Source organism: Hirundo rustica, chromosome W (assembly GCF_015227805.2).
Source record: "Hirundo rustica isolate bHirRus1 chromosome W, bHirRus1.pri.v3, whole genome shotgun sequence".
NCBI lineage: Eukaryota > Metazoa > Chordata > Aves > Passeriformes > Hirundinidae > Hirundo > Hirundo rustica.
Genome location: NC_053487.1, coordinates 21,370,596 through 21,658,953, shown reverse-complemented (window position 1 = coordinate 21,658,953; position 288,358 = coordinate 21,370,596). Strand labels below are relative to the sequence as shown.

Sequence of the window (288,358 nt, the reverse complement as noted above, 5' to 3'; positions counted from 1 at the left end):
TATGGGGAAGCAAGCGCTATGTGCTCACAATAGTGGAAGCCACCATGGGGTGGCTGGAGATCTACCCTGTGCCCCATGCTACTGCCTGAAACACCATCCTGGGCCGTGAAAAGCAAATCCTGTGGAGACATGGTACCCCCGAGAGAATTGGGTCAGACAACGGGACTCATTTCAGGAACAGCCTTATTAACACCTGGGCTAGGGAACATAGTAATGAGTGGGTGTACCATATTCCCTACCATGCACCCGCTGCAGGCAAAGTGGAGAGGCACAATGCATTGTTAAAAACCCAGTTGAAAGCATTGGGTGGGGGATCTTTTCAGAATTGGGAGCAGCATTTGGCAAAGGCCACCTGGTTGGTCAACACCCGAGGCTCCACCAACCGAGCAGGCCCTGCCCAGGCTGAGCCTCTGCATACAATAGATGGAGATAAAGTCCCCGTGGTGCATGCCAGAGGTCTGTTAGGGAAGACAGTGTGGATCAAATCTGCCTCAAGTACAGACAAACCCATTTGTGGGGTTGTCTTTGCTCAGGGACCAGGTTGCACGTGGTGGATAATGCAGAAAGATGGAACAACACTATGTGTACCTCGGGGAGATCTGATTGTTGGGTGAGAATCATTTACAAACATCACTGTCTGGTGAATGCTATTGCCATTGTCTGTACATTAAACCACGCAGAATGAAATAGAAGGAAATGTGTAAGTGAGAGGGTATGTGTAAAGTGTTGAAAATATGAGCAAGTGTTGAAGGTATGAGTGAGAGAGGAATCCTTCTGCCCTGCAGTCTGGGGCCTGGATTCAGTGGCTCAGTGTGGAATGTGACAGGAGTATGATGGGTATTGCTTGTATTCTTTTTTTTTTTGTGGGGAGAATGGATGGAAGTTTTATGTGGAATATACATTGGTTCTGTCTGTAAGTCGACGATATGGGGATAAGGGGTGGAAGATGTCCTGGGGTGACTGTGTATCCCCAATCGTCTGTTGGGTGCAGTGTTACCCTGGTTTTTCTGAGTTTTTTATTAGCCTTTTGATTTTCATAAATGGAGTCAGATCTTTTAGTTACTGTAGAATATTAGAGCAGTTTTTCTACCTTTCCCACAGAAGTAATATAAACAAACCCTTTGTTTTTCATTCTTTGTCCTTTGTTTGCATATTTCTAACCTGAAAACAATTGTAACTGACAATTCGTCTGGCCACTGAGGCTGAGGGGTGGAAACCCCAAAAAGCCAATCTTCTGCTAGACCCACAAATGTATAAAAGTAAAAGAATAAACAAAGGGGTCTCTTCTCTCCGCTCTTTCACCTGGGAGCTGGATCAGAGGAACCTCTGCAAAAATCTCTTGTCTGCGTGTGATTGCTTTGCGTGTCTCGGTGACATCTGGTGACCCTGAGTGTGAGTGAACGGTTTGGTGAGGTTTTTCCTTTCTCCTTTTCCCTGTTTTGTGTTTCTCATGGAGGATTCTTTAGTTTTGGAACTTTGGGGAGATCTCTTGGAGCGGAAGGATGCTCAGATATCCCAGGAGGGACTACAGGATCTATTTGCATGGGGCAGGCGGCATGGGTTCTTTCCCACGCCTGGGTCTGTGCTTAGTCGAAAGGAGTGGCACCTCCTGGGGGACTGTATGTTAGACTCTCTTGATATAGAATACGATGAAGACATCGCGGAACTCTTATTGCGGTTGAAATTATTTGAGAGAGCTGTATTTAAGTCGACTCCTTACAGTTCGAAGGCTGAGAGCCCCAGTCCGAAGCGGGACGGAGAGCTGGGAGGGGGCGGGGTCGTTATGTCAGACCCGGAATCTGAATTTCAGCTGCTTTGTGATGTGGATTCTTCCCCTTCCTCCCCCGTTCCTGTGCGGGGGGCTTCCCCCCCCTCGGGTCCTGGCGCTGGTCTCGGGCAGAGGGGGGGCAGAGCCCTGCCGAGCCTGGCGCCGGCCCCGCCGGTCCCGCCGAGCCCCGCACAGCGGAGCCGCTGGAGCGGGGTGGGGCCGCCCCCTCTCCAAGCCTTTCCGGCGTTGGTGGGTGAGGGCGCCCTGGAAAAGCGGCCCCCCCTGTCTTTTGGCCGCGATTCGGTCACGGTGCATTGTTTGTTTTGTCGCACGACCGTTACGTATCCGATGGGGTCGGGCGGTGTGGAGTTTCCCGCTCTGCCGCTTGGGCCGAGCCCGGAGGCGGCTGCGTCGGCCGCCTCTGCCCCTGCGCCGCCGGCAGCGCGGGGCGGGGACGCTGCCGAAGGCAGAGCCTCGGTCAGTCCCTCGGCGGGCGCCGCCTTCCTGCGCGGGCGGACAGCTTCGCCCCGCTCCGGGATGGGGGGGGCCGCGAGCTCCCGGGCCCCCGCGGGACCCCTTCTCGGGGGGGTTCCGGATACTCCGCCTCCTGCGCCAGCCCCATGGGCTGCAGGCGATGCTGGCGGGGCGGGGAGAGGCTCTGATGCCCCTAGTTCTAATGACCTGCCCGCAGGGACTGACGCGGCACCCCAAGTCACGGAGGCGCGGTCGCCGCCTCCTCCTGAACGCAGCACAGGCTCCTCAGGCGCGCAGGGATGCGTGTCCGCCGCGGAGCCGTCGGACCGGTCTCCAGCAGCTGGTGCGGGCTCCAGCGCCGCTGAGGATGCGGCGGGGCCAGCGCCAGTGGCTGGTCCGACCCCGCCTCCGCTTCCTGCTGCTAGCGTTGCGCCGGCTGCAGGCGCAGAGGTGTTTAAGTTCAGCGCGAACGGGGACACGGCCGAAATGCGGCCGGTCTTTGACAAGGGCAGAAATTCCCGCGCTGTTGGCTCTTCATCCACAGCCTGGACGCTACCCCCTTGTCAGGTGACTGTACGCCCAAAAGACCGCGGGCGCTTTTGGGGGGAAGTGAAGGCTAAGGTTGAAGGACTAAGTGGAGATGCTGATGCTGGTGCTGAACCTGCCGTGTCCGATGTTCAGCTGGTTCCCAGTCAAGTGCCTGCCTCTGACCCTGTGGGGCCCACAGGGCAGGATAGGGCAGATGCTGCTGCTTCATCTGAGGGTCTTCAGGCCTTCCCTGTCCTTCAGGGTGCTACTCATAACACCTATCAACCCTTGGCTTGGCAGGCCTTGGCAGAACTGCGTGATGCAGTCGGGAAATATGGTTTGGGCTCAGCCAAGGTGATGCAGGTTCTCCGTTCTTTTAATGCCAGTCTTTTGACGCCCTTTGACATTCGGAGCTTGGCTCGGGCCCTTTTCCCACCGGTTGAATATGACTTCTTTGAGAGTAAATGGACTCAGTTGGCAGGCAGAACGGTGGAACGGAATACGACACTGGGTCCAGGAGATCCTAGGCGTATGGTTAATATTGATATGCTAATGGGAACAGGCAATTATACCAGGGCCGAAGGGCAGGCTGGTTATGAGCCCTTGGTCCAGGAGCAGTGCCAGCAGACAGGCATGGCAGCCCTGGTTCAGACCTTACAGCTGGCTACTCCACAGCAGCCCTTTGCGACTATCGTCCAGGGAGTTGATGAGCCCTTCCTGTGCTTTGCAGGGAGGTTAACTGCTGCGGTTGAGAAGCAGGTGAGTGATCCGGCAGCAAGGAAGCTCATGATTCAGTCTGTTGCTCAGGGCAACTGTAATGCTGTTTGCAAGAGGATTATTGAGGCCCTTCCCGGGGAACCATCCATGTCGGACATGGTTGGGGCCTGTGCAAAGATATCCCCTTCCAGCCAAGAGGTGCTTGCCGTGCATACAGCTGTGCAGCCAGCTGTGGCTACGATTGTCCAACCGACAGTGGCTACAGCGGTCCAGCCGGCCGTGCCTGCGGCCGTGCAACCGGCTGTGGCTGCTGCTGTGCAGCCTGCTTGGGTTGTTCCCCAAGGGGTGCAACAGCAGCAGTGGGGTGCTCAGGCCAGGAAGAAACAGAGGAAGGCGCAGAAGCCTACGGCTGTCTTGTTTTATTGTGCACGGTGTGGAAGGCCGAATCACGCTGCGAATGCCTGTAAGGCGACAGTGCATGTGAATGGTCAGTCATTGGGCAGTTCGGGAAACGTGACGCAGAGCGCGAAGGTGAGACGCGTGCAGACACAAATGTCTCTGCCTCAGCCCCAACCAATGGAGATCTGCTCAGCAGGCTTGCAGCCAGCACCCGCGGTTCAGCAGGCGTTGATGTCTGCACAGCCGAGTCTGTCGTGATTGATTCGGACAAAATACACAAGGTTCCCCTGGATGCCTTTGGTCCCTTGGGTGATGGCATGAGTGCTTTCCTGATGGGGAGGTCCAGTGCCACCATTCAGGGCATCATAGTGCACCTGGGACTGATTGATGCAGATTTTTCAGGGCAGATTCATGCAATGGTCTCCACACCCACCCCCCCTCTGACTATCCCAAAAGGCACACGAATTGCTCAACTTGTTCCTTTTAAGTCTTCTGTTTCCAGGACCGAGGACCGGTCACGGGGAGACGGTGGCTTCGGCTCTACAGGGCCACCTCAAGTGCACTGGACTGCTGTCCTGACCAAAGACCGTCCTGAGACGCTGTGTACCGTGTCCATGGTTGGTGCCACGCCATCGGAGATTCACCTTCGTGGCCTCCTAGATACGGGGGCTGACGTGAGCATTCTCTCTCTGGCTGCTTGGCCCCCGCAGTGGCCTTTGACCCTGGCAAAGACATCGATCTCGGGCTTAGGAGGAACGAAGCAATGCTACGTGAGCCGGAATCCCGTGGCCATCACGAACCCGGAGGGACAGACGGCCATAATTTGGCCTCATGTTACTGAGATTCCTCAGAACCTCTGGGGGAGGGATGTTTTGGCCGCGTGGGGGGTGCGACTGGGGACGGATTTTTGATTGGGGCCACTGTGATGAAGGGCACAGAGTGTCCCACGCCTCCTTTACGGTGGCTGGTGGACAGACCCATCTGGGAGAATCAGTGGCCCCTCCCTCATGACAAGCTAGTCGCCCTTCGTGAACTTGTACAGGAGCAGTTGGATCAGGGGCATTTGGAACCATCTACCAGTCCCTGGAATACTCCTGTCTTTTGTATCAAAAAGAAGTCTGGGAAATGGAGGTTGCTGCAAGACCTCCGAAAGATCAATGCCGTGATGGAAGGCATGGGGACATTGCAGGCTGGTATGCCATCGCCTACCATGCTTCCTGCGGACTGGCCGGTCCTCATCGTGGATCTGAAGGATTGTTTTTTTACGATCCCTCTGCATCCCGATGACAGACCAAAATTTGCCTTCACGGTGCCAACAATAAATAATGCCGAGCCCGCACAGCGGTATCAATGGAGAGTTTTGCCTCAAGGAATGCGGAATTCCCCAATGTTATGCCAATGGTATGTAGCCCGTGCCTTGTCTGGAGTTCGCAAGCGGTTTCCTGATGCTCACGTCTATCATTATATGGACGACATTTTGGTGGCTACGCCCACTCAGGAAGAGCTGCTGAGGCTACAGCCTCAGTTGTTGAATGCTCTGCATTCACATGGACTGCAGGTGGCTCCAGAAAAGGTACAACAACAACCTCCCTGGAAATATTTGGGAGTCAAAATTCTGGAACGGACAATCCGTCACCAGGAGGTGCAATTTGTGCAATCAGTGAAGACACTGAATGATGCTCAGAAGCTGGTAGGTGTTATCACTTGGTTACGTCCTTACTTGGGACTGACCACAGCACAACTGTCTCCCTTATTTGAATTGTTGAAAGGGGACACTGATTTAAAGTCACCTCGTGAATTGACCCCTGAGGCACGAAAAGTGCTGGAGGAGGTTCAGCAAGCTGTTTCGGCTTGCCAGGTGTACCGCATTGAACCTTCCATTGATGTTACTGTGTTCATCACCACTCCTGATTTACATCCTACAGGTATCATCGGCCAATGGAATGATGATTGGACTGATCCTCTGCACGTCTTGGAATGGGTCTTCCTGCCTCATCAGCCGCATAAGACGGTGACAGCGCTGTTTGAATTGATTGCGTGCTTGATAATCAAGTGCCGGCAACGCTGTTTGCAATTGATGGGTGCAGATCCCTCAAAGATCATACTCCCGGTTCAGAGGGAGGAATTTGATTGGAGCTATGCGAACAATGTTTCGCTGCAAAGTGCTCTCGAGGGCTTTTCAGGGCAGATCACTTATCATCTGCCTAGCCACAAGTTATTGCAAGTGGCCAAAAATACTCAATTTTCTCTACGACCCAAAAGTAGCCAAGAGCCAGTGCAAGGTCCCACCGTCTTCACTGACGGTTCGGGGAAAACAGGAAAAGCCATTGTTACCTGGCAGGATGGATCTGAGTGGCAGGTTTTGGAAGGCCATGAGGATGGCTCAGCCCAACTGGTTGAACTAAAGGCTGCTGTCATGGCATTTGAGAAATTTTCCCAGGAACCTTTCAATTTGATCACGGACTCTGCCTATGTTGCCGACATCGCACAGCGATTGAGTTGTTCAGTTTTGAAGGAGGTCAGTAACCCTGCCTTGTTTGATTTACTGAAAGCCCTGTGGTGTGCAATTCAGGCCAGAGTTCATCCATACTACGTTCTGCATGTACGGAGTCACACTAACTTGCCAGGGTTTGTAGCGGAAGGTAACGCAAGGGCTGACAAGTTGGCTAACCCAGCGTGGGTAGCCCCTCAGCCTGACGTGCTCGCGCAGGCCAAGGCATCGCATGGGTTTTTCCACCAAAATGCGCATACGCTGCAGAAGCAGTTCCAACTGATGGCCACTGAGGCTCGTGAGATTGTCGAGTCATGTGATGACTGTCACGCCCTTGGTGCGCCATTGCCGGCAGGGGTTAACCCCAGAGGCCTTAAAGCCTTGGAGCTTTGGCAGACCGATGTTACCCAGGTCGCCGAGTTTGGCCGGCTCAAGTATGTGCATGTCACGGTGGACACGTTCTCATCTGCGATGTGGGCTTCTGCTCACACAGGAGAGAAAGCCCGTGATGTCATTGCCCACTGGAGGCAGGCCTTTGCTGTTCTCGGAATACCTTCTGCTGTGAAAACCGACAATGGTCCTGCTTATGCCTCGCAGCAGGTACGGCAGTTCCTACAGTCATGGGGTGTGTCACATAACTTTGGCATCCCTCATTCTCCGACGGGACAGGCAATTGTAGAACGCAATCATGGTACACTCAAGCGTGTTCTTCAGAAGCAGAAACGGGGAATGCAGGGTGAAACCCCAAACAGTCGGTTGGCAAAGGCTTTGTACACCATCAATCACCTTACGGTGCCGCAGAACTCAAATAATCCTGTCATTTTGAACCATCATCTCTCGTTGCAGGCTTCGGATGGTGAGCAACAGCCTCGAGCGAAGGTACGGGTCCGAAATTTAGTCACCAAGCAATGGGAAGGACCCTATGACCTAATCGCTATGGGGCGAGGGTATGCGTGTGTGTCCACGGACACTGGGACACGCTGGCTACCTTCAAAGTGTGTCCGTCCTGACCTGCGACCACAGAGGCAGAATTCAGCTGACAGGCAAGGTGGAAGCCGTGATCAACTTGAAAGCCACCAAGTGGATGAATCCTCGAGTGATCACTCTGATGATTCCTCCACAGACAGTGATTGAACTTGTATATATTCCCTTTGTAAATTTGTTCATTTTTCTTTTTCTGTTTTTTCCTTTTTTAAAGTTAAAAGGGTGAGATGTTACCCTGGTTTTTCTGAGTTTTTTATTAGCCTTTTGATTTTCATAAATGGAGTCAGATCTTTTAGTTACTGTAGAATATTAGAGCAGTTTTTCTACCTTTCCCACAGAAGTAATATAAACAAACCCTTTGTTTTTCATTCTTTGTCCTTTGTTTGCATATTTCTAACCTGAAAACAATTGTAACTGACAATTCGTCTGGCCACTGAGGCTGAGGGGTGGAAACCCCAAAAAGCCAATCTTCTGCTAGACCCACAAATGTATAAAAGTAAAAGAATAAACAAAGGGGTCTCTTCTCTCCGCTCTTTCACCTGGGAGCTGGATCAGAGGAACCTCTGCAAAAATCTCTTGTCTGCGTGTGATTGCTTTGCGTGTCTCGGTGACAGTGCAGGGGGGGAGGGCAAGCGTAGTTTGTTTTTCCCCAGGAAAACTCTGCTCATCGGAGTGACCTTGAAGCGGGGGAGTTGGAACATGGCAAGACGAAAGAAGCTCTGTTGTTATTTTCCCGGGCAGTTAGTTAGTTTAGTGCTAGCGTAGTTAGACGCTGTAGAATAGCTGAAGCTTTTTGCCTTTTTTTTCTTTTTCTTTTTTTTTCCTTTTTTCCTTCCTTTTTGCTTTTTTTGCCCTCTCCCCGGAACTGTTCCAACCTCTCCGGACTAAGGATCTGGGGAAGCACCGGGGGCCTCCACAGGGGACCCACCCCACCAAGACCAGCCCTGCACATCTCCTTTTCTCCCAACGTCAGCGGAGACGGAGCGGTGGAGCACAGTGACGACCCTCAAGAGGAGACTTTCTTTAAGTTTGTTATCCCTCCATAAGCGGCACAAAGCTCTTGTCATCGGGTATTGTGCTGGGAGTGCTTTGCCTGTTTAATAAACAGTTTTTTTCCACTTCTCTCTGAGGAAATCTTTTTTCCCAAACCGGTTGGAGGAGGGGAGGGGGGCCCCGTGGGAGGGTTTCTCATAAAATCTGCCTGAAACCACCACACCCATCTGCTGTAGGTCTTCTGAAGGTGGAAGAGCAACAAGTGCCAATTGCCACGTGGACAGTGCATCGCCGACAGTACAGAACAACTCGAGATGCCATGATTCCCATCCACAAGATGATCCGTGGGCTGGAGACTCAAGGGGTGGTCAGCAAAACCCACTCACCCTTCAACAGCCCCATCTGGCCTGTGCACAAGTCTGACGGAGAATGGAGAGTGACTGTGGACTACTGTGCTTTAAACGAAGTGACTCCACCATTGAGCGCTGCTGTGCCGGACATGCTGGAACTCCAGTACGAGCTGGAGTCCAAGGCAGCAAAGTGGTACGCCACTATTGACATTGCTAACAAGTTTTTCTCCATTCCTCTGGCTGCAGAATGCAGGCCTCAGTTCTCCTTCACATGGAGAGGAGTGAAGTATACCTGGAACCGATTGCCTCAGGGGTGGAAACACAGCCCCACTGGCTGCCATGGACTGATCCAGCCTGCACTGGAAAAGGGTGAGGCTCTGGAACATCTACAGTACATTGATGAAATCATTGTGGTGGGAAACACGGCAATGGAAGTGTTTGAGAAAGGAGAGAAGATCATCCAGATTCTCCTGAAGGCTGGTTTTGCCATCAATTAGAGCAAGGTCAAGGGACCTGCTCGAGAGATCCAGTTCCTGGGAGTAAAGTGGCAAGATGGATGGCGTCAGATTCCCACTGAAGTCATCAACAAGATCACAGTGATGTGTCCACCAACCAGCAAGAAGGAAACACAAGCTTTCCTAGGCACCATAGGTTTCTGGAGGATGCACATTCCTGAGTACAGCCAGATTGTGAGCCCTCTCTACCTGGTCACCTGCAAGAAGAATGATTTCCACTGGGACCCTGAACAGCAACAAACCTTTTCCCAGATCAAGCAGGAGATTGCTCATGCGGTAGCCCTTGGCCCAGTCAAGATGGGACCAGACGTGAAGAACATGCTCTACTCTGCAGCCGGGAACAATGGTCTGTCCTGGAGCCTTTGGAAGAAAGTGCCTGGGGAGACTCGGGGCCGACCACTGGGATTCTGGATTCGAAGCTAACGAGGGTCTGAAGCCAACTATACTCCAACAGAGAAGGAAATCTTTGCCACCTATGAAGGAGTTCAAGCCACCTCAGAAGTAGTAGGCACTGAAACACAATTCCTGCTGGTACCTCGACTACCAGTGCTGGGATGGATGTTCAAAGCAGAAGTTCCCTCTACCCACCATGCCACCAATGCCACATGGAGCAAATGGATTGCCCTCATTACACAGCATGCCCGTATTGGAAACCCAAATCGCCCTGGGATTTTGGAAATAATTACAAATTGGCCAGAAGGTGAAAACTTTGGTCTCATGGATGAAGAAGAACAAGAGCAAGTGACACATGCTGAAGAAGCTCCACCATACAACCAATTGCCAGCAGAAGAAACACGCTATGCGCTTTTCACTGATGGTTCCTGCCGCATCGTTGGGATGAAATGAAAGTGGAAAGCAGCCATATGGACTCCCACACAACAGGCTGCAGAAACTACTGAAGGAGAAGATGGGTCAAGCCAACTCGCTTAGCTCAAAGCTGTTCAATTGGCCCTGGACATTGCTGAAAGAGAGAAGTGGCCAAAGCTCTACCTCTACACTGATTCGTGGATGGTAGCCAATGCTCTGTGGGGATGGCTGGAGAAGTGGAAAAAGGCCAACTGGCAGCGTAGGGGAAAACTAATTTGGGCTGCTGATGAGTGGAAAGACATTGCCAGTCGGGTAGAGAAGCTACCTGTGAAAATCCGTCATGTAGAAGCCCATGTCCTCAAGAGTCGGGCTAATGAGGAGCACCGAAACAACAAGCAGGTAGATCAGGCTGCAAAGATAGAGGTGTCAAAGATAGACTTAGATTGGCAACACAAGGGAGAGTTGTTCCTAGCTCCATGGGCCCATGATGCCTCAGGTCATCAGGGTAGAGATGCTACCTATAAGTGGGCATGAGACCAAGGGGTGGATCTAACCATGGACAGTATTTCTTAAGTTATCCATGACTGTGAGACATGCGCTGCAATCAAGCAGGCCAAGCAGGTGAAGCCCCAATGGTATGGCGGGTGATGGTCCAAGTATAAGTATGGGGAGGCCTGGCAGATTTATTATATTATACTGCCCCAGACCCGTCAAGGTAAGCACTATGTACTCACAATGGTAGAAGCCACCACAGGATGGCTGGAGACCTACCCTGTGCCTCACACTACGGCCCGTAACACCATTCTAGGCCTTGAGAAACAAGTTCTTTGCAGGCATGGTACCCCTGAGAGGATTGAGTCCAACAATGGAACTCATTTCAAGAACTGCCTCATCAACACCTGGGCTAGGGAACATGACATTGAGTGGGTGTACCATATCCCCTATCATGTACCAGCTTCAGGGAAAGTGGAAAGATACAATGGACTGTTAAAAACCCCCCTGAAAGCACTGGGTGGGGGATCATTCAAAAATTGGGAGCAGCATCTAGCAAAGGCCACGTGGTTGGTTAGCACCCGAGGTTCTACCAACAGGGCAGGCCCTGCCCAATCCGAGCCCCTACATACTGTGGCCGGGATACGCAAAGCAATCACACGGAGACAAGAGATTTTCGCAGGGCAGAGGGTTCCTCCGAGTGAGCTCAAGGCTGAGCCAAGCCCAGAGCCTCTCTGCCTGTTTATTTCTTACTTTTTATACATTTGTGGGTCTGGCTGTAGATTGGCTTCTGGAGTTTTCACCCCTCAGCCAAATGGCCAAACCAGCTGTCAGTTACAATTGTTTTCAGGTTAGAAATATGCAAACAAAGGACAGAGAATGAAAAACAAAGGATTTGTTTATATTATATGTGTGGGAAAAGGTAGAAACTGCTCCTAATATTGTACAGTAGCTAAAAGGTCTGACTCCATTTTATGAACAATCAAAAGGCTTTAAAAAACTCAGAAAAACCAGGGTGACATACATACAGTAGATGGAGAGAAAGTCCCAGTAGTACATGTAAGAGGTTTGTTAGGGAAGACAGTTTGGATCAATTCTGCTTCAAGCACAGACAAACCCATCCGTGGGATTGTCTCTGCTCAGGGACCAGGTTGCACATGGTGGGTAATGCAGAAAGATGGAACCACACGATGTGTACCCCAGGGAGATCTGATTGTTGGGTGAGAACTGTGTGTAACTATCACTGTGTGCTGAATGGTACTGCCACTGTATGTAGCTGTATATTGCATATTGTTTTTATATAGATGTATGTGTGTGTAGAGCTAGAGTATATATATTAGTTTTGGTAAATTGACAATATGGGGATAAGGGGTGAAATGTCCTAGGGTAACTTTATGATGCTTGTATCCCCAATCGTCTGTTCTGTTTGCGCTGTATATTGAGTTCTGTGCCTTTAAGACTGGTTCTAAGAGCAAGAAGTGCAGAGTTTGTTCTGAGAAAACTGCCTGACTCCTCCACATTCTTCTGCGGACAGGGTGTTTGGCGGAGGCTTGGAGAGACTGCAGGACAGAGGATTTTTTTGCTTTTAGTTAGTTTCAGCTAGCTAGGGCAGAGAAGTTCCCTGGACTGTTTTTTTTCCCTTTTTCTTGGAACTGTTTAAACCTTCTCTTGAATGAAAACCCGGGGAGCACGGGGGTCTTGCACCTGCGGCCCACTGGGGCCTGGACCTTGGCATTTTCCAGCAGTGCCGGAGGGACTGGGACTGATAAAAACTGAGAGAGAGCCGAGGTATATACACAGCAAGAATTTTGCAATTTGCCATGTCACACCAGAACGAGAGGTTTTATTGTTTCATATTATTAATTCTTTATACTTGTATGCACTTTGTTTTTTTAAGTTAAATAGTTTTTTCCACTCTTCTCCAAAGAAGTTTTTTACCAGACTGGTTGGAGGGAGGGGCCATTTGGGTTTGCTTCCCAGAGGGATCTTATTCAGGGGTTTTCTCCCAAATTTCTCCCTAAATCAGGACAAAGTGTTAAGTTTAATATTAACAACTATTGAGGCTAAAGAAGAAATTAACGAGGAAATACTGAACCAAGTGTTTCCTGGAGTATGGGCTTCCAATGTACCAGGGAGGGCGAAAAATGCACCTCCAATACAAATTAAATTTAAGGAGGGGAAACAACCAGTTAGAATTAAACAGTATCCCCTAAGAAAGGAAGATAGAGATGGAATTAGCCTGATAATTGAAAATTTCTTACAGTTCGGGTTGCTTAAGGAGTGTCAGTCCGATTTCAACACTCCTATCCTGTCCAAAAACCTGATGGGTCATATTGAGTTGTACAGGATCTACAAGCTGTCAGCAAGATAACTGAGGATCTTTATCCCGTAGTGGCAAATCCATACACTTTGCTAACATGTTTAACACCAGAGCTAACTTGCTTTACCATTCTAGATCTGAAAGATGCCTTCTTTTGCCTCCCTCTCCATGAAGCCAGCCAGAAAATTTTTGCATTTGAATGGGAAAGCCCTAAAAGTGAGTGCAAAACTCAGCTCATATGGTCAGTGCTTCCTCGGGGGTTCAAAAATTCACCTACCCTGTTTGGAGAACAACTTGCAATGGACTTGGAATCTTGGTAAGCTCCACGAGGAGAAGAGAAATTGTTGCAGTATGTAGATGACATCCTAATAGCTACCCTGACAGAAGAGGGGTGTGTAGCCTGGACGGTAAGCCTTCTAAACTTTCTGGGGCTTCAGGGGTACAGAGTATCAAAGAAAAAGGATCAGGTGGTAAAGCAGAAATTGATCTACCTGGGTTATGAGGTCAATGCTGGACAATGGACTTTGGGGAAAGAGCGCACAGAAGTAATATGCCAAACCCTGAAACCCCAGACAATGAAAGAACTGAGAACCTTTTTGGGAATGATGGGATGGTGCAGATCATGGATTTCCAATTATGGATTATTTGTGAAACCTCTGTATGCGCAGATTGCAAATGGAGAGAGGGCCCTCCAGTGGACAAATGAGGCCACATGGGCCTTTGAACAACTAAAGAAGGCTCTCATGTCAGCTCCAGCTCTGGGACTTCCAGACATGAGTAAACCATTCTTTCTTTTTTCCCATGAGAGACAGGGGATTGCCCTGGGAATACTAGCCCAGGACCTGGGCCCATATCAAAGGGCAGCTGTTTATTTTTCTAAGTAGCTGGATGCAGCAGCTAAGGGATGGCCAGGTTGCCTCAGAGTGGTCACAGCAGTTGTATTAAACATCAAGGAAGCACGCAAGTTCACCTTGTGCCAGAAAATGACCATGCTAATCTCTCCCACAGTGTTTGCAGTGTTGGAAGTAAAGGGCAGCCACTGGCTTTCCCCACAACGGTTCCTGAAATACCAAGCTATCATAGTAGAGCAAGATAGTCGTAACTAACATTGTAAACCCAGCTTCTTTTCTCAGCAAAAATCAAGGGGAGCTGGTACATCATGACTGCCTGAAGACTATCGAAGCCACTTACTCTAGCTGACCAGATCTGAAGGACACCCCTTTGGATGATGCAGAAAAATGGTTAACTGATGGGAGCAGTTACGTCATCAGTGGAAAACGACATGCTGGGTATGCAGTTACCACCTGCAGAGAGGTAATCAAGTCTGGACCCTCACCAGCAGGTAGCTCTGCACAAAGGGCCGAGATAATTGCTTTAACTCGTGCCTTAGAATTAGCAAAGGGAAGGAGAATAAACATTTATACAGACTCAATATATGCATTTGGACTTGTACATGCACATGGAGCCATCTGGAAGGAAAGGTGACTGTTGAATTTGCAGGGGAGGAAGTTTAAACATGCACAAGAATCAATGCAACTATTGGAAGCAGTCCAGATGCCTGAGAAAGTGGCAGTCATGCACATTAAGGCACACCAGAAAGTGAGCTCAGAATTGGAGGAAGGAAATGAGCCCACAGACCAGAGAGGCAAAAGAAGCAGCAAAAGGTGAGGTAACAATTGAGGGAGCCTTGATTCCCAATGGCCAGATCTCCCTAGAAGGTAAGCCAGTATATAATAAAAAAGACAGAAAACTAATTAAGGACCAAAAGGGAACATATCACCAGGAGGGATGGGCTGTTACCACAGAAAGGAAGCTGATTATCCCCTCCCATTTACTATGGTCATTAGTAAAAGAACATCAGAAGACACACTGAGGAATTGACACCTTGTATAATTTAATTGAAAAGATCACTGCCAGGAATTCATATGCCACTGTCACTCAAGTGGCCCAGTAGTGTGGCCTTTGCCTCCAGACTAACCCCAAGAATACCCCCAAACCAAAACTTGGCCAAATTGGGAGGGGCCATGGGCCCAACCAACAGTGGCAAATTGGCTTTTCGGAATTACCAAGAAAAGGGGGGGGGTATCGATATTTGTTGGTACTAACAGATACCTTTTTCTCGGGTTCTGTTACTGAGATTCAGGTGGTTTTAGAGTCTTTTGCCTTCTGAAAAGCCCTGAGCTGGACACAAGAAAGAGACAGTCTTCAGGTTCTGATTTTCAAGGTTGCACGCTTTGTTTATTATTTCTTATCTTACAATTCTCTCAGTGCCCAACTAAGATCTGTGCAGCTGCTCGGGCATCTGACGACTCCCCCCGCACTGGGCTGTTGCTGCCTCTTATACTAATTGTTATGTATTCTTTATTTATGGTTATTTGCCAATACCTACTACCTATACTAAACAGGTCGTCTCTACTCTGACCCAATCTCCTTAAACTACTTTGTGCCACCGTCACTGCAGAAAATTGAGTGAATGAAGAAGAAAGAAGAAGCAAGAGACAACGCCCAAAATCCTCCATCTTGCTCCCATCCACTTCCATACTAAAGAACCCAAAACTACGATTTTTCACCCTGTGATAAGTTAAACTACTATTTTTCACACTCTTGTGGCCTGTAATTCATCTCTCAGTGTTGGAAGCCTTTCCCATGGACTGGGATCAAAGCCAGTCTCTTCCTGGGCTCTGTGCCAGGGTCCCTGACCCCCCTGTCTGGGTCCCAAACCCCCCTGTCCAGGTCCCGGACCCCTCTGCCCAGGTCTCTGACCCTCCAGGGCAACCAAAGGAATGCCCTGGACTTCAACACCTTTTCAGGGTGGCCAGAGGCTTTCCGCACTAGAACTGCCAAAGCTTGAGAGGTAACCAGAATATTGTTACAAGAAATAATACCACGCTTTGGAGTTCCAGCCACCATATCCTCAGACAGAGGGCCACATTTTATTTCGAAAATAGTGCAGCAAATCAGTTGTCACTTGGGCATAGACTGGGAACTTCATACTCCATACCACCCTCAGTCAAGTGGCCAGGTATAAAAAATGAATCATTTGATTAAACAGCAAATAGTGAGGCTTGGGCAAGAAGTTAATTTGCCCTGGTCCCAATCTTTCCCATTGGCATTGCTGCAGATTCGGACTAAACCAAGAACCAAAGAAAGTTTAAGTCCTTTTGAAATGCTTTATGGAAGACCGTATGGAGTGAAAAAGGGATTGTCTACCCAAATTGGGGAGGAAAGGCCGATCACCTATATGGTAGCCTTGAGTAAACAACTCAGAGAAATTGAGAAGCATGTGGCTGGAACTCAGAGCAGGGAGCTAGATGGACCAGTACATGACATAGAACCTGGAGATTATGTGTATGTTAAGTATCTTGCAGAGAAAACTTTGGATTCACAGTGGGAAGGACCATTCCAGGTACTCCTCACCACCTTCACTGCAATTAAGATCAAGGAACAGAATGCTTGGATTCACCACTCTCGAGTGAAGAAAGCCCCAGAAGCCCCTTGGAAAGTAACATCATATGACTGAACTGAAATTAAAGCTCACTCGAGCAAAATGAGTACATTGCAGTTGGGAATGTTTAGCAATCTAGCTTGCAGGAATTTAATCAAGAAAATTGTTTTGATTGTAATTATAATTATAATCCAAGAATTGGAAAAGACCTCTAGCCAGAACAATGCTGAGCGGCCTTGGTCCCAAGCTTTTACTCAGTACACTGGATCCATGGGAGAATATTCTGATATAAAAGATTTAAACCTATCAACTGTAGTCATACATGAAAACCAAGTATATGAAAGGAAAGAATGGCAAAAACAAAAGTTATGGTCACTTCAAGTGACTATAGGAGAGGAAATTAGAATAGGATGTCGGATGATTAACAGAACCACTTATAAGAAAGCAATCCAAATTATTGTTTCAACTGCTCCTATAGACATGCACAGGAAGGTTTGTAGTCATTCAAGTGAATTAGACTGTTGGTATAATTTTATGTTGGTACAGACCATTGAGGTGATTTGTCTTTGGACCCATGATACTATTGGGCTCTCATTCAAATTTAAAATCAGTGCCATAACTGGGCCTGTTACAACCTATGCCAATACTCCAGCCCAATCCCAAACCAAACCTGAGTCCAAAATTTATAAGATAGCGTTGGAGAGGATGAAGCTAGAAAGCCCTATAAATATGACTGCTTAGATTCTGAGAATGTGAAACCTATAAGTGAGATAGAATTGAAAGCAATTTTTGATGTCTGAGATGTCCTAGCTACTGAATGTCTGGAAAAACAATCATATGGCTAGCTGAAAGTTACCTGCAGATAGAGCCAAAGGCCAAATGGAATGTTCTGTCTCACCCCTCAATGTATGGTTCATCCCACACCTGTAACTCTCCCCTGAAGTATCAGGTATCTGTAACCCCATTGGCCCAAGTCTTGTTCCAGCCCACCTTGTAGCCCCCTGATAAGGGGGCTGAGAGATCGGATCAGCCTCTTAGACCCTCTTACCTCTTGGGCTCTCTTTTTGCCTGGCACTCTGCCCCTAGGATCTTCCTCTTGGAATTTCCTCTCCCTACATCTCCCTTCCCCCACTCCATACCTCTCCCTTCCCCCACTCCCTAGGCCTTGCCACAAGTTGTGCCTGGCAACTCTAAGCAAGGCCTCACATCCTTTATAATAAACCTCATCTTCTAAAACCCAACTTCAGAGATCTCTCGTCCACATTTCATCCAAACCGGTCCAGCAGAGCAATATCTACAAGATAGGCCCCTATGTAGTGAGAAATACAGGACAACAACTGTTGTTTAACCCAGAATGGTCTTTTAAATGTGTTGCATTCTGCTTTGTGTTAACTGTTTTCATATTGTATTTTATATTGGGTTTTGTGTTATAATGGTTTGTTCTGTACTCCCCTGCTCTCCTGGAAAATGTTATGTCCCAAGGTTTGTCCCTGCTCTTCTTCCTTGTCAATCCTCCCACACTCCTCCCAGTCCCCTCCTACGGGCCCTGTCTGTCATTCAGCTGTTCCTCCCAGCTTCTGAAGAGTTCAGATAAGGACATCAAATGATAGGGCAAGAGCTGAGGAGGTTCCTCCCTTTATGTTCCCATTGGTTTCTTTGAATGTCCCTCCAACCCTGTTCCATTCCAACCTTATCCCTCATTGGGTGTTGGTTTGTCCCCTCCTTTAGCCCCTCCCCTGCATATAAGCCCAGACCATGAGGCCAGGGGAGGACTTGGCAAGAGCTGCACAACTGAAGCAGACGTCTGAACAGGATGGAATAAAGACTTTGGACTCACCCTCTTCCAAGTCTGACTCCTTTCCTCTGCCACCGACAGGGTCACTCTCTTTCTCGTGATAAGGGGAAAAAGCCCCCCCCCCGCTCCCCGGGTTTTTAGGGCCCAGGGGAGTTTTCCTGTCTTGTCGCAGTCTCAAGCTAGCCTGGGTGAAACGGAGCCAGTGGCTCCGAAAGAGACAAATGACATAAATGTGTTGAATTAACAATGCAAATTAATATCTCAGAGATTCAACCAGCTTGTGCCTCCTTTTTAAGGACATCCTTTGAGGGCTGGACAACATGGTTACAAAAGCAATTACACTTCAGGGGCAGAATACAGAGAGATTAAACTGGAATATTAGGAACAGGGCTTGGGGTTCTACATGGTATTGATTCAGAAATATTAATGAATAAGCTGGCCACCACAACAAGTGATTTAACAAAACTGAAACAACCCTTACAGTCATCTTTATTGGCATTAGGAACCAGTCAATGGCAGGTTTCAAAAGTGTTACCAAGGTGAGAAAAAAAGGAGGACCAAGACCATAGGTTAATAATAGATGCACTTAGTATAGCTCAAGGTAATGTGTCTTTGGCTTTTAGCTGTATACAAGCAGAATTATGGCTGCAGTCAACAGCTGCCTTAATCATAAGAGAAGGAAGTGAAGGCCTTTTTCTGGTTGAGATTCAAAAAGCTGTCTGGGACAATGCTACTGATTTTGAAAGAAAATTTCAATCTTGGTGGACCTTGGTAAATTTTACCTATGATCCTACTACTAACATTGCTACTGCCTTTGTGCTTACTATACGTAATGCCATAGTTTATGTTATCTGAAATAGACTCCCTCTAGCCACCCCCTGGGCTCTAGCTAGCTCAGTTGTTCAGGGGTTTTAGGGAAATATATTTCATAGAGACAGAATAAAGATTTCAAAAGAGTGGCTCTCACCCCAGCTCCAGTCCAAGCTTTATTCTCAAACTGATGTTCCAGGAGAGCGAGGAGAGAGAGAGTGAACAGGAAGAGACGGAGGGTTATCTAGTTTTTGGGCCAAGGAAAGATATTGGCCCTGAGACAATAGGGTCAGGAGTAGGTAAGATAGGGAAGAAGGGTTAAACTACATGGCACAGGCTTCAGGGGGACTCTGAGGGGAAAAAACATTCCTCAGAGGAACACACCAGTTATCCACCCCATCATTACATTAGGATTAAACCATGAAAGAACAGTGTTCTATCCCTCAGAACACAGAGCATGGGCATGGATGGTGAATGGGAAATGGCAAACTGTAAATCTAGAATCTTGTGTTTCCCGGAAACAACAAGAGTTTATACGTGAAAGCAACACAATTGGCGCTCAAGATGCATGTCTTGACACCGAGCAAGGCGTTTGCCACTTTGAGATTCATCTGAATACTAGCCAAAGGACTGTGCTTGTATATATTGGTAAAGGCTGTGTATAAGAACTGCTTGTGCTTTTGTAGAAATAGATAAGGACAATGTAACTTTGCTTGGCAAGAATAATTTTAACTTTTGTATTTGTAATTTTGTTAAGATTGTAGGGTGTGATTTTCTGTATTTGGCACCAGTAGTATCCCACCAGCTGATCAAGTCTAACAACACGATGTATCACAAGTTATCACCTACGCCTATTGGGGTGAACCTCATGTAAGTGAGGCAATTAATTAAACACCAAGACCTGATCAAAATTTTAAAAGACATTAAGGAAAGTGGAGAGAAATCTCCAGTTACTGTCCATCATGACACAAAGGAAATTAACAGGATTCTGCAGAGAATAAAACAAGACACAAGTCACAACTGGTGGGATGCACTCTTTGGATGGTTGCTGTCCTGGTTTGGGATAAATTTGGGAGAAAACCCCTGTACAGGATTCTTCCAAGGAAGCAAACTCAAGTGGCCTTTCTCTCTAACCGGTCTGGCAAAAAAAAAAAACCTTTTGGAGAAAAGTGGAAAAAACTATTTTACTAAACAAATGAAGTGCATACAAGTATAAAGAATGAATAATATGAAACAATAAAACCTTTCCTTCTGAAGTGAGATGGCAAATTGAGAAAGTCCTTGCCGTGGGTGTAGCTCGGCTCTTTCTCTCAGTGCCTCTCTTCAGTCTCAGTCTCTCCGGCGCTGCTGGAAAATGCTGAGGTCCAGGCCCCGGTGGGCCGCAGGTGCAGCCCCCAGTGCTCCCCTGGGTTTTTAGTCTAGAGCAGGTTTAAACAGTTCCAAGAAAAATGAAAAAAAAAAAACAGTCCAGGGAACTTCTCTGCCTTAGCTAGCTGAAACTAACTAAAAGCAAAACAAGATCTCTGTCCTGCAGTCTCTCCAAGCCTCCGCCAAACACCCCGTCCGCAGAAGAATGTGGAGGAGTCAGGTAGTTTTCTTAAAACAAACTCTGCGCTTCTCCTTGGTCTTAGAACCAGTCTTAAAGGCACAGGACTCAATATACAGCACAAACAGAACAGACGATTGGGGATACAAGCATCATAAAGTTACCCTAGGACAGTTGCCAACTGCAACTGGGATTTTAAATACATATGTCACCCCATTATTGTTTCATTGATATTAGTTGGTGTAAGTTTAGCACTGTCTTTTGTAATACTTATCTGGAACTGGAAAATGTTGCAACGGATGGTGATATTAACTTCTTTGTCAAAAGCACATGGCAAGGCATTTTAGGATACATATCATAGAGATTGGGAAGAAGAATTTTTGTATTAAGTAAAAGGATTTACTGATTTTCTAGAAAAGGGGGGACTGAGACAAGAGGTTAGAAATTAGAGGGTGGTTGATTATGAATATGTACTTAAAGAATGCATATTGTGCTGCGTTTACAATATACTGTGCTGACTGCTTGCGAAAAGAAGACGGTGTACATGCAAAGGTTACATGAAAGAATGTGAGGATGTGTTATAAGGAGAAAGACTGCTTACCAAAAGCAAGACGAAGAATGCTAGACTTGCAAAACTACCGAGATAACAGAGCTCTTCGGACCCCTAAAACCGGAGTAAACCAAACTGAGGGTTTGGACTGCGACCAGGGGAATCAGAGAGCATGCACAAGAAGGTGAGGTAAAAAGTTCAACCTTGATGAAGACAACTCACTTCCTGTCATAAGACCACCGACCACCTACTGAGCGACCACCAGGGATCAGTGACCAAGCACAAAAGACTGATAAGATAATTAGAATACAGAGCAGGGCTAGGCGGGGCTAGGTGGGGCTAGGCAGGGCTAGGAAATGAATATGCATAGATGTATTGCAAAACTCAATGCATATGTAACATTTTAGAGGATAACAGAGAACTTGAGTGAGCGAGTGACTACACACGCCTTTGGGAGCTATCCCACATTGTGTCCAGCGCCAAAAAAGACATACCTACTCTCCAACTAACTCCTATTAGTTGTAGAGTCTTTTTTTCTGCAAATCATAAGCTTTTGCAACTTATTATTAACCAGAAACATTTTGATATAGTACAATTTGTAATTTCTTTAACTGATTTTTGGTATAGTATAATTTGTCAGCTTATGTATGCACCATATAGCTTATATAAGTAGTAGTGTGATAAATATATACTGTATCTTAGGCCTTAGCATAATATTAAAATAGAAACTATGTAATGTTAAAATGCTTTTATTTGTGTAACTAACTCAGATAATGGTGTGAAATAGCTATGTTGTTTCTCACATTTGTGGACTATCTTATCTGAATGATAACAGTGACAAAACCAGGACACCAAGAGAAAAATTTATGGACTGTCCGGTTATCGGTGTTAAATGAAGGACTGCAATATGATACTGGCTTTTGCATTTATATATTAGTTTTTGCATTGATCATAAGTATTTAGATATAGTATCATATATACCTTTATTTAGCTGTTTGTTAGTATAACGTAATCTACCACTTTAAGTATTGAAGAGAGTGGTTTCCCCAGGGAAGAAGAAACCCCCTGCTTGATGCCCTGGGAAACCCCTTTCTAAGTACAGTAAGCAAAAGGCTTACTCACATGTTCCCTCAGTTCAAGCATGCAAATTGTTGCTATTAGGTTCCTCGTTATTTGTGTTACCATAAGTTGATTTTTGGTGCAGGAATTTTAATATTCCTAATTGTTCTTCCCTACTGGACCCTTCCCTTAGACCCTGCCTTAATTCCTCCCCACATCAGATTGTATAAATACCCCTGTCTGACCCTAGCCTTGTGCTATTTGCCCCTTGTTACTGCCTTGTTCCAGTTTGCTCCAAATATAGTGTATACCTTATTATTTGTTATTTTTGCATTATTAAAATTCTGTTTCTGGACAATTGGATCAAGGCTGCCTCTCTCTATCAAGTCGCCATCAGGGCAGAGTCCTGAGGAAACTCAACAGGGTCTGATCGTCTGGGCTCGGACCCACGGAAGTTTCAAAGTATGTACTGCATAGCTTATAGAAATAGTAGTGTGGTGAATATACAATACTATAGGCCTTAACTGAACACTGGGTGTTTAAATACCTCTATGTAACAAAAACAAATGGTGTAAGGCAATCATGTTACCCCCCTTCTCTAGTGACTGAATTCTCCAAATGATAAGATAACCGTGACACAAACCAGAGCACTGGAGGACAGTTAGAAAATACCATGTTAAATTTAAAGAGGACATACTAAATCCTTATCAGAGGATGTAAAAAACCAGGATGGAGATACAAGGAGTAATTAAATATATTAACTTGACACACAGGATGTCATGCAGATAAGCCAGAGTGTGGTGGTGCAAAACTGTTTTATTAGATTTTTGTAAGAAGTTTATGTTATGGTTCGTTTCACTGTATCCCCAATTCTGTATCCCTTTTGTGTTGTCTGTATATTAAGGTATTTTGTGTCAATCATCCCATACCTCACATGACATGTAACATCCCCTCTGCCCCAACCCCCCTCTCTGGGGCAGCTTGCCTATCACTCCCGGGGTCCCTCCCAGATTGTGAAATCTCCGTGAGAGAGCTTCAGGTGATAGGTAGCCTGGGGGAAATTCCTTTAGCTCTGGATTTTAGTGGTCTGAAGCTTGGGGGTGGGCACACCTTGTTACCCCCTGAAACCCCTGATTTGTGGTCTTTTTTGTATCCTCCCTGGGACCCTCCCCCGCTTATAGGGGGTGGGAGGGAGGAGAAAACTCTCTCAGCCGCCAGGTTCTCAGCCTGGAAGCTCTCAGCCGCTGGGTTCTCCACCTAGAAGCTCTCAGCCGCGGGGTTCTCAGCCTGGAAGCTCCGAGCCGCTCGCCTCGGAGCTTGGAGATCTCTGCTAATAAACATCCTTTAACCTGCTAAGCTGAGAGCCAGCCTTTTCTCTTCTGCTGCTGTTGACTGTCACCTTTGGGTCCAGCTGCGAAGCCGGGAAGCCAAAACGAACTGGAAACTTTGTGTCCGTGTTGACCCGAGCTAGCTGGCGGTTAGCTCCCACCCGGAGCGGGGACACAACCGGACATAATTGGCGCGCCAACGTGGAGCACACCACGCCGGCAGAAGCAGCTTGGACCACGTGGAGCACGGCTCCACGGTGACAGAGCGTCCAGCGCCCACGCAGGGGCCCCCCGGAGACGAGGCGGACCCTGCGAACGGACTGGGGCTGATTTAGCCCGAAGAACAGTCTCTGGGCGTCACGCACCCCTGTGAAATTGACTTTTAAACAAGGCAGTTCCAGGGGAAAGAAGGGGAGCTTCGAGCCCCGACCGGAGTCCTTCTTGCAGCAGAATATCCAGACCCACGCATCCCCCAGGCACAGGAACAGGTAAGTATACCCACAAAGGGACATACTTACTGGTTTTAGGGTTCCCCCGAGGGAGGGGGATCTATTGGGGAGGAAAAAATCCTCCAAAAATAGCTGCGCAGCTAAAGGGTTAAACCTCCTGTGATTTAGAGCGAACGGGGTCCGCGGGGGGAGTGCTTTTCATCTGGGTTTGGGTTCAAAAGCAACTTAGTATCGAAAACATGGGCGGAAAGCTCACGACTGCTCAGAAAAGGTTGTATTATAATTATGCGTCAGTAGTTAACGAGGCCAAATTGAAAATCTCAAAAGGCGAGTTAAGAAGTTTTGTTCGCTGGGTTCATGTGCATTTTCCCCAAGTCTCTCCGGACAGTCTCTGCAGCCCACATTTCTGTGGCACTGTAGAAAAGGAATTAATTAGGTTGATTCAAACTGGGGACAAAAAGGCTACAAAGTATTTTACTGTAGCAATGAAGTTAAATTCGGCAATTCAATTTCAAAAGGGAATGCCGAAAGAGCCCAACGGAGAAACGTGTTCTCCCCCTCCTCCCCCCACCTCTTTTCCCCGGTCCCCATGTCCCCGGGAAAGCGTTCTCGATGGAGCGGCAGGGGTCCCGCCCGCCCGCTCTGCCTTCGGGGCACCCCAGCCTCCACGCCGGTGCTGGCCCGGTGGAGCCAGGAGGGAGATCTCGGGCAGCACTGGCCATGCTGCATGGGAAAACCCTCCCTCCCCGCTTTTAATCGGGTCCAGGTCCGCGTGGTCCTCTCGGGGTTCCCAAGATGGCGGAGACCGCATGGCGGGGGACTCCCCCGCCCCCTCAGCGCCGCCCACCCCTCCCTACCCTGGTGACGTGGTGCCCGCAGCGCGCGGCCCCGCCCCCTTCCCCGCCCCGCCTTACCCCTGTGACGTCGGGTGCGTGCCGCGTGACCCCGCCCACCCCAGCTGCCTGCCGCGTGACCCCGCCCACCCCAGCCCCGCGCCGCGTGACCCCGCCCACCCCAGCCCCGCGCCGCGCGGCCCCACCCCCACCCCACGTGGTACCGGCCCCGACCCGCGCGGCCCCGCCCCCACCCCACGTGGTGCCGGCCCCGACCCGCGGGGCCCCGCCCCCGCCCCACGTGGTGCCGGCCCCGAGCCGCGCGGCCCCGCCCCCGCCCCGTGTGCCGCGGCCGCGCTGCCCCCCCCAACCCCCTGTGGCTGCGCGTGCGCACTGCGGCACCCTTTTCCCCCCGCAGCCGCCGCGCCGCCGCCCGCCCCGGAGCAGCCCGGTCCCGGTCCCGGGCCGCCGGGGCTCGATCCTGCTCCCCCGGGATCCCCCCCGCCCCCCCACTCCTCAATGATGTCACCCCCCGGGCAAGCCGCGGCCCTTGCAGGGACTCGGTTGCCAGGCAACCAAGTGCCTCAGGGCACAGGCGTCCCAGCGCCCTCAAACCCGGAAGTGCCCGGGCAGGGAACGGGAGCAGAGACAGCTGCCAGCTCCTGCTCCATTCCCACCCTTGCCCCTGTTACCTTCCGTAATGCCCGCGGTGGTAACAACAGGGCAGAGTATCACCCATTTCCCCGAGCCACCATCAAAGAGATCTGCAAAGCTCACAGGATATATGGCCGTGATGGACCATATTTCAGAGGGCTTCTCAGAGCAGATCTCTCTGCAGAGGAGGTAGTGCCTGCTGATTTAAAGTACCTGTTTTCTTGCTTGCTGAACTCAACAGAGTACATCCTATGGGTCACAGCTTGGAAAAGGCTGCTCCAGGAGGCCTTACCAGGGCTCCTCAACCATGTTAACACCAGAGTTGATGCTCAGGGAAACCCTCTCACTCTCGACCACCTGGCAGGGGAGGGGCAGTGGGCAGAAGCCACTGACCAAGTTGTCATTCCTGTCCAGTGCCTCCACGTAGTGAGAGAGACAGCCCTGACTGCATTCTTCAGCATGCAAACACAAGGTCCTGCGATTTCTTATTCGAAAATCAGGCAAGACCAAAGTGAGTCTTTCACAGATTTTGTGGAAAGGCTGTCCCGAGCTATTGAAGCTCACGTCAAAAATGAAATGGCTCGGGAACACATTTTATCAGAGATTGCGTTTTCAAATGCAAATGATTTATGTCGTGCTGCAATTTTAAGTTTACCCCTACACCCCAAACCAACCTTACCAGACATGCTTCAGGTATGTCACGTAAAGGTGCCTTGTATGAGCTTCTCTACAGGTCCACGGCCCAAACCTCGTCAAGTTGCAGCCATGGAAACTGAAGATTCCCGAAAAACACCGAACACCGGGAAGAAGCATTCTGCGCAAAGCTCCCAGAAGTGTTTTTTGTGTGGGAATTTGGGGCATTGGGTTTCCAAATGCCCCCTCAAGAAAGAAGTAGAGGACCTCAAAAACAAAAAAGGGGGAGGGGAAGGGGAAAAAGGGAGAGGGTTTAAACCCTCACAAAAAAACTGGTGAAAGAGCGCAGGTCCGCCCTGCGTGAGGAAAAAAATGGGGTGGACCAGGCAGGAGGGGAGGGGAAAGGGAGCCAAGGGAAAAAGAAGGAGAAGCTGCAATGCCCCATTCAGGGTGGCAGCAAACATAACACACTGGAAATGACTTACACAGACCATGACATGGCACAACCAATTTTGACAACCAATTCTAAATATACCCCCTACAGGTTGCAGCTCACGGAGGGTTTGCACCTGAAAGACGACAACTGGAATTTTGTGTCAGTTGACAACAGTGAGCAGGGTACCTGGCCAAGAGTCAAAGGTAAGCTCATCGTTGTGGGAGACTGCAAACACACCCCAAAAGAGATCGAAATTCTTCCAGGAACACTTGATAACAATCCTGGAAAATTCGTTCTCTGGCTACGCTGCACTCACCCACCAACATTCCTACCTAAAGGGCAGACAGTTGCCCAGATCATACCCACCTGGGAACACCTGGAAGAGGACAACATACCAACGGCTTGTCCTGTGCACAACATCACAGAAGTGAAACCCCAGGTGGGATGTGAGTTACAGGTGGGTGATGAGGCCATTAACATCACAGGCCTGCTCCACACGGACATGGACGTGACTGTAATACCAGCTAAGCACTGGCCGTCACGTTGGGCCTTGGAAAACGTGGCAGGACACGTGCAAGGAATAGGGGGAATGCAATTGGCCAAACAATCAAAGAGTGTGGTGCAAATTAAGGGGCCAAAAGGGCAGTTGGCCAGTTTACGCCCTTTTGTTTTGGATTATAGGGAACCCTTGTTGGGGAGAGACCTGATGGCCCAGTGGGGAGTCACGATTGACATCCCAGACCCCCCACAGGATTTTTGGGCGGCGGTCGCTGAGGAGCGCCCTACCCACAAGCTGAATTGGAAAACAGATGCACCAGTGTGGGTTGAACAGTGGCCGCTTTCAAAACAGAAATTGAAGGCGCTCGAAGAGCTCGTGGAGGAGCAGTTAGCTAAGGGTCACATTGTAGAGACCACCAGCCCTTGGAATTCGCCGGTTTTTGTTATCCGGAAGCCGGGGAAGGACAAGTGGAGACTCCTCCAAGATCTCAGACAAATTAATAACGTGATAGAAGACATGGGCTCTCTTCAACCTGGGATGCCTACCCCGACCATGCTCCCACAAAATTGGAAATTGGCTGTTATAGATATAAAAGATTGTTTCTTCCATATTCCCCTACACCCTGACGATGCACCACGTTTTGCATTCTCGGTTCCCACTGTTAACCGAGAGGCCCCGAGGAAACGCTACCATTGGAGGGTTCTTCCCCAAGGGATGAAGGTGTCACCTATCATCTGCCAGTGGTATGTGGCTTCCTTGCTATCCCCGGTCCGCGTAGCTGCAGAGAAAGCAATCATCCATCATTATATGGATGATGTGCTTGTGTGTGCTCCCACCGATGATGTCTTGTCCCACGCACTTGACCTGACAATTAATGCATTGGTTGTTGCAGGGTTCGAGCTGCAGGAAGACAAGGTTCAAAGGATGCCACCTTGGAGGTACCTGGGGCTGGAAATTGGCAAGCGGACCATTGTGCCGCAAAAATTGGAAATCAAGGCCAAAATTCAGACCCTTGCAGATGTCCATCAGCTGTGTGGGGCATTGAATTGGGTGAGACCCTGGCTGGGCCTCACAACTGAGGACCTAGCCCCTCTTTTCAATTTATTGAAAGGGGGAGAGGAGCTGAGTTCTCCCAGGGAACTAACCCCGGAAGCGAAGGAGGCGCTGGAAAAGGTACAGCATCTCATGTCCACTCGGCAGGCTCACAGGTGTGATCCAGACCTGCCTTTCAAATTTATAATAATGGGGAAATTGCCACACCTCCATGGAGTCATTTTCCAATGGAGAAATAACATCAAAAAGGACCAGGGCAGAGAGGACCCACTTCTAATCATAGAATGGGTCTTTCTCAGCCATCAAAGGTCCAAGAGAATGACACGTCCACAGGAACTGGTGGCTGAACTGATCCGAAAAGCCAGAGTTCGGATCAGGGAATTGGCAGGGTGTGATTTTGAATGCATTCACATTCCAATTGGATTAAGATCGGGCCAGATTACAAAGGTAATGTTAGAACACCTGCTTCAGGAAAATGAAGCACTGCAGTTTGCTCTAGATTCCTTCACAGGGCAAATCTCAATTCATCGGCCAGCCCACAAAATTTTTAATCAGGATGCCAAATTCACACTGAATTTGAAAGATGTTCGGAGCAGGAAGCCTTTAGAGGCCCTGACAGTTTTCACGGACGCGTCCGGAAAGTCCCACAAGTCAGTTATGACTTGGAAGGACCCTCAGACTCAGCAGTGGGAGGCAGATGTTGCCGAGGTGGAGGGATCACCTCAGGTTGCTGAGTTGGCCGCTGTTGTCAGGGCTTTCGAAAGGTTCCCCGAACCCTTCAATTTAGTAACGGACTCCGCTTATGTAGCGGGGGTGGTATCGAGGGCAGATCAGGCAATACTGCAGGAAGTGTCTAACACCGCACTGTTTGAGCTGCTTTCTAAGCTTGTCAAGCTTGTCTCCCACAGGGAGCAGCCATTTTTTGTGATGCATACAAGATCACACACCGATTTGCCAGGGTTTGTAGCTGAGGGGAACAGAAGGGCTGATGCTCTTGCTGCTCCTGCAGCGATGGCCCCATTGCCAAGCATTTTTGAGCAGGCAAAGCTCAGCCATCAGCTTCATCGTCAGAACGTGCCTGGCCTTGTTCGCCGGTTTCACATCACCCGGGAACAGGCCAAGGCAATTGTGGCTACGTGTCCCTCATGTAATCAGCATGCACTCCCCACCTTGAGTGCAGGAGTAAACCCCAGAGGTCTGAACAGCTGTGAGCTGTGGCAGACTGACGTGACACATATCCCCCAATTCGGCCGATCTAAATATGTGCACGTGTCTGTGGACACTTTTTCCGGTGCAGTTTTTGCTTCTGCCCACGCAGGGGAGAAGACCTTGGATGCGATTAAACACCTCATCCAGGCTTTCTCCTTCATGGGCATCCCAAAAGAATTAAAAACTGATAATGGCCCAGCGTACCGTTCCAAGGAATTCTGCAGCTTCCTGCAACAATGGGGAGTGGGTCATAAAACCGGCATCCCTCATTCCCCAACAGGCCAAGCTGTAGTGGAGAGGACCCACAGAGAAATCAAAAGGGTCCTTAACCAACAACAACCGGTGTTGAAAACAGAAACACCACAGACCCGATTGGCCAGGGCTCTATTCACTTTGAATTTTTTAAACAGCACATTTGAGTTTTTAAACCCTCCCATTGTTCGTCATTTCGGGGCAAACCCTCAGCTAAACATCAAAGAGAGGCCGCCAGTCATGGTCCGAGACCCTGAGACTGGAAGGACAGAGGGACCTCATGATTTAGTCACGTGGGGCCGTGGGTACGCTTGCGTGTCCACCCCCACGGGGCCGAGATGGTTACCATCAAAATGGGTGAGGCCCTATGTCCCAAAGGTCTCGGGGGAGAAAAAGAAACTGCCACAGGTTACTCAGGCAGCTTTTAGGAGGAAAAGGAGGGAAGATTTTTCCCCGGATGGTTTCGCTTTCCTGAATGACCCCTGCTCGAATGCTGATTGTTTGTTTTAGTTCTTCTAGTCCCGATGGAACCTGTCCAGCGCCAATCCCCTGTGCTGGGGAAGTTTCACCTGCTCCTTAGTGTCCCCCTGCTTGCCAGTCTCACTGCACCTGTCTCCGGATGGTTGGTGATGTCCACAAAGCCATCCAGAATATCCGAGACATGGTGAATGACATCAAGAGAGAGACTGGTGACTGGTTGAATGGATTGTTTGGGGCCTGGGGAATTTCGGGCTGGGTGGGTTCAATTTTGAAATCAGTTTTGTTATTTTTGTTTGTTATTCTGTTAATTTTAATTGGATTTGGTATCATCAAAAAAAATGTTAAGTAGATTAATTTCTAGCACCACACATGCCCCCTCTGTGAACCATGTTGCTGTATCATCCGTGCCTGGATGGGAGGAAGACCTGGAAGACAGAAGACACCCAGAGGATGAACCTCAGATGGAGTGGCCCACTCAGCCAGAGTGGCTCACTGAGAGTTACCCGGACTTCGAATATCATCCTCCTCCGTTCCAGCCCTCCTCCTGTCATTAAAACAAAAAAGGGGGAGATGTGGTGGTGCAAAACTGTTTTATTAGATTTTTGTAAGAAGTTTATGTTATGGTTCGTTTCACTGTATCCCCAATTCTGTATCCCTTTTGTGTTGTCTGTATATTAAGGTATTTTGTGTCAATCATCCCATACCTCACATGACATGTAACATCCCCTCTGCCCCAACCCCCCTCTCTGGGGCAGCTTGCCTATCACTCCCGGGGTCCCTCCCAGATTGTGAAATCTCCGTGAGAGAGCTTCAGGTGATAGGTAGCCTGGGGGAAATTCCTTTAGCTCTGGATTTTAGTGGTCTGAAGCTTGGGGGTGGGCACACCTTGTTACCCCCTGAAACCCCTGATTTGTGGTCTTTTTTGTATCCTCCCTGGGACCCTCCCCCGCTTATAGGGGGTGGGAGGGAGGAGAAAACTCTCTCAGCCGCCAGGTTCTCAGCCTGGAAGCTCTCAGCCGCTGGGTTCTCCACCTAGAAGCTCTCAGCCGCGGGGTTCTCAGCCTGGAAGCTCCGAGCCGCTCGCCTCGGAGCTTGGAGATCTCTGCTAATAAACATCCTTTAACCTGCTAAGCTGAGAGCCAGCCTTTTCTCTTCTGCTGCTGTTGACTGTCACCTTTGGGTCCAGCTGCGAAGCCGGGAAGCCAAAACGAACTGGAAACTTTGTGTCCGTGTTGACCCGAGCTAGCTGGCGGTTAGCTCCCACCCGGAGCGGGGACACAACCGGACACCAGAGTATGAAGAAACCAAACAGAAGGCTTCTCATAACATCAAACAGTTCACAAGAATGTTTGAATAATTTATGGACTCTATGAATAGGCATGTACCTCAGTAATATAACAGTATAAAAATAACACTTTCATGGACTATTGCCATGTTCTTTGACTGTTTGCCAGAAGCACCCCAGCGCTGGAGATTTGTCTCTTCTTTTATTCTCTTATTAAACTTTTTAAAAATTTTAAAGTTTAATTCCGTTTTTCACATCAGGAAATGTAAAAACAACAGAATGGAGCCTCGAGAAGAAATAAAATATATTGATTTAATCTACAGGATGGCATGCAGACAAGTCAAAGGCTAAAACCAAGCAGAAGAATTCTTAGAACATCTAAACTCACAGGAATGTTTGAATATGTATAACTAATTGTGGGTATGCAGCTAGAAAGTTGAGCTGGGAGCACTGTTCAGCTCATGACAGAAGTGGATATGCTGGCATTAGTAGGCCGCAAGCCTTGGCAACAGAAAGCAGAAGTTTGAGAAAGGAATGCAGGAGATAGCGATGTGCTTGGTACGATATGTGCTTAGCAAGCAGAACTTAGATAAGACAGAACGTACCTGTGTTAGTTTGCATCAGGCATTGAATTAAGCAATGTTGCAATGTTACCTAGTTACATAAATATTGTAGAGACTGAAAAGGTATATAAGCTCAGCTTCGCGGATTAATAAACAGCTTCATCTGAGCAACCCATGGAGTCCACGTCTCTTTGTCAATCACCATCAAATGGCGCCCTCATCTGAGGAAACAATGTTCTCCTAGCTGAGTGACTGGACTGTGAGCCTTGCAAAACTAAGTGCTGCTGAGAGGAAGCAGGAAAGCTGGCTGGCAACGAACCCTCCAGGATAAAGGAGGTGAGCTACCCCTCTGGGATACAGGGTCTTAGCTGCTGCAGGGAACGATGGGTTAGGGGATGTCTGCCAAGGAAAGAGATGTTTTTGAACTTATGTATAGGCTGTTGCGACAGCAAGGTAAAGCTTTGCCTTCACATGATTTAAAAGCTTTATTACATTGGGTAACAGCAGAGATCCCAGAAGTCACCAAGTCCACGATCTTTACATTAGATCTGTGGGACAAAGCAGGAGTTAAGCTACGGTATTCCGCTACCAAAGTGTCTTGGTTTGAAAAGACAGGTATCTGCTAGGGAGAGGCAGGCCTCTCTAGGAATGGGGAATTCCAACCCCTTCCCTCCGTGTTATTATAATTTGGAAGATTAAAAAAAACTTTTCAGTCAGAGCTATGGGGAAAGGAATAACAGTCCTTTACTAGTAAATATAACAGGACAAACAAACAACAACAGAAATAATAATAATAATAAAACAGAACCAAGAACCCCGAGGGGCTTTGTCTCACAAGTCCCGGGCAGTCTGATCTCTTGGGACCCCCAAGAGCACCAAACTGAAACGGTGGAAACTCCGGCGCTGATGGCTGGAAATGGTGGGGTGTCCCCAGCAGGCAGGGGGGTGTCCTGGCAGGCAAAGTGAGCAGTGCTGAGAAGCCGCGGCGGCTGGACCCGGGCTGACCCAAAATCCAGCAGGGCAGGCGAAAAACTTTGAATTCCTGGGTGCTCCAACAGATGATAGAATTCTCAGGACCGAACCCCTCTGTTAACCGTGGCATCCAAGCAGCTACCAGTCGCCCGACCGTCTTCCCTGGAAAACTGAGAGTCGAAAAAAAGAACCCCTACCCTCAGCTCCCACTAAACTAAGGGATCCACTCCTTTTGTACAGGTTAAGCACCCTTTAACTATCAGTATTTAGTCTCCTAGCAACTTATGGGGGGGAAAAATTCCACAGGAAAACTTAACCCCCAACACAAGGGAAACAAAGTGGCTGCACAAATACTACTGTGGTGGTGTGAGAATTGTTTTATTAAGTTATTAAGTTATTTTTGTAAGATTTTAAAGTTATTTTTATAATGGTTTAGTTCACTGTATACCCCTGTGTTCTGCATTGGTTTTCCCTTCTGCATCGGTTGTTTTGTCTATTGTAAAACCAGACGTTTTCTGTCATTCATCCCTTCCCTGCACCCGTCGCTGTCAATCCTCCCCCCCCCCCTCCTCGTGGTCGCCTGCCTGTCACTCAGAGACCCTTCCCTGGCTTCTAGAAAACTCCGGGAAGGGTGCCGAGTGATAGGATGGGGCCCGGGAGACCCCCTCCCCTCATTTTGTGGTTGGTCCCCAGTTCCATGGTTCACACCCCCGGTTAACCCCCCGATCCCTGTGACTGGCTGACCGGTTGTCGCCACCCCCGTTTCCACCCACCCTTAAAACCTGCCGCATGCCTGGCCTCGGGGTCTCTTCTGGGCGGTGGGCCAGAGAGTGCTGAGCCCCGTGCTGCCTCTCCCCCTGAATAAAATCCTGTTTAACTGAGCCCAGAGGAGTCCGCCTTTTGATTGGCTGCCGTGGGTTGCATTTGTCATCTGCTGACCGTCGCTGTGAGGGGAACCAAGGCCCCACAGGGAGGAGGTGGCTCGCCTGGCTTGCCACCCTGACCTCATACGTTGCTGCGGTGCACGAGACTGAGCTAGCCCGTGGCCGCGCTCATCAGCGCAAGGAACAGCACCGCGACAGCGGTTTGGCGTCCAACGTGGGGCCCCCACCCTCAGGACACTAGGCGGACCCCGCGGCACGGACTTAGGCTGCAAGAGCCTGAAGAAAAGTCCCTGGACGCCCCGCTACCCTTGGTCGAGCGGCTTCGTAAGATCACGCTCCCAAGGGACGAAGAGGACAGCCTGAAGCGCCCAGCAGGTCCTCTTCAGGCAGCTGATCTCGAGACCCCAGGCTTCATCGCATCCCAGGAGGGGGTAAGCCTTCTTCGTGAGGGGGCTTACTTTCGGAGGGTGCTCCCGGTGTGGAGACCCTAATTTCGGGAGGGATCCTCCAGGAGTGCGGGGGAACCCAGGCTGCGCAGCTCGGGGGGGTGGTGGTTAGCCTCATCCCCCTGCGGGTTACTCTCCTCGGGGTGCTCTTTTGTTCTTTTTCGTTTTGTAAACTTTAAGTTTCGGGCAGTTGTCTTTTGGGTGGAAGTGTCCACAGGGGTTTTAGACACTGCAATTTTATTTTTCGGTGCAGACCCCCCGGGTTTGGGTTTCAGGTTTTGCCCGGTTTTAGGGGAGTGACCTCCGCGTTCGTTTTCTGTTAAGTTTGCTTTTGTCTGGGTGTCATCGGGTGGGCAGCAGGCAAGGGGGATTTGTTCGGGTTGAGGTGTCCCCGAGCCCCTGATTTTGGTTTTTTGGTTTCGGAGAGATGGGCGCAAAACTCTCTGCTGCCCAAAAAGGTGTGTATCATAGTTTTAAGTCAGTTGTGGAGCTCGCCCAGTTAAAGGTTTCAAGGGGCGAGCTCAAGGGGTTTGTGAGGTGGCTTTTCCTGCACTTCCCTCATGTGTCCCCGGAGCAAGTGTACAGCCCCAAGTTTTGGACGGTTGTACAAAACAAAATCCATGATCTGGCGCTCCAAGGGGACAAGCAAGCCACAAAATTCTTTAATCTGGCTGTGCAGCTCTCAGCAGCTGCTTCACATACCACCAAGGGAGTGCAGAAAAAGCCCAGTTTTAGGCAAACCTCCCCCTGTTCTCCCTGTCCCCGTTCCCCTTCCCCTTGTCCCCAGAAGGGAATCTTGAAGGGAGCAGCAGGCAGTCAGCCTGCTGGCTCAGGCTCCCTTAAGATTCCCCGATCCCCCCACTTAGGCAGTCCTGGCCAGACTGCTCGGGGAGTTTCGGGTGGCCCTGGCCAGGCAGCCCGAGACTTCCATCCTCCCCCATTTTACCCGGTTCAGAAACCCAAAGTTAGATTCAGTTTTACCAAGAACTTGTCACAAAATGGCGTCCCTACCCCATATCCCCAAGATGGAGGAGACCACATGGCACAGTTCTCCCCATCCCCCTATCCTCCTTCCTTCAATCCCTTTCTTCCTGCCCTTGATGAGCCCAACCCCTTCCTCTCCTCAGCCCCTCCTATCCCCCAAAAGACTCCACCTATGCTTCCTCCCTCTTCCAAGACCACTCCCACAGCTCCTCCCAGCTACTCCTCCCATGGGAACGCCCACATGACATCATCAGGTTCCCAAACCACGCCCCCTGCCGGAAGACCTGCCTCCTGGGCTTCCGGTTCCCACGCTCCCCCTGCTGGTTCCCACGCTCCCCCTTCCGGTTCCCACGGTCTGGGCCCGGAGGGGGCGGGGCCAGGGCCTGAGCCTGCAGGGATGCATCAGCCTTCCCCTGTTCCTTCGGTATCCCTAGTCGTTTATAAGGGCTCCTGAGGAGGGCAGCGGGTCTGAGCGATCCATCACCCGTTCCCCCAGTCCACCATCCAGGATCTGTGCAAGGCCCATCGAGATTATGGGCGGGACAGCCCCTATTTCAGGGGTTTGCTCCGTTCAGATCTCGATGCCGCTGTTGTTATTCCTGCGGACCTGAAGCAGCTGTTCTCCTGCCTGCTTGACTCAACAGAGTTCAAACTGTGGGTAGTGGCATGGAGGCAGCAACTCAGGGAGGCCTTGCTCAGTCTCCTCCGAGACCCGGAGACTGCGGTGGACGACAACGGGAACCCCCTCACTTTAGAACACCTTATGGGTGAGGGGAGATGGGCCGACCCATCGGACCAAACCTCAGATATCCCCATCAAAGCCCTCCAGATTGCCAGGGAGCATGCGGTCTCCGCATTTTTTGGGATGGTGCCAGACGGCCCGGTCGTACCTTATTACAAGATCATGCAGGGGACCAAGGAAAGTTTCATCAAGTTCGTCGAGCGGCTCACCCGAGCGATCGAGGTGCAAGTGACGGAAGTGGCGGTAAGGGATGGGATCTTGAGGGAGATGGTGTTTGCAAATGCAAATAACATGTGCCGGAGTGCAATTTTAAGTCTCCCTCTGGACCCCCCTCCGACCCTTCCTGACATGCTCAGGGTGTGCCAGCTGAAGGTCCCCTACCTGCAAGGAAACGACCGGGAAGGGAAATCAATAACACCGAGAGTTTCAGCAGTGTCTGGCACCCAGGGACTGACACGCAGACCATATGTGCCCCAGAAGAACCGGTGTCTAATCTGCCGGGAGCCTGGGCACTGGGCGAACACCTGCCCACTGCGGGATGCCGTTGGAGCTTTGAAAAAGAAAAGGGGGGAAGGTGGGGGGAGTGGGAACAGGGGAGGGTCGGGAGATAGCTCCCGACAGTTAAACTAAGGGGGGAGCGCAGGTCCGCCCGGCGCGAAGATAGAAATAGGGTGGACCGAGCAGCGGGGGAGGGGGAAGAAACATCTAGCGCCAATGATACGCTGCCTTTCACTGAGACAGACAATAATACCGGACATGACACACCGAACTTGACATACAATACTGACCATGACCTTTCAAAGCCAATTCTAGTAACATCATCTAGACACGAACCTTATCGGCTGCAGCTCACCGAAGCGCTCCATCTGAGGACGGCGGATTGGACCTTCCTTTCCATAAACACCAAAGAACAAGGAGCCTGGCCAGTCCAAGGAAAGGAGCTTGTCATCATCGGGGACTGTAAGTACACCCCGCAAGAGGTCAAGATTCTTCCAGGGGTTCTCGTCAACGACCCCGGAAATCTCGTCCTCTGGCTGCGCTGCACCCATCCACCCACATTTATTCCTAAGGGACAGGTGATCGCACAAATCATCCCTACCCGGGGACCGAACAACACCCCAGTGGCTTGCCCTGTGCAAGCCATCACTGAAGAAAGGCCCCGGGTAGACTGTGAGTTCAGGGTGGGTGGGGAAACCTTAAACATCAGAGGCCTTTTGGACACAGGGGCGTATGTGACGGTCGTGCCAGCGAAAGATTGGCCGTCACATTGGGCTCTGCAGGACGTGGCCGGACACGTTCAAGGTGTCGGAGGGTTGCAATTGGCGAGACAATCCAGGAGCATAGTGCAAATTAAGGGGCCAAAAGGACAATTGGCTAACATCCGCCCTTTTGTTTTAGATTACAAGGAACCTCTGCTTGGCAGAGATCTCATGTCTCAATGGGGGGTCAAAATTGACATACCTGACCCCTCAGTGGAGATTTCCGTAGCGTCCATTGACGAGCGTCCCACCAAGAAACTTAATTGGCTGACGAATGAACCAGTTTGGGTGGAGCAGTGGCCGCTTTCAAAAACGAAATTAAAAGCACTCGAGGAGCTCGTGAAGGAGCAATTGGCCAAGGGCCACATTGTAGAAACCGACAGCCCTTGGAATTCCCCAGTTTTTGTGATTCAAAAGCCGGGGAAGGACAAGTGGCGGCTCCTTCAAGACCTCGGTCAAATTAATAATGTTATTGAAGACATGGGGTCTCTCCAACCTGGGACGCCTTCCCCGACTATGCTCCCCCAAAATTGGCAATTGGCTGTTATAGATATAAAAGACTGCTTCTTTCAAATTCCTCTGCACCCTGACGATGCCCCACGTTTTGCTTTCTCGGTTCCCACCATCAACCGGGAAGCCCCGAGGAGACGCTATCACTGGCGAGTTCTCCCGCAAGGGATGAAGAACTCACCTGTTATCTGCCAGTGGTATGTGGCCTCCTTGCTGTCCCCTGTCCGCGCAGCCGCGGGACAGGCCATCATCTACCACTACATGGATGATGTCCTGGTGTGCGCCCCAAATGATGACATGCTTTCCCATGTGCCTGGTCTGACAGTCGATGCACTGGTTGCTGCAGGGTTTGAGCTACAGGAAGAAAAGGTTCAGCAGATGCCACCCTGGAAATACCTCGGGCTCGAGATCGGGAAGCGGACCATTGTGCCGCAAAAATTGGCGATTAAAACAAAAGTAAGTTCCCTCGCGGATGTCCATCAACTGTGTGGGGCTTTGAACTGGGTAAGGCCCTGGCTGGGTCTGACCACTAACGACCTAGCCCCCCTTTTCAATTTATTGAAAGGGGCAGAGGAGCTGAGTTCTCCTAGGGTCCTTACCCCTGAGGCGGAGAAGGCACTGGAAAAGGTCCAGGATGCAATGTCAAAGAGGCAAGCTCACCGATTCGACCCGGAGCTTCCTTTCAAATTTATCATCATGGGAAAGTTGCCGCACCTCCATGGGATGATCTTCCAATGGAGGAACATCCCAAAGAAGGACCGAGAAGGGAATGATCCACTCTCAATCATAGAGTGGGTCTTCCTGAGTCATCAACGGTCCAAGAGGATGACCCGGCCACAAGAGTTGGTGGCAGAGCTGATCCGGAAAGCGAGATTCCGGATCAGAGAATTGGCCGGCTGTGACTTCGAATGTATTCACATCCCAATTGGTTTAAGATCGGGCCAAATTTCTAAAGCTATGTTGGAACACTTGCTTCAGGAAAACGAAGCACTCCAATTCGCCCTGGATTCCTTCACTGGGAAAATTTCTATTCATTGGCCTGCCCACAAAATTTTCAATTCAGAAGTTAAATTTGTTTTATCTCTGAAAGAGGTTCGCAGTAGGAGGCCCCTCAAGGCTCTAACCGTTTTTACAGACGTGTCCGGAAGGTCCCACAAGTCAGTTATGACTTGGAAGGACCCTCAAACTCAGCAGTGGGAGGCTGATATTGCCGAGGTGGAAGGATCACCTCAAGTCGCTGAGTTGGCCGCTGTTGTTAGGGCATTTGAGCGGTTTCCCGAACCCTTTAATCTGGTCACAGACTCCGCCTATGTGGCGGGGGTGGTATCCAGAGCAGATCAGGCGATTTTACAGGAGGTGTCCAACATAGCACTTTATGACTTGCTCTCAAAATTAGTTAGATTGGTCTCCCACCGAGAGCAACCCTATTTTGTGATGCATACGAGATCACACACCGATTTGCCAGGGTTCATCGCAGAGGGGAACAGGAAGGCTGATGCCCTTGCTGCCCCCGCTGAGATGGCCCCCCTGCCAAACATCTTTATGCAGGCGAAACTCAGCCACCAGCTCTTCCACCAAAACGCGCCTGGCCTTGTTCGCCGTTTCCACCTTACGCGGGAACAGGCCAGAGCGATCGTGGCCGCGTGTCCATCGTGCTCCCAGCAGGCTGTTCCAACTCTACATGCAGGGGTTAATCCCCGAGGGCTGCGGAGCTGTGAGGTGTGGCAAACAGATGTCACACATTTCCCACAATTCGGACGACAAAAATACATACATGTGTCAGTGGATACCTTTTCTGGAGCTGTGTTCGCCTCTGCCCACACAGGGGAGAAGGCCGGGGATGCCATAAAACACCTCATCCATGCCTTCTCCTTCATGGGCATTCCGAGAGAACTGAAAACCGATAACGGCCCGGCGTATAAATCCAGGGAGCTTCGTAGCTTCCTGCAGCAATGGGGGGTGGAGCACAAGACTGGCATCCCCCACTCCCCCACAGGCCAAGCCATGGTTGAGAGGACCCATGGGACCATCAAGCGTGTGCTGCATCAACAACAGAGGGTCCTCAGGACAGAGTCACCATCGGTCAGGCTGGCCAGAGCTTTGTTTACAATCAACTTCCTGAATTGTTCTTACGAAGGTCTCAATCCGCCCATTGTCCGACACTTCGGCGCGAGCTCGCTGTTTGGGGTCAAAGAACGACCGCAGGTCATGGTCAGAGATCCTGGGTCTGGAGGGACAGAAGGGCCACACGATCTGGTCACGTGGGGACGTGGGTACACCTGCGTGTCCACCCCCACGGGACCAAAATGGATTCCAGCAAAGTGGGTGAGGCCCTATGTTCCCAAAAGCCCAGGGTCTGGCAAAATCAACAGTCCGCAAGTCACCATAGCAGCGTGGAGGCGGAAAAGGAAAACATCGATTGAGGAGGACTGAACATCAGTTCTGGGCGGAGCCACCCCCTTTTCCTCACTGTGTCCATTTTATATAATGTCTTTATTTAGTGTTTTTCAGTTGAGATGGAGCTAGCCCAGACCGGATTCTTTACTCCGAGGAACCAGCATCTCATCCTCGGAGTCCTGGTCGCGCTCAGCCTGAGTCTCCCGGTGGACGGATGGGTGGTACCACAGCCGAAAGCCAACGTGTGGGCCACCCTGGCCAAAGCGATGAATCAAGACCACATCTGCTTGTCGGCCACCTCGGCGAACAACCCCTTGTCAACCTGCCTTGTGGGGATCCCTTTTAGACTAAATGAGTTTCCACCAATATTTCTTCAGAAAATGAGGTCAGCCAATCAGTTTCGGTCCAATTATCTTAGTCCTGAGTTTCGTTATAACACCATTAAGGGAGTTACCTACCCTGTTAGAAACCCGTTTGCTTTCTGGGTCCAATATCTTCAAGGCCTTCTCTCTTTAAGTTCTGACCCCACTGATTTAGAATTACTAGGTTCTGTTAATGCTTAGTTTTGTATTAAGTTTGTTTACACCCCCCCTAAAGGGCAAGAGCAGAACTACCGCCATGTCCGCCCAGTCAACATGCCAGATGACTGGTGCGAAGACACAGTAGAAGTCACATGACCCACCTCCTTTGGTAGTAAGTTCTTTGCTCTCCCAAAAGGAACCTTTTTTATTTGTGGGGACCGGGCCTGGGCAGGCATCCCCCCTCTTCATGTAGGAGGATCTTGCACACTGGGCAGATTGAGCTTGTTTTCACCCAACAAAACCACTCTAGCGAATTGGCAGAGAAAAATTGCTTCAGATTCGGCAGTTCAGAAAAGAGATCTTAAAGCATTGGAACCCGATTGTGACTCTGAAATTATACATTGGACCAAATCGAAAGGCGTTGCAGTCACAATCTTCTTGCCGTGGGTTGCCATTGCAAAGTCTCTAGGTGAATTGGCCCATCTAGAGTGCTGGGTAGCAAAACAAGCAAATTTGACTTCAGAAGCCCTGTCAAACCTCCTAAATGAAGAGGAGATCACAAGGCAGGCAACACTCCAGAACCGGGCGGCCATCGATTACCTGCTACTCTTGCATGGCCACCGGTGCGAGGAGTTCGAGGGGTTGTGTTGCTTCAATCTAACATCAAGAGCCGAGGACGTCCACGCCGCCATCCAAAAGATGAAGGAGATGGTGGGCAACATCAAGAGGGAGACCGAAGATTGGCTGGGCGGACTTTTTGCGAACTGGGGGATCTCCGGCTGGGTTTCTTCAATTATAAAAAATGTGTTATTATGTCTGTTTGTTTTATTACTTGTTATCCTTGCTTTCGGACTTTTAAAAAGGATGTTGTATAAGTTAGTTTCCACCCCACACTCCCCCACCATAAACCATCTTGTCGCCTCACCGGAAGACCGCGGAGAGGAAGAGGAGCTGGATCAGGAGGAGGTGCTGGAGGGGGCCCCCAACGACAAGGAGGGAAGGAACCCCGACGAGGAAGAGCATGGACTGGGGTACCCAACGCAGCATCACTGACCTCCCTCCTCCATTCCAGTCCCACCCCTCTTGAAAAAACAAAAAAGGGGGAGATGTGGTGGTGTGAGAATTGTTTTATTAAGTTATTAAGTTATTTTTGTAAGATTTTAAAGTTATTTTTATAATGGTTTAGTTCACTGTATACCCCTGTGTTCTGCATTGGTTTTCCCTTCTGCATCGGTTGTTTTGTCTATTGTAAAACCCGACGTTTTCTGTCATTCATCCCTTCCCTGCACCTGTCGCTGTCAATTCCCCCCCCCCCTCCTCGTGGTCGCCTGCCTGTCACTCAGAGACCCTTCCCTGGCTTCTAGAAAACTCCGGGAAGGGTGCCGAGTGATAGGCTGGGGCCCGGGAGACCCCCTCCCCTCATTTTGTGGTTGGTCCCCAGTTCCATGGTTCACACCTCCGGTTAACCCCCCGATCCCTGTGACTGGCTGACCGGTTGTCGCCACCCCCGTTTCCACCCACCCTTAAAACCTGCCGCACGCCTGGCCTCGGGGTCTCTTCTGGGCGGTGGGCCAGAGAGTGCTGAGCCCCGTGCTGCCTCTCCCCCTGAATAAAATCCTGTTTAACTGAGCCCAGAGGAGTCCGCCTTTTGATTGGCTGCCGTGGGTTGCATTTGTCATCTGCTGACCGTCGCTGTGAGGGGAACCAAGGCCCCACAGGGAGGAGGTGGCTCGCCTGGCTTGCCACCCCGACCTCATACGTTGCTGCGGTGCACGAGACTGAGCTAGCCCGTGGCCGCGCTCATCAGCGCGAGGAACAGCACCGCGACATACTACCCTCATGGCGGGTGACTTTTGAGGTCTTAAAGGCTCGAGAAAACTCCCAAGATACAGGGAATGCCTGCTCTTCTACAGCAGATTCTCAATGTTCTTTAAAACCTGAAGAGACTGCTGCTAAAGATAAACAGATTGCCGCTTGCCCCTCCATTTCGGAGGAGTCTCGGAATTCATTACATTCTGAAGAGACTGTATCTCTGTCTCCCACGCTGCAGCAAACACTACCCACAGCCCTGGCACCATCTATTGCAGGGGAAAGGGAGGGGGGCCCTCTATGCTCCGTAAGGGTTTTCGCTACTAGCTATGGTCCAGAAGACAGCAAGGAAAGTGACCAGGATGGTCTGGTCCAGAGGAGGATCCCTTTGATCCTGGACCCATTGATCCTGACAAAGAACCCGATTTATACCTCCTCAACCCTCATGACAACTGGATGCATTTAAATCAACAAGCATTAAGAGAGAATATTGTAATATTGTGTTTCATCGGATTTGTAATCACGTGGTTTGTCCTTGCTCAGCTGTAACCCAACCCTGTTCCCCTCCCACTGATTGGGTAGTGTCTTGTCCCTGCCTCTGGGCCCTGCCCGCTGGGGAAAAAGCCCCGACACAGGAGGGGCCTCACTCTCTCTGGCACCAGTGAGCTATCAGGAAGGGCACCAGCCAAGCAGGGCAGGACCCAAGAATAAAAGCTGTTATATCCCACCTGGTGAAAGAGAGCAGACTCTTTCCTTTTGCCATTGGTGGTCGTCTAGTCTCATAAAGAAAAACCACAACTGGTGCCTTACGTGCGGATCGAAGCCACAAAAGGTTCCCAAAAAGCTGGAAGAACCACTCGGGGAGCACGTAGCCGAGGAATCTCACGCAGGTACGTGAGTCACGAAACGTAGCCCACCCACGCAGAGAGACAGACCCGTCAGGCTTGGTGTTCACTGTGGAGTCTCCGAAACACAGGATTCCACAGGCAAGGCTGTACTTTGCTCCTTTGGACTTAAAGAACCCATCAGAGTGCTACAAAGAAGCCCCCGACCGGCAGGCTGCTCCCAGGGAAGGTGACCACATGTTCGTGGAAAGATGACCCTGGGATCCAGGACTAGAAGCTCTTTTTGCACCAAAAAGGGTCAGTCTCAGGCAAAAGGAGTGATTGGGAAAGAGAGGAAAGGAAAGGTTGAATTTTTGGTGAGTACCACTTTCAGTTTTCCAAGGGAAAAAAATTTTAAGAGGCATTGATCCTTGGGGAAAAGGGTTTTTTCCCTTTCAGGGAAGGTTTTTGCTTTCAGAGTAAACCTTCAAGGTGCTTTAATAGCACGCTTCTTTTCGGCAGCCTGGGGGGGGGGTTGGAAAAGGAAACTGTTTCCCCTTTTTGGCTTTTTTTCTCTCCAGCAAGGGTTTTTTAACTTTCGGTTTCCTAGTCACAGTTAAAGGGGACACAGAAACTTAAAATCTGAGCCAAATATGGGTGCTAGGCTGCCTGTGTCTCAAAAAAGAGTGTATTACCAAATTTTAAGTGCCTTGGATGATGGGGGGACCCATTGTTCAAAGAAACAGCTGAAAAAATTAATTTGGTGGTTGTTTTCTCAGTTTCCACATGTATCATTAGAGCAAATAAGCTTCCCAGAATTTTGGGAGGCTATAACGAAAAAAATTGTTGAATCTGGCTCCTCTAATAATAAAGAAAATGCAAATTTTGTTTTTTATAGCTTAAAAATTAAGTTTGCATTGCAAAAGCAAAATAAAAAGGGGAAAAAGCCAGTTCTTTGTGAATTTTCCCCAGCTTGTACCTTTGCAGGCAGTCTGAGCGCTCAAACCTCCCATCTTAGTGGTCCCCAGGTTTGGGGGGGGGGGGGGTGGCACAAGATGGAGGGGATTCCTTTGTCCAAAATGGCCAAAGCCATGTGCTCTCGAGCCATGAGGAGTCTCTCTCTTTGTCTGTCCCTCCTTCCCACAATCCCTTCTTCTCCCCAGACCCCTCCTTCCCTTCGGTGCTGCCCCTGGCACTGCCCTCTCCTCTGACTCTGCCCCCTACCCTCAAACCTCTACCCTCCAACTCCGCCCCGTGTGACTCAAGCCTCCAGCCCTTCCCTGCCCCTGGTTCCCACGGTTTCCCCACCCACAGTCCCAGTTCCCATGCCCCGGGGCGGCGGGGGGGAAGCCGGCAACCTGGAAGCAGGAAGTGATCCTGGCTTTTCTGCCACCCCTGTCACATATCAACAGTCAAAAAAAAGGGGGTGCTGTCCACAATAATTGGGACCCCTTGCCCCAACAAGTGATTCAGGGTTTATGCAAAGCTCAGGCCAAATTGGGATATGAAAGAGAATACTTTTGCAACTGTTTAAAAGCAAATTTAGCAAGGAATACTACAGTTCCCTTTGACCTCCGAAAAGATTTACTTCCGGAGCTTTTGCAAAATCCTGAAACGGCTGTTGATAATAAGAATTTGCCAATTCGATTAGCAATCCAGCCCGATAGGTCCTTCCAACCTTACAGTAAAATAAAGCAGCTTCCACCCGAACCTTTGGTAACATTTGTGGAGCGATTAACCCGAGCTATCAAGTTACAGGTTAAGAATGAAGGAGCCCAAAAAAGGTCCTGGAGGAGATGGCTCTGGCCAATGCAAACGAATGGTGCAAGGCAGCTATCCTCAGCCTGTCCATAGAACCAGCTCCAACTTTACATGACATGCTACAGGTGTGTGCCAGGAAGATTCCCTTCATAAAAGCTCATCAAAACCACAGTTCCAGAGTCAAGCCGCCACAAAAAGCTGCTGCTGCAGACACCATGCCTCCTGTACCCATGCCACGGCCACCGCCCAAGAGAGGAACAACGTGTCTCCTGTGCGATCAGGCTGGACATTGGGCATCTCAATGCCCTTTAGAGAAGCAATTTCTGGACTTTCGGGACAATGGGGGCAGGAGGTCTCAAAGGTCCAAAGGGAATTTTTCAAAAAAAAATAGAAAATGTAAATGTTAAACTAAATAATCCTGCTTTAACCAATTCTGCCTTTCAGCAAAAGTCACCGGATATGATAGTAAAGGATCCAGTGACCAGAGAAACAAAAAGTCCTCATGATCAGGTCACCCAGGGTCGTGGGTACGCCTATGTGTCCACTCCCCCAGGTCTCAAGTGGGTGCCAGCTGAGTGAGTGAAACCTTTCATCCCTAAAACTGCAAAGACACCTGCAGAGGCCCCACAAGTGGCCAGTGCTGCCTGGAGGAGGAGAAAGCGCTGAACCTTCTCCTTATAATTATCATTATTCCTTAACAGTGTTTTTCTAAACAGTTTGTTTGCACTAAAGGTCATTTTTCTTCTGCAACTTTAAAGGTACTCAAGGTCCGAACTCTGAGCATCTCCCACGAACCGAACCTTCCTCCTTCTTAATTTAATAAGAAAAGGGGAAATGTTGTAATATTGTGTTTCATCGGATTTGTAATCACGTGGTTTGTCCTTGCTCAGCTGTAACCCAACCCTGTTCCCCTCCCACTGATTGGGTAGTGTCTTGTCCCTGCCTCTGGGCCCTGCCCGCTGGGAAAAAGCCCCGACACAGGAGGGGCCTCACTCTCTCTGGCACCAGTGAGCTATCAGGAAGGGCGCCAGCCAAGCAGGGCAGGACCCAAGAATAAAAGCTGTTATATCCCACCTGGTGAAAGAGAGCAGACTCTTTTCCTTTTGCCGTTGGTGGTCATCTAGTCTCATAAAGAAAAACCACAAGAGGGAGATTTTGAAATTGCTGAAAGGATTGTGGCCCCGGTAATATATATGGGAACCCGAAAGGGGGTTGCCTGTAGGGAACAGATATCTTTCTCAGAAATTAAAGAGCTCCAGCGAGCAGCTACAGAGCATGGTACAGCTCACCGCATTTTACAAGCTTGCTGTATTCTGTGTTTGCTGCCCACACAATGACTCCGTATGATTTAAAAACTTTCACTTGATTACTGTTATCTCCCATGCAATACAGCTTATGGGATAAGGAGTGGGAAAAGGGTTTGCAAAGCCTTCTCTTAACTTACATGTGTCATGCTAATCAGACCCTAGCTGCCCTCTCAATCAGGCAGCTTATGGGAACAGGACCATATTCAGATCCTGCTGCCCAGGCGTGAGATTGCCCAAGGGAAGCCCTTGATGGAGCCCGGGAAGCAGCTCGCCAAGCCTTTCTTAAAGTCCCTGATGCAAAAACATCTCTGAAGGCATTCACAACCATTGTCCAGGGGCCCCAGGAGCCCTATATGCAGTTTATTGATCACCTCAAGCAAGCACTAGAATGCCAAATTGATAATGCAGATGCCTGTGAAATTTTGCTTTTAAAACTTGCAGTTGAAAATGCAAACATAGACTGCAAGAAACTCCTTAAATCCCTGCCTCATCAAGAACCAAGTCTTATTGAAATGGCTGAAGCATGCAACCGTATTGGGACAATAGAACATCAATATGAAGCCATGGCCACAGCTTTTGCAGCCTCCAAGGGCTCTTCTGGAACTTCAGCAGTTTGTTATGGCTATGGCAAGCCTGGTCACCTTAAAAAAGACTGCATTGCTCAGAAAGGAGCTAAGACAAAAATCCCTGATGTATGTTCACAGTGTTGTAAGGGTTGTCATTTTGCTAACCAGTGTCATTCTAAGTATGATTCTGAAGGTCACCTGGTCCAGGGAAACCAGAACCAGACTGCGGGCCGGCGCCACGCTCTGACACAAATACCTCAGCCACCAACACAGATGGTACCACCACAGATGCTGACTCCACAAGCACAGCCACTAAGAATGCCCAGCGGAGGACTGCCTCAAGTCTTCGCCCAGCAACTGCAGGGAGCACTGGACTGGACCTGGCAACCTCAATCACAGTAATGTTGCTTGAGTCTTCTGTTCATTTACTTCCTACAGGAATTTTTGGCCCACTAGGACCCCAGACAAGTGCTTTGCTGGTGGGGAGGTCTTCAACTACCTTTCTAGGGCTTTTTGTTTTACTGGGAGTTATAGATTTAGACTCTGTTGGGGAAATAAAAATTATGGCTTGGACTCCCTTTACACCCTGTACTGTCCCTCAAGGTACATGTGAGTCGTTGAAAACCGATATAGTCACGGACAAAGACCTTCTAACTAATTAAAGTTAGAAAGTGGTATGTTTATTCACCGGAGGGCGGCACGGGAGTCATCTCCGAAAGGCGTGGCCACCCCGAACAAGGCTCTTTGCTCTCTATTTTCCAAGATCCTACATACAATGCATATGAATAACCCCAGCACCTCCCATCCCTGCTCTGTATTAAAATGAGGCTATTAGTCCTTCACGCGTGCGCAATTCTTCTCTTGAATTGGGTTGGTGGTCTCGAATTGGGTCAGTGGTCTCAAAGGATGAAGTCAGGAGAGTCTTCATCAGGTCTCTGTGACCCTCTGGCACGATCCAAGGTCCCCTGCTTTGTGATTGATTGATACAAAGTCCAGGTGCTGGCCATTGTTCTTAGTGGTTTCAATCTGTTCTTATGATGGTTCACTTACTCCACTTTTTCTATAAACAAGCTCATAATATAACAGTTAACTCTAGCTTAGGCATCTAATAATCATTAACCTACCATTTACTAATCTAACTTACATCTTGATCAATATAAATTGCTTCTAACCCTTAGCTAAAATCTTAACTCTTTAAAATCATGTTTCACATGCACTGCACAATCGATTCTTTTTCCACAAAATTTGTCACTCCCTGTACCAGAATGTGATACAAGGGTGGGAGGATTTGGCTCTGCGGGAACCCCACAAATATTATGGGTGCAAGAAATCTCTGATTGCCAATGTACCCTGGTGCTGCAGGGGCAGCAGATAACACTCACTGGTATTCTAGATACCAGAGCCAATGTGACTATTATCTTTCAAGCCAAGTGGCCCCCCCACTTGGCCTCTCACAGAGGTACCCCAAGCCCCCACTGGGATTGGGGGGAGTAGTCATAGTTACCAAAGTCGCCATCTAATTCAGGTGACAGGACCTGAGGGTCACATAGCCTCTGTAAAGCTGTTTGTTCTGCCTGTGCCCATGGTGTTATGGGGACGAGATGTACTTTCTCAATGGGGTCTCAAAATTCAGTCTGATTTTTAATAGGGGCCATTGTGAAGCGTGACACCCTGAAATTAACCTAGAAAACTGAAACACCTTGCTGGGTGGACCAATGGCCCCTCCCATTGCCTAAATTACATGCACTTACTGACCTTTTTCAAGAACAACTTGAAAAGGGACATATAGTCCTCTCTACTAGTCCCTGGAACTCACCTGTGTTTGTAATTAAAAAACACAATGGCAAGTGGCACTTGCTCCAAGACTTCTGCAAAATTAATGATGCCACGGAGGACATGGGAGCCCTTCAGCCTGGTCTGCCATTCCCCACCATGATCCCTCAAGATTGGCATTTGACAGTCATTGACTTTAAATACTGCTTTTTTGACATTCCTTTGCATCCTGATGATGCTCCCAAATTTGCCTTCTCTGTTCTGAGCATTAATATGCAAGCATCCTTAGAGAGGTATCATTGGCTAGTTTTACCGCAAGGCATGAAATGCTCTCCTATTATTTGCAAGTGGTTTGTTGCGAGGGTCCTCAGCCTCGTTTGCCAAAAAATGTCTGATGCCTTGTTATATCACTACATAGATGACATCCTTGTTGCAGCAGAAAAGCAGGAAGTCATGGAGGAAGCCCTAGCCCTTGCCATTACTGCTGTAACTCAAGCAGGGCTTTGTGTTTCTCCTGAAAAAATCCAGTGATTGCTGAATTAGCAGCTGTTGTCCGAGCCTTTCAGCAATTTGTCACCCCTTTTAACTTAATAACAGATTCTGCTAATGTTTCAGGACTTGTGGAGAGAGCTGAGGCTGCTGTACTAAAGGATGTGCCCAATAAGGAATTGTTTCAATGGTTATAACAACTTGTTTTCCTTTTAGATACTAGACAGCACCCCAACTTTGTTATGCATGTTAGGTCTCACATGACTTTACCTGATTTTATTGCAGAAGGGAACCACCAAGCAGATTTACTTGCCTTACCTGCTCAATTCCCAGACTGCTTTTCCCAGGCTAAACTTAGTCACTCCTTTTTTCACCAAAATGCTGCTGTGTTCATTCGTACCTTTGACTTGACCACACACCAGGCTGCTAGTATTGTGGCTGTATGCCCCAACTTCCAGAGACACTCCTTTCCCTCCCTAGCAGGAGGTGTCAATCCTAGAGGACTTGAAAGCCTTTACATTTGGCAAACAAATGTTACTCATTTCCCTGAGTTTGGCAGACTCAAGTACATTCACTTCTCTATTGGCACTTTTTCAGGTGCCTTGTTTGCATCCTGTCATACAGGAGAGGCAGGAAAAGACATTTGCCATCACTTTGCAAGTGCCTTTGCCGTCCTGGGAATCCCCTCACAAATCAAAACTGATAATGGCCTAGGGTACATTTCCCAGAAAGTTGCAAATTTCCTTGCCCTTTGGGGGGTAACACACAAAACGGGGATTCCTCATTCCTCAACTGGCCAAGCCATAATTGAAAGGGCTCACGCTTCACTGAAGCATCTTTTGTTACAACAGAAAGGGGGAATGGGGAATGCTACCCTGGCAGAGCAATTACAGAAGGCATTGTATGTCTTTAACTTTTTAAATTGTTCACTTATGGATCCTAACCCTCCAATTGTAAGGCATTTTGGCAACAACTCTAAGAAGTTAAACACAAACCCCCGGTCCTTATTAAGGACCCAGAAACAGGTAAAATTATGGAACCCTATCCCCTTGTCACATGGGGAAGAGGTTTTGCTTGTGTCTCAACAGAAATCGGCCCGAGGTGGATCCTAGCTAAGAACGTGAGACCGTTCAGAGAATCCTTGAATACCTCTCCTGAAGATCCTGATCAACCTGGCACTTCCCCCACGGTTCCGCTTGCTTCACCCTCACCTTCGCTCTCTCAAACTGCTGAGTCCAGAACCACCAAGAGCCTGCAACCACCCAAACCAGCTTCTACCTGACCCGAGGGGACTCATTGATCTCTCACCACTTCGCGAGCTGTACAGTTGACTTGTTCCGGAGATAGTGGAAGCCCTCATTGAAGAACAAGCCTCCCTCTGAGAAAAACAGCAGAGACAGAGTGAAAGGAGACTTGGACTTGCACATGAGAATAACTCCATTCCCTTTATTGTTTGTATAGACTATTTCCACCAAGCGTGGACCTTGTGTTTGTGTTCTAGGTGCCAGAGAAAGTGGTACTGCAAATCAGAATACAGGCGTTGGGATTGCCCACAGTGTGATCCCTTGCCCTATTCTTTTGGTGATTGTGTCATTTTAAAATTGGTTTGTAGGAAGGAGCATGGCTGCCTCTGCGTTTGTACTTTTGGGAGTTGGAATTGCCTTCTCTCGCTGGTTCTACTGGCGGGACTCCTCAATGAAGAAGTGGTCGCAATGCCACCCCTTCCAGAATGTAACGTGTAGCTTACGCTAGCTCAGGCCTTAAATTATTCTACATTGTGCCTGTCTATAACTTCTGGTGATCCTTTCCAGACTTGTTTAGTAGCCATACCTTTGGAAAAAGGTGAATGGGATGCCTTGTATAATGAGACAATGCACAGGGATTGTACTGCCCCAGGTTGAATTGAGCCAACATGGTGGTGCTATAAGTATCTGTGCTGGCTTGAAGGCAAAACCAGCAAGAGACTCCAAGTCAGAAAAAAACAATTTAATAGGAGAGGAAAAAAAGTAAAGTAAAATAAAATAAAATAAAACACATGCAATGGTACAAAAGATCACTGACAGAGTCAGAATACAACCTGAAACCGTGGTGGTAGCACTCCAGATGAAGCGGTCTTGTTGAAGCAGTGTTCCTGCAGAAAGGTCTGGTAGCTCTTGTCCTCTGGGAATCCAGTGGGTAAGGCTGCCTGTGCTGTCCCAAATCCCAGATTATATCCAGGTGGGAATGCTTGGCTTCTCCCCCTGGGCGGAGCATCTCACAATGGGCTGATATCATTTTATCAGTCTTGTAATGGGTCCTTGATTGTCCATTAAACAGAGATAGCTCCTGGAGGGAGTTATCTATGAGTCATGCAGGAAGGCATTGATGGGCCACTAACAGAAGATAGTCTGGAGGCAGGGGGCGAGGGAAACAGTGCACAACTTAGTTTCAACATTTCATGTAGATGGTGATAGAATACATACTTTGGGCACATCTTACATTGTAACCCAGGACATAATCCACCCCTTATTCTATGACTATCTACATCATACCTAAATTAATACATTCTTACAGCTAGATAGATAAATATACACATGCTTATACATACACATATACAGAATGCAACTATTACACCCAGTTCTCACTTAAAATTAGGTCTCCCTGTGGTACACAACGGGTTTCCCCATCTTTCTGCATTACCCACCAGGTGGAACCAGGTCCTTGAGCAAAAACAATCCCACAGATGGGTCTGCCTTTGCCTGAGGTGGGATTAATCCAAACAGTTTTTCCTAAAATGCCTATCATGTGTACCACAGGGACTTTATCTTCATCCACTGTGTGCAAGGGTTCAGACTGGGCAGGACCAGCTTGATTGATTGACCCTCGAGTGTTGACCATCCACGTGGCCTTTGCTAAGTTCACTTCCCAGTTTTAGAAAGTCCCCCCCACCAAGCGCCTTCAGGGTAGTCTTAAGTAACCCATTGCACCGTTCAACTTTCCCGGCAGCTGGTGCATGATAAGGGATGTGATATATCCATTCAATGCCATGTTCTCTACCCCAGGTGTTTATAAGGCCATTCTTGAAATGGGTCCCATTGTCTGACTCGATTCTCTCAGGGGTGCCATGTCTCCACAGGACCTGCTTTTCTAGGCCTAAGATAGTATTCCGAGCAGTAGCATGAGGCACAGGGTAGGTCTCCAACCATCCAGTGGTGGCTTCCACCATAGTCAGCACATAACGCTTGCCTTGGCGGGTTTGGGGAAGGGTGATGTAGTCAATCTGCCAGGCCTCCCCATACCTGTACTTCAACCATCGTCCACCGTACCACAGAGGCTTTACCCGCTTGGCCTGTTTGATTGCAGCGCAGGTCTCACAGTTGTGGATGACCTGTGAGATGTCCATAGTAAGGTCCACCCCTCGGTCACGGGCCCATCGGTATGTTGCATCTCTCCCCTGATGACCAGATGCATCATGGGCCCAACGGGCTAGGAATACTTTTCCCTTGTGCTGCCAGTCTAGATCCACCTGTGATACTTTCATTTTGGCAGCTTTGTCCACCTGCTCGTTGTTGTGATGCTCTTCATTAGCCTGACTCTTGGACACATGTGCGACCACGTGTCGAAACTTCACGGTCAGCTTCTCTACTCGGGCGGCAATGTCTTGCCAAATCTCAGCAGCCCAGATGGGTTTCCCTCTGTGCTGCCTGTTGGCCTTTTTCCAGCGATTCAGCCATCCCCACAGAGCATTAGCTACCATCCACGAGTCGGTGTAGAGATAGAGTCTTGGCCACTTCTCTCGTCCGGCAATATCTAAAGCCAGCTGGATGGCTTTAAGTTCTGCAACCTGACTGGGTCCACCTTGTCCCTCGGTAGCTTGTGCAACTTGTCGTGTGGGGCTCCACACTGCAGCTTTCCATTTCTGGTTACCGCCTACAATTCGGCAGGAACCGTCAGTGAAAAGGGCATATTGTCTTTCAGTCTCCGGTAGCTCATTATACGGTGGGGCTTCCTCGGCACGTGTCACTTCTTCTTCTTCTTCTTCAGAAGATAATCCGAAAGTCTCACTTTTGGGCCAGTTAGTTATAATTTCCAGAATCCCAGGGCGATTCGGGTTTCCAATACGGGCGCGCTGTGTGATGAGGGCAATCCATTTGCTCCATGTGATGTCAGTGGCATGATGCATGGAAGGAACCTTTCCCTTGAACATCCATCCCAGCACTGGTAGTCGGGGTGCCAAAAGCAGCTGCGTTTCAGTGCCAATTACTTCTGAGGCAGCTTGAAGTCCTTCATAGGCGGCTAAGATTTCCTTCTCTGTGGGAGTGTAGTTGGCTTCGGACCCTCTGTAGCTTCGGCTCCAGAATCCCAGTGGTCGGCCTCGAGTCTCCCCAGGCACCTTCTGCCAAAGGCTCCAGGACAGGCCATTGTTCCCGGCTGCTGAGTAGAGCACGTTCTTCACATCTGGTCCCGTCCTCACTGGGCCAAGGGCTACCGCATGAGCGATCTCCTGCTTGATCTGGGCAAAGGCTTGTTGCTGTTCAGGGCCCCAGTAGAAATCATTCTTCTTGCGGGTGACCAGGTAGAGAGGGCTCACAATCTGGCTGCACTCAGGAATGTGCATCCTCCAGAAACCTATGGCGCCTAGAAAAGCTTGTGTTTCCTTCTTGCTGGTCAGTGGGGACATGGCGGTGATCTTATTGATGACCTCAGTGGGAATCTGCCACCGTCCATCTTGCCACTTTACCCCCAGGAACTGGATTTCTTGAGCCGGTCCCTTCACTTTACTTTGCTTAATGGCAAAACCAGCTTTCAGCAGAATCTGGATGATCTTTTCTCCTTTCTCAAGAACTTCCCCTGCCGTGTTCCCCCATACAATGATGTCATCAATGTACTGTAGATGTTCAGGAGCCTCACCTTTTTCCAGTGCAGTCTGGATCAGTCCATGGCAGATGGTGGGGCTGTGTTTCCACCCCTGGGGCAGTCGGTTCCAGGTGTACTGTACGCCCTTCCAGGTGAAGGCAAACTGGGCCCTGCACTCTGCTGCCAAAGGAATGGAGAAGAAGGCATTGGCAATATCAATGGTCGCATACCACTTTGCTGCCTTGGACTCCAGCTCGTACCGAAGCTCCAACATGTCTGGCACAGCAGCACTTAGTGGTGGGGTGACTTCATTCAGAGCACGGTAATCCACCGTCAGTCTCCATTCTCCACTGGACTTATGCACTGGCCATATAGGGCTGTTGAAAGGTGAATAAGCCTTGCTGACCACCCCTTGGCTCTCCAGTTTACGAATCATCTCATGGATAGGAATCACAGAGTCTCTGTCGGTGCGGTATTGCCGTCGGTGTATGGTTGCTGTGGCGGTTGGTACCTGTTGTTCTTCAACTCTCAGTAGTCCCACAGCACAGGAGTCATCTGAGAGACCAGGCAAGGTATTCAGTTGTCTGATGTCTTCTGTCTCTACAGCAGCTATTCCAAAAGCCCAGTGATATCCTTTTGGGTCTTTGAAGTATCCATTTCTGAGATAGTCTATGCCGAGGATGCATGGGGCCTCTGGGCCAGTCACGATGGGGTGTTTTTTCTTCCCATTCCCGGTTAAACTCACTTCGGCCTCCAATACAGTCAGCTGCTGGGACCCTCCTGTCACTCCAGAAATAGAAATGGATTCTGTTCCTACATACCTTGATGGCATCAGGGTACATTGGGCACCAGTGTCAACCAAAGCCGTATATTTTTGTGGGTCAGATGTGCCAGGCCATCGGATCCACACAGTCCAATAGATCCGATTGTCCCTTTCCTCTACCTGGCTAGAAGCAGGACCCCCCTATTCCTGGTCATGGTACGTGTTGCTCTCTTCCTGTAAATATGTTCCTGAGGTCCCTTCAAGTGGATCAGTCATATCATTCTTCCTATACTGTCTGGAGTTCTGTGCCTTTGAGACTGGAGCAGTGTTGGCTCTAGATGAGCTCTTTGTGGTAGGTGTCTCTCTCTTCAGTTCACGTACCCGGGCTGCTAAGGAGGAGGTGGGTATTCCATCCCAATTCCTCATGTCTTCTCCATGCTCCCGAAGAAAAGACCAGAGGTTACCCCATGGAGTGTATCCTCTCTCCCTGGCTGGTGGGTACCTGCTCCTAATGGCAGAGACTCTTGTTGGTTCTGGCGAGATGTGGTAAATTTCTTCCTTAAGTTCCTTTTTCAGTTTTTGATGGCCGTCTTCAATCAAAGTCCGGACTTGCTCAGCCAGCCTTGTTTCCACAGATGAGACATGGGTATGAAATGGGGCAGTGACAGTGTCCTCATAAATTCTTAGTTTATTGACCAAGACGTGCACCTTGTCCTCACCTTCCCTCCACTGCAGCGTTGCCAGGTAACGGGAGTACATCTCCGGTCCAAGCCATGCAAATCTCAACCACATCTACGATGTGCACTGGACATCATCTGGGCTTTTAGGAAATCTCTCGTCTTCTGAGAAAATGATCTCCAGCACAGCCAATTCCCTCAGGCATCGGATACCTTGTTCCATTGTGCTCCATTTTCCTTGGTGCACCTGGAGGTCTTCTTTACAAAGGTATCTGTCCCTCACACTTGTTAGCAGTTGCCGCCAGAGGCTGAGAGTATGTTGGGTTCTCCCGATCCCCTGGTCAATGACCACATCCCGAGACAGCGATCCCAGTTGCCTGGCCTCACTTCCATCCAGAATGGTGTCATTGGCTGCAGCGTCCCAGATGCGGAGCAGCCAGGTCAGGATGGACTCGTTTGTCTGGCGGGTGAATTCCTTCCGCAGGTCACGCAGTTCACCCAGGGATAGAGAGCGGGTGATGATCTCTGGCTCTGTCTCTTCTGCTGGGTGCGAAGGTCCTGCCACATCCTCATCAGTCACTATGCGGACTGATTTGCTCTTTGATTTCTTCTCCTGAACAGGGGCAACTGCCACTGGTTTAGGTTGTTCTGCTTCAGTGACAGTTTGTGTGGAGATGCTGATGGCACCTTTGGTTTCTTTCTCCTCTGTGACAGCTTGTGTAGACACTGACACTGTTGCTTTGTTTTTGGTTCCTTTCTCCTCTGTGATGGTCTGAGTAGATGCAGATACTGTTGCTTTGGTTTTGGTTCCTTTCTCCTCTGTGACAGTCTGAGTAGATGCGGATACTGCTTCCTCTATGACAGTTTCTGTAGACACGGATGCCGTTGTTTTGCATTTGTTTCTTTTTCCCTCTTCCTCAAGGAGACGCTGCACCACCCCATGTAGTGTTTGATTTCTAAGCATGGTGCAGGCCGTGCAGAGAAGACAAAGCAGAACTAACAACAATATTATGCTGTCCTTGGCACCTAGAGAGAACTCAATACTTTCAAAAACTGCTGTGCCATACCTAAAAGACTGGAAAAAATCATTCTTTACCCCTCCTGACAGGGGCTGGGTGCGATTGTTGAGAGCCCAGATGTAGCATTCTGGACCAGGACAAGAAAACAAAATAGAGTATATATTCCCAATGATGCTCATTGCCTCAGAGGTTATCATACAATAAACATAATAGACCAATAAAGCAATTTTGGTACCATAACCTGGTCTACACATGAGCATTAAGACCGGCAAATACTGCCCCATGTGTGGGAAAATGTAGAGAGCTAGGTATAAGATATATGAAAGCATGTTGAGCATCATAGCGGACAGCTGTTTTTTTCTTTTTTTTCCTCACGACAAAATTGTAATTCTGACTTTTCTCAGTACCTCGTGCCCCACGTTGGGCACCAAAATATATGTGCTGGCTTGAAGGCAAAACCAGCAAGAGACTCCAAGTCAGAAAAAACCAATTTAATAGGAGAGAAAAAAAAGTAAAATAAAATAAAATAAAACACATGCAATGGTACAAAAGATCACTGACAGAGTCAGAATACAACCTGAAATCGTGGTGGTAGCACTCCAGATGAAGCGGTTTTGTTGAAGCAGTGTTCCTGCAGAAAGGTCTGGCAGCTCTTGTCCTCTGGGAATCCAGTGGGTAAGGCTGCCTGTGCTGTCCCAAATCCCAGGTTATATCCAGGTGGGAATGCTTGGCTTCCTCCCCCTGGGCGGAGCATCTCACAATGGGCTGATATCATTTTATCAGTCTTGTAATGGGTCCTTGATTGTCCATTAAACAGAGATAGCTCCTGGAGGGAGTTATCTATGAGTCATGCAGGAAGGCATTGATGGGCCACTAACAGAAGATAGTCTGGAGGCAGGGGGCGAGGGAAACAGTGCACAACTTAGTTTCAACATTTCATGTAGATGGTGATAGAATACATACTTTGGGCACATCTTACATTGTAACCCAGGACAGTATCACAAAAAGAATAATAGGCCAGCTGGGTGGTATTTTTTTAATGATAGAGGGTTAGGGGTAAATAAGGTTTCTGAGTTTTTTACTCTTTCCCTACCACCTCAGGAACTGGATATTTTTGGATCCATGCAGTCTTTTGCATGTTTCTTTCTAAATCATACCACTGGACCTTTTGCTGACAGAAGATTTGGCCTTGATGTTTCAGGCTCAGGAACATATGCCAATGCTTCTGCCTGGTGTAATCATACCCTGCCTCAGCCAATTATACCTGGGATTGTCTCTGTTGGTTTGATAGACAATATATTTTTGATATGTGGAAATAGAGCCTGGAAAGGAATACCAGGAAAGGCTGTAGGAGGTCCTTGCACTTTTGGGTGATTAACCATGTTTCACTCCTTTCAGGACAACTTGCCATCTCTACATGGATTGGTGCGAGCAAAGTGTAGCACACACACATGGCCCAGATTGTGATGATAACATTGAGTCCTGGAACCTTGGAGCCCAAGTGTTTGCCTCAATTATTCCAGCTACAGGCACAGCACATGCATTAAAAACTTTAAATAACCTTGGCTGTTGGCTTGCAAAACAAACTAATGCTACTAGCTCTGCTTTAACAGGCTTATTAACAGATGTTGATAGTGTGAATCATGCCACGCTGCAAAACAGGGCTGCAATAGATTTTTTGCTTTTAGCGCATGGACATGGTTGCGAGGATTTTGAAGGCTTATGCTGCATGAACCTTTCTGACAACTCTTTGTCTATTCATGCTAACATACAAGCCTTTTGAGATAGCATAACAAAATTAAAGGTAGTAGCTGATAGCTATTGGCTTGGGCATTTGCTTGGAGGATGGGGGCTTACTGGCTGTGTGATAAACATTAACTATTTTTTGTTCACTGGAGATCAAATAACTCAAGATAACAGGAAGTTACTATGTTACTATCTAAGCTTATAGGCAAACATACCCTTGCCCAATTTCTTTTCTCTCTCTCTACTTGCTTAATCAGCTTTACATTTCAGGAATTCCAGCTTAGTTACCATATAAGGAAGAGGACAACTACAGCCTTCATCTCTGCGACCACCGAGGGACAGAAAGAGACCCTCCCAGCAACACGTCACACATACATCATCGGAGGAAAGAAGCAAGATAAAAGCAAGACTGAAAAACCTGCCAATTCACAGCAGTTGGTGGAGCGAGACTCCCCCTGCCGTCCAGCGCTGTATTTGCCTTTGCTTTGCTTGCTGCAATGTAATAAATTCCTATTGGAACTTTTCTTCGTGTTCATAGTCTATTACAATTTGGTGCCGTGACTCGGATCCACCTGCAAGATAGGACTTTTGGTTCTGCCTGGGGGGCGCCCCGCCGATCAGTCGGCGGCCCTGGTAGACCCGATTCCTGTCTCGGTTGGACCGACGAACCTAAATTCAAGGCATTAGGCAAAGGAAGCCGGCAGACCCTATAAACTTTGTGCACAAAGGTCCGGACGAAGACGCAAGACGCGTGAGTATCTGTGTGGAAGAATCCGTTCGGTCTGGGTCGGATATCCTAGAGTGCTGCGAGTGTGTGTGTGTGAGAGAGGAGAACCGGCAGCTCGGATTTTCCAAGCGATTGTGGACCCTCAGTAGTGCGGTTCTCATTGTCCGAGAGGGCGTGAGCCACGAACAAGGGGAAGCGAGTGATTTCTGCACCACACTTGTGTGAGGGCACTCCAGAAGATGGGACAGGGGAAGAGCAGGCCCTCTACTCCCATAAAACTCCCCCCGGTGCCTAGAGATAGCCCACTGGGGTTCATATTAGACAATTGGAAACATTACCCTAACACAGGGGGTAAAGATAAAGATAAAATGATCCATTATTGTGTGGTAGTATGGGGTGGAAAGGAGATTTCCTGGAATATTTTTTGGCCTATTTTTGGATCATCAGAAGATTGGGTGAGGCAAAAACTCAACTTGTGGGTAAACACTAAAATTCCTTTTAGTCAGGAAGAAAGTGAATATGCTAATGTATGGGTTACAAGACCTGGGGGTGAAGTGCTCCTGTTTCCCCTCAAAGAGGGAGGACGAAAGAAAGACAGGAGTAAAGAGGAAGAAGCCTTACTAATCCCACCTCCTTACATACCCCCTCAGAACCCCCAGATTCCGGATGCACCTCCAATGGAGCCTCAGGAAGCAGGAAGTAATCCCGAGCCCCCCGAGGAAGTGCAGGGACCCATAACCCGAGGTCGGGCTAGACAGCATAACCTATATCCCCTAAGAGAAATGCCTGTGGGGGGGGGGCAGGGACCTCACCCAGCGATAGGGTTTGTTTCAGTACCTTTGAGTTCTGGGGATGTTCAGGAATTTAAGAGGGAGATGGGGAGCCTCCTGGAAGATCCTTTGGGGGTGGCCGAGAGACTGGACCAATTTTTGGGACCCAGTATTTATACTTGGGGCGAGTTGCAAGCCATATTGAATCTTCTCTTCACGGCCGAGGAAAGAAATATGATTAGACAAGCGGGGATGCGGATATGGGATTCACAACATGCACAAGGACCTTTAGCAGACACCAAGTGGCCTTTGCAGGATCCCAATTGGAATCATCAGCAGCAAGATCACAGAATCAATATGCAGGATCTGAGGGGGATAATAGTACAGGGGATCCGGGAAGCGGTGCCTAGGGGGCAGAACATCAACAAAGCATTTAATGAGAGACAGAAAAAGGAGGAGACACCTATGGATTGGCTAGAACGCTTGAGAAAAAACCTGCAGATGTACTCGGGCTTAGATCCTGAGACACCGTTAGGGCAAGCACTACTAAAAACACAATTTGTGGCTAAATCGTGGGAAGATATCAGAAAGAAGTTAGAAAAATTAGATAATTGGCAAGATAGAGACCTGGATGAGCTATTGAGGGAAGCACAGAAGGTATATGTGAGAAGAGATGAAGAGAGTCACAAGAGACAAGTAAGAATGATGGTGGCAGCAGTAAGGGAAACTAGGAGAATTGATGCCCCTCCCAAAACAAGTCAAGTGGCCCAGAGAAATGGGGGAGGGGTTCCCCGGGTAGAGAAAAAGGATGGAGGCGTATGTTTCTACTGTGGAAATAAAGGACACTTTCGGAGAAACTGCAGGAAGCGGCTGAGGGATGAGAGAGTCTTCAAAGAGGACTGAAGGAGTCAGGGGCTTCATTTGCTGGGGACACGGAAACATCAGGAGCCCTTGATAAAATTAAAAATAGGTCCTCAGCAGCAGGAATTTGAGGTTTTAGTAGATACTGGATCTGAGCGATCGACAGTCCAGGTACTACCGGAGGGATGTAAGATATCAAAGGAAACTGCTCAAGTGGTAGGGGCGAAGGGGGAGCCCTTTGAAGTCCCTGTTATTAAGAATGTACTGGTGGAATCGAGGTCCAAAATGGGAATAGGGAACCTTCTGCTGGTACCAGAAGCAGATTATAATTTGTTAGGGAGAGACTTAATTATAGAAATGGGTATTAATATAGAAGTAGTAAATGAGGAAATCAAAATAAAACTCTGTCCCTTGAGGGTAGAGGATGAGGAAAAAATTAACTCAGAAGTATGGTACACTCCTGATAGTGTAGGAAGGTTGAATATACCCCCCTTCTCGGTGATCATTAAAGATCCAGAGACACCGATAAGGGTTAAACAGTACCCCATCTCCCCAGAGGGAAAGAATGGGTTGAAGCCTGAGATTGAGAGGCTACTAAGCAAAGGACTCTTAGAATCTTGCATGTCTCCTTTTAATACCCCCATTTTGCCAATAAAAAAGGCAGATGGATCATACCGGTTAGTGCATGACCTAAGAGAAATAAACAAAAGGACAGTAGCTCGTTTTCCGGTGGTAGCCAACCCTTACACCCTGCTAAGCAGACTTGGTCCCGAAAAACAATATTATAGTGTAATTGACCTTAAAGATGCATTCTGGGCATGTCCTCTAGACGAGAAGAGTAGGGATTACTTTGCATTTGAATGGGAAGACCCAGTCACTCATAGGAGACAGCAGCTAAGGTGGACCGTGCTCCCCCAGGGGTTTACGGAATCTCCTAATTTGTTTGGACAAGCTTTAGAACAGATTTTGCAAGAATATCAGACTGGGGAAGGAGTGACCCTTATCCAATATGTAGATGACCTCCTGATTGCTGGGGAAGCAGAGGACAAAGTACGGGCAGAAAGCATTAGATTACTCAACTTCCTGAGTGCTAAGGGGCTCAAAGTATCTAAGGCAAAACTACAATTCGTGGAAGAAGAAGTAAAGTATCTTGGGCATTACCTAAGGAAGGGGGAGAAGAAAATAGACCCTGAAAGAGTAAAGGGGATACTATCCATACCGCCTCCAAAGAGCAAGAAGCAAATTAGGCAGTTGTTAGGTCTCATGGGGTATTGCCGACAGTGGATTGAGAACTATAGCACCAAGGTTAAGATTTTATATGAGAAATTGAGCCAAGGAGGGCTAGTGAAATGGGATGAGAAAGATGACAAGCATCTGAAAGCTCTGCGGCATGATTTGGTCAATGCCCCTGTGTTGAGCCTACCCGATCTGAAGAGACCCTTTTATCTATTTGTAAACACAGATAGTAGGACGGCTTATGGAGTACTGACCCAGGAATGGGCTGGGAAAAAGAAACCTGTTGGGTACTTATCTAAGCTGTTAGACCCTGTAAGCAGGGGTTGGCCTACATGTTTGCAAGCTCTAGTAGCCTGCGCCCTGCTTGTGGAGGAGGCTAATAAAATCACTTTCAACAGGGAACTGAGAGTATTATCCCCTCATAATATCCGGGGAATTTTGCAACAAAAGGCAGAAAAGTGGATAACGGATGCCCGACTCTTGAAGTATGAGGGAATCCTATTAGACTCCCCAAAATTAACCCTGGAGGTTACAGCCTTACAAAATCCGGCCCAATTCTTATATGGAAGGCCAAGTGAGGATGGATTGGCCCATGAGTGCTTATCTACCATAGAAGAAGAAACCAAAATAAGACCAGACTTGGATGAAGAAGAATTAGAAGAGGGGGATAGGTTGTTTGTAGATGGCTCATCGCGAGTAATTAATGGAAAAAGGGTCTCTGGCTATGCAATAGTTGGGGGGAGAAGGACTTGCAGTTATCGAATCAGGCCCTCTAAGTGGATCTTGGTCGGCGCAGGCCTGTGAACTTTATGCTGTACTGCGGGCATTGCAGTTGTTGAAGGATAAATCAGGTACCATCTATACTGACTCAAAATATGCCTATGGGATTATACACACATTTGGGAAAATATGGGAAGAACGGGGGTTGATAAACTCCCAGGGAAAAAAACCTGGTTCACCAGGATCTAATCAGGAAACTGCTGAAGGCCTTGAGGGGACCTAGGAAAATTGCTGTTGTTCACCTGAAAGGGCATCAAAAGGGATTGGATTTTAAAAGCAGGGGAAATAATGCAGCAGATCAGGAAGCAAGAAGGGCTGCTTTGCAGACGTCACAATCTACCCCCCAGAAAGATCCGAAGGCTGAAAGAAAAGAGCGTGAGACTAGCAGAGGGAATTTGCAAAAGATATATAGTTTTACTATGCAGGAAAAAGAAAAGATGAAAAGAATGGGGTTGAGAGAAGACCCAGAAGGGGAATGGCGACTTCCAGAGGATAATAGAACTGTACTGCCTAAATCCATAGCTATGGATATTATGAGGAGAATACATAGCAAAACACATTGGGGGGCACAAGCATTGGTAGATCAATTCGCCACCAAACATATGTGTATTGGGGCAGATGACTTGGCAAAGCAGGTAGTGAGGGGGTGCGTTACCTGCCTAAAGGTAAATAGGGCCAATTTAAGAAAAACCTTAATGGGGGGACGACCTACAGCATACCGGCCATTTGCTAACATCCAACTAGACTTTACTGAGTTACCAAAGACTGGGAGGTATAAATATCTATTGGTAATAGTGGATCACCTAACCCATTATGTAGAGGCATTCCCTACGGCAAGGGCAACAGCACAAACAGTGATCAAGACCCTATTAGAGCAGATTATTCCCAGATATGGGGTCACGGAAACCATTGACTAGGACAGAGGCCCTCACTTTACATCCAAAATAATTAAGGAAACCATGGCAATAATGGGAATACAATGGGATTATCACACCCCCTGGCACTCCCAAAGTTCGGGAAGAGTAGAAAGAATGAATGGGGAAATTAAAAAACAATTGACCAAACTCGTGATTGAGACCAAACTGTCATGGGTAAAATGCCTACCATTAGCATTGCTAAATATCCAGACACAACCTAGATCGGATATGGGAATATCTCCATTTGAAATGTTGTATGGAATGCCCTACAATATAGAGGAACCGCAAGATCATCCAAAGTTGAGGGATCAAAATATGAATGTATACATTACTAGCCTAATGAAATATAGGGAAAATCTATGGTAAAAGGGAAGGTTAGCTCAGAGACCCCCACTAGATTTGAAACTGCACCAGGTGCAACCAGGAGATTGGGTAATGATAAAGTCCTGGAAAGAAGCAACCTTGGCCCCACAATGGGAGGGCCCTTACCTTGTATTGCTTACTACAGATACTGCAGTCAGAACAGCAGAGAAGGGATGGACCCATGCTAGCAGAATTAAAGGGCCAGTGAGCAAACCAACTCCTGAGTGGCAGGTGACAAGCAATCCCGGAGACCTGAAGTTACGGATCCAGAGGAGAGATCATCAATGAATGGACACCATGTAGAATATGCACCAGAACCACACTACACGGAGGAAAGATTAATTTGTAACTCTGATGTTAAGATAAGGTGTAGAGACCCAGAGTGCAATTGTTATCCTTTTGTTTGTTATATTTGTAAAATCTGCGGGGACAGGTGGTGGAGTCATTGTAGGCAAGGAACCCCTCCTAGAGGAATTTGCAGCCCCTGTTGGGTACTGCAGCAGAACATAACTGATTGGATTCTAGAATATAAAGTTAAATATGAGGGATTAGTAGAAGAATCAGAAGAGTGGTGGAGGATTTTTGCATTAGGGATTGAACCAAAATATTATTGTTATCACCCTAATGAACCCATCCCGTTCATAGCTGAAATTGTTGACTGCACCTGCCGCACACGCCTAAAGGGAATCCGGTGTGATACACCCCCGGTTAAGTATCGGAACTGGGATTCCTATGTCAAGAGGCAACAGAGTCGCCCCCGGGGACCTCCTGAAGAATATCCCTGCTGCCGAGAAGATGGTACCCCCCGTGGCTCGAGGCAACCGAGTCGACGGGAAAGGCAGAGGGGTAAAAAGCTGTGGAGGAAAGAAACCCCAGGGTGGGACAACAAAACAATATTTGAGGAATTGCCTCAGGAATGGGAATAAGAGCAAAGACCCTGGGCAGAGAGACAGGTTGCAGTCTATGAAATGGAACAATCCTCAGATATACTCCCATTCCTATGCCCCCAATGATGCTCACCACGTGACCCAGCCGATTACTTTTCTTTTGCTGATGTTATACTTAAGAGGGATTAATGCCTTAGACAATCTACCACACCAACCCTTTAAATGGTCACTATGGTGATGGGATGACAATGAGATTTTGCAAACTGTAACTACTGTAGGAGCACCCAGTTTCAGAGTAGGATTGTGTGATCTGACCAACATAGATCATTGTGGAAAAGTACTGAACCTAACGGGATTTTACATGTGCCCAAGCTCAAATCACGGTAAAGGATATTGTAATTATCCTGGGGAATATTTTTGTGGATATTGGGGCTGTGAAACAATCGCCTCTGACTGGACACCCAGGGGAGGTCATGATAAATATTTGCAAGCAGACTTTGGACCAGCAGGATGCACAAAGCCATGGAGGGGTCCTTCAGGAGAAATGACCTATATAGGGGACTGCTCGTTTGTTTATCTCAATGTCACCCAACCAGAGAAACAAGAATGGCTATTAGGTAAAAATTGGGGAGTTAGACATTGGGAACCCGGGAGAGATAGGGGGAATATAATCCAAATAAAGAAGGAACCCGCTCCCCATTCGCCAGAGATGGGGGGGGGGGGGGGGTGTAGGACCAAACCCAGTACTGGTAGTAAGGCAGAGCAGGACAAACACTACAAATAGCAGGGGATTGGGAGAATTAACAGTGCCTCAGGCTGATGCCCCTGAAGAAGCCACTAAATATGGTACTCTGTGGAAAATAATGCAAGCTAGTTATGGCATTCTAAATAGAACAAACCCTGATTTAACAAGAGAATGCTGGCTTTGCTATAACATCCAACCTCCTTTTTATGAAGCCATTGGAGTAACGGCTAAAGCAAGAAGAATAAATGGGACTAATCCAAAAGAATGCCTTTGGAAAAAGACTAAAGAAAGTACTCAAGGAGTAACGCTCTCTCAGGTAACCGGACAGGGACAGTGTGTGGGTACTGTTCCCCCTAATAGAGAACATTTGTGTAACATCACTGTGAAAAACCCAAAGCAAAAACAAAAAGCAGATTGGTTGCTCCCAGCTCCCAATACTCGATGGGTTTGCCAGAGTATAGGAATTACTCCTTGTTTATCTTTAAAAATTTTCAATCACACCCATGACTATTGTATTCAAGTAACTATTATACCAAAAATTACTTATCATCCAAAAGATTATGTCCTTGAACAGCACACAACCCCAGAACATCACCTCATGAGAAGAGAACCTTTCACCGCCCTGACTATAGCAACTCTTCTAACTGTAGGAGGAGTAGGAGCTGGAACAGGGATAACCTCATTAGTCAACCAACAGAAAGAATTTAGAGCACTAAGAATCTCTGTAGATGAAGATTTAAGTAAAATAGAAAAAGCAATTGATGGGTTAGTAAAATCAGTGAGATCACTGTCAGAAGTAGTATTACAAAATCGAAGGGGTTTAGATCTGCTGTTTTTACAACAAGGGGGCCTTTGTGTAGCGCTAAAAGAGGAATGCTGTTCGTATGCAGATCACACAGGAGTAGTAATTGTTGGGAAGGATGAAGCCAGAAAGCCCTATAAATATGATTGCTTTCTACAAGTAATCAATACTATGAATGAACTAAGGAAGCAGATAGAACAGCGGAAAAGAGAAAATGAAGCACATCAAAATTGGTATGAAAATTGGTTCAACCACTCCCCATGGTTAACCACACTGCTTTCTACTATTGCGGGGCCAGTAATTCTGGTGGCACTCGGGCTTACCTTTGGACCATGTATATTTAATAAACTGATTACTATAGTGAAAAGCCAGCTGGAAGCGGCACATCTTATGCTTCTTAGGACTAAGTATGATCAGATACCTGAAGAAGAAAATTTAGAAACTTTAGAGTTAGCTAGACAAGAACTGCAAAGATACAGTGAACAAAAATAAGTAAGAACAAGAGAAATGGGGGAATTGTGATAAACATTAACTATTTTTTGTTCACTGGAGATCAAATAACTCAAGATAACAGGAAGTTACTATGTTACTATCTAAGCTTATAGGCAAACATACCCTTGCCCAATTTCTTTTCTCTCTCTCTACTTGCTTAATCAGCTTTACATTTCAGGAATTCCAGCTTAGTTACCATATAAGGAAGAGGACAACTACAGCCTTCATCTCTGCGACCACCGAGGGACAGAAAGAGACCCTCCTAGCAACACGTCACACATACATCATCGGAGGAAAGAAGCAAGATAAAAGCAAGACTGAAAAACCTGCCAATTCACGGCAGTTGGTGGAGCGAGACTCCCCCTGCCGTCCAGCGCTGTATTTGCCTTTGCTTTGCTTGCTGCAATGTAATAAATTCCTATTGGAACTTTTCTTCGTGTTCATAGTCTATTACAGCTGGCTTAAACATTTAGCTAAAACAGGATTTTATATTTCAGCCATACTATTGCTTATGATGATTTGTTTGCCATGTGTTTTGCAATGCATGCAGAAACTGATTAATAAATCCACAAAGAAAATTCTATTGGTGGAACAGAAAGGGGGAGATGTGGGTATGCAGCTAGAGAGCTGAGCTGGGAGCACTGTTCAGCTCAAGACAGAAGTGGATATGTTAGCATTAGTAGGCCGCAAGCCTTGGCAACAGAAAGCAGAAGTTGGAGAAAGGAATGCAGGAGATAGCAATGTGCTTTGTACAATATGTGCTTATCAAGCAGAACTTAGATAAAACAGAACATACCTGTGTTAGTTTGCATCAGGCATTGAATTAAGCAATGTTGCAGTGTTACCTAGTGTCCTAGGGTGACTTTATGAGGCTTGTATCCCCAGTCATCTGTTCTGTTTGCGCTGTATATTGAGTTCTGTGCCTTTAAGACTAGTTCTAAGAACAAGGAGAAGAGCAGTGAGACATAACTTTAAAGAGTGAAGATTTTAGCTAAGGGTTAGAAGCAATTTATATTGATCAAAATGTAAGTTAGATTAGTAAATGGTAGGTTAATGATTATTAGATGCCCAAGCAAGAGCTAACTGTTATATTATGAGCTTGTTTACAGAAAAAGTGGAGTAAGTGAACCGTCATAAGAACAGATTGAAACCACTAAGATCAATGGCCAGCACATGGACTTGGCATCAATCAATCACAAAGCAGGGGACCTTGGATCATGCCAGAGGGTCACAGAGACCTGATGAAGACTCTCCTGACTTCATCCTTTGAGACCACTGACCCAATTCGAGACCACCAACCCAATTCAAGAGAAGAACTGCGCACGCGTGAAGGACTAATAGCCTCATTTTAATAGAGAGCGGGGATGGGAGGTGCTGGGGTTATGCATATGTATTGTATGTAAGATCTTGGAAAATAAATAGAGAGCAAAGAGCCTTGTTCAGGGTGGCCATGCCTTTCGGAGATGACTCCCGTGCTGCCCTCCAGTGAATAAACATACCACTTTCTAACTTTAACTAGTTAGAGGGTCTTTGTCCGTGACTATATCGGTTTTCAATGACTCAGCAGAGTTTGTTTTAAAAAAACTGCCTGACTCCTACACATTCTTCTCTGGACAGGGTGTTCAGCAGAGGCTTAGAGAAACTACAAGACAGAGATTTTTTTTGCTTTTAGTTAGTTTCAGCTAGCTAGGGCAGAGAAGTTCCCTGGACTGTTTTTTTTTTTTCCTTTTTTCTTAGAACTATTTAAACCTGCTCTAGACTGAAAATGCAGGGGAGCACTGGGGGCTTGCACCTGCGGCCCACCGGGGCCTAGACCTCGGCATTTTCCAGCAGCGCCAGAAGGACTAAGACTGATAAAAGACTGAGAGAGAGCCGAGCTACATCCACGGCAAGAACTTTCTGTCTTGGTTTGAAAAGACAGGTGTCTGCTATGGAGAGGCAGGCCTCTCCAGGAAATGAGGAATTCAAATCCTTCTCTCCGTGTTATTATAATTTGGAAGATTAAAAAAAACTTTTCAGTCAGAGCTATGGGGAAAAGGAATAACAGTCCTTTACTAGTAAATATAACAGGACAGACAAAAAAAACCCAACAGCAATTATAACAATAGTAGAACAGAACCAAGAACCCCGAGGGCAAACGGTGGAAGCTCCGGCGCTGATGGCTGGAAGCCGGGCGCGGCGGACTGTCCTCCGCAGGCAGGGGGTGTCCTCGGCAGGCAGAGTTGGCAGTGCCAGAGAAGCCGCAGCGGCTGGACCTGGGCTCACCCAAAATCCAGCAGGACAGCGAAGAGAACTCCGAATTCCTGGGTGCTCCAACAGATGGTAGAATTCTCAGGGCCAGACCCCTCCGTTACCCATGGACTCCAGGCAGCCAGCAGCGGCCCGATCGGTGTTCCCCCGGAAGAAGAGAGCCGCGAGACCCCCCACCCTCAGCTCTCCCCGGGAGCTTTTCTCCCTCCCCCAAACTAAGTTATCAGCTTCTTTTGTCCAGGTTAAGCACTCAGCATTTAGTCTCCTAGCAACTTGGGAGGGGGAAAAATTTCTACAGGAAACTTAACCCTCAACACTTTCTCAATTTGCCATCTCTCTCTGGAACAAGAGCTTTTATTGTTTAATATTATTAATTCTTTATACTTGTATGCACTTTGTTAAATAAAATAGTTTTTTCTACTTTTCTCCAAAAAAGTTTTTTTACCAGACTAGTTTGAGGGAGGGGCCATTTAAGTTTACTTCCCAGAAGAATCCTATTCAGGAGTTTTCCCCCAAACTTGTCCCTAAACCAAGACACCTAGTTACTTAAATACTATAGAGACTGAAAAGGTATATAAACTCAGCTTCGCAGATTAATAAACAGCTTCGTATGAGCAACTCATGGAGTCCACGTCTCTTTGTCAATCGCCATCAACTAATGAATATGCATTTAACCCGTGTAATGTAAACATATATAAGAACATTGTTTTAAGCTAATGGTGTGCTTTTGGCAGATTGCCAAAGCACCCCAGCACTGGATATTGTTCCTTTTACCCCTTATTAAACTTTTATAAAAAAATTTAAATAGTGAGCCATGTTTCTCACAGGTCCTATTCCGTGTTGTCCTGTATGGCCCTCAACTTTTTTTTTTTTTTTTCAAATGAACGCACACCGCTGGTTGCGCCTTAAAGCTCAGCTCATTTGCTGCCGAGCAGCCATTGCCCTGCTCGAAGGCAGCTCCCAATGAGCCTCCCCACACCAGATGCAGAGCCGCAGCAGGCAAATTTTTCTCTGTCCTCTGCATGAGTAGGCTGGGAGGTCTGCCCAAGACAGAGCCACGTCTGATGGGGCACGGAGTGGAGCATCCTCTGTGCTGGTCCACTTCCTGCGACTCCTCTGCGACAAGCTGTGCTAAGGGCTGGTACATGCAGTCCCAAGACTAGACAAAAATGTGTGCAGCTGAAAGAGAAGCAATTAATGACTGGTTCAAAATGAACAGAGACAGGGGGAGCAGTGCCAATAAAAGTAAACACAGAATCACGGAATGGTTAAGGCTGGAAGGAACCACAGTGCGGTCATCTGGTTCAACCTCCCTGCTCAAGCAGGGTCATCCTAACAATCACGTGTAGTTTAAAAAGTGTTTAGCGCAGCCAGGCAGGCTGCATTTCATTAATTTTTACACTAAGACATATTAAAATTTACTATCCTCCTGTTTCAGTTTAAAAGAATGAGTCCTAAATTGAAACAGGCTACCTACTGTGCGGCTTTAAATCCCTCAAGTCATAAAGTTACACTGTTTTTCTAACTGGACGGTGTTTTTATTGCAAGGAACTAAATCACCTCTTTAGTCAAAAAATGAGGTCAGAGAGAAAAATTTGGCACTTCCTACTGCAGTATTCACCACCCTGTCATTATTTCTGCAACCCTGGGAATTTATCTTGGAACTCAGTATTTGTTGCAGCTTGAGGCCAAGTTACCCCCAAAAAGATTTACTTTTAAAGGCTTTAGAAATGCTGCTTTCCTCTTGTCCCCCCCCTTTTTTTTTAATAAGAAAAATATTTATGGATCGCGAGAAAGTTCTGAGCACGTATTTGTCTAAAAGCATTCTGAACGAAAAAACATCTTGAAGAGAAAATGAAGAAAGGAAGGGAGATATTCCTTAACGGAAGTATTGCATGCAAAGAAGACTGGATCTCTTTAAGGCTCCCCTAAAAATGCCGATGCACACACAAGGGTTGCCTCTCTGGGTGGTCTCTCTACTTTGGTGAGCTGTTGCTAAGCAGCGAATAATAGACATGTTTGCTAGGTCATTTCTACCCTACTCCATCTCGTAGAAACCCAGGCCATCTGAAAGCGCCGGGGGCGGGCTTTCAGCTTTTATTTCCTCCCTGTCTCTTTCTCTCAGTGCTCCCCCTTCCACCCCTCCTCTTTATCCAAATGTAGAGTCTTTTTCTTCTTCACCTCTTCTTTTAAGCTGTGGGGTTCCAGCTCGATCCTGCCGGACATATGCCGAGGAAGAGTGCCAGGCAGCAGCTCGCCGGCCGCCGCCGTGGGGCATAGCGCTGAGTCGCGGCTCGCGGGTAGCACCCCGGCGCTGAGACAGTATGGTGCACCGCGGCGAGACAACTCGGCAGCCGCAGCCCGCCGTGCCACCACTGCACTGCTGCCATTGAGCGCTGCCGCGGGCAGTGATTTCTCAGAGGCAGCGGAGGCCGGAAGAAGCGGTTTTAACGGGAGCGGAGGAAAGCGCGGCGGCTTCTGGGGCGGGGGAGGGGAGTCGTGCTTGCCCACCCACTCTCCTTGGGTGTGGGGAGTAGTTGCCAGCACCTTGGGGACTGCGCGCGATGTGGCAATGGGAGGCGCAGGGTAAGATTCGTCTGGAGCGGCCGCGGCGGCAGCCACCGCCCAATGCCCCGCGTGAAGCGTCCACGCAGCGACGGCGGCAGCAGCAGTATCCTGCGGTCTGCAGTGCCGCCAGTTCCCCGCGGGTCCCGCTGGCAGCGGCGGCAACATGGCCTCAGCTATTAACGTATTGGAGTCGGAGACGAGCAGCACTGCAATGGGCGGTGGCCACCCCAGCCGGGTGGCGAGGAGCGATAGTGGGAGGCGGCGAAGGACTGGAGGGAACCAGCGCACCGCGGCGCCCGATCGGGAGTATTTGCAACGACCAAGCTACTGTGATGCGACTTTCGCCTTGGAGCAGATCTCAAAGGTGTGTTCAGTCTCTCAGGCTTTTTTTTTTTTTAAATGTAAATACACACTAGTACTATTATTGGGGGGAAGTGTTTTCTCGTGGGGGGTGCAAGGAAGAGGTGGAATTAAAAGCCACCAATAAAATGCTGGGAAAAGGAGAGAGACGTCTGTGACTCTAGTGCGGGAGAGAGTGGTCTCCTTCCCGTCTTGCATATGCTTTGTCCGGTGTGTGTGTGCGCTGAGGAGCACTCCTCTAGTTAAATTTCCCAGAGGCAGTTTCACCTCCTGTATAATTTCTGTCCCGTTCTCGCTTTTCGTCTCCCTTTTCCACTTCCTTTGCTTCTCTATTGCCTCGTAGCACTGCAACTTCTCTAACCGGAAAAGGGGATAAACTAAGCGGCTGCTTTCTTGTCAAAAAGTTGTGCTTTTGCAAAGTTCTCCACCGAGTGCTTAAAACGTGACTATCCTCAGAGGGGTTCTCATAGCAGAGAAAGTTTGTAACGTTTACCCTAGCATTCGGAGGAAAACTCAAAGTTGTAAATAAATTACTACCTTAAACCTTCTGTGCAGGTTGTACTGAGTCTTCTCGGCTCACTGGCTTTATTGTTAGCGTGGAAACGCCAGAGGTGCAGGAGTGCACTGGAAGCCCGACTCGGAGGGGAAGCGGAACGGTCCCAACTACTAACTTATGCGAAACAAAAAACGTTCAAAATAAACAACCCCGAGAGACAATGGCTTTTTACAGAGAGCATTTAATTTCGTGGAGCAAATTTCTAGGTTTTGTTAAAAAGGGGAAAGGCAAAAAACCCCATCTATGTGGCTGCCCTCTTCAGTTCAAAAATATTGTTGTAACTTATAGATGGCTGCTCTGCTTCCTAATTTAGATCACATAGTATCTCCAGACTATGGAAATTAATTTCCTATCATCTTACAGCACTGCTCACCATGTGGCTAATGCGTTTACTACAAAGTTGCGCTAAGGGCTGGGAATGGGAGAAATGCCAACAAATTCCTACAGAGTAGTTTTCTTTTACTATTGACATCTCCCTCCCCATCAGCCTTTTATAGGTATAATGAGAACAGGAAAGGGGACTTTTTTTTTCTTGATATGCCTGTTGAGATTCATTGACATAAGTTATTTCTCCCCTAGAACCATGACTCTTGCCAGCATGAATGAGTGTGTTGCAACATGAACTGGTAGTGGTGACTTGAGTGCAAGACAGTAATGGGTGTTGGGAAGGATGAAACTAGAAAGCCTTATAAATATGACTGCTTAGATTTTGAGAATATGAAACCTATAAGTGAAATAGAATTGAAAGCAAGTTTCGATGTCTGAGATGTCCTAGTTACTGAATGTCTGGAAAACAATGGTATGGCCAGCTGAAGGTAATCCTCCCTTGATTTAACAATGGCCTTCTCTTTACCAAAAGTCCAAGGGTCAGAGCAGACCTTGCTAGCTTGGCAAGAGGGGTTCGAAGAGCAACTCTTAGAGTTTAAAGTGTAACACATAGGGTAATGTAATGATTCTTATAGGCTGTATGTAAATGCTATAGGATTTGTATCTTGTACTAGATTGGTTAGTGTAAATTAGAATATTCAGTATGGAAAAGGATTTAATGTATTGTAACAGGAACTTTGCTCTCTTCGCTCTTCTCTTCCTCTCTGCTCTCTACTACACTATTAGCACCTCTTCCTCACTCTCTGACTTCGCCCTCTTAGTTCTCTCCTAGCTCTCTTTCTCTCTCTCATGGGCCTGCTCTGAGCTGCGGCTGGAAGCTCTCAGCAGGGCCCCTTCACTCACGACCTATGCAATAAACCACATGCTCTAAGACCAGCCTTGACTCCAGAGGTCTCTCGTCACCACCTGTCCCATCTGGCCACACACCCCAGGAAACTCCTACAATGGGTATCTTAGGCAGGGAGCAGGCACACACACTGTCTCATTTATTCAGATTTTCAAGCAGTGATGGGATCCCAAATCTGTGTGGTGGTTTAGCAATAGGGTGGTTACCAGCAGGTACTCATCTTGGCCTCCAGGAATACTTAATGGTGAATGCCAGCTGCTCAGCTGAACACGGGATGAAGTCCCTTCCCAAAAGACAGCATTACTGTCATTACTCCAAGGGACACTGTGAGGATATGAGCATTTACGTATAAATAACTGTTCTGCTTCTGTTAGTGGTTGGAGGGGGGCTTTCCCCATATGTCCTCTTGGAATAAATGTGCCTTGCCTGTGTGTCTGCCCCAGCCTCTTAACTACTAACCTTTCCTTGCCTTGTAGGGGAAAGCTACTGGAAGAAAAGCACCACTGTGGCTGAGAGCAAAGCTTCAGAGACTATTATTTAAACTTGGCTGTTGCATTCAGAAAAACTGTGGAAAGTTTTTGGTTGTTGGCCTTCTCATATTTGGGGCTTTCACTTTAGGATTAAGGGCAGCAATTCTTGAAACCAACGTGGAGGAGCTGTGGGTGGAAGGTAAGTTTTGAAATCCCCTTTTTTCTGATGCCATCTCTCCCCACATTGCCCCTTCTACCTCAGGAGCTGAATAAAAACAGCTTGAGTGTCAGACTTTAGGAATGTGTGTGTGTATACATATGAACATAATAGGCCATCTTCATGCTGAGGAGTGTCTGATGACAGGACTGGGCTGGTGGCCAGGGGAAGCCTACAGAGTGCTGCCTGTGACTGATGCAGTGGTGTTTAGTGGGGCTCTGTGAGGCTGGTGAACATGAGAGCGTGTGTAAATGACTTATTAAAGAAATATGGGTATTGATCTAGTATCGATACCCAACTGTGATGGACAAAAACTCTCTAACAGTTTAAAGTTAGAAAGCGTATATTTATTATGGCCGGGCAGCATGCAGGATAGCTCCCTAATACGCACTGCAAAATTCACAGGTAATTACAAAGCCTTTTATTTACAAAAGTGTTGAATACCCAAAACACAAATGCATATTCATACCCCTGTCACCTCCCATTCCTCGCTTCGTATGCTAATTGGCAAAAAGGCTATTAAGCATGCGTAGTTTGTTTCTTAAAATGAGTCGAGGGTCTCTTCTGGGGAGGGGTCACCCAAAATGAGGAAGTAAGATGAGTCTTCCTTGTTCTGACCTTTCTACCTTTTCAATGCATTCATGGCAAATGAATCCTTGGTAGAACTTATAGTTTCCTGTGTTCAATGGGTCCTTTAAGCAGGAAGTCTGCAGCTATCTTATGTCCTATTTACCACATTTTGTTTTTCATTACAAGCACAGCTACACAAACATGAAGCTGACAAGCAATGAGTTAGTAAATCCGGGATAGCTCATCTAAGATCCGGCTCCTGTTAACTGCGAACAAAGCTTACCTATCTACTTCAGCTAATTCAGCAACTTATCTTAATTTTCCTAAAAATCCTTAATTCTTCAAAATTAATGTCTCATATAGATTGGGAAGGGGTGGACAGCAAGGCATGTGGCTCTGAGCAGCATATACTACTTCACCACTCAGAGAGCTGCAGGACAGTGGCAGGCCATGAGGAAACTGGTCTAGAGACATGGGTGCCTGTGTGGTCCTATTTTTTTGGACAGCTTTCAATTGTGGGGGAGAAACGTTTGTCTCAAGGTTAAAATAGTAAAAAAAAGGCTGCTGAAGTGAAGCCTTGTGGTTGTTCTTTAGAGAGATCCAGACGACCGTCGATGGCAAAAGGCACAGAGCCTCCTCTCTGTCTGGGGGGATATCACGGCTTTATTCTGGGGTCCTGCCCCCGCTGGCCAGAGCTCTTACTTAGCTCTTTCCCCATCCCCGCCAGTGCCAGAGAGAGTGAGGCCCTGGCAATGCTGGGGCTTTTTCCCCAGGGGGAAGGGCCTAGAGGCAGGGACAAGTCACTACCCAATCAGGGATAAGGTGGGAGTGGAACAGAGTTGGGTTACATTCCAGTGTGGGGGATGGGCGTGGTCAAGCAGGGACAAACCATGTGATACAGTTTCCAAGGGGGACAGGGGATACAATAGAAAAAAATTACAAACCCCAATATAAAAATGAAACACAATATAAACCAAATTTATGTGCTACAACATCTCCCTCTTTCTTATTAAATTGAGAAGGTGGAAGGCTCAGTCCATGGGAGATGTTCAGAGTTTGGACCTTGAGTACCTTTAAAGTTGCAGAAGAAAAAAAATGACCTTTAGTGCAAACAAACTGTCCAGAAAAACACTGTTAAGGGATAATTAGGAGAGGGTTCGGCGCTTTCTCCTCCTCCAGGCAGCACTGGCCAGTTGTGGGGCCTCTGCAGGTGTCTTTGCAATTTTAGGGATGAAAGGTTTCACCCACTCAGCTGGCACCCACTTGAGACCTGGGGGAGTGGACACATAGGTGTGCCCACGACCCCAGGTGACCAGAGCATGAGGACTTTTTGTTTTTCTGGTCGCTGGATCCTTTCCTATCACATCCGGTGACTTTTGCTGAAAGGCAGAACTTGTTAAAGCAGGATTAGTTAACTCAACATTTACATTTTCTAGTTTTTTCTCCCCCCTCTTCGGACTTGCCCCATTTATGTCAGTACGCTGGGCAAGCCAGCGCTCAGCTTTTAGTTTTTTGAAAAATTCCTTTTGGGCCCCCGAGACCTCTTGTCCCCTGTAAGAGTCTGTCTGAAGTTCCCCTCACTTGCCTCACGATCGTCATAAGGACTCTGAGGACCCCACTGCAGTTCTGGCCTGCTCGAGGTGGATGCTCGCCAATCGTCCACAGGTGCATTTTCCTGTGTCACCACGCCACGGTACACTGGCTTTGAGCAGTGTAATGGTAGTTCTGTACCTGAAGATTACACCTGCTTCATGGTCCCTGCTTCACAACAATAGCCTATGAATTTCCCCACCTCTTGGCCAAGGGAACTTTCTGGGGTAACTTTGGTGGTCCCCCACGGAAAATCCATCATCTGTTTCGCAACCACCATGACAGACAGAGATCAAAACCCCCTTCCAAGGACTGAGATTGAGACCCCTATATGAAGCCCCTCTCAAGGACTGAGACATGAGACCCCAATAACCCTAATACAGGGGGTGGGGGCTGACTTAACTGAAGCGAGATGTTTGCCTGGAGGCGTGATCGTTGGACCAAGAAGACAATGGCTCTCGCTTACTGCTAAGAACATGGATTACCTGTTCCCCCTCGGTGGCTTCAATAGATTGACCTGTTACCCCTGTGATTGAGGACTATAATAAAAACCCCTGAGTTAACCAGAGATTTTGAGAGACTCTCCCTGACGTGACAGGTGGACCCATCGACCGGACCACGAGGACTCTGTCTCCACGTTTGGTAGCTATATTACCCCCTTTCCTCTATCTCTTTCTCTATCTCTTTCTCTCACTCTTAATCCCTCTATCGCATTTGCTATGGTCAATCAATAAAAGGTGCATTTGTTTTAATGCTGAAATCCCCTCTGTGTTGTGTTTTGCACTCTGAGATCAGTAAACGAACCATCACGACCCCTGCTTGTACGAGCGGATTGTGACACTCTCATCATCCCGAAAGTCCAGTAATTGTCTCTTTAAAGGCCATTGAAATGCCCAATGTCCAGCCTGATCGCACAGGAGACACGTTGTTCTTCTCTTGGGCAGTGGTCATGGCACAGGCACAGGAGGCACGGTGTCTACAGCAGCGGCTTTTTGTGGTGGCTTGACTGTGGAACTGTGGCTTTAGTGAGCTGTTATGAAGGGAACTTCCCTGGCACACACCTGGAGCATGTCATGTAAAGTTGGAGCCAGTTCCATGGACAGGCTGAGGATAGCTGCCTTGCACCATTCGTTTGCATTGGCCAGAGCTATTTCCTCCAGGACCTGTTCCTGGGCTCCTTCCTCCTTAACCTGTAACTCGATAGCACTGGTTAATCGCTCCACAAATGCTACAAAAGATTCTGATGGAAGCAAAGGAATTTCCTGAGCCTGCTTGAGGGTTGAGACCCATTCACTATCACCACATAGATGTTCTAATTGAATTGGGAAATTATTATTATTATCAACAGCCGTTTCAGGATTTTGCCAAAGCTCCGTAAGTAAATCTCTTCAGAGGTCAAAGGAAACTAGGATTCCCTGCTAAATTTGCTTTTAAACTGTTGCAAAGGTATTCACTTTCATATCCAAAACTGATCTGAGCTTTGCATAAATCCTGAATTGCTTGTTGGGGGAAGGGGTCCCAATAACCATGGACAACACCCCCCCTCCCTTTTTGACTGTCCCTATTTGAAAGGGGTACTAGAAAAGCCAGGATCGCTTCCTGCTTCCGGGTTCCTGGCTCCCCCACCCCGCCCCTCTGGGGCATGGGAACTGGGATTGTGGGTGGGGAAACCATGGGAACCAGAGGCAGGGAGGGGCTGGAGGCTTGAGTCACAATGGGCAGAGTCAGAGGGCGGAGGTTTGAGGGTAGGGGGTGGAGTCAGATGAGAGGGCGGTGCCAGGAGCGGCACCGAAGGGAAGGAGGGGTCTGAGGAGAGGAAGGGCTTGCGAAAGGGATTGTGGGAAGGAGGGACAGGCAAAGAGAGCGGCTCCTCGTGGCTTGAGAGCACATGGCTTCGGCCATTTTGAACAAAGGAGTCCCCTCCATCTTGTGAACCCCCCACAGAACTGAGATCAGCTTGGGGATCACTAAGATAGGGATCCTGAGCACCCAAACTGTCTGCAAAAGTACTGTGAAAAACACCAATCACTTGTTTTTAAAATTTTAAAAGTTTAATAGTAAATAAGATGGTTATAAAAATAGAATTAGAGTAAAAAATTGAACAATTAGAGTTAAGACAATACGAGATAATAAAAAACGAAGATACAGACGTCTGGGTGCCTCTCTGAGCAAAAAGCTCCGAAGAAGGACCCCTGTTAACAAAGGATTATCCCTTAAAAGCAATAGCCCGTTGAATATTCATACATTTCATACATGATGCATAAATTCCATTCAAACAAAGATTTCTCTCTGGTTAGTATCACTTTTTTTCCTTTAATCTTTATGGCATCCACAAGGCTGAGAGAGGCAGGAGGAGTTGGTCTCTTATGATAAGGAAGTAGTAAATTCTTTTTTCTCTGAAAGATTTACGTTTTCCTGTGGTTGGTACATAAAAACTACATTTTAACTACAAAACTACATTTACTATACTATCAAACTATTAATACAACATTAACAAACAATACAACATAATACATATAGTAAATATCTTGCATAGAGCCATATAATATGCACTTTTCACAATCCTCCCTCTTTCTTTTTATAATTAATTTGGCTCGAGCAATATTCATTGTTTTCTAGCTTTCATTATTCGCTCATTTTTTTCACAAATCAATCTCGCTTCTTTGAAGGGGTCTTCTATATTATTTTGTTTCTTTAACACTATAATCTTTTGTGGTGTTGTTGTTGTAGGCAACTTTTGGTTAATGTTCACTAATTGCATGCTTTGTACTACACTGGTGATGAGTCAAATGAAACAGGGGATCAAACAAGGAAGAAATATTAGACCAGCTGTAGCACATAAAAGAAAGAAGCTTAACTTTTTTTTACTATTCTACTCCCAACACATTATCCCACCAGCTAGCATTTAGCATTGATTCCCACTTTTGAACTGGTACGTGGGTGATTTTTCTGATATCATTGACTATGTCCATGACGGCATCTCCATTGTCATCTATTTTTAAACAACAATCTGATGTATTGAACTTTCCACAAACACCCCCTTCTTCAGCTAATAGATAGTCTAAAGCCAACCTATTCTGATACACAGCCGCTCTTGTTTGGGTTTGTTGCTTTGATATTAATTCTATTGCTTGACTAGTTTTGTTCGTTATTATCTCTACAGTGGCTTGAAGTCTTATAATACGATTTAGCATATAAATTGGGGTTCGATATCCCCAACTCCCATCTTGTGCCTAGGTGGCTGGCCCATATGTTTCCAGTATGTGTTCAGGGGGCCATTCCTCATTTCCCCATTTTTGGAATCATCTAATCAATTATCTTTTGTTTTTCTTTAGATCCTCATAAACTGGTATCCCTAATTGATCCCCATCAGGTCCTGGTAAAAGAAAAAATCCTGGCTGTATAATTCCCAGAGTGCAGCTCCCTTTCCACTGGGAGGGGAGTTTTGGGTATGCTCTTTTTCTACATATCCAAAATAAGCCATCTGGAGCTTTCTAATAGTTAAATTTTTGTTGATCTATATTCTCCCAAAATTTGGAAATTTCTGGGATGCCATAGTAAGGATTTTTACCTGTATCATTACATTGAAAAAGTTTTATTTTGTTATCATACTTACAATTCACTTTTTTGCTTTTTCTTGGGTCCAATACACGGTTGGTTCTTCTGGGACCCACTATACAGAAGTTCTATTACTAACCTTATATCTTTTACAGGGTGTTTTTCCTACTTCATGAATTAACCTTTTCCCAGTGCCCCAGAGACATTCTTCCCCTATCACTGTTGAGCTTAAAATCCACCCTTCTGGTCTGTATTCTCCACTTGTACTTGCTTGGTTCCATTTTAGAAGCTCAATTGGGCTGAAGCTGCTGCCTTTCTATGGCCATTCTTCTGACATCAAAGCCCCTCCACTGACTCGACAATTGGTTATGTTAAGTTCCTTACTTATTCTTTCCCCTAATTCTATAAACTGATTTTTACTCATTCTTGAGATATCTATTTCTTTTTCTAATTGCTGTTCAAGTTTGGTATATAAATCGTTGATTGAAATTGGCACAGGTTTAGGTGGTTGTACTGACTTAGCCTTTTTGCTTATCAATTGCTCTTTTACTAAATCTTGTGCTTTGTGCCCAGTAATGTAGGTAAAACAAATCCATCTCTCCTCTTTTGGGCATTGACTTCCCATCCTGCTACCACTTGTTTCTAAGTTCTCTGCAATCCAGTACTTTTTCCCTTTATGTATGCAATTGCCTAATTTGGATGGGTTATAACAGTGACTGTTGACATAAGTGTGAGAAATGAAAAAAGAACCTCAGTGTCTTTCCATGTACGGCTTTTGGTAACACCTATAGCATGGCTTTGTCGATATCCCAAAAGGGAGAAGACAAAAACTGAGTGGCAGAAAAAGGAGTAACAGAGGTCCAGTATGGCTTATACTCCCACCTCCCATGCCTATGGGGTTGCAACCCACAGCAGGTGTATTTGATCTTCTTGGTGGCAAATACAGAGGCCAATCTGGTCTTGCCCTCTATTTCCTTGTCACTTCCTCTTAGCTAATTTCTAGACAAATCGTTTTTGACACTCCTTAACTGTCGTTTCCCACTGTTCTTCAGGTATCTCCCATTCAACAGGCACTAATAATTCCCATCCACAAAACAAAGTTACTATTTCAGTTTCTTCGAATTCTACTTGGATAGGAGATTTATTTGGCCCTTGACACTTCCTGCAACAAGAGTGTCGCTTGTGTGACCTACAATACCAATTCTTCCCACAATCTAAACATTTACATTTAACTCAGCTAGCATGTCTGGTATTTGGGTGGATGAAACAGGGTATTTGGTCTGGCACTGATGGAACTCCTCTTCCTTGCAACTCCTCTTCCTCTTTGCATAAATCACAGGCTAAGGCGTGAATACAAGAGTTCTCTGTCTGAAACAGTCCTGATCCTCCTGTTTGGAGTGGAAGTATTCCTCCCCAAGGAGGGTATCGGAGGCGTCTCAAAACTTGTCCAGACGGTACTTGAAACCACTGATATAAGCTTGGCCTTATCTCCCAATTAGGTGTGATCCTGTGTATGTTTCCTGGACCATTTGGGTCTTCCCAGTTCATTACCACCCAGTTCCCATTTAAGAGTCAATTTTGTATCACCCGGTTCAGATGTAATCGTCCACTCCTTAGGTTCATCCACAGGTCCTTTGATTCTGCTGGCGTGGATCCACCCTCATTCCTTGGTTTGGATCGCGGCCTCGGTCGTCAGCAATACCTGAAAAGGACCTTCCCATTGAGGAGTTAAAGATTGTTCTTTCCAGGTTTTTACTAGCACCCATTCCCCTGGATGAACATTATGGATTTTAAAGTCTAAAGGTGTGGTTTGAGGGATTATTCCTTTCAACCATAAGTTTTCAAGAGTTTTTGCAATGGTGTTAACGTATCTTTTAACACTCATTTCCCCTACCTCATAGGTAGCATTTTCATGTTGGGTGGTTAAAAAGGGTAACCCAAACATCATTTCATAGGGTGACACTCCCAGGTCTGACCTGGGTTGTGTTCGGATCCTCAATAAAGCCAAAGGTAGGCATTGTACCCATGACATTTGGGCTTCAACTATTAACTTGGTCAAAGTTCTCTTTAAAGTCTGGTTCATCCTTTCTACACGACCAGAACTCTGTGGATGCCATGGGGTATGGAGCTCCCATTTTATCCCTAAAGATTGAATTATCTGTTGTAACACTTTTGACGTAAAATGCATTCTTCTGTCTGAGTCTATTCTATTAACCATTCCATATTTGGGAATAATCTGTTCTAAAAGGGTTTTACTTACCATGTTGGCTGAGGCCTTGGTAGTGGGAACTGCTTCTACTCAATGAGTTAGATGGTCTGTCATTACTAATAAATACTTCCATCTTTGTACTTGAGGAAGTTCAGTAAAATCTACTTGGATACTTTGAAATGGTCGAAGAGCTAACTCACGACCTCCTAATGTTGTTTTTCTCATCACCTTTTTGTTTATCCTTTGGCAAGTTATACATTTTTCAGCTACTTGCTTTGCTACTCCAAAAATCCCAATGCATTCATAGTTCCTTAAAAAATGATCACACAAAGCCTGAGTACCCCAGTGGGTTTTCTGATGCATGTCTTCTAATATTTTTCTAGCCAGTATTTTATTAAGTAATTGTCTTCCATCAGGAAGTTTCCATTTCCCTGATTCAGCCTGTTCTCCTCCTATCTTGTTTAATTCTTTTATCTCTGCTTCACTAAACTTTGGGATTTCCAATTTTTCTTCATTTGGAGTTAATATTAACATAACTCTTTCAGCTCCATTTTCTGCTGCATCCTTAGCTTCCTGATCTGCTAAATTATTTCCTCTTATTTCTGGGGTCACTCCTCTTTGGTGTCCCTTAATGTGTACTATAGCTATTTCTTCAGGTAGTTTTAATGCCTCTAAAATCTCTAAAATGAGTCCCTCATGTACTAATCCTTTTCCTCTTGAGTTAAGTAATCCTCGTTCTTCCCAAATTTTTCTAAAAGTATGTATTACTCTAAAAGCATACCTCGAATCAGTGTATATAGTTCCTTTCTTGTATGCTAAATATTCCAGTGCCTTTTTTAGAGCATATAATTCACAAGTTTGAGCTGACCAGTTTGAAGGTAATTTTCTTTTTTCAATAGTTTGCATGTTTTTCCATCAACTACTGCATACCCTGACATTCTTTTTCCTTGTAGACATCTGGAGGAACCATCCACATAGATTATTTCCCTTCTGAAAGGGCTTGTTCTTCAAGATCCTCTTGAACTTTTGTTTGGTATTGGATAATTTCTAAACAATTATGTATTAGGTTATCTGCTGGTTCTCCATATAAAAATTGAGCTGGATTTAAACTCCTGTTTACTTCTAATGTCAGATCATCAAGATTGCTTCATATTTTAACATTCTAGAGTCTGTCAACTATTTTTTAGCTTTCTGATTTAACACATTTCGAACTGCATGAGGTGTGCACACAATTAGTTTACCTCCAGAAGTAAGTTTATGACTTTCTTCTACCAGGATTGCAGTAGCGGCTATAGCTTGAATACATACTGGCCAGCCGTGGCTCACTGGGTCTAACATCTTTGATAAATAAGCTACTGGTCTCTTTACTCCTCCCCACTCTTGGATCAGAACTCCATGAGCTACCCCCTTTTCTACATTCACATACAGATGAAAGGGTTTTTCTAGTGATTCGATAAGGCATTTCTAGGGAGAAGTCGTTTCTCTGAGCAGTAGCTGTGGTTACCGAGGGAACGGAGCTCAGGGCAGGAAGGGCGGTGAGGGGAGGGCATGGCACCGAGGCTTGGTCCTCCAAGGGCAGAGCGTAGGCGGGGTTTGCTGCCGGGACCGGCAGAGGAGGGGGCAGTTCTGGGGGATACCAGAGGGGAGCGTGGGCAGCCTGCATGGGGCTAATGGTGGCTGAGTCAGCGGCTCCCGGCAGAGACAAAGCGGCAGCAGCAGCAGCGCCCAGCGCAGCCGGCACGGGCGGGGCAGCCGGGGATAGGGCAGTGCGGGAAGGGATTGGAGATAGGACGGCTGGGACTGACGGGACCCCCGGCACGGTTGGGGCGGTGGTCCCAGACCACGCGTCAGGAGGGACCCGTGGCATGGCCTCCAGGGCGGCCACGGACCAGGTGGCCGGGGCAGAAAAAATCACCGGCGGGGCCGGGGATGGGGTGTATGCGGGGACCGGCGCAGCTGCCGGGGGCTGCGAGCCTGCACTCGGGACGGGAACCGGGGCAGGCGGGGCTGAAGCAGGACCCGGGACAGGGGGCTCAGCCGCGAACGGCGGGAGTGCGAATGGGGAACGGAGGGGGCAAAGCCTGCAAAGGATCCCACTCTTTTTCCTTCTTTTCTTCCTGTTCCCCTCCCTTTTCTTTCCCCTTTTTCTTTTCTTGTTTCGTCTCGGGGGTTTCTGATACGTGAAAGATTTTTATTCTCCTAAAATCTCCTGTCCAACATGTGGCATATTCTCTTGCTTCGGGATTAAACGGTTCTTTTGAATTTACAAATACATTTAGAGCCTGACAAATCCAGTTGTCAAAAGAGCCGTATCTAGGCCAATAAACATGGTCAGGTCTTATTTCCTTCTCTGCCCATTCTATCATGCAAAATTGTATCATCTTTATCTTTTCCTTTCTTCCTGTACAAGGGTTTTTATCCCAGTTAGCTAACATAATGCCGAGAGGGCTATCTTGAGGTATTTCCGTTGGTAATTTTTTACACTCTTTTTTCTTCCTTGTATCCAACTTACTGTTTTTCTTTCCCATTTTTCCAGATCTTATCTATTCATCCCCCACCTCTGTTTTTCACTTTCTCTTACAACCTAAAGACCACTTACTTCTATCTATGCACACACACAAAAAAATCCCTTCTATCCCACACAACTATTCAGTACAATACACCTCCCTCCAAGGAGATATAACAATCAACATTACATGTGCTTTCATCCATCTGCTCTTACTTCATTTCTCCTTCACTTTTACACACTCTTTTACACCCTTAGGACATGAAGCCGATCCCTGTCGCCAGAGAATTGAAGCTCTCTGTGGCCCCCCTCGCCTTGGGGTTGGCCTCTGGGTTCCAGTATAGCTGGGCCTCTGAGGAGGGCCCAGAATCTGGTCGCCTCTGGTGCTGGTCCACCTATGAGGCTGATTTGCGTGTCACTTACACTTTTACTACAACCCCCCCTCCACACGCCCGGAGGAAAAGGGCTGAATCGCGTGTCACTTACACTTTTACTATGACCCCTCCCTCCACACGCCCGGAGGAAAAGGGCTGAATTGTAGGTCACACACACGTTCTGCCCTGGCCCCCACCCGCCTGGGGGAACAATGGCCTGTTTGCGGGTCACTTACACCTCCTGCCACAGTCCCACCCGCCCGGGAAACTGAGGCAGATTTTGTGTGTGACCCACTCTCACACAACAAAACAACAATAAGGTACCTTTTACTTTCAAATCACCTATTACAATTTTAGGTGTTACTGGCCAGTCCCGGTGCTCTTGGATATCCCCTCAATCCAGCTGTGTTGTCCAACCCTAGATGTTCTTGGGCATTTTATCCCTCAATCCAGCTGTGTTGTCCAACCCTAGATGTTCTTGGGCATTTTATCCCTCAATCCAGCTGTGTTGTCCAACCCTAGATGCTCTTGGGCATAACCTCAATCCGGCAGAACCCTGGGTGCTCTTGGGATATTAATCCTTCAACACAGCAGGTTTTAGTCCTGGATGCTCTTGGGCAATTGCCCCTTAATCCATGTGATATATGTCCTAAAGTTAATTCGTGTTGATAGATAAAAATGTAATATCATCTAAATAAATGTAAGTTTTGTTTTAATCCAACAAACTATGAGTCAACTCAGAGGAAAGCAGCTCAGAAAAGGTGCAGGAATTTCTCTCACTTGAAAGGACAAAGGAGGGGGAAGCACGAGACATAACATGATTAAGAATTACCAGGAGGGAGACACAAACATGCATTGGCTACCAGGAGAGAGACACAAACATGCTTTGGCTACAAATCGTTAAAAAGGAATGTAACATCTGCTCTGAAGTTACTTCATGTTAATAGAATATAAATTGTAATACTGAATGTATGATTATAAGTCCTGTATAAACTAGCATGTTAGAAGTTAGGTTTTGTTTTAGCATTTTGTAGGTTAACTTGGGAAGAAGGGGATTCAACAGAATACAAAAATATCCCTAGCCTGAAAAGGTTTGGGAGGGACACGGAAAGAGCTTGATTGGAATTACCAGAAAGGAGGACAGAAGACTGTCACTGCCAGGAATCGCTGAAAGGAAACAAAGGGCAACGGAACACAGAGATGATAGCCCGGAGAACCCGATGATGGTTTCAGATCTGTATCTAGATGGTCTCCGGCCAAAATCAGCATGTCTACACCACACCTGGAACCGACCATCGACAGCATTGTCCTCCTCCGCTAATCCATTCAGACTCTTAGAACTGAAACTTGCATACTTAACGAAGCTGCTTCAGATGGAGGACTTTCGTCATCTCAGGCCTCTCTCCGCGATCCAGTGTATAAAAAGAGGCTGCTGCAAACCCCCGATGTGAACTTGGGGGATAACAGACTGGCAGAGTATGTTATCGTTGTTCACCCGTCGCCGACCCCGGGCTCGACGCTGTCCTTTTTAATTGTGGCTGTCCGAGACTGTTATTTTGTCTCTTAATAAAATTCCAAATTTTGATTTATTGAATTTGGTCTTCTCATTTATAACAATCCAGCAGACTTTTTGCTTCCTAGGGGTCTCACCCCTTCTCTAAGACTCAGTCCCAATTTCCCTGGGGGGGATTCTCTCACTCTTCTTATCAACTGCTTCATCTCTTTACTGGCCGTTTTTCTCACGAAAGAATGGAAACGCAGCATAGGAGACTCCACACTCGCTTAGCAGGTCTGGGATAACCAGCTGCCTCTCATTCACACACATTCATTCCCCCTTTTAACTGCCCCATCCAAACCAGTACTTACCTGTCCTTTGTCCTTGGGTCTTTGTCTTCGTATACACTTTAGTCTTAGGGGCTAATTACCGCGGTTTTAGGGAATCTTTTCCCTTTTCTTTGTTTTATTGCCTCCTCTTGTCCATTGATCGTAACCTGCATCTGTCGGTCACAGCAGGGGAACACAGAGCAAGGCTGCCAACTGGGCAGGGCACGCCATCCTCACCCTGATTCCATTGAGGCACCGGTGTTACCCTGGTTTTTCTGAGTTTCTTTATTAGCCTTTTGATTTTCTTAAATGGAGTCAGATCTTTTAGTTACTGTAGAATATTAGAGCAGTTTTTTACCTTTCTCACAGAAGTAATATAAACAAATCCTTTGTTTTTCATTCCCTGTCCTTTGTTTGCATATTTCTAACCTGAAAACAATTGTAACTGACAATTTGTCTGGCCACTGAGGCTGAGGGGTGGAAACCCCAAAAAGCCAATCTTCTGCTAGACCCACAAATGTATAAAAAGTAAAAGAATAAACAAAGGGGTCTCTTCCTCTCTCGGTTTTCAGGTGTGAGCTGGGATCGGAAGGACCTCTGCCTTGCGAAATCTTGTCTGCGTGTGACTGCTTTGTGTGTCTCTGTGACACACTGGCAGTGAGGTGTTTTAACCATCCTCTGCTACCATAATAGTGAAAAACACCAATCACTTGTTTTTAAAATTTTAAAAGTTTAATAGTAAATAAGATGGTTATAAAAATAGAATTAGAGTAAAAAATTGAACAATTAGAGTTAAGACAATACGAGACAATAAAAAACAAAGTTACAGACGTCTGGGTGCCTCCCCGAGCAAAAAAGCTCCGAAGAAGGACCCCTGTTAACAAAGGATTATCCCTTAAAAGCAATAGCCCGTTGAATATTCATACATTTCATACATGATGCATAAATTCTATTCAAACAAAGAATTGTCTCTGGTTAGTATCACTTTTTTTCCTTTAATCTCTATGGCGTCCACAAGGCTGAGAGAGGCAGGAGGAGTTGGTCTCTTCTGATAAGGAAGTAGTAAATTCTTTTTTTCTCTGAAAGATTTACGTTTTCCTGTGGTTGGTACATAAAAACTACATTTTAACTACAAAACTACATTTACCATACTATCAAAATATTAATACAACATTAACAAACAATACAACATAATACATATAGTAAATATCTTGCATAGAGCCATATAATATGCACTTTTCACAAGTACAAACTGGGGAAAATCCACAAAGAACTGGCTTTTTTTCCTTTTCATTTTGCTTTTGCAATGCAAACTTAATTTTTAAGCTATAAAAAGCAAAATTTGCATTTTCTTTATTATTAGAGTCTCTGCTTTTTTATAAGTGTTTGGTGAATAATTGATTGCAGTCCCATCTAGCACTTGTCTCTTAGGTTTATTATCTTGATATTATTTGGGTTCACTTAATCGGAAGTTGTGCTGGTTTCAGCTGGGTTAGTTAATTTTCTTCCCAGTGGCTGGTGTAGGGCTGTGTTTTGGGTTTGTGCTGAACACAGGGTTGATAATATAGAGATGTTTCTGTTTTTGCTGAGCAGGGCTGTCGTAGTTTGACACTGGCCCAACACCAGGCACCCACGAGAGTCGCTGGCTCACACTCCCCCCCCCCCCCCCCCCCGACTACAGCTGGGCAGAGGAGGGAAAAAGGGAAAAAAAAAAATAATGAAGGCTTCATGAGTGAGATGAGAACCGGGAGAAATATTTCAAGGGCAAAGCAGGTTCAACTTAAGTTGCAAAGTGCATTTATTACTAACAGAATCAGAGGAGGGTAATGAGAAGTGAAATAAGCCCTTAAAACACCTTCCCTCCAACCCTCCCCCCCCAGCCCCTCTCTCCTTCCCACCGACAGTGCAGGGAAGGCAGGGTGTGGGGCTTTTGGTCAGTTCATCACCAAGATTTTCTTCCACTGCTATAGGAGAGGAGTCCTTCCCCTGTGAGATTGTTGGGTCTCTCCCACAGGAGACAGTTCTCCGTGCACGTCTCCAGTGTGGGTCCACTCTCCTGAGCAGCAGTCCTACCGCACCTGCTGCAACATGAACTCCCCCCATGGGCAGACAGTCCTCCCAAAACTGCTGTGATATGGGTCTCTCCACAGGGGTGCAGTCCTCTAAGGACAGACTGCTCCAGCCTGGAAGCAGGGGCCCCCTCTCTCCTCTGGGTCTTCCACTGGATCACAGCTTCCTCCAGGCATCTACCCACTCTGGCACGGGCACCTCCCCCATGGGCTGAGGGTGGATCTCTCTGCATCCCCTATGGACCCATGGGCTGCAGGGGGACAACCTGCTTCACCATGGTCTTCAATGCAGCCTGCAGAGGAATCTTGGCTCCGGCACCTGGAGCACCTCCTCCTCCTCCTTCTCCACTGACCTTGGTGTTGCCATGTTGTTTTCCCTCACATGTTCTCACCTCCTCTTTTTCTCTGACTAGGAGGAAAACCTGTGACTTTGTTTTGATTTTCTTCTTAAATATATCATCACAGAGGTGTTACCAACCTTTCTCATTGGCCCAGTTTTGGCCAGCAGCATGTCCATCTTCAGAGCCATCAGTCATTGGTGTTGCCCAACATGATGAGAAGCTTCCAGCAGCTTCTCACAGGAGCCATCTTTCTGGCCCCCCTGCCACCAGAAACCAGGCTGTGCTAAACCAATACAAGGGTTCACATAGAGCCAAGGCCTTTGCTGCTTTTCATACTACCACGCTGAAGAGGGGCCTGGGGGTGTATGGGAGGTGGGGAGGAGACACAGCCAGGATAGGTGACCCAAACTGACCAAAGGGATATTCCAGATCATATGGCATCCTGCTTAGTATATAAAGTGAGGGGAAGAAGGAGGAAGGGGGATGTTTGGAGTGATGACATTTGCCTTCCCAGGTCACTAATATGTGTGATAGAGCCCTACTCTCCTGGATATGGCCGAACACCTGCCTGCCCATGGGAAGGGCTGAATGAAATTGTTTTGCTTTGCTTGTGCTTTTGCTTTTCCTGTTGAACTGTCTATCTCAACCCATGAGTTTTGTAGCTTTTACCCTTCTGATTCTCTCCCTGATCCTGCTAGTGGGGGACTGAGCATCTGCGTGGGGCTCAATTGCTGGCTGGGGTTAAACCACGATGGAAGGGTAGTCCCATTTTATGCCACTGTTTTTCCTGACAGTTTAATAAAAGAAACTGCTTGCTGACAATACCTGTGCAACTGGCCCAGTACCAAAAATGAAATTCTTGAGGAAAAAATCACAGAATTGTTGAGGTGTAAAGGGATCTCTGCAGGTCATTTGTTCCAATCCCCCTGCTCAAGCAGGGCCATCTAGAGCCCATGATGATGTCCAGATGACTTTTGAATATCTCCGAGAAGGGAGATTCCACCAACACTCTGGGCAATCCGTTCCAGTGCTGTCACCCTCACAGTGAAAAAGGGGTTTCTTATGGAACCTTGTGTGTTGCAATTTGTGCCCATTGCCCCTGGTCCTGTCCCTGGGCACCACTGAAAAGAGCCTGATTGTTCTTTGCACTCTCTCTTCAGGTATTTATATACATTGATGAGATTCTCCCCCAAGCCGCCTCTTCTCTAGGCTGAACAGTCCCATCTTTCTTAGCTTTTCCTCATATGTGAGATGCTCCAGTCAGTCACATCTTCATGGCCCTTTGCTGAACTCTCTTGTTGGGGGTTAGGTTTGGTTTTGGTTTTTTTTTTTCCTACAGAATTTCCCCCCCCCCCCATAAGTTGCTAAGAGACTAAATACTGATGCTTAGAGGATGCTTGACCCACACAAAAGAAGTGGCTGAGGGTGGGGGAAGATCACTTAAGTTTGGGGGAGGGAAAAGCACAGTGCTCCAGGAGCTGAACGTGCTTTTTCCAGCTCTCAGCATCTTTCGGGGGAGGAAAGTCGGGCTGTGGCTTGCTGCGGAAGGAGTCCACTGTCGACAGAAAGTCTGATCCTGGGAATTCTACCACCATCCATCATCTGCTGGGGTGCCCAGGAATCCGGAGCCCCCTTTGCCTGCCCTGCTGGAGCTGGGCCAGCCCTGTGCAGCCGTTGCGGCTTCTTCAGCAATGCTCACTTTGCCGGGACACCCCCTTTTTGCCTGCTGGGACACACCCCTTTGCCTGCTGGGGACAACCCGCCGTTTTCAGCCATCAGCCTCGGAGTGTCCCACCATTCCAGCTTGGTGCTTTTGGGGAGGGGCCCAAGAGATCAGACTGCCCCGGGCTTGTGAAACAAAGCCCCTTGAGGTTCTTGGTTCTGTTTATTATTATTACTGCTGTAGTTGTTGTTGTTTGTTCGTCCTGTTATATTTACTAGTAAAGAACTGTTATTCCTTTCCCCATACATCTGCCTTAAAAAAACTCCTTTAATTTTCTAAATTATAATAACTTGGGGGGGAATTGGAATTCCCCCATTCCTAGAGAGGCCCTGCCCCTCCCTAGCAGATATCTGTCTTTCAAACCAAGACATCTCTCCAGTATGTCTATGTGGTACTGGGGAGCTCAGAACTGGACACATTATTCCAGGTGTGGCATCACCAGTGCTGAATAAAGGGAAAGGCCTACCTCCATTGACCTGTAGTGGGAACTTGTTGCATACAACACAGGGCAGTCCATGATCTCCTTCAGAGGTCACCATAGAATCATAGAATATCCTGAGTTGGAAGGGACCCACCAGGATCATCAAGTCCACCTCCTGGCCTTGCACAGGACAGCTCCAAAAATCCCACCCTGTGCCTGAGTGTTGTCCAAACACTTCTTGAACTCTGTCAGGCTTGATGTTGTGACCGCTCCTATGGGGAGCCTGTTCCAGTGCCCAACCACCCTCTAGTGTGAACCTTTTCCTAATATCCAACCTAAACCTTCCCTGACAGCTTCAAGCTGTTCCCTTGTGTCCTATGGCTGGTCACCAGGGAGAAAAGATCAGTGCTTGCCCCTTTGCTTCCCATTGTAAGGAAACTGTAGACTGCAATAAGGTCTCCCTTCAGTCTCCCAGCTGAACAAGCCAAGTGACCTCAGCTGCTCCTCATATGGCTTCCCCTCAAGACTCTTCACCATCTTCATGGCCCTCCTTTGGATGCTCTCTTGTAGCTTTATATCCTTATTTTGTGGCACCCAAAACTATACCCAGTACTTGAGGTGAGGCCGCACCAGTGCAGAGCAGAGTGGGTATACCCCACCACTCCCTTTCACCTCACTCCTCACCAAACCCCTGCCAATGCAGCTATGACATTCTAAATCACTGATAGATCTCTGTCAAGTTTCATCTAAACAGGTATCTACATCACTGTTCACAGTTGATGCTCATTGCTGAAAGCTCATGCATCAAAAGAATAACTTAAGTATTTAAAATTCATCTTTCATCTTTTAAGAGTTTCAAGTCAGTGAAACTCTAGTCTAGAATAGTGCAACTATTCTTTGGTCACTGAGAAGGGTGAAACTTGAATTCACTGAAGGCAGTGGCAGAACTTGGAATTACTTTAGTGTAGCTAGGCCTTCATCTAGCATTTTTACAAAACCATACCACACTAATACATGACAAGTGCCCCTTTTCTACCTGTTATTGAAAGGGCAAGAGGAGGATCTTATTCTGTAGAACTGACATCCCCCAAGTTATAAGAATGCAGTTCCTTTTGCCTTTCACACTTCAGAGGAGTTTAATTTATTTGAGGTTCCAGAAAATTAATCTTTATTATTATTTCTGAACTTACTGCATCATGGCTAATGTCTGTGCCAGAATGTGCGCTATAAATCCTTGTTTATTTCCTTTTCTGTTAAAACGTGTGTTTAGACAGGGCACTGCCTTTGTTGTACCACTCTTTTCTTCCACTCTCCAGAGCTTTGAGTGAATTCCTGCACCCTGGGGATTTTACTAGTTATGAACAGGTTTAGATATGCGTTTTTGTAGTACCAGAGAGCTTGGAGATTTTGGTGCATAAATCCAGGAGTGAAATAGAACAGTTTAAAGCCGCATTACTTTCTTGTTCCCAGTGCCACTGCTGTTGAGCAGGAACAGAGGGAATGTAGGTAAGCAGTAGGGCAGGCTGCTGCTGGTGCCATGTGGAGGTATTGATGAGTGGTTTGCGGTCTGCTAGTTCTTCTGTGGTTAAGTGGACTCTGTAGGTAAGCAGTAGGGCAGGCTGCTGCTGGTGCCATGTGGAGGTATTGATGAGTGGTTTGAGGTCTGCTAGTTCTTCTGTGGTTAAGTGGACTCTTTCGTAGAGAATGGCCTTACTTTCTCATTATTCCTCAGATACTGAGTCCAGACAACAGTAAACTCCGTGGACACTCAAACTTACTTTCAACAAAGAATGCATTAAGGAAAACTCCCTATCCTGATTCCATCCCGATTCCATCTTTATTCCTGATTTCTTTTTTTCTGTGAAAAGAGATGTTCCAACAACTGTTACTAGATAATATTTATGGTGGCGCCTCAGAAAAGTACACACAGTGCATGCATGTAACAGTTTTTGACTGGTCAACAAATGTAAAGGATATTACATGCAAGTGAATATTTCAGTTACGGATAACTGTTAGGAGGCTCCAAAATATGACAGCTTCCAGGTGTATGAACTGACTGATTCCTTTGTTTAGAATATGCTCCACAACAGATGCCTAGATTAGTGCTGGCTAATCCAAGCTATGGTAAATTTGTGTGGTTTCCACAATGCCATATTTATATTTCATTTGGATTTCTCCTTCAAAGCTGACCTCCCTATGACCTGTTGAAGTTGTGTCTGCTGGGATGCTAATTTTAGCTTGTCTGCAACTGTTTTCCCTTTAGTGTTTAATGGAATATGTTCTCATCTTGATACTCATGGATTTTTATGCATGACTTGTTAACATAGTGTATTATGCACTTTAGCCTATGAGCAGTCAGGTAAAACTGTGCTTGCAAAGTTTTCTGTGCCACAGCTAGCTATTTAAGAATATTCTGATTGGTTAAAATACTGTTTTGGTTATAGACCTTGCAGTACTGTTACTTGTCAGGCTTTTTCTTCCATGTATTGATTTAAGTTCAGTCTTCCAGCCTTTGCTTTGCACAGTGGTTTTCTCTCCAAATATGATATGGCTATACATGGTCTTAGGTGCTTTCTTTTGAGTTTAATAGGAGCTAAAGTGCAAAATTTTACTGAGCAGTTGATTATTCTTTGTCTACCTCATGTGTCTACCCTACAGTTGTATATATTTTCTTAATCTTTGGAATTTATCTTCAATATACCTTTGCTTCTCTTCATTTCGCTAATCACTCCAGTTTTGCACTATACAGGAAGTCTTTCCCTATTTGTGATTTTTAGTAACTATCTGGAAAAACCTGAAGAAACCAGTAAAACTCCTTAATGTCTAAGTGACAGTTCTACAGTAGAGTGTAGTCTCCTTTAAGAGTTTAGAAAGATAAAGTAACAGAACTGCCATTACTGGTAGAAACTATGACTTTATACTATTGATGCTCTACTGAGGGAGCAGATATCTGAGATGGCGCCTCACAATAGAAAACTTAGTGCTATGGTGTATGATTTGGAATCTCCATCCTTGGAAATATTAAAAAGCTGCCTGGACACAGTCCTGGACAACCCTCTCTAGCTGACTCTGTTTAAGCAGGGGGATTTGACTGGATGATCCTTTGAGGACCCTTTCAACCTAAATGTTTCTGTGATTTCTGTGTACTGAAAATGAATAGTATCTTATAATAGCCACTTTATTTCTCTGCCCATGAATCAAGAGGGAGAACAGAAAATGTTCAGTTTGTTTTACATAATCTATGCTATTTATTTTTTGATTTATTGTATGCTAAATATGAACAATAAGTGCCAGTTGTTCATCCTTGTTCATCCAGTGATGTTGACTTGTAATAATTTTGACCCATTGTATATTGCAGGTTCTTTCTAGAGATAGGTGAAATTGATACCAAAACTAGCCGGATAGAAACTTCTGACAGAGTTTTTAGTATTAGAAAGCAGGCATTCTTTATTGCAGTGTGCTGGTCTGGTCACCTGGAGGATATTTGCTCTAATGGAGTGCCCTAAGCATCAGGTGAACAGAGGTTTTATCATACACACTGGTTACATATTCATTAGCTAGCCCCACTTCCTTGACCTTATTTTACATGGTTGCACCCTGTATCAGAAGTCCTTATATGGTTCTATGGGATCTGTCTTAAATGTCCAGTGTCTTTTTTAGATAGCTGTTCCTCGACCCCCACTTTTGAGTAAGCGCAATATCGTTGTTTTGCATAACTTCTACTTTGTTAGCCTTGCAGAGCTGAGCTGGCATCCTGCTTGCATTTTCATGGCTTCCCTTTGCCTAAGTTACATCTTTTATCTATTTCTTCAAGGCTGTTCTGTTCTACTGTCCTTGATAAGAGTAAAATGTTCTATTCTACTGTCCTTATCAAAATGGAATTCAGATTTTAAAAAATCTTATTCTTCTTAACTGTATAAACTTTTTATTTTCTTTAACAAGAAAGTTTAATAACCATAAATACAATTTACTTGCTTTTTTCCCACCTCATTTTTATTCATCATCACCTCAATTTCTGTGAACATCCTGAATGGATGTTTGCACAGGGGAAAGAGGTTAGAGGAAATTATTTGTATGTGATAAATTATATTTAAATAATTACAGGAATGTTATCCCAGTGCAAATCTGAGTGTAGTCTCCTTAGTGAGACAGAAAAATAAACTTTAGGAACATTTTTAACCTCTCCCATCCTGCTGACACTATGATAATGGCAAAAAGAGTGCAGTTATTTAAGAGATATATTTTTCCTATATTATTTTTCCTGGAGGGTGTTTATTTTGCATTTCTCTTGATTGATTGCCCACTTGGGCCTGTTATAAATGAGAAGGACCAAATTCGATAAATCAAAATTTGGAATTTTATTGAGAGACAAAACAACAGTCTCAGACAGCCACAATTAAAAGGACAGCGTCGAGCCCGGGGTCGCTGCTGGGTGAACAACGATAACACACTCTGCCAGTCTGTTATCCCCAAGTTCACATTTTTGGTTTGCAGCAGTCTCTTTTTATACACTGGATCGCGGAGAGAGGCTCGGGATGTCGACGGTCCTCCCTCCGAGGCATCTTCATTAAACATGCAGGTTTCAGTTCTAAGAGTCTGAATGGATCAGCGGAGGAGGACAATGCCGATAATGGTCGGGTCCAGATGTGGTGTGGACATGTTAATTCCAGCCGGAGACCATCTAGATACGGATCTGATACAATCCTCGGGTCCTCCGGGCTATCATCTCCGTTTTCCGTTGCCTTTTGTTTCTTTTCAACGATTCCTGGCAGTGACAGTCTTCTGTCCTCCTTTCTGGTAATTCCAATCAAGCTCTCCTCGTGTCCCTCCCATGCCTTTTCAGGCTAGAGGAATTCTTGTATTTTATTAAGTCCCCTTCCTCCCGAGTTAACTCACAAAATGCTATTTTAAACAAAACTTAACTTCTAACATGCTAGTTTATACAGAACTTATACAGTCGGAATTGCATTTTATATTCTATTAACATGAATTAACTTTAGAACAGATGTTACATTCCTTTTTAATGATTGTCAGCCGAGGCATGTTTGTGTCTCTCTCCTGGTAATTCTAATCATGTTTTGTCTCGTGTGTTCCCCCCCCCCCTTGTCTTTTCAGACAAGAGAAATCCCTGTACTTTTACTGAGCTGCTTTCTTCTGAGTTAACTCATAGCATATTGGATTAAAACAGAACTTATACTTATAGGGATGGTATTACATTTTATATCTTTTAACACGAATTAACTTTAGGACATATATCACAGGCCTGACTGTGTTTTCTTTTACACTGGACTTACTCTACTGACTTCCTGAGGGGAAGTTATTCCTCATATTCAGAAAAGAAGCCCTTGCTCTTTAGATGCTGATGCTATTTAAGTGGCAAATAATAGAAAACATGATACCCTAGTGCAAATTATTAAGACCATGAAGCAAAATAAAATTGTGTTTCACAGAATCACAGAATGGGTAAAGTTGGAAGGGACCACAGTGGGCCATCTGGTCCAATCTCCCTACTCAGGCAGGGACATCCCAGAGCACATTGCACAGAATTGCATCCAGATGGTTCTTGAATATCTCCAGTGAGGGAGACTCCACACCCTCTCTGGGCAATCGGTTCCTGTGCTTGGTCACCTGCACAGTAAAGTTCTTCCTCATGTTCAGGTGAAACGTTCTGTGCATCAGTTTCTGCCCATTGCCTCCTGTCCTACTGCTTGGCACCACCAAGAGCCTGACTCCATCCTCTTGATATCCTCCTTTCAGATACTGATAGACATTAATAAGGTCCTGTTGCTATTGTATTACTGATGGCTGAATAATGACACACAGACTCCAGGTCTTCTCAGAAGGCGAATCTCCGAGTTTATTAGAACTTGCGTCTTTTATAGACTGTTCCGAAAGAACTGGATATGATTCGTCTTTCAACCAACACCTCACCATTTTTGACTAATTAGAAACAACATCTTGCAAGTAAACAGCAAGTGCCCAAACAACAGATGCAGGATTGTTTGGATTCCTTCCTCACAGCTCATCAGTGTATGGGAAAGTTATTTGACTTGCTTTCCCACAGACTCTGCTGCTGCCTGATACTTGAAAATTTCTCTTTGACCAGGCTGTCAGCATCCACATGGTCCCCTCTCAGATGTCTCTTCTCAAGGCTGAGCAGGCCCAACTTCCTCAGCCTGTTCTTGTAAGAGAGATGTTCCAGTCCCTTAATCATCTTTGTTGCCCTTGTAAGGCCCCAAAAAACTTGCTCGAGGAGACTCTTAAAAGGACTTATGTTTTTTTCATGCACTCTGAGTTAAATGCACGGGAGAAATAACAAGATATTCTCAAGAGGTCAAAACAACAAAAACCCTTTCATTGGCAACTTCAGAAAATCAGAGAACTTTGGCAAAAGTTTAGAGCATCATTCAATCAACATAAGCCACTTCACAAATCATTAACTTTAGCCCATTCAACTTAGCAAACTCCAAGCCCATTTGATTTTAAGTTATTCAAAACTCTGAGAAGAGGGAATTAGAACAAAGACAGACAGAAAAGATATAGAAAAGAACAAATATAACTACCACTCCTGGTTCCAGCAGTGTTCAGCTGATAGAAATGCCAAGAGGAGTTAGGATCGAGACATGTACTCACCTCATGCTTTGGTTTAAGTACTCTTTGGCTTTCCTGGGCCCTTCCCCCAGGTGGGACTTCTGGTCATTTGGCCATTCTGGGGCTAGATTTGGGCTCCAGAGGTAGGATGTGGAGCATTGTCTCTGGTGTGCCAGTGATTGGTCACCACTGCGAGGCTAGGATACAGGCCCAGGAGGGGCTGTGGAATGTGAGGGGCAGGGCCTTACCTCACCAAAGGCAAGGCCCGGCCTGCCCCTTTTCCCCCACACATACCAAAAATGTTTTGAGCCAGCAATCCTTCTAGTTTCTCATAGCCCTCCACTGGACCTGCTCTAAGAGCTCCACATCTTTCTTGTACTGAGGAGCCCAGAATTGGACACAGCACTCCAGATGTGCCTCACCAGGGCTGAGTAGAGGGGCAGAATCATCTCCGTTGACCTGCTGGCAATGCTCTTCCTAATGCATGTGTATTGGGTTTATGTGGCCAGGTTTTGGAAGCAGGGGGCCTACAGTGGTGGCTTTTTTGAGAAGCTGCTAGAAGATTTCTCCATGTCCAGCAGAGCCAATCTCTGGTGGCTCCAAAGACAGATGTGGTGCTGGCCATGGCTGGGTCAATCAGAAATGGTGGTAATACCTCTGTGATAACATATTTAAGAAGAACAAACAGTTCTTGCACAGTGGTAATTGTAGCCGGAGAAGAGTGGGGTGAGAATATGTGAGAGGAACAACCCTGCAGACACCAAGGTCAGTGGAGGAGGGGCAGGAGGTTCCCCAGGTGCTGGAGCTGAGATTCCCCTGCAGCCCATGGAGAACCACGAGGGTGCAGAGATCCACCCGCAGGCCATGGAAGAGCCCCATGCCAGAGCAGGTGGATGTCTGAGAGGAGGCTGTGACCCCATGGGAGGCCTGTGCTGGAGCAGGGACCTGCAGACCCATGAAGAGAAGGGCCCACATTGGAGCAGATCTCCTGGTAGGACTTGTGACCCCATGGGGGATCCACGCTGGAGCAGGATGTGCTTGAAGGACTGACCTTGTGGAGGAGGGACCCACATTCCAGCAGTTCATGGAGAACTGTTGCTCATGAGATGGACTCATGATGGAGAAGTTAATGGATAACTGTTTCCTGTTGGAGGGACCCCATGCTGGAGTGGGGAAAGAACTCTGCCTGAGCAGTGGCAGAAACATCATGTGATGAACTGATCATAACCCCCATTCCCTGTCTTCCTGTGCCACTGGGGGGAGGAGGAGGTAGTGCTGGGAAGGTGTTTTTAAGGTCTTATTTTACTTATCATTATACTGCTCTGATTTTTTTCAGTAACAAATTCAATTCATATCTCTAATTCGAGTCTGTTTTGCTCGTGACAGTATTTGGTGAATGATCTCTTTCAGTCCTTACCTCAACTCATGAACCATGAACCCTTTGTTATATTTTGTCTCCCCTGTACAGCTGCGGAGGAGTGATAGAGAGGCTTTGGTGGGTGCCTGGCATCTAGCCAGGGTTAACCCACTACAGCACCTTAGGATACCAGTGGCCTTCTTGACCACAAGGGCACTGCTGGCTCATAGCTTGTTGTCCACCAAGATCCCCAGGTCCTTCTCTGCAGAGCTGCTTTCCAGCAGGTCCCCCACAGCTTATACTGGTGCCTGGGGTTGTTCCTCCCCAGGTACAGGACCCTGCATTTACCCTTGTTGAATTTCAGATTATTCTTCTCTGTCCATTTCTCCAAGCTGTCAAAGTCCTTCTGAAGGGCTGTTCAGAACTCTGGGATATCAGCCACTCCTCCAACCATTGTATCATCAGTGAACTTGCTGAGGAGGCATCTACCCCTTTATCAAGGTCACTGATCAATAAGCTAAACAGTACTGGGCCCAGTACTAAACCTTGGGGAAAACCACCAGTGGCAGGCTTCCAACTAGACCCTGTGCCATTGATCACTACCTTATGGGATCTGCTGTTCAGCCAGTTTTCAATCCACCTCAGTGTCTACTCATCTAATTCATTGTGATGATTTTGCATGGAAGTGGTTTTTTCAAGAAAGTTATAGCAAACCCAATCAGGGTCTAGGTTTGAATACTGACACCTGGTGTAGCCATTAGAAAGGTGGCACACCTCTGTGAACAGCCAGGGTTAAAATCAGAGAAATCTTGGGAAAAGCCCTTTCTTCTGGCCTCAGAACAGGTAACAGGGGCTGGAGGGGTTGGCCCCGCTCCACTGTGTGGCCCTCCTGGGCCTGGCCTGGCTGGCTGGGTCCTGCTGCTGCAGCAGTCCTGGCTGTATTGGGCCCAATGGCTCCTGGGCAGAGAGAGGGGAGGAGAGTATGCCCTGTTACAGCCGGATCGGGCCGAGCAGCTGCTAACATCTGCTGCTAAAGCCGCGGGCTGGGAGGCCTGGCAGGGCCAGGCCCTTCCCCCAGCCACAGGCATGCTGTTGTGAGATCCTAGCTGCCCTCCCCCCACCACTGCCAAGACCCTGTGCTGGGCCCTTCCCCTAGCCGTGTGAGAGGTCATGCAGCTGAGACCAGGGGAGGCTCTACAGCTACGTAGAGTGGCCCCTCAGCGCGGCCTGATTTTACCACCTTTGGCCACTGCCCAGAAGAATCATCATGCTTTCTGCAGGCTGTTAACTCTTTCCTTGCACAGATGAAACTTGCAAGGCACTAACCTTTCTCTGAGTGAGAGAAAAGCCAGAGTGGGGACATGTAAAGAGACAATATGAAGATATCAAAGTCAGTTAAGGAAGAGTGACATCTTAAATAGAAGAGATTGAGAAGATGCCTTGGTTTTATGGTTAAGAGTCTTTTGTGAGCCATGGTAACAATCTGTAATATACTAGAATAACCCTTTAAATTGTGGAAAAATATGCATTGGGGAGATGATGAGAGTATTCAAATTGTAGATATAAGCAAAGGCATTTGTGATGGACTAAGTAAATATTGAAGTAGCTGTGATCTTATGAGAATCTTGAACAGAGGGAGAGATGAGATGAAGATGAGGATCTGCCCCTAGAAAGAGAAAAGATCTCTGTTCCTAGAGATGAAAGAAAAACTTTAGCTTTGGAACTGTTCACCTTTAAAATGATACCCCATGAGTATGCATGACCCATATTGCAGCAGTGGGAGGCTGTGTAATATGGGAGGGATTTCACAATTGTAGATTTCCCAGGTGGCTGCTTTTGTGAGAGTTAAAAGCCACAAGCGGACTGTTCTTGCTTGTGGAAAGTTCCATGGTAGACTGAAAGAGACCTCTCTCTAAATTAACTGATGAAAGATTATTTTATAAGTGGTAAACTGCGTCCGGTTGTGTCCCCGCTCCGGGTGGGAGCTGACCCCCACCTAGCTCGGGTCAACACAGACACAAAGTTTCCAGTTTGTTTTGGCTTCTCGGCTTAGCAGCTGGACCCAAAGGTGACAGTCAACAGCAGCAGAAGAGAAAAGGCTGGCTCTCAGCTTAGCAGGTTAAAGGATGTTTATTAGCAGAGATCTCCAAGCTCCGAGGCGAGCGGCTGAGAGCTTCCAGGCTGAGAACCCAGCGGCTGAGAGCTTCCAGGCTGAGAACCCGGTGGCTGAGAGATTCCAGGCTGAGAACCCAGCGGCTGAGAGATTCCAGGCTGAGAACCCAGTGGCTGAGAGAGCTTCTTCCTCCCTCCTATCCCCTATAAGCGGGGGAGGGTCCCAGGGAGGATACAACTAGACAACAAATCAGGGGTTTCAGGGGGTAACAAGGTGTGCCCACCCCCAAGCTTCAGACCACTAAAATCCAGAGCCAAAGGAATTTCCCCCAGGCTACCTATCACCTGAAGCCCTCTGCCGGAGATTTCACAATCTGGGAGGGACCCCGGGAGTGATAGGCAAGCTGCCCCAGAGAGGGGGGTTGGGGCAGAAGGGATGTTACATGTCATGTGAGGTATGGGATGATTGACACAAAACACCTTATTATACAGACAACACAAAAGGGATACAGAATTGGGGATACAGTGAAACGAACCATAACATAAACTTCTTACAAAAATCTAATAAAACAGTTCTGCACCACCACATCTCCCCCTTTTTTGTTTTAATGACAGGAGGAGGGCTGGAACGGAGGAGGATGATATTCGAAGTCTGGGTAACTCTCGGTGAGCCACTCTGGCTGAGTGGGCCACTCCATCTGAGGTTCATCCTCTGGGTGTCTTCTGTCTTCTGGGTCTTCCTCCAGTTCCACGTCTTCCTCCCATCCAGGCACGGATGATACAGCAATATGGTTCACAGAGGGGGCATGTGTGGTGCTAGAAATTAATCTACTTAACATTTTTTTGATACTAGAAGAACTAAAACAAACAATTAGCATTCGAGCAGGGGTCATTCAGGAAAGCGAAACTATCCGGGGAAAAATCTTCCCTCCTTTTCCTCCTAAAAGCTGCCTGAGTAACCTGTGGCAGTTTCTTTTTCTCCCCCGAGACCTTTGGGACATAGGGCCTCACCCATTTTGATGGTAACCATCTCGGCCCCGTGGGGGTGGACACGCAAGCGTACCCACGGCCCCACGTGACTAAATCATGAGGTCCCTCTGTCCTTCCAGTCTCAGGGTCCCGGACCATGACTGGCGGCCTCTCTTTGATGTTTAGCTGAGGGTTTGCCCCGAAATGACGAACAATGGGAGGGTTTAAAAACTCAAATGTGCTGTTTAAAAAATTCAAAGTGAATAGAGCCCTGGCCAATCGGGTCTGTGGTGTTTCTGTTTTCAACACCGGTTGTTGTTGGTTAAGGACCCTTTTGATTTCTCTGTGGGTCCTCTCCACTACAGCTTGGCCGGTTGGGGAATGAGGGATGCCGGTTTTATGACCCACTCCCCATTGTTGCAGGAAGCTGCAGAATTCCTTGGAACGGTACGCTGGGCCATTATCAGTTTTTAATTCTTTTGGGATGCCCATGAAGGAGAAAGCTTGGATGAGGTGTTGAATCGCATCCAAGGTCTTCTCCCCTGCGTGGGCAGAAGCAAAAACTGCACCGGAAAAAGTGTCCACAGACACGTGCACATATTTAGATCGGCCGAATTGGGGGATATGTGTCACGTCAGTCTGCCACAGCTCACAGCTGTTCAGACCTCTGGGGTTTACTCCTGCACTCAAGGTGGGGAGTGCATGCTGATTACATGAGGGACACGTAGCCACAATTGCCTTGGCCTGTTCCCGGGTGATGTGAAACCGGCGAACAAGGCCAGGCGCGTTCTGATGATGAAGCTGATGGCTGAGCTTTGCCTGCACAAAAATGCTTGGCAATGGGGCCATCGCTGCAGGAGCAGCAAGAGCATCAGCCCTTCTGTTCCCTTCAGCTATGAACCCCGGCAAATCGGTGTGTGATCTTGTATGCATCACAAAAAATGACTGCTCCCTGTGGGAGACAAGCTTAACAAGCTTAGAAAGCAGCTCAAACAGTGCGGTGTTAGACACTTCCTGCAGTATTGCCTGATCTGCCCTCGATACCACCCCCGCTACATAAGCGGAGTCCGTTACTAAATTGAAGGGTTCGGGGAACCTTTCGAAAGCCCTGACAACAGCGGCCAACTCAGCAACCTGAGGTGATCCCTCCACCTCGGCAACATCTGCCTCCCACTGCTGAGTCTGAGGGTCCTTCCAAGTCATAACTGACTTGTGGGACTTTCCGGACGCGTCCGTGAAAACTGTCAGGGCCTCTAAAGGCTTCCTGCTCCGAACATCTTTCAAATTCAGTGTGAATTTGGCATCCTGATTAAAAATTTTGTGGGCTGGCCGATGAATTGAGATTTGCCCAGTGAAGGAATCTAGAGCAAACTGCAGTGCTTCATTTTCCTGAAGCAGGTGTTCTAACATTGCCTTTGTAATCTGGCCCGATCTTAATCCAATTGGAATGTGAATGCATTCAAAATCACACCCGGCCAATTCCCTGATCCGAACTCTGGCTTTTCGGATCAGTTCAGCCACCAGTTCCTGTGGACGTGTCATTCTCTTGGACCTTTGATGGCTGAGAAAGACCCATTCTATGATTAGAAGTGGGTCCTCTCTGCCCTGGTCCTTTTTGATGTTATTTCTCCATTGGAAAATGACTCCATGGAGGTGTGGCAATTTCCCCATTATTATAAATTTGAAAGGCAGGTCTGGATCACACCTGTGAGCCTGCCGAGTGGACATGAGATGCTGTACCTTTTCCAGCGCCTCCTTCGCTTCCGGGGTTAGTTCCCTGGGAGAACTCAGCTCCTCTCCCCCTTTCAATAAATTGAAAAGAGGGGCTAGGTCCTCGGTTGTGAGGCCCAGCCAGGGTCTCACCCAATTCAATGCCCCACACAGCTGATGGACATCTGCAAGGGTCTGAATTTTGGCCTTGATTTCCAATTTTTGCGGCACAATGGTCCGCTTGCCAATTTCCAGCCCCAGGTACCTCCAAGGTGGCATCCTTTGAACCTTGTCTTCCTGCAGCTCGAACCCTGCAACAACCAATGCATTAATTGTCAGGTCAAGTGCGTGGGACAAGACATCATCGGTGGGGGCACACACAAGCACATCATCCATATAATGATGGATGATTGCTTTCTCTGCGGCTACGCGGACCGGGGACAGCAAGGAAGCCACATACCACTGGCAGATGATAGGTGACACCTTCATCCCTTGGGGAAGAACCCTCCAATGGTAGCGTTTCCTCGGGGCCTCTCGGTTAACAGTGGGAACCGAGAATGCAAAACATGGTGCATCGTCAGGGTGTAGGGGAATATGGAAGAAACAATCTTTTATATCTATAACAGCCAATTTCCAATTTTGTGGGAGCATGGTCGGGGTAGGCATCCCAGGTTGAAGAGAGCCCATGTCTTCTATCACGTTATTAATTTGTCTGAGATCTTGGAGGAGTCTCCACTTGTCCTTCCCCGGCTTCCGGATAACAAAAACCGGCGAATTCCAAGGGCTGGTGGTCTCTACAATGTGACCCTTAGCTAACTGCTCCTCCACGAGCTCTTCGAGCGCCTTCAATTTCTGTTTTGAAAGCGGCCACTGTTCAACCCACACTGGTGCATCTGTTTTCCAATTCAGCTTGTGGGTAGGGCGCTCCTCAGCGACCGCCGCCCAAAAATCCTGTGGGGGGTCTGGGATGTCAATCGTGACTCCCCACTGGGCCATCAGGTCTCTCCCCAACAAGGGTTCCCTATAACCCAAAACAAAAGGGCGTAAACTGGCCAACTGCCCTTTTGGCCCCTTAATTTGCACCACACTCTTTGATTGTTTGGCCAATTGCATTCCCCCTATTCCTTGCACGTGTCCTGCCACGTTTTCCAAGGCCCAACGTGACGGCCAGTGCTTAGCTGGTATTACAGTCACGTGTGCGCCTGTGTGGAGCAGGCCTGTGATGTTAATGGCCTCATCACCCACCTGTAACTCACATCCCACCTGGGGTTTCACTTCTGTGATGTTGTGCACGGGACAAGCTGTTGGTATGTTGTCTTCTTCCAGGTGTTCCCAGGTGGGTATGATCTGGGCAACTGTCTGCCCTTTAGGTAGGAATGTTGGTGGGTGAGTGCAGCGTAGCCAGAGAACGAACTTTCCAGGATTGTTATCAAGTGTTCCTGGAAGAATTTCGATCTCTTTTGGGGTGTGTTTGCAGTCCCCCACAACGATGAGCTTACCTTTGACCCTTGGCCAGGTACCCTGCTCACTGTTGTCAACTGACACAAAATTCCAGTTGTCGTCTTTCAGGTGCAAACCCTCCGTGAGCTGCAACCTGTAGGGGGTATATTTAGAATTGGTTGTCAAAATTGGTTGTGCCATGTCATGGTCCGTGTAAGTCATTTCCAGTGTGTTATGTTTGCTGCCACCCTGAATGGGGCATTGCAGCTTCTCCTTCTTTTTCCCTTGGCTCCCTTTCCCCTCCCCTCCTGCCCGGTCCACCCCATTTTTTTCCTCACGCAGGGCGGACCTGCGCTCTTTCACCAGTTTTTTTGTGAGGGTTTAAACCCTCTCCCTTTTTCCCCTTCCCCTCCCCCTTTTTTGTTTTTGAGGTCCTCTACTTCTTTCTTGAGGGGGCATTTGGAAACCCAATGCCCCAAATTCCCGCACAAAAAACACTTCTGGGAGCTTTGCGCAGAATGCTTCTTCCCGGTGTTCGGTGTTTTTCGGGAATCTTCAGTTTCCATGGCTGCAACTTGATGAGGTTTGGGCCGTGGACCTGTAGAGAAGCTCATAAAAGGCACCTTTACGTGACATACCTGAAGCATGTCTGGTAAGGTTGGTTTGGGGTGTACGGGTAAACTTAAAATTGCAGCACGACATAAATCATTTGCATTTGAAAATGCAATCTCCGATAAAATGTGTTCCCGAGCCATTTCATTTTTGACCTGAGCTTCAATAGCTCGGGACAGCATTTCCACAAAATCTGTGAAAGACTCACTTTGGTCCTGCCTGATTTTCGAATAAGAAATCGCAGGACCTTGTGTTTGCATGCTGAAGAATGCAGTCAAGGCTGTCTCTCTCACTACGTGGAGGCACTGGACAGGAATGACCACTTGGTCAGTGGCTTCTGCCCACTGCCCCTCCCCAGCCAGGTGGTCAAGAGTGAGAGGGATTCCCTGAGCATCAACTCTGGTGTTAACATGGTTGAGGAGCCCTGGTAAGGCCTCCTGGAGCAGCCTTTTCCAAGCTGTGACCCATAGGATGTACTCTGTTGGGTTCAGCAAGCAAGAAAACAGGTACTTTAAATCAGCAGGCACCACCTCCTCTGCAGAGAGATCTGCTCTGAGAAGCCCTCTGAAATATGGCCCATCCCGGCCATATATCCTGTGAGCTTTGCAGATCTCTTTGATGGTGGCTTGGGGAAATGGGTGGTACTCTGCCCTGTTGTTACCACCGCGGGCATTGCGGAAGGTAACAGGGGCAAGGGTGGGAATGGAGCAGGAGCTGGCAGCTGTCTCTGCTCTCGTTCCCTGCCCGGGCACTTCCGGGTTTGAGGGAGCTGGGACGCCTGTGCCCTGAGGCACTTGGTTGCCTGGCAACCGAGTCCCTGCAAGGGCCGCGGCTTGCCCGGGGGGTGACATCATCGAGGAGTGGGGGGGCGGGGGGAATCCCGGGGGAGCGGGATTGAGCCCCGGCGGCGGCGCGGGACCGGGCTGCTCCGGGGCGGGCGGCGGCGCGGCGGCTGCGGGGGGGAAGGGGTGCCGCAGTGCGCACGCGCAGCCACAGGGGGTTGGGGGGGGGCAGCGCGGCCGTGGCACGCGGGGCGGGGGCGGGGCCGCACGGCGCGGGGCTGGGGTGGGCGGGGTCACGCGGCAGGCACCCGATGTCACAGGGGTAAGGCGGGGCGGGGAAGGGGGCGGGGCCGCGCGCTGCGGGCACCACGTTACCGGGGTAGGGAGGGGTGGGCAGCGCTGAGGGGGCGGGGGAGTCCCCCGCCATGCGGTCTCCGCCATCTTGGGAACCCCGAGAGGACCACGTGGATTTGGACCCGATTTCACCCCCCACGGAAAACCGAACACGGCATTTTTGAACCGTGAAAAGCGGGGAGGGAGGGTTGTCCTGTGCAGCATGGCCAGTGCTGCCTGAGACTTCCCTCCCGGCCCCACCGGGCCAGCACGGGCGTGGAGGCTGGGGTGCCCCGGAGGCAGAGCGGGCGGTCGGGACCCCTGCCGCTCCATCGAGAACGCTTTCCCGGGGACATGGGGACCGGGGAAAAGAGGTGGGGGGAGGAGGGGGAGAACACGTTTCTCCGTTGGGCTCTTTCGGCATTCCCTTTTGAAACTGAATTGCCGAATTTAACTTCATTGCTATAGTAAAATACTTTGTAGCCTTTTTGTCCCCAGTTTGAATCAACCTAATTAATTCCTTTTCTACAGTGCCACAGAAATGTGGGCTGCAGACTCTGTCCAGAGAGACTTGGGGAAAATGCACATGAACCCAGCGAACAAAACTTCTTAACTCGCCTTTTGAGATTTTCAATTTGGTATCGTTAGCTACTGACGCATAGTTATACCACAACCTTTTCTGAGCAACCGTTAGCTTTCCACCCATGTTTCGATACTAAGTTGCTTTTGAACCCAAACCCAGATGAAAAGCACTCCCCCCGCGGACCCCGTTCGCTCAAAATCACAGGAGGTTTAACCCTTTAGCTGCGCAGCTATTTTTGGAGGATTTTTTCCTCCCCAATAGATCCCCCTCCCTCGGGGGAACCCTAAAACCAGTAAGTATGTCCCTTTGTGGGTATACTTACCTGTTCCTGTGCCTGGGGGGTGCGTGGGTCTGGATGTTCTGATGCAAGAAGGACTCCGGTCGGGGCTCGAAGCTCCCCTTCTTTCCCCTGGAACTTGCCTTGTTTAAAAGTCAATTTCACAGGGGTGCGTGACGCCCAGAGACTGTTCTTCGGGCTAAATCAGCCCCAGTCCGTTCGCAGGGTCCGCCTCGTCTCCGGGTGGGCCCTGCGTGGGCGCTGGACGCTCTGTCACCGTGGAGCCGTGCTCCACGTGGTCCAAGCTGCTTCTGCCGGCGTGGTGTGCTCCACGTTGGCGCGCCAATTGCGTCCGGTTGTGTCCCCGCTCCGGGTGGGAGCTGACCCCCAGCTAGCTCGGGTCAACACAGACACAAAATTTCCAGTTTGTTTTGGCTTCTCGGCTTAGCAGCTGGACCCAAAGGTGACAGTCAACAGCAGCAGAAGAGAAAAGGCTGGCTCTCAGCTTAGCAGGTTAAAGGATGTTTATTAGCAGAGATCTCCAAGCTCCGAGGCGAGCGGCTGAGAGCTTCCAGGCTGAGAACCCAGCGGCTGAGAGCTTCCAGGCTGAGAACCCGGTGGCTGAGAGATTCCAGGCTGAGAACCCAGCGGCTGAGAGATTCCAGGCTGAGAACCCCGTGGCTGAGAGAGCTTCTTCCTCCCTCCTATCCCCTATAAGCGGGGGAGGGTCCCAGGGAGGATACAACTAGACAACAAATCAGGGGTTTCAGGGGGTAACAAGGTGTGCCCACCCCCAAGCTTCAGACCACTAAAATCCAGAGCCAAAGGAATTTCCCCCAGGCTACCTATCACCTGAAGCCCTCTCCCGGAGATTTCACAATCTGGGAGGGACCCCGGGATTGATAGGCAAGCTGCCCCAGAGAGGGGGGTTGGGGCAGAAGGGATGTTACATGTCATGTGAGGTATGGGATGATTGACACAAAACACCTTATTATACAGACAACACAAAAGGGATACAGAATTGGGGATACAGTGAAACGAACCATAACATAAACTTCTTACAAAAATCTAATAAAACAGTTCTGCACCACCACAGTAAACTGATCTAGAGTTCCAAGTTTTGTTTTTATACCTTGTCTATGAGAAAGAAAAGCTGTTGGGGAAGAGGAGAAATGTTTTGAAGGTTTTATGCTGATTCTTATTATTTTTTTCTCTCTTGTAGTTTTGTTAATAAACCTGTCTTTATACCCTTTAAAGTTTGCGCCTGCTTTGCTTCTCTCCTAATCCTATCTCGCAGCAGAAAAAGAGTAAATAATTCTAGTAGACACTGAAACCACTACACTAATTTGGGAAACAGAAATTGGCAAACGTGAAACCACTACATCCATACTTCCTGAGTTTGCTTATGAGGATGTTGTGAGAGTGTTGAAAGCCTTGCTGATGTCCAGGTAGACAATATCCACTGCTCTCCCCATATCCATCCAGGAAGCTGTTTCATCGTAGGAGGCAATCAGGTGTTTCAAGCATGATTTCCTAGTGAATCCATGCTGGCTACTCTTGATCATCTTCTTGTCCTCCCTGTGGATAGAGATGGCCTCCAAAAAGAGGTGCTCCATTACCTTTCTAGCGGTCAAGGTGAGGCTGACTGGGTGGTAGATCCCTGTGTCTTCCTTGGTGCCCTTTTTGAAGACTGGGGTGACATTTGCTGTCACTGATCATTAGAGATAAGAGATCAGTGCCTGCCCCACTGCTTCTCCTTGTGAGGAAACTGTAGATTGCAATGAGGTCTCCCCTCTGTCTCCTCCAGGCTGAAAAAGCCAAGTGACCTCAGCTACTCCTCGTATGGTGTCCCCTCTAGACTCTTCACCATCTTCGTACCCCTCCTTTGGATTCTCTCTAATGGCTTAATGTCTCTTTTATATTGTGGTGCCCAAAACTGCCTCCAGTACTCAAGGTGAGGCCACATCAGTGCAGAGTAGAGCACCTCCCTCAACCAGCTGGCAATGCTATGCCTGATGCACCCCAGAACACTGTTGGCCCTCCTGGCTGCCAGTGCACTGCTGACTCATATTCAATTTGCCATTGACCAAGACCCCCAGGTCCCTTTCTGTGGTGCTGCTCTCCAGCCTCTTGTTCCCCAGTCTGTTCATACATCCACGTTTGCCCAGTCCCAGGTGCAGAATCCGGCACTTGTCTTAGTTAAACTTCATAGAGCTGGTGATTGCCCAATCCTCTCATTTGAGGTCTCTCTGCAGGGCCTCTCTGCCTTTGAGGGAGTCAACATCTCCTCCCAATTTTGTATCATCAGCAAACTTGCTTAGTATCCCTTTAATTCCTGCATTCAAGTCCTTTATGAAGATGTTGAAGAGCACAGGGCCTAAGATGGAGCCTGTAATGGATGGAGTGAGAGCTTTAGGCAAGCCCTGCCTTAGGCTCAGATTTTTGGCAGGAGCTGTACTTAGGTGGCCTACACCTACTTTGGCTTGCAAGTTCTCAAGAATAGTAGATCAGATCTATTATAAAATTAGTTATTTATTGAATAGACAGGAGATTAACAGAAAAAAAGGCCTTAAACAGAGTTACTACACAGGATAAAACAAAAGAACTACTAGTAGATTACATAAAACAGTGCACGACATAAAGGCACCTATATTATAGCTAGCAAAGAAATAGTACAGATTAGGAGTCAATGTAATTTAACACCAAATTGAGGATGGCATACACAGTCCTTTTACTCAACCCTCGAGAGAGTAACCACAAAGCGGTGTGGTATTTCTCCACGAGACTAGATGACCGCCAATGGCAAAAAGAAAGAGCCTGCTCTTTGTCCAGGGGGAAAATATTGCTTTATTTTCCAGTCCTGCCCTGCTTGGCTGGAGATCTTCCCAATAGCTTGCCGGTGCCAGAGAGAGCTCGGACCTGCCCGTACGGGGGCTTTTTCCCCAGTAGGGCAGGGCCCAGAGGCAGGGACACGACACTACCCAATCAGGGAGAAGTGGCAGTGGAAGAGAGTTAGGTTACAGCTGAGTAAGGATAAACCACATGATACAGATTACAAACCCGATAAAATACAATATAAACCAAATTAATGCATTACAACAAAGCGGTGTCCCGACTTCGGGGAAAAGCCCCACACATTTCCAGGGAATGTGCAGAAGACTTCTACTTTGTGAAAGTATAGCATAGCTTTTATAGTTTGTAAAGTGAAGTGCCTGTCAGTCAGAAATTCCAGCTTATCTTCCTACAGTTAGTTTCCACAGCAAGATATTTACTGTCAGCTGGGAATGTCACCTCCATGTTGCTGAAATAACTCACTACAAGACAAGCTGTCCTGATTATTTCACCAATTAGCAAATTCATGTGAGGGGGAAGATGCCCTGAGTCATTGTACTAGCTAATAGGCAATAGATAGGCCCTCCTAGGGCAGGGGGGGACATCCTGCAACAGAGCTCTGTGGAACCCCACTAGTGACAGGTCACCAGTCTGATGTCACCTCATTTACTATAACCTTTTGTGCTTGATCTGTGAGACAGTTCCTCACCCATCGCATGACGTGTTTATCCAGCTGTGGGCTGGACAGTTTGTCCAGAAGGATCCTGGGAGAGACAGTATGGAAAACTTTAGTGAAATCCCAAAAGATGACATCACTTGTCTTCCCTTGATCAACCAGGTGGATTACCTTTTCATAAAAGGTAATCAGGTTTGATGAGCAGGACTTTCCTTTCATGAAGCCGTGCTGGCTGTGACTGATAACTGCATTGTCCTTCCTGTGTTTTCAAGTAACTCCCAGAAAAATCTTCTCCATTACTTTACCAGGCAGAAAAGTGAGAGTGACAGGCCTGTAGTTTCCAGGATCATCCTTTTTGCCCTTTTTGAAAATTGACAATTTCCAGTCAACTAGGACCTTTCCAGATTCCCAAGACCATTTAAAAATCACTGAGAGTGGCCTCACAAAGACATCAGCCAGGTCTTTGAGTATACTCAGATGAATCCCATCAGGCCCCATAGACTTATAGGGATCCAGTTGGAGTAGCAGATGCTGTACAAGTTCAGGGTTGACTGGGAGTTTATCATTCTCACAGCCATGGACCTCCAGCTCAGGGCACTGGGACCCCCTTGGTCCAGCATCCATGTTGAAGACAGAAGCAAAGAAAGCATTAAACATCTCTGCCTTGTTCATGTCCCTGTTTGTGAGGTGACCATCCTCATCCTGGAAAGGGCCAGTACTGTTTCTGCACTGTCTTTTGCTATTAACATATTTTAAAAAGTTTTTTATTGTCCCCCAGTTCTGGCAGCTTCAGCTCCAATTGAGTTTTGCCTGAATGAATTTTCTCCCTACAGTGGCGAGCAGCATCTCTGTATTCTTCCCATGTCACCTGACCTTGCTTCCACTGAGCATACACCTTCTTTTCTTGCCTTATATCCAAGAGAAGATCCCCGGTCAGCCAAGACAGCCTTCTGTCTCGCCTGCTTTACTTCTAGCATTTGGGAATTGCTGCTCCTGTGCCCTTAAGAGGTGATGTTTAAAAAGTGATCAGCACCGATGGACCCCAGCATCTGCAAAAACATTTTCCCAGTGGACCTTACTAGTTCCCTGAGCAGCCTGAAGTCTGCTCTCCTTGTGTTTAGACTTTAAGTTTTGCTGACACTTTTCCTTCTGTCACCAGAGATTTTAAACTTGATTGCTTTGAGGTCACTGTAGCCAAGGCAGCCACCAGTTGCCACTTCACTCATGAGACCCTCTCTGTTAATAAGGAACAAATCAAGGAAGGCATTTTTCCTAGGACCTGTACTTGAAGTTCTCATCCTGGTGTTTTAGGAATTTTCTGGACCTGTTTATGCCAGCTGTGTGGTGTTCCCAGTTAAATTCCAGCAAGTTGAAGTCCCCCATAAGGACAAGGGCAGTTGATTCAGAGATGTCCCTTAGTTCCTCAAAGAATAGTTTGTCAGAGTCATTATCTGGGCTAGGAGGTCTACAGCAGACTCCCATAATGACATCCATGTTATTTATCTGCCCCTTGATTCTTACCCAGAGATTCTCAACTGTACCATTGCCAACTGCAAGCTCCATACATTCTAATCCTTCTATCATGTACAGTGACACCCTCTGCCTCTTCTGCCCTGCCTATCCCTCCTGAAGAGCCTGAAACTATCTAGCAGGGCACTCCAGTCACAGGACTCATCCCACCAGGTTTTGCTTATGACTGATGTCACACCTCTGGGACTGGGTCAAAGCTTTGAGCTACTCTTGTTTGTTTCTCATGCTGCGTGCATTGGTATAGCAACATTTCAAGTGTGGTTCGTTGTAGCAGACACTTTGTGGAGCAGATTGAGAGATCCCACTAGCACTCAGTTCCTCAAGTTTTGGTGTGCTATTCCATTGCTTGTCACTGGCATGCCTGGTTTTGTCCCTTTCCCCCTTCAAATCTAATTTAAAGCTGTATAAACAGGCCCTGATAGCTCCTGTTCTAGAACCCTTTTTCCCCTCTGAGAAAGGTGCATCCTGTCAGGTGTCAGTAGACCAGGTGTTGAATAAACCATCCCGTGGTCAAAACCCCCAAATTTTTTCTGGTGACACCAGCCTCGGATCCATGTGTTGACCTGATGGGTCTGCCTGTTCCTTTCAATATTCTTCCTGGCTACTGGAAGGCTCTAAGAAAACACTACCTGTGCTCCTGATCCTTCAACCAATTGCCCCAGGGCCCTGAAATCCCTTTTGATTGTCCTCAGACTTCTCTTTGTTATCTTGTCATTTGAAGAACCAATACCAGTTAATAATCAGAGGGCCATACCAGGCTGGAGACTTTTCCAGTAATGTCCTTTATCCAAGCCCCTGAGAGACAGCAGGCTTCCCTGTGGGATGAGTCCATTCGGCATATTTGGCCTTACATTCCCCTCAAAAAGGACTTGCCTACAATGATTATGCTACTTTTTTTTTTTTTTCTTTGTGGAGCTAGTTGTAATACATGGGGTTGGCTGACTCACCCCAGACAAGTCCTCAGATGGTCCTTCTTCTACCTCATCATTTTCCTGGCCCTCAGTTTCCAGAGCCTCATACCTGTTCCACAGGGGCACCTGGAAGGGAAGGGAGGCTGGAGGGGATTTGACTGCCACCTCAAGCAGGGACCTGCCTCCCTTGCCCCTATCCCTTAGGTCTCCTCCTGCCTGTTGGAGAGATGGTAGGGGATCCTCCACTGGTACACCTGCCTCAGTTGGTAGACAGTGGCTCCATCAATCTCCTCAGATGCCCTAATACTTCTTAACCTTTCTACTTCCTCTTTAAGTTGTACCACCAGGCTGAGCAGATCATTGAACTGCTCACATCTCACACAGCTATTGTCTCTGCTGCCTTCTGATACCAATGCCAAGCTCTGTGTGTTTCCCTGCACAGATGTGGAGAAAATGAAGTATTAGAAATAAATCAGTTCAGACTGATGTTCTTCACAGGCTGGGGGAGCTTATGTGTGAAGCTGGGGGCTTCCATTGTGTTCTGCCCCATTCGGCCTCAAGTGGAAAGACAATGAAAGGAGGGCTCCCTGTATAATGGTGACAATAGTGCTCAGTGCTGAGAGGTGTCAGCTCCACAGAAACTGAGAGAAGGGAGCTGTGGTTAATATAATGCAAAAAGCTGAATGCACTGATAGAGAGCATACATTGCAAGCACTGAGTCTTGATGTGGATTTTTGGAGTTCTTAACTAATTTTACAAAAATTTGTTTAATTAAAATCTCTGATATTTTATGTATACTTGCTACATCAGGGGCATTTTTCCTCCTATCTCTGAAGATTCTAATAATTTTGGGTTTAAAGGAAGAACAGATCATTTTTGCAGTGTGATAGGATTGGCAGCGAAATAAAATTGCCTGAATGATAAGGCTACCCAAAAGTAGAAAGTAAAGATTGTTTTGTGGGGTTTGTTTATTCATTTGTTTAACTTTTTTTCCCAGTTCTTTGTGTTTTAGAATAAACTTAGATATACAGTCACACTGTATCTGACTGGAATCTCTGATTACATTCATATAAAAGGTCAGTAGAAATGGACCTTTTGACAGACACAACACTATGTTGGGAGCTGGTGGTCAGTAAGAAATATTGAGATGGGGGAAGCCATGACAGGCATCAGGTTCAGTGCTGGGGGGAGCGGCGACCTGACCTGTTTGTGTCCAACAGTGAGAGCAGTTTTGCTTCAGTGCAAAGCCATTTAGAAGGAAACTGCTTAGGCAATAACAGATGGTACAGCAAGCAGCTGGTAGGGAATACTTGGAAGAAACTATACCCTGTTTCATAACATGTTCCTTCCTTTAATTCTTCTATATGTTAGTTTTGCTGTCTTCCTAAAACATCATTTAGGAAAGGGTATCCCCTAAAAGGTTCTAGATAAAGAATTTGTCTTGACTGTTTTCTGTTCCTTTAAAAATCTGTATTCACATTTTGTGCTACTCCATATACAGATTAGATTTGTGCCATTACAGGAGAACAGATGAAAAGGCTTAAAAATGCTGCTTTTAATCATAGAGGAAAGCAATTACATATTTGAGGAAAGAGCACTGAGAAGTTAAATGAAAAGCTAGATCTTGAGGAAAACTGCCATCTATGGAATAGCACAACATACTGTTTTTAATGTATTACCTAATAAAAGCTCTTTGTCAAGTTAAAGTAAGTTAAAACAATTATATGTAAAGTAAATCAAAAGTAAGTTAATTCAGGACAAGAGGAAATGGCCTCAAGTTGCACCAGGGGAGGTTTAGATTGAGTACTAAGAAAAATTTCTTCAATGAAAGTGTTGTCAAGCATTGGAACAGACTGCCCAGGGAAGTGAATGAGTCACCATCCCAGGAGGTATTTAAAAGATGTGTAGGCATGGCACTTATGGATATGGTTTAGTGGTGAACTTGATAGTGTTAGGTTAACGGTTAGGCTCGATGGTCTTTTCCAATCCAGATTATTCTATGATTCAATCGCTTTTAGTATCATTGAGGATTTTGGCCTGCTGTTAAAAATGCATGAATATTTTCTTGAATTACTGAAAAGTAAAAAAATGGTCTTTGTTCCTCAGCTAGTGTAAGTGGTCATTCAAGAGCACCTCACATCATTGCTGGGGGTGGGAGGAAGGGAGTCTCTTTTAAGGATAAGGGGTTCCTTTTGGTCGAGTAAGCATGGCAGAGGGAGCAGTGTGGTAACCCTGGTTCTGAGCATTTTGCATGTGAATCACTCATCTCTCTCTTGTATGCTTTTGTTATTAATATTGTTGCTTTTACTGTTAGTTTTCGTCTCTGATTGCTGTTTCCAGTAAATTGTTCTTATTTCAGCCTGTGATCTTCACATTTTGTGTCTCCAACTCTCCAGCCTGCCACAGTGGGGAGGGGGAGTGAGTGAGTGGTGTGTGGTTTGAAGTCTCAGTGGGAGCACTAAATTGGGGAGTACCATTCCTAAACCACAACAGCCTTTTTTGGCATGAAATATAGTACATGAAGGGTTGAGATAACAACAGATCTGACCACAGTGGGTTGAAAACAGATTTGATCTAAGCACTTTCTGTATTAGATACGGAGCCACTGGTCACCGTGTCGCTTGATCTGTTCATGTGGGTGTGCTACCTAACCCTGTATATATTCCCCTATGTGCTCCTCATGGTGCTTTTTTTCAGAGCAGGGAGAGGGATCAGAATTGCTTTGTTACTGTACTGTGTGATATCAGTTCATGACATGATAACATCAAGGGCAATGAGGGTCATTTGGGATGTATATTCAGTGTTGGTCGCCTACCTTTACCTTGGGTGTTACTTTTGGAAGTCCGTTAATAATTGTACCCTGCCTGTGGGGGTTCCCTGTTCCAGGGGAGGATGATTTTCCCCAGCCTTTCACCTCCTTTTCCTCCTTCAGGCCTGTCCTGGTTTGGGACAAATTTGGGAGAAAACCCCTGTATAGGATCCCTCTAAGGAAGCAAACCCAAGTGGCCCCTCCCTCCAACCGGTCCAGTAAAGAAAAAAAAAAAGCCCTTTGGAGGAAAGTGGAAAAAACTATTTTACTAAACAAATGAAGTGCATACAAGTATAAAGAATGAATAATATGAAACAATAAAACCTCTCCTTCTGAAGTGAGATGGCAAATTGAGAAAGTCCTTGCCGTGGGTGTAGCTTGGCTCTCTCTCTCAGTGCCTCTCCTCAGTCCCAGTCTCTCCGGCGCTGCTGGAAAATGCCGAGGTCCAGGCCCCGGTGGGCCGCAGGTGCAGCCCCCAGTGCTCCCCTGGGTTTTCAGTCCAGAGCAGGTTTAAACAGTTCCAAGAAAAAGGAAAAAAAACAGTCCAGGGAACTTCTCTGCCCTAGCTAGCTGAAACTAACTAAAAGCAAAAAAAGATCTCTGTCCTGCAGTCTCTCCAAGCCTCCGCCGGACACGCCGTCTGCAGAAGAATGTGGAGGAGTCAGGCAGTTTTCTCAAAACAAACTCCGCGCTTCTCCTTGGTCTTAGAACCAGTCTTAAAGGCACAGGACTCAATATACAGCACAAACAGAACAGACGATTGGGGATACAAGCATCATAAAGTTACCCTAGGACATTCCACCCCTTATCCCCATATCGTCAATTTACTAAAACTAATATATACTCCAGCTCTACATACACATACATCTATATAAAAAACAATATGCAATATACAGCTACATACAGTGGCAGTACCATTCAGCACACAGCGATAATTACACACAGTTCTCACCCAACAATCAGATCTCCCTGGGGTACACATCATGTGGTTCCATCTTTCTGCATTACCCACCATGTGCAGCCTGGCCCCTGAGCAAAGACAATCCCACGGATGGGATCCTCTGTACTTGAAGCAGAATTGATCCAAACTGTCTTCCCTAACAAACCTCTTACATGTACTACTGGGACTTTCTCTCCATCTACTGTATGTAGGGACTCAGATTGGGCAGGGCCTGCTCTGTTGGTGGAACCTCGGGTGTTAACTAACCAGGTGGCCTTTGCTAGATGCTGCTCCCAGTTTTTGAATGATCCCCCACCCAGTGCTTTCAGGGTGGTTTTTAGCAGTCCATTGTATCTTTCTACTTTCCCTGAAGCTGGTGCATGATAGGGAATATGGTACACCCACTCAATGCCATGTTCCCTAGCCCAGTTGTTGATGAGGCTGTTCTTGAAATGAGTTCCATTGTCTGACTCAATCCTCTCAGGGGTACCATGTCTCCAAAGAACTTGTTTTTCAAGGCCTAGAATGGTGTTACGGGCCGTAGCGTGAGGAACAGGGTAGGTCTCCAGCCATCCTGTGGTGGCCTCTACCATTGTGAGCACGTAGCGCTTGCCTTGGCGGGTTTGGGGAAGGGTGATGTAGTCAATCTGCCAGGCTTCCCCGTACTTATACTTGGACCATCGCCCGCCATACCATAGCGGCTTCACCCGCTTGGCCTGCTTGATGGCAGCACATGTCTCACAGTCATGGATAACCTGAGAAATACTGTCCATGGTTAGATCCACCCCTCGGTCTCGGGCCCACTTATAGGTGGCATCTCTGCCCTGATGGCCTGAGGCATCATGGGCCCATCGAGCTAGAAACAACTCTCCTTTGTGTTGCCAGTCTAAGTCTATCTTTGACACCTCTATCTTTGCAGCTTGATCTACCTGCTCGTTGTTTCGGTGCTCCTCATTAGCCCGACTCTTGGGGACATGGGCATCTACATGACGGACTTTGACAGGTAGCTTCTCTACCCGAGTGGCAATGTCCTTCCACTCATCTGCAGCCCAGATTGGCTTTCCCCTACGCTGCCAGTTGGCCTTTTTCCACTTCTCCAGCCATCCCCACAGAGCATTGGCTACCATCCACGAATCAGTGTAGAGGTAGAGCTTTGGCCACTTCTCTCTTTCAGCAATGTCCAGGGCCAGTTGAACAGCTTTGAGCTCAGCGAGTTGGCTTGACCCACCTTCTCCTTCAGTGGCTTGTGCAACCTGTCGTGTCGGGCTCCATACGGCTGCTTTCCACTTCTGGTTCATCCCTACGACGCGGCAGGAACCGTCAGTGAAAAGCGCATAGCGTGTTTCTTCTGCTGGCAGTTGGTTGGATGGTGGAGCTTCTTCAGTACGTGTCACTTGTTCCTGCTCTTCTTCATCCATGAGATCAAAGTTTTCACCTTCCGGCCAGTCTGTAATTATTTCCAAAATCCCAGGGCGATTTGGGTTTCCAATGCGGGCGCGCTGAGTGATGAGGGCAATCCATTTGCTCCATGTGGCATTGGTGGCATGGTGGGTAGAGGGAACTTCTGCTTTGAACATCCATCCCAGCACTGGTAGTCGGGGTGCCAGCAGGAGTTGTGTTTCAGTGCCTACTACTTCTGAGGCGGCTTGAACTCCTTCATAGGCGGCCAAGATTTCCTTTTCTGTTGGAGTGTAGTTGGCTTCGGACCCTCTGTAGCTTCGGCTCCAGAATCCCAGTGGTCGGCCCCGAGTCTCCCCAGGCACCTTCTGCCAAAGGCTCCAGGACAGGCCATTGTTCCCGGCTGCTGAGTAGAGCACATTCTTCACATCTGGTCCTGTCCTGACTGGGCCAAGGGCTACTGCATGAGCGATCTCCTGCTTGATCTGGGCAAAGGCTTGTTGCTGTTCAGGGCCCCAGTGGAAATCGTTCTTCTTGCGGGTGACCAGGTAGAGAGGGCTCACAATCTGGCTGTACTCAGGAATGTGCATCCTCCAGAAACCTATGGCGCCTAGGAAAGCTTGTGTTTCCCTTTTGTTGGTTGGTGGACACATTGCTGTGATCTTGTTGATGACTTTAGTGGGAATTTGACGCCTTCCATCGTGCCACTTTACTCCCAGGAACTGGATCTCTCGAGCAGGTCCCTTAACTTTGCTCTTCTTGATAGCGAAGCCAGCCTTCAGGAGAATCTGGATGATCTTCTCTCCCTTCTCAAACACTTCCATTGCTGTGTTTCCCCACACAATGATGTCATCGATGTACTGTAGATGTTCCGGAGCCTCACCCTTTTCCAGTGCAGCCTGGATCAGTCCATGGCAGATGGTGGGGCTGTGTTTCCATCCCTGGGGCAGTCGGTTCCAGGTGTACTGCACGCCCCTCCAGGTGAAAGCAAACTGAGGTCTGCATTCTGCAGCCAGAGGAATGGAGAAAAATGCATTAGCAATGTCAATTGTGGTGTAACACTTTGCTGCCTTGGACTCCAGCTCGTACTGGAGTTCCAGCATGTCCGGCACAGCAGCGCTCAATGGTGGAGTCACTTCGTTCAAGGCACGGTAGTCCACAGTCAATCTCCATCCTCCGTCAGACTTGCGCACAGGCCAGATGGGGCTGTTGAAGGGTGAGTGGGTTTTGCTGACCACCCCTTGGCTCTCCAGCTCACGGATCATCTCGTGGATGGGGATCACAGCATCTCGAGTTGTTCTGTACTGTCGGCGATGCACTGTTGAAGTGGCAATTGGCACTTGTTGCTCTTCCACCTTCAGAAGACCTACAGCAGATGGGTTCTCTGATAGTCCAGGCAAGGTATTCAACTGCTTAACACCCTCTGTCTCTACAGCTGCTATCCCGAATGCCCACCTAAATCCCTTTGGGTCTTTGAAATACCCATTTCGGAGGAAGTCTATGCCCAAAATGCATGGAGCTTCTGGGCCAGTCACAATAGGGTGTCTCTTCCACTCATTTCCAGTCAGGCTCACATCAGCTTCCACCAAAGTAAAATCTTGTGAACCCCCTGTCACCCCAGCAATGGAAACAGATTCTTCCCCCACATGTCTTGATGGGAGGAATGTGCACTCTGCACCAGTGTCAACTAAGGCCTCATATTTTTGTGGTTCTGACGTGCCAGGCCAACGAATCCACACAGTCCAAAAAACACGGTTTTCCCTAGCCTCTACCTGGCTAGAGGCGGGCCCCTCTAAGCCTGATTATCCTTATTTCCCTGGGTAACCGGAGCTGCTTCCTTCTTGCTAGAATTTCCTCTCACAGTCTTGCCATCCAACAATTCATGCAGCCGTTGCGTCATAGCATCAGTAGATTCTCTATCCCATCTTTTCATGTTTTCTCCACAATCACGCAGGAAGGACCACAGCTTAGCCCGTGGGATGCCTTTTCCCTCTCTATCTAGGGAACGTTTGCGTGTGGTGCCAGAGCCCCTAACTTGTACTGCAGAGATCTGGAGAATGTCCTGCTTGAGTTCTTTGTGATTCTCCTCTATCTTGTCTTCTAATTTCCTCATACGCATTTCCAGAGCTGCAATTCTTGCATGTGTTGGACCATGCACGGCATCTGCATATGTTCGGAGCTTCTTCGCCATATCAAGCATGGTCTCCTCTGTCTCATCCCGCTTCATTATTGCTAAAGCAGAGGAGTATTCTTGTGGCCCAAGTCGTACAAGTTTTCGCCACATCACAGGTGTACATGGTACCAAATCAGGGTTCCTAGTGTTTATGTCATCTGAGAAGACAATCTCCGCCACTGCCATTTCCCTCAAGCGCTGGATCCCTTGTTCAATGGTTTTCCACTGGGTTTGCTGCATATAGAGATCGTCGGCACACAGATATCTTTGTGCCACACTTCCCAGGACCCGTTCCCAGAGACTGCAAGGACTAGCCTCCCTCATCATTTCTTGGTCAATAACTGGATCATGTGATAGGGACCTAAGATGTCTCGCTTCAGTGCCATCCAGTATTGTAGCCTCGCCTGCAGCATCCCAGAGATGGACTAACCAACTAATTATAGATTCATCAGGTCGTCGAGTATAATCCTTTCTTAGGCCACGAAGGTCCTTCAGGGAAAAGGACTCAATAGTATCTCCTGCTCTTGCAGCAGTTGGTCAGGCTCCTGATCTGGTAGCAGTTGGTCGGGCTCCTGATGTTGTAGCAGTTGGTTGGGCTCCTGATCTTGTAGCAGCTGGTTGGGCTTCTGATTTTGTATCAGTTGGTTCGGTTTCTGACTGTGTATCATCAGTTGCTTCAGCTTCTGATTGTGTGTCAGGTGGTTTGACTCCTGACTGGGTGTCAGGAGGCATTGAGGATCCTTCACCTGAATCATCGTCTACTGGTCGATCGGTTTTGTCCGTGTGCTTCTTTCCCTTCTTTACTGCAGCAACTGCTGGTGTCTCAGCCTCACTGTCTGGTTTAGCTGCAGCCTGAATAGCTGTGGGATTGGCTGCAGCCTGAGTGACTGATTTATCTCCCTGCTCCCTTGCCTCTATCTGCTGCCCTACAGTGTTTAGCAGTGTGTGACTCATTCTAGAAAAGCTATAAACTATATAGAGGAAAGTCACCAGGTGAAATACCAGGGAGGTGGGGTCTTTAACATTCAGGAGACCCTGAACATTCTCCAAAAGTGATGTAACTGACTCAAAAGAGAAGAAGGAAAGAAGAGGCTGAAGAGCCTCATCCCCTACTCCTCCTCTAACAAACTGGGTGCAATTGTTGATAAATCCCCAAAACATGCTGCTGGAACTAGGACGCAGGGTAGGACGAAAAAACCATAAACTGAACATACCCAGAACAAACTCCAGTATCTTTATAAGCTTCTTGTAAACCATAATCACCGAACCCAGCAAAATAACTATTCTAATTTGTGCATCCCTAATGTAAAAGCTGTATGTTAGGGACAATATTGGAGCTATTTCTGGGTAAGAGAACAAACCTAGGGACCAGAAAGGTATTAAGACCTCAAAAAAGCCTAGGGAACAGAAATGCAGAAAAGACTCCATTCTAAGAGACATTAGGAATTCAAGAAGCAACATGGCCACTGACTGTTTAATCCTCACCCAAAGGACAAACAAAAAAATGCAGTTAATAATAATCAATACAAGTTTTTTCCACTCTCTCGTGCCCCGCAGTGGGCGCCAGTTAGAAGTATGTCCTGGTTTGGGACAAATTTGGGAGAAAACCCCTGTATAGGATCCCTCCAAGGAAGCAAACCCAAGTGGCCCCTCCCTCCAACCGGTCCAGTAAAAAAAAACAACTCTTTGGAGAAAAGTGGAAAAAACTATTTTACTAAACAAATGAAGTGCATACAAGTATAAAGAATGAATAATATGAAACAATAAAACCTCTCCTTCTGAAGTGAGATGGCAAATTGAGAAAGTCCTTGCCATGGGTGTAGCTTGGCTCTCTCTCTCAGTGCCTCTCCTCAGTCCCAGTCTCTCCGGCGCTGCTGGAAAATGCCGAGGTCCAGGCCCCGGTGGGCCGCAGGTGCAGCCCCCAGTGCTCCCCTGGGTTTTCAGTCCAGAGCAGGTTTAAACAGTTCCAAGAAAAAGGAAAAAAAAACAGTCCAGGGAACTTCTCTGCCCTAGCTAGCTGAAACTAACTAAAAGCAAAACAAGATCTCTGTCCTGCAGTCTCTCCAAGCCTCCGCCGAACACGCTGTCCGCAGCAGAATGTGGAGGAGTCAGGCAGTTTTCTCAAAACAAACTCCGCGCTTCTCCTTGCTCTTAGAACCAGTCTTAAAGGCACAGGACTCAATATACAGCACAAACAGAACAAACTATTGGGGATACAAGCATCATAAAGTTACCCTAGGACAAGGCCTGCTACAGCAGCTTTTGAGAATTTTGAATTCCCTTTGGATGTTAAGGAAAGCATGTTCTTGTTGCTAGGCCTGCTATGTATCCTCAGTATGATCATGGTTCCTCCTGGAGCCTCTAGCAGAAAGCATCAGGGGAGAATCAAGAAGGACTCCTGGGGTTCTGGAGTCAGGGATACATACAAAGGATCCAAGACCTGTTACACTCCAATTGAAAAAGAGACACTGGCAGCTTATGGAGGAATTTGAGCTGCTTCAGAATTGGCACCGAAGCGCAGCTTTTTCTGGCACCCCAACTGCCAGTGCTGGGCTGGATGTTGAAAAGGAAAGTCCCTGCCACACATCATGCCACTGATGCTACGTGAAGTAAGTGGATAACTCTGATCACACAACAAACTTGAATAGGAAACCACAATCACCCACGGATCATGGAAGTCGTCACAAACTGGCCCAAAGGTGAAAATTTTGGACTAACATCAGAGGAGGAGGATGTGACTTGCTGAGGAGGCTCCACCATATAATCAGCTACCAGAAAATGAAAAGCTATACGCTCTCTTTACTGATAGTTCCTGCCATATTGTAGGGATACATTGAAAATGGAAAGCTGTTTTATGGTGTCCTACACAGTGAGTTGCAGAAGCTATTGAACAACAAGGTGGATCAAATCAGGTTGCAGAACTGAAAGCCATCTAACTGGCTTTGGATATTGCTGAACGAGAGAAACGGCCAGCACTCCACCTCTATACTGACTCATGGATGGTGGAAAATGCTCTGTAGAGGTAGCTTGACCAATGGAGAAAGACCAATTGGCAACACAGAGGGAAACCCATCCGGTCTGCTGAATTGTGGCAAGACATCACTACCCAGGTAGAGAGGTTGGCTGTAAAAGTCCCTCATGTAGATGCATACGTACCCAAGATTCAGGCTACTGAAAAGCATCAGAACAATGGACAGGTGGATTGGACTGCCAAGATTAAAGTATCTCAGGTGGATCTGGACTGGCAGCATAAGGGTGAATTATTTCTGGCTTGGTGGGCCCATGACACCTCAGATCATCAGGGAAGAGATACAACATAAAGATGGGCTCATGATCAAGGGGTGGACTTGACCATGGACACCATCTCCCAGGTTATTCATAACTATGAAACATGTGCTGCAATCAAACAGGCCAAGTGAGTAAAGCCTCTGGGGTATGGGGGATGATGGTCAAAATATAAATATGGGGAGGTCTGGCAGATTGATTACATCACAGTCCTGCAAACCTGCCAAGGCAAGCATTATGTGCTTACAATAGTAGAAACTGGATGGCTGGAGTCGTACCCTGTGCCTCATGCTACTGCCTGGAACACCATCCTGGGCCTTGGAAAGAAAGTCCTATGGTGACATGGCAGTCCTGAAAGAATTGAGTCAGACAATGGGACTCATTTTAAAAACAGCCTCATAGACAACTGGGCCAGAGAGCACAGTATTGTGTGGGTGTATCATATTGCCTATCATGCAGCAGCTGCTGGGAAAATGAAACAGTACGATGGACTGTTAAAGACCACATTGAAAGCAATGGGTGGTAGGACTGCCAAACATTGGGATCTACATTTAGTAAAGACAAACATGGAAACTGTTTAACAAGCAGAGTGCTCGCAGGCATGGGAAAAAGAATGAATAATGTTAGGTAATAAACCTTCTCGCTGTGGAGAAAGCTGGTAGGTTTTAGAGTCCTGCTCAGCTTCTCCCGAGGTCCGGAGCTGGAATGCAGCATCCCTGCAGCCTCCCCCTGCCAGGCCATGGCATGGGACTCCTGGTGATGGTCTGGTTTTCTTTGACCAGAGCATAGCTGAACAGTTCCAGAAGAAGAAGCCACAGTCCTGGGAAAAGACTTCTTGCCTCAGCTAATGAACAAGAAGCTAGCTAAAAGCAAAGAATGTATTTGCTCCCTCTCTCTTGAGAAAGAAGCCAAGGAGTACCTGTGTTTCAACACATACCATGAAAAGAATTTCACCAGCTCTCCCCCCTTCCCCAGGCCTAGCTTAAAGCTGCAGGACCCATGTCTGGGCATAAAGCAGATGTAATGGTTTCAATTTAATGTAACCGGGCAGAAACACCAATTAATGCAGTGGTTTTACATTCGCCAAATTCCGGTTGCTAAATTTAGTGTTTCTTCTTTTTTCTGCGGGAGAGAGATTAGGAGAAAAAGCAAAGCAGGCTCAAGTTTAAAAATGAACAAAATAGTTTTATTAACATACACTAAAAGAATGGGGGAAAAAAAGCAGGTTGGGAAAAAGAAAACCCAAACCAAAACAGAATGAAACTTCAAAATGCTCTTCTCTCCCTCTACAAACTATTAACTTTCTTATAAAACAACATAGAAAGACACAGCTTGTGATTTTCAGTCAGTTTCACTGTTTAAACATAATCATTCATTACTTTAGGAGAAGAGTCTCTCTAGAGTTTTATGGAGACGTTTGCTACAAGTCAAAATAGTCCAGTGGCACTTAATGTCACACATCTGCAACTGCCCAGAGTTTTTGCAGACTGTGATGTTCTATCAGCAGCCTTTTTCTTTGACCACTTATAGGCCTTTCAGTGTATCTGGGGTACTGTTTACGAATACTTCTTCTAGTCTAAAATCATCTTTGTCTCAAAGGCCGAGACCTCCTTTTAACCCAGAAGCGGGGGCTTTAAAGTTCTCAATTAAATCTCAATCACATCAGTCTTCAATTTTGATTAGAATTAGCATTCTCTCCAGCAACATCAAGATGCTACAAAGAGCAGTCCATTTTTCCATAGTTTACCCCAGAGAAGTCAAGTTAAAAATGTCCACTTCTTCAATCTTATTCCAATAATATTATCAGTTCTTTCACTTCTAATCCATTGACTTCATGTGGTGTCTGTTCTACGTACCCTCTGTTTTCTTTCTTCTCTCTCTCAAGAAAGGGTTGTGCTTTAGAAGCCCCATGTTGCTAGGAAAGGGTTAAATCTGCCCAGGCCTGCAGGGGCCATGTGCTCTCTGCTTCGGGCTGCAGGGCTGTAACGATGCAATGCTGCGGCACCAACAGGGGAAGCCAGTGGAGGTCTTCTCTTCCACCCCTCAGTCTCATCCAAGGCGGCCCGGCTCGGAGCTGCCACAAAGCTGCAAGCACGTGGCATTGCTGAGCGACTCTCCTCTCTCCCGCTGGCAGCCAGGAGAAAGAGGCCCGACCCGGGCCCCCCCAACTCTCCACGCAGGCAGCAGCTCCCGGAGGCCTGGCTGGGCCTGGCCCTGCCACCCAGATGGCAGCGGGGCCTGACCTGGGCCCCCTGGCCACCCATGATATTACCTCATGGCCATCTCAACAGAAAGAAAGCAATCTGCCGAAGATGAGGGGTTTAAATGTCCTTTCCAAAGTCACATTGGCATCTTCATTGGTTAAAATCTTGGCTAGCTTTCTGATAGGTCCCTGTCCTCTTCCCCCCCCCCCCCCCCCCCCCCCCCCCCAGCAACTGTAATGGTTTTAATTTAATAAAACCAGGCAGAAACACTAATTAATGTAGGGGTTTTAGTGTTAATATTTTTGTGGGAGGGAGAGATTAGGAGAAAAATAAACAAAGCAGGCTTAAGCTTAAAAATGAACAAAAACCATAGTTTTATTAACATATATTAAAAGACTGAGAAAAGAAAAAAAAGTTGAGAAACAAGAAAAACTTGGGACTAAATGAAACTTTAAAAACACGCTTCTCTCCTCTTACAAACTATTAACTTTCTTATTGAACAACATAGAAGGACAACTTAGGATTTTCAGTCAGTTTCACTACTTAGACATAACTACACATTATTTTAGGAGAAGAGTCCTTCTAAGATTTTTTTATGAAGATGTTTGCTCACACACACATCTGCTGCCACCCGGAGTTTTCCCAGACTGTGATGTTCTATCCGCAGAGCTTCTCAGTGTATCTGGGGTATTATTTACGAATACTTCTTCTGATCTAAATTTATCTTTGTCTCAAAAGGCTGAGTCCTCCTTTTTGACCCAGGAGCGGGGGTTTCAAAGTTCCCAAATAAATCCCTATTACACCAGTCCTTAATTTTGATTAGAATAGCATTCTACCCAAGTAATACTAGATGCTGCAAAGAACAGTTCATTTCTTCATAATTTACCTTAGAAGAGTCTGGTTAAAAATGTCCACTTCTTCAATCCTATTCCAATATTATTAGTTCTTTCACTTCTCATCTAACTGACTTCATGCAGTGCCTGTTCCATGTACCTTCTGTTTTTCTTTCTTCTTTCTTTTGAGGAAGAATTGTGCTTTAAAAGTTCTGTGTTGCTAAGAAAGGGTTAAGTTTTTTGCCCAGGCTTGCAAAGCCACGTGCACGCGCCGGGCTGGTAGAAGAAACCACCAGCAAATGTCTTTTTTTTTTTTCCACCCCTCGGTCTCATCTAAGGCAGTCCAGCTCAAAGTTGTTATGAAGCTGCAGACTTGCTTTCTCCGCTGCCAGCGGTGATTAAGCTGGGCCATGCTTTGGCCCTTTCTGCCGTGGTCTGAGCACATGGCCCCGCACTGCCGAGCTGCAGCTGCCCCTCTCCCCTGCCCGCAAGCAAGGGAAAGGGGCTCAGCTGACCTAAGCTTTCCCCGTGCAGGCAGCGGCCCCCAGACCCCCGACCAGGCCCGGCCCGGCCGCCCAGAGAGGCAGCAGAGCCCGACCAGGGCCGGGCCCGGCCCGGACCACCTTGTTACCTCATGGCAAGTCACCGAAGCAAGAGAGTGAGCGGTCAGCTACAGATAAGTTTTAAATGTTCCTTCCAAAGTCGCACTGACAGTTCTTATTGGTCAACTTAGCTGTCAATATCCCAGCCTGCTTTCTGATAGGTCTTTGTCCTCCTCCCCCCAACCTATGCCACGGTTAGGGCAGGGAAAAACATTTTACATTTCTCTATATCTAGAAAACAAAATTGTGCTAACCTATGATAACAACTCTAAGGTCCTGGCAGGGAAAAACATTCCACATTTCTCTATAACTAAAAACAAAACTGTGACAACCCATGATAGCAAATGATAGGGGATACAGTATCATAGTCACCCCAAGACAACTGGTTTCTCAAAAACAGCAGAACAAAACTAGCTTCAGTCCATTGCAATGGTATGCAGATAAACCAGACAGACACAGATTCAGGTCCCTGTGCTAAGTGTGCACCAGGATTAAAAATTTATACTTGTCACATAACAAAAGGCAATATTTAATGATTACAATTTCCATTTGTATTGCTAAAATAGCACATATTTCAAGACAATAAAATGTAATGGCCAATTATTAATCACAGAACTGAAAACTCTTAAAAAGAAATCAAGTTACAAGAACTGAAGTTCTCTGGCAGATTGTAAATATTACCCTGCCTCTTACTGGGCATGTAAAAATAATGGACTTTTGATTTAAAGCTGCCTGCTCTCAAGGGAGTTCTATCTTTGAATGTCTGAGCTTGTGTGTTCTCATTCTCATGTTCTTTGTCAGCAACAGAATAAAGTTTTTCTGCACACAGACAGTATTAGTAGGCAACCTGATTTTTCCTAACAGAAACACAGGTAAGAGAGAAGTATCCTTAGAACTATTTTTAAAAATATTTCTCTAGGTCTGATTGGCAGAGTACAGATGTAATAAGTCTGGAAGACTTGAAAATTGATTTCAATGAAATTTAAGGTTATTCATCACAAGAAAGAGGAGTAATGACTATGCATGCATCTTAAAACTTGTTAAATGCTGCTTGCTTGTACAGTCAGAGCTGATTTTGGTTTATGTGGTCAGTCTCTGAATTTATTAACAACTGATTGTAAGACATTATCACGTATGTTCTATCATTCTAACAATGCTAAGGAGAGATTTCACAAGTCCATGAGGGTTATATTCTGACAATATTTTTGCTACCTGCACTGATTTTTCTACTCATTTAATTGTGCAAAATAGCTTACAATCTCACAGCCACTTAGTAACTTATGTGAAATGAAGTGGTGGTCTCAATCCATTTCCTAACAGCCAGGATAGAAAACCACCATCACAATGGCTGTCCTTGTTGACCATTTGTCATGGTTTAGGAATGGTACTCCCCAATTAAGTGTTTCCACTGAGACTATCCAAACCACATTGTTGCTCTATTACTCCCCTAACCCCTCCCACTGAAGTGGGATGGAGAGGAGAATTGGAGGCACAAAGATCACAATTTACTGGAAAGAGCAATGAGAGAAAAACATGAACAGTTAAAGCAACAATATTTACAAGAAAGGTATACAAGAGATAGACAAGTGATTCACATGCAAAATGCTCAGAAAAAACCTTCTGCCATGCTTATTCGACCGCAAGGACCCCCTTCTCCCTGAAAGAAACTCAGTTCCACCCCCCACCCCTGGCAATAACTGTGAGGTGCTATAGAATAACCTCCAGCCCTGGTCATGCCCCCTCCTGGATACTGCAGAAATTAACCCAGGACTGTGTCTGGTTCTGTCCCCGCTCCAGGTGGGAGATGACCTCTGGCTAGCTCGGGTCAACACAGCTACAGAAGTTTCCAGTCCGGGGGGCACGCAGGCGAATACCTGCTGGGTTGGCTTCTCAGCAGCTGGACCAAATAGTGTCGTGACAGCAACGGCAGCAGAAGAAAAGGCTGGCTCTCAGCTTTGCAGGTGTCTTGGTTTTGAAAAGACAGGTGTCTGCTATGGAGAGGCAGGCCTCTCTAGGAAATGAGGAATTTGAATCCTTCCCTCCGTGTTATTATAATTTGGAAGATTAAAAAAAAAAAACTTTTCAGTCAGAGCTATGGGGAAAAGGAATAACAGTCCTTTACTAGTAAATATAACAGGACAGACAAAAAACAACAGCAATTATAACAATAGTAGAACAGAACCAAGAACCCCGAGGGCAAACGGTGGAAGCTCCGGCGCTGATGGCTGGAAGCCGGGCGCGGCGGACTGTCCTCCGCAGGCAGGGGGTGTCCTCGGCAGGCAGAGGTGGCAGTGCCGGAGAAGCCGCAGCGGCAGGACCCGGTCTCACCCAAAATCCAGCAGGACAGCGAAGAAACTCCAAATTCCTGGGCACTCCAACAGATGATAGAATTCCCAGGACCAGACTCCTTTGTTAACCGTGGACTCCAGCAGCCAGCCGTGGCCTGATCGGTGCTCCCCCCCGGAAAAAGAAAAGAGCCGCGAGATCTCCCCACCCTCAGCTCTCTCCGGGAGCTTTTTTCCCTCCCCCAAAACTAAGTTATCAGTTCTTTTGTCCACGTTAAGCACTCAGCACTTAGTCTCCTAGCAACTTGGGAGGGGGGAAAAAATTCTACAGGAGACTTAACCTCAACAACCTGTAATTCCTATATGTGAACAATGTAACAAAACTGTGTGGGTTGGGGGTAATAAAGAGTCCACCTTTGTAGCCTATTTGCGGGTAAACAAGCTGTGCTACGAGCAGAATAATTTAGGGATGTGCACCCTGAACGGGAAAACTTATTGTGTGGGGCAAAATACGAAACTCCAGACAGCTGCTTTAAATAGCGGGCTCATCATTCTCGATATGTTAAGTGAAAACTATGAAAGGGTCTGTCTGAAGTTAGAGAGAACCTTCTGTTTCTCTCACAATGAGGAGGGGATGGACCCAGAAAGCAAGATACAGAGAGTTGCTCAAGAATTAAAAAGGCAGGAGCTAGAGGCTAAAAGGAAAAAGATGGAGCAGGAAAGGATGAGGTCACTTAGTGAACAGTACGAACAATTAGAGAAACAATCTAGTGATTGGAGCCTGCCAGCCTCTAGCAAAAACCTTTTTGTAGACCTAGTGCAAGAAATTGCCACTGAATTGGGGCTGTCGAATTGCTGGATTTGTGGGGGATTAAAATCAGCTGAGAGATGGCCCTAGAAGGGAGAGAGCCTAGCACCAGAACAACTTTTGAGATGGGATAACCAAATAATAAAAACAATGTCACGATCAGAGGGGTGGACCTTAGATAAACGAATAATAGGAACCACCTGCATTAGCAGAGAAGGAAATACATACACTGAGATAGTGAGATATACCCCTTGTTTATCCACTTTAGCTGTTAACCTGAATAATAGAACAAAGATCTGGCAACCAGAGCCACCAGCTGGATTCTGGAGCAGAGAAAAAGAGGAAGGATGTAAATGGGTAAGCGAGATTGAACTGTGTTGGAATAGCTTGACAGGGGCAAAGCCCTACCAGTCGCTAGCTAATTTAAAGGGATTCTGGGAATGGCCAGAAAGCATAGAAAATAAGTGGAAAGCCCCAAATGGACTATACTGGGTCTGTGGGAAAAAAGCCTATAGTGAGCTACCTCGCAAATGGAAAGGATCCTGTACTCTGGGAATGATCAGACCTTCATTCTTCACACTACCCCGGTCAGATAGTAATTTGTTAGGAGCTCCATTATATGAAACCCTTAGCAGAAAAAGAAGGGAACCAAAAAGGGAACTCCCGAATGCCAGGGGAAATCAGAAATGGGGTAGAGAAGAATGGCCCGCAGAACGAATAATAGAATACTATGGTCCCACAACATGGGCTCAGGATGGGAGTTGGGGTTACAGAACTCCAGTCTATTTACTCAACAGATTAATCAGACTGCAGGCCGTAGTAGAAATTGTCTCAAATCACACCTCAGATGCTTTGGAGCTGCTGGCACAGCAGCACTCGCAGATGAGGGCTTTTGTGTACCAGAATAGGATCGCTCTGGACTACCTGTTAGCAGAAGAAGGAGGTGTGTATGGAAAATTCAATGAATCTGAGTGTTGCATTGAGATAAACGATTACGGGGAGACTATTAAGGGACTAGCAGCTGAAATAAAGAAGGTAGCTCATGTACCTGTCCAAAAATGGAACTCAATCCTCCAGGCCTCCTGGTGGGATCAATTGTTTGGGACAGGAGCCTGGTGGAAGAAAGTGGGGGTTTTCATCTTGTGTTCAGTGGCTGGGGTTATCTTCTTACCATGTCTAATTCCTTGCTTAGTCAGAATAATTCACACAGTAGTTCAAGGGATGCAAATAGCATTGTTATAAATGAGAAGACCAAATTCGATAAATCAAAATTTGGAATTTTATTGAGAGACAAAACAACAGTCTCAGACAGCCACAATTAAAAGGACAGCGTCGAGCCCGGGGTCGCCGCTGGGTGAACAACGATAACACACTCTGCCAGTCTGTTATCCCCAAGTTCACATTTGTGGTTTGTAGCAGTCTCTTTTTATACACTGGATCGCGGAGAGAGGCTCGACATGTCGAAAGTCCTCCCTCTGAGGCAGCTTCATTAAACATGCAGGTTTCAGTTCTAAGAGTCTGAATGGATCAGCGGAGGAGGACAATGCAGTTAATGGTTGGTTCCAGGTGTGGTGTAGACATGTTAATTTTAGCCGGAGACCATCTAGATACGGATCTGAAACTATCATCAGGTTCTCCAGGCTATCATCTCTGTTTTCCGTTGCCTTTTGTTTCCTTTCAGCGATTCCTGGCAGTGACAGTCTTCTGTCCTCCTTTCTGGTAATTCCAATCAAGCTCTCTTCGTGTCCCTCCCATGCCTTTTCAGGCTAGGGACATTCTTGTATTTTATTAAATCCCCTTCTTCCCGAGTTAACCCACAAAATGCTATTTCAAAACAAAACTTAACTTCTAACATGCTAGTTTATACAGAACTTATATTTATACATTCGGTATTACATTTTATATTCTATTAACATGAAGTTACTTTAGAGCAGATGTTACATTCCTTTTTAACGATTTGTAGCCAAGGCATATTTGTGTCTCTCTCCTGGTAATTCTAATCATGTTGTGTCTCGTGCCTCCCCCCCCTTGTCTTTTCAGGCGAGAGAAATTCCTGCACTTTTACTGAGCTGTTTTCTTCTGAGTTAACTCATAGCATATTGGATTAAAACAAAACTTATATTTATAGGGATAATATTACACTTTTTATCTTTTAACACGAATTAACTTTAGGACATATATCACAGCATCATTGCTAACACATGCTGAATTGGCATCAGGGGGTCTTAGCAGAAATGATACAATACCAAAATTCATGAAATTAAATGAGAAAAAGAGCAGAGCAGTGGAAGTGCTGGCAAAGTTTGAAGCTCAAATACAAGGAGGAAGAAAAGAAAGAACATATTGGGGTGAGCCCGCAGAATAGAGACTATTAGAAATAATAAAAACAGTTTTTTGGGGGATGGTTGGTTAAGAGGCTTTTTTATCAGAATGAGAAAAAAGGCAATAACCAGAACACGAATTAAATAAGGTATATAGAAGGGGAGGGATTGTGATATATGTCCTAAGGTGTAGTGGTGCAGAACAGTTTTATTAGATTTTTGTAAGAAGTTTATGTTATGGTTCGTTTCACTGTATCCCCAATTCTGTATCCCTTTTGTGTTGTCTGTATAATAAGGTGTTTTGTGTCAATCATCCCATACTTCACATGACATGTAACATCCCCTCTGCCCCAACCCCCCTCTCTGGGGCAGCTTGTCAATCACTCCCGGGGTCCCTCCCGGATTGTGAAATCTCCGGCAGAGGGCTTCAGGTGATAGGTAGCCTGGGGGAAATTCCTTTGGCTCTGGATTTTAGTGGTCTGAAGCTTGGGGGTGGGCACACCTTGTTACCCCCTGAAATCCCTGATTTGTGGTCTTTTTGTATCCTCCCTGGGACCCTCCCCCGCTTATAGGGGGTGGGAGGGAGGAGCAAACTCTCTCAGCCGCGGGGTTCTCAGCCTGGAAGCTCCGAGCCGCTCGCCTCGGAGCTTGGAGATCTCTGCTAATAAACATCCTTTAACCTGCTAAGCTGAGAGCCAGCCTTTTCTCTTCTGCTGCTGTTGACTGTCACCTTTGGGTCCAACTGCCAAGCCGAGAAGCTGAAACGAACTGGAAACTTTGTGTCTGTGTTGACCCGAGCTAGCTGGGGGTCAGCTCCCACCCGGAGCGGGGACACAACCGGACGTATTGGCGCGCCAACGTGGGGCACACCACGCCGGCAGAAGCAGCTTGGACCACGTGGAGCACGGCTCCACGGTGACAGAGCGTCCAGCGCCCACGCAGGGCCCTTCTGGAGACGAGGCGGACCCTGCGAACGGGCTGGGGCTGATTTAGCCCGAAGAACAGTCTCTGGGCGTCACGCACCCCTGTGAAATTGACTTTTAAACAAGGCAAGTTCCAGGGGAAAGAAGGGGAGCTTCGAGCCCCGACCGGAGTCCTTCTTGCAGCAGAACATCCAGACCTACGCACCCCCCAGGCACAGGAACAGGTAAGTATACCCACAAAGGGACATACTTACTGGTTTTAGGGTTCCCCCGAGGGAGGGGGATCTATTGGGGAGGAAAAAATCCTCCAAAAATAGCTGCGCAGCTAAAGGGTTAAACCTCCTGTGATTTTGAGCGAACGGGGTCCGCGGGGGGAGTGCTTTTCATCTGGGTGTGGGTTCAAAAGCAACTTAGTATCGAAAACATGGGCGGAAAGCTCACGACTGCTCAGAAAAGGTTGTATTATAATTATGCGTCAGTAGCTAACGATACCAAATTGAAAATCTCAAAAGGCGAGTTAAGAAGTTTTGTTCGCTGGGTTCATGTGCATTTTCCCCAAGTCTCTCCGGACAGGGTCTGCAGCCCACATTTCTGTGGCACTGTAGAAAAGGAATTAATTAGGTTGATTCAAACTGGGGACAAAAAGGCTACAAAGTATTTTACTGTAGCAATGAAGTTAAATTCGGCAATTCAATTTCAAAAGGGAATGCCGAAAGAGCCCAACGGAGAAACGTGTTCTCCCCCTCCTCCCCCCACCTCTTTTCCCCGGTCCCCATGTCCCCGGGAAAGCGTTCTCGATGGAGCGGCAGGGGTCCCGCCCGCCCGCTCTGCCTCCGGGGCACCCCAGCCTCCACGCCCGTGCTGGCCCGGTGGAGCCAGGAGGGAGGTCTCGGGCAGCACTGGCCATGCTGCACGGGACAACCCTCCCTCCCCGCTTTTAATCGGGTCCAGGTCCGCGTGGTCCTCTCGGGGTTCCCAAGATGGCGGAGACCGCATGGCGGGGGACTCCCCCGCCCCCTCAGCACCGCCCACCCCTCCCTACCCCGGTGACGTGGTGCCCACAGCGCGCGGCCCCGCCCCCTTCCCCGCCCCGCCTTACCCCTGTGACGTCGGGTGCCTGCCGCGTGACCCCGCCCACCCCAGCCGCGTGCCGCGTGATCCCGCCCACCCCAGCCCCGCGCCGCGCGGCCCCACCCCCACCCCACGTGGAGCCGGCCCCGACCCGTGGGGCCCCGCCCCCGCCCCGCGTGCCGTGGCCGCGCTGCCCCCCCCAACCCCCTGTGGCTGCGCGTGCGCACTGCGGCACCCCTTCCCCCCCGCAGCCGCCGCGCCGCCGCCCGCCCCGGAGCAGCTCGGTCCCGGGCCGCCGGAGCTCGATCCCGCTCCCCCGGGATCCCCCCCGCCCCCCCACTCCTCGATGATGTCACCCCCCGGGCAAGCCGCGGCCCTTGCAGGGACTCGGTTGCCAGGCAACCAAGTGCCTCAGGGCACAGGCGTCCCAGCTCCCTCAAACCCGGAAGTGCCCGAGCAGGGAACGAGAGCAGAGACAGCTGCCAGCTCCTGCTCCATTCCCACCCTTGCCCCTGTTACCTTCCGCAATGCCCGCGGTGGTAACAACAGGGCAGAGTACCACCCATTTCCCCAAGCCACCATCAAAGAGATCTGCAAAGCTCACAGGATATATGGCCATGATGGGCCATATTTCAGAGGGCTTCTCAGAGCAGATCTCTCTGCAGAGGAGGTGGTGCCTGCTGATTTAAAGTACCTGTTTTCTTGCTTGCTGAACCCAACAGAGTACATCCTATGGGTCACAGCTTGGAAAAGGCTGCTCCAGGAGGCCTTACCAGGGCTCCTCAACCATGTTAACACCAGGGTTGATGCTCAGGGAAACCCTCTCACTCTCGACCACCTGGCTGGGGAGGGGCAGTGGGCAGAAGCCACTGACCAAGTGGTCATTCCTGTCCAGTGCCTCCACGTAGTGAGAGAGACAGCCCTGACTGCATTCTTCAGCATGCAAACACAAGGTCCTGCGATTTCTTATTTGAAAATCAGGCAGGACCAAAGTGAGTCTTTCACAGATTTTGTGGAAAGGCTGTCCCGAGCTATTGAAGCTCAGGTCAAAAATGAAATGGCTCGGGAACACATTTTATCGGAGATTGCGTTTTCAAATGCAAATGATTTATGTCGTGCTGCAATTTTAAGTTTACCCCTACACCCCAAACCAACCTTACCAGACATGCTTCAGGTATGTCACATAAAGCTGCCTTTTATGAGCTCCTCTACAGGTCCACGGCCCAAACCTCATCAAGTTGCAGCCATGGAAACTGAAGATTCCCGAAAAACACCGAACACTGGGAAGAAGCATTCTGCGCAAAGCTCCCAGAAGTGTTTTTTGTGCGGGAATTTGGGGCATTGGGTTTCCAAATGCCCCCTCAAGAAAGAAGTAGAGGACCTCAAAAACAAAAAAGGGGGAGGGGAAGGGGAAAAAGGGAGAGGGTTTAAACCCTCACAAAAAAAAACTGGTGAAAGAGCGCAGGTCTGCCCTGCGTGAGGAAAAAAATGGGGTGGACCGGGCAGGAGGGGAGGGGAAAGGGAGACAAGGGAAAAAGAAGGAGAAGCTGCAATGCCCCATTCAGGGTGGCAGCAAACATAACACACTGGAAATGACTTACACGGACCATGACATGGCACAACCAATTTTGACAACCAATTCTAAATATACCCCCTACAGGTTGCAGCTCACGGAGGGTTTGCACCTGAAAGACGACAACTGGAATTTTGTGTCAGTTGACAACAGTGAGCAGGGTACCTGGCCAAGGGTCAAAGGTAAGCTCATCGTTGTGGGGGACTGCAAACACACCCCAAAAGAGATCGAAATTCTTCCAGGAACATTTGATAACAATCCTGGAAAATTCGTTCTCTGGCTACGCTGCACTCACCCACCAACATTCCTACCTAAAGGGCAGATAGTTGCCCAGATCATACCCACCTGGGAACACCTGGAAGAAGACAACATACCAACAGCTTGTCCCGTGCACAACATCACAGAAGTGAAACCCCAGGTGGGATGTGAGTTACAGGTGGGTGATGAGGCCATTAACATCACAGGCCTGCTCCACACAGGCGCACACGTGACTGTAATCCCAGCTAAGCACTGGCCGTCACGTTGGGCCTTGGAAAACGTGGCAGGACACGTGCAAGGAATAGGGGGAATGCAATTGGCCAAACAATCAAAGAGTGTGGTGCAAATTAAGGGGCCAAAAGGGCAGTTGGCCAGTTTATGCCCTTTTGTTTTGGATTATAGGAAACCCTTGTTGGGGAGAGACCTGATGGCCCAGTGGGGAGTCACGATTGACATCCCAGACCCCCCACAGGATTTTTGGGCGGCGGTCGCTGAGGAGCGCCCTACCCACAAGCTGAATTGGAAAACAGATGCACCAGTGTGGGTTGAACAGTGGCCGCTTTCAAAACAGAAATTGAAGGCGCTCGAAGAGCTCGTGGAGGAGCAGTTAGCTAAGGGTCACATTGTAGAGACCACCAGCCCTTGGAATTCGCCGGTTTTTGTTATCCGGAAGCCGGGGAAGGACAAGTGGAGACTCCTCCAAGATCTCAGACAAATTAATAACGTGATAGAAGACATGGGCTCTCTTCAACCTGGGATGCCTACCCCGACCATGCTCCCACAAAATTGGAAATTGGCTGTTATAGATATAAAAGATTGTTTCTTCCATATTCCCCTACACCCTGACGATGCACCATGTTTTGCATTCTCGGTTCCCACTGTTAACCGAGAGGCCCCGAGGAAACGCTACCATTGGAGGGTTCTTCCCCAAGGGATGAAGGTGTCACCTATCATCTGCCAGTGGTATGTGGCTTCCTTGCTGTCCCCGGTCCGCGTAGCCGCAGAGAAAGCAATCATCCATCATTATATGGATGATGTGCTTGTGTGTGCCCCCACCGATGATGTCTTGTCCCACGCACTTGACCTGACAATTAATGCATTGGTTGTTGCAGGGTTCGAGCTGCAAGAAGACAAGGTTCAAAGGATGCCACCTTGGAGGTACCTGGGGCTGGAAATTGGCAAGCGGACCATTGTGCCGCAAAAATTGGAAATCAAGGCCAAAATTCAGACCCTTGCAGATGTCCATCAGCTGTGTGGGGCATTGAATTGGGTGAGACCCTGGCTGAGCCTCACAACCGAGGACCTAGCCCCGCTTTTCAATTTATTGAAAGGGGGAGCGGAGCTGAGTTCTCCCAGGGAACTAACCCCGGAAGCGAAGGAGGCGCTGGAAAAGGTACAGCATCTCATGTCCACTCGGCAGGCTCACAGGTGTGATCCAGACCTGCCTTTCAAATTTATAATAATGGGGAAATTGCCACACCTCCATGGAGTCATTTTCCAATGGAGAAATAACATCAAAAAGGACCAGGGCAGAGAGGACCCACTTCTAATCATAGAATGGGTCTTTCTCAGCCATCAAAGGTCCAAGAGAATGACACGTCCACAGGAACTGGTGGCTGAACTGATCCGAAAAGCCAGAGTTCGGATCAGGGAATTGGCCGGGTGTGATTTTGAATGCATTCACATTCCAATTGGATTAAGATCGGGCCAAATTACAAAGGCAATGTTAGAACACCTGCTTCAGGAAAATGAAGCACTGCAGTTTGCTCTAGATTCCTTCACTGGGCAAATCTCAATTCATCGGCCAGCCCACAAAATTTTTAATCAGGATGCCAAATTCACACTGAATTTGAAAGATGTTCGGAGCAGGAAGCCTTTAGAGGCCCTGACAGTTTTCACGGACGCGTCCGGAAGGCCCCACAAGTCAGTTATGACTTGGAAGGACCCTCAGACTCAGCAGTGGGAGGCAGATGTTGCCGAGGTGGAGGGATCACCTCAGGTTGCTGAGTTGGCCGCTGTTGTCAGGGCTTTCGAAAGGTTCCCCGAACCCTTCAATTTAGTAACGGACTCCGCTTATGTAGCGGGGGTGGTATCGAGGGCAGATCAGGCAATACTGCAGGAAGTGTCTAACACCGCACTGTTTGAGCTGCTTTCTAAGCTTGTGAAGCTTGTCTCCCACAGGGAGCAGCCATTTTTTGTGATGCATACAAGATCACACACCGATTTGCCGGGGTTCATAGCTGAGGGGAACAGAAGGGCTGATGCTCTTGCTGCTCCTGCAGTGATGGCCCCGTTGCCAAGCATTTTTGAGCAGGCAAAGCTCAGCCATCAGCTTCATCATCAGAACGCGCCTGGCCTTGTTCGCCGGTTTCACATCACCCGGGAACAGGCCAAGGCAATTGTGGCTACGTGTCCCTCATGTAATCAGCATGCACTCCCCACCTTGAGTGCAGGGGTAAACCCCAGAGGTCTGAACAGCTGTGAGCTGTGGCAGACTGACGTGACACATATCCCCCAATTCAGCCGATCTAAATATGTGCACGTGGCTGTGGACACTTTTTCCGGTGCAGTTTTTGCTTCTGCCCACGCAGGGGAGAAGACCTTGGATGCAATTAAACACCTCATCCAGGCTTTCTCCTTCATGGGCATCCCAAAAGAATTAAAAACTGATAATGGCCCAGCGTACCGTTCCAAGGAATTCTGCAGCTTCCTGCAACAATGGGGAGTGGGTCATAAAACCGGCATCCCTCATTCCCCAACAGGCCAAGCTGTAGTGGAGAGGACCCACAGAGAAATCAAAAGGGTCCTTAACCAACAACAACCGGTGTTGAAAACAGAAACACCACAGACCCGATTGGCCAGGGCTCTATTCACTTTGAATTTTTTAAACAGCACATTTGAGTTTTTAAACCCTCCCATTGTTCGTCATTTCGGGGCAAACCCTCAGCTAAACATCAAAGAGAGGCCGCCAGTCATGGTCCGGGACCCTGAGACTGGAAGGACAGGGGGACCTCATGATTTAGTCACGTGGGGCCGTGGGTACGCTTGCGTGTCCACCCCCACGGGGCCGAGATGGTTACCATCAAAATGGGTGAGGCCCTATGTCCCAAAGGTCTCGGGGGAGAAAAAGAAACTGCCACAGGTTACTCAGGCAGCTTTTAGGATGAAAAGGAGGGAAGATTTTTCCCCGGATGGTTTCGCTTTCCTGAATGACCCCTGTTCGAATGCTGAATGTTTGTTTTAGTTCTTCTAGTCCCGATGGAACCTGTCCAGCGCCAATCCCCTGTGCTGAGGAAGTTTCACCTGCTCCTTGGTTGGGGACTGGGGAATTTCGGGCTGGGTGGGTTCAATTTTGAAATCAGTTTTGTTATTTTTGTTTGTTATTCTGTTAATTTTAATTGGATTTTGTATCATCAAAAAAATGTTAAGTAGATTAATTTCTAGCACCACACATGCCCCCTCTGTGAACCATGTTGCTGTATCATCCGTGCCTGGATGGGAGGAAGACGTGGAACTGGAGGAAGACCCAGAAGACAGAAGACACCCAGAGGATGAACCTCAGATGGAGTGGCCCACTCAGCCAGAGTGGCTCACCGAGAGTTACCCGGACTTCGAATATCATCCTCCTCTGTTCCAGCTTTCCTCCTGTCATTAAAACAAAAAAGGGGGAGATGTAGTGGTGCAGAACTGTTTTATTAGATTTTTGTAAGAAGTTTATGTTATGGTTCGTTTCACTGTATCCCCAATTCTGTATCCCTTTTGTGTTGTCTGTATAATAAGGTGTTTTGTGTCAATCATCCCATACTTCACATGACATGTAACATCCCCTCTGCCCCAACCCCCCTCTCTGGGGCAGCTTGTCAATCACTCCCGGGGTCCCTCCCAGATTGTGAAATCTCCGGCAGAGGGCTTCAGGTGATAGGTAGCCTGGGGGAAATTCCTTTGGCTCTGGATTTTAGTGGTCTGAAGCTTGGGGGTGGGCACACCTTGTTACCCCCTGAAATCCCTGATTTGTGGTCTTTTTGTATCCTCCCTGGGACCCTCCCCCGCTTATAGGGGGTGGGAGGGAGGAGCAAACTCTCTCAGCCGCGGGGTTCTCAGCCTGGAAGCTCCGAGCCGCTCGCCTCGGAGCTTGGAGATCTCTGCTAATAAACATCCTTTAACCTGCTAAGCTGAGAGCCAGCCTTTTCTCTTCTGCTGCTGTTGACTGTCACCTTTGGGTCCAACTGCCAAGCCGAGAAGCCGAAACGAACTGGAAACTTTGTGTCTGTGTTGACCCGAGCTAGCTGGGGGTCAGCTCCCACCCGGAGCGGGGACACAACCGGACACTAAGGTTAATTCGTGTTAAGCAATAGAATATGTAATTCGTTCGCGGCAGAAGGTAATAATGTATCATATAGCATTAATCTACTTTAAATTGGGTTTAAAAGAAATAAAACTAAAAAGTGCATACAGGGTTAACTGAGACGAAAGCTGCAAGGTGGGGCACGGGGAATCTCTGCCGGGAATCGTTGGAAAGACAGCATAAAGGAACGGAAAAGGGAGATATGGGCCCTGAGGATCTCCTGATTGTATCAGATCACTATCTTATCTGTTCCGGCCCGATGTTACCATTTCCAAAACTTCTCCGGAGGCAGCAATCAAGACATTGTTCGGCTATTCAACGGACCCCGAACACGGACATGAATATCTAATGAAGCTACCATGAGGCACGAGTCTCACGGTCTCAGTCGGCCCTCAGCGAAAGACTGTATAAAAATCCGCAGTATGGGGACCCAATTTGTGAACTGAGAGGGTAACAGGCTGGCAGAGTCGGTTACCGTGTTCACCCAGTGCCGAAATCCCGGGATTCGACGCTGTCCCTTTTAATTGTGGCTATCGGAGACTGCGTTCGAGTCTCAAAATAAAATTCTAAATTTTGATTCACTGAATTTGGCTTATCATGTTTATTATAGTGGCTCTGGTTTCAGTTTGTGGTTTAAAGGTACCTCGATAATCCATAATTCGAGTGGCTAGTCCATTTTGGGATGCGAAGGGTCCCGATGTAGGTCGTGGAAAATCCCGATTGGAGCCCCGCGCGCGCTGGGTATGCGTAGTGTGAACGGATCCGTGTTTTGTGGTCTCGTGGTTTGGAGTGTTTGTGTGTTCAGACTGTGGAAGAATTATTGGTGCACCGTATGTATCGTGGTCTGTGAGATTTTGTGTTGTAAGCATTTTAATTTATGTGATTTTGGAGTGTGTTAGTAACCTGTGTAAATGTTTTTAGGAGTTTTGCAAGCTTGAAGTTGTAAAAGCCTTTTGAAATCCCCGCCTGATCAGCGGAGGGATACCTCTGAGAGAGCGGAAGGATTTAAAGTGTTTGTATTGTATCCAGATTGTGTGCTGGAGGAGATTTAAGCTGTGTGTGAGCTTGGACAGCGTGTGCTTTTGGTATCAAGATTTTGCTGACATTTTGTTAGGTGAAAGAGGCATTTGTGTAGGTTAAAATTGTTTATCTTTGTAGTTAAAAGAAGCGAGCGGCGTAAAGAGGTTTGAAACCCGAGCCAGCCCCAGCAATCCGGGGTGGGGGGTGTGTGTGTGTGATTTGTTTCCCTGGTAACCGCAGGGGAATCCAGGCTCTGCAGCCTTGGGCTGCGTCTCTTTGTAAAACACTAAGACGTTTTTGGCGAGTGAGTGTTTTAGTTAAGAAAATATATTTTTGCTTATTTGTGAGGCTTGCAGTTGCTAGAGTGTGTAGCAATATTTTAAAGTCCTGGTGGTGTAGTCCCTAACCGCAGAGGAGCGGAGAGGCAGCGTGGGATCAAGGGTTACCCCCCCCTCCTTCTTACGGAGGGGGTTTGTGTGTGGTATCCCGGTCGAAATCCGTAAGATTTTCAGCGAGACCTTGTTGAAACTTCTAGTTGAATGTGTTTGGGGTCGTGAGGGACCCGTGACTATTTTCTTTGCGAGCTTAAAACTGTTGGTGTTGAGTCTCTGCGAGAAAAAGAAAACCCGGTTTAGTGGCTTTGATTGTGTGCAGAGAGCGGAGAGCCCAGAGCTTGTGTTCCGCCTCCCAGCGCTGGCGGAGGTAGCCGGGAGATTTTTGGTGCTGAGATATGCAATTGAAATAGCCCACTCCCTGTCCTGTAACGTCTTGGATCAAAGGCAGAGACTTAGTCAGCAATCCGAAAAACTTTAGAATGGGCTATAATCGTAATTTGTACAGCTCTTAGTACAGCGTGGAAGCTGATACTTTGCCAGGTTCCCGTCTTTTAGTTACAGCACAGCAAGAGAGACGCTTGGCTCTCAGCTGCACACTCATTACTGTATATGGAAGGTTGCTTGCAATTTTTAAACATATTTTAATAACAACATATCCAGAGCAAGGCATAACAGAGGACCTAGTCTAATAAGTGATTAATAACCAGCAATTTAAGTGGACTGCCTGACTGCATTGTGTGGTTTCCTAGAGTGAATAGACATACTTAAACCACCCCCTAGGAGGAGGGTGGTGGGGAATGAGGAGTTTCTCCACCCACTCCTGAACCCCGGGAACCATCGAAATTTTATCCACCACTGCCTAGCAGTGACAGTGAGTGGGAGGAACCTGAACCCCTCCCACCAGGTCTTAAGCTTCCCCCACAAGGACCTATAGCATCAAAAACCCAAAAACAAACCAGAGAGGTCATACAAGTGCCTCTAAGACAAGCAATAACCTCTGATGGAGAAACAAAACTGATTAAAGTTCCCTTTTCCTCGATTTAGAGATTTGGGAAATGATTGCTAAGGGATATTGAAGTGGTCCAATAGGGGTTGCTAAGAAGATGAAGTTTATGATTAAGCAGCATTCACCTGATTGGGCAGACCTGCAACTGCTGCTTAATGCCTTAACAGAGAGGGAGAAGCAATTAGCTTTGATTTTTAGGACAGTCTACAGGAGACATCAGGCAAAAACTCCAGAAGATCCAGGGTCCAAACAGCCAGAATTTAGAATAAACAGAGAATGAAGAAATTAGTATCAGTAGTAAAAGAAGGAAAAAAGGGAAAACATGGGCAAGGTCTGCCAAAAAAAGGACCACCCCAACTAGGAAAAGATCAGTGTGCATTTTGCAAGAAATTTGGTCACTGGAAAAACCAGTGCCCAGTATTAAGAAAGGGTGATGAACATAGAAAAGGTGATCAGAAAAGGGAAAAGGTGATTGCTCATGTAAAGGAAGACTGAGGAGGGCCCTGCCCTAGGGGACTCTCTAGTTATAGTTAAACTGGGGAACAAAGAAAAAGAAGTGAAATTTTTGATAGACATAGGGGCAACATTTTCAGTGTTGAATAAGGCCCTAATACCTGTAACCAATGACTATGTTATGGTAAAAGGGGCAACCGGCCAATCTGAAAGAGTTTATTTTTGCAAACCATTGAAGTATAAATTGGGAAAACAGTGGGGCATCCATCGATTTTTATACATGCCCAATGCTCCATCTGCACTTTTGGGCAGAGATTTGCTAGAGCAGCTGGAAGTAAGAATAATATTCAAAAATGGGGAAATTAATTTGGAGGTAAAAGATCAACAATATATAGAACTGTTAAGCTTAATGCTAATAACCAAAGAAATTGAAGTGGCAAGTGAAAAAGAAAATTTTAGGAAAATAATGGATCAAGTATTTCCAGGAGTATGGGCCTCCAATATACCAGGAAGAGCAAAGAATGCACTACCAGTGCAAATCAGGCTTAAAGAAGGAGGACAGCCAGTAAGGGTTAAACAATACCACCTAAAGAAGGAAGATATAGAAGAGGTTAGCCCAATTATTGAGAACTTTCTGCAGCTAGGACTACTGAGAGAGTGTCAATCTGATTTTAATACTCCTATTCTGCCAGTAAAGAAACCTGATGGGTCATACAGATTAGTAAAAGATTTAAGGGCTGTTAACAAGGTAACTGAAGACTTGTATCCAGTGGTTGCCAATCCCTACAACTTGTTAACCCGTTTAACACCTGAACTAACTTGGTTTACTGTTCTAGATCTAAAGGATGCTTTCTTTTGCCTCCCTCTCCATGAAGCCAGCCAGAAAATTTTTGCATTTGAGTGGGAAAGCCCTAAAACTGGAAGAAAAACTCAGCTCTCATGATGCATATTACCGCAGGGGTACAAGAACTCCCCCACTATATTTGGGGAACAGCTTGCCAAGGATTTAGAGTCCTGGGAACCTCCAGCAGGAGAAGGACAGTTACTCCAGTATGTGGATGATCTCTTAATAGCTACCCAGACCCAGGAGACATGTGTGGACTGGACGGTAAGCCTCCTAAACTTTCTAGGCCTGCAGGGGTATCGAGTATCCCTGAAGAAAGCCCAAATGGTGAGGCAAACAGTCATTTACCTAGGTTAAGAAGTGAGTGCTGGACAAAGGACTTTGGGCAGGATCACAAGGAAGCAATATGCCAGACCCCGAAACCTCAGACAGTGAAAAAACTAAGAACATTTTTAGGCATGACAGGGTGGTGCAGCCTGTAGATTTATAACTATAGGTTGCTTTTAAAACCTCTGTGTGCCTTGATCACGGAAGGGAGCAGAGATCTTCAGTGGACAAAAGAAGCAACTCGAGCCTTCGACCAACTAAAGAAAGCCCTTATGTCAGCTCCAGCCCTGGGACTTCCAGACGTGAATAAACCACTTTTCCTGTTTTCCCACAATAAGCAAGGGATTGCCTTGGGAATATTGGCACAGAACTTAGGCCCATACCGGAGGGCAGTGGCCTGTCTTTCCAAACAACTGGACACAGCAGCTAAAGGATAGCCAGGGTGCCTCAGAGCAGTTTCAGCAGTGGCAATAAACATCCAAGAGGCACGCAAATTCACCCTAGGCCAGAAGATGACTGTGCTAGTATCTCATACGATGTCTGCAGTCCTTGAGGCAAAAAGAAGACATTGGCTCTCCCCACAGAGGTTCCTGAAGTACCAAGCCATACTGGTAAAACAAGATGATGTTGAAATTGTGGTAACTAACATTGTGAATCCAGCTTCCTTCCTCAGCAGGAGTATAGGAGAACCAGTGATCCATGATTGCCTGGAGACCATTGAAGCCACCTACTCCAGCCACACAGATCTGAAGGACACCCCGCTTGAGGATGCTGAGACCTGGTTTACTGATGGAAGCAACTATGTCATCAGTGGAAGAAGGCATGCTGGGTATGCAGTTACCACAACCAAGGAGGTAATAGAGTCTAGACCATTAACAACTAATACATCTGCACAGAAGGCTGAAATAATTGCCTTAATCCGAGCCCTAGAGCTGGCAAAAGGAAAAGAGATCAACATCTACACGGACTCAAGGTATGCATTCAGAGCGGTTCATGCTCACGGAGCCATCTGGAAGGAAAGAGGACTGCTGAATTCACAAGGCAAGAGTATTAAACATGCACAAGAGATACTGAGGCTATTAGATGCCATACAACTACCTGGAGAGAGTAGCCGTAATGCACATAAAGGCACACTAAAAGGTGAGCTCTGAATTGGAAGAAGGGAATATGCTGGCGGACAGAGAGGCAAAAGAAGCAGCAAAAGTTGAGGTATTTAATAAAGCTGTTAAAGCAGCATTGATTCCAGATAGAAAAATTTCTATTGAAGGTAAGCCAGTGTACAATAAGAAAGATAAGAAACTTATCAAGATAGAAAAGGCAAGCTATAACCAGGAAGGATAAGCTGTAACAGAAGAAGGGAAACTTGTAGTGCCCTCCTATTTGTTGTGGTCATTAGTACAGAAGGAACATGAGAAAACACACTGGGGAATAAATGCCCTGTATAACCATTTGAAAGAAAGAATCACGGCCAGGAGATTGCAGGGCACAGTGATACAAGTAACTCGTCAGTGTAGCCTTTGCCTCTGAACTAACCCTAAAAATGCCCCAAAGCCTAAAGTGGGACAAACTGGGAAAGGTTGTGGACCTGGGCAACAATGGCAAATTGATTTTACAGAACTGCCCAGGAAGGGAGGGTATCGTTACCTATTGGTGGTAACTGACACCTTTTCAGGATGGCCAGATGCCTTTCCTGCCAGGACAGCTGAGGCCCGAGAGGTGACCAAAGAGCTGTTGCAAGAAATAATACCACGATTTGGAGTTCCAGCTACCATATCCTCAGATAGGGGACCACACTTTATTTCAAAAATTGTGCAGCAAATAAGTCACCACCGGGGAATAGACTGAGAATTGCATGTGAGATTGGGGCAAAAAGCAAATTTGCCTTGGCCCCAGGCTCTCCCATTGGTCTTATTGCGAATTCAGACAAAACCAAGGGCAAAAGAGAAACTAAGCCCTTTTGAAATATTGTATAGAAGGCCATATGCAGTCCAAGGGGGAACAACACCCATTCAAGTAAGGGAAAGAACCCTACATAGATATATAGTGGCCCTAATTAAACAACTTAGTGAAATTAAAAAATATGTGGCTAGAGCTCAAAACAGTGAACTAGATGGGCCAGTACATGATGTACAACCTGGGGATTAGGTGTATGTTAAGTCTTTTGCAGAAAAAACCTTGTAACCACAGTGGGAAAGACCATTCCAGGTGCTCCTCACTACCTTCACTGCAATCAAGATCAAAGAACAGAAGGCCTGGATCCATCACTCCTGAGTGAAGAAAGCCCCAGAGGGAATTTAGAAGGTCACACGAGGTGATAGCGAACTGAAGCTGAAGCTCACTCGGAACAACAAATAAATGGACTCGTAGTTATTATGGACATTATGTGGAAAGTTGTAACTATTGTAGTAATTACCTTAGCCATAACAAGAGTCAATGCAATACCACGTAGGTATGTGACCGGGATATACCAATGCCCAGGAAGAGCTTATGATCCTTACTCTTGTAAGGCTTTAAGCAAGATACTAAATGTCACAAATGCAAGCTTGTGGGAAAGAAGAGATGTTTGGGGATGTAAGTATGCATTCATACAGGATGAGTTCCACGAGGCTTATCAGCCACCCATAAAATTCATCTGGATTACTCCTGAATGCTGTCATAAATGCTTGAGTAAATGTCCGGAGTTTAGACTCAAAATAGAGAGGTGTGCGATAAAGGGGTATGACATTGACTTTAAGAGTGAGATCATGAGGTAATAATTAATGCGCTAGTCACAGCTAGTGAAAACATCTCGCTAGCTCTAGAGTGTACTCAAGCACAACTGTAGATGCAATCAGTAGCTGCTGCAGTTATCAAAGAAATTAGAAAAGGAACATTTCCTGCTGAAATTTGCAAAATTGTCTGGGACAATGCCTCTGATATAGAAAGAGAACTTCAGTCTTGGTGGACTTTAGTCAATTTCACCTATAACCCTGTGACTAGTAAACTTAATTCAGCCAGTAGTTCCCTTAGGATTAAACTGTGAGGGAACTATATTGTACCCTTCTAAACACAGAATATGGGCATGAGAACTTAAGGGAAAGTGGCAAACTGTTACCCTAGTTTTTCTGAGTTTTTTAAAGCCTTTTGAATTTTCATAAAATGGAGTCATATTTTAGTTACTGCACAATATTAAGAGCAGTTTTCTACCTTTTCCCCACATATGTAACATAAACAAATCCTTTTTTTTTCATTCTCTGTCCTTTGTTTGCATATTTCTAACCTGAAAACAATTGTAACTGACAGCTGGTTTGACCATTCGGCTGCAAGGTGAGAACTCCAAGAAGCCAATGTTCGGCCAGACCCAAAAATGTATATAAAGTAAGAAATAAACAAGGAGGCTCTCTCTCTGCCTGGTCTCAGCCTTGAGTCGGAACAGAGGAACCTCTGCCCTGCAAAACCTCTCTCTCCATGTGACTGCTTTGCGTGTCTCAGTGACAGCAAACCATTAACTTAGAGCCCTGTTCTATGAAGAAACAAGGTACATATGTGATAGAAGGTGATAAAGGCACATGTTTGGACACAAACCAAAGCATTTGCCAGTTTGAAACACATTCAGGCAGACAACTTCACTTGTGTATATAGGACAAGGCTGTGTCTGCCTTAGGACAGCATGCCCCACCATAAAGATAGACAACCAAATTGTAGAATTAAAGAATGTGATTTTTCCTGTTGGGTACCTGTAATATCACATCAATATAAAGGCCAACCTAAATCTTAAAAAAAGACAGTAATTACGATACACCATGACACAGAGACCATCAAAGGGGTTTTTAAAAGGCTTGAGGAACATTTGTCTCATCATTAGTGGGATGTGCTTTTTAGGTGGTCACCGACAGCAACTGGTATACTGAATGCCTTAATCCACCCTATAGTTGTGTTGCTTATTTTGGTCAGCATAAGTTTAGTGTTAATACTTGTTTAGAATTAGAAGATGCTACGATAGTGGCAGCTTTAACATCACTATCAAAGGCATATGGCTTAGTTCTTGAGAGACACTAGCTGTACGGCTTAAATAGATGAAGAATATACTGAGTAAAAGAATTTACTCATTTCAAAGAAGTGGGGAATGAGACATTAATTTTAAAGAATTAAGGATTTTTAGGAAAGTTAAGATAATAAGTTGCTGAATTAGCTGAAGTAGATAGGTAATCTTTGTTCGCAGTTAACAGGAGCCGGATCTTAGATAAGCTATCCTGGATTTAGTAACTCATTGCTTGTCAGCTTTATGTTTATGTAGCTGTGCTTTGTTGGAGTCCAGGGCATTCCTTTGGTTGCCCTGGAGGGTCAGGGACCTGGGCAGGGGTGTCTGGGACCCCAGCCCAGAGCTCAGAGAGACACTGGCTTTGATTTCAGTCCATGGGAAAAACTTCCTACACTGAGAGAAGGTTTACATGCCACAAGAATGTGAGAAATAGTAGTTTAGCTTATCACAGGGTGAGAAAATAATAGTTTTAGGTTCCTAGCATTGAAGTGAATGGGGACAAGATGGAGAATCTGGGGCGTTGTCTCCTTCTCCTTCTCCTTCTTCTTCCCTCACTCCATTGCTGCATTGACGTGGCACAAAGTAGTTAGTGAGGATTGGGTCAAAGTAAAGATGACCTTTTTAGTAATAGTGATAGACATTGGTAAGAAATAGTAAACAAGAAATACGTAGTAATTAGTATAAAAGATAAGGACAGCCCAGCTCGGGGGGAGACGTGAGGAATCCATGCAGCTGCGAACATCTTGTCGGACTCCGAGAAAATTGTAAGATAAGAAACAATAAACAAAGTATGCAACCTTGAGAAATCTAAACCTGAGAACTCCGTCTCTTCCTTCGGCTCGGCTCGGAGCTGTGCAGGGGAGCAAGGACCCTGAAACCACCTCAATGTTGGGGTAAGCCCCCGACAAATGGCATCCCTGAGTGCGCAGAAATTTCTGGCATCCCTGAGAGTGGACAGAAACATCTGCCGTCCCTGACAGTGCAGAAACACCTGGCATTCCTGACTGGCACTCCTGAAAAGGAACGCTGAGAAGTGTCGCAGCAACCTCTGCAGAAACATCAAAAAGCTCCCAGAACATCAAACAGCCAAGCCAACAACTCCGGAGAAGAAACACCTGTCTGGCCACAGCACCAGCTCACTCCAGTTCGTTCCAGACGACGGCTTTCCACTGGGCCCAGGAACCCGTCACCCTGATATCTGCTGGACGGAGATCGGGACACCTCTGAAACGAATCGGGCCACACCTGGGGAAAGTTTCACTTTGGTAAGACCTGTGAAATTCAGAACACACCGCGCGATGGGGGGAACTAGTTCCAAAGAGAGAACAATAATATTAGAAAATTTAAAAGAATTGATATCCAAATATAATGCAGCGCTGAAAGATAAAGAGCTCGAAGCCCTGATGTTATGGGTCAAATGTAATTATTAGCAATGTGAGACCCAGTCTCTTTTTGAGCCAGGCTTTTGGCAAGAAGTAAACAGAAATCTTTATGATAAGGCCACACGAAAGCAGAAAATACCCGCAAAGCTTTTATCAGCGGGAAGAATTATGTTAGAAGTTATAACAGAATATAATAGACAGAGCTGCAGAGTTGGACAGCAGCCAAGCAAACAGAAGGAGTTTGGCACACAGCCAGGACACAGAGCTATGCCAACTCCGAGGACGGTACCTCCCCCAAGGGAATGGGAAGGGGGAGGGGAAATAACACAGGTATTTCAAGGTCCAACAAAAACCTCGTCAGAAACCACAAAATTAGTGCCAGGAAAACCCAAACTTTTAATACATCCAAGGGAACAGGAGGAATTTGACATGCTTTTCTTTGAAGCAGTCCCAGAACAAACCCCTCATTTGTATAGGGAGGGGGAGGGGAGAATGAGTCCACCAAGGAGTCCATTTACTCCTCCGGGGTCACCGCGGCCATGTTCTCCTCAGTCGCCGTTGCTCCTTTCCCTTCCCGTGGAAAAACCGGGTGCGGGGGAAGCAAGCGGGGGGGGGGAAGAGGCGGGTCAGGCGCCGTTGGAGCAGCGGGGGGGCGAGGCTGCGCGGGGGATGGAAGCCGCGCGAGGGACCGAATCTAACCTATCGCGTCGAGGTGCGGCGGGACGCGACAGGGCGCGATCGCGGAGTGCGTCGGGAGATATAGACGCGGGTCGCGATGAGGAGGAGGCCGCGGGCAGAGCAGGGGGGATGAGAACAGAGCAGGCAGATCGGCGCGCGCTGATGACGCAAGCTACGGGAAGCGAAACAGCTCAAAATATCGCGTCGCGGAGAGCCGGGAGGGACGCGCTGAGAGCGGAAGTGTCGAGCCGAGAACTACAAACCCCAGAAGGCTCAGCGGCCGGTTCAGGCGCATGCGCGACAAGGGCAGGTAGAAGCCCAGGGCGCGTTTCTATTCGGGGGGAGTCTGATTCCGATGACGAAGATGACGGGGCGGACCTTGAACGCCAAACACGACGGGGTATCCCGTCGGATTCCGCGGGGCCAGGACTGGCAGGGGCGGGATGGGCGGTGACGGGGCGTGGCCGAGGCGGGGAGAGTCTCGAAGGCACCACCCCCAGGCAGCAGGGGCTGCGGAGCCCGACTCCGCCCACAAGCAGCTATGACCTTGAGTCGCCGGCGTGCCGTGATTCAGGGACAGCTGCCGAGGTGTTACGGACGGGCGCGCGTCCAAAAATTTCTCAGATTTTACAGGCTTTTCCAGAACTTAAAAGATACTTGAGAACTCTGAGCCCACAGAGGACAGCTGCCAGCGTGCCGTCATCACCGAGGGGCGGGGCAGAGAGGCAGCGAGCACGGAGATCATCAGTTGCATCCACCAAAGGATCGGTATGGGAGGATGTGCCCACATTGCATCGTTTTTTTCCAATTTCATACAAAAAATCAACTTCTTCAGAACAGCGATTCAGGCAGAAGCCGAGAGAACCTTTGCCAATGGTGAAGGATGATGATGTTATTGATGAGGACCACGAGATGTCAATCACAGATGAAGATATAATCAGAATCACAGCATCAGAAGGGATTCCTGCCAGGAGAGTAAAGGCACTTGAGTTTACACGACAAGCTTCGTCATTTTTGTTATCTGAGGACTTTATGAACAAATTTTTTCGAAGGTTCACTGAAACAGCATTTCGCCATGATCCCACGTCTTCTTTCTCTCAGATTTTTCTTCCAGGGAAGGAAGTTTCAGAAAAATTTGAGGATGCTCAGCAAGCTCTGATTCCTGTTCAGCGAGTGAAAGAAAAAGAGAAAGAAAAAGAAACAGAAAAAGAAACAAAACCCGAGGAAGTGAAGCCTCCAAAACAAGTGGGTCCTGAGAAAGAAGAAGCAGCAGAGAAAGCAAAAACAAAGGAAACAATTTCTGAGGCAGGCACCGCATGGGCCTCTGCCAAACCAGAATTTAGTCCAACAGACTGGACAGACATAAAGAAATTTGCATTGAAAGGGGATACACTTTCAATGGATCCAAAAGGCATAGCTATGCCAGTGACATATGATGCACATGATGCAAACCCAAAATGGGAGAGATTGGATCGTGAAGTCGTCAGGGATCTGATGAAAGCCGTTCGTGATAATGGATTGGGGTCTCCATACTTCAAACAACTTTTGAAAGGGACATTTAATATTTATGATTTAACACCATTTGACCTCCGATCTCTTGCAACCATGATCCTAAGCGACTCACAATTAATTCTCTGGGAAGCAAAATGGAGAAAAATTTTAAATGATTACAGAATCAAATACCAAGGTGGGGCAAATGCAGGCTTCACAGTGGCACAATTGGCCGGTGATCCACCACTTGACAGTGCAGCTCGTCAAGCCAGCTTTCTTCCTCGAGATGTTCTGACACACATCAAAGATGCAGCCAGAAAGGCAATGGTGCAGATTCCACCAGCAGGAGTCACAGAAAGTCTTTTTACAGATGTAAAGCAAGGTCCTTCAGAACCCTTCGCTTCATTCATCGATCGTCTCACACAAGCAGTGGACAGGCAAGTCATTGATGAGGGAGTGAAGTCACATTTGATCCGGTGTCTTCCATTTGCAAATGCCAATCCAGAATGCAAGCGAGTCATCAGTGCAATGCCAGGCCAACCCACCATGGCAGAAATTCTAGAGGCATGCAGCAAGGTGGGGACACCACAGCACGTTGCAACAATTTTAGGAGATCAAGTGGAAAAAGCTGTCAAAGAAGCATTTGCAAATTTTCAACAAAGACAGTGTTACAAGTGTGGCAAACCAGGGCATTTCAAGAAGGACTGCCCACAAATTACAAACAATGCAGACTCATCAGATCATTGTTTGGCATGCGGGAGAAGGAAACGTCGTCCTGCAAGAAACAATGCAAGTGGAGGAACTCAGTCGGGAAACTCCAGGAGGAGCGCGGATTGTCAACGCGCGACGACACAAGTGATGGCGATGACTCAAGAGCAAGCTCCGCAAGGGGGACAATCATCGGGGAACAGCATTCTGACACCCTCAGCAGGACAATTTGTAGGATCCCCAGCGATCCAGAGTTATTACCACCCGGGGCGCAATGCGATTTGGCAACTTCCAAAGTGATATGTTTTTTGGATGACAATTATGCAGTGATACCCACTGGTGTCACTGGATCCTCGTGGAAGAGGCAGGACTTTCTAATTATAGGTAAGGACAGAAGCAGTGTTTTGGGACTTGTTATTTACCCTTCTGTCATTTCAGCAGATCGCAATGATGAGTTGACAGTTTTAGCGAAGCCTCATCAGCCACCATTGATCATTCCCCCGAACACCTCAATTGCCAGGGCAATTGCATTGCCACCCCATGCTGCAGAACAAGTCTTGCCAGTGCTCCGGGAACAAGATCCTCCTTCAGGTGAGCACATGGAGGTTCATGCCTCCTGGGTGAAACACATAGGCCGAGACAGACCAATTCTCGTCTGTGAATTGACCCAGGGGGACAAAACAATCGCAGTCAAAGGGATGCTTGACACGGGGACGGACGTCACGGTAATTTCGTATCTTTTTTGGCCCAAGAGTTGGAATTTAATTGCTCCCTTGAGTCCTCTTTCAGGCATAGGGGGGAACACCTTGTGTCTGCAGAGTGAAGATGCGATTGTTGTCTCGGGGCCAGGAGGTAAGACTGCAATCATTCACCCATTTGTTGTGCAAAGACCCATCACAGTATGGGGAAGGGACATTTTAGTGCAATGGGGCGTGAGGTTGGAAGTGGATTTTTAGTGGGGGTCACTGTGGCACTCACCACTTTGAAACTGACCTGGAAAACAGACAATCCTGTCTGGGTGGATCAGTGGCCCCTTGAGAGGAAAAAATTGAGTGCTCTCAAAAACTTGGTCAGGGAACAATTGGAAAAGGGACACATTGTACCGACAAACAGTCCCTGAAATTCCCCAGTTTTTGTCGTTCGCAAGAAAGCCCCTGGCTCATGGAGATTGCTTCATGATCTCAGAAAAATCAATGAGGTCATTGAGGAAATTGGACCACTTCAGCTGGGGCTTCCATCTCTCTCAATGATTCCGAGAGATTGGCCGCTGGTGATCATTGATCTCAAAGATTGTTTTTTCAGCATCCCACTTCATCCAGATGATGCTCCTCGATTTGCCTTTTCCATCCCAAGCATCAACAGGGAGGAGCCTCTGCAGAGATACCATTGGGTTGTTCTTCCTCAAGGTCTCAAGAACTCTCCGACCATCTGCCAATGGTTTGTTGCACGGGCACTGTGTCCAGCTCGAGAGAAACATCCAGGAGCAAAAATCATTCATTACATGGATGATCTGCTCATTGCTGCCCCGACACAACAGGAATTGCAGAGGGCTCGTGACTGTGTGATCACAGAGGTGCAAAATGCAGGTTTGGAAATTTCCACTTCAAAAATCCAGGAAATTGCACCTTGGAAATACCTAGGATGGAAAATCACTGAACAAACAGTGAAACCACAGAAAATTGAAATTAGAACAGAAGTTAACAACTTACAGGATTTGCAACAACTTTTGGGAGAGGTCAACTGGATGAGATCCATCTTGGGGATCGCAAATGATGAAGTTGCGCCATTGTTCAATCTTTTGAAAGGGGACAGTAACATCAAATCCCACAGGAGCCTCACTCCTGAGGCTCGGGAAGCCCTTGAGAAAATTGCTGGAGCCCTCCAGCAGAGACAGGCACATCGTTTTGTAACATCTTTACCTTTCTTTCTTGCAGTGTTGGGGGAAAAAATACAGTTATATGGGTTGATTTTTCAGTGGGATTCATTACAAAAAGACCCATTGTTGATTTTGGAGTGGATTTTTTTATCTTACAGGTCTCCGAGGACGATCCTCTCAAGTCTGGAAATGATAGCTCAGATCATCATCAAAGCTAGGACCAGGCTGCAAACAATGGCAGGCAAAGACTTTAAAACAATTTACCTGCCTTTGAAAAAAGATTATTTTGATTGGGCATTGCAGAAATCAGAGGACTTGCAGATTGCATTGTTAGATTACCCAGGTGTTTGTACTATTCATTTCCCAAGCCACAAGCTGTTGAAAGCAAAATTAACTTTCAGAGAAAAGCCAAAAATAAGTGAGGTGCCATTGGATGCAATAACAGTATTTACCGATGGCTCTGGAAAAACTCACAAATCAGTAAGTACATGGCAGGATGACATCACAGAGGTCAAGCAATCATTGAAAGGACACATCAAACATTAAAATCCCTTTTGGACAGACAAAAAAGAGGAGAAGCAGACGCAACACCATACATGCGCTTGAATAAAGCCTTGTATGTGTTGAATTTTCTAAATTGCTCTTTTGCAGAGCCAACTCCACCAATCATCAGGCATTTTTCAAACAGCACGAGAGCAAAACTGAAGGAAAATCCTTTGGTTTTGGTCAGAAACCCAGAAACAGGACAAATTGAAGGGCCATTCAAATTAATAACTTGGGGCAAGGGATATGCTTGTGTCTCCACAGCAGTTGGACCAAAGTGGCTGGCGGCGAGGCACGTGAAACTGTACCGAGTCCAGACGCAAGCAGAGACAGACCCCAAGACCAGAGGAAGAGAAGTGGGCACGCAGACGTGAGCCGGTGTCAAGACAGCAGACATCCTTTCGTTCTACGTGCAAAAGAGACTTTGGGACTTGTTTTCTTGGGGGCTTGGGTGGTGTTGCATTTCTAGGGATTCCCAGGGAAAAGAGGGCATTGAAAATGAAAGAACTATCCTTGTGCCTCATTCTCTCCTTGGTTGCCTTGAGCAATGCGGCAGTTTTGCCTGTGGCTCAACCAAAAGAGAATGTTTGGGAGACTCTAGCCAATGCATCAGGTTTGGACACCATCTGCCTGACTCACTCAAGACCAGGGAAACCTTTTTCAACTTGTTTAGTGCGGTTGCCAGTGAGCAAATGGCCGATTCCAGAAAACATCCCTCCAAAGATTTCAAAATCCATTGTAGATCCAGTGGGCCAATGGGATGTTTGGACGAAATTCCTTCCTGCGGCTCCTTTTGAACCTCAGGAACTGGAAATTTTTGGATCGGTCCAAATGCAATTCTGTGTGAAATTTGGCCTTTCTGGAGTGACAAAAAATAGAACTGTAGATGTCACCCCAAACCTCAGTTTTTACAGAAATTCATCATCTTGGTGTAATTACACTAAGATGCTGAAGAAACCATCCAATCATGTTCCAGCTCAGTTGCCGAGGGGAAATTTTTTCATTTGTGGGGACAAAATTTGGCTCGCAATTCCTGCAAATGCCACAGGTGGTCCTTGCAGCATTGGAATGCTTTCATTGCTAACACCCGACATGACATTGATGAGAAAACTAAAACAGAGAGGGAAAAGATCGGTTCAAATGTATGATCCAAATTGTGATGATGATGTTCACACATGGAGCAAGGCTCAGAGAATTGCAGTTGCAATTTTTTCACCACAGGCAGCGTCAGGAGCAGCCTTGACACAATTGGATCACGTGGGTTGTTGGTTGAGCAAACATGCCCGAGCTGTCTCTCTTGCACTGAGTGACATGTTGTTAGACATTGATAGTGTAAGACGAGCAAGCCTCCAAAACAGGGCAGCGATCGATTATCTTTTGCTGACCCACGGGCATGGGTGTGAGGAATTTGAGGGAATGTGCTGCATGAATTTGTCGGATCATTCCAAATCCATTCATGAAAACATCAGACAATTGAAGGAGAGTGTCAACAAACTGGGAGAGGTAACTGGGTCATGGATGGATGGTTTGTTCAATTTGTTTGACCTTTCACCATTGTGGAAGGAAATTTTGAAGATAGTTATATATATTTTAGTAGGGCTTGTAATCCTTCTCATGATTTTGCCGTGTTTGTTTCTATGTATACGGCGAGCCATGGACAAGGTGGCCAAGAAGGTGTTTTTGGTTCAAACAGGAGGGGGAGATGTTGGAGTCCAGGGCATTCCTTTGGTTGCCCTGGAGGGTCAGGGACCTGGGCAGGGGTGTCTGGGACCCCAGCCCAGAGCTCAGAGAGACACTGGCTTTGATTTCAGTCCATGGGAAAAACTTCCTACACTGAGAGAAGGTTTACATGCCACAAGAATGTGAGAAATAGTAGTTTAGCTTATCACAGAATGAGAAAATAATAGTTTTAGGTTCCTAGCATTGAAGTGAATGGGGACAAGATGGAGAATCTGGGGCATTGTCTCCTTCTCCTTCTCCTTCTCCTTCTTCTTCCCTCACTCCATTGCTGCATTGACGTGGCACAAAGTAGTTAGTGAGGATTGGGTCAAAGTAAAGATGACCTTTTTAGTAATAGTGATAGACATTGGTAAGAAATAGTAAACAAGAAATACGTAGTAATTAGTATAAAAGATAAGGACAGCCCAGCTCGGGGGGAGACGTGAGGAATCCATGCAGCTGCGAACATCTTGTCGGACTCCGAGAAAATTGTAAGATAAGAAACAATAAACGAAGTATGCAACCTTGAGAAATCTAAACCTGAGAACTCCGTCTCTTCCTTCGGCTCGGCTCGGAGCTGTGCAGGGGAGCAAGGACCCTGAAACCACCTCAATGTTGGGGTAAGCCCCCGACAGTGCTCGTAATGAGAAACAAAATGTAGCAAATAGGACATAAGATAGCTGCAGATTTCCTGCTTAAAGGACCCATTGAACACAGGAAACTGTAAGTTCTACCAAGGATTCATTTGTCACAAATGCATTGAAAAGGTAGAAAGGTAAGGACGAGGAAGATTCATCTTACTTCCTCATTTTTGGTGACCCCCTCCTCAGAATAGACCCCTGACTCATTTTAAGAAACAAAGTACTCATGCTTAATAGCCTTTTTGCCAATTAGCATATGAAGCGAGGAATGGGAGGTGACAAGGGTATGAATATGCATTTGTGTTTTGGGTATTCAACACTTTTGTAAATAAAAGGCTTTGTAATTACCTGTGAACTTCGCCGTTCGTATTAGGGAGCTATCCCGAGTGCTGCCCGGCTGTAATAAATATATGCTTTCTAACTTTAAACTGTTAGAGAGTTTTTGTCCATCACAGTTGGGTATCGATACTAGATCAATACCCATATTTCTTTAATAAGTCAAGGCTCCAATTTGCACATCAGTATTTTAGTGCAGTAGGGACAATGCTATATTCTAAATGGGGAATATGTTTTTTGTTTCACTGTTGCTAAAATAAATTTGGTATTAGATTTAGAGCTATGCTGTAATCAGTTTGAGGTAGAATATTCCATGCACTTGGTAAAGATTTTCTGACCAGTGCTTATCCTGTGAATCCAGAATAAGCTCTTAATATTTATCCATCAGTTGGTGGACGAGTGAGTCAGGAATTAAATTATACACGGCAGAAGATTGGAGAAGAAGCCATGTTTACCCCTCAGCTCATGATTCAGACTCCACATGAAGATGGTGCCATTGTACTAACAATAGAAGCACTCAGACAGCACCTTGACTCTGCACTTCAGGCCAGCAGAGTAGATGTTTACCTGTACAACAGGTAAGGAGAAAAGTAAAACTTTTCTTGATCATCTGTAAACATTAGAAAGTGGACAGGTATTTCCTTGCATATATTTTTAATGGATAGCACTTCAGAACCTTTCCATTAGAACTGTTTTGATTTGAATGTCAATAATTACCAATGCTTCAAATTGTGTCATGATAGCAGTGACCAGTTGACTTTTTAACAAATAAAATTATGTAAGAGGTATTGGATGAGATTCTAAAAATTTACCCTTATAAGCAGTGCTACAGTGTATAGCATTTTTCTTGGTAAAGGAGTGATAACTGTGGTCTTAAAAATGAGACTTTATTGATGGGATTTCTAGCAATGAAAAGCCTTCCAATAGTTTGAGCTTAAAGAGAAAATGAAAATGGAAGAGAAATGCCAGTGGGTAGAATTGCTGGGCTATTAAATAACATAGTAATAGCAACATAATAACAATCTAATGATTTATTTTTTCCTACCTGCATGAGGCAGAGCTAGTCTGAGCCTGAAGCTGACTTCTTTCTTGTGTCACCAAGTGCTATCTTAATTCAGAAGTGGGCTCACAGAAAGCCACATTTCTGTCCCTTTTAGTTGTGTCAACTAGCTTACTAATCCAAAAATAGCTCCATTATTTTAATGACTTTTACAGAGACTGGTATAAATTGAATAAATATTTCTAGTTATATCTACAAAAAGAAAGACCTGTATTTTGTAAAGTTGTGGTATACCTACACTGAGTAAAATTTCTTTCTCAGTGATTTACTACTTGAGGCCACCATGTCTATATAAGTTCCAATTTTAATGTATGTTACATTTTAAAAATAGCTTTTCAGTTATTGTTAAAGAAAAAACCTTGTTCTTTATTACAGAAAATGGAAATTGGAACACTTATGTTATAAATCAGGAGAACTCATCACAGAAGCAGGGTACATGGACCAGGTAGGCATAACAGGCATTTGATTATAAGCAATTTATATTTTCATGATTCAGCTTGTGTTGTTTATATTGTAGTGTAATTGTGGGTTTTTTCCTTTTCTGACCTTGGCAGATCGTAGAATATCTTTATCCTTGTTTAATCATCACTCCTTTGGACTGCTTCTGGGAGGGAGCAAAGCTACAGTCAGGAACTGCCTATCTATTGTAAGCATGCTGTTTTTATAGCTTTCCAGTTCATGGTTTTAATAGTAAAATGATGCATGATTTTGAGTTGTATCGTAATGCTTATTCAGTTTCTAGTTTAACCAAAAAATAATAATTAAAAATAATTTTATTTGGTTTGTGTGGCCAGGTTTTGGTAGCAGGGGGATTACAGGGGTGGCTTCTGTGAGAAGCTGCCAGAAGATTCCTCCATGTCCAGCAGAGCCAATCCCTGGTGGCTCCAAGATGGATGTGCCGCTGGTCAAGGCTGGACCAATTAGAAAGGGTGGTAATGCCTCTGTGATAACGTATTTAAGAAGAAGAAAAAAACAGTTCTTGCATAGTGGTAATTGTGGCCAGAGTAGAGCAAGGTGAGAATATACAAAAGGAACAACCCTGCAGACACCAAGATCAGTGGAGGAGGAGGGGCAGGATGTGCTCCAGGCACCAGAGCTGAGATTCCCCTGCAGCCCGTGGTAAAGACCGTGGTGAAGCAGCTCTGCCCCTGCAGTCCATGGAGGAACACAGGGATGCAGAGATCCATCTGCAGACTCTGGAGGAGCCCACATTGGAGCAGGTGGATGCCTAAGAGGAGGCTGTGCCCCTGTGGGAAGCCCACGCTGGAGCAGGGTCTTAGCAGGAACCTGCAGACCCATATACAGAGGAGCCCACACTGCAGCAGGTTTCCTGGTAGGATTTTTGACCCCATGGGAGACCAACACTGAAGCCTGAAGGACTGACCCCGTGGAAGAGTGACCCATGTTGCAGCAGTTCGTGGAGAACTGTTGCCTGTGGGATGGACTCATGCTGGAGACTTTTGTGGAGAATTGTCTCCCGTGGGAGAAACCTCACAGTGGAGCAGGGGAATGACTTCTCTCTCTGAGCAGTGGCAGCAGCAATGTGTGATAAACTGACTGTAACCCCTGTTCCCTGTCTCCCTGCGCCACTGGGGGGGGGGGGGGGGGAGGAGGAGGTAGAGCTGGGAAGGAGAGAGGGGTGGAGGGAAGGTCTTATTTTACTTCTCATTATACTGCTCTGATTTTATTGTTAATAAATTCAATTCATACCTCTAATTCGAGTCTGTTTGGCTTGTGACAGTATTTGGTGAGTGATCTCTTCCAGTCCTTATCTCAACCCATGAACCCTTCATTATATTTTCTCTCCCCTGTCCAGCTGCAGAGGGGAGTGATAGAGAGGCTTTGGTGTGTCTGGCATCTAGCCAAGGTCAACTTGCTATAATAGTAAAATAAATTGTAGTGTCTTTGCAAAAAATATGCATGGATTTTTTTTTTATTGAACAAAAAAGTTTCATTTTTTAAAAGATTATTTGTATGCATCAATTTACATCATGTGTCATTACTTCTCTTGTTTTGCTGGCATGCAAAAGGAAATATAAATTCTGAATTCAAGCTTTTTAAATGTATGCTTTTCTGGAAATAACCTTTTTCTTTCTTTCTTTTTTTTTTTTTTTTTTTTTTTTCCTTCAAACTACTTCTAAGAAAATTTAGGTCTCTTGGGTAAATACTCAAGTCTTCCTAAGGAATAAAACTCAAATCCTTGCTTATGAGATCATTAAAGCGAGCAAATATGTGTGATATTGTATGTCCTGGATCATTCAAAGAGTTAACTGTTAATCTGTGCAGGCGTTTTCTGTTATTTATGCAAGAGTTAATATTTGAGTTGTTTATGTCCTGATTTGCATGTCTCTGGGAAAGCAATTTGCAATGGCTATCTCCTAACATTTAGTGTACAGTTTTAGATGGGGAGATAAGGGGGGTTGGAAGATTTCAAATAAAGAATTAAGCCTGTTTAAGCAAATACACTGTGGTTTGAATTGCAGAATAAGGCAGCCAAAAGCCTTTGTAGTCTGTCAACATCACAAATTCAAAAGTGGAGTGTGGAAGATGTGACAGTGATAGTGATGACAGCCATAGTGGCAGGAAAGCTTGATGGTTGATAGTCAAGCATCCAGGGCATTTGCAGGAGCACAGAATTGTTATAGATGAAAAATGACCAGCTATATTGACTGATTACATTTGGAAGATGATTATTAGACTAGCAAAAAGTAATCTGATACTATGTGAAAGGATTTCTTTCCTGAGCCACCCCCATTTTTTCCCCTTCTCAGAATCACAGAATCACAGATCGTGTAGGTTGGAAGAGACCTTCAAGATCATCGAGTCCAACCCATCTCTAATACCTCAACTAGACCATGACACCAAGTGCCACATCCAGTCTTTTTTTAAACACTTCTAGGGATGGTGACTCCACCACCTCCCCAGGCAAGCCATTCCAGTACTTTATCACTCTTTCAGTGAAAAACTTTTTCCTAATATCCAGCCTATATCTCCCTTGTCGCAGCTTGAGACTGTGTCCTCTTGTTCTGTCTGTTGTTGCCTGAAGAAAGAGACCAACCCCCAGCTGACCACAGCCATCCTTCAGGAAGTTGTAGAGAGTGATAAGGTCACCTCTGAGTCTCCTTTTCTCCAGCCTAAACAACCCCAGTTCCCTCATTCATTCTTCATACAGCTTGTGCTCCAAGCCCCTCACCAGCCTCGTTGCCCTCCTCTGGACGTGCTCAAGCATCTCAACGTCCTTCCTAAACTGAGGGGCCCAGAACTGGACACAATACTCAAGATGTGGCTTCACCAGTGCAGAGTACAGGGGAAGAATGACCTCCCTGCTCCTGCTGGCCACACCATTCCTGATACAGGCCAGGATGCCATTGGCCCTCTTGGCCACCAGGGCACACTGCTGGCTCATGTTCAGCCGGTTGTCGACCAGTACCCCCAGGTCCCTTTCCTCCTGGGCACTGTCCAGCCACACAGTCCCCAGCCTATAACGTTGCAGGGGGTTATTACGGCCAAAGTGCAGGACTCGGCACTTGGACTTATTAAACCTCATCCTATTGGACTCTGCCCATCTGTCCAACTGTTCTAGGTCTTTCTGCAAAGCCCTTCATCCTTCCAACAGGTCGACACATGCTCCCAGCTTAGTGTCATCTGCAAATTTACTAATGAAAGACTCCATGCCTTCATCCATGTTGTCAATAAAAGTATTGAACAGAACTGGCCCCAGCACAGACCCCTGAGGGACACCACTCTTGACTGGCCACCAGCTGGATGCAGCACCGTTCACCACCACTCTCTGGGCCCGGCCATCCAGCCAGTTACTGACCCAGCGAAGAGTGCTCCTGTCCAAGCCACGGGCTGCGAGCTTATTTAGCAGTATGCTGTGGGAGACAGTGTCGAAGGCTTTGCTGAAGTCCAAATAGACAACATCCACAGCCTTCCCTGCATCCACCAGGCTGGTCACCTGGTCATAAAAGGTGATCAGGTTGGTCAAACATGACCTACCCCTCCTAAACCCATGCTGGCTGGGTCTGATACCCTGGCCATCCTGTAAGTTCTGTGTGATGGCATTTAATATAAACTGTTCCATTATTTTGCCAGGTACTGAGGTCAGGCTGACTGGTCTATAATTACCAGGATCCTCCTTTGCACCCTTTTTGTGAATGGGTGTCACATTGTCCAGCTTCCAGTCATCCGGAACCTCACCAGTGAGCCAAGACTGATGGTAGATGATGGAGAGTGGCTTAGCAAGCTCATCTGCCAGCTCTCTCATCACCCTGGGATGGATCCTGTCTGGTCCCATAGATTTATGGATATCCAGGCATTTCAGTAGTTCTCTAACTGCCACCTCTTGGATAATGAGGGGACCATTCTGCTCCCTGACACCATCTACCAGCCCAGGAGGGCAGTTGTCTTGAAGGCAAATCGTCTCCTCACTAAAAACTGAGGCAAAGTAGGCATTAAGCACTTCTGCCTTCTCCTCATCTGCAGATATTAAGTTCCCTCCCTTGTCCAGTAAAGAACAAAGGTTGGTCTTACCCTTCCTTTTAGCATTAATATATTTGTAAAAACATTTTTTATTATCCTTTACAGAAGTTGCCATTCTAAGTTCAAACTGAGCTTTGGCCTCCCTAATTTTTTTCCTACATGCTTTAGCAGCTCCCTTAAATACTTCCTGAGAGACCTGACCCCCCTTCCAAAGCTGATACATCCTCTTTTTATTCCTAAGTTCCTCCAAAACCTCCTTGCTCATCCAGGCTGGACGTTTACCCCGTCGACTTACCTTTCGGCACACAGGGACAGTCTGTTCCTGTGCCCTCAAGATCTCTGTTTTGAGACATGCCCAGCTTTCCTGAACTCCTTTGTTTTTAAGGGCTGCTTCCCAAGGGATGTTCTGAATAAGTCTCCTAAACAGGCCAAAGTCTGCCCTCTGGAAGTCCAATGCAAGGGTTTTACTGGTGCTCCTCCTGACTTCACCAAATATTGAGAACTCTATTATTTCATGATCACTTTGCCCCAAGCGACCTCCAACCACCACATCTCCCACCAGTCCATCTCTATTTGCAAACAGCAGATCTAACATAGTCCCTCCCCTGGTGGGCTCACCTACCAGCTGTGACAAAAAGTTGTCCTCCATACACTCTAAAAATTTCCTGGACTGCCTCTTTTCTGCTGTATTAAGTTCCCAGCAGATGTCTGGTAGGTTGAAGTCACCCACAAGAACAAGGGCTGATGATCCTGAAACATTACCTAGCTGCTTATAGAATAAGTTATCCACCTCTTCTTCCTGATTGGATGGACGATAACAGACTCCCAGCAGGATGTCAGCCTTGTTGGCCTTCCCCTTAATTCTTACCCATAGGCATTCCACTCCATCTTCCTTAGTTTCAATTGCTACAGTATCAAAAGTCTGCTTAATATAAAGGGCCACCCCTCCACCTCTTCTTCCTTGTCTGTCTCTTCTGAAGAGCTTGTAGCCATTGAGTGCAGTGCTCCAGCCATGTGAGTCATCCCACCATGTTTCTGTGATGGCAACTACATTATAGCTCTGATGTTGCACCATGGCCTCCAACTCTTCTTTTTTGTTACCCATGCTGCGTGCATTGGTATACATGCACCTCAGCTGGGCTACTGACTTCGCCCTTAACTCAGCCTTGCAACCCTTGGGCCTGCTTCCAGAGAGCCCAGCTGCATCCCCTTCCCCCTTCAAACCTAGTTTAAAGCCCTCTCAACAAGTTCTGCCAGTTCATTAGCTAAGAATATTTTGCCCTTAACAGAGAGATGTATCCCATTTGGTTCCAGCAGAGCAGGTGCTGTAAAAATTTCTCCATGATCAAAGAATTCAAAATTTTGCTCACCTCCCTCCAAATTCTTTAAAGCAGCAGTTGGCTGCTTTTTTGTTATTTAGGTGCTTGATGGTTTGTTTTACTTGGTTTGCAAATTAACTTATTTTTAACATGGAAATATTCCCTTTTATACAGTAAATCAGTATGTAAGTATTTTTGTTAAAATCACCACAGGGCTACAAGAAAGTATACATAAACAAATATAAATAAAACATGCATTTCATTTTATGCAACAACCTTACCAGAAAGGGTTACAACTTGTAACAGAAAACAACTTCAACATCTGTACAAATACAAATTTAAAAAATATGTTTCAGTACTTATTTTGTCTCTTTTTTTGTCATTTCCCCCTGATTTTTTTAATAGAGGGAAACCTCCTTTGCAGTGGATCAACTTTGACCCCTTAGAATTCTTAGAGGAGATAAAAAAAATAAATTACCAAGTGGAAAGCTGGGAAGAAATGCTGAAAAAAGCAAAGGTTGGTCATGGTTATATGGATCGACCATGTCTGAATCCTGCTGATCCTGATTGCCCAATCACAGCTCCCAACAAAAATTCCACCAAAGTAAGTTTGCTTACCTTTGTGCAAATTTTTTCAAGGGAGGCTCTGTATGTGTGGTGAGAGAAAAGGGTACCATTCCCTTCCAAGTATATATATTTTATGTTATTCAGTGGCTTAATTATTTGGTTTCTATTATATACCATTAGCCCAGGGTAACTAACTTTCCTTCCGCCTCTGATGCACTATTAATCACACATATTTAAAGTGAAATTACAGTTCTCACCTACTGGCTAGGTGTGACAATGTGGACACATTATTTCAGCAGGCAACATGCCTCAGGCAGATACTCTTGGAATACAGCTACTGCTGTACACTGACACTGCAGCAAGGTCTTCTGTGGTGGTGCAGAACTGTTTTATTAGATTTTTGTAAGAAGTTTATGTTATGGTTCGTTTCACTGTATCCCCAATTCTGTATCCCTTTTGTGTTGTCTGTATAATAAGGTATTTTGTGTCAATCATCCCATACTTCACATGACATGTAACATCCCCTCTGCCCCAACCCCCCTCTCTGGGGCAGCTTGTCAATCACTCCCGGGGTCCCTCCCGGATTGTGAAATCTCCGTGAGAGAGCTTCAGGTGATAGGTAGCCTGGGGGAAATTCCTTTGGCTCTGGATTTTAGTGGTCTGAAGCTTGGGGGTGGGCACACCTTGTTACCCCCTGAAATCCCTGATTTGTGGTCTTTTTGTATCCTCCCTGGGACCCTCCCCCGCTTATAGGGGGTGGGAGGGAGGAGCAAACTCTCTCAGCCGCTGGGTTCTCCACCTAGAAGCTCTCAGCCGCTGGGTTCTCCACCTAGAAGCTCTCAGCCGCCAGGTTCTCAGCCTGGAAGCTCTCAGCCGCGGGGCTCTCAGCCGCTGGGTTCTCAGCCTGGAAGCTCTCAGCCGCTCGCCTCGGAGCTTGGAGATCTCTGCTAATAAACATCTTTTAACCTGCTAAGCTGAGAGCCAGCCTTTTCTCTTCTGCTGCTGTTGACTGTCACCTTTGGGTCCAGCTGCCAAGCCGAGAAGCCAAAACGAACTGGAAACTTTGTGTCTGTGTTGACCCGAGCTAGCTGGGGGTCAGCTCCCACCCGGAGCGGGGACACAACCGGACGTAGTCTTCCTTCAAGTAGGGCCAGTTTTGTTGATTCAAATTTATATATCCATTTCTCAGTCACTGTGGCTTTGGTGAAGTTGCTATCTGGTGAACAAGTATCAGGCTAGTTTGTCTACTTCTGTTTGTTGAACACATTTTTCTTTGTAGACTTCCTAGATGATCTTCAATATCTGTTATTTTAGTATACTGGGTATTGATTTAGGATTTGTCTTAAGTTGTGCAACTGGTGAATTGCTTCTTTAAAACTTTTTTCTAGCCTCTTGATGTAGCTCTTGTTTTGAGTGGTGGATACTATGGATTGTCAAGAAAATACATGCATTGGCAGGAAGAATTGATTATAGGTGGTACAGTCAAGAATAGTTCTGGTAAACTTGTCAGGTAAGCAAACAAATATTTACAGAAGAATTTTTAATTTTTCTTTGTTAGAGTTTGGGATTTTTTTGGCAGAGGGACAGATCATGCAAAATCAACTGTCTTTCAAAGTCTGTGAATGATGTATATTATGAACCTGGGTATAGGAGGACATCCCTGATGAGGACAGAATTTAAGAGTGATTATTAAACAGTTGTTTCAATTTAAGGAGGTGTCATTGGTGCCTACTTCAAACCTAAAAATTATAGTATACATTTCTCAGAAATAATTTTTTCCTGACTACTTTGTTGTTTAGAGTGTATGTATAAAGCATTGAACAGTATTTAAAATAATGAACAACTTTGTGTTTTTGAAATATGATCAAAGGAAAAAAAGGGGAAATATAACTTTGGTAATGTGCCCACTCATTTGATTTTTATCAGAAAACCAAAATCTACATTGAACTGTTTGTTTATGGTCAATACAGAGAAAAGTATATTCTTTATGTCACTGTATCTTGAATACATTTTTGACTGACAAAATAAAACCCTTTGTTTCAGACTTCTTGAAGAAGTCATGGAACACTGTACTTCAGGGGGAAACCCCTTGAAATGGAACTGTGTTTAAGAAAGGACATATAAAAACATTATTTAGATGTATACACTGAATCCAAATTTATATTAAACTAAAATAGGTATAATTCTTACATATTTACTACAGATAATTCTTACTAGAACTTTTTATATGGGTTTTTAGGTTTTGTTTTTTTTCATTGACATTAAATACTGAAAATGTATTTAGTGTTTTCTAAAAATAGCCAAAGAATTTATTCTTGGTGAAAAATTAAATCGTTCCTTAAGCTTGTAAAATTGTTGGATACAGTTACATACTGTGTAAATTTACAGTGGATAATTATTGCCTTTTGTGTATTGTTTGCTGTTTGTCAGGTGTCAGGAGTTTAGTCTGGCATTTCTCTCCATGGTATGAAAAAGGCCAAGGTCTTCAAATGACAAATTGCCAACAGCATTTGCAAGATCTTATAGGAATAATTGTTCCTGTGTCCTTCTCATAGCAATCTATCTGTCAGTCATGATCATTATAAGTGATTTGTAGGGTTACATTATTTGCTCCTGAAACTGATCCTATTGAAAATAATGGCAAAATACTCACTAACTTCAGTGAAATATAGACTTAACATCAGTACTATATAGACTAGTACAGTTTTACCAGATACATGGAAGAATAATTATACTCTATTAAATTTTAATATCAACATGTGGCCTATAAAATCAAGAATTTGTTCAAGCTCATATTAGGCTTTCATTTGAGCCTTTATACAGTGAAAAAACCATTTATTGAAAATGCTTATTTTAATGCTTCTTTCTCCTCTCTCCTCTCTCCCTGTTACAGTGCCCAGGCTTTGCAAACCATGTTTCAGTTAATGACTTCTAAGCAAATGTATGAGCACTTCAAGGGGCATGAATATGTTTCACATATCAACTGGAGTGAGGATAAGGCAGCAGCAATTCTGGAAGCCTGGCAGCAGATGTATGTGGAGGTAAAACAGATTATAACCTAGATGTCTTGCTATATAACTTTACTAAGATCCACTGCCTTTAGTTGTAGCTTTTTATATTATTTTCTTAAGGAAAATGCTTAAACTAAAACTGAGTGTTGTGTCCTGGTTTTAAAGTTATCCTTATGCTGTAATGTGCTGGTTTTGCATTAATTGACATTTGGTGAGGAGGGAAGAAACCACCACAGAAATTATTTTTTAAGAGAAGCTGCTAGCAGTTTCCTCCATGCCTGACAAAACCAATCAGTGGCTAGTTTGAATACTGACATCTTGTTAAGCCTATTACAGAGTTGAATACGCCTCTGTGAGATTCACATTTTAAGACAAACAAGCCCGGGAAAACTCTCTTCTTCCAGCCTGGGAACAGGTAACAGGCTGGCCCAGCCTCCTCTGTGTGGCTGGGCCAGGCCAGGTGGGCCCTGCCAAGAGGCCAGACCCCTTCCCAGGGAACCCACCGGGCCCCTTCCCAGATGGGCTGAGTCCCAGCAGCTGCCAGGCAGGGGAAGGGGAGGCCAAGGAGCCCCAGACAAGGCAGGGCTAGGCCATGGCTGTTAACATCTTGCCACTGGGCCAGTTCTCCCCCCCCCAGCATGGTCAGGCCAACCCACATCTGGAATTAAACGCAGTATGGGCCTGAGACCAGCCATGCATCCAGAGCAGCTTCTGCCATTCTGGCCGGGCCCCTTGAGATCCTGGCACAGCCGCAGAGCAGCCTGAATCTATCACCGTGATTTCTTCAGCCACCACCTGGCAGAAAACCATCATGTCCATCTGCAGGCCCTGGACGAGATATTAACTTTTTCACTGCACAGATGAAACTTGCAAAACATCGATTCACTCTCAAGTGAGAGAAAAAAACAGAGTGAAGACATGTAGAGAAACAACATGAAGGCACCAAGGTCAGTAAAGAAGGAGTCAAGTCCCAGATGGGAAGAGAATGAGAAGATGCCTTAGTCTTAGGCTGAAATTCTTTTGTAAAGCCATGGTGATGAACTGTGATATACTAGAATATCCCTTTAATTCATGAAAAAAGCACGAGGGAATAGTGTTCAAATTGTAGACATGAGCAAAGGCATTCATGCTGAAGCAAGTAAATGTTGAAGTAGCTGTGATCTCGAGAAGCTTGAACAGAGAGAGTGATGAAGACCCTTTGCCCCCAGGGAAAGAAGACCTCTGTTCCCAGAGATGAAGATGATCTCAGAGATAGATGAACAGAACCTTTGCTTTTAACAGCTCATCCTTAAAATAGTACCCCATAAGTTGGACATGGTCCGTGAACGCAGCTGTGGGAAGGCTGTATGACATAGGAGGGACTTCACAATTGCAGATTTCCAGGCGGCTGCTATTTGTGAAAATTGAAGCCACGAAAGAACTGTTTCTTGTGGAGATGTCTCCATGACAGCAAGAGAGACTCCTCTCCCCGAGTGAACTGATGAAAGACTATTTTAGAGGTGGTAAACTGACCTAAGTCCTAGGTTTTGTCTCTGTACGTTGTAAGTGGGAAAGAGAGAAGGTTGTGAGGTGAGGAGAAGTGTTCTGAAGGTTTTATTCTGATTATTTTTTTTCCTTTCAGTTCAGTTTAAATAAAGTTTTCTTTATACCCTTTAGAGTTTTGAGCCTGCTTTGCTCTTCTCCTAATCCTATCTTACAGCAGAAAAGGAGTAAGTAATTCTAGTGGGTGTCCTAGCATTTAGCCAGCACTCAACCCACCACATGTAACAAACTATTTTAAAAGGCTTATTTTTTTGTTTTGTTTTTTTGTTTCTTATTAAGAAGCTGCTTGCTTACTCACATATCAGAAGCCATGGAGGTTTTACTGTTTGCTGGACCCTGGATTAAAGGCAAAACTCATCTCATACAACAGCAAATCATTGACAGAGTTATAGAAAGAAGAATGTTTTGAATGAGCTGTGAATACAGTGGCCTTTAATGAAGATGCAAATTCTTGTTTGATAATCAGTAGCTTGCAGGAAATAATTACCAAAAATATTTATTTAATGTAGCCTCAGTGAAATCTCTGTTATAGAGTGTCTGCTTTAATAGGAACATTAAGGCAAACATAGTTGATTTCATATATGTGCTGTAGAAGATGATAATGAGCTTTTTTCTTAGCCACACTAAGTTTTATTTTTCTTTCTGTAGGTTGTTCATCAAAGTGTTGCACAAAACTCTACTCAAAAGGTGCTTTCCTTTACTACAACTACCCTGGATGTTATTCTAAAGTCATTTTCTGATGTCAGTGTTATCAGAGTAGCTAGTGGCTACTTACTAATGGTAAGAAATTAAATTCTATTTGTTTAATTGGCTCCAATAGTATACCTGGGCTCAAATGGCTGCCTTCTTGTAACCAGCCAACAGTACAGAACATTTTCAGAATATTTGAAATAAAAATTGCAGTTTGTAAACATTTGCCTCAGGGTTGTCACCTATTCCTCTATGTAACATCTCTGATATGTCTGTTCTGTTTAAAAACCCTTGTAGCCTATGTATGTTGTTGGGGGAGATAGCCAGTAGAGAAGGATCCCTTCTAATCCAATCCTTGCTTTGCTTTCAGCTTGCCTATGCCTGTTTAACAATGCTGCGGTGGGACTGTACAAAGTCTCAGGGTGCTGTGGGGCTGGCAGGAATCTTCTTGGTTGCTCTCTCAGTGGCTGCAGGACTGGGTCTGTGCTCATTGATTGGAATTTCCTTTAATGCTGCCAAAACTCAGGTATTAAGGAGCCAAAAGTCTGCTGCTAAATTACAAGAACTTTGTTAGTAAATAAACACATCTGAATTAATATTTGAAGAAAAACATAAGCTGAGATAGATACAAATAAAAATAGAAAAATCAAAATACTTTCTCCTATCTAGTAGTTTGCACTGTGAAAAATAAGAGAACATACTTCCAAATGATTTTAAGAAAAAGGCAGATATCCTGCAATTTTTAAAAATTATGGATATGTTTTTCTGTCTCAATATGAGTGCAAGCATCCAGTTGTACACAAAAAAATGCAAGTTTTGCCCTTACATCTGAATATATCAGGATGTTCAACTTCTGATAATATTTTGAAAATAACTTGAAATATTATCTGTTATTCTTTGCCTACCAAAAACTTGAATTAGTTTTAGTGAGGTTTTGTACTTGTAAATGGTATAGTGCAAGTTTCTCATGAATTTTTCAGAATGAAAGTTAGCAGCTGCATTGCATCATATTGATTTTCATTTTAGCCTTGGACTTCTGTTCAGAATGAAATGTAAAGGTTATTTTGATTAGCTGGTTAATGACTAGCTTAATGGTAAATCATAAGAATAATATAAAACTTTATTGGTTTTTTTGCTTGTTTTGTTTCTTCCCAAAGGTTTTGCCTTTTCTTGCTCTTGGAGTTGGTGTAGATGATATAGTCCTTCTGGTACATGCATTTAGTGAAACAGGGCAGAATAAGAGAATTCCATTTGAGGTAATGAAAAAAATGGGGTGTTGGGGGATAAAAGAATAAAGTAAAAGAAAAAGCCTTGTAGAGGAAAATATACCTAGAATTAGGTAGTAATGATTTTTTAGAAAATCTTTTGTTCCAGAGATCTTTGTCCTAGGGCCTGGTGTTTTTTCCTTTTACTTATAATTACCCATGACATTCACGTAGTCACATTATGAAATCTAAGTTCCTCTTCATTTTTATAATATTTTCCTTTTGTTGACATTTTTATTGTCAGTCCAGAGTTTCATATCCAAAGTACAAATCATTTAAAAGCAATATATATTTGTCAGCAATGACTTCCTGTCGCAGTGTCCGGTTCGCGCTGACCAGCGCAGCCACAGACTAGCTCAGACGGGTTTTCCCACTGCGGCAACGTGGTACGGTCGGGGCGGCAGGCTGGGCGAGCCACCTCCTTCTGGTGGGGACTTGATTCCCCCTCACCAGCGACGGGCACGATGACGAAATAGCAACCGCGGCAGCTGAATGAAAGGCAGACTCCTTTAGGCAGGGTATAATGGTGTTTATTGCAGGGAGAGGGGCACGTGGCTCGGCACTCTCTGTCCCCCTGCCCAAAAGAGCCCAGATCAAAGCCTGACAGCCACTTATAAACGGGGCAGGGCTGACAACAGGTCAGCCAACCAGGGAACACGGGTGTGGTAACAGGGGTGTCAACCTTTGAGCCTTTAACAAATCACAGGAGGGTAGGAGGGGATTCCCCGGGCACCAGCCTATCACTCGACACCTCTCCTGGATCTTTCCAGAATCCAGGGAAGGGTCTTGAAGTGACAGACAGGGCGACCACGAGGAGAGGGGGGGGGGGGGGGGGGGGGGATTGACAGGGACAGGTGCAGGGAAGGAATGACTGACAGAAAACATCTGCTTAAATACCTAACTCATAAGGGGGAAAACTATTACAAAACACAGGGGGGTACAGTGGACTAAACCATTACAAAAATAACTCAAAAAATCTTACAAAAATAACTTAATAACTTAATAAAACAACTCTCACACCACTACAACTTCCATGTGCTCTTTCCAGTTGGTTTGGCATGCAGGCAATAAAAACTCATTGGGCTATAACCTTTATATGCTTCAAAATAACCTATTACATTGGGAAAGGGTCCTGTGTTTGATTCTCTCTGGCTTTTGTGTGGTTCCTGGGATTTCTGTTCATTGGGTTTTTTTCTTACATGTCTCTTTAAGACATTATGTATCTACACTGTTAACACATGTTTATTTTCAATGAAAAATGTTAAGAACAACAAGTGACTGCACTAATACAAAACACATCCTACTTAATTGATGTATTTGATATAATATCAGTATCCATTTAACTTTGACTTTTAAAGCCAGTGTCATCTTTGATAATGTTTGCTACCCTCCAAAAATGTAAGCACTTAATACGTTATCTGCTTTTCTCCTGGACAGTGTACTTAGTATATTTTTTACTCTTACAAACTCTCAAATGCATACTTTTATTCAGAATTTCCTTGTAATAGTTTTCACTGTTACCATGTTATATCTGTAGGATGATTGATCCCTTCATTTGCAGGGCATTACCTTATTCGTTTGACTTTGTTTTGCAGGGTAGAACAGGTGAATGCTTGAAGCGAACAGGAGCAAGTGTAGCCCTTACATCTATCAGCAATGTTACTGCTCTCTGTATGGCTGCCTTAATCCCTATTCCTGCTTTACGAGCATTTTCACTCCAAGTAAGTTTTAATGTTGTTTTGTTAGCTTTTGTAGATAGTGTCATTATGAAAATGAATTATAAAGACCATGTTCAGTGCTTCTGCAGTTCACTCAACCAATATGGGATCACTGTTTACTATAGTTCTTGGTGATAACCAACTGCTTTCTCCTCTTGATTCTACTCCTTCCATTTCTTACACCTTGAGTCTTTCACATCCTGTTCATAGGTGAAAGAATATCCTGCTCCATCCCAACTAAGTTGACTGCAAAAACCAAGAAGTATGCAACTAAGCAGAAACAAGTCTCTGGCAAGATTTGAATTCTTAAGGCAGTCTAGACCAGTACTCTGTATTCTAATTTATTGAGTTCCTTCGCAAGACCAGACGACCGCCGATAGCAAAAAGAAAGAGCTTGCTCTTTGTCCGGGAGGGAAAATATTGCTTTATTCTCGAGGCCTGCCCTGCCTGGCTGGAGATCTTTCCCGATAGCTCACTGATGCCAGAGAGACTGAGGCCTTGCCCGTGATGGGGCTTTTTCCCCAGGGGGCAGGGCCCAGAGGCAGGGACAAGAAACTACCCAATCAGGGAGAAAGTCGGAGTGGAAGAGTTGGGTTACAGCAGAGTAAGGACAAACCACGTGATACAGATTACAAATCCGATGAAACACAATATAAACCCAATTAATGCATTACAACATTTCCCCTTTTCTTATAAAATTAAGAAAGAGGAAGGCTCTGTTCGTGGGAGATGCTCAGAGTTCGGACCTTGAATACCTTTAAAGTTGCAGAAGAAAAATGACCTTTAGTACAAAGAAACTGTTTAGAAAAACACTGTTAAGGAATAATAATTATAAGGAGAAGGTTCGGTGCTTTCTCCTCCTCCAGGCAGCTCTGACCACTTGTGGGACCTCTGCAGGTGGCTTTGCAGTTTTAGGGATGAAAGGTTTCACCCACTCAGCTGGCACCCACTTGAGACCTGAGGGAGTGGACACGCAGGTGTACCCAGGACCCTAGGTGATCAGATCACGAGGACCCTGTTTCCCTGGTTGCTGGATCCTTTACCATTACCGGTGGCTTTGCTTTCAGCTGCAGTTGGCAGTTCTCTCTAAAATGGCACACAATTGGTGGGTTAAGATTTTCAAACATGCAATTTAAAAAGTTCAGAGTGAACAAGGCTTTGGACAACTGGATTTGGGGTGTTTCTAGATTTAGAGACTGATGTTGTTGGTTGAGGACCCTTTTGAGATTTTGGTGGGTCCTTTCCACGATGGCCTGACCTGTCGGGGAGTAGGGGATGCCTGTTTTGTGCTCTACTCCCCATTGCTGCAGAAAGCTTCTGAACTCCTTGGATGTGTATGTGGGTCCATTATCAGTTTTTATTGATTTGGGGATGCCCAGGAAGGAGAAAGCCTGTATTAGGTGTTTCATGGCATCACTAGACTTCTCCCCTGTGTGGGCAGAGGCATAGACAGCTCCAGAAAAGGTGTCTACAGATACATGGACATACCTTTGTCTACCAAAGGACATGATGTGTGTCACATCTGTCTGCCATACCTCACAGCTGTTCAATCCCCTGGAGTTCGCTCCTGCTCTTAGGGCTGGGAGTGCGTGTTGCTGGCACGAGGGACACATTGACACAATTGCCCAAGCCTGTTCCCGAGTTTGGTGGAACTGGCGGACTAGGCCTGGTGCATTCTGGTGAAAAAGCTGATGGCTGATTTTGGCTTGTCCAAAGATGTCTGGGAGTGGGGCCATCTCCACAGGCGCAGCAAGAGCATCAACCCTTCTGTTGCCCTCAGCTATGAATCCTGGTAAATCGGTGTGTAATCTGATGTGCATCACATAAAATTGTTGCTCTCGGTGGGAGATCAGATTTACTAGTTTTGAGAGCAAGTTGAAAAGTGCAGCATTGGAGACCTCACTCAGTACAGCTTGTTCAGCTCTGGATACTACACCTGCTACATAGGCCGAATCTGTGACCAAGTTGAATGGTTCAGGAAACTTTTCAAAAGCTCTAACAACTGCAGCCAACTCAGCTACCTGAGGTGATCCTTCCACCTCGACAATATCTTTTTCCCACTGTTGAGTTTGAGGATTTTTCCATGTTATTACTGATTTATGAGATGTTCCAGATGCATCTGTAGAAACGGTTAAAGCCTTTAAAGGCCTCCTGCTCTGAACACTTTTTAATGACAATTTGAACTGAATTTGTTCTCTAAATAATTTGTGAGCAGGCTGATGAATTGAAATTTGACCTGTGTAGCTATCCAGAGCAAACTGCAAAGCTTCATTTTCATGAAGCAGGTGCTCCAACATTGCTTTTGTGATTTGGCCTGAGTTTATCTCAATTGGGATGTGAATACACTCAAAATCACATCCTGCCAACTCCCTGATCCGGGTCCTGGCTTTCCGGATCAATTTTGCTACCAATTCCTGTGGCCTGGTCATTCTTTTGGACCGGTGGTGACTGAGGAAAACCCACTCTATAATTAAGAGGGGATCCCTACAGTCTTTCTCCTTTTTTGATTTTTCCACTCTTTCCCACTGAAAAATCATCCTGTGTAGGTGTGGCAATTTGCCTAAAATGATGAATTTGAATGGCAAGTCTGATTTGCACCTGTTGGCCTGTCTGGTGGCCATACAGTCCTGTACCTTTTCTAGGGCTGCTCGTGCCTCTTGGGTGAGGGTCCTAGGAGAACTTAGCTCCTCTCCCCCTTTTAAAAGATTAAAGAGGGGGTCTAGGTCCTCAGTGGTCAGACCTAGCCAAGGTCTTACCCAATTTAAGGACCCACACAACTGCTGGACATCTGCTAAGGTCTTGATGTTATTTTTGACAACCAATTTTTGCGGCACAATGGTCCGCTTACCAATCTCCAGACCCAGGTACTTCCAAGGCAGCATCCTTTGAATCTTTTCCTCCTGAAGCTCGAACCTTGCAGCAACCAAAGAATCGATTGTCAGGTCAAGCACGTGGGACAGTAGGTTATCATTAGGGGCACACATGCGCACATCATCCATGTAGTGCAGGAGGATGGCTTCTCCCGCAGCTGCACGCACTGGGGACAGCAGGGAAGAGAGGTACCACTGATAAATAGATGGCGAGTTTTTCATCCCTTGGGGAAGAAATTTCCAGTGGTATCTTTTCCTCAGGGCTTCTCTGTTGAGGGTAGGGACCGAGAAGGCGAAATGTGGGGCATCGTCAGGGTGCAGAGGGATCTGGAAAAAACAATCTTTGATATCAATAATTGCCAAATTCCAATTATGAGGGAGCATCACTGGGGATGGCATCCCTGGTTGGAGAGAACCCATGTCCTCAATGACATTATTAATTTGACGGAGATAGTGGAGGAGCCACCACTTGCCTTTGTTTGCCTTTTTGATAACAAAGACTGGGAAATTCCACAGAGACGTGGTTTCCACAATGTGGCCTTTAGCTAGCTGTTCATCAACTAGCTCCTGAAGCGCCTTCAATTTTTCTTTACTGAGCGGCCACTGCTCTACCCAGACTGGTGAATCAGTTTTCCAATTGAGTTTCTGGGGAGGGCGCTCTTCAGTGGCCGCAGCCTGAAAAACCGGGGGGGCATCTGGGATGCCAATCGTGACCCCCCACTGGGCCATCAGGTCTCTCCCCCACAAGGGCTCTGAATAATCTAAAACAAATGGACGCAGTGTAGCTAATTGTCCATTTGGCCCCTTAATTTGCACAACACTTTTTGATTGTTTTGCCCATTTCATCCCCCCTACACCTTCTATGTGCCCAGCCACATTTTGCAGTTCCCAATGTGAGGGCCACATCCTTTCTGGTACAATCGTTACATGCGTGCCTGTGTCCAAAACCCCTCTGAGGTTTACTACTTCCTCACCGTGACGGACCTCACACCCTATTATGAGTTTGTCCCTCCCAATAACTCGTGTGGGGCAAACCTCAAGGTGTTTGTTCCTTGTGCTGTTTTCTTCAGGTAATGGGTCAGGTGCTGGAATTGCCTGAGCTATTATCTGCCCCTTAGGCAGAAACAAAGGTGGGCGGACACAGCGTAGCCAGAGAACTAGTTGTTTAGGGTTTGATGAGGCAAGACCTAGAAGGATCTCAATCTCTCTTGGTGTGTACTTGGTGTCCCCAAGGATGACATATTTACTGCCAACATGTTGCCAGGAGCCTAGCACTTGTAGATCCAATGAACCTAAATGCCAGTCTGTGTCACTTAGGTGCAAGGATTCTGTCAGTTGCAACCTAAAAGGCTTTTGGAGACATTCTGTGGTTAGACAGGGTCTGCTCACGTCATGATCTGAAAGGGTCATATCTGGTGACTTCTGCTGAAAGGTAGAACTGGTTTTAGCACAATTATTTAATTTAACATTTGCATTTTCTAGTTTTTTCTCCCCGCGCCTCGGATTTGCCCTATTTATGTCGGCATGCTGGGCAAGTAGGGGCTGACAGTTTGGTTTTTTGAAAAATTCCCTTTGGACCCTTGAGACCTCCCACCCCCATTGTCCTGAGAGTCCAGAAATTGCTTCTTTAAAGGGCATTGACTTGCCCCATGTCCAGCCTGATCTCACAGGAGACACGTCGTTTATCTCTTGGACGGTGGCCGTGGCACAGGCACAGGAGGCATGGCGTCTGCTGTGGCAGCTCTTTGCGGTGGTCTGAATGCATCTCTGGGACTGTGGTTAAGGTGAGCTGTCATGAAGGGAACCTTCTTGGTGCACTTGTGGAGCATGTCATCTAAGGTTGGCACTGGTTCCAAGGGCAGGCTGACGATAGCTGCCTTGCGCTGTTCATTTGCATTGGTCAGTGTCATCTCCTCTAGGACCTGTTCTTGGGCTCCTTCATTCTAAACCTGTAACTCGATAGCTCTTGTTAATCGCTCCAGAAACGTTACAAAAGGTTCGGGTGGAAGCTGCTTTATTTTACTGTAAGGTTGGAAGGACCCATCGGGCTGGATTGAAAAGAATGCTTTGAAAGCACCATCTTTAATGCGTTCTAAAACAGCTAAAGGAATTTCTTGAGCCTGCTTGAGGGCTGAAACCCATTCACCATCACCACATAGATGTTCTAATCGAATTGGCAAATTATTATTATCAACAGCTGTTTCAGGATTTTGCCAAAGCTCCGGAAGTGAATCTCTTAATCTTTTTTTCCATGTGGAGTCCCAAAGCCTAAACTGTGTGGACGAAAGGAGGGAAGAAAAAAGCTGTCGGAGGTCAAAGGGAACAATAGGATTCCCTGTTAAATTTGCTTTTAAAAGGCTGCGAAAGTATTCACTTTTGTGTCCAAATTTGGCATGAGCTTTGCATAAATCCTGAATCGCTTGTTGGGGGAAGGGGTCCCAATTACTGTGGACAGCACCTCCCCTTTTTGACCATCGGTATGTGACAGGGGTGGCAGAAAAGCCGGGATCACTTCCTGCTTCTGGGTTCCCGGCTCCCCCCCCCTCCCCCCCGGGGCGTGGGAACTGGGACTGTGGGTGGGGAAACGGTGGGAACCAGGGGCAGGGAGGGGCTGGAGGCTTGAGTCACAAGGGGCGGAGTCAGAGGGCAGAGGTTTGAGGGTAGGGGGTGGAGTCAGAGGAGAGGGCAGTGCCAGGGGCGGCACCAAAGGGAAGGAGGGGTCTGGGGAGAGGAAGGGATTGTGAAAGGGATTGTGGGAAGGAGGGACAGACAAAGGGAGAGGCTCCTCGTGACTCGAGAGCACATGGCTTCAGCCATTTTGGGAAACACAGGAGTCCCCTCCATCTTGTGACCCCCCCAAAGAACTGAGACTAGCCTGGGGATCACTAAGATGGGGCTTTTGAGCACTCAAACTGCCTGCAAAAGTAAACCAAACCCGGGGTTTGCAAACTGGGGAAGAAGGGAGTTTTGGGGAAAGTTTAGGGGTTTCTCAAGGAATATCCGATTTTGGGGAAGGGATTTTGGGGTCGGGATAGGGAGAAACTGAGGAAACTGGGGAAAAACCACAAGGAACTGGCTTTTTTTTTCTTTTAATTTTGTTTTTGCATTGCAAATAAAATCTGCAAGCTCCAAAGAGCAAAATTTGCTTTTTCTTTATCGTTAGGGGAGCTTGATTGAGACAATTTTTTGGCAACAGCTTCCCAAAATTCTGGGGAGCTTATTTGCTCAGATAATACATCTGGAAATTGAGAAAATAACCACTGAATGAAAATTTTTAATTGCTTTTTGGAAAAATGGGTTTTCCCATCATCCAAGGCACTTAAAATTTGATAATAGACTCTTTTTTGAGACACAGGCAGCCTAGCACCCATTTTTGGCTCAGATTTTAAGTTTCTGTGTCCCCTTTAACTGTGGCTGGGAAACTGAAAATTAAAAAAACCCTCGCTGGAGAGAGAAGAAAAAAAAAGAGCCAAAAGGGGAAACAGTTACCTTTTCCACCCCCCCCCCCCCCCCCCCCCCCCCCCAGGCTGCCGAAAGGAACATGCTATTAAAGCACCCTGAAGGTTTACTCTGAAAGCAAAAACCTTCCCTGAAAGGAAAAAACCCTTTTCCCTGAGGAACAACACCTCTTAAAAAGATTTTCCCTTAGATAACCCAAAGTAGTACTCACCAAAAATCCAGTGTTCAGATGAATCTTTCCTTTCTTTCCCAATCACTCCTTTTGCCTGAGACCGACCCTTTTTGGTGCAAAAAGAGCTTCCAGTCTCAGTTTCCAGGATCAGTTGTCCACGAACATATGGTGACTCTCTCTGGGAGCAGCCTGCCAGTCAGGGGCTTCTTTGCAGCATTCCGATGGGTTTTTTGAGTCCAAAGGAGAAAACTACAGCCCTGGCCTGTAGAATCCTGTGTTTCGGAGACTCCACAGTGACCGCCAAACCTGATGGGTCTGTGTCTTTGCGTGGGTGGGCTACATTTCGTGACTCATGTACCTGCGTGAGATTCCTCGGCCACGTGCTCCCCGAGTGGTTCTTCCAGCTTTCTGGGAGCTCTTTGAGGCTTCGAGCCCCACGTTGGACACCAATTGTTGTGTTTCTTTATTAGACCAGACTACTGCTGATGGCAAAAGGAAAGAGCCTGCTCTCTCACCAGGGGAATATCACAGCTTTATTCTGGAGTCCTGCTCCTGCTGGCTGGAGTTCTTTTCCACCCGCCCCAGTGCCCAAGAGAGCCTGCCCCCGCCTCTCCCGGGGCTTTTTCCCTGGGGGGGATGGGCCCAGAGGCAGGGACAAGCCACTACCCAATCAGGGATAAGGTGGGAGTGGAACAGAGTTGGGTTACATTCCAGTGTGGGGGATGGGCGTGGCCGATCAGGGACAAACCACATAACAGTTTCCAAGGGGAACAGGGAATACAATAGAAAAACATTACAAACCCCAATATAAAAACAAAACACAATATAAACCAAATTAATGCATTACATCACAGGTGGTCACAAAGGCTAATGATATCTTGGCTTCTATCAGCAGTAGTGTGGCCAGCAGGACTAGGGAAGTTACTATCCATCTGTACTCAGCACTGGTGAGGCTGCAACTTGAATAATGTGTTCAGTCTTGGTCTGAGGCACTACAAGAAAGACATTGAGGTTCTGGAGTGCATCTGAAGAAGAGCAAGGAAGGTGGTGAAGGGTCTGGAGCGCAAGTCTTACGAGAAGCAGTTGAGGGAGCTGGGGTAGTTAAGCCTGGATGTTAGCATGGAAACACATAATCACAGAATGATTACATGCAGGTGCTTTTATTGAAGAGCTCTGGGAATCAGGGGTGCAAACCCAAATCTGACTCCGACATGGATTCGAAATGGACATGTTTTTATACCCTTTTCATTGCATAACTATATATTAACTATTAAACATATATTGTTCTATTGTATACATTGATCTTTTCCAAGCATGAATTTTTGTAATTTTCATAAGGTCCCCCAAACATCCTTTCTCATGATTCTTGTTACGATTACATGGTTTCTCATGATTCTTATTACGATTAAACAATAATCATATTCAATTACCAAACAATTATTACATTTAACAATCATATAATTTATCATATGATGATTATGCAGGTGCAGTTTCATATGATGTAATAAAGACAAAGCTCAACGTTCATTCCCAGGGTCTAGTTCCCTTTCCCAGGCTTACCAGACCCAACCTTTCTTTCCACCCCCTTGAATCTATTGTATACAGTTCCCATGATTTTTAGAAACATTTTAACCCTATGCTATCATTGAGAAAAAGAGGGTCAGAGGACACCTTATTGCTCTCTTCAACTAACTGAGAAGAGGTTGTAGCGAGGTGGATGTTGGTCTCTTTTCCAAAGTAGCAAGCAATAGTTCAAGAGGAAATGGCTTCAAGTTGTGCCCGGGACGTTTAGATTGGCTATTAGGAAACATTTTTTCACGTAAAGGGTTGCCAAACATTGGGACAGACTGCCTAGGGAAGTGGTTGAGTCACCTTTCCTGAAGGTATTCAAAAGATGTGTAAACATGGCACTTAGGGACATGGTTTAGTGGTGGACTTGGCAGTGTTAATGTTTGGACTCAATGGTCTTAAGGGTCTTTTCAACCTAAATGATGCTATGATTCTATGATTCTGTTCTATAATCTGTGGCCCAAACTCAAACATCTAACATATTTTAAGCAGCAGAAAGGGTACTTGAGATTTTCACTAGGAATCAAAAGAGAGGTCCTATTTTCCTGTTGTCTAGCTTTGCAGTGACTGTGCTTTTTAGAAGCTACTTCAGCTTAAATGCCACTTTCCTTATAAGAACCCAATATAGATGGGTCATTTTATCCTAGTCACACTGCTGTGCTACTTTGATCAAATTTTGCTCAGCCGGCTCTCACTTCTCACAGCAGATCATGGTAAGTTACAATTTCAAATAGATGTGGAGATGACAGCTGTAACTCTGTCTTGGTTTTGATAGACAGTTGTCTGCCAGGGAATGCTAGAGCTTCCCTTGGAAAGGAGAATGTAAACCCCCTTCCCTCAAAATTATTATAATTTTGCAATTAGGGGCTTTCAGGCAAAGATATGGGAATAGGAGTAACAGTTCTTTACTAGAAATATTAAAAAAAAAAGGAAAATACAAATGTAGTAGTACAAAAAAACAAGCAAGGAAGCAAACAATCCGGGAAAAAACCCTGACAGAGTCAGGGATACGACCTGGCACCTTGTTGGTCAGGGTGTTGGAAGCAGTCCAAATGAATCCTCCTGAAGTAACAGATGTGGTTCTGTGGAGTAGAGATGATCCTGTAGAAAGTCCAGTGGTGGTAAGATGGGTGCAGTCTTCCTCCGGGGATCCAGTGGAAAAACTGGATACCTGGTGTTCCTGAGACTCAGTTTTTACCTAGCTAGGAACAGTTGGCTCCCCCCTCACTGGGTGGAGCATCTCACAATGGGATGATGGAATGTGTCATGTCATTGGTGGGCCCTAATGGCCCATTATCAGAAGATGTCCCCCTGGAGGATGGAAGGGTAGTGAAAGAGATAAGAAACACTGCCCCACCTGGTTTTAATGGCTGGGCCATTATCAGAAGGGGTCCACCCCCTTCCCCCCTGGAGTTACAAGAGATAAGGAAAAGACATCTCCTCAACAGCTTTCAACAGATGAAATCGAATACATATTTTAGGTTACATAACCCAAGACAAACTCTTACTGTAATTTGAGTATAACTTAAATTTATCCTTTTTTAAAGTTGTTTTTTTTTTTTTTTTGCCTGCTGCCATATCTTATGACTTTCTGTAAACTGAATCAGCAGAAGTTCAGAAAAAGAAGCCCACGTTGTCAAATACATGGTGCTTTCCAAAAGTAAAACAAAAGACTAAGTTTCCAATGAGAATTCAATATCTTCATGTATGAAAATGTTATTATCCAGAATGACATCATGATAAAAGTTATTTTTAAGGCAGTGATTGACATTGAATCTACATATTGGTATATGTGAGTGTCCAGAAATTAATGTTTGAGTGGCTCAGTCTTTTCTCAGATTCATCTATAATCTGTCATTCCTCACACATAGTAACTGCTTATATGTATATGAGATGGAGAAATGTGCAAAAGGCCAACCAGAAACCTGTACTGAGGATTTATTAATACTAGAGAAATCTGCATATATAAGTTAGGAACCACTGAAATTATAGCTCATATTGTTAGAAAGGAACATCTATGATTTGTATTGTCTAATTTCACCAGATATTATCAACACTGGGTAATGCATTCAATTATAGCATTCAGAATCAGATAACCATGACAGATTTTGGTGCGTGTGATCTTTATATATGAATTTCTTTATTCACAGTCTTCTTCCTCCCTCTTACTCAGTCTTGTTTAAACAAGACTTCCTTTTCATGTTTGATAGCTTTCTAGAAAAACCTAAAAAGCAATGAAACACTACAGTTTACTTCTCACAGATGCTGTCTTCTTATCTAGATAGTGAAATTTTAACAGATTACATAAAAGATCATTCTTGATCTTATTTTGCTCCTAATCTGCTTTCCTTGAGATATTGCAAGATAGCTGTCAAATTTCCATAACTTTTGAGGACCAGTATCTGTAAATTACCCATTTGCTAGGGAAAATAAATGGTTTCCTGACTAGCCTTGCACATGTAAGCCAAATTTTTTACTTAGAAATTTATGTTTTGCATATCAATGCTTTCTTTTTTCAGCTTCTGTTCTGTCAGCTAATGCAGGTCCTTGATACCTGTGTTCATTCTTCTGTTTCAGTTAGCACTTGCAGCAACAGCAATATTTTAGGCTGTGCATTATAATAAAAGGCAAAAATAGAGCATGTTTCTCAGAAAGTGATCAGGTTTTGTCTGCTTAATGGATTATTTTTTTACTTTTCTCTGATGTTCCCATTTCATTAAATTCCTTCAGTTAACACCTTTGAGTAAGCTCCATGTTTTTCCTGCTCTAGTACTAATCTTACCTTTATTGATTTTTCAACTAAAAAGCCTGAAGTCCTTTTCTTTCACATTTGACCATTCCCCTCTGAAAGGGTGAAGGCAGATGCCCTGCCTGTTAAAAAAAAAAAAAAAAAATCATCTACTCGCTCTCAGCTCAGCTGTTCGTAGATTGCTTGTACATTGGGACATCTACTACTACAGACTTTTGTTGGTGCTTTTCTGATTAATGTCACCATTACCAATTGCAGGTATTGCCAAGATCACACTTTTTCATATGTTCCCATTCCCAGCCACCAGCCTTCTAAATAGTATTGGGGAGGGAAGGTGGTGGCTGATGCATCAGGTCAGAGATTCAATCACTTCTCAACAGTTCTTCCTTCCCCCCTTGCTAATATGAATCTCAAACCACTTCTCTGTTACTCTATTTTTTATTTTAAGTAATGCGATCCTAATCCAGGAGCTGGAGGCCACGCTGTATAATGCCCTGCAGCACTTCTCCTCTTGTCTTACTTGCTTCCAAGTTCCCCTAAGTTGAGGATTTATAGCAGAAACTGGAAGACATACTGCTCCTTATCAGTTCATGAGCTGTTTTTTGATGAGACAACACATTTGAATTGATATACCGTCATGGGTTAGTACAGTTTAGTGTTTTAGTTATGGAAGAATGTAGAATAATTCTCCAGGTCAGGACCTGGGAATTGCTTTAGAAAGGACAGGGACCTATCAGAGGGTTAGTTGGAATATTGGCATCTGTTTTGACCACTGAAAATTGTTGGCTACGACTTTGGGAAGTACCATATAAAACCCCTTGATTTCCTGTAGGTGGGCCTTTTTCCTTCTTGCCTTTGGCCAGAGAGAGACAGGCAACATCGAGTTGGGCCTGCTGCTCCCCCCTTTTGGGGGGAGCTGGTCTGAGGCCTAGCTGGATTCCATCGGCTCCCGGGTGGGGAGGGGGAAAGGAGAGGTCGCTGCTTTACAACAGCTACTTTCTCCAAACTTCCCTGGAGCAGGGAGAGATCTCTGCCGGGCCCCTGATAAGAGCTATGGGCACCATTTAGGCCAAGGCCACCCCGATTTACACTGAGGGGTGGGCCGAAAAGGCATTTATGATCCTGCCTGCGTTTTTTTTGTAATTCCGGACTGCTAGGTTGCTCTGATCTCTGATGTTTCTGCGTGAGATGTTCCTCCCTCACCAGCGCGGCCTTGAACATCTAATACCATGAGCTACAGAAGGAGACACAAAGACTCTGGGCAGATTTAACCCTTTCCTGGCAACATGAAGCTTCCAGAGCTTGGCCCTTCTCTGAGAGAGAAAAGAAAGAGACAGAGTGAACATGAAGAAGAAACAGCATGAAGTCAGTAGAGTGAGAGTGAAAAGACTATTGGGACAGAGAGTTGAAGAGTTGGTTGTTCCATTCTTATTTGAGCCATGGAAATGAACTCTAGATCATTCCTTTAAATCATGGGAAAGATAAGCATTTAGGGAGATGATTGTTTAGATTTGTGTGTGGATTTGAGCAAAGGTGTTTGTGATGGACTAAGTAATATTAATCCTATAAGATACTTGAACAGAGATAGAGATGAGAAACCCTCTGTGCCAGTGAAGAAGTGAGAAGATATCTCTGTACCTTGAGATGAAGAACCCTTTGCTTTTGGAGTTATTCATCTTTAAAAGGTGACACCCCAGTATGGAAAAGTCTAAGACCCATAAGCAGCCTGGGAAACTGCTAATGGGAGGGGTCACAAAGGCAGGTTTCCCCGGGTGGCTGTTTTTGTGGCAGTTAAAAAACCCACAAGAGAACTGTTCTAAGTTGTCAGTGGGATCCATGACTCTAAGAGAGACTCTTCCCCTAAAGAATTGATGAAAGACTATTATCAGATAGTGAAACTGACTGAAAATTACAAGTTTTGTCTCTTTATGTTGTTTTGTAAGAAAGCTAACAGTTTGTAAGGGGAGGGAAGAGTGTTTTTGGAGTTTCATTCTGTTTTGTTTTAGTTTTTCCCCAACTTTCTTTTTCTATTCTTTTAGTGTGTGTTAATAAAACTATTTGTTCATTTTTAAGGTTGAGCTTGCTTTGTTTTTCTCCTAGTCTCTCTCCCACAGAAAAAGAGTGAGTACTAAGACCAGAATTTAGTGAACGTGAAACCACTACATATACAAACAATATGTTCTGCATTTAGTTGTGAAAACTGTGAAATGGTATGTCCTTGAGATATCGGATAGAGGGCGAGTGAGAAAAAGTATAATATATATGGAAAGTGTGGTGTTAAGCTATAGGTGTTAAGCTATAGGAATCCATCAAAATACAAGTCAGGATGGAGAGGCTTGTTTAGAAATATTTCAGTTGCAGTATAAGTACATTAACACCAGTATGGCACAATGGAAAATCTAGTTGCTCTAAAAAGTTGCCATGTTAACAGGTGGGTTTACTATGTGTTGCTGGGATACTTTTGTTTCTCTTTCAGAAATCAAATGTAAACATAACTAATGACATCTCTGCCACACATTTAAGTATTAATTTTTGGGTTTAGCAGCATTTGGGATTCAAGGTCACTAGGGTCTACAAAGAACTGATAAGGCAGGGAGTATTTATAGAAGTGAACAGAAGTAGAGAGGTTACTTTTTCAGGCATGCTGAGAGGTATAAGAATTCTTAGACCAGGTCTCAATTGTTTATTCCAAATCTCAGCAATTCATAGCTGATTCTTTATGAATGTTCTTTGTTAAACACAATTACTCATGATTTATGAGTGATTCAGTCTTCCCTGGTTTAGTTGCAATAAGAGCAGTTGTATGAACTAGGTGAACCAACTTGCTTCCAGTAGTGTTGTCCACAAAAATTGGATTTATTACCTGGTGTGCAACAAGCCAATAATTACACTGATTATTTATTTCAGAGTTGCACAAGCCTGGATGCTTAGCGGTATTCTGTGAATCAAGAACCCCAACTATCAAGACTTTTTTCTATTTATACATTTTAGCAAACAAAGGGATTAGTGTTCATTGGCTACAAGTTACATAGTTGTCTTAATAATTTGTATCCTATCTTCTACTGTTTAATGGTTCTCTCACTTCTCATGTTAGTCTGCTTGCTCAGTCTTTCTCTTCTTTTGGTGATCCCACTTCTGACACCAATTTAATGTTAAGATCCACTGGAATAATGTTAGGGTCTGATTATTAAAAGATGCCTCTGACCAAATTAAGGTGCAAATGAGACCATATGCCAAAGTCAATAGCATGTATTTTATTTAACAGTAAATGTGAAGTAGAGAGACAAAGTACAGGGGAGAGGGAGAGAGAGACAGATTAAGTAGAAAGACAGTCACCACCATGGCCCTTCTTCTTCTGGTCTTCTTGGTGGTGGGGGTCCCCAGAGTGTTCTTCTGGAGGTACCACTTCTATACAGTCAAAGCTTTGTTAACCTCCCCCGAGGTCTGAGTTCACTGAAGCATGTCTAGCCCTAAATCTTAACAAGGCAATTCTACCAGGTGATTTTTTGTCCTAACACCTGGACATCACTTACAGCTTGTTTGCTGCTCTCTGTTTCATGGATTAAATCTCCCTTCTGGTTGATTAGGCTTGAGAAAAAAAGACAAGGGTGTAGACTTTTCAGCACTGTCTATTCAAATACTCTTAGTGCCACAGCCATGGTCATGGTTTCAGCAGTGTGAAAAAACAAGTTCCCTCTCCTGGTAAAATTTAAAAGCTTAATAGAGGACATTAGGAGACAAAGATAATAAAGCAAAGTTTTTAATGGCTGGGTGCTTGGCATTCAGCCAAGAGTGACACCGGCTGGTAGACTCCCAGCTAGTTCTGATTCTGGGCAGTGCCAGGGGCCGTCCCCAAATCTGCCTGCAGACTTGGGTAATGGTGCAGAACAATGCTGTTCTTCAATGGCAACAGGTGTTGCAGTATCTAGGTTTCAGAGCAAGGATTGAGAGAAGGCTCTTTTCCGTATGGTTTCTCAGAGATCTTTATTCCCCAAGACAGGGGATGAAAAAGAGGTCAAACAAACCCACGGGCCCACTTTTAAACCTAGGGGGAGAGGGCGTGGGGGAGAAAGGTGGTTCGCCCCAGGCTAGACTGACAGGTATTTTTCTCTAACATAGGGCTGGGTCAGGAGGGAGATGGACAGCTGACCGAAGCTTCCCAAACAAGGGCAGGGTCAGGAGAGATGGACAAGGGACAGGGGAGGAGATACCTTTGGACAGTACCTGATTTATCGGGGGGAGAAACAGGCATGAGCCATATGAACCATTGGGAAACATAACTCCAAAGCAGCTTAACAAAACCCACCACCACAATTCCCCCCTTTTTGTTTAATTTGAAACGAAAGGAGAGAGAGAACTAACTCTTCAAACTCCTGTCTGTGTCCCCTCCCACCATCTTTCAACAGCAGCCACAGTGAATTTGGAAGGAGTCAATTTTTTGGCTGTCTTAGCTAGAACTCCCTTTAACACCTTAAAGGCTAGGGAAATCAAAATGATGAGAAAAAATATCAGAATATCTTTTACAACTGAGGACATCTATCCTGGCAAACCCCAGTCTCTAAAGATGTTTTTCAGCCAGTCTCCTGATTCCTGCTTAATTTCCTCAATCATGTTGGGGGTTAAGTTTTCCTGTGGAATTTTTCCCCCCATAAGTTGCTAGGGGACTAAATATTGATAGTTAAAGGGTGCTTGACCCGGACAAAAGGGAGTTGATCACTCAGTTTAGGGGAAAGAAAAGGCTCCCAGGAGCTGAGGGTGGGGGGGGTTGTTTATTTCGGCTCTCGGTTTTCCGGGAGGAGGACGGTCGAGCGACTGGTGACTGCATGGATTCCACAGTTAACGGAGGGGTTCGGTTGTGGCGGTGCAAGAATTGTTTTATTAAGTTTTTATAAGAAATTTTATGTTATGGTTCAGTTCACTGTGCTCCCAGTTTTGTAACAGTCCATCCCCTTTTGAGTTTTCTGTATAAAAAGATGTTTTACGTCAATCATCCCACCCCCCACCTATCATGCCTCTGGGGCACCCTGTCTATCACTTTGGGACCCCTCTCCAGATTGGGAAATTCCCAGGGAGGGCGTCGAGTGATAGGTCAGCCCTGGGGGAATTCCTTTTCCCTTTGTGTCAGTGGTCAGAGGCTTAGAAGTGGGCACCCCCTGTTGCCCCCTGAATTCCCTGATTTGTTATCCTGTTGTAACCTCCCCTGAACCCTCCCCCGCTTATAAGATCAGAGAGGAAAATTCAAACTCTATCTGGTCGGCAGTCTGGACGAGCTGCGGATCTCCCGCAGCTCGGCTTGAATAAACCATCTTTAAACCTGCTTAGCCAAGAGCCATCCTTTATCTACCGCCGTTGTCACAACAGTATTCGGACCAGCTGCTGCTGAGAAGCCGAGTCCAGCAGGTAAAGATAACCTGTTTGCATACCTGGACTGAAAACGCTTTGGCCGCTGTGAAGATCTGAGCTAGCCAGGGGCCCGTGTCCGCCCAGTGCGGAAAGGCACAGCCACATTCAGTCCTGAGAATTCTATCATCTGTTGGAGCGCCCAGGAATTCGGAGTTTTCTCGCCTGCCCTGCTGGATTTTGGGTCAGCCCAGGTCCAGCCGCTGCGGCTTCTCCGGCACTGCTCACTTCGCCTGCCAGGACACCCCCCTGCCTGCTGAGGACAACCCGCTGTTTCCAGCCATCAGCGCTGGAGTTTCCACCGTTTGCCCCTCGGGGTTCTTGGTTCTGTTCTACTATTATTATAATTGCTGTTGTTGTTTGTCTGTCCTGTTATATTTACTAGTAAAGGACTGTTATTCCTTTCCCCATAGCTCTGACTGAAAAGTTTTTTTAATCTTCCAAATTATAATAACACGGAGGGAAGGATTTGAATTCCCCATTCCTAGAGAGGCCTGCCTCTCCCTAGCAGATACCTGTCTTTTCAAACCAAGACACATGTTCTTAATTTCTTGGATGGAATTGAGGATGCTCTGGCCTCTGCTGGATAAATTGAGGCAAGGCATCCTTTTGAAGTCCTCACATTCCTGCTCTACAGAAAGAGGTAGCAGGAACATGAACCACAGGAGTCCTGGCCTCATCCTGGGGGATAGGAGGATGTCTGAAAACAACATATACCTATAAGTAGAAAAACAACATTTAAAACTCATCAGAAGAACCTATTAAACACTCTGGATCAGGGAAAGCACAGGATTTGCGTCTCCCACTTTCTTTGCGTCGTCTCCGGGAGGAAGCAATGGCTACATCATTGGATCGGGAAGGTGAAGGTGAGGCTGCATTTGGGCCTCCTTTCCCTTAGGTGAAACCTAAGGTTTGACCCATTTTTGTGGGACCCATTTCAAACCTGAGGGGGTGGACACACAGGTGTATCCTCAACCCCAAGTGACTAAGTCAAAGGGCCCCTGGACCTTCCAGGTCTCAGGGTCCTTCACCAGGACTGGCGGCCTCTCTTCAAACTTCAGCTGCTGACTCTACTTGAAGAGCCTGACAACTGGAGGGTTGAGATTTTCAAATGAACAGTTGAGAAAGTTAATAGTAAAAAGAGCTTTACAAAGTTGTTGATGTGGACTACTGATCTTGACATCCCCTCTCTGTTGTTCTAGGGTTTTCTTGAGAGTGTGATGGGTTCTTTCTATTACTGCCTGACCGGTGAGGGAGTAAGGGATACCCTTGCAATGTTCAACCCCCCACTCCTGCAGGAAATTACCGAACTCCTTGGAGGCATAAGTTGGACCATTATCAGTTTCTATCTCTTTGGGGCTCCCCAGCCTGGAGAGGGCCTGCACAAGGTGTTTCTGTGCATCAGTAGTCTTTTCCCCTGTGTGGGCTGAGGCATAAACTGCACCAGAGAATGTATCAACTGACACGTGGACATATTTAAACTTCCCAAACTGGGGTATGTGGGTCACATCTGTCTGCCACAGCTCACAACTGCCAAGCACTCTCGGATTAACTCCCAATCCTAATGATGGTAGGGAGAACTTCTGACAGTTTGGACAGGTATCTATCATCACCTTGGCCTGATCTTGCCTTATATGGGATTGGCAGATCAAACCAGGAACATTTTGATGGAACTATTGATGGCTTAACTTGGCCTGCTGGAAGATGTTAGGAAGGCCAGCCAGCTGCACAGGAGCTGCTAGGGCATCTGCTCTGTGGTTGCCCTCTATGATGAAACCTGGAAGGTCTATGTGCGACTTTACATGCATTATGTTAATAGGGTTGCTCTCAGTGGGAGACTAGATGGATTAGCTTCGAGAGCAAATTAAAAATAACCAGATGTGAAACCTCCTTGAGCACTGCATTCTCAGCTCTGGACACTACCCCTGCTACGTAGGCCAAATCGGTAACAATGTTTATTGGTTCTGAGAACCTCTTAAAGACCCTGACTACTGTGGCCAACTCAGCAACCTGAGGGGAGCCCTCAACTATCTCTACATCTGTCTCCCACTGCTGAGTCTGAGGATCTTTCCAAGTCGTTAAGGACTTGTGGGACCTTCCGGACGCATCTGTGAAAATTATCAAGGCTTTGAGAGGCTTGCAACTTTGCTTTTCCTTAGGGATCAAATTAAATTCAGATTTAAACAACTTGTGGCCAGGACAATGAATTGAAATTTTCCCTGGGTAGCTGTCTAGAGCAAACTGTAACATTTCGTTTTCGTGGAGCAATTGCTCCAAAGCCTCTTTCTTGAACCTTCCAGTTGACAATTTAATTGGCACATGAATGCATGTAAACTCACACCCCACCAGCAGTCGCATCCTGACCCTAGCCTTGCTGATCAGCTGGGCCATCAACTCTTGTGACTTGGTGATGCTTTTGGACATTTGGTGACCAAGGAATACCCATTCTATGATCAAGAGGGGGTCCTTTTGGTCCTTGTCCCACTGAAAAATGAGCCCATGGAGGTGTGGCAATTTCCCCAGAATGATGAAATTTAATGGGAGGTCTGTCTGGCTCGACATTACCAACTGTACCTTCTCCAATGCCTGCGGGGCCTCCTGAGTCAGAGCCCTCAGGGAATCTAACTCTTCTCCCTCCTTTAACAAATTGAAGAGGGGGGCTAGGTCCTCTGTAGTGAGACCCAGCCAGGGCCTGACCCAATTCAAAGACTCACACAGTTGCTGGAGGACCCTCAAAGTCCTAGGCCTATCATTAATCACCAACTTCTGGGGTGTTATTGTCTGGTTGGCAATCTCAAGCCCTAGGTACCTCCAAGGTGTCATCCTCCGCACTTTTTCTTGCTGCAACTCAAATCCCACAGTGGTCAGAGCAGTAATAGTTTCCTCTAGTACCTCTGTGAGCATGTTGCCGGGGGCACACACCAGCACGTCATCCATATAGTGAAGGATGATGGCTTCCCCCGCCTTGCCACACACTGGGGACAGTATTTTGGCGACGTACCACTGGCAAATAGTCGGACTGTTTTTCATCCCTTGCAGTAAAACATTCCAGTGGTAACACCTCATGGGAGCTTCCCTGTTGATGGAGGATACAGAGAAAGCAAACCGTGGGGCATCGGCTGGGTCTAGGGGACTTTGGAAGAAATAATCTTTGATGTTAATGATGACCAGATTCCAATTTTGGGGGAGCATTGAAGGGGATGGCATACCCAGTTGAAGGGACCCCATGTCCTCAATGACCTCATTAATTTTTCACAGATTGTGGAGGAGGCACCACCTGTCCTTCCCTGGCTTTTTGATGACAAACACCGGAGAATTCCATGGACTTAGTTTCAACAATGTGGCTTTTAGCTAATTGCTCCTCCATGAGCTCATTGAGCACCTTCAATTTTTGTTTGTTCAGAGGCCACTGGTCCAGCCAAACTGGGGTATCCATCAGCCAATTCAGCTTCTGGATGGGGTGCTCTTCAGTGGCCGCAACTAAAAATCCCAGGGTTTTTTTGGAATCTGTAATTCAGCCCCACATTGGGACATGGAATCTCTTCCTGAGAGGGTAAAACCAGATTCAACAACAAACAGGCATAAAGAAGCCAATTTCCCGTCTGGTTCCTCAATTTGCACAATGCTCTTTGATCTCATGGCCAATTTTGTCCCCCTGACACCTGAAACCTTGCTAGCCATGGATTGCAGCTCCCAGTGTGATGGCCATTTGTGTGGTGGAATGAGTGTTATGTCCGACCCTGTGTCCATCATTCCTTGCATCTGGATTGAGTCCCCTTCCCTCTTAAGTGCACACCAGATCAAAGGCTTTTGTTCCCCCATGACCTCAGCCCAATAGACAGAAAGATCAATATCATCATGAGGTCTGGGCGCTGATGGCAGTAGATCAGAAATTGGAATAACTTGTGCTATTACTTGACCTTTAGGAAGGAAGAAGGGAGGATGGACTCAACATGCCAAGAGAACTATTTGCTCTGGCTCTGATGGTAAAACACCAGGAGCAATCTCGATCTCAGGGGTGTGTGTGTTTTGTGTCCCCAACAACAAGGTACTCACTGTCAGTCCGGTGTAAGGTTGAAACCGGTTCAAGGTTAAATGTTATTGGGTGCCAGTCCAGTGAAGAGAACACCATGGGAGTAGTAAGTTCGAGCCTAAAAGACTTGTGTCTACTCTTTGTGGCAATGAAACCTGAAGATTTCTGAGGGTCCAATGTTTTTAAAGAATTGCCCCCACAACCTGGCAACCTGTCCCATTTTTTTTGTCACACGGGACAGGTTCGCCCTCCCCCTTTAGTTTTTTGACATTGGAGAAGGCCCCCCTACCCCCCCCCCTCCCTCCCCCTCTAGTGTGTGTGATATTTTCTTTTTGAAAGGACAGAACCACATTATGTGTCCCTCCCGCCCACACGGGAAACATGTGACCCTCCCAGCCACCGGTGGTTGAGGTGGAAGGGTGGCTGGTGATGCAGTCTGGTTTCTGAGCCCCGGTCCTTTTTGCTGATCTTTTGGGTCTATGATGGCCCGCTTTGTGCATGTCTCAATGAGGTGGTCCAGGGTTGGTGGTGGATCAACAGGAAGTCCCAAGATGATCCTCTTGCAAACATCATTGGCATTGGTTTGCATCACCTCCAGGATCATCTTTTGTTGTAACTCCAGGTCCTCGCTCTGACTCCACCACTGCATGAAGCCTGTCTATGAAATCTAGGAAGGGCTCAGAAGGAGACTGTTTAATAGCAATATAGCTTTGCCCAGCATCTTTGGTGGGCATATTTTGAAAAGCCTTTTCAGCAGCTCCTTTCATGCATTGGAGAACAGGCAGAGGTATCCCCCCAGCTTGCTTGCATGCTTGATCCCAATCCTCTTCACTGCTTCTATGATCTATAGTAATAGGATTGTTTTGTAGATCAACCGCACTTTCTGGAATTTGCAAAAGCTCAGGAAGGAGACTCCTGAGTAACCTCTTCCATGTCCTCTCCCACAGAATATATTCTGTGGAGGAGAGGAGGCATGAAAATAAATCCCTGAGGTCACTAGGAACCAACACATTTGATGAAAAAGTGGCTTTTAGCAAGCTTTTAAAAAATTCACTTTTCCATCCAAATTCTTTCTGAGCTCTGCAAAGCTCCTTTTTATGTTGGTATGAAAAAGGTTCCCAGTTAGGATGGTTTAACCTACAACTGTATGTACAGGAGCAGCAAAAGGAATGGCCTCCAATTCCAGGTTCAGGCCCCCAGGCCAGTCACTTCTGGGTTCTGGACCGTGGGAACTGGAAGCCAGAAGTGGGTGGGCGGAGCTATATGAAAAGGGGGTGGAAACCTGGGTGGAGTAACCAAAGGGGGCAGAGATTCACAGTGATGTAATTGGGGGTGGAACAATGGGTGGAGCCAGAGGAGGGGTCAGGTTAACTGATACAGGGGGAGGAGCCTAAGGGGCTGACACAAAGGAAGGGGAGGTACTCGGGGGATAGGAGGCGGGGAGAAAGGGATTGTGGGAAGAAGAAGCACATGGTGGGGGCCAAGCCACATGGCCATCGCCATTTTGTGCTCCCTGGGGGCCATTTTGGAGAGTGGAAGGCAAACTAGATTCAACTTGGGGATTTTGAACTGAGACAAAGGGAATGGTTTGAGGGTTTAGGGAAGAATCTTTGGCAGCAGGCGCCTTGCTGCCAGGGCAGGGGTGCTGAGAAGGCTTTGGGGAGGAGGAATTGGAACAAGGGGTTTGGGAAAGAGGGCCTTTGGGAAAAACTGGGGAACACTGGGTTGGTTGTTTCTTCATTTTCTCTGGGTCCTTTTCTCTCTCTTGCTCACTCACCACAGTTTGGATTTTAACAAACAAAGAATAGAAATTGTCCCCAGAAGGGTCCTCTTTCTTGGTTAAATCAGTCAATTTGAAACCCACAATATTCCAAAAAGCCACACTTAACATCCTTAGGAGGCACACCTGGAAAATGAAGAAACAGCCAGTGAATAAACCTTTTTAACAAAACCTGAGAAAAATGCATTTCTCCCACCACCAGTGAACTTACAACTTGGACAAAAACTTCTCAGTGTTGTGCAGAGAGTCTAGCACCCATCCCGCCTGCACAACCACTGATCCTCCCTCCCTTGCAGTAAAACAAGAAAACAAAGGCAAAAGAAAAACCCAGGGATCCTGTCTGAGGTATGCAGCCGGCTCAGTGGCTTCCCTGGCACCACGTGGTGTGTCTGCCACGTGCACCCTGTGGCCCCCCGCCCCCCACTGGGAAAGACACCCATACCCCTGCCTGCCACGTGGTTAGGCACTTACCAAACTGATGGTTCTGGATATAAAAGACTGCAGGGTCAGTCTCTGAAACCAAGAGAGACCCCTCTGGATGCTGAGGGGCTGCCTCTCCTTCTCCTGCCAGCCCGCCACAACCAAAAAGCAGGCTGACTAGGCAGAGGTGCTGACATTCCACAAACTGTAAAAATCCTTGGTGCCTCAGGCTGCAGCAGCCGACGGTGTTCCTCCGGCAGGCGTCCCCCTGGGGCGGCGCAGGCAGCGGTGTGGGTGAGCACATGGCAGGCAGCTGGCGCGGGCAGCATGGGAGGGCATGGGTGGCCACGTCGCAGGTGGGCAGAGCATGTTCTGTTTGCTGCATGCCACTTGGGCTTGGCGGGCATGCGGCAGGGGCCCCCCAGGACCGTGCGTGGCTACGGCTGTCCTGGCAGCGACAGGGGATTGGCCCCAGCGCGGCACTGCGTGGACTTGGCAGGCGCTGCAGTGGCGGCAGCTCTGACACGGCATGCTGTCTCTCTCCCGGCAAGGCTGGGTGGCACACACGGCAGCTCTCTCCCACATGGCCGAGCAGTGCAGATCTCTCTCACATGGCTGGGGGGAGGCAATGGTGTGGCAGTTGTCCCGGTGCTGCAGCTTCTCAACTTTCCCGCCATGACGGACGGCTTTCCGAGGCACAGATTCTTCCACGTAGGGCTTGGAAACCCCATGTTTGGTGCCAGCTGACACTGGCCAGTAGATTCCTAGCTAGCTCTGATTCCCGGCAGTGACAGGGGCCGTCCCTGAATCTGCCCACAGACTCAGGTAATGGTGCAGAACAATGCTGTTCTTCAATGGCAACAGGTGTTGCAGTGTCTAGATTTTGGAGCAAAGATTGAGAGAAGGCTCTTTTCCGTATGGTTTCTCAGAGATCTTTATTCCCCAAGACAGGAGAAAAGAGATGGAAATAAAGCAAATTTTAACAGCCGGGTGCTTGGCATTGAGCCAAGAGCACACCTGATATTTCAGAGACACCCTTTATAAGCCTTTTCTATTGCATCAGCCTATTGCATATTGATAAACAGTTATACATATTTAAACTCTTCCCCAAACTAGTTTAGATGTCCCAAGAACTGTCTTAGAGCATGCGCATTTCTTGACTGTGGTTTTAGTCCATTCTTATGATCACCTCCAGCTTGGGTTTTGGTCCACACTTTCTTCAGACAGAGGGTGCTGATAGTTGGCATATCAATAGCAGGGTCTTCATCATATGTTTCATTGGATGTTATCCCAACCAAGCAGGCAGTTCAATTACAAGCATAACTATATCAGCCATTTTACTACTATGTCTAAGTTTAGTTGATAGCAGAAATAAAAACTATACCTTTATAGTGAAGTTGCTTTAACATTATACATATAGCATCCATCTTAATATTTGTAAAAAGCCAATATTATAATATGTATTTATAACAGCAGAGAAAAATTGTGACCACAACTGGAAGGGGGTCTATTTTTTCTGGCTTGCTTGAGTGAAGGGATCAGCAGATAATGGCACTTCATGACCTGCAAGTCCCATTTCTGAGTCTTCTAAGATGCTTCTGCTGGACAAGGCGTGGCGTTGAAATGACAACTCTGGAACTGCAGCTGGGACTGGTGGGGTTGGGGCCATTGTTCTTCGGTGCCCAATGAGACAGACCATTTACCCCCCTTCTGCCCCACAATGGGGCAGTGACCTGAGACAGTGGTGCCAACACCGAGTCCAGCAGGTGTGAGGAAGAGGCAGCAAAGTGGCAACACTGACCTCACACACAGCTGCTGTTGCAGAGAAGGAGGAGGAAAACTGACACCGCAAGTCCGGAGCTGCCCCAGGCAACACCAGCACCCCTCCCCCCCCCCCCCCCCCATCTGCCACCAGAATTCCTTCATAATACCCTTCCGTCCTGATTTTTTTTTTGTTCCAGGGTGAGGTGGAACCAGAGTCTTCTCCATCATCTTATCTTTGTCCTCTGGTCCATGCTGGCTGCTATGTGGGCTGCCATCTTGGGAGGAGGGGCTTATCCACCATCTTGTTTTCTTTGTTCCCAGGGAAAGCACAGCACCTTTGTATCTAGTGGTTATTGCTGTTATCTTGGTTGTTGCTGTTTTTGTTTTTAGCAAACTGTTGTTTTTTCACTTCTATCTTCTCACATTCATCTCTCATTATTAGTGAAAGGGGACTTGTTAAAACTAGTAAGGGAGGTAACTCATTTTAGAGTCTCCATCCTGCATAAATGTCTTAAACTAAGACAAAAGTATACAAAGATCAAACATCAAAGAACATTGTTAAGAAAATTTTTACATATTCCACATTTTGCAAAACAGCAGCCATTTGTTTTCCTGAGAGATTCAGTCTATTCTAGAGAGGATCAGAAGGAAATCACTTAAAGTCTTGTCTATGACCTTACATACTTTTCTGTCGGGGGCTTACCCCAACATTCATGTGGTTTCAGGGTCCTTGCTCCCCTGCACAGCTCCGAGCCAAGCCGAAGGAAGAGACGGAGTTCTCAGGTTTAGATTTTTCAAGGTTGCATACTTCGTTTATTGTTTCTTATCTTACAATTTTCTCGGAGTCCGACAAGATGTTCGCAGCTGCATGGATTCCTCACGTCTCCCCCCGAGCTGGGCTGTCCTTATCTTTTATACTAATTACTACGTATTTCTTGTTTACTATTTCTTACCAATGTCTATCACTATTACTAAAAAGGTCATCTTTACTTTGACCCAATCCTCACTAACTACTTTGTGCCACGTCAATGCAGCAATGGAGTGAGGGAAGGAGAAGGAGAAGAAGAAGGAGACAACGCCCCAGATTCTCCATCTTGTCCCCATTCACTTCAATGCTAGAAACCTAAAACTATTTTCTCATTCTGTGATAAGCTAAACTACTATTTCTCACATTCTTGTGGCCTGTAAACCTTCTCTCAGTGTAGGAAGTTTTTCCCATGGACTGAAATCAAAGCCAGTGTCTCTCTGAGCTCTGGGCTGGGGTCCCAGACCCCCCTGCCCAGGTCCCTGACCCTCCAGGGCAACCAAAGGAGTGCCCTGGACTCCAACACTTTTCTGTGTCAGTATTCATAAATCATGAACTGGTCATGGGATCTTTTCTCTCAAAGATTAAAGTAATGATTAAATGCTACTTAGGCTTTAAACAATAGATAAACTATTTGAGGATATGTAATGGTGAACATGGTGGTGGTGCTAGGTTGGTGATTGGACTTGATAATCTTAGAGGTATTTTACAAATTTAACAATTCCGTAATTCTACAATTTTAGTAGTTATGTCTTCAGCCAATCAGCAGGACCAAAATCTTACTTTAAACAAGCTGTAGATAACAAAAGTGAAACATCAGTAAAAACCACTTTTCTGTACTATATATATAATATATTTTATGACTGAAATAACTATAAAATGTTTGCATACATAACTGATTGTGTCATTCTCAGAAAAGTGAAAGCAAAAACTAGTCATCTGATTTTACTTTACAGCTTCAAAACCCTAAAAATCATTCAGTAGGTTACTATGATTTTGCATTGGGTTTGTATGGCAAGGTTTTGGTAGCAGGGAGGCTACACAGCTGGCTTCTTTGAGAAGCTGCTGGAAGCTTCCCCTATGTCCGATAGAGCCAAATGACACCTGGCTCCAGGACAGAACTGCCACTGCCCAAGGCTAGGCCAATCAATGATGATGGTAACATCTCTGTGATAACATTTAAAAAGGGGGAAAGTTATTTCACAGGAGCAACTGCAGCCAGAGAATAGACAAGTGAGAATATATGTGAGAGAAACAGTTCTGCAGACACCAAGATCAATGGAGGAGGAGGAGGTGCTCCAGGAGCCAGAGCTGAGATTGCCCTGAAGCCTGTGGTGAAGACCATGGTGAGGCAGCTGTGCCCCTGCAGACCATGAAGGTTAACAGTGGAGCAGAGATCTACTTGCAGCTTATGGAGGACTCCACACTGGAGCAGGTGGATGCCTGAAGGAGGCTGTGACTCTGTGGGAAGCCCACGCCAGTGCAGGCCCCTGGCAGGACCTGCAGACCCAAGGAGAGAGGAGCCCATGCTGGAGCAGATTTGCTAGCAGGACTTGTGACCCTTTGGAAGGGACCCATGCTGGAGCTATATGTAAAAAACTGTAGCCCATGGGAAAGACTCACTTTGGAGAAGTTCATGGTGAACTGTCTCACATGGGAAGGGACCTCACGCTGGAGCAGGGGAAGACTGTGAGGAGTCTTCCTCCTGAGGAGGAAGGAGTGGCAGAGACAAGGTGTGATGAGCTGACCACAACCCCCATTTTCTGTCCCCTTGTGCTACTGAGGCCAGAGGAGGTAGAGAATTCAGGAATAAAATTAAGCCTGGGAAGAAGGGAGAGATGGAGGGGGGGAAGGCATTTAAAGATTTGGGTTTATTTCTCATTATCATACTCTGATTTGATCAGTGATAAATTAACTTTGCCAAGTCAAATCTGTGGTAATCGGTGAGTCATCTCTCTCTGTCCTTATCTCAACTCAGGAACCTTTTGTTATATTTTCTCTCTCCTGTCCAGTTGGGGAGGGGAGTGATAGAGGAGCTTTGGTGGGTGCCTGGCATCCAGCCAGGGTCAACCCACCACAGATTTTCACAAATAAAAGACAGAAAAATGCAAAATTGTATTATTTAGGGTCACATAAGTTGAGCATTTTTAAAATATGAACTTTGGATGTGTCATCTTTTGAGCTGCCAATTTTAAGGGCTGATTTTCAACATCAAAAGCAGCCATTGATCTGTGTTGGAAAAAGGAGGGCTCATTTACATCAGGTCAGGCACTTCATTTGTGTAATCAAATTTTAGTCCTCTTTTTGAGTTTTTGAACACAAGCATTGTTTACTTCAGAAGTTTACAGGTGGAGGCACTTGATAATTTATATGCTTTCTTCATTCTGAAACTGGGCTAATATCGAGATGCCTACTGATTATATAATGAGTAAAATATAAGAGTTTCTTTTTCTTTTCTTTCTCTTGATGGCTCTACTATTTTCTTTCATTTTTTTGGGAGGAAAACAACCCTCAATGACTGGTCCTTATCTACTGTTTTACTGCTGTCTTCCAAACCCATCTGTGCCCAAGTTTTCCCCTTGTAAGGCTAGTGATCAGCTATGTTTTATTGCAAATAAATACCATTAAGAATAAATATAGATGCCACACCACATGTTTATAGAGATTCTCTGGGTATCTCTGAGTAAGAAAGGGTTATGGTTTGAAGGAGAGGTTGTTTTTTCTTTAAATAATGATCACTTTGCAAATTGCCTATTCTTGTTCCAATATAAGACTCATTTTGGTAGACCAGCTCATTAAATCAAGTTAAATACAAGCAGGACATTTCAACAGATAATCACAAAATGTTGGGGATTTTTTGCTAGATTTTAAGTACATCAAATGCATAGTGTTTTAATAAATAGAGCATTTTTATTAAAATTTAGTGAAACCTTTATTTCATTACTGATTTAATAATATGTTTTAATGCTATTGTGGCACTTAAATTACTTCAGATCCCTCCGTTAAATGTGAGAACTTCAGTCCTAGTTCCAGACTTGCGTTTGCTTCCATCTTTTTGTACTGTGAGACTCTAAATAGGGCAGAATGTCATATAAAAGTGCAATTTATTGACTCTGTTTTTTCCACTTTAAAAATGTTGGTGCCACCACATCTCTAGATATAGAGATATTAAAATCTTAGGAAAATTATTATTAAAATAAAATTAATGAACTACAGTAGGCTTACCATAATGAAACTGGAATGTAAAATATACCTCCCAGTTCCCTCAGGGAGAAGCTTAAAAGTGTCTGATGAATAAACATGAAAAATGGGTGGATGAGTGAAAATTTAAAGGCATTTTTATGCTTTATAAAGCCATTGCCTTAAATGAAGCTTAGTAATTACTTTGCTTCTCTTGTGATTGATCTCTAGGCAGCAGTTGTGGTAGTATTCAACTTTGCTATGGTTTTGCTGATTTTTCCTGCTATCCTGAGCATGGACCTTTATCGTCGGGAAAACAGGAGACTGGATATATTCTGCTGTTTTACAAGGTGAGAATGTGTGATAGAATTACAGTATATGAGGTGCATCCTTTTTGTGTTTGCCATTCAGTGTTACTGTCCCTTGTCAGGAGTGGGAGTTCTTCATTGTAGTGGGACAGCAGCAGGGCCAGTATGTTATTGCCATGGTTTTTATTGCTGAATTACATTGCTACACTCACACACACACTTTTTCCTTTATTCATACCTAGATCCATTTTAGTAATTGGAGGACAACTTTCTGAAAGCATGTAAGAGCCACGCTTTAGTAATAGATGTATTTTTAAAATTTTATGGGGTATTGCTGGTATTGGTAAACCTTGGAAGACTTAATTCCAGTCTCTTATGGAAGACTGTAAATAACTTGGGCTACTCAGAAGCCTTACTTAATCACTCTGTGCTAATTTTTTTTCTTTTTGTGCCTTGAAACTTAAATACATAAAAATAATGTAAAAACTATAAAATTACTTCTCTTTAGCCTACCTCTTCATAGGACTATGAAGAATTCACAATGATCAGTACCATTGCAAGATAATGATTGGTAATCTTTCTGTTATGGCTCCAATAGTAATTTAGAATGGTAGTATGCACCCTATTACCTAATGTACATCCAGTTCTGAGGTCATGGGTAGGCTAGGAGGAAGCTACTGCCATCAGCAGAACCACTACTTAGAGATAAAGCATATTTTCTACATTAGTTTTTACTTTTGCCTGCAATGAAGAGGATAACCTGCATTTCTATACATGTACTCTCACATGCATGTCATAATCAGTATGTAGAGGAATGCTTTTGCGTCCTCTTAGCCTTTCACACCCACGTGGGAGCACAGTCTGACCTTTTTAACTTTGATGTCAGAGAGAGAAAGTGCTTCCCTAAATTTGCTTTTGAGGTAGTCATTAGAACAGGGAGTAGATCAGAAGCCAGTACTCCCTCTTTTTGTTTTTGATTCAGCCACAGTTTCACTGGATGTTCTAATGTGCTTGAATTTTGTAGCCCCAATTCTCAGAAGCACAGGGCTGTTCAGGCCTTCCATTTATTCCTACATCTAAAGTTGTACCAAATGAAAATGAAAATTTGAGCCCATGTACATGTGAAGAAATTCAGTTAATAAGAGCTTGTTTGTTTAGGTAGGCAACATTTTCTTCCTTTTTGTAAGATTTTTCCACTTAGTGAAAAATCTGATACTGTTTTCTATCAGCAATTTGCTTTTATTTACAGAAGGAAGCTTGCTTATGACTTTTTTTGTCGCAGTGTCCAGTTCGCGCTGACCAGCGCAGCCACAGGCTAGCTCAGTGTGTCTCACTGCGGCAACGTGGTAAGGTCAGGGTGGCAGGCAGAGCGAGCCGCCTCCTCCCTGTGGGAACTTGGATCCCACCACCAGCGACGGGCACGTAGATGTAGCAAGCAACCACGGCAGCTGAATGAAAGGCAGACTCCTCTGAGCAGGGTATTAACGAGGGTTTATTGAAGGGGGGGAGCACGGAGCTCTGCACCCCACTACCTGCTGCCCAGAAGAGCCCAGATCAAAGCTTGGCAGCCACTTATAAACGGGGCAGGGCTGACAACGGGTCAGCCAACCAGGGAACACGGGGGTGGTAACAGGGGTGTCAACCTTTGAACCATTAACAAATCACAGGAGGGTAGGAGTGGATTCCCCGGGCACCAGCTTATCACTCGACACCTCTCCTGGATCTTTCCAGAATCCAGGGAAGGGTCTTGAAGTGACAGACAGGGCGACCACGAGGAGAGAGGAGGGATTGACAGCGACAGGTGCAGGGAAGGAATGAATGACAGAAAACGTCTGGCTATACAGTGGACTAAACAACCTAACTCATAAGGGGAAAACCAATACAGAACACTGGGGTATACAGTGAGCTAAACCATTATAAAAATAACTTAAAAATCTTACAAAAATAACTTAATAACTTAATAAAACAACTCTCACACCACCACATCTCCCCCTTTTTTGTTTTTTCAAGAGGAGTGGGACTGGAACGGAAGAGGGAGGTCAGTGATGCTGCGTTGGGTACCCCAGTCCATGTTCTTCTTCATCCGGATCTCTTCCGCCATCTTCCGGGGCCCCTTCCAGCACCTCCTCCAACTCCAGTCCTTCCTCCTCAGGGCTCTCCTCAGTCGGCGCGATGACATGGTTGACTGAGGGGGAGTGTGTGGTGGCAGAAATTAAATTATACAACATCCTTTTAAGTAAACCGAACGTGAGCATAATTAACAACAAAACAAACAAACACAGCAACACAGTCTTTATGATGGAGGAAACCCAGCCGGAGATTCCCCAGTTAGTAAAGAGTCTGCTCAGCCAGTCGTCTGTTTCTCTTTTGATGTTTGTCACCATGTCTTGCATCTGTCGGATGGCAGTGTGGACGTCCTCGGCTTTCGATGACAAGTTAAAACAACACAGCCCCTCGAACTCTTCACACCAGTGGCCATGCAACAGAAGTAGATAATCGATGGCCGCCCAGTTTTGAAGGGTTGCCTGCCTTGTTATCTCCTTGTCACTTAGGAGGTTTGCAAGGGCATCTGATGTTAAATTGGCTTGCTTGGCCACCCAGCACTCTAGGTGCGCCAATTCACCTAGGGCTTTCGCAATTGAAACCCACGGTAAGAAGATTGTGACTGCTACTCCTTTAGTTTTGGCCCAATGTACAATTTCTGAGTCACAATCTGGGTTCAATGCTCTCAAATCTCTTTTCTGAATTGCCGAATGGGTAGAAATTTTGTTGTGCCAATTAATCAGGGTGGTTTTGTTGGGCGACAGCAAGCTCAGTTTCCCTAAGGTGCAAGGTCCTCCTACGTGGTGAGGGGGGATGCCTGCCCAGGCCCGGTCACCACAAATAAAGAAAACTCCCTTCGGGAGGGCCCAAGGCTTGTTGTCCCAAGTGGTTGGTCTTTTAAGTTTGACCATTTCCCTACACCAGCTGTTGGACCTAAAACTAGCTGGGTGGACTTTTGGGTACAGCCTTTCTTGCCCTCTCGGGAGATAGAACTCAAATCTAACACAAAGGGAGGCATTTGCTGAACCCAAAAGCTCTATTTCATTAAGGGGGGAACTTAAAGGAGAAAGGGTATAAAGGTATTGGGGCCATAAAGCAAATGGATTCTCGACCGGGAAAATTAACTTGCCCATAACATCAAAATTCAAATGAGGATTTTTAAAAGATGACAGGCCTTCCCGCGCTGCTTTAAAATTGATTTCTCTTACGATTTGCAGGAATTTAGGCGGGAAGTCTTGGGGCTTAAAAGGGATCCCCACAAGGCAGGTGGAGAGGGGGCTGTCTGCCGAGGTGGCCGACAGGCAGATGTGGTCTTGTCCCATCGCCTTCGCCAGGGTGGCCCACACGTTTGCTTTTGGTTGCGGAACCAGCCATCCGACGACTGAGAGACACAGGCTGAGCGATATCAGGGCTCCGAGGGTTAGGTGGAATTTCCTCGGAGCGGGGAATCCGGTCTGGGTGGTTGCCATGTTAAAACTGAAAAACACTAAACACAAAGTTACTCAGGGTAGGAACAGTAGGGGAAAGGAAGCTCCGCCCAATGATGTTGCCCCTGTTTCCTCTTTCGCCTCCACGCTGCGTCTGCCACCTGCGGACTGATGACTGGTTTGGATCCTGAGCCCTTAGGGACGTAGGGCTTCACCCACTTGGATGGAATCCACCTTGGTCCCGTGGGGGTGGACACGCATGCGTATCCACGTCCCCACGTGACCAGGTCATGTGGCCCTTCCGTCCTTCCGGACTCAGGATCCCTGACCATGACCGGGGGCCTTTCTCGGATGGAGAACAAGGAGCTTGCCTCGAAGTGCCTTATGATTGGTGGATTGAGACCTTCAAAGGAACAGTTCAAAAAGTTGATAGTAAAAAGTGCCCTGGCCAGTCTGACTGCTGGTGTTTCTACTTTGAGGACCCTCTGCTGTTGATGTAGAACTCTTTTGATGGTACCATGGGTCCTCTCAACCATGGCTTGACCTGTGGGGGAGTGGGGGATGCCGGTCTTGTGCTCCACCCCCCATTGCTGCAGGAAGCTGCAGAGCTCCCTGGACTTGTACGCCGGGCCGTTGTCGGTCTTGAGTTCCTTTGGGATGCCCAGAAAGGAGAAAGCGTGGATGAGGTGTTTAATGACATCCCCCGCTTTCTCCCCTGTGTGGGCAGAAGCGAACACAGCTCCGGAGAATGTATCAATAGACACATGTATATACTTTTGGCGGCCGAATTCATGGAAATGGGTGACATCGGTTTGCCACACCTCACAGCTTCTCAGCCCCCGGGGATTAACCCCCACGTGCAGGGTTGGTACAGCATGCTGGGAGCAGGACGGACACGCGGCCACAATTGCCTTGGCCTGTTCCTGCGTTAGGTGGAAACGGCGAACAAGGCCAGGCGCATTCTGATGGAACAGTTGATGGCTGAGTTTTGCCTGCTCAAAGATGTTCGGCAGGGGGGCCATCTCGGCAGGGGCAGCGAGGGCATCTGCCTTCCTGTTTCCCTCCACGATGAACCCAGGCAAATCGGTGTGTGACCTAGTGTGCATCACAAAGAAAGGTTGCTCTTGGTGGGAGACTAACTTAACTAATTTCGAGAGCAAATCGTACAATGCAATGTTGGACACCTCTTGAAGGATGGCCTGTTCCGCTCTGGACACCACCCCTGCTACATATGCGGAGTCTGTAACCAAATTGAAAGGTTCAAGAAACCTCTCAAAGGCCCTAACGACTGCGCCCAACTCAGCAACCTGAGGTGATCCTTCCACCTCAGCTACATCAGCCTCCCACTGCTGAGTTTGAGGGTCCTTCCAAGTCAAAACTGACTTGTGGGACTTTCCGGACGCGTCAGTAAAAACTGTTAAGGCTTTGAGTGGCCTTCTGCTGCGAACCTCTTTTAGTGATAATACAAATTTGACGTCCTGATTAAAAATTTTGTGGGCAGGCCGATGAATTGAAATTTGCCCAGTAAAGGAATCCAGAGCGAACTGTAAAGCTTCATTCTCTTGAAGCAGGTGTTCCAACATTGACTTTGAAATTTGGCCCGATCTCAACCCGATTGGGATGTGAATACACACAAAGTCACAACCGGCCAATTCTCTGATCCGGAACCTTGCTTTCCGGATCAGCTCAGCCACCAACTCCTGTGGCCGGGTCATCCTTTTGGACCTCGATGACTCAGGAAGACCCACTCTATGATGGAGAGTGGATCTTTCCCGTCTCGGTCCTTTTTCGGGATGTCTTTCCACTGAAAGATCATCCCGTGGAGGTGCGGCAACTTTCCCAATATAATAAATTTGAAAGGCAGCTCGGGGTCAAATTGATGAGCTTGCCTTGAGGACATAGCATCCTGTATCCTTTCCAGAGCTTTTTCCGCTTCTGGGCTAAGGGCCCTAGGAGAACTAAGCTCCTCTCCCCCTTTCAATAAATTGAAAAGGGGGGCTAGGTCTTCGGTGGTCAAACCTAGCCAGGGCCTTACCCAGTTCAAAGCCCCACACAGCTGGTGGACATCCGCGACGGAACTTACCTTTGTTTTTATTGCCAATTCTTGCGGAACAATGGTCCACTTGCCGATCTCCAGCCTGAGGTACTTCCAGGGTGGCGTCCTCTGAACTTTTTTCTCCTGCAGCTCGAACCCTGCGGCAATCAATGCATTGATTGTCAGGTCAAGCGCATGTGTCAGCTCATCGTCAGTCGGGGCACACACCAGGACATCATCCATATAATGATGGATGATGGCCTGTCCCGCGGCTGCGCGGACAGGGGACAACAAGGAGGCAACATACCACTGGCAGATGACTGGGCTGTTTTTCATCCCCTGAGGGAGTACCCGCCAGTGATAGCGCTTCCTTGGGGCTTCTCGGTTGATGGTGGGGACTGAGAATGCAAAACGTGGGGCATCATCCGGGTGTAGGGGAATTTGAAAAAAGCAATCCTTTATATCAATTATGGCCAATTTCCAATTTTCGGGGAGCATAGTTGGGGAAGGCATCCCTGGTTGGAGAGACCCCATGTCCTCAATCATGTTATTAATTTGACGGAGGTCCTGGAGGAGGCGCCACTTGTCTTTCCCCGGCTTTTGAATCACAAAAACCGGAGAATTCCAAGGGCTATCTGTTTCTACAATGTGTCCTTTTCTTAACTGCTCCTCCACAAGCTCCTCGAGCGCTTTTAATTTTTGTTTGGAAAGCGGCCATTGCTCCACCCAAACTGGATTATCAGTGAGCCAATTAAGTTTTTTGGTGGGATGCTCTTCAATGGTCACTGTGGAAATGTCCACTGAGGGGTCGGGTATGTCAATCTTGACCCCCCATTGAGCCATGAGATCCCTTCCAAGCAAGGGTTCCTTATAATTTAAAACAAAAGGGCGGATATTTGCCAATTGCCCCTTTGGTCCCTTAATTTGTACCACGCTCTTCGACTGTCTTGCCAATTGAAGCCCTCCAACACCCTGGACGTGTCCAGCCACATCCTGCAAAGCCCAATGTGACGGCCAATCCTGGGCTGGCACGATCGTCACATCTGCCCCAGTGTCCAAAAGAGCTGTGATGTTCGTTGTCTCCCCGCCCACTGTGAATTCGCATGTTACCCGGGGCCTTTCTTCAGTGATGGCCTGCACAGGGCAAGCCATCGGGACCGTTGATGTATCGTTTGGCCCTCGGGCAGGGATGATCTGTGCAATTACTTGACCCTTCGGAAGAAAGGTCGGTGGATGGGTGCAACGCAGCCAGAGAACGAGACTCTCAGGGTTGTTGACTAAAATCCCCGGGAGAATCTCGATCTCTTGCGGGGTGTACTTACAATCCCCGATGACAAGTTCCTTCCCTTGGACTGGCCAGGTGCTTTGTTCCTTTAGGTTTACCGACAGGAAGGTCCAATCCACGCTCTTCAGGTGCAAGGCTTTGGTGAGCTCCAACCTGAAAGGTTCCTCATTCGAAGATGTTATTAGAATATGTTTTGACAGGTCATGGTCAGTTAAGATTGTCTCGTCTGGTAAGTCACGTCCAGTGGAAATGTCTGTATTTGGCAGCGTTTCATCGGCGCTCTGTCCTCCTTTCCCCTCCCCCACTGCCTGGTCCGCCCTATTTGTGTCACCGCTCCGGGCGGACCTGCGCTCCTCCCTTAGTTTAACTGACGGGAGTTATCTCCCGTCCCTCCCATTCTCCCACTTCCCCTGCCTCCCCCTTTTTTCTTTTTCAAGAGTTCGATGTCGTCCCTCAGTGGGCAATTATTGGCCCAGTGTCCCGGCTCCCGACAGATGATACACTTGTTTCTTTGGGGAGCATACGGCCTGCGAATATGTTCTTGCTGGGTGCCAGATATTGCAGCTACTCTTGGTGTTGTTGATTTAGCATCCCAGTCATTACCCTGCATGTAGGGGACCTTGAGTTGGCACACCTGAAGCATGTCTTGAAGGGTCACAGGAGGGTCCAAGGGGAGACTAAGAATTGCAGTCCTGCACAAGCCATTAGCGTTAGCGAAAACCATCTCCCTAAGGATCCCCTCCCTTACCGCCACTTCAGCAACCTGTACTTCAATTGCTCGGGTGAGCCTCTCCACAAACTTAGTAAAAGCCTCTTTGGTCCCCTGCACGATCTTATAACATGGAATGACCGGGCCATCTGGCACCATACTGAAAAAGGCTGTGACCGCATGCTCCCTTATTACCATGAGGGCTTTGATTGGTATGGCCAACGCCTGGTCTGTCGGATCCATCCACCTTCCCTCACCCATGAGGTGTTCCAGGGTGAGGGCATTCCCATTTTCATCGATCGCAGTCTCTGGATCTGTGAGGAGACTCGGCAAGGCTTCCCTAAGCAGCTGTCTCCATGCTGCCTCCCATAGCTTGAACTCAGTGGAGTCCATGAGGCAGGAGAACAGCTGCCTAAGGTCTGCTAGGATGACAACAGCGGCTTCGCGATCAGAGCGGAGCAGGCCCCTAAAATAGGGGCTGTCCCGCCCATAATCCCGATGTGCCTTGCAGAGGTCTCTGATGGTGGCTTGAGAAAATGGGTGGTGGACTGCTCGAACATTGTGCCCTCCTCGGGAGCCCTTGTAGACAACTGGGGACACTGAGGGAACAGGGGAAGGCTGATGCATCCCTGCAGGCTCAGGCCCTGGCCCCTCCCCCTCTGGGCCCAGACCGTGGGAACCGGAAGGTGGAGCGTGGGAACCAGAAGGGGGAGCGTGGGAACCGGAAGCCCAGGAGGCAGGTCTTTTGGCCAGGGGAGTGGTTTGGGAACACGATGATGTCATGTGGGCGTTCCCGTGGGAGGAGTAACTGGGAGGAGCTGAGGGTGGAGTTCTTGAAGAGGGAGGAGACATGGGCGGGGTCTTTTGGGGGATAGGAGGGGCCGAGGAGAGGAAGGGGTTGGGCTGATCAAGGGCAGGAAGAAAGGGATTGAAGGAAGGAGGATAGGGGGATGGGGAGAACTGTGCCATGCGGTCTCCTCCATCTTGGGAATATGGGGTAGGGGAGCCATTTTGTGATGTGGAATCCTCAGCTAAACTAAATCGAACTCGGGGTCTGTTAACTGGGGAAAATGGGGAAGGGTGGAATTCTCGAGCAGCCTGGCCAGGGCTGCCCGAGAAGCCCCGAGCAGTCTGGCTAGGACTGCCTGGGCGGGGGGATCGGGGGGTCCTAAGGGGGCCTGAGCCAGCAGGCTGAACTCCTGCTGCTCCCTTAAGGACTCCCTTCTGGGGACAAGGAGAAAGGGCAGGGGGACAAGGAGAACAGGGGGCAGTTTGTCTTGGGGCTGGCTGTTTCTGCACTTTCTTATTCATTTTTGTAACAGCAGCTGAAAGCTGCGAAGCCAAATTAAGAAATTTGGAGGCTTGTTTGTCCCCTGAGAGAGCCAAATTATTAATTTTATTAATCACAGCCTGCCAAAATTTGGAGCTGTAAATTTGCTCCAGGGACATCTGAGGGAAGTGCAGGAACACCCGCCTGACGAACCTTTTGAGCTCGCCCTTTGAAATTTTTAACTGGGCGAGTTCAACAACAGAATTAAAACTATAATACAGTCCTTTCTGAGCGGCTGAGAGGTTACCACCCATCTCTCCCACAATTCTGCCGCTCACCCACTAACACCCAGGCAAAATCAAAATTTAACAAAAGACAAAAGTGGAATAAACCTCCTAAAACCGGGTAACTACTTCCCAAAACCAGTCCCGGGGAGCCACGATGAAATTAAAATGCAGTGTCCGAAAACTCTCGGGATCGCGGCCCGCCCGACTACTGCTTTTAACTTAAAATTTAAAAAACGAAAGAGAAACTAAAAAGAGTTCAGAGGAGGGTTTCCGCAGGGGAATGGGGCAAACCGCCCCTCTCCCGAGCCGCGCGGCTTGGGATCCCCCCCCGCTCCTGAGGGAATCCCTTTCCAAAATAGGGTCTTCTTCCCAAAGCACCCTTCCCAAAAAGTAAGTGCCCTCACGAAGAGCAACTTACCCCCTCCTGGAACGAGACGAAACCTGGGGTTTTGGGATCAGCTGCCTGAAGTGGACCCGGTGGGTGCTCCGGGCTGTCCTCTTCTCCCCCGGGAGCGTGATCTCTAAGAGCTGCTGCAGCCAGGGGTAGCGTGGCGTCCAAGGATTTCTTCGGCTGTCCGACACAGCCTAAATCCGTGCCGCGGGGTCCGCCTCGTGGCCGGAGGGTGGGGGCCCCGCGATGGGCGCCAGACCGCTGTCGCAGTGTCCGGTTCGCGCTGACCAGCGCAGCCACAGGCTAGCTCAGTGTGTCTCACTGCGGCAACGTGGTAAGGTCAGGGTGGCAGGCAGAGCGAGCCGCCTCCTCCCTGTGGGAACTTGGATCCCACCACCAGCGACGGGCACGTAGATGTAGCAAGCAACCGCGGCAGCTGAATGAAAGGCAGACTCCTCTGAGCAGGGTATTAACGAGAGTTTATTGAAGGGGGGGGAGCACGGAGCTCTGCACCCCACTACCTGCTGCCCAGAAGAGCCCAGATCAAAGCTTGACAGCCACTTATAAACGGGGCAGGGCTGACAACGGGTCAGCCAACCAGGGAACACGGGGGTGGTAACAGGGGTGTCAACCTTTGAACCATTAACAAATCACAGGAGGGTAGGAGGGGATTCCCCGGGCACCAGCCTGTGGGAGATTAGGGACAGGCGGTCGGAAGATATCGTGTTGTACGGGCAGACAGAACCCCTCCCTCAATACTTAGTTGGTTAGTGTCCTTGATAAGGTAAGCAACACCTAACTTGTAACGTAAGCAGACGGAAGTGATGTAGCAAACAAAGGTTTTATAACTCCATGTAACCAGTTAATAAACGCCATTAGCCGTCCACCACACTGGTGTCTGTGAGCTGGTGGTCCGAGCAGCCTGGGTGTGGCTGCCGTGTCGTTCCTGAACCAGGTCGCTACGCCTCAGCGGAGGTAACAAGTGGTGCCGAAACCCCGGGAGTTGCCTGGGAGAACGGGAGTCACCTGGATGGGTGAACGACGGCCGAGCAGCGGGGCCAGCTCTGCGGGAGGGACGCCTCTGGACCCACGCAGAGGATGGAAGCCCTGGTGAAGGTCGTTTCTCAGATTCATAAGCAGTGGGGAATTGATTGTAAAGCAAAAGATTTTACCCTCGCAGTGACGAGGCTTTTGCAACTTAGTATTATTGATAGACCGGTGGATATCCTCCACCCAGATGTTTGGGATCAATGTACTAAGGCTCTTGCCGCAGACACAATGTCTTCCGGCTCGGGGAAAAATCTTAAGGCATGGGGAAGGGTCGTAGATGCACTGCAGAAGGCTTTGCATGAACAGGACACCTGGGGAGCTGCCCGAAATTGTTTAAAGGTTTCCCCCCAATTGGGTATCGCAGCAGCAACGCAAACTTTCTCAGAGGGAACTGTTGTTGAGAATTTTCAGAGTGTAAAAGAATGTAGTCTGAATGTTAGTGATAATGTTCAGAGTGTTGATGGGGTCAGTTCTGCCAAGTGCAGAGGCTTGAAAAAGCAAGAACTCTCTTCAAAGCCTCCAAGCTCAAGGTCGCTCACTGAAGAGATAAAACAGATGCAGTCATTTTACAACGGTCTAGCTGAAGAAGCTAGGAATGCTGAAAAAGCGGGGGAGGGACGTCCACCTTATGCGCCTCAAGATAGCGCTGAATCCGAGAGGGAAAGCAGGAACTATACTGCAGAAAACAAAGAAAGTCGTTTAGATAGTGGGCTCGTTGCCAACGAAAACAAAGAGAGCTCGTTTGCTAACGCGGGGGCGCGCGAGCAGAAAAAGGGAGGAGAGCGCAAAGAGAGAGCTGAAGCTAATCTTTGCCAAGAAGCACGTTTTTCTAAGGCAAGAAGCTCCCACAGTAGAAGGCGGGGGGAGCGCAGGTGCAGGGGGTGGCTCAGCCCCGAGAAAGGGGCAGGGGCCAAGAGGGAAGGGACGGCCCAGCCCTGAGGGAAAGGGGTGGGGTCGGAGCCCGACCAAAAGGCTCCAGAGCCCGGAAGCAGCCAGTCAGTCGACTTCCAGCTCTGATTCGGACTTCAGCTGGGACTGGGACAGCCAGTCCTCTGCTGCCGGCTCTGGCTCCGGCTCTGACAAAGAAGAAGTAACAGTATATAAAATCAGTAATAACAATGTTTCTACCCGGGTTGAGGGGAAGTCAGAAAAAGAACGAACTCCCCTCACAGACTGGAGGAAGATACAGATAGCATGTGCCGACTGGAATCCATCGGCCAGACTAGCTTTTCCAGTCCGACTAGGGGGGGCAGGCGGAAACCAGAGAACGTACTCACCGGTAAATCCTAAGGATGTACAAGCAATTGTTAAAGCAATAAGTGACAGAGGGATCAATTCAGCAATGGTTTCTACTCTCATTGATAGTGTTTTTGGAGGAGATGACATGCTGCCATTTGACATAAAGCAAACTTGCAGATTGATTTTCAATGGGGCAGGGATCATTGTTTTTAAACAAGAGTGGGAGGACAATTGTGCAAAGCAACTAGCTTTGGTCATTGGTGCAGATCATCCTTTATACGGCTCCAGCCTGCAATGGCTCATGGGCACAGACCCAACCATGATCACCCCCCAGGCACAAGCCGAGGGCCTACGGGCCCATGAGGTAATGACAACTACCCATGCTGCCAGGGAAGCCATCCGCTCTGCTTCCATGGTCATTGCTAAACCATCATCATGGTCCACAATAAAGCAAAATGAGAGTGAAAGTTTTGCACAATTCGTGGACCGGCTCCAAGCAGCACTCGACTCCTCAGCTTTGCCCTCAGAGGCAAAGGGTCCTGTGTTAGCAGAGTGTCTGAGCCAACAATGCAATTCAGCCACCAAGGACATTTTACGGTCTTTACCACTAGGGTCCAGCATTGCAGACATGATCAGGCATGTTGCAAAAGAAGAGCGTTTTGCCCCAATTCAAGCAGCCGTCCATACTGCAATTACTAGTATAATGGCATGCTTTAAATGTGGCAGGGCAGGCCACATTGCAATGGACTGCCCCCAGTCAGGGCACCCTTCAACACCGGTTCCCCCACGCCAGTTGCGATCTAGGGGGCCATGCTGGGCATGTGGAAAGAAGGGGTATTTTGCCAAAGAATGTAGATTTTAAAACCAGGGAAACGGGACGGGGAGAGGGCAACAGGGCCGCACACAGCCCTCTCCCACTTGGGACATGAGGCGGCCCAGCTATGCAAACCCCAAATGGGGCGAGGCACTCCTGAACCCTTTTCCCCCACGAGAAGCTACCAACTTTATTGCACAACCAGCGACCCAGCCGTATCTGTCCCTGTCCCAGGAACAGCAAGGACCACCCCCTGGGGACCAGACCCCTGGGTGGCCTTGGCAGTGAAGTGTGACAACCCACCAGTAATATGGGGGATCTGTACTTGCTATGACGTTTTAGATGACATTGCCATCAGTGTCCCCTTTCTGATTGATACCGGAGCAGGCGTTACTGTTGTTCCTGAGACAAATTGGCCCCCACACTGGAAATTACAAGACGCACCCATGGTAGGTGGAGTCGGGGGACTGAGCCGAGCTCGCAAGAGTGCCCAATTAATAGCAATTACACTCCACACTGAAAAGGGACAAGAAAAAACCATCACCCTTTTTCCATACGTCATGTCGGGAGTCCCACATTTGCTGGGGAGAGACGCGTTAGCCCTTTTAAAAGCCAGGGTGACAAATTTACCATAAGGGCCACTGCAGCATACCCACCCCCACCGATCAAGCTGACGTGGAAGTCGTCCGACCCAGTGTGGGTTGAGCAGTGGCCCCTGTCAAAGCCTCGAATAGATACTCTTCTTAAGCTAGTTGATCGTGAATTGCAGAAAGGTCATGTCGAGCCTTCCACCAGCCCATGGAACACCCCAGTTTTTGTGATACCCAAACGGAGTGGCGAAGGGTTTCGCCTTCTCCATGATCTGCATGAAGTAAATAAGAAAATTCAACCAATGGGCCCCGTGCAAACCTCGCTGCCCATGAGCTCAATGATACCAAAAGGGCAGCCTTGTGCAGTGCTTGACATTAAAGACTGTTTCTTTTCCATACCCCTGCATGATGAAGACAAAGAGCGGTTTGCCTTTTCCATCGTCTTCCCGAACAGCCAGCGTCCTAACCTGTGCTTCCAGTGGAAGGTACTGCTGCAAGGAATGGTCAACTCGCCCACCATCTGTCAGATCATGGTGGACCGAGCACTGGAGCCAGTCTGACGCAGCGACCCGACCGTGACCATTGTCCAATACATGGATGACATCCTGATTGCCGCACCATCAGCGAGCCAGGTAGACCGAGCAGTATCAACAGTCTCAGAGACCTTAAAAACAAATGGCTTTGAAATTGCAAGCACAAAAAAAAAAAAAAAGGACCATGTGTAACCTTTTTAGGAGTGGAGATTTCAAGTTCCTACATAACCCCTCCTCAGATAAAAATCCACCGAGACATTGAGACGCTCCATGACATGCAGCAGTTGGTAGGATCTCTACAGTGGCTCCGCAACATCGTCCTGATTCCTCCCGAGGTCATGGACCCCTTGAATGACCTTTTGAAAGGGAAAAACTCATGGGAGCAGAAAACACTGACACCAGAAGCAACACGCTCGCTTGATTTTATCGAACAGCAAATGTCAAGAAGCACACTCACCAGATGGGATGCATGTGCATCAATTGATTTATATGTCCACTTTACGAAGAAAGGAGGAGTACGAGCGCTGGCCCAAGGGCCACCTGACAAAGCTCAACCGATACTGTGGGTAGTCTTGGGAAAACCGTCACGTGCATTTTCCCCGGGAGTTGAGTGTCTTGGCAACCTCATCATGAAAGGCAGAAAACTTGCCCTGAAGCACTTAGGTGCTGAACCCACCAAGATATATCTGCCCTTCCGCAAGCAGCTTTCTGCGCAATCGACAACAGTATCAGAGCATCTGGCCATGGCCCTTGCTGGTTTTGGAGGAGAGATTCACTATGCAGCAAAACCCCCTTGGACTCAGTTGCTTGCAATCATCGACATTGATCTCCCGCCAAAAATCGTCGACCGACCACAGCCAGGACCGACGATCTTCACAGACGCATCTTCACTAACATCGACTGCAGCAGCAGTGTGGCAGTCAGAAGAGCAGTGGCAATGCATCAAAACAACTGACCCCACGCTTTCAGTTCAACAACTCAAAGCAGCTGCCGTTGTACTGGCGTGTGAACTGTTCCCTGAAGAGCACCTCAACATCGTAACTGATTCTATATTCGTGGCCAGGCTCTGCCTGGCCATGTCAGGGCCCGGCGTGGCAGTGTCCACAGTGGCCATGATGCTTGAAGAAGCACTCTTTTCGCGAAAAGGCACCATATCTGTCATCCACGTTAATAGCCACAATCCAGTTAAAGGATTCTTTCAAATTGGCAATGACAAGGCAGATGCCGCTGCAAAAGGACTGTGGACACTAAGAGATGCCCGTCAGCTACACGAGTCTCTTCACATTGGAGCTAAAGCACTAGCGAAAAAATGTGGGATTTCAACCGCCGATGCGAAACACGTCATGGCCACATGCCCTCACTGCCAAAAATCACCACTGTGGTCCAGCAGAGTCAACCCCAGAGGCTTCAAAGCCTCAGAAATATGGCAAACAGACTTTACCCTGTGTCAGTTGCTAAAACCCCGAGCATGGCTTGCAGTGACTGTAGATACATATAGTGGAGTGATTGTAGCCACACAACACCCAAAAACTGACTCCAAGACAACCATTCAGCGTTGGCTGACAGCCATGGCGTGGCTGGGCATTCCAAAGCAAATTAAAACAGACAATGGCCCAAATTTTGTCTCAAAATCAACTCAAGCATTTGTCGCTAAATGGGGAATCACTTTAGTACACGGCATTCCGTACAATAGCACAGGGCAGGCCATCGTTGAGCAAGCAAATCAAACCCTGAAAGCCAAATTAGAAGTATTAGCAAAACCAGAAGGCTTTACAAATTCCATTCCCTCAGGAGACCAGGCACGTATACTAGCAACCGCTCTGTTAGCACTCAATCAGTTCTCTAGGGGAGATGAGAAAACCAGCCCGGCCCAAAAACACTGGGCCACCCGAGCACTAGAGGAAGGCCCGCATGTTGTAGTTAAAAATGAACTAGGAGAGTGGGAACAGGGCTGGAGACTAGTGCTCGCGGGGCGAGGATATGCAGCTGTTAAAAAGGACGGTAAAGTAAAATGGTGCCCACTTAAGTCAATCAAACCAGACCTTCAGAATAGAACTAATGAAAATTGTGAGGTCTCATTTGCAGGATTGGATCATTGGACGCCCCCGTGATGCGTACACTCCGGTACCAGAAGAGAATGATGAACCTCCAAGTAACCCAGCAACACCCAAAGATCCCGCACCGGTGAGATCCAAGCAACTACGGTGTCTTTGCGTGATTTTATTTTTGGGTCTTGTAGGCAGAGGGCAAGCAAACGTAGTGTATTACCCTCACCAACCATTCAGATGGGTCCTGCGCCATCTTTCAAGTGATGAGGCAATCAAAGAAATCATTACAGTAGACAGCCCATCCTTTGAGTTTAAGCTAACAGACATATTTCCCTCACAGCTAGGATTCCCTAAAATTGGAGATTCTTCACTGTACCAAACTTATTGGTGCCCTGCCTCCAACCCAGGTAAAAGCTACTGTAGCCATCCAAAGTACGGGTACTGTGGGTACTGGGGATGCGAAACTATCGTGACGAGTGATAGATGGCAACCGCAGCAACCCGACAAGTTCCTACAAGTCAGGTACGCTCCCCGCGGCTGTCGCGAACCTAAGTTCGGGATGGACAGATTGATATACATACCCCGAAATGGCAGACGACACACTTGTAAGAACTATGCAATGACAATTTTGCAGCCAACCCATGTGAGTTGGGCCACAGGAAAGGTATGGTCAGTGTTTGTTCGCGCCTTTCGTAACTTCTGGGTGAATGTGCAAATTATTAGACTCCCACCTTCAGTGCCCCAGTCATTCAAACCCTATCAGAATCTCGCAGCACGAAGACACAAGAGGGAAGCCACATCTGGCACCTCCTCCTCATCCCATCCTTTAGCTATCTACCAAAAACCTAAGTCAGATCCTTACAATCTGTTTCTTAGTGTGTTAAATGTTACCTTTTTGTCATTGAACAAATCCAATCCGAACTTTACAAAATCATGCTGGTTATGTTATAATGCAGAACCTCCTTTTTATGAGGGTGTCGCCCTTGATGCTCCTTTCGAATATTCTGCAGCAAACAATCCACACAACTGTAAGTGGGACACACCCCGGAGAGAAATTACCCTGAGTCAAGTCACAGGCTGAGGCAAATGCTTTGGCAGTGTAACCGTAGCAAAGCAGATGGGAAATATCTGTACTGAGTTCATACAACCTAGTCAAAAGACTGATAAGTGGGCAGTTCTGTTCCTATCAGGAATGTGGGTCTGTCAACAAATCGGAATAACTCCCTGTGTGTACCTTAGCAAACTCAATAACCTTGCTGACTTTTGTGTCCAAGTTCTGATTGTTCCTAGAGTCCTGTATCACCAAGAAGAAGAAATGTATCACTTTTTAGAAGAAACCATCCTGCTCCGCAAAAGAGAAGTAATAATAGGTATAACCATTGCAATGCTCCTTGGCCTAGGAGCCACTGGCACAGCCACAGGTGTTTCAGCTCTCGTGACCCAACATCAAAGACTTTCTCAGCTGCAAATGACAATTGACGAAGACTTACTGAGAATTGAAAAATCCATCTCCTCTCTGGAAAGATCTATCTCCTCGCTTTCGGAAGTCGTCCGGCAGAACAGGCGAGGACTGGACCTCTTGCTCATGCAGCAAGGAGGCCTGTGTGCTGCCTTGAGAAAAGAATGCTGTTTTTATGCAGACCATACCGGAGTCGTGCGAGACTCCATGGCCGAGCTGAGAGAAAGACTGGCCCAGAGAAAGAGAGAGAGGCCCAACGAGGATGGTTCGAGTCATGGTTCAATCAGTCCCCATGGCTAGCCACCCTTGTTCCCACCTTAATAGGCCCTCTCACCATGATACTCCTGACATTGATTTTTGGGCCTTGCATTTTGAACAAGTTAGTGCCGTTTGTTAGAAGACGTTTAGAGAAAGTCAACATCCTATTTGTCGAACGCCTGCAATTACCATGAAGTGCGCTTGTTACTAACATTTTATACCACTTTTGTATCCTATTATACTAACTTTAACAGCTTTTGCATTTTTATGACATTTATACTTTTATAACATTTATACTTTTATACTTTTTTACTTAGTCATGAGAGGGGGGGGAAATGTGGGAGATTAGGGACAGGCGGTCGGAAGATATCGCGTTGTATGGGCAGACAGAACTCCTCCCTCAATACTTAGTTGGTTAGTGTCCTTGATAAGGTAAGCAACACCTAACTTGTAACATAAGCAGACGGAAGTGATGTAGCAAACAGAGGTTTTATAACTCCATGTAACCAGTTAATAAACGCCATTAGCCGTCCACCACACTGGTGTCTGTGAGCTGGTGGTCCGAGCAGCCTGGGTGTGGCTGCCGTGTCGTTCCTGAACCAGGTCGCTACGCCTCAGCGGAGGTAACACCAGCCTATCACTCGACACCTCTCCTGGATCTTTCCAGAATCCAGGGAAGGGTCTTGAAGTGACAGACAGGGCGACCACGAGGAGAGAGGGGGGATTGACAGCGACAGGTGCAGGGAAGGAATGAATGACAGAAAACGTCTGGCTATACAGTGGACTAAACAACCTAACTCATAAGGGGAAAACCAATACAGAACACTGGGGTATACAGTGAGCTAAACCATTATAAAAATAACTTAAAAATCTTACAAAAATAACTTAATAACTTAATAAAACAACTCTCACACCACCACATTTTTTCTTATAAACTAGGCATCAACTACAATAAATGCTTTCAAAAATACTTCTGTAATTTTGTCTCTTCATGTTGCCTGTCCTTTCTGGCAATTAATCCTCATATATGTTTACATCAGTTTTAAAATACAGAGTCAGTGTATGGCAGGTGGTTTGAACCTGCCTCACAAAAGTCTGAGATCTTATTCAGAAGGTCCAAATAGTATTTTAGAGTTACTTTAATAGTTCTCAACCGAAGAACTCATCATGTCATGCATTTACATTTTGATCTTCTAAATAGTTTAATTCTCAGCATGGCCATGTAGATGTAATTCACACACATATATCATGCTTTCAGACTGTGTGCAACTACCTAGTTATTGACCTGATTAGAATGTGTAATTAATAGAGTGATGTAAGTGGATGCCAGTGTCTTCAGACATGCTGGTTCCTTCTTGGGCACAAGAAACATCCAGAAACAGGCTGAGGCCCACACTTTAAACCATGTCTAGGAAATACTTTCTAAAAGTACAGAAGGAAATCCTCATCAAAACATTATGCTTAATTAACATAAACAATTTAACTGTAGTGGAAGCAGTCTGATGGAGGCAGATTATCCTATCTAGCCTGATTAAAATGAATACCTATCAAAATGCGAACAATGTTTTTCTCTTCTCTTGCAGTCCGTGTGCCACTAGAGTGATTCAGATTGAGCCTCAAGCATATGTGGAAAATAGTGATAATACTTACTACAGTACATCCCCATACAGCTGTCGCAGTTTTGTACATGAAGCTCAGATTACAATGCAGTCTACAGTGCAGTTACACACAGACTATGATCCTCATGCACAGATGTACTACACCACAGCAGAGCCTTGCTCAGCAATATCTGTGCAGCCAATGACAGTGATGCAAGATAATATCAGCTGCCAGAGCCCAGAAAGCACAAACTCAACAAGAGATTTGCTTTCCCAGTTCTCAGACTCCAGTATGAATTGCCTTGAGCCACCCTGTATGAAATGGACACTTTCATCTTTTTCAGAAAAGCATTATGCTCCATTCCTACTAAACCCAAAAGCTAAGGTAATCAGAAAACTATTTACCTGTTTTTCAAAAATAGACTTCTGCCTTGCCCAGTAGGAGAATTATCCTGACAATGGTATTAAATATCAGCAATTAATGCAATTATTTTGGAAGTACAATTCTTAATATTTTCACACTTAATTTCACACTTTAAAAGTTTTATCTTGGTAGTGCTATAATGACATACTTTTCAAATAGAAGTTGTTAATAAGGGTTTTGGTGACTTTTGGTAACCTAAACTCATGAACAGTGAAACCCAATCTACTTTTTAACTTCATCACCATATAAATTTCCTGTTCACTAAAACACAAATTAGTTTGGCCTTGTAGTATGTGTATGTGTGCATAAATACATAAAAGCTTAAAAATATAGTGATGGGCATTAATTTTGAACCTGGTTCTGTGTGCTATTATGAGTTATTAATTTTTTTAGGAACATAAAACCAAAGGCATTTCCATTTTCTGTTACAGATTGTGGTTATTTTTCTTTTTCTGGGTTTACTTGGGCTCAGCCTATATGGAACTACCCGGGCTAGAGACAGACTGAATCTCACAGACATTGTACCATGAGAAACCCAGGAATATGACTTTATTGCAGCACAGTTCAAGTATTTCTCATTTTACAACATTTATATAGTGACACAGAAAGCAGACTATCCCAGTCCCTACGTCCAGCACTTACTTTATGAACTTCACAAAAGTTTCAGTAATGTGACATACATTTTGTTGGAAGAGGATAAGCAGCTTCCCAAAATGTGGTTGCACTACTTACGAGACTGGCTGCAAGGTAAGAGAGAGAATTGCATGAACTTTTCTTTTTAATTCTACAGTAGCAAGCAATTGTTCACTGTAGTAATGACCTTCTCTTTCAATACAGTCACATGCTTTAAAGTATGCCAAGGTTCTGATCTGAACTCAGAAATCGATTCACTGTTTCTCCAACACTTAAATTCTTTGTGGCTAAGGTTACTCCCCAATAAAGCAGTTTTGGAGCTTTAAAAGATTATATCCATGAGAGGTCATCTCACATCATTAATTTCTAAATGGCTAATGAGGAGTTCTGCTTTATAATTAATAGCCAAATATGGCCCAGTTTCTTAGGAAGATAAATGCTTGCTGAGTGTTTTGAGAACAGTAAATGAAGAGTCCTGGTCTAGCAATGTATTTTTGCACAGGCTTAACTTTCAGCACGAGTGATCCTGTCAGCTTCAGCTGGAACTGTTGGCATTGTGAAAAATGCATATTATATGGCTCTACGCAAGATATTTACTATATGTATTATGTTGTATTGATTGTTAATGTTGTATTAATATTTTGATAGTATGGTAAAGGTAGTTTTGTAGTTAAAATGTAGTTTTTATGTACCAACCACAGGAACATGTAAATCTTTCAGAGAAAAAAGAATTTACTACTTCCTTATCAGAAGAGACCAACTTCTCCTGCCCTGCTCAGCCCTGAAGATGCCATAGATATTAAAGGAAAAAAAGTGATACTAACCAGAGATAATTCTTTGTTTAAATGGAATTTATGCATCATGTATGAAATGTATGAATATGCAACAGGCTATTGCTTTTAAGAGATAGTCCTTTGTTAATAGGGGTCCTTGTTCGGAGCTTTTTTGCTCGGGGAGGCACCCAGACATCTGTAACTTTGTTTTTATTGTCTCATATTGTCCCAACCCTAATTGTTCAAGTTTTTTACTCTAATTCTATTTTCATAAGCATCTTATTTACTATTAAACGTTCAAAATTTTAGAAACAAGTGATTGGTGTTTTTCACAATTATGGTAGCAGAGGATGGTTAGAACACCTCACTGCCGGTGCATCAGTGGAATCAGGGTGAGGACGACGTGCCCTGCCCAGTTGGCAGCCTTGCTCTGTGTTTCCCTGCTGTGACCGACAGATGCAGGTTATGATCAATGGACAAGAGGAGGCAATAAAACAAAGAAAAGGGAAAAGATTCCCTAAAACTAAGACTAAAGTGTACACAAAGACGAAGACTCAAGGACAAAGGATAGGTAAGTACTGGTTTGGATGGGGCGATTAAGGGGGGGGGGATGAATGTGTGTGAATGAGAGGCAGCTGCTTATCCCAGACCTGCTAAGTGAGTGCGGAGTCTCCTATGCTGCGTTTCCGTTCTTTTGCGAGAAAAACGGCCAGTAAAGAGATGAAGCAAGTGATAAGAAGAGCGAGAGAATCCCCCCCAGGGAAACTGGGACTGAGTCTTAGAGAAGGGGTGGGACCCCTAGGAAGCAAAAAGTCTGCTGGATTGAGGGGTGAGTGCCCAAGGGCATCCAGGACTAAAACTTTTGCTGGGTTCAGGGATTAATATCCCAAGAGCATCCAGGACTGAAACCTGCTGGGTTGAGGGGTTAATATCCCAAGAGCACCCAGGGTTCTGCCGGATTGAGGTTATGCCCAAGAGCATCTATGGTTGGACAACACAGCTGGACTGAGGGGATATCCAAGAGCACCGGGACTGGCCAGTAACACCTAAAATTGTAATAGGTGGTTTGGAAGTAAAAGGTACCTTATTGTTGTTTTGTTGTGTGAGAGTGAGTCACACACAAAATCTCGCCTCAGCTTCCTGGGTGGGTGGGACTGTGGCAAGAGGTGTAAGTGACCTGCAAACAGGCCATTGTTCCCCCGGGCGGGTGGGGGCTATGGCTGAACGTGTGTGAGACCTGCAATTCAGCCCTTTTCCCTCTGGGCGTGTGGAGGGAGGGGCGTGGTAAAAGTGTAAGTGACACGCAAATCAGTCTCATAGGTGGACCGGCACCAGAGGCAACCAGATTCTGGGCCCTCCTCAGAGGCCCAGCTGTACTGGAACCCAGAGACCAAACCCAAGGCGAGGGGGGCCACACAGAGCTGCAATTCTCTGGCAACAGGGATCGGCTTCATGTCCTAAGGGTGTAAAAGAGTGTGTAAAAGTGAAGGAGAAATGAAGTAAGAGTAGATGGATGAAAGCACATGTAATGTTGATTGTTAATTTTAAAATTCACTATATCTCCTTGGAGGGAGGTGTATTGTATTGAATAGTTGTGTGAGAAAGAGGGGATTTTTTGTGTGTGTGCATAGATAGAAGTAAGTAGTCTTTAGGTTGTAAGATAAAGTGAAAAACAGAGGTGGGGGACGAATAGATAAGATCTGGAAAAATGGGACAGAAAAACAGTAAGTTGGATACAAGGAAGAAAAAAGGGTATAAAAAATTACCAACGGAAATACCTCAAGATAGCCCTCTCGGCATTATGTTAGCTAACTGGGATAAAAACCCTTGTACAAGAAGAAAGGAAAAGATAAAGATGATACAATTTTGCATGATAGAATGGGCAGAGAAGGAAATAAGACCTGACCACATTTATTGGCCCAGATACGGCTCTTTTGACAACTGGATTTGTCAGGCTCTAAATGTATTTGTAAATTCAAAGGAACCGTTTAATCCCGAAGCAAGAGAATATGCCACATGTTGGACAGGAGATTTTAGGAGAATAAAAATCTTTAACATATCAGAAACCCCCGAGATGAAACGAGAAAAGAGAAAGGGGAAAGAAAAGGGAGGGGAACTGTGGCGGTGCGAGAACTGTTTTATTAGGTTTTTATAAGAAGTTTTATGCTATGGTTCAGTTCACTGTATCCCCAGTTCTGTAACCCTTTTTAGCTTTCTGTATAATAAGGTGTTTTGTGTCAGTCCTCCCACCCCTCACCTGACCTAGACCATCCCCTCTGCCCCCCCTCGCTCTGGGGCAGCCTGCCTATCACTTCGGGACCCCTCCCAAGATTGTGAAATCATACGGAGAGGGCTTCAGGTGATAGGTCCCCCGGGGAGGAATTCCTTTGCCCTTGGTGTCAATGGTCAGAGGCTTGGGGGTGGGCACACCTTGTTACCCCCTGAATCCCCTGATTCGTTGCCTTGTTGTAACCCCCCCCCCCCCCGAACCCCTCCCCTGCTTATAAGGTGGAGGAGGGAGATTCAAACTCTCTCACTCTCTGGCCTGCGGTTTCGATCAGCTGCGGACTTCCCGCAGCCCTGCCTGAATAAACATCTTTTAACCTGCTAAGCTGAGAGCCATCCTTTCCTTCTACTGCCGCTGCTGTCACGACACTACTTGGTCCAGCTGCTGCTGAGAAGCCGAACCAGCAGGTAAAAATAACCTGTGTGCCTATCCGAACTGGGAACATCTTGTAGCTGTGCAGATCTGAGCCGGCCAGAGGCCAGCGTCCACCTAGTGCAGAGGCAGAACCAGCTACAGGAGAGTGGTGCCCCAACGTGAGGCACCCCACACCAGCAAAAGCAGCTTGGACCACGCGGGCCCGGCCCCGTGGTGACAGAGCATCCGGCGCCCATGCAGAGGCCCCCCGGCGACGGGGTAGACCCTGCGAATGGACTGGGGCTGATATAGCCCGAAGAAAAGTCCCTGGGCGTCACGCACCTCTGGTGAATTGGCTTTTAAAGAAGACGAGTGCCAGGGGAAAGGAGGGCAGCTTCGGCCCCGCACGAAGTCCTCCTTGCGGCAGACCAACCCGACCCACGCACCCCCCACGTCCCAGGAGAAGGTAAGTGTGATATATGACCTAAAGTTAATTCGTGTTAGGTAATGTGATATGTAATTAATTCATGGTGAAATGTAGTGATATGCAATATAAAATTGATCTGCGTTCGATCTGAATTAAGATCTGTAAACCTAAAGTGTGTTTAGGGTTAACTAAGACTAAAACTACAAGAAGGGGACATAGGGGGTGGGGAAAGAAAGAATTTCTGCTGGGAACAGCCTCGGGACAACCAAAACAAACTAAAAGAATGGAAAATGAGGAGAGTGGTCGTACCTTCCCTGGAGATGGGCGTGCTAACAATCGAATGATTTGGAGGAGATTGGTATCTTATCTGTTCCGGCCTGATTTAACATTTCCAAACCTTCTCGGACCCGGCAATCATGGCATTGTTCTACTCCGAGAACCTATTCAACCAACCTGGGACCTGAACATGAATACCTAATGAAGCTACCACGAAGCAAGAGTTCTACGGTCGCTGTCCACTCTCAGCGAAAGACTGTATAAAAACCAGAGGTGCTGGGCACAATTTGTGAACAGAGGGGCTTACAGGGCTACAGAGTCTGTTACCACGTTCACCCAGTGCCGAAACCCCGGGGTTCGACGCTGTTCCTTTTAATTGTGGCTGTTGGAGACTGAATTTAAGTCTCAAAATAAAATTCTAAATTTTGATTTACTGAATTTGGCCTGTCGATTTATTACAGTAAGTATACCCACAACGGGTGATATTTACCAGTTTTAGGGTTCCCCCGAGGGAGCGAGAGCCATTGGGGAGGATAAGTCCTCCAAAAATAGCTACGCAGCTAAGGTAAAACCTCCTGGGATTTGGCACGAACAGGGTCCGCGCAGAGAGTGCTCAGTTAATCTCTGGGTCTTGGTTGAGAGCAACTTTGTATCCAGGAACATGGGCGGAAAATTAACGGTTGCTCAGAAAAGGTTGTATTATAACCATGTTTCAGTTATTAACGATGCCCAATTGAAAATTTCAAAGGGCGAGTTAAAACGTTTTGTTCGCTGGGTTCATCTGCATTTTCCCCAAGCATTCCCCGAGGGAATCTGCAGCCCCGAGTTCTGCCGCACTGTAGAAAGGGAATTAGTTCAGCTAATTCGGACGGGAGACAAAGAAGCTACAAAGTATTTTACTGTAGCGACAAAGTTAAGTTCGGCGATTCAATCTCAGAAGGGAACACAGAGAGAGCCCAGCCGCGAAATGCGCTCTGTCCACCCCTCCTCCTCTTCATCCCGGTCCCCGTTTCCCCAAAGGGGTATCCTGAAGGAAGCAGCAGAGACCCCGTCTGCTGGCTCAGACTTCGTCAGTGCCCCTCGGTCCCACAGCCTGCGCGCCCAGCACTGGGCTGGACGGGACGTCTCAGGCAGCACTGGCAATGTTGCACGAGAGAATTCTCCGTCCCCGCTTTTCCCGGTACAAAAATCCAGAGTTTGTTTTTCGGTTAGGGGGGGAGCGGGGTCCAAAGCCGCGGGGTGCGTCCCGAGTCCCCAAGATGGTGGCGACCGCGTGGCAAGGGAGTCCCCAGCCCCCCGCCCCTCCCCCTGCAATCCCCCCGCCCCGCCCTACCCCTATGATGTAGGGTGCCCGCTGGGCCGCGGCCCTTTTGAATGCGTGCTGTGTGGCCCCGCCCCGTCCGCCCCCTGTGACGTGGAATGCCCCGCACACCTAGCCTCCCTGCCCACCCATTCCTAGTCCCTTACCCCGCCCACCCCGCAAGCCGCGCTCATGCTGTTCCCCATCACCGATCCCAGTGAGGGTGCGTGCTCGCTGCGGTGCCCCTTCCCCCCCGTCACGGTCGCATCTGAGCTGCTTTCCCCCCCCGTCCCCAGTCACGGTGCCCCACTCCCCCCTCCTCCCCTGGTGACTGCGCGTGCATGCTGCTGCACTACCCCAACCGCTCCGGCGCAGCCCGGTCCCACGGCGCAGCAGCTCGAGCCCGCTTCCCCGGGTTTTCCCCCCCATTCCTATCCCTCGATGACGTCAACCCCCGAGAAAACTGCGCCCCCTTCAGGGACGCGGTTGCCAGGGAACCAAGCGCTCCAGGGTCCTAGCTTCACCATTCGCCTTCCCGGTTCCCACGGTCCAAACCCGGAAGTTCCCAAGCTCGGAGATGGGGCCAATGCAGCCGCCGGTTCCCGCCTCATTCCTACCCTAGTCCCGGTTACCTACTGCAATGCCCGCGGGGGTAACAACAGGGCAGAGTACCACCCATTTCCACGAGCCACCATAAAAGAAATCTGCAAAGCCCATAGAACATATGGACGAGACGGACCCTATTTCAGGGGCTTTCTCCGAGCAGATCTATCTGCAGAGGCGGTGGTGCCTGATGATTTAAAGTACCTGTTTTCTTGCTTGCTGAACCCCACAGAGTATATACTCTGGGTCACAGCTTGGAAACAGCTGCTCCAGGGTGCCTTACCAGGGCTCCTCAACCATGTTAACACTAGAGTGGATGCTCAGGGAAATCCCATCACTTTAGAACACCTGGCTGGGGAGGGGCAGTGGGCAGAAGCCACTGACCAAGTGGTCATTCCTGTCCAGTGCCTCCACGTAGTGAGAGAGACAGCCCTGACTGCATTCTTCAGCATGCAAACACAAGGTCCTGCGATTTCATATTCGAAGATCAGGCAGGGCCAAAGTGAGACATCCACAGATTTTGTGGAGAGGCTGTCCAGGGCTATTGAAGCTCAGATCAAAAATGAAATGGCTCGGGAACACATCTTAACAGAGACTGCATTTTCGAATTCAAATGATTTATGTCGTGCTGCGATTTTAAGTTTACCCCTAAACCCCAAACCCCCCTTACTGGACATGCTTCAGGTATGTCAGGTAAAGGTGCCTTTTATGAGCTCCTCCACAGGTCAACGGCCCAAACCTCATCAAGTTGCAGCCATGGAAGCTGAAGATTCCCGAAAAACACTGAACACCGGGAAGAAGCCTTCTGTCCAAGGCTCATAGAAGTGTTTTTTATTTGGGAAATTGGGGCATTGGATTTCCAAATGCCCCCTCAAGAAAGAATTAGAGGACCTCAAAAACAAAAAAGGGGGAGGGGAAGGGGGAAATGGGAGAGGGTTTAAACCCTCACAAAAAAACTGATGAAACAGCACAGGTCTGCCCTGCGTCATGAAAAAAATGGGGTGGACCGGGCAGAAGGGGAGGGGAAAGGGAGCCAAGGGAAAAAGAAGGAGAAGCTGCCTTGCCCCATTCGGGGTGGCAGCACAAATAACACACTGGAAATTACTTATACGGACCATGACATGGCACAACCGATTTTGACAACTAATTCTAAATATACCCCCTACAGGTTGCAGCTCACAGAGGGTTTGCACCTGAAAGACGACGACTGGAATCTTGTGTCAGTTGACAACAGTGAGCAGGGTACCTGGCCAAGGGACAAAGGTAAGCTCATCGTCGTGGGGGACTGCAAACACACTCCAAAAGTGATTGAAAGTCTTCCAGGAACGCTTGATAACAATCCCGGAAGGTTTGTTCTCTGGCTACGCTGCACCCACCCACCAACATTCCTACCTAAAGGGCAGATATTTGCCCAGATCATACCCACCTGGGAACGCCTGGAAGAAGACAACATGCCAACAGCTTGTCCAGTGCAAAACATCACAGAGGTGAAGCCCCAGGTGGGATGTGAGTTAAGTGTGGGGGGTGAGGCCATTAACATCACAGGCCTGCTAGACACGGGCGCGGACGTGACGATAGTCCCAGCCAAGCACTGGCCGTCACATTGGGCCTTGGAAAACGTGGCAGGACATGTGCAAGGTATAGGGGGAATGCAATTGGCCAAACAATCAAAGAGTGTGGTGCAAATTAAGGGGCCAAAAGGACAATTGGCCAGTTTACGCCCTTTTGTTTTGGATTATAGGGAACCCTTGTTGGGGAGAGACCTGATGGCCCAGTGGGGAGTCACAATTGACATCCCAGACCCCCCACAGGATTTTTGGGCAGCAGCCGCTGAGGAGCGCCCTACCTGCAAGCTGAATTGGAAAACAGATGCACCAGTGTGGGTAGAACAGTGGCCGCTTTCAAAACAAAAATTGAAGGTGCTTGAAGAGCTCGTGGAGGAGCAGTTAGCTAAGGGCCACATTGTAGAGACAACCAGCCCTTGGAATTTGCCGGTTTTCATTATCCGGAAGCAGGGGAAGGACAAGCGGGGACTGCTCCAGGATCTCAGACAAATTAACAACGTGATAGAAGACATGGGCTCTCTCCAATCTGGCATGCCTACCCCGACCATGCTCCCACAAAATTGGAAATTGGCTGTTAAAGACATAAAGGATTGTTTCTTCCATATTCCCCTACACCCTGAAGACACACCACGTTTTGCATTCTCGGTTCCCACCATCAACCGAAAGGCCCCAAGGAAACGCTACCATTGGCGAGTTTTACCCCAAGGGTTGAAAGTTTCTCCGGTCATCTGCCAGTGGTATGTGGCTTTCTTGCTGTCCCCAGTCCGCGTAGCAGCGGAGAAAGCAATCATCCATCATGATATGGATGATGAGCTTGTGTGTGCCCCCCCCGATGATGTCTTGACCCACGCGTTTGACCTGACAATTAATGCATTGGTTGTTGCAGGGTTTGAGCTGCAGGAGGACAAGGTTCAAAGGATGCCACCTTGGAGGTACCTTGGGCTGGAAATTGGCAAGCGGACCATTGTGCCGCAGAAATTGGAAATCAGGGCCAAAATCCAGACCCTCGCAGATGTCCACAACCTGTGTGGGGCATTGAATTGGGTGAGACCCTGGCTGGGCCTCACAACCGAGGACCTAGCCCCTCTTTTCAATTTATTGAAAGGGGGAGAGGAGCTGAGTTCTCCTAGGGAACTCACCCCGGAAGCAAAGGAGGCGCTGGAAAAGGTACAGCATCTCATGTCCACTCGGCAGGCCCACCGGTGTGATCCAGACCTGCCTTTCAAATTCATGGTAATGGGGAAATTGCCACACCTCCATGGAGTCATTTTCCAATGGAGGAACAACATCAAAAAGGACCAGGGCAGAGAGGACCCGCTCTTAATCATAGAATGGGTCTTTCTCAGTCATCAAAGGTCCAAGAGAATGACACGTCCACAGGAACTGGTGGCTGAACTGATCTGAAAAGCCAGAGTCTGGATCAGGGAATTGGCCGGGTGTGATTTTGAATGCATTCACATTCCAATTGGATTAAGATCGGGCCAAATTACAAAGGCAATGTTAGAACACCTGCTACAAGAAAATGAAGCACTGCAGTTTGCTCTAGATTCCTTTACCGGGCAAATCTCAATTCATCGGCCAGCCCACAAAATTTTTAATCAGGATGCCAAATTTACACTGAATTTGAAAGATGTTGGGAGCAGGAAGCCTTTGGAAGCCTTGACAGTTTTCACTGATGCGTCCGGAAGGTCTCACAAGTCAGTCATGACTTGGAAGGACCTTCAGACTCAGCAGTGGGAGGCAGATGTTGCCGAGGTGGAGGGATCACCTCAGGTTGCTGAGTTGGCCGCTGTCGTCAGGGCTTTTGAAAGGTTCCCCGAACCCTTCAATTTAGTAACGGACTCCGCTTATGTGGCGGGGGTGGTATCCAGGGCAGATCAAGCTATACTGCAGGAAGTGTCTAACACAACACTGTTTGAGCTGCTTTCTAAGCTTGTTAAGCTTGTCTCCCACAGAGACTAGCCATTTTTTGTGATGCATACGAGATCACACACCGATTTGCCTGGGTCCATTGCTGAGGGAAACAGAAGGGCTGATGCTCCTGCTGCACCTGCAGTGATGGCCCCACTGCAGAGCATTTTTGAGCAGGCAAAGCTCAGCCATCAGCTTCACCATCAGAACGCGCCTGGCCTTGTTCGCCGGTTTCACATCACCCGGGAACAGGCTAAGGCAATTGTGGCTACATGTCCCTCATGTAATCAGCATGCACTTCCCACCTGAAATGCGGGAGTGAACCCCAGAGGTCAGAACAGCTGTGAGCTGTGGCAGACTGACGTGACACATATCCCCCAATTCAGCCGATCTAAATATGTGCACGTGTCAGTGGACACCTTCTCCGGTGCAGTTTTCGCTTCCGCCCACACAGGGGAGAAGACCTCGGATGTAATAAAACACCTCATCCAGGCTTTCTCCTTCATGGGCATCCCAAAAGAATTAAAAACTGACAATGGCCCAGCGTACTGTTCCAGGGAATTCTGCAGCTTCCTGCAACAATAGGGAGTGGGACATAAAACCGGCATCCCTCATTCCCTGACAGACCAAGCGGTGGTGGAGAGGACCCACAGGGAAATCAAAAGGGTCCTCAACCAACAACAACCGGTGTTGAAAACAGAAACACCACAGACCCGGTTGGCCCGGGCTCTACTCACATTGAATTTTTAAATAACACCTTTGAGTTTCTAAACGCTCTGATAGTATGTCATTTCGGGGCAAACCCTCAACTGAACATCAAAGAGAGGCTGCCAGTCATGGTCCGGGACCCTGAGACTGGAAGGACAGAGGGACCTCATGATTTGGTCACATGGGGTCATGGATATGCTTGCGTGTCCACCCCCACACGGCCGAGATGGTTGCCATCAAAATGGGTGAGGCCCTATGTCCCGAAGGTCTCAGGGGAGAAAAAGAAACTGCCACAGGTTACTCAGGCAGCTTTTAGGATGAAAAGGAAGGAAGATTTTTCCCAGGACGGTTTCCCTTTCCTGAATAACCCCCTGCTCGAATGCTAATTGTTTGTTTCAGTCCTTTTAGTCCTGACAGAACTTGTCCAGCACCAGTCCCCAGTGCTGAGGAAATTCCACCTGCTCCTCGGCATCCTCCTGCTTGCCAGTCTTGGTGCACCTGTCTCTGGATGGTTGGTGCCCCAGCCCAAAGCCACCAGGGCAATGGGGCAGGCCACAAAGCCATCCAGAGCATCCGAGACATGGTGAATGACATCAAAAGAGAGACTGGTGACTGGCTGAATGGATTGTTTGGGGACTGGGGAATTTCGGGCTGGGTGGGTTCAATTTTGAAATCAGTTCTGTTACTTTTGTTTGTTGTTGTAGTAATTTAATTGGGATTGGCATTGTCAAACGAATGTTAGGTAGATTAATTTCTAGCACCACACACGCCCCCTCTGTGAACCAAGTCGCTGTATCATCTACGCCTGGATGGGAGGAAGACGTGGAACTGGAGGAATACCCAGAAGACAGCAGACAACCAGACGAAGAAGAAACTCAGCCAGAGTAGATCACCGAGAGATACCTGGACTCCGGATATCATCCTCTTCCGTTCCAGCCCTCCTCCTGTTATTAAAACAAAAAAGGGGGAGATGTGGTGGTGCGAGAACTGTTTTATTAGGTTTTTATAAGAAGTTTTATGCTATGGTTCAGTTCACTGTATCCCTAGTTCTGTAACCCTTTTTAGCTTTCTGTATAATAAGGTGTTTTGTGTCAGTCCTCCCACCCCTCACCTGACCTAGACCATCCCCTCTGCCCCCCCTCGCTCTGGGGCAGCCTGCCTATCACTTCGGGACCCCTCCCAAGATTGCAAAATCATACGGAGAGGGCTTCAGGTGATAGGTCCCCCGGGGAGGAATTCCTTTGCCCTTGGTGTCAATGGTCAGAGGCTTGGGGGTGGGCACACCTTGTTACCCCCTGAATCCCCTGATTCGTTGCCTTGTTGTAACCCCCCCCCCCCCCCCCGAACCCCTCCCCTGCTTATAAGGTGGAGGAGGGAGATTCAAACTCTCTCACTCTCTGGCCTCTCTGGCCTGTGGTTTGGACCAGCTGCGGCTTCCCGCAGCCCTGCCTGAATAAACATCTTTTAACCTGCTAAGCTGAGAGCCATCCTTTCCTTCTACTGCTGCTGCTGTCACGACACTACTTGGTTCAGCTGCTGCTGAGTAGCCGAACCAGCAGGTAAAAATAACCTGCGTGCCTATCCAAACTGGGAACATCTTGTAGCTGTGCAGATCTGAGCCAGCCAGAGGCCAGCGTCCGCCCGGTGCAGAGGCAGAACCAGCTACAGGGAACAAGAAGAAAAGAAGGAAAAAGAGTGGGATCCTTTGCAGGCTTTGCCCCCTCCGTTCCCCACTCTCACTCCCGCCCTTTCCAGCCGAGCCCCCTGTCCCAGGTCCCGCTTCAGCCCCGCCTGCCCCGGTTCCCATCCCGAGTGCGGGCTCGCAGCCAGCGGCAGCTGCGCCGGTCCCCGCATACACCCCATCCCCGGCCCTGCTGACTCCGCTGAGGTGTAGCGACCTGGTTCAGGAACGACACGGCAGCCACACCCAGGCTGCTCGGTCCATCAGCTCACAGACACCAGTGTGGTGGACGGCTAATGGCGTTTATTAACTGGTTACATGGAGTTATAAAACCTCTGTTTGCTACATCACATCCGTCTGCTTACGTTACAAGTTAGGTATTGCTTACCTTATTAAGGACACTAACCAACTAAGAGTTGAGGGAGGGGTTCTGTCTGCCCGTACAGCGCGATATCTTCCGACTGCCTGTCCCTAATCTCCCACATTTCCCCCCCCTCTCATGACTAAATAAAAAAGTATAAAAGTATAAAAGTATAAAAGTATAAATGTTATAAAAGTATAAATGTCATAAAAATACAAAAGCTGTTAAAGTTAGTATAATAGGATACAAAAATAATATAAAATGTTAGTAACAAACACACTTCACGATAATTGCATGCGTTCGACAAATAGGATGTCGACTTTGTCTAAACGTCTTCTAACAAACGATACTAACTTGTTCAAAATGCAAGGCCCAAAAATCAATGTCAGGAGTATCATGGTGAGAGGGCCTATTAATGTGGGAACAAGGGTGGCTAGCCATGAGGACTGATTGAACCATGACTCGAACCATCCTTGTTGGGCCTCTCTCTCTCTCTTTCTCTGGGCCAGTCTTCCTCTCAGTTCGGCCATGGAGTCTCGCACGACTCCGGTGTGGTCTGCATAAAAACAGCATTCTTCTCTCAAGGCAGCACACAGGCCTCCTTGCTGCATGAGAAAGAGGTCCAGTCCTCGCCTGTTCTGCAAGACGACTTCCGAAAGCGAGGAGATAGATCTTTCCAGAGAGGAGATGGACTTTTCAATTCTCAGTAAGTCTTCGTCAATTGTCATTTGCAGCTGAGAAAGTCTTTGATGTTGGGTCACGAGAGCTGAAACACCTGTGGCTGTGCCAGTGGCTCCTAGGCCAAGGAGCATTGCAATGGTTATACCTGTCATTACTTCTCTTTTGCGGAGCAGGATGGTTTCTTCTAAAAAGTGATACATTTCTTCTTCTTGGTGATACAGGACTCTAGGAACAATCAGAACTTGGACACAAAAGTCAGCAAGGTTATTGAATTTGCTAAGGTACACACAGGGGGTTATTCCGATTTGTTGACAGACCCACATTCCTGATAGGAACGGAACTGCCCACTTATCAGTCTTTTGACTAGGTTGTATGAACTCAGTACAGATATTTCCCATCTGCTTTGCTACGGTTACACTGCCAAAGCATTTGCCTCGGCCTGTGACTTGACTCAGGGTAATTTCCCTCCGGAGTGTGTCCCACTTACAGTTGTGTGGATTGTTTGCTGCAGAGTATTCAAAAGGAGCATCAAGGGCGACACCCTCATAAAAAGGAGGTTCTGCATTATAACATAACCAGCATGATTTTGTAAAGTTCGGATTGGATTTGTTCAATGACAAAAAGGTAGCATTTAACACACTAAGAAACAAATTGTAAGGATCTGACTTAGGTTTTTGGTAGATAGCTAAAGGACGGGATGAGGAGGAGGTGCCAGATGTGGCTTCCCTCTTGTGTCTTCGTGCTGCGAGATTCTGATAGGGTTTGAATGACTGGGGCACTGAAGTTGGGAGTCTGATAATTTGCACGTTTGCCCAATTTAAATGCCTGGCTGCATTTAAAGCATGCCATTTTTATCTTCTTCCAGTCTGTGAGGGGAGTTCGTTCTGACTTCCCCTCAATCCAAGTAGAAACATTGTTGTTACTGATTTTATATACTGTTACTTCTTCTTTGTCAGAGCCGGAGTCAGAGCCAGCAGCAGAGGACTGGCTGTCCCAGTCCCAGCTAGAGTCCGGTTCAGAGCCGGAAGTCGACTGACTGGCTGCTTCCGGGCTCTGGAGCTTTTTGGTCGGGCTCCGACCCGGCCCCTTTCCCTCAGGGCTGGGCCGTCCCTTCCCCCTGGGCCCCCGCCCCTTTCCCTCAGGGCTGGGCCACTCTTTCTCACTTGGCCCCCGCCCCTTTCTCTCGGGGCTGAGCCGCCCCCTGCACCTGCGCTCCCCCCGCCTCCTGCTGTGGGAGCTTCTTGCCTTAGAAAAACGCGCTTTTTGGCAAAAATTGGCTTCAGCTCTATCTTTGCGCTCTCCTCCCTTTTTCTGCTCGCGCGCCCCCGCATTAGCAAACGAGCTCTTTGTTTTCAGCGCTATCTTGAGGCGCATAAGGTGGAGGTCCCTCCCCCGCTTTTTCAGCATTCCTAGCTTCTTCAGCTAGACCATTGTAAAATGACTGCATCTGTTTTATCTCTTCAGTGAGCGGCCTTGAGCCCGGGGGCCTCGAAGCAAGCTCTTGACCTTCTGAGCCCGAGCCCATACATTCAGCCAAACCGACTTCATCAACACTCTGAGCATTATCACTAACATTCAGAGTACATTCTTTTACATTCTGAAAATTCTCAACAACAGTTCCCTCTGAGAAAGTTTGTGTTGCTGCTGCGATACCTAATTGGGGGGAAACCTTTAAACAATTTCGCGCAGCTCTCCAGGTGTCTTGTTCCTGCAACGCCTTCTGTAAAGATTTTACGACCCTTCCCCATGCTTTAAGATTTTTCCCTGAGCTGGAAGACATTGTGTCTTCGGCAAGAGCTTTAGTACATTGATCCCAAACATCTGGGTGGAGGATATCCACCGGACGATCAATAATACTAAGTTGCAAAAGCCTCGTCACTGCGAGGGTAAAATCTTTTGCTTTACAATCAATTCCCCACTGCTTATGAATCTGAGAAATGACCTTCACGAGAGCTTCCATCCTCTGCGTGGGTCCGGAGGCGTCCCTCCCGCCGAGCTGGACCCGCCGCTCGGCTGTCGTTCACCCGTCCAGGCGACTCTCGTTCTCCCGGGCGACTCCCGGGTTTTCGGCACCACTTGCTACCTCCGCTGAGGTGTAGCGACCTGGTTCAGGAACGACACGGCAGCCACACCCAGGCTGCTCGGTCCATCAGCTCACAGACACCAGTGTGGTGGACGGCTAATGGCGTTTATTAACTGGTTACATGGAGTTATAAAACCTCTGTTTGCTACATCACATCCGTCTGCTTACGTTACAAGTTAGGTATTGCTTACCTTATCAAGGACACTAACCAACTAAGAGTTGAGGGAGGGGTTCTGTCTGCCCGTACAGCGCGATATCTTCTGACCGCCTGTCCCTAATCTCCCACACGGCCCCGCCAGTGAATTTGTCTGCCCCGGCCGCCTGGTCCGCGGCCGCCCTAAGGGCCATGCTGGGGGTCCCTCCTGACGCGTGGTCTGGGACCACCGCCCTGACCGTGCCAGGGGTCCCGTCGGTCCCAGCCGTCCTATCTCCAATCGCTTCCCCCACTACCCTATCCCCGGCTGCCCTGCCCGTGCCGGCTGCGATGGGCACTGCAGCTGCTGCTTTGTCTCTGCCGGGAGTCGCTGACTCAGCCGCCATTAGCCCCATGCAGGCTGTCTGCGCTCCCCTCTGGTATCCCCCAGAACTGCCCCCTCCTCTGCCGGTCCCGGCAGCAAACCCCGCCTACGCTCCACCCTTGGAGGACCAAGCCTCGGCGCTATGCCCTCCCCTCACCCCCCTTCCTGCCCTGAGCTCTGTTCCCTCGGTAACCACAGCTACTGCTCAGAGAAACGACTTCTCCCTAGAAATGCCTTATCGAAACACTAGAAGTTCACTTAAAAGACAGCCCTCTCTGGATTCTTTCTCAAAACACGGGAAAAAGACAACAGAGGATAAAAACCAAAAATGTGATAAAGAAATTAGTCTATTTCCACTAAGAGAAGTCCCAATGGGAGGGGGTGGAACAGGGTTTGTAAATGCCCCTTTGACTTCTTCTGAGGTCAGAAATTTTAAAAAAGAAATCAAAGGAATTTTAGAAGATCCCATAGGCACAGCTGAACAATTAGACCAATTTTTAGGTCCAAATATTTATACTTGGGAAGAGATGCAGTCTATAATGAAAATAATATTTTCTCAGGAAGAAAGGCTATTAATCAGAGCAGCTGGAATAAAAGTTTGGGAAAAAGAGAACCCACAGGGGCCCCCTGGAGAAGACAAAATGCCAACTGCGCCTCCTGAGTGGGGTCAAAATAATGAGGAAGGGAGGAAACACATGAATGAATATCATAATTTAATAATCAAGGGAATAAAAGAGGCAGCACCCCGAGGGCAAAACGCTAAAAAAGCTTTTGAGGCACAGCAAGAAAAAGAAGAATCTCTAACTGAATGGTTGGAAAGACTTAGGAGAAATATGAAACAATATTCCGGAATAGACCCTGAAACTGATGTGGGAAAAGCTTTGTTAAGGATTAACTTTGTTACTAATGCCTGGCCAGATATTAGAAAAAAATTAGAAAAAAATGAGGATTGGCATAATAAATCATTAGATGACTTATTAAAGGAGGCTCAGAAAGTTTATGTCCAAAGAAATGAAAAGAAAGCTAAACTGAAAGCAAAACTTATGGCAGTCACCATGCGAGAAAACAATTTCCAAAAAAAATTCAAAAACATACAGGCACTACTTTTAGATATAAAATTAATAGAGACAGGGGAAAGGAAAAGAATAGAATCCCAATACAAACCAAGTCTCAGCAGCATTTCAGGAATGTCTGCTTTTACTGTGGGGGCGAGGGACATTATAGGAAAAATTGTCCTAAGCAGGTAATAGATCTGAAAATCTTCAAAGAGATGAGCACAGAGGAGGAATAGGGAGGTCAAAGGCTCTATTTTTTACGGGACAAGTACCATCTAGAGCCTGTGATAACTCTAAAAGTGGGTCCCCAAGGAGAAGAATTGGAATTTGTGGTAGATACAGGAGCAGAAAGAACCTGCCTGCTAAATGTACCAAAAGGTTATAGTGTGAGTAAAGATACTGCAAAAGTAACAGGGGCAAAAGGAGAAACTTTTACAGTTCCAGTCATTAAAGATGTAGTAATTGAAGGGGAAACTAAAATTTGGGTGGGAGATGTCTTATTGGTCCCAAAGGCAGGTAGCAACTTACTAGGAAGAGACTTACAAGTGAAATTAGGAATAGGGGTTATACCAGAAGATGGGAAAATGACAGCTAAAGTTTTAAAATTTGGCCAAGAGGATGAAGAAAAAATTAACAAGGAAGTTTGGGCTGGGGAAGGAAATAGGGGAGGATTAAATATTGACCCTATAAGTATTACAATAGAGAGAGAAGATTGTCCCATACATGTACGTCAATACCCCATATCTTTAGAAGGACGAGAAGGTTTGAAGCCAGTAATAGAAGGACTAATAAAGGATGGGACATTAGAACCTTGCATGTCTCCCCATAATACCCCTATTCTCCCAGTAAAGAAGCCTGATGGGAGTTATAGACTACTACAAGATTTAAGGGAGGTTAACAAAAGAACTCGGTCTCGTTACCCAGTGGTACCCAATCCCTATACACTTCTAAGTAAAGTTCCACCCCAGCATCAGTGGTTTAGTGTAGTGGACCTTAAAGATGCTTTTTTGGGCCTGTCACTAGCCAAGGAGAGCCGAGATATCTTTGCCTTTGAATGGGAGGATCCAAAAACTGGAAGAAAGCAGCAATTAAGATGGACGAAATTACCGCAGGGGTTCACAGAATCTCCAAACTTATTTGGGCAAGCTTTAGAAAAAATACTGCAAGCCTTCTCCACTCTTCCTAGAATACAAATTATCCAATATGTAGATGATCTTCTACTATCTGGGGAAGATGAAGTGGAAGTTAGAGAAGCTACAATAAAACTTTTAAATTTTCTTGGAGAAAAAGGATTAAGGGTATCAAAAGGGAAACTGCAATTTGTAGAACCAGAGGTAAAATATCTTGGACACTTGATAAGTAAGGGTAGTTGAAGGCTCAATCCAGAGAGAATTGCAGGAATTTTATCCCTTCCACCTCCCTCTTCAAAGAGGGAAATCAGAAAACTACTCAGATTATTGGGATATTGTAGATTATGGATTGAGGGGTACACACAGGCAGTAAAATTTTTGTATGAAAAGTTGACAGAGGGAGATAATATAAAATGGACCAAGGAAGATGATGATAAATTAGAAAAACTGAAGTTAAAACTAGCCTCAATACCAGCTTTAAGCTTACCTTCACTAGAAAAACCCTTTCATCTGTATGTGAATGTAGAAAAGGCAGTAGCTCGTGGAGTTCTGGTCCAGGAGTGGGGAGGAGTAAAGAGACCAGTAGCTTATTTATCAAAGATGTTGGACCCAGTGAGCCACGGCTGGCCAGTATGTATTCAAGCTATAGCCGCTACTGCAATCCTGGTAGAAGAAAGTTGTAAACTTACTTTTGGAGGTAAACTAATTGTGTGCACACCTCATGCGGTTCGAAATGTGTTAAATCAGAAAGCTGAAAAATGGTTGACAGACTCTAGAATGTTAAAATATGAAGCAATCTTGATAGATAGAGATGATCTGACATTAGAAGTAAACAGAAGTTTAAATCCAGCTCAATTCGTATATGGAGAACCAGCAGATAACCTAATACATAATTGTTTAGAAATTATCCAATTCCAAACAAAAGTTCGAGGGGATCTTGAAGAACAAGCCCTTTCAGAAGGGGAAATAATCTATGTGGATGGTTCCTCCAGATGTCTACAAAGAAAAATAATGTCAGGGTATGCAGTAGTTGATGGAAAAAACATGCAAACTATTGAAAAAGGAAAATTACCTTCAAACTAGTCAGCTCAAACTTGTGAATTATATGCTCTAAAAAAGGCACTGGAATATTTAGCACACAAGAAAGGAACTATATACACTGATTCGAGGAATGCTTTTGGAGTAGTACATACTTTTGGAAAAATTTGGGAAGAAAGAGGATTACTTAACTCAAGAGGAAAAGGATTAGTACATGAGGGACTCATTTTAGAGATTTTAGAGGCATTAAAACTACCTGAAGAAATAGCTATAGTACACATTAAGGGACACCAAAGAGGAGTGACCCCAGAAATAAGAGGAAATAATTTAGCAGATCAGGAAGCTAAGGATGCAGCAGAAAATGGAGCTGAAAGAGTTATGTTAATATTAACTCCAAATGAGGAAAAATTGGAAATCCCAAAGTTTAGTGAAGCAGAGAAAAAAGAATTAAACAAGATAGGAGGAGAACAGGCTGAATCAGGGAAATGGAAACTTCCTGATGGAAGACAATTACTTAATAAAATACTGGCTAGAAAAATATTAGAAGACATGCATCAGAAAACCCACTGGGGTATTCAGACTTTGTGTGATCATTTTTTAAGGAACTATGGATGCATTGGGATTTTTGGAGTAGCAAAGCAAGTAACTGAAAAATGTATAACTTGCCAAAGGATAAACAAAAAGGTGATGTGTGGTGGTGTGAGAATTGTTTTTATTAAGTTATTTTTGTAAGATTTTAAAGTTATTTTTATAATGGCTGAGTCCACTGTATACCCCTGTGTTCTGCATTGGTTTTCCCTTCTGCATTGGTTGTTTTGTCTACTGTAAACCCAGACGTTTTCTGTCATTCATTCCTTCCCTGCACCTGTCGCTGTCAACCTCCCCCCCTCTCTCCTCGTGGTCGCTCTGTCTGTCACTCAGAGACCCTTCCCTGGCTTCCAGAAAACTCCGGGAGGGGTGCCGAGTGATAGGCTGGGGCCCGGGAGACCCCCTCCCATCATTTCGTGGTTGGTCCCCAGTTCTATGGTTCACACCCCCGGTTAACCCCCCGATCCCTGTGACTGGCTGACCGGTTGTCGCCACCCCCGTTTCCACCCCCCCTTAAAACCTGCCGCACGCCTGGCCTCAGGGTCTCTCCTGGGCAGCCGGTGCAGCGTGCAGAGCCCCGCGCTTCCTCTGCCTCAATAAACCTACGTTACATCCTGCTCGGGAGAGTCTGCCTTTCATTAGCTGCCGAGGTCGCTGACGTCATCTACGTGCCCATCGCTGACGGTGGGATCCAAGTTCCCACAGGGAAGAAGCGGCGCGCTTTGTCCGCCGCTCCGAATTTACCACGTTGCCACAGTGAAACTCTGAGCTAGCCTGTGGTCGCGCGGGTCAGCGCGAATTGGACACTGTGACAGCGGTCAGAAAAACAACATTAGGAGGTTGTGAGTTAGCTCTTCGACCATTTCAAAGTATCCAAGTAGATTTTACTGAACTTCCTCAAGTACAAAGATGGAAGTATTTATTAGTAATGACAGACCATCTAACTCATTGGGTAGAAGCAGTTCCCACTACCAAGGCCTCAGCCAACATGGTAAGTAAAACCCTTTTAGAACAGATTATTCCCAGATACGGAATGGTTAATAGAATAGATTCAGACAGAGGAACGCATTTTACGTCAAAAGTGTTACAACAGATAATTCAATCTTTAGGGATAAAATGGGAGCTGCATACCCCATGGCATCCACAGAGTTCTGGTCGTGTAGAAAGGATGAACCAGACTTTAAAGAGAACTTTGACCAAATTAATAGTTGAAACCCAAATGTCATGGGTACAATGCCTACCTTTGGCCTTATTGAGGATCCGAACACAACCCAGGTCAGACCTGGGAGTGTCACCCTATGAAATGATGTTTGGGTTACCCTTTTTAACCACCCAACATGAAAATGCTACCTATGGGGTAGGGGAAATGAGTGTTAAAAGATACGTTAACACCATTGCGAAAATTCTTGAAAACTTACGGTTGAAAGGAATAATCCACCAAACCACACCTTTAGACTTTAAAATCCATAATGTTCATCCAGGGGAATGGGTGCTAGTAAAAACCTGGAAAGAACAATCTTTAACTCCTCAATGGGAAGGTCCTTTTCAGGTATTGCTGACGACCGAGGCTGCAATCAGGACCAAGGAACGAGGGTGGATCCACGCCAGCAGAATCAAAGGACCTGTGAAAGAACCTAAGGAGTGGATGATTACATCTGAACCGGGTGATACAAAATTGACTCTTAAATGGGGACTGGGTGGTAATGAACTGGGAAGACCCAAATGGTCCAAGAAACATACCCAGGATCACACCTAATTGGGAGATAAGGCCAAGCTTATATCAGTGGTTTCAAGTACCGCCTGGACAAGTTTTGAGACGCCTCAGATATCCTCCTTGGGGAGGAATACTTCCACTCCAAACAGGAGGATCAGGACTGTTTCGGACAGAGAACTCTTGTATTCACACCTTAGCCTGTGATTTATGCAAAGAGGAAGAGGAGTTGCAACTTCCATCAGTGCCAGACCAAATACCCTGTTTGATCCACCCAAATACCAGACATGCTAGCTGGGTTAAATGTAAATGTTTAGATTGTGGGAAGAATTGGTATTGTAGGTCACACAAGCGACACTCTTGTTGCAGGAAGTGTCAAGGGCCAAATTGATCTCCTATCCAGGTAGAATTCGCAGAAACGGAAATAATAACTTTGTTTTGTGGATGGGAATTATTAGTGCCTGTTGAATGGGAGATGACTGAAGAACGGTGGAAACGACAGTTAAGGAGTGTCAGAAACGATTTGTCTAGAAATTAGCTAAGAGGATGTGACAAGGAAATAGAGGGCAAGACCAGATTGGCCTCTGTATTTGCCACCAAGAAGATCAAATACACCTGCTGTGGGTTGCAACCCCATAGGCATGTGAGGTGGGAGTATAAGCCATATTGGACCTCTGTTACTCCTTTTTCTGTCACTCAGTTTTTGTCTTCTGCCTTTTGGGATATCGACAAGGCCATGCTATAGGTGTTACCAAAAGCTGTACATGGAAAGACACCGAGGTTCTTTTTTCATTTCTCACACTCATGTCAACAGCCACTGTTATAACCCATCCAAATTAGGAAATTGCATACATAAAGGGAAGAAGTACTGGATTGCAGAGAACTTAGGAACAAGTGGTAGCAGGATGGGAAGTCAATGCCCAAAAGAGGAGAGATGGATTTGTTTTACCTACATTACTGGGCACAAAGCACAAGATTTAGTAAAAGAGCAATTGATAAGCAAAAAGGCTAAGTCAGTACAACCACCTAAACCTGTGCCAATTTCCATCAACGATTTGTATACCAAACTTGAACAGCAATTAGAAAAAGAAATAGATATCTCAAGGATGGGTAAAAATCAGTTTGTAGAATTGGGGGAAAGAATAAGTAAGGAACTTAACATAACCAGTTGTTTGGTCTGTGGAGGGGCTTTGATGTCAAAAGAATGGCCATGGAAAGGCAGCAGCTTAGGCCCAATTGAGCTTCTTAAGTGGAACCAAGCAAGTACAAGTGTAGAAAACAGACCAGAAGGGTGGATTTTAAGCTCAGCAGTGATAGGGGAAGAATGTCTCTGGCACACTGGGAAAAGGTTCCTTCATGAAGTAGGAAAAACACCCTGTAAAAAATATAAGGTTAGTAATGGAACTTCTGTATGGTGGGTCCCAGAAGAACCAACCGTGTATTGGACCCAAGAAAAAGCAAAAAAAGTGAATTGTAAGTATGATAACAAAATAAAACTTTTTCAATGTAATGATACAGGTAAAAATCCTTACTATGGCATCCCAGAAATTTCCAAATTTTGGGAGAATATAGATCAACAAAAATTTAACTATTGGAAAGCTCCAGATGGCTTATTTTGGATATGTGGAAAAAGAGCATACCCAAAACTCCCCTCCCAGTGGAAAGGGAGCTGCACTCTGGGAATTATACAGCCAAGATTTTTTCTTTTACCAGGACCTGATGGGGATCAATTAGGGATACCAGTTTATGAGGATCTAAAGAGAAACAAAAAAGATTTGATTGGAGGATTCCAAAAATGGGGAGATGAGGAATGGCCCCCTGAATGCATACTGGAAACATATGGGCCAGCCACCTGGGCACAAGATGGGAGTTGGGGATATCGAACCCCAATTTATATGCTAAATCGTATTATAAGACTTCAAGCCGCTGTAGAGATAATAACGAACAAAACTGGTCAGGCAATGGAATTAATATCAAGGCAACAAACCCAAACAAGAGTGGCTGTGTATCAGAATAGGTTGGCTTTAGACTATCTGTTAGCTGAAGAAGGGGGTGTTTGTGGAAAGTTCAATACATCAGATTGTTGTTTAAAAATAGATGACAATGGAGATGCCGTCCTGGACATAGTCAATGGTATCAGAAAAATCGTCCACGTACCAGTTCAAAAGTGGGAATCAATGCTAAATACTAGCTGGTGGGATAATGTGTTGGGAGTAGAATAGTAAAAAAAAGTTAAGCTTCTTTCTTTTATGTGCTACAGCTTGTCTAATATTTCTTCCTTGTTTGATCCCGATTCATTCGGCTCATCACCAGTGTGGTACAAGGCATGCAATTAGTGAACATTGACCAAAGGTTGCCTACAACCAACACCACAAAGGATTATGGTGTTAAAGAAACAAAATAATATAGAAGACCCCTTCAAAGAAGCGAGATTTATTTGTGAAAAAAATCAGCGAATAATGAAGGGTAGAAAACAATGAATATTGCTCGAGCCAAATTAATTATAAAAAGAAAGAGGGAGGATTGTGAAAAGTGCATATTATGTGGCTCTACGCAAGATATTTACTATATGTATTATGTTGTATTGATTAGTAATGTTGTATTAATAGTTTGATAGTATGGTAAATGTAGTTTTGTAGTTAAAATGTAGTTTTTATGTACCAACCACAGGAAAACGTAAATCTTTCAGAGAAAAAAGAATTTACTACTTCCTTATCAGAAGAGACCAACTTCTCCTGCCTCGCTCGGCCTTGTGGGTGCCATAGAGATTAAAGGAAAAAGTGATACTAACCAGAGACAATTCTTTGTTTGAATGGAATTTATGCATCATGTATGAAATGTATGAATATCCAACAGGCTATTGATTTTAAGAGATAATCCTTTGTTAACGGGGGTCCTTCTCCGGAGCTTTTTGCTCAGGGAGGCACCCAGACATCTGTAACTTTGTTTTTATTGTCTCGTATTGTCCTAACCCTAATTGTTCATTTTTTTTACTCTAATTCTATTTTCATAACCATCTTATTTACTATTAAACTTTCAAAATTTTAAAAACAAGTGATTGGCGTCTTTCACAGCATGAAGAAAGTTCAGTGGGGTTTAGGCCTTTGCTTGGATTGGGAGATTACTAAACATTCTAGATTTCCAATCAAGTATCCTCACGTTTTCTATGGGGCTACTTTTTCTGTGCTCAACTGTAACTGAGAGGGGGGTGTTATAGGTAGTATGATGACAACTGTATTAAAGTGGGCTTATAACGGCGTGATATTTTAAGTATTTGTGGTGAGGAAAATAATTAGTTTGTATTTAAAACATATAGTTATGTTACATCTCAGAAAATGTAACAGTACTCTCTTGTGAGCAAACACATCCTGCACGGAAATACTTCTGTCCTACCTCTGTGTTGGAAGAATCCTAAGGAAGCTTTTGCAAACAGAAAAAAGAAAGTATGCTGACCTACTGAGACTGTAAATTTGGAACTTTACTTTTTACAGATGGCCAGTTGTGTCCAAGGGTGACTTTATGATGCTTGTATCCCCAATTGTCTGTTCTATTTGTGCTGTATATTGAGTTCTGTGCCTTTAAGACTGGTTCTGGGAGCAAACGGGGAGCAAGAAGAAGCGCAGAGTTTGTTTTGAGAAAACTGCCCGACTCCTCCACATTCTTCTCCAGACTGGGTGTTCAGCTGAGGCTTGGAGAGACTGCAGGACAGAGACCTTTTTGCTTTTAGTTAGTTTCAGCTAGCTAGGTGTCATGGGTTAGTACAGTTTTGTTTCTACTTATGGAGAAATGTAGAATGTATTTCCAGGTCAGGACCTACAAGTTGCTTTATAAAGGACAGGGACCTATCAGAGGGTTAGTTGGAATATTGGCATCTGTTTTGACCACTGAAAATTGTTGGCTACGACTTTGGGAAGTACCATATAAAACTCCTTGATTTCCTGCAGGTCAGCCCTTTTTTCCTTTTGGCCAGAGAAAGAGACAGGCAACATCGAGTTGGGCCTGCTGCTCCCCCCCCCCCTTTTGGTGGGGGAGCTGTCCCGAGGCCTAGCTGGATTCCATTGGCTCCCAGGTGGGGTGGGGGGAGGAGAGGCTGCTGCTTTACAACAGCTACTTTCTCCAAACTTCCCTGGAGCAGGGAGGGATCTCTCCCGGGCTCCTGATAAGAGCTATGGACCCCGTTTAAGCCGAGGCTGCCCCAATTTACACTGAGGGGTGGGCCAAAAAGGCATTTATGATCCTGCCTGGGGTTTTTTTTTTTATTCCGGACTGCCCGGGTGCTCTGATTTCTGATCTTTCAGTGTGAGTTCTTCCCCCCCTCCCCTCAACAGCGCGGCCTTGAAAATCTTTACACCATGAGCTGCAGCGAGGGAGAAACAACTCTTGGCAGATTTAACCCTTTCCTGGCAACATGAAGCTTCCAGAGCTTGGCCCTTCTCTGAGAGAGAAAAGAAAGAGACAGAGTGAACATAAAGAAGAAACAGCATGAAGTCAGTAGAGTGAGAGTGAAAAGACTATTGGGACAGAGAGTTGAAGAGTTGGTTGTTCCATTCTTATTTGAGCCATGGAAATGAACTCTAGATCATTCCTTTAAATCATGGGAAAGATAAGCATTTAGGGAGATGATTGTTTAGATTTGTGTGTGGATTTGAGCAAAGGTGTTTGTGATGGACTAAGTAATATTAATCCTATAAGATACTTGAACAGAGATAGAGATGAGAAGCCCTCTGCGCCAGTGAAGAAGTGAGAAGATATCTGTTCCTTGAGATGAAGAATCCTTTGCCTTTAGAGTTATTCATCTTTAAACAGTGGCACCCCAGCATGCAAGAGTCCAAGACCCATGACGCATAAGCAGCCTGGGAAACTGCTAATGGGAGGGGTCACAAAAGCAGGTTTCCCCGGGCGGCTGTTTTTGTGGCAGTTAAAAAACCCACAAGAGAACTGTTCTAAGTTGTTAGTGGGATCCATGACCCTAAGAAAGACTCCTCTCCTAAAGACTGGTGAAAGACTCTTTTCAAATGGTGAAACTGACTGAAAATTACAAGTTTTATCTCTTTATGCTGTTTTGTAAGAAAGCTAACAATTTGTAAGGGGAGGGAAGAGTGTTTTTGGAGTTCCATTCTGTTTTGTTTTAGTTTTTCCCCAGCTTTCTTTTTTCCATTCTTTTAGTGTGTGTTAATAAAACTATTTGTTCATTTTTAAGCTTTAGCCTGCTTTGCTTTTCTCCTAATCTCTCTCGCACAGAAAAATAATAAATACTAAGACCGCTACACTAAATTTGGCAACCAGAATTTGGCAAATGTAAAACCACTACACTAGGGCAGAGAAGTTCCCTGGACTGTTTTTTTCTTTTTCTTTTTCTTGTGTCTGTTTAAACCTTCTCTGGACTGAAAAAACCCAGGAGACCACTGGAGGGCTTGCACCTGTGCCCCACAGGGGCCTGGACCTCAGCATTTTCCAGCAGCGCCGGAGGGACTGGGACTGATAAAAGACTGAGAGAGAGTCGAGCTACATCCATCCATGGCAAGAACTTTCTCAATTTGCCATCTCACTCCAGAATGAGAGGTTTTATTGTTTCATATTATTCATTCTTGGTACTTGTAGGCACTTTGTTTGTTAAGTAAAATAGTTTTTTCCACTTTTCTCCTAGGAAGTTCTTTCCCAGACCAGCCATTTAGGTTTGCTTCCCAGAGGGACCCCATTCAGGGGTTTTCTCCCAAATTTACCCTAAACCAGGATACCAATGCAGCTACAATTCTTAGAAAACATGCACATTACTGCTAGTATTTGGAGTGCCTTTAGCTTATTGCACCTCTTTTTTCAGAGGCTCACTCGTATTTTGCTTCCTAGTATAAAATCATATTAACATTTTCTATTATCCGAAAATGCAACAGAAGATAGTTAACATTAATAATTTGTTTAAACTGGAAATGTTAACGTTATTTTTGTAAGTGACTGAATGTAAATATGGTTGTTTAACTTCCCTGATGGCTCTTAATTCGGCTTGTTTTTGCAAAGGGCTGCCTTGCCCACTGTTCAAATGAGTTAGTAGGAATTCCTTCTTCACCCCCATTTCAGCATCAAACATATTTTTGGAGGATTTTATATTCTTCTATATAACATTTAAACAATTGCCTTAGCTTGTATAATTTCTTTGCAGAAAGGGGTCCACAATTTACTTTTATCTTTCTGCCCAGACACATTTCATTAATTGCATCTATCTTTAAAACAGACTGAAAGCCTTTTAAAATAATTTGTGTGAACGATTTATTATAAAATATTGTTGCTCTGCTATTAATTTCTATGTGTTATATGGAATTTTTATTGCTGAAATTTTGAAATCCTTCAGAAATTAATCACAACTGATAGTGGTTTCTTGGTATTCTTTCTGCAGACTTTCAATTTCATCAGTGTCCAAGGCCAGTAATAAAATTATGCAAAGTGTAAAATGGTTAAGCCAGCTGAGAAATAAATATATAAAAAAAGAGCTGGATATGAGTGATGATCAAACTTGTAAGAACTGTAGCATACACTGGAGGGGAAAAAAGTGAAATAGCTGTTTCCACACACTGTAATAATGTAAAATGTAACTTGCAACCACAATTTGGTAATGTTGCATGCAAATGCATATATTTGGTATTGTGTCTGCTTAGCTCTGTGTCAGGAGTTTGATATTAGTCTGAAAGTTCTGCCTCCATATATTGTCTAGCATAGCAACTTGTCCGTTCCTCCTAAACTGCCCTTTGAAGGTCTCTCCTTTTTTCCTACATTCTTCAACGGCCTCCTCTTAACTCCCAGTGATCTTCTACATGATTATGATGATAGCACAAATGCTTTCACATAACCACTTTCTAAGAGGCTGAAATGGAGTTAGAGATGTATTCAGGAATGATGGATTTGTATTTATGCACTACACAGAATCCCAGAATGACTGAGATTGGAAATGCCCTCTGGAAGTCATCTGGTCCAACCCCCATACTCAACCTCAAACCAGTTTCCCAGGACTATGTTCAAATGGCTTTTAAATATCTCCAAGGAGGGAGACTCCACAACCTCCCTGGGCAACCTGTTCCAGTGATCAGTCATCCTCACATTGAAAAAGGGTTTCCTTATGTTCAAATGGCAATCCCACATTTCAGTTTGTGCCCATTGCCTCTGGTCCTGTCCCTGGGCACCACTGAAAAGACCCTGACTGTGTTTTTTGCATTCCCACTTGAGGTATATATACATTGATGAGATTCCCCCCTGAGCCTTCTCTTCTCCAGGCTAAACAGTCCAACCTTTCTCAGCCTTTCCTCATATATAAGGTGCTCCAGTCCCTTAAACATCTTTGAGGTCCTGTGCTGGATTCTTTCCAAGTAGCTCCATGTCTTTCTTGTACTGGGGCCCCAGAACTGTACAAGGAATTCCAGGTGTGGCCTCACCAGGGCTGAGTAGAGGGGAAAGATCACCTTCCTCAAGCTGCTGGCAATACTTTGTCTAATACAGCCCAGAATATCATTAGCCATCTTTGTTGCAAGGGCACACTGCTGGCTCATGTTCAACTTTGTGTCTGCCAGGACCTCCAGGGCCTTTTCTTCCAAGATGCTTTCCAGCAGGTTGGTCCGCAACATGTACTGGTGCATGGGGTTGTTCTTTCCCAAGGGCAGGACTTTGTACTTGTTGAATTGCATGATGTTCCTGTCAGCCCATTTCTGCAGCCTGTCCAGGTCCCTCTGGATGGCAGCATAACGCTCTGGCGTGTCAGCCAGTCCTCCCAGTTTTGTGTAATCTGCAAAGTTGCTGAGGATATATTCTGCCTCATCTTACGGATCATTAATGAAGATGTTGAACAGGACTGGACTCAATTACTCTGGGGGTATACTGCTAGTTACTGGCCTCCAACTAGACTTCATGCCACTGATCACCACCATCTGGGCCCATTTGGCCAGTTTCCAACCCACTTTACTGTCTACTCATCCAGCCCATACTTCATCAGCTTCTCTATTATGATCTTATGGGACACAGTGTCAAAAGCTTTTCCCAAGTTAAGGTAGACAATATCTCCCCTTGTCTACTAAGCTGGTAATTTCATTGTAGAAGGTTATCATGTTGATCAAGCATGACTTCCCCTTGGTCATGCTGACTGCTCCCAATTACCTTCTTGTCCTTCGCATGCCAAGGGTTTTGTTTTTTCCTTGGATTCTTTTAGCTCTTGTTTCAATTTGTCATATCCTTTTATCCTTTTTTCCTGCCATTGGCAAGCAGATTTTATGCATAATGCAAGTACATGAGTAATTATATTTTCTCAATTTTTATCTGTCAGTGATTCCAGCCGTTCATTTATTTTCTCTTTAATTTTTTCCCACTCAAACCAGTTATCTACCAGCCAAGGGTTATGATCACCGTGCCACCATGAGCAATCTGTTAAATCTGTTTTTCCATATCATTTGTCATGACCCTGCTCACTGCACCAATTTGTTATGAATGAGAGGGGAGAGCTTAGACAAGTCCCTGCCTTTGCCCAGGTTTCTGGCAGTAGACAACAGCTTTATTGAGGCAGCCAGCACCCCAAAACCCACTCTCGCTTGCGAGTTCTTAATAATGACCAATCATGTCTATTACAACATGAATTATTTATTGAATAGACACAAGGAAAAGACAGACATGAGACTTTAACAGGCTTATTTACTACACAGGATAAACAAAAAGAAACTACTAGTAGGTTCACAAGATAGTGCACAATAATAAAGGTACCTATATTACAGCTAGCGAAGAAATAGTATAGATTAAGAGTCAGTGTTGCTTACGAATGAATGACAGTGGTGTGCAGAAGTCTCCTAATTTCTCTCAATCCTAGGGAAGTATCTTGATACCAGCATGTCAGCATCAAGGAGAACTCTCCACATACTCAGAGAGTATATAAGAGATTTCTGATTTTATGAAAATCATAGTGGTCTTTCATAGTTTGTAAAAGTGCTTGTGTCTGTCAGTCAGAATTTTTGCTTATCCTTTCCCATGCATTCAAGGAAGGATGTTTATTGCTGGCTAAGGGTGTTTTCAGCTGAGATAATTCATCACAAGACAAACCATTCCGCTGACTTAGCCATGGAGGAAGTAGATAAGTCTCAGGGGTGAAAGGTCCTGTCACAGGGACTGAAGTCCCTTCAAGGATGCAGAAAATCTACTGTTAAATCAACCTCTTTCTGAGGTGGTGCTGAAGGGCCGCATATAGCAAGCTTGACAGTCTTATTTCATCCCTTTGTTCTCAACTTGTTAGCTTTACAAGTGGGTATGATTTTGTAGGATGACCTGGGAGACAGTTTTCCAAGTGAGGAAGAGGAAAGAATTTGCAAATTGGAATGAATACTGGGGCCCCGAGGTGGTCTCAGTAAGGTTAGGTTGTGTTTTCTCTTCCACTCTTATCTCCTTACAGCTGTGGCTAGCCTATCTTATCTGCTATTATGATGTTCATTACAGCTACTCAGTGCAGCTGTGAGGTGGATTGGTGATTTCCACCACCACCCCATCCCTAGCCTTTTCCTTTCCTTCTTTGAACATGACGTTTGTGATCTGTTCTCACAGAACTTCCTTGTACTAGGCTGTGGCTTTCTGTTCTAAATCTGATCCAAATTAGTGCTGTGAGGTATTCCCTCCCCTTTGAAGAGTGGCAAAGAGAAAAATAACAGTTGAGAGCGAATAGCTATTGGCTGTGATCTTTACATGTGCCAGTAGCAGATCCTATTACTTGTATTTGGTACACAATTTGAACAGATGGAAGAAATTGAGCACTCACACTGTACTCAAGAAGCAGCTGAGTGTCTGTTTGAAGCTGAAAATTTGAGTGTGGTGGGCTTTTTTCCCTTGTAGTAGAATTTCCGATTGTATAATAGAAATTATTGTCTCAGTGCTCTTCAGTAGCCTCAGACAGTTAATTGGTGGGGTGTGTCCCCTTCTGAGGAGGGAGAATGGAGAGTGTATTTCTCTTCTGGGTAATGGACTAAATCTCTGCCTGGTTTTAACTCTACGGTAGCCAGTGAGGTGAAATCAGGGCTGAACTCAGCCCCTTCTGTTTTGGTACCATCTATGTCAGGGTGACATTTCAGCTTTGTTTTGAGGAGGGTGTAAATGAAAGAGTATCACCACTTAACCCCAGATGGAAAAAGAGCGCCACGCACCCATTCACTCCCCCTACCCCTACCACCCCTGGTGGGATGGAAGAGAGAATCAGATAAGTAAAAGTGAGGAAACTCTTGGGTTGAGATTAACAGTTTAATAACTGAGTTTTGATCAGTCCATGGCAGATAGTTGGGCTGTGTTTCCACCCCTGAGACAGTTGATTCCAGGTATACTGGACACTCCTCCAAGTGAAAGCAAACTGTGGCCTGCACTCTGCTGCCAGAGGGATTGAGAAAAATGCATTAGCAATATAAATTGTGGCACCATTTGGCTGCCTTTGACTCCAGTTCATATTGAAGTTCCAACATATCCTGTACAGCAGCACTCAGAGGTGGCATGACTTCATTCAGGCCATGATAATCTCCTGTCAGCCTCCATTCTCTGTTAGACTGTCACTGGCCATGTAGGACTGTTGAAGGGTGAATAGGTCCTGCTGATCATTCCTTGGCTCTCCAGTCAACAAATTAGTTCATGGATGAGAATCAGGGAGTCTCGGTTGGTGTGGTATAGCCACTGCTGTGGTAGCAACTGGCACCTGCTGTTCTTCAACCCTCAGTAACCCCACAAATAGAAGGGTCCTCCAAGAGACAAGGCAAGGTAGACAACTGTTTAATTTCATTCATCTCCAGGACAGCTGTGCTGATAGGCCACTGGTACCCTTTGGGGTCCTTGAAATCCCCTCTCCTGAGATAGTCTATGCCAAAGATGCACAGAGCCTCTGATCACTCACAATGGGGTGCTTTTGCCACTCATTCCCAGTCAGACTAATCCAGCTTCCAATAGTCAGCTGTTTGAATCCCCCTGACACTCCAGAAGTACAAATGGATTCTGTCCCTACATAGCTTGATAGCATTCGGGAACACTGTGCACCAGTGTTTACTAGAGACTTGTACTCCTGTGGGTCTGACGTGCCAGGCCATTGAATTCATACCACACAGTAAACCCAGTTGTCCCTCTCTTCCATCTGGCTGGAGGTAGGGCCCCTTTAGTCCTGGTCATAGGATTCTCCATTTACTTCTTGTAGAAATGGATTAGAATTCCTTTCCATAGGATCAGGAGTAAGATCAGTCCTTCCACTCTGCCTGGGGAACTGCCCAATGGAGACTTGAGTAGCAACTTTCCTGGAAGAACCCCCATTTGGGATTGTTTATGTTTGCAATTCACATACCTGTGCCTCTAGGGTTGAGGTAGATTTTCCATTCTACTTCCTCATGCCCTCTCCATGGTCCTGCAGGTAAAACCACAGGGTACCCCAAGGTGTGTACACAGTATATTCTCCCTCTTATGCAAAAGTACACTTAACTGAGATGTGAGTCCATACAAGTGGAGAGTAGAACATATTCTCTTTGAATTTCTGTAACTCCTGGGTCAGTTTTTTCACAGCCTAGACAAGGGAGGAAGAGTGATTTTTTTTGTACTCCTGGAGTTGGTGAGCAACTTCATCCACTGTTGGTGCCTCTTCGTCTCTCCTCTCTCCAGGTCATTACTGCCAGTGAGTTGGCATGACAGTGGTGTGCTCTGTACAAATTTCCGCCACATGGGTTGTGTGCACTGGACTTTGGATCTGTGGGTGACTGCCCATTGTTTGAGTCAAATCACCTCTAGCATGACTAACTCCCCCAGGCCCTGGATACCTTTCTCCACTACAGTCTATTTGCCTGGGCAACATATCTTCCTTGAAGGGGTACCTTTCCTTCACACTTGACAGGACTCAGCTCCAGAGGCCAAGGACTTGTGGCCCTTTTCCAATCACCTTCTGTAGAAAGTGATCCCAGTCGCTTGGCTTCCTTACCTTCTGATTTTAAACTGCTAGCCCTGTTGTCCCAGCATTGGAAGAGCCAGGTGATAACATTCTCAGCTGCACAAGATCTGAAATCCTTTTGCATATCCTGAAGCTCACTCAGGGATAGGGATTGAGTGGTTACCTCTTTTTCTGCCTCTTCCTCCTGTTCTTGTGCTGGCTCTACTTTGTCCTCCTTTATTAAATGAGATGCCTTTTGTGTCCATTTTTCTTGTGTATAGGGGCAAATGATACCAACATGGGTTGGTTCTCTGCTTCAGCTGGATCATTCATCACCAGGGTCTGAGTAGCTGCAGTGCTTGTTGCAGGGGTTGGAGTAGTCACAGTGCCTGTTGCAGGGGTTGGTATAGTCACAGTTGCTTAACCCTAAACAAGATCTGAAGCACATTCAGCATTCCTAGCAATAGGACCAGGACCAGAAATAGCCTAGTTTCAACATCCCAGGGATTTAAAAACATTTCAAAATTCTCAGACAGTTCTGTAATTAGCCTGGAGGAGAAAGGGAAGATGTAGGAAGATATCTCCCACTTGGGTCAATTCTCTGAGGAGAAAAGGCAAAAGGTTTAATTAATAAATATAAATATAAATATAAATATAAATATAAATATAAATAATATTAATAATTATAAAACTATTATTTTTCAAATAATTAATTATTTGTCCCAGTTTGAGACAAAATTTAGGAGGAAACTTCCCAAAGAGGTCTCCTCTAGAAAGCAAATTTCAGCAGCCCCCCCCCCCCCCCAAACCAGTTCAGGAGAAAATCTCCTTGGAGAAAAGTGGAATAAACTGTTTATTTCACAAGCAAAGTACTCACAAACATGAGAAAATGAATAATATTAAACAATAAAACCTCTCCTTGCTCTGAAGAGATGGCAAACTCAGAGAGTCCTTCTGTGGTTCAGAGAGTCCTCTGTGTGTGTCTCGATCTCTTTAGTCCCTCTGGGGCTAGAATGCAGCATCCCGGGCCCCCGGAGGGCCACAAGCATGAGCTCCCAGTGTTATTATGGGTTTTCAGTCTGGAGCAGGGCTGAACAGTCCCAGAAGAAGCCACAGTTCTGGGAAAACCTTTTTAGCTGTAGCTAATGGGGAAAACCTTTTTAGCTGTAGCTAATGAGGAAAACCAGCAAGAGAAAAAAAAAAAAAAAAAAAAAAAAAAGCAAAGAAAAACTCCCTGTCTCTCTCTCTGCAAAAGCCAAGAACTCCAAGAGCACTGAGCCTTATCTCTCTCTCACTGTCCATGCTAGGCAGCACAGTCCCTGAGAGAGGAATTCCGGGGAAGTAAAGTGAAGCTTCTTCTCCCCCTTCACCCTTTCTGTCTCTCTGGGCCTAGCTTAAAGCTACAGGACCCATTTCTCAGCTGAAAAAACAGACGATGGGATACCAGACCATACAGTCATCCCAGGACATATTCCCAATAGATGACTCCCAAAGTACAGGGGTGAGGGCAATGCTGAGTAGACATACCAGCAGTTCTATCATATCACAAGCCAGTACTACAAAGTATAACAAAACAAGAAACTTAGCCCAGGCCTCAGAGATGACAAATATCAAAAGAGCAAACGCATGCTGCAAGTAAGTAGATGCATAATGTAACTCTGAGAACAAGTGCTACAACTCTTTGAGAAAATAAATCAACATTGTGACCAGTGACTATTAAACCAATGCAATAAAAGCTTATAACAAATTTGTTTTAACATGCTTTGGTCAAATCTGTAATTATTTCAACCCTTCGTGCCCCACATCAGGCACCAAAAAGGACTGTCAACTCCAGCCAGCAACTAAGTACCACACATACGATTGCTCACTGCCCCCCACCTCCCCGGGGAGGAGAATCAAAAAAAAAGTAAAAGCTCATGTGTTGAGATAAAAACAGTTCATTAAATGAAACAAAGTAAAATATAATAATAATAATAATAATAATAGTACTGAAAAGGAGAAAGGGAGAGGAATAAAACCCAAGGAAAACAAATGATGCACAATACAGGTGTTCACCACCCATTAACTGATGCCCAGCCTGTCCCCAAGCAGCAAACCCACCTTCTGGATAACTCTCCTCAGTTTATATATTGGGCATGACATTCTGTGGTGTGGAATATCCCTTTGGCCAGTTCAGGTCAGCTGTCCCAGCCATTCTCCCTCCTGGCTTCTTGTGCATATCCTCTCTGGCAGAGCCTGAGACACTCTAAAGCTCTTGACTCAGGGTAAGCAATACTCAGCAACAACCAAAACATCAGTGTGTTATCAGCATTAATCTATACTGAATCCAAACCACACCACTGTGCCAGCTACTAGGAAGAAAATTAACTCTATTCCAGCTTAAACCAGGACACTGCTTCATCTATAGTCATACTTTATATTAAAAAAAAATTATTATTTTTTCTTCCGACTGAAATTTGTTTCAAAGATTGTTTTCTCATTTTCTTGTTCTTTCTTCTTTGCACCTTCCTGAACTCTTTAGGACTTCAGCATGCATTTGACAGTGACTGGGAAGCTGGGAAAATCACTTACAACAATTATAAAAATGGATCTGATGATGCTGTTCTGGCTTACAAACTCTTGGTGCAAACAGGAAACTGAGCAAAGCCCATTGACATCAGCCAGGTACTGTATCAGAGTCCATAGTGGTTTATACAGGAACACACAATCCCATCAGGAGTTGGGGGAGATGCAAGAAAAATGCCATAGCTCCTTTTTTCATCTTGATGAATTGAAATTTCTGAGTTGTACCTAATTGCATAGCCTCACTGACTTTGCCTGAGCTGCATGTTAGCTGCAGTCTAGCTTGTGCTGAGAAGTATTTAAAATCAATACCAGGAATGCCTGTCCTTCATGATTATTGGCTGGCATGGGTTAAATGCTGTTCCTGTCTCATACACACATGCACAGTTTCCTCTGCAATTGGTGTGGAAGATGCTACTCTGCATCCTTAGGTAGGTAGAGACTGGTCCTATGCAAGACATAAAGCCAATGTTAGTCTTGTTGCCCTAAGTGGCATAATTTCTGATTTGAATCATTTTTTTATAGGGATGACCTTTGCTCAGCCTTCTGCTGTGGCTTTGAATCTAGCATTCACAATTATTTGGTTAGTTCCTACGAATTTATTCAACACACACATTTTAAAGAAAGATGTTTAGAAATGATAGTGAATGGAAGGGGACTGAAATAACTATATGCTGTACATTATTATTGCACTGTCATTACTAAATATAGATATACTGTAGTAGAACTGAGAATGGCAGTTGGTTGAGCTGCCTAAAAAAATGCATCCTAGCTTCTTTCACAAGGTTATCACAGCATATGACTGCTTTTGCAGCTTTTTAGTATCACATAGGTAGGTGAAATATGCTGGGTTTGACTCCTTGAGCCAAAATTTTATTTTAATCCTTTTAAGAAAAAAAAAGTGTGCAGTAACCTAGTTTCTTCTCTCCTAGAATCATTGACTCAGTGCTTTCAGGCAGAAAATAGTCTCTTTAGTGAGCTTCTCGGCAGATCTGCTTATTTAAATTTTTTTCTGACATTAAAGGTGACATTTATGGATTACACTGTTCAGTTACTATGGTGTGTAAAACACTGCTATATGGCAGCATGCAGCATGTTGTCAGGTTTGAATGATGCTTTAGCTATGAATTAATCAAAGGTAGGGAGCCAAAGGGAAAACCTTTATGAAATTTTGTTTAGCAGTGTCTGCCACATACACTGCAGAACAAATGTGATTAGACTACAGCTGTTGATACAATTTCCTGTGCCTGGGAGGGAGAAAAGTGTGGCATACCCACAAGGGCTGAGTACTGTACTATACAATTCCAAAGACAGCTTGAAGACATACAGTTGATGCATATCCTGTGGATTAATTGAATCCAGATCCTTGGAATCTAGTTGTGGGGTGGTTTTTTGAGGGGGGGGGAAAGGTTGATTTTTTTTTTAATTGCTGTCACTAATGTTCTTCATTTCATTAAAAGGACCTGAAACTGGAGCCAAGTCAGAATTTTAAATAAACAAATCAAACAAAGAAACACCAGAGTTATACTTTTAATCCAGAGTTCTCTGTCATAACTCTAGCTGTGCAGTATTTGGCTGAAGAACCCTAGAAGCATACCACTGCGTTTTACCCCATAGATACATTTGCCAACAGTGACCCAAATAACACAGTGCACTTGTTTGGCTTTTTTTTGCACTGGGCATTTTCTGAAATACATAGATCATAGGGGACAAGTGTTAGAAAAGTTTATACAGACTTTTTTTTTTTTATTTTTATAGCTCTCCATTTACTTGGTGGCATTTTCTTTAATGTTAACAACAGAGGTTAACTGCACACAGGCATGTATAGGTACTTTTGCCAAGTTTTTTCCCGTTGCTTTAAAATACATTTCTTCAATTTTGTTGTTTTTCACCCTCAATTACAGACAGGTTTTTTTTGAATTTGTATTTAAATTGTTCAGTTTGTTCTGGAACCATCTGTTGATACAGTGGGTATAATAAAAATGATATAAATATTAGTTTATCAAAAAACACTTTCCACTGTTGCTGTAGTTTAGATTTTTCTTCATTCTCAAACATTAGTTTGCTGGTAAGTCACTTCAAGTGAAAATTAATGCTACTTGTCTTTTTCTTTCCCCCCTCCTATATGTGTGTATTGCACCTCTAGGCTTTTTGTCATAAGATTTGCAGCAAGAGCCCTGAAAGCAAAACTCATTCTGAATGGCTTCCAATCTTTCCATTTTGCAGTTGACTAAACAACGTTTGGTGGATGCAGATGGAATCATTAACCCAAACGCTTTTTACATCTACCTGACAGCCTGGGTTAGTAATGACCCTGTGGCCTATGCTGCCTCACAAGCCAACATCCGGCCTCCCCACCCAGAATGGGTCTATGACAAAGCAGACTATATGCCAGAAACAAGACTGAGAAGTAAGTAAGATTTCATCTTAATGTCTTACAGTTTATATAGATGGTCTCACTCCTTCCTTTAAGACCTAGGAACTATAATTGGGTGATGCTATATAGGGCTCAGAAGCATAAACAGAACAATATATTGTGTTACTCTGTAGACTCAGGACACAAATGCAGTCGTTGAATCTAGTGTAATGTGGCACCACTGAAGGGTTTTATAATGTTGAAAAATTAGTTTTATAACAGTTTCTAGTAAAGCTCTATGAACTTATAATAAGCATTGCTCTTAATGTCACTTAATAGTTCTGTATGCAAGAGAAACCTGGAGATTGCAGTAAATTCCTGAATTTCATCATGTCTATCCTCAATTTTTGATATGTAAGGAAATTTCATCAAGTTAGCTCATACGTATAAGATACCAACACCAATATGGTACAAGAGCTATTTTGGGGAGGAGTCTATGTGAGTGGGTGTTCTCCTTCTGTCCCTCCCACTCTGTGCTGTTCACTGTTTTGCATCCTGAGCAGCAATGTTGGTTCGCCTTGCTTCACTTCAGTAATTTATTGGGAGTATTGCTAGTTGGATGCCAGTGGGGAATGGGAGAGTACATGTGGGGGAGGACTGGTGCTCTTGAAAATGTGATTGGGTAACAAGCTAGCTGTGCTTCAATGTATCCAAACCCTAGGACAGGTATTCAGTAAAAAGCTGGCAAAGATTGCATACATCTATTGAAATCTGTAGTTGTTAAATGATATAGAATTGTTTGGAGACTTGATAAAGGCTGTGTTTATCACAAATATAGTAATTTCCTTTATTTAGAGTTTTTTAAGTGTCAGTTGTTCCAAAAATGCAAAAAATTTAAATTCAACACCTTTAAGCATTCTGCTATAGAGAACAAGTGTCTTATTAACCATGCTGTCTATCTCCTTCCCAAACATGTTAAAACATTGTTATATTTTTCCTAGTTCCAGCAGCTTAGCCCATAGAATATGCTCAGTTTCCTTTCTACCTCAATGGATTGCGTGAAACTTCTGACTTTGTGGAAGCTATCAAGAAAGTGAGAGCTATCTGTAATAACTATGCTGGTATGGGGATTGTCAGCTACCCAAATGGCTATCCATTTCTATTTTGGGAGCAGTATATTGGACTTCGTCACTGGCTCCTCTTATCCATTAGTGTGGTTTTGGCTTGCACGTTTCTGGTGTGTACCCTCTTCCTCCTGAACCCTTGGATGTCTGGCATCATTGTAAGTTTATTATAAGGGTCTTTGTTGAAGTCAAATTCCTTTCAGCATAGCTCTTGCTATAATCAGGAAGGTTTTATGTCTGGGCATCTAATAGAGTGTGTATATTGCATCATTCATTATATTTATTCAGCTTGAGGGGGTAGAGTTCATGCTAAAGATACAAACTTTTATAACCTTTGTCCACCTTAATAACCTTTGTCCACCTTTTTGCAGCTTTAAAGGTTTTGTTATAAGGATACATGAATTTTTATCTTTGTTCAGATGCCCATTAACATGAGAAATAAAGACACGAAAATTTAGAATGTTATTAAATATTAAAGGTTTTCCTATTTAGTTTTTCCTTCCTTCTTTTTGTCAATGTCATTTTTCAAGGCAATTGCTTGTGTCTAACTTGCCTGTAAATTTGCCCACTAGTTTCTGAATGCAGTCTTTCTGGAAAGACTGAAATGGTTAGGTTGTACAATACACACTGAGAAAAGAGTGTAACTGGGCTATTGAGGAAAAAGAGTGTAACTGGGCTATTGAGGAAAAAGAGTTATAAAATTATAAATTGAAGAGAATACTCCTTCAAGCTTTCTGCAAGGTACCATAAGCCTCATAGTAAACATCCAAGATAAATTGGATTATGATGTTCCTATGTTTAAATTCCATAAACTGTTATATGGTTTATGTGTATGGTTTCATAAATGCTGTGTGGCTTAGAAAAATGTAAAACAGTTGCTAGTTTTTATATTATCCATTTATATAGCAAGTATGTTAAAAGGTAAATGTTTAGTCTAGAATAATTTTAATAGCACGGAATCAAGCAATTTATGTTATTTTTCTTGATTCATTAGCTTATAAAATAATTTATTATAGTGCATACTTTTATCTCTTGGAAAGGTGGTTTATTTTCAGTCTGACACTGCTCTTTAAGCTTGTCTCTTTTTCCTACTTGGCTTTAGAAACTTTGAAGTTGTTTCCACAGATTTCCTCTCCTCCCTTATTATTTTTTACAAGGTAGATGAAAGAAAAATAAAAGCTTTCATTTATATTTATCTATTTGCATTGTCCATATGAATCCCTTCAAGTATCTTTAAAGCTCAAAGGCTCCCTGTAACCCGAGACTCATCAGCTAATTATGGCATTCAGCCTCTTCTGGGCTTTAAACCTATTCTGGAGTCATCCTCACTTACATTTGGAGTACTACAAAAATAATTCCAATGCAGTTCTTTGAAAGTCAGTTTTTCTAGGAGGATTTTCAGAGAAACATGTGAAAAAGAGAAAAATTATGAGAAGAAAGAAAAAAAATTATTTTTCAAATCACATTGATATTGTTACCAATAGAAAAGTGATGCTTGATCTCTTAAATGGTTCTTGGGATAATAATTTAAACTGACTATTTAGAGGGTCATTGCCATTGAGCACAATGAAACAAGGAAAAATGGCTTGTCTTTGAGGATAAGAGAAGGACTGATATAAGGGATATATTTTATAGTCCCCCATATTGTTTTGTAATATCCTTCTTCATTTGTCTAGAGTATGAGAAGTTACTAACAGCTGTTTGAAATCATCTAGGTGGTGGTGCTGGCTCTGATGACTGTGGAGCTGTTTGGCATGATGGGTCTAATTGGAATAAAGCTGAGTGCAGTGCCTGTGGTCATCCTGGTTGCTTCCATTGGCATTGGTGTGGAATTCACTGTTCATATTGCTTTGGTATGTAAAACCAGAAAACATTTTCAAAGTATTTTAAAATAAAATTGTAACTGTTATTATTCCAAATCCTTACTTAAACTCCTAAGTCAGTGGCATGATTTTAAGAAAAGTATCAGTCATAAACTTTGCACAAAGTTTTTTGTGCCATTTGGATTGTCATGGTAGAGTACATCTGATCTGAAGAAATTGTTCCAAACTGTTGAGTCAGTCTCCTAGAAGAGGGAACAGATAACAATATTTTAATATTAATAAAATTTTTGAAGACTTATTAATTAAAATAATGGGTAAATGTGGTATCTGGTTGTGAGACACAAATACATAGACAAAGCAGACCTCTTAATATTCATTATTTTAGGCCACACTCATTCATCATCTGCAGCCTCAGTGTTGTTGACAGTGCTATGTAGTTCTTTATGCTCTCTTGTGTGTAGATTCTGTATCTTGTGGTAAAGAAACCTTCAAAGGGAGATATTCAAAATTATATAATATCATTTAATCTCTCTGGAACACTAAAATTTGAATTATTTTAATTCTTCATGGGAAAAATAATCTTTTCAAAACCCAGCAGCTATTAATGAGGTCAAATGTGCAATCTGTAGGGGAGTTTTCCAATTTAATAAAGAAAAGCAGAGAGGAATAAATGCTTGAATGTTTTATATAAACATTTTCAACAATTTCAAAGTTAGGTGTTCAAATCTAGAGTGCACCTAATCATCCAATTTAGTCAACCTGATGTAAAGTGCAGGAAAATGACAGTTTTCTTGCAAGGGAGCAGTTTTGGTTATTTGTTATGCAAAAGTCATCCTGCTATATTTGGCAACCAAGACTGGATGGAATAAAAGGCTATTTTCCTGTGTTCACATTTGACACTGGAAGCGCTGATCTATGCAATGTTAAGGATAAATTTAGACCAAGGCCTGATTTCTTTTTTCTGTCAATTAAATAATTTTCATACTAAGTTGGAGTTTATAGATATTTTCTTAGAAATTTGGGAATTTCAGAATTTAAATATTTCTATACTACAAATGAAAAGCTACCCGTGTTTTAAAACATTTTCCATTTATCTGTTCTTAGTAGTGTTATATCTCAGAATTCTCAACATTACATAGGGAAAGTTCTCTTCACACACTCAAATCATTTTTCTGTAAGACTATTCTAATCCATTTTTTCAGAAGAATGTTATTTTAAGAATGTCATTGTCTTTATGGATTTGAATCTTACCATATTAAAAAGTAGGAATGGGTGAGTCTAGTCAATATAATATCATCTCAAGAAAAAGATGTTTGGAGTCTACTATAATGTCTGGTATATTAGTATCATAGCAATCAAAAAAGAAATTAAAGGAGGGGACTGGAAAATGGGGTGAGAGATGGAGAGATTGGATGGAGATTTAATAGAACTTTTAGACTCAGCAGGAGGATGGATAGACTATTGAGGGGATCTGGTAACAGTGAAAAGGAGCTGATAATTAAAAGGAATCCAAGCCCACTGGTGATGGCCAAATATTTGGAATATAGCAGGGGAGGGACTTGAACCCAACCCAGTATTGAGTGGAACTCAAACCCACTAGAGTATTTACACCAATTCTGCTCAGGGAGTTTTAACACTTACCTTTTGATGCTCCCCATGTAAATGATGCCAGCTGAAATCACATCCTTGGCTGGCAGTTGGATGTTTGAAGATGAGAGGATCCAAAAATGGTAGCCTAGGGTCCAATTTGGGTCTCCAAACTGTTAATACTTCTCTACCCTAGGCATCCTGTAGCAGTCTCAAGCTTTAAATCTGGAAAGGTAATTTATTTGAGTGGTACAGTGGTAGAAACAGCTCAAACTGGGTGCCTCCAGAGAGGGACCCTGAACAAAGAAATACCTGGGCTATTATACCCTTACAGTCTAAGTTACCCAGTCCTCACATGACAGTTTGGTCCAATAATAATATCTAGGTCTGGGGTCTTCTTGTTCTTCATTGGTTCTCTAAATTGTCTCTAGGCAGGCCATTTCTTCTCTTATCTGTGAGGTTGCAGCTTCTGCTGAAGGGGTAGTGGCCTTCCTTGCTTCCTTATCTTTCATCATGAACTGGCTCTGCAGCCTCCTTTTACTAAACTAGGTAAAAGTTCAGGGTATCTAGGCTTGCAGCCTAAGGCTTCAGAAAATTTAGCTACTAATGCCAAGCAAGTTATACTAAAATAATCCTCTAATGATCATTAAGTCCAACTTCCCTGCCATGGGCAGAGACTTCTTTCACTAGATTCAGTTGCTAAAAGCCCTTTCCAACCTGACCTTGAAAACTTACCATGATGGGACATCCACAACTTCTCTGAGCAACCTGTTCCAGTGTCTCATCACCTTCATCACAAAGCATTTTTCTTTATACACAATAAATATCTACCCTCTTTCAGTTTAAAAAGCTTGCCCCGTGTCCTGTTGTGGCGGTGCGAGAACTGTGTTATTAGGTTTTTATAAGAACTTTTATGTTATAGTTCATTTCACTGTATCCCCAGTTCTGTAACCTTTTTAGCTTTCTGTATAATAAGGTGTTTTGTGTCAGTCCTCCCACCCCTCACCTGACCTAGACCATCCTCTCTGCCCCCCCCCTCCCCCGCCGCTCTGGGACAGCCTGCCTATCACTTCGGGACCCCTCCCAAGATTGCGAAATCATACGGAGAGGGCTTCAGGTGATGGGTCCCCCGGGGCGGAATTCCTTTGCCCTTGGTGTCAATGGTCAGAGGCTTGGGGGTGGGCACACCTTGTTACCCCCTGAATCCCCTGATTTGTTGCCTTGTTGTAACCTCCCTTGATCCTTCCCCCAGTTATAAGGTGGAGGAGGGAGATTCAAACTCTCTCGCTCTCTGGCCTCTCTGGCCTGTGGTTTGGACCAGCTGTGGTACTCCCACAGCTCGGCCTGAATAAACATCTTTTAACCTGCTAAGCTGAGAGCCATCCTTTTCTACTGCCGCTGCTGTCACGACACTATTTAGTCTAGCTGCTGCTGAGAAGCCGAGCCAGCAGGTAAAGATAACCTGCGTGCCTATCCGAACTGGGAACATCTTGTAGCTGTGCAGATCTGAGCCGGCCAGAGGCCGGCGTCCACCCGGTGCAGAGACAGAACCAGCTACAAGATCCTGTCACAACAGACCGTGTCAGAAAGTCTCTCTTAATCTTTCTTATAAGCCCCCTTTATATACTGAAAAGCCACAATAAGGCCTCCCTGGAGGCTTCTGTTTTCCAGGCTGAACAACCCCACCTCTCAGCCTGTTTTCATCAGAAATGCATTCCCACCCACTGACCATATTTGTGGCCCTCTTCAGGACCTACTTAAACAAGTCCATGACTTTCTTGTGCTGGGGACCCTAGAGCTGGATGCAGTATTCCAGGTGGGGTCTCAAAAGAACAGAGCAGAGAGGCAGAATAATCACCCTTGACCTGCTGGCCACTCCTCTTTTGATGCAGCCCAGGATATGATTTAGTTTCTGGGATGCAAGTGCACATTGCCAGTACATATCAAATTTTTCATCTACCAGTATCCCTAAGTCCTCTGCAGGTCTTTTCAATTCACTCATCCACGAGGTTGTGTCAGTATTGGGGATTGCTCTAACCCAGGTGAAACACCATGCACTAATATTTAGAAGGGTTGTAGAATTTCTTTTCAAGGCTTAAATGAGAACCACTCCAGATCACAAATGTGTCCTGGTTTAGGGCAAATCTGAGAGAAAACCCCTGAATAAGGTCCCTCTGGGAAGCAAACCCAAATGGCCCCTCCTCCCAACCAGTCTGGGAAAGAACTTCCTTGGAGAAGAGTGGAAAAAACCTATTTTACTTAACAAACAAAGTGCCTACAAGTACAAAGAAGGAATAATATGAAACAATAAAACCTCTCGTTCTGGAGTGAGATGGCAAATTGAGAAAGTTCTTGTCGTGGGTGTAGCTCGGCTCTCTCTGTCTCTCATCAGTCCCAGTCCCTCCAGCACTGCTGGAAAATGCTGAGGTCCAGGCCCTGGTGGGGCACAGGTGCAAGCCCTCCAGTGCTCTCCTGGGTTTTTTTCAGTCCCAAGGTTTAAACAGTCCCAACAAAAAAAAAAAAAAAAAAAAAAAAAAAAAAAAAAAAAAAAAAAAAACCCAAAAAAAAAACCATTCCAGGGAACTTCTCTACCCTAGCTAGCTAAAACTAACTAAAAGCAAAAATATCTCTGTACTGCAGTCTCTCCAAGCCTCAGCTGAACACCCAGTCTGGAGAAGAATGTGGAGGAGTCGGGCAGTTTTCTCAAAACAAACTCTGCGCTTCTTCTTGCTCCCAGAACCATTCTTAAAGGCACAGAACTCAATATACAGCACAAATAGAACAGACAATTGGGGATACAAGCATCATAAAGTCACCCTTGGACACAAATGGTAACTAAAAGACAGTCCAGAATTGTATGAATATTCACACTCTCTGTCTCTCTTAATGCTGTTTCACACTTTCTTTTCTGCCATGGGCATTCAAGGAAAAGTATGCACTATAATCACATTTCAGCAGTGTTCTAAAATGTAATGCTATCCTTATTGCATATAAACTCTTTAAAAATATGTTTCTGTCAAAAGACTGATTGACTTCTATGTACACTACAAAAATAAATTTTCACATAAATTGTATGTCATAATTTTATCTTTGTAACTGAAATAACACTGTCTCGGTTTGAGACAAATTTGGAGGAAACGTCCTGAAAGGGTGTCTCCTCTAAGGAAAGGTAGGTTTTGGCAGCCCCTCCCCTACAGGTTGGAAAGGAATTTCTTGGAGGAAAGTGGAAAAAACCCCTGTTTATTCAACAAGCAGAGTGCACGCAGGCACAGGAAAAGAGGATGAATAATGTTAGATAATAAACCTTCTCATTGTGGAGAAAGCTGGTGGATTTTTAGAGTCCTGCTGGGCTTCTCCTGAGGTCCGGAGCAGGGATGGGGTGTCCCTGAAGCCTCCTCCCGCTGGACTGTGGCGTGGGGCTCCCAGTGATGGTCTGGTTTTTTGGACTGGAGCAAAGCTGAACAGTTCCAGAAGAAGAAGCCACAGTCCCAGGAAAACTTCTTGCCTTAGCTAAGAAACAAGAAGCTAGCTGAAAAGCAAAGATGTACTCCCTCTGTCTGTGCTGACAACACAGCCAAGGGAACCCGGGGGAAGGATATGGGAAAACTGTGCTGAAAGAATTCCACCTGCTTTGCCTCCTCCCTCTCTCTGACCTAGCTTAAAGTTACAGGACCCATTCCTGGGCATAAAGCAGACAATAGGGGATACTGTATCGTACAGTCACCCCAAGACAGACACAAACCTACTTCTATCAAAATAGACAGGTGATGAGATCCAGCTTGAATATTTTTTCTTTTACCTCCTTATGCTGAAAGGTATGATGAGCCTTTAATATGTTATATACTCTTTCCTATTTAACGTTAGTGAGCATTCTATACAAATAAAAATGCATTTAAAAGGAAAAACATCCCTGTGATAGTGTTTCCAATAGAAATAAGGTCCCTGCATTTTGTTTGGTATAAACTGTCATGACAAATACTGTAAGAAAACATTCTTATGATACAAAAATATAAATATCATTCACAATTAAAAAGGCTTTAAAATTTTCCAAAGCAAACCAAAATAAATGTTGTCAGCCACCAAGTTGTCTCTTTGTCAATGTGACTGTTGAAGTGTGAAGCAGCAGACAGGTCACCTACACATGACATGCAGGACAAGGAATCGGACAGGGGTAGAAAAATGATGGAGAAAGATGAAGAGAGAAAGAATGAGAACTTTTGTTCTAGTATTTTAAGTTAAGGTTCTCCGTCCTTATGGTTTGGTTTCAAACAGAACACAGAGATTGAAGCATTTTTTCAGGCCCTTCACTTGCAGCAGTCAATCTTTAGACTAAAACATAACCAAAAAAAGCTAAATTAGTTTCACAAAGAGATCCCAATTTAGCTGTTTTAATTAAAAGTGCCACTGCAGCATGGGAAAACCAATCAAAACAGCAGAGGAAAAGCGTCACTCATTAGTCCTGGATCCAACAGAAAGTCATTCATATTTAATGAGTAAAAATAGAAGGGTTATTTTTAATTCTTCCATTTGATTTTTCTCACTCTTATTAACTTCTTTCCTGCGATTAAAATAAGGTGACAGAGGTTACTGCTTTGAATGCTATAAGGAGACAGCTGAGCTGTGGCTTACCAAGAAAAAATTAGATTATTTAGCCTCTAATGCCACTCAGTTAACAGTATCAATATCAAAATAAGGCATATGCTCTTTGAATTTCTATAACCAACAGCACCTCTCAATGTTCAGCACATTTTGAAGTGAAAAAAGAATGATTATAGTGCTTGCACACACTTTGCACCATTTATGAAAAATGTCAAAACACTTTAGTGAACAGTAGTTAAGCCTTGCAACTCTCCTGGGAAGTAGAAAAGTACAATTATGCCCATTTTACTGACTGAGAAACTGAGGTACGGGGCAGTCGCAGGACTTGACTGAAATCACGTGTACCAAGTCATTAATCAAGTGGGAAACTGAACCACACTCCCAAACTCTGACTTCCTGTCTTCTGTTTTATCTTGGCCCTTTGATAATGGTATTCTATGGTACATGTTAGTTAACACCAGTGCAGTTTTCACTAGTGCCTATTAACAGGGAAAGGCAGACTCACACCAGCATCAGTGGGTTCATAAGTCGATTAAGGATTACCATACAGTAAAAGAGAAACTACAGTACTCCAGAAACATACACACAATGACAGGCACACTTCGAGATGCACACATCAATACACACAGCAAAACAAAACCTGCATACAGCTAAAACTATTTAAGTCTCCAAGACTGACATATTTTACTTCCTATCTGCTTATTTTTAAAAAGAATTGTGCATAGCGTGTTTGAAAAATAACAGTAGCATTTCATGCTACCACAGTTTGTGATATGCAGATTTAAAATATTTTAAACAAACATTGTCTTGGATTGAAAAGACAGGTATCTGCTAGGGAGAAACGGGGCCTCTCTAGGAATGGGGAATTCCAATCCCTTCCCTCTGTGTTAGTATAATTTAGAAGACTGAAAAAAACCTTTTCAGTCAGAGCTATGGGGAAAGGAATAACAGTCCTTTACTAGTAAATATAACAGGACAGACAAACAACAACAGCAATAATAATAATAATGATAAACATGTGATAAACATTAACTATTTTTTGTTCACTGGAGATCAAATAACTCAAGATAACAGGAAGTTACTATGTTACTATCTAAGCTTATAGGCAAACATACCCTTGCCCAATTTCTTTTCTCTCTCTCTACTTGCTTAATCAGCTTTACATTTCAGGAATTCCAGCTTAGTTACCATATAAGGAAGAGGACAACTACAGCCTTCATCTCTGCGACCACCGAGGGACAGAAAGAGACCCTCCCAGCAACACGTCACACATACATCATCGGAGGAAAGAAGCAAGATAAAAGCGAGACTGAAAAACCTGCCAATGCACGGCAGTTAGTGGAGCGAGACTCCCCCTGCCGTCCAGCGCTGTATTTGCCTTTGCTTTGCTTGCTGCAATGTAATAAATTCCTATTGGAACTTTTCTTCGTGTTCATAGTCTATTACAATTTGGTGCCGTGACTCGGATCCACCTGCAAGATAGGACTTTTGGTTCTGCCTGGGGGGCGCCCCACCGATCAGTCGGCGGCCCTGGTAAACCCGATTCCTGTCTCGGTTGGACCGACGAACCTAAATTCAAAGCATTAGGCAAAGGAAGCCGGCAGACCCTATAAACTTTGTGCACAAAGGTCCGGACGAAGACGCAAGACGCGTGAGTATCTGTGTGGAAGAATCCGTTCGGTCTGGGTCGGATATCCTAGAGTGCTGCGAGTGTGTGTGTGTGAGAGAGGAGAACCGGCAGCTCGGATTCTCCAAGCGATTGCGGACCCTCAGTAGTGCGGTTCTCATTGTCCGAGAGGGCGTGAGCCACGAACAAGGGGAAGCGAGTGATTTCTGCACCACACTTGTGTGAGGGCACTCCAGAAGATGGGACAGGGGAAGAGCAGGCCCTCTACTCCCATAAAACTCCCCCCGGTGCCTAGAGATAGCCCACTGGGGTTCATATTAGACAATTGGAAACATTACCCTAACACAGGGGGTAAAGATAAAGATAAAATGATCCATTATTGTGTGGTAGTATGGGGTGGAAAGGAGATTTCCTGGAATATTTTTTGGCCTATTTTTGGATCATCAGAAGATTGGGTGAGGCAAAAACTCAACTTGTGGGTAAACACTAAAATTCCTTTTAGTCAGGAAGAAAGTGAATATGCTAATGTATGGGTTACAAGACCTGGGGGTGAAGTGCTCCTGTTTCCCCTCAAAGAGGGAGGACGAAAGAAAGACAGGAGTAAAGAGGAAGAAGCCTTACTAATCCCACCTCCTTACATACCCCCTCAGAACCCCCAGATTCCGGATGCACCTCCAATGGAGCCTCAGGAAGCAGGAAGTAATCCCGAGCCCCCCGAGGAAGTGCAGGGACCCATAACCCGAGGTCGGGCTAGACAGCATAACCTATATCCCCTAAGAGAAATGCCTGTGAGGGGGGGCCAGGGACCTCACCCAGCGATAGGGTTTGTTTCAGTACCTTTGAGTTCTGGGGATGTTTGGGAATTTAAGAGGGAGATGGGGAGCCTCCTGGAAGATCCTTTGGGGGTGGCCGAGAGACTGGACCAATTTTTGGGACCCAGTATTTATACTTGGGGCGAGTTGCAAGCCATATTGAATCTTCTCTTCACGGCCGAGGAAAGAAATATGATTAGACGAGCGGGGATGCGGATATGGGATTCACAACATGCACAAGGACCTTTAGCAGACACCAAGTGGCCTTTGCAGGATCCCAATTGGAATCATCAGCAGCAGGATCACAGAATCAATATGCAGGATCTGAGGGGGATAATAGTACAGGGGATCCGGGAAGCGGTGCCTAGGGGGCAGAACATCAACAAAGCATTTAATGAGAGACAGAAAAAGGAGGAGACACCTACGGATTGGCTAGAATGCTTGAGAAAAAACCTGCAGATGTACTCGGGCTTAGATCCTGAGACACCATTAGGGCAAGCACTACTAAAAACACAATTTGTGGCTAAATCGTGGGAAGATATCAGAAAGAAGTTAGAAAAATTAGATAATTGGCAAGATAGAGACCTGGATGAGCTATTGAGGGAAGCACAGAAGGTATATGTGAGAAGAGATGAAGAGAGTCACAAGAGACAAGTAAGAATGATGGTGGCAGCAGTAAGGGAAACTAGGAGAATTGATGCCCCTCCCAAAACAAGTCAAGTGGCCCAGAGAAATGGGGGAGGGGTTCCCCGGGTAGAGAAAAAGGATGGAGGTGTATGTTTCTACTGTGGAAATAAAGGACACTTTCGGAGAAACTGCAGGAAGCGGCTGAGGGATGAGAGAGTCTTCAAAGAGGACTGAAGGAGTCAGGGGCTTCATTTGCTGGGGACACGGAAACATCAGGAGCCCTTGATAAAATTAAAAATAGGTCCTCAGCAGCAGGAATTTGAGGTTTTAGTAGATACTGGAGCTGAGCGATCGACAGTCCAGGTACTACCGGAGGGATGTAAGATATCAAAGGAAACTGCTCAAGTGGTAGGGGCGAAGGGGGAGCCCTTTGAAGTCCCTGTTATTAAGAATGTACTGGTGGAATCGAGGTCCAAAATGGGAATAGGGAACCTTCTGCTGGTACCAGAAGCAGATTATAATTTGTTAGGGAGAGACTTAATTATAGAAATGGGTATTAATATAGAAGTAGTAAATGAGGAAATCAAAATAAAACTCTGTCCCTTGAGGGTAGAGGATGAGGAAAAAATTAACTCAGAAGTATGGTACACTCCTGATAGTGTAGGAAGGTTGAATATACCCCCCTTCTCGGTGATCATTAAAGATCCAGAGACACCGATAAGGGTTAAACAGTACCCCATCTCCCCAGAGGGAAAGAATGGGTTGAAGCCCGAGATTGAGAGGCTACTAAGCAAAGGACTCTTAGAATCTTGCATGTCTCCTTTTAATACCCCCATTTTGCCAATAAAAAAGGCAGATGGATCATACCGGTTAGTGCATGACCTAAGAGAAATAAACAAAAGGACAGTAGCTCGTTTTCCGGTGGTAGCCAACCCTTACACCCTGCTAAGCAGACTTGGTCCCGAAAAACAATATTATAGTGTAATTGACCTTAAAGATGCATTCTGGGCATGTCCTCTAGACGAGAAGAGTAGGGATTACTTTGCATTTGAATGGGAAGACCCAGTCACTCATAGGAGACAGCAGCTAAGGTGGACCGTGCTCCCCCAGGGGTTTACGGAATCTCCTAATTTGTTTGGACAAGCTTTAGAACAGATTTTGCAAGAATATCAGACTGGGGAAGGAGTGACCCTTATCCAATATGTAGATGACCTCCTGATTGCTGGGGAAGCAGAGGACAAAGTACGGGCAGAAAGCATTAGATTACTCAACTTCCTGAGTGCTAAGGGGCTCAAAGTATCTAAGGCAAAACTACAATTCGTGGAAGAAGAAGTAAAGTATCTTGGGCATTACCTAAGGAAGGGGGAGAAGAAAATAGACCCTGAAAGAGTAAAGGGGATACTATCCATACCGCCTCCAAAGAGCAAGAAGCAAATTAGACAGTTGTTAGGTCTCATGGGGTATTGCCGACAGTGGATTGAGAACTATAGCACCAAGGTTAAGATTTTATATGAGAAATTGAGCCAAGGAGGGCTAGTGAAATGAGATGAGAAAGATGACAAGCATCTGAAAGCTCTGCGGCATGATTTGGTCAATGCCCCTGTGTTGAGCCTACCCGATCTGAAGAGACCCTTTTATCTATTTGTAAACACAGATAGTAGGACGGCTTATGGAGTACTGACCCAGGAATGGGCTGGGAAAAAGAAACCTGTTGGGTACTTATCTAAGCTGTTAGACCCTGTAAGCAGGGGTTGGCCTACATGTTTGTAAGCTCTAGTAGCCTGCGCCCTGCTTGTGGAGGAGGCTAATAAAATCACTTTCAACGGGGAACTGAGAGTATTATCCCCTCATAATATCCGGGGAATTTTGCAACAAAAGGCAGAAAAGTGGATAACGGATGCCCGACTCTTGAAGTATGAGGGAATCCTATTAGACTCCCCAAAATTAACCCTGGAGGTTACAGCCTTACAAAATCCGGCCCAATTCTTATATGGAAGGCCAAGTGAGGATGGATTGGCCCATGAGTGCTTATCTACCATAGAAGAACAAACCAAAATAAGACCAGACTTGGATGAAGAAGAATTAGAAGAGGGGGATAGGTTGTTTGTAGATGGCTCATCGCGAGTAATTAATGGAAAAAGGGTCTCTGGCTATGCAATAGTTGGGGGAGAAGGACTTGCAGTTATCGAATCAGGCCCTCTAAGTGGATCTTGGTCGGCGCAGGCCTGTGAACCTTATGCTGTACTGCGGGCATTGCAGTTGTTGAAGGATAAATCAGGTACCATCTATACTGACTCAAAATATGCCTATGGGATTATACACACTTTTGGGAAAATATGAGAAGAACGGGGGTTGATAAACTCCCAGGGAAAAAAACTGGTTCACCAGGATCTAATCAGGAAACTGCTGAAGGCCTTGAGGGGACCTAGGAAAATTGCTGTTGTTCACCTGAAAGGGCATCAAAAGGGATTGGATTTTAAAAGCAGGGGAAATAATGCAGCAGATCAGGAAGCAAGAAGGGCTGCTTTGCAGACGTCACAATCTACCCCCCAGAAAGATCCGAAGGCTGAAAGAAAAGAGCGTGAGACTAGCAGAGGGAATTTGCAAAAGATATATAGTTTTACTATGCAGGAAAAAGAAAAGATGAAAAGAATGGGGTTGAGAGAAGACCCAGAAGGGGAATGGCGACTTCCAGAGGATAATAGAACTGTACTGCCTAAATCCATAGCTATGGATATTATGAGGAGAATACATAGCAAAACACATTGGGGGGCACAAGCATTGGTAGATCAATTCGCCACCAAACATATGTGTATTGGGGCAGATGACTTGGCAAAGCAGGTAGTGAGGGAGTGTGTTACCTGCCTAAAGGTAAATAGGGCCAATTTAAGAAAAACCTTAATGGGGGGACGACCTACAGCATACCGGCCATTTGCTAACATCCAACTAGACTTTACTGAGTTACCAAAGACTGGGAGGTATAAATATCTATTGGTAATAGTGGATCACCTAACCCATTATGTAGAGGCATTCCCTACGGCAAGGGCAACGGCACAAACAGTGATCAAGACCCTATTAGAGCAGATTATTCCCAGATATGGGGTCACGGAAACCATTGACTCGGACAGAGGCCCTCACTTTACATCCAAAATAATTAAGGAAACCATGGCAATAATGGGAATACAATGGGATTATCACACCCCCTGGCACCCCCAAAGTTTGGGAAGAGTAGAAAGAATGAATGGGGAAATTAAAAAACAATTGACCAAACTCGTGATTGAGACCAAACTGTCATGGGTAAAATGCCTACCATTAGCATTGCTAAATATCCGGACACAACCTAGATCGGATATGGGAATATCTCCATTTGAAATGTTGTATGGAATGCCCTACAATATAGAGGAACCGCAAGATCATCCAAAGTTGAGGGATCAAAATATGAATGTATACATTACCAGCCTAATGAAATATAGGGAAAATCTATGGAAAAAGGGAAGGTTAGCTCAGAGACCCCCACTAGATTTGAAACTGCACCAGGTGCAACCAGGAGATTGGGTAATGATAAAGTCCTGGAAAGAAGCAACCTTGGCCCCACAATGGGAGGGCCCTTACCTTGTATTGCTTACTACAGATACTGCAGTCAGAACAGCAGAGAAGGGATGGACCCATGCTAGCAGAATTAAAGGGCCAGTGAGCAAACCGACTCCTGAGTGGCAGGTGACAAGCAATCCCGGAGACCTGAAGTTACGGATCCAGAGGAGAGATCATCAATGAATGGACACCGTGTAGAATATGCACCAGAACCACACTACACGGAGGAAAGATTAATTTGTAACTCTGATGTTAAGATAAGGTGTAGAGACCCAGAGTGCAATTGTTATCCTTTTGTTTGTTATATTTGTAAAATCTGCGGGGACAGGTGGTGGAGTCATTGTAGGCGAGGAACCCCTCCTAGAGGAATTTGCAGCCCCTGTTGGGTACTGCAGCGGAACATAACTGATTGGATTCTAGAATATAAAGTTAAATATGAGGGATTAGTAGAAGAATCAGAAGAGTGGTGGAGGATTTTTGCATTAGGGATTGAACCAAAATATTATTGTTATCACCCTAATGAACCCATCCCGTTCATAGCTGAAATTGTTGACTGCACCTGTGTGGGAGATCAGGGACAGGCGGTCGGAAGATATCGCGCTGTACGGGCAGACAGAACCCCTCCCTCAACTCTTAGTTGGTCAGTGTCCTTGATAAGATAAGCAATACCTAACCTGTAACGTAAGCAGACGGATGTGATGTAGCAAACAGAGGTTCTATAACCCCATGTAACCAGTTAATAAACGCCATTAGCCGTCCACCACACTGGTGTCTGTGAGCTGATGGACCGAGCAGCCTGGGTATGGCTGCCGTGTCGTTCCTGAACCAGGTCGCTACACCTCAGCGGAGGTAACACACCTGCCGCACACACATAAAGGGAATCCGGTGTGATACACCCCCGGTTAAGTATCAGAACTGGGATTCCTATGTCAAGAGGCAACAGAGTCGCCCCCAGGGACCTCCTGAAGAATATCCCTGCTGCCGAGAAGATGGTAACCCCCATGGCTCGAGGCAACCGAGTCGACGGGAAAGGCAGAGGGGTAAAAAGCTGTAGAGGAAAGAAACCCCTGGGTGGGACAACAAAACAATATTTGAGGAATTGCCTCAGGAATGGGAATAAGAGCAAGGACCCTGGGCAGAGAGACAGGTTGCAGTCTATGAAATGGAACAATCCTCAAATATACTCCCATTCCTATGCCCCCAATGATGCTCACCACGTGACCCAGCCGATTACTTTTCTTTTGCTGATGTTATACTTGAGAGGGATTAATGCCTTAGACAATCTACCACACCAACCCTTTAAATGGTCACTATGGCGATGGGATGACAATGAGATTTTGCAAACTGTAACTACTGTAGGAGCACCCAGTTTCAGAGTAGGATTGTGTGATCTGACCAACATAGATCATTGTGGAAAAGTACTGAACCTAACGGGATTTCACATGTGCCCAAGCTCAAATCACGGTAAAGGATATTGTAATTATCCTGGGGAATATTTTTGTGGATATTGGGGCTGTGAAACAATCACCTCTGACTGGACACCCAGGGGAGGGCATGATAAATATTTGCAAGCAGACTTTGGACCAGCAGGATGCACAAAGCCATGGAGGGGTCCTTCAGGAGAAATGACCTATATAGGGGACTGCTCGTTTGTTTATCTCAATGTCACCCAACCAGAGAAACAAGAATGGCTATTAGGTAAAAATTGGGGAGTTAGACATTGGGAACCCGGGAGAGATAGGGGGAATATAATCCAAATAAAGAAGGAACCCGCTCCCCATTCTCCAGAGATGGGGGGGGGGGGGGTGTGTAGGACCAAACCCAGTACTGGTAGTAAGGCAGAGCAGGACAAACACTACAAATAGCAGTGGATCGGGAGAATTAAGTGCCTCAGGCTGATGCCCCTGAAGAAGCCTCTAAATATGGTACTCTGTGGAAAATAATGCAAGCTAGTTATGGCATTCTAAATAGAACAAACCCTGATTTAACAAGAGAATGCTGGCTTTGCTATAACATCCAACCTCCTTTTTATGAAGCCATTGGGGTAACGGCTAAAGCAAGAAGAATAAATGGGACTAATCCAAAAGAATGCCTTTGGAAAAAGACTAAAGAAAGTACTCAAGGAGTAACGCTCTCTCAGGTAACCGGACAGGGACAGTGTGTGGGTACTGTTCCCCCTAATAGAGAACATTTGTGTAACATCACTGTGAAAAGCCCAAAGCAAAAACAAAAAGCAGATTGGTTGCTCCTAGCTCCCAATACTCGATGGGTTTGCCAGAGTATAGGAATTACTTCTTGTTTATCTTTAAAAATTTTCAATCACACCCATGACTATTGTATTCAAGTAACTATTATACCGAAAATTACTTATCATCCAAAAGATTATGTCCTTGAACAGCACACAACCCCAGAACACCACCTCATGAGAAGAGAACCTTTCACCGCCCTGACTATAGCAACTCTTCTAACTGTAGGAGGAGTAGGAGCTGGAACAGGGATAACCTCATTAGTCAACCAACAGAAAGAATTTAGAGCACTAAGAATCTCTGTAGATGAAGATTTAAGTAAAATAGAAAAAGCAATTGATGGGTTAGTAAAATCAGTGAGATCACTGTCAGAAGTAGTATTACAAAATCGAAGGGGTTTAGATCTGCTGTTTTTACAACAAGGGGGCCTTTGTGTAGCGCTAAAAGAGGAATGCTGTTCGTATGCAGATCACACAGGAGTAGTAATCAATACTATGAATGAACTAAGGAAGCAGATAGAACAGCGGAAAAGAGAAAATGAAGCACATCAAAATTGGTATGAAAATTGGTTCAACCACTCCCCTTGGTTAACCACACTGCTTTCTACTATTGCGGGGCCAGTAATCCTGGTGGCACTCGGGCTTACCTTTGGACCATGTATATTTAATAAACTGATTACTATAGTGAAAAGCCAGCTGGAAGCGGCACATCTTATGCTTCTTAGGACTAAGTATGATCAGATACCTGAAGAAGAAAATTTAGAAACTTTAGAGTTAGCTAGACAAGAACTGCAAAGATACAGTGAACAAAAATAAGTAAGAACAAGAGAAATGGGGGAATTGTGATAAACATTAACTATTTTTTGTTCACTGGAGATCAAATAACTCAAGATAACAGGAAGTTACTATGTTACTATCTAAGCTTATAGGCAAACATACCCTTGCCCAATTTCTTTTCTCTCTCTCTACTTGCTTAATCAGCTTTAAGTTTCAGGAATTCCAGCTTAGTTACCATATAAGGAAGAGGACAACTACAGCCTTCATCTCTGCGACCACCGAGGGACAGAAAGAGACCCTTCCAGCAACACGTCACACATACATCATCGGAGGAAAGAAGCAAGATAAAAGCAAGACTGAAAAACCTGCCAATTCACGGCAGTTGGTGGAGCGAGACTCCCCCTGCCGTCCAGCGCTGTATTTGCCTTTGCTTTGCTTGCTGCAATGTAATAAATTCCTATTGGAACTTTTCTTCGTGTTCATAGTCTATTACAAACAGAACCAAGAACCCCGAGGGGCTTTGTCTCACAAGTCCCGGGCAGTCTGATCTCTTGGGACCCCAAGAGCATCAAGCCAAAACGGTGGAAACTCGGGGCTGATGGCTGGAAACGGTGGGTTGTCCCAGCAGGCAGGGAGGTGTCCCAGCAGGCAAAGTGAGCAGTGCTGAAGAAGCCGTGGCGGCTGGACCTGGGCCGACCCAGATCCAGTAGGGCAGGCGACAAGCTCTGAACTCCCGGGCGCTCCAGCAGAAGGTAGAATTCCCAGGACCGGACTCCTCCGTTAACCGTGGAATCCACGCAGCCAGCCGTCGCCTGACCGTCCTCCCCGGAAAACCGAGAGCAGAGCAACCCCCACCCTCAGCTCCCGGGAGCCTTTCCCTTGCCCCTAAACTAAGTGATCCACTTCTTTTGTACGGGTCAAGCACCCTTTAAGCATCAGTATTTAGTCTCCTAGCAACTTATGGGGGGAAAAATTCCACAGGAAAACTTAACCCCCAACAAACGTGTACCTTTACAGAAAAAAATCCTATTACATAAGCAATATTTGCATTGAATTATACAAGTAAATCAAACAATATTTAAGCAGCAGAAACTTAAGCTGAAATTTAGAACTAGATAAAGTTGTGGCAAAGAGATGAAAGTACAATAAATACAGAGCAAATCCAATATTGTCCTCACTCTATTAGGTGGAGGCAAACGAGTCCATATTGTACTGCTTTATAGTGTTCTTTTGTATATTTCATATGTGTACCACTTTAAATATTTATAGAAATATTTTACAAAATAATACAATAAGTTGCAGTAACACTGAATTGCTGTCCTGATGCAGCATGTCCTTTCTCACCACTTTGAGCAGTACTTCTCTTCAAGCCATTCTGGAAATACAGCTTTCCATCTTTGGCCTCTTCTTTGCTTCAGTTATTACCCTTTACAAATACAGAGGGAAAAATCAAAACATTAATTAAAGTTCAAGAAAATGAAAGAAATCAAGCTAACCCAACACTCATATTGTGATTCTTGTGGTCACAGTTAGCAGTGAGGCATGATGTTTCTCTTTTTCCAGTCACTGGGGACTTTGCCTGACTGCCATGGCTTTTCAAATATGTGTGGCTTGGCAACTACATCGGTTAATTCCCTAGGGACCCTGGGATGCATCTCACCGGGTCCCATGGATTCGTATATGTTCAGGTTCCTCAGGTGGTCTTGAACCTGATTGTCTCCTACAATGGGTAGGACTTCCTTCCCTCAGTCACTGCCTTGAGATTCAGAGACTTGAGAGATGTGGGAAGAGACATTGCCATTGAAAATGGAAGCAAAAAACTTGTTGAGGACCTCAGCCTCCTCCATGTAGATTGTCACCAGATCCCCTATTTATCAGGGAAGATGCAATTTATTTTTCCTTCCTTTTCTGACTAACTGTCCTAGGGTGACTTTTTGATGCTTGTATCCCCAATTGTCTGTTCTGTTTGTGCTGTATATTGTGTTCTGTACCTTTAAGACTAGTTTTAAGAGTGAAGCGAAGAAAGAAGCACCGAGTTTGTTTTGAGAAAAACAGCCTAACTCTTCTACATTCTTCTCCAAACTAGGTGTTCAGCTAAGACTCAAAGAGACTACAAGACAGAGATCTTTTTGCTTTTAGTTAGTTTTAGCTAGCTAGGGCAAAGAAGTTCCCTAGACTTTTTTTTTTTTTTTTTTTTCTTTTCCTTAGAACTGTTTAAACCTACTCTAAACTGAAAAACCCAGAAGAGCACCAGGGGCTTGTACCTGCAGCCCACCTGAGCCTAGACTTCAGCATTTTCCAGCAATGCCAGAAGGACTAAGACTAATAAAAAACTAAGAGAGAGCCGAGCTACACCCATGGCAAAGGCTTTCTCAATTTACCATCTCACTCCAAAACAAGGAGTTTTATTGTTTCATATTATTCATTCTTTGTGCTTGTAGGCACTTTGTTTATTAAATAAAATAGTTTTTCCCACTTTTCTCCAAAGAAGTTCTTTCCCAGACCAGTTAGAGACAGGGGCCGTTTTAGTTTGCTCCCCAGAGGGACCCCATTCAGGAGTTTTCTCCCAAATTTGCCTTAAACTAGGACACTAACATACCTGTAGAAGCCATCATCATCATCATCATCATCATCATCATCATCATCATCATTATTGTTATTGTTATTGTTATTGTTATTATAGTTGTTATTGCTATTGCTATTGCTATTGCTATTGCTATTGTTATTGCTATTGCTATTGCTATTGTTATTCACATCCCTTGCCAAATTTATCTCCAGCTGTGCTGGATTCCTGATCCCATCCCTACATATCTGGGCAGCATCCCTATATTCTTCCCGGGATGTGTGCCCCTGCTTCTACTGCCTGTGCATTTCCCTCTTGTGTTTCAGTTTAACCAGGAGGTCCTTACTCAGACATGCCTTACTCCTGTCTTCCTTGCCTGATTTCTTGCAGATGGGAATTGATAGTTCTTGTGGTCTAAGAAAAATGTCTTTAAATAGCTTCCAGCTCAGTTCAGGTCTTTTATCCCTGAGAGCAGTTTCCCAGGGGGTCCCATCCATCAGTCCCTTGAACAACTGAAAATAATCCAAACATTAATTAAAGTTCAAGAAAAAGAAACAAATCAAGCTAAACCAACACATATTTCATGATTCTTGTGGTTACAGTTAGCAATCAGGCAGCGTGGACTCTTCTCCCCTCAGTCATAGACTTCTTGGTAACAAAATCCTGATGCCAATCAAAAAAAGATTTAGATGCCTTGATTTCTGAATGCCACAAATTCAGTAAAACCCAATGGAAACGTCAAAGAGAAAAAAAACCTGTATCTGATATGGGACACAGTTAAGATTTTCATATTAGTCTGCTGTTCAGCTTGGAAAATCTGAGCCCAAACATTTCTTTATTCTGAGGATACTATCACTTACTATATTCCTAGACTTTGAGTATAAATTAATTCAGGTTTATTTGTTCTTTGAGATGTTTGGAGAGAAATTTTATGAATCAGAAGGTGGTTTTATCAGGAATCACCAAAAAATTTCCATCAAAATTCTGCATGTATATGCATGTGTATCTGCATATGTGTGTGTAAAATATTTCCGCAATCAAAATAAAATGCCTTGCTTTGGTCAAACTGGTGTCCACCACTGAAAAGCTGTGAAAAGCAGAACAAGAAAATAGGGAACGAGAGCTAAGGAGTTAGCACCTCTGGTTTTTTCCCCTCAAATGAGGAAGAAAAAAGAAATTAAAATGATTAAATCAGTTTTCAACCACAAGCCCCAGAAAGCTTTAGGGACAAAAAAAGTCAATTTATGCCTCCCCTTTAAAGCATTCCCCATAAAATAAATTGATTATTTTCCCAAGAAAATAAACAAACATCTTTAGTCTTCCTCAAACATCTAAAATCATAGAATTCGAGCAGTTTGGGCAGGAAGGGACCATAAAGGTCACCTAGTTCCAAAGCCTCTGCCATGGGCAGGGACACCTTACACTAGACCAGGTTGCTCAGGACCCTATCCAACATGGCCTTGAATCCTTCCAGGAATGGGGCAGCCACAAGGTCTCTGGGCAACCTGTACCAGTGCCTCACCACCCTCTGAGTAAAGAATTTCTGCCTAATATCCAATCTAAACCTACTCTCTTTTAGTTTAAAGCCATTTCCCCTTTGTCCTGTCACTACGTGCCCTTGTAAAAAGTCCTTCTCCATCTTTCTTGTAGGCTCCCTTCAGGCACTGGAAGGTCACAATAAGGTCACCCCGGAGCCTTTTCTTCTCAAGTCTGAACAATCCCAGTGCTCTCAGCCTTTCCTCATAGAAGAGGCTCTCCATCCCTCTAATCATCGTCGTGGCCTTCCTGTGCTGGGGACCCCAGAGCTGGATGCAGTACTCCAGGTGGGGTCTCACCAGAGCAGAGTAGATAGGAAGAATCCCCTCCCTCGCCCTGATGCCCATGCTGCTTTTGGTGCAGCCCAGGATACGATTGGCTTTCTGAGTCATGAGCGCACATTGCTGGCTCATGTCCAGCCTCTCTTCCACCAGCACTTCCAAGCCCTTCTTGCCAGGGCTCCTCTCAATCGGTTCATCCCCCAAGCCTGGATTGATACTGGGGGTTGCTCTGACCTAGGTGCAGCACCTTGCACTTGGATTTGTTAAATCTCATGAGATTCCCATGGGCGACTGTTGCTGTGTATTATTTGGGTTTATATTGCATTTCATTTTTATATTGGGTTTTGTAATGGTTTCTTCTGTACTCCCCTGTTCCCCTGGAAAATGTATCATCCCGAGGTTTGTCTCTGCCCCTTTTTCCCCGCTCATTCTCCCACACTGGAATGTAATCCAACTCTGTTCCACTCCCACCTTATCCCTGATTCGGTAGTGGCTTGTCCCCACCTTTAACCCCTTCCCCTGGATATAAGCCAGAAAAAGCACGTGGAAATCCCTCTCTTGTCTGGGGGACAGGGACCAGGCTCCTGACCCATGTGGGGGCAGGACCACAGGAGAAAGACTGAATAAAGCCCTGATTTCCCCCCATATCAAGTGCAGACCTTCCTTTGCCATCGATGGGGACCTGCTCTCTCTGAAGGAAAAGGTTCACAGCTACTCCTGGGATTTTTGGGGCCCTGAGGAAAAAAAATCCTTCCAACTGTGGTTTGTCTCTCAAGCTAGCCGAGGCAAAAACAGAGCCAGAGCTCTGAGAGAGAGACTGCCACAGGCAACTTCTTCTTGAGCTTGTCCAGGTCCCTCTGGACAGCATCCCATCCTTCAGGTAGGTCAACTCCTCCACTGAGCTTGGTGTCATCTGCAAATTTGCTGAGGGTGCCCTCGATCCCTCTCTCTATGTCATTAATGAAGATATTAGATAACGCTGGTCCCAATATGGGCATGCCATGGTTTGACACTGTCCAAGTGCCAGGCACCCACAACAGCCGCTCACTCACCCTCCCCTGCTACAGCTGGACAGAGGAGAGGAAAAAAATTAAACAAAGCCTTCATGAGTTGAGATAAGGACAGGGAGGAAACACTCCAAGGACAAAACAGGCTCAATTTAGAAGTAAAAAGTGAATTTATTACTAACAAAGTCAGAGGAGGATAATGAGAAGTAAAATAAGCCCTTAAAAAACACCTTTTATCCTCCAACTCCTCCCTCCTTCTACCCCGACAGTGCAGGGAGACAGGGCATGGGGGTTTTGGTCAGTTTGTCACCCGAGATGATCTTCCACTGCTCAGGGAGAGAAGTCCTTCCCCTGCTATGCCGTGGGGTCCCTCCCATTGGAGACAGTTCTCCGTGAACTTCTCCAATGTGGTTCCAATCTCACAAGCAGCAGTTGTCCCAAAACTGCGACAATGTGAGTCCCTCACAGGAGCAAACAGTCCTCCCAAAACTGCTGTGGCATGGGTCACTCTTCCACGGGGTGCAGTCCTCCAAGGACAGGCTGCTCCAGCTTGGAAGCAGGGGCCCCCTCTCTCAACCGGGTCTTCCACTGGACCGCAGCCTCCCCTGGGCATCCACCCACTCTGGCGTAGGCACCTCCCCCATGGGCTGCAGGTGGATCTCTGCATCCCCTGTGGATCCCCATGGGCTGCAGGGGGACAGCCTGCTTCACCATGGTCTTCACCATGGCCTGCAGAGGAATCTCGGCTCCGGTGCCTGGAGCACCTCCACCACCTCCTTCTTCACTGACCTTGGTGTCTCCATGTTGTTTCCCTCACATGTTCTCACCTCCTCCTCTTTTCTGGCTAGAAAAAAACCTGTGCCCCCACTTTGTTTTGAGCTTCTTCTTAAATATGCTATCACAGAGGCATTACCATTGTGTCTAATTGGCCCAGCCTTGGCCAGCGGCATGTCCATCTTCAGAGACATCAGGGATTGGTTCTGCTGGACACAGAAGCCACCTCTGTGGCCCTCCCACTACCAAAAACCAGGCCATGCAAAACCAACACAGGACCCCTGAGGGACACCACTGGTCACTGATGTCCATTGGGACTCTGAGCCGTTGACCACTACCCTCTGGATGTGATCGTTCAACCAATTCCTTATCCACTGAACAGTCCACTCATCAGATCCATCTGCCTCCAATTTCTATTGCTAGCCTAAGGAGAGATAATGATTTAAGTTTCAAAACATACAAATTCTTGGATGAACCAGCAGAATATTTTTTCACAGGAACATATTAAATGCCTCGTTAAGTCAGCTTTGATCTCTATGAATCCGTGATCGCCACTGCAACTGCCCCTGGCAAAACAGAGTGCTTGGCCCAGGGACTCCGCCAACCTGGCAGCTTTCTGGGCAGATATCTGAATACAGCACCACATCCCAAAAGCACAGGGGATACCCCACAATGCAACAACGCACTAGGCAAGGTGGAGCTTTCCCATCTCTCTCACTCAGCCCATCTCCCAGAGGGATTTACTCCTCACTATGGACTTCAAATTCTTTTGATGAATTTTATTCAATAAAGGACAATCCTTGAAGTAACTGGCAATTTTTACACTTTCACTGTCATTGCTGTGTGATGCTTTAGAAGATAGTGATCAGTGATCAGAGCACGGGGAAACAACTGAAAGTTGGCTTCTAAGGTTTAGGATCTTGACTATACTATTCGCCTGGCCTACATCCCTCAAGACCATGAATTCCACCAGGGCATGTTCACTGCAGCCCAGGCTACCTACCGATCTTGACCTCTCCAATGAGTTCCTCTGCACTGGTGAGCAAAAGGCCCAGTAATGCATTTCCTCTGGCTGGGCTTTCTATCACAGAATCACAGAACAGTTAGGGTTAGAAAGGACCTCTGGAGATCATCCAGTCCAACCCCTCTGCCAAGGCAGGGTCACCCAGAGCAGGTGACACAGGATCATGTCCAGGTAAGTTTTGAATGTCTCCAGAGAGGGAGACTCCACGACCTCCCTGGGCAGCTTGTTCCACTGCTCTGCTACCCTCAATGTAAAGAAGTTCTTCCTCATGTTGAGGAGCCATATCCACATGTTTCTTTAACACTTCCAGGGATGGTGACTCTACTAATTTCCTGGGCAGTCTGTTCCAATGCTTTACAACCCTTTCCATGAAGAATTTAGTATTGATCCCTGGGGAATTCCACTGACTATAGACCTCCAACTGGATTCTACTCCTCTGATCATGACCCTCTGAGCTCTGCCACTCAGCCAGTTCTTGATTCACCTCACTGTCCATTCATCTAACCCACATTTCTTGAGGTTACCTACGATCATGTTATGGGAGACAGTGTCAAAAGCCTTGCTGAAGTTGAGGTAGACAACATCTGCTGCTCTTCTCTTGTTGACCCATCCTACCATGCCATGCCATCTAGCCTTCCATGCCATCACCTGGATTAGGAAGGTATCCTCAATGCACTCCAAGATGCTCCTAGACTGCTTGCATCTTGCTGTGACACTTTTCCAGTGGATGTCAGGGTGGTTGAAGTCCCCCAGCAGGATCAGAGCCTGCGATCGTGATGCTTCCTATAGTTGAAGCAAGAATGTTTCATCAACATCCTCCCCTTGATAATGCGGCCTGTAGTAAACACCAGCCACCAGGTTTTGTTCGTTGGCTTGGCCTCTAATTTTCACCCATAA

At 46.0% G+C, this 288,358-nt stretch overlaps 2 protein-coding genes across 3 annotated transcripts; both read left to right on the top strand.

The window, feature by feature from the left end:
* The first annotated feature begins 70,996 nt into the window (after positions 1-70,996).
* LOC120764911 (protein patched homolog 1-like) lies at positions 70,997-219,492 on the top strand. Of its 2 annotated transcripts, XM_040089044.2 has the most exons (14): positions 70,997-71,764; positions 74,027-74,219; positions 159,733-159,922; positions 160,780-160,849; positions 160,959-161,050; positions 166,611-166,809; positions 168,161-168,282; positions 169,666-169,813; positions 171,974-172,105; positions 172,386-172,541; positions 173,173-173,271; positions 174,876-175,001; positions 203,431-203,549; positions 219,266-219,492. In XM_040089044.2, exons 1-14 carry the CDS (start codon positions 71,564-71,566, stop codon positions 219,366-219,368), a joined length of 1,950 nt encoding a protein of 649 aa, XP_039944978.1. In that variant the 5' UTR covers positions 70,997-71,563; the 3' UTR covers positions 219,369-219,492. The 2 variants fall into 2 exon arrangements, with proteins under 2 accessions (XP_039944978.1, XP_039944981.1); XM_040089047.2 differs by lacking the exons at positions 166,611-166,809; positions 168,161-168,282; positions 169,666-169,813; ... (4 more) ...; positions 203,431-203,549; positions 219,266-219,492 and having other exon boundaries at positions 160,959-161,054.
* Positions 153,379-155,448, top strand: LOC120764912 (uncharacterized). Its single transcript, XM_040089048.1, has 2 exons — positions 153,379-154,820; positions 155,019-155,448. The coding sequence occupies exons 1-2, from the start codon at positions 154,028-154,030 to the stop codon at positions 155,183-155,185; spliced, it is 960 nt and encodes a 319-aa protein (XP_039944982.1). The 5' UTR covers positions 153,379-154,027; the 3' UTR covers positions 155,186-155,448.
* Positions 219,493-288,358: the final 68,866 nt, after the last annotated feature.

Coding starts and splice junctions, on each gene's coding strand:
- LOC120764911 (XM_040089044.2), top strand. CDS start 71,564: ATGGCCTCAGCTATTAACGTATTGGAGTCGGAGACGAGCAGCACTGCA. Junction 71,765..74,026: donor CCTTGGAGCAGATCTCAAAG/GTGTGTTCAGTC, acceptor CTTGCCTTGTAG/GGGAAAGCTACTGGAAGAAA. Junction 172,542..173,172: donor TTAATGCTGCCAAAACTCAG/GTATTAAGGAGC, acceptor TTCTTCCCAAAG/GTTTTGCCTTTTCTTGCTCT.
- LOC120764912 (XM_040089048.1), top strand. CDS start 154,028: ATGCAAGCGAGTCATCAGTGCAATGCCAGGCCAACCCACCATGGCAGA. Junction 154,821..155,018: donor GGAACAAGATCCTCCTTCAG/GTGAGCACATGG, acceptor GTCCTCTTTCAG/GCATAGGGGGGAACACCTTG.